The 281,523-nt window shown below is 54.6% G+C and overlaps 6 protein-coding genes and 1 long non-coding RNA gene across 33 annotated transcripts; 3 read left to right on the plus strand and 4 right to left on the minus strand.

The window, feature by feature from the left end:
- Positions 1-4,815: 4,815 nt before the first annotated feature.
- Positions 4,816-59,378, minus strand: WDR27 (WD repeat domain 27). Of its 7 annotated transcripts, none has more exons than XM_060205183.1 (24): positions 59,231-59,359; positions 54,142-54,337; positions 46,442-46,583; positions 44,315-44,439; positions 42,735-42,848; positions 42,508-42,559; positions 40,753-40,823; positions 40,105-40,222; positions 38,306-38,402; positions 37,867-37,961; positions 37,489-37,550; positions 36,760-36,881; positions 35,929-36,011; positions 35,164-35,242; positions 34,315-34,392; positions 33,021-33,118; positions 32,015-32,104; positions 30,540-30,661; positions 29,643-29,776; positions 28,896-28,993; positions 26,664-26,785; positions 25,380-25,477; positions 23,268-23,370; positions 21,745-22,697 (listed from the first exon to the last, which is right to left on the minus strand). In XM_060205183.1, the coding sequence occupies exons 2-24, from the start codon at positions 54,328-54,330 to the stop codon at positions 22,389-22,391; spliced, it is 2,601 nt and encodes an 866-aa protein (XP_060061166.1). In that variant the 5' UTR covers positions 54,331-54,337; positions 59,231-59,359; the 3' UTR covers positions 21,745-22,388. The 7 variants fall into 7 exon arrangements, with proteins under 7 accessions (XP_060061167.1, XP_060061168.1, XP_060061166.1 ...); XM_060205182.1 differs by having other exon boundaries at positions 44,306-44,439; XM_060205184.1 differs by lacking the exon at positions 40,105-40,222 and adding an exon at positions 4,816-5,056 and having other exon boundaries at positions 22,599-22,697; positions 42,508-42,848; positions 44,306-44,439.
- A 1,782-nt stretch (positions 59,379-61,160) lies between these two features.
- C13H6orf120 (chromosome 13 C6orf120 homolog) lies at positions 61,161-63,848 on the plus strand. The gene has a single exon (XM_060205189.1). It carries the CDS (start codon positions 61,200-61,202, stop codon positions 61,740-61,742), a length of 543 nt encoding a protein of 180 aa, XP_060061172.1. The 5' UTR covers positions 61,161-61,199; the 3' UTR covers positions 61,743-63,848.
- Positions 62,246-85,555, minus strand: PHF10 (PHD finger protein 10). Of its 3 annotated transcripts, XM_060205186.1 has the most exons (13): positions 85,454-85,555; positions 85,013-85,408; positions 83,203-83,309; positions 79,825-79,955; positions 79,190-79,273; positions 77,659-77,792; positions 77,412-77,561; positions 75,423-75,532; positions 73,972-74,125; positions 69,276-69,431; positions 64,536-64,644; positions 64,089-64,277; positions 62,246-62,437 (listed from the first exon to the last, which is right to left on the minus strand). In XM_060205186.1, the coding sequence occupies exons 2-13, from the start codon at positions 85,313-85,315 to the stop codon at positions 62,352-62,354; spliced, it is 1,713 nt and encodes a 570-aa protein (XP_060061169.1). In that variant the 5' UTR covers positions 85,316-85,408; positions 85,454-85,555; the 3' UTR covers positions 62,246-62,351. The 3 variants fall into 3 exon arrangements, with proteins under 3 accessions (XP_060061169.1, XP_060061170.1, XP_060061171.1); XM_060205187.1 differs by having other exon boundaries at positions 79,190-79,267; positions 85,013-85,555; XM_060205188.1 differs by lacking the exon at positions 69,276-69,431 and having other exon boundaries at positions 85,013-85,555.
- Positions 85,556-90,159: 4,604 nt separating this feature from the next.
- Positions 90,160-110,084, minus strand: DYNLT2 (dynein light chain Tctex-type 2). Of its 2 annotated transcripts, XM_060205218.1 has the most exons (4): positions 109,953-110,084; positions 100,233-100,439; positions 95,253-95,411; positions 90,160-90,571 (listed from the first exon to the last, which is right to left on the minus strand). In XM_060205218.1, the coding sequence occupies exons 1-4, from the start codon at positions 110,076-110,078 to the stop codon at positions 90,461-90,463; spliced, it is 603 nt and encodes a 200-aa protein (XP_060061201.1). In that variant the 5' UTR covers positions 110,079-110,084; the 3' UTR covers positions 90,160-90,460. The 2 variants fall into 2 exon arrangements, with proteins under 2 accessions (XP_060061201.1, XP_060061202.1); XM_060205219.1 differs by lacking the exon at positions 95,253-95,411.
- A 48-nt stretch (positions 110,085-110,132) lies between these two features.
- On the plus strand, positions 110,133-140,630 carry ERMARD (ER membrane associated RNA degradation). 18 transcript variants are annotated; one of them, XM_060205201.1, is made up of 18 exons: positions 110,328-110,347; positions 112,447-112,615; positions 114,540-114,679; positions 116,565-116,666; positions 117,393-117,482; positions 118,013-118,110; positions 118,823-118,959; positions 119,958-120,072; positions 124,358-124,460; positions 127,072-127,101; positions 130,324-130,419; positions 131,782-131,955; positions 134,223-134,306; positions 137,311-137,387; positions 137,880-137,984; positions 138,316-138,534; positions 139,415-139,528; positions 139,769-140,088. In XM_060205201.1, exons 1-18 carry the CDS (start codon positions 110,342-110,344, stop codon positions 139,950-139,952), a joined length of 2,043 nt encoding a protein of 680 aa, XP_060061184.1. In that variant the 5' UTR covers positions 110,328-110,341; the 3' UTR covers positions 139,953-140,088. The 18 variants fall into 18 exon arrangements, with proteins under 18 accessions (XP_060061200.1, XP_060061198.1, XP_060061197.1 ...); XM_060205204.1 differs by having other exon boundaries at positions 130,324-130,392; XM_060205212.1 differs by lacking the exon at positions 127,072-127,101 and having other exon boundaries at positions 130,324-130,392.
- Positions 140,631-172,958: 32,328 nt separating this feature from the next.
- Positions 172,959-175,428, plus strand: LOC132542466 (uncharacterized). The gene is made up of 3 exons (XR_009553476.1): positions 172,959-173,055; positions 174,054-174,179; positions 174,657-175,428. It is a non-coding gene; the product is annotated as an uncharacterized LOC132542466 (long non-coding RNA).
- A 94,465-nt stretch (positions 175,429-269,893) lies between these two features.
- DLL1 (delta like canonical Notch ligand 1) lies at positions 269,894-278,340 on the minus strand. The gene is made up of 11 exons (XM_016187495.2): positions 277,874-278,340; positions 277,177-277,470; positions 276,045-276,105; positions 275,708-275,965; positions 274,048-274,108; positions 273,555-273,685; positions 273,286-273,455; positions 272,949-273,165; positions 271,254-272,013; positions 270,714-270,831; positions 269,894-270,586 (listed from the first exon to the last, which is right to left on the minus strand). Exons 1-11 carry the CDS (start codon positions 277,925-277,927, stop codon positions 270,581-270,583), a joined length of 2,130 nt encoding a protein of 709 aa, XP_016042981.1. The 5' UTR covers positions 277,928-278,340; the 3' UTR covers positions 269,894-270,580.
- Between the last annotated feature and the right edge of the window lie 3,183 nt (positions 278,341-281,523).

The raw sequence follows: 281,523 nt of genomic DNA on the forward strand, positions 1-281,523 counted from the left end.
GGAGCCAAATGGGCAGGAGGGACAGTACTACTGGGGGGGGGCGCACCGGGAGGGGAGCATCGTAGCTCCAGGTGACTCCCTTCTGGGAGGACCAGCTTCCTTCAGGGGTTGCCCTGGGGCTGGGGCAGCAGAGGTCCCTGCCCCCTCCTTTGGGGCCGGGAGTCATTTCTGCTGATGTTTCAAGAGGTGGCCCAGAACTGTCACCTGGAGTCAGCTCCAGATGTTGCCACTGAGGCAAGCAAGAGTTAACTTCTAAACAGAAAATCAAGGGCGGCCCCCTTCCCCTCCTCCCAGCACACATGGGGCTTCCTCCTGCTGTCACCCAGGGGCCTTGGTCAGTGGCCTGAGAATCTGCCCCTTCTACCCAGGAGTCTGATGACCACCCAGACAAGGTGTCCTCTCTGCACACACAGAAGAGACTGTCCCCTGTGCAGCTAGCGGCGGTGAGTGACTATGGGAAGGTGGCCATTGTATAAAGGGCAGCGCCATGGCGTCCGGGGCCCCATCTCCTGCCAGGGGCCAGCCCTGGCAGGTCTCAGAGGTCCCTGAAAGAGGAGAGGTGTTGGCACTGAATGAGGAAGAATGAGATGAGTGAGTTGATGCTGAATCAAGCTCAAGCAGACATCTCTGTCACACGCAAGCAGAAATTTATTTTTATAGTCTCATAAGGCTTAGATCATTGAAACAAAAATCACCAAGGCTTTGGTCACTAATACATAAATCACTGAGGCTTTGATCATTCAAACAAAAATCACCAAGTAAAAACAGCACAGGTAGGGACACCTCCTGCTTTGTGGAACATTCACATTCCAGGGGCACTTTTCTCCCTAGAGATGACATCTGTGTCTTTTGTTATTCCCGTACCTGTGTGCTAGGCAGATGTCCTGTTGATTCAGATGAATATTCTGTGTGTTTATGCCACCCTCCTGTCCCTGTGCATCAGAAGCCGTAGTTCATAGAAAGGTCAAGCAAACTGAACAGCCCATTTTTCATAAAATCTGTTCCATTGTTTGATGAAGGAGTTTGTTTTGTTTCTGAGAAGGCACCAAGGTGGTGCTGACCTGGTCAGCCTCTCCATGAAGTTCAGCTCTCTAGCTGGAATCCATCTTCTGTGTGTGCTCACTGTGTGACCTAGGCTCTCGTGTACTCTTCCTGCATGAGGAAGTGGGAGCATAGTGGTGGGCGGTAGATTAAAGGCCCATTGTATCTAGGCGGGTACCATAACTTTCCATGTATTAATTATGCCATGTAAGGTGGCCCCTCCACTGTGGGAAGCCCCAATCTTTCTCTATATTTTAGGGGGAACACTAAAGGAAGTGGTGTAGATAAAGGGGGAAACGATTCTTCCTCTAGGAGCCTCCTGAAAAATTCTGCATTGCTGACATTGCTTGCTCCATTATGATCAGTCTTACAGAGGGCAGTGCAGGTTTTGTCCTTACTTTTGTGATTAGTCAGGCTCCGAGCCTGGCCACAGGTAAAGAGTATTAAGACCACTAAGCGCTTAATCCCAAGTCCTACACATGGCAAAAGACGAGATGGTTTCAGTTTGGCCTGGAGAGTCCAGCCGTGCTGAATTTCCTGCGAAGCAGATCGCATGGCGGTGCCTGCGCCAATCACCTGGGTCTGCCAGCAAAATAGACACGGCTTCCTGCATCAGAGCCTTGGGGAGGGGTCCCATCTCTCTGTCTTGAACCCCATAACACCATGAGAAAGGTTCAGCTGGGTGGCATGTTGTTGTATGTACCTGCATGTCAAAGAATGTGTCGAACTCTGGTGGTTATTTTTGGGTGAGTGAGGACACAGAGCTCTGGTGGTGGGTACAATGTGGAACTGGACCCTGTAATGGATCTTGTAAACTGCTATACATCATAAATATATCAAATTTTAAAGAAGAAAAAGAAATTGCCAGAGAGAAAAATGGATACAACTTTTTATTTTTTGCCAAAACCCTGCTCAGCTCTGGCTGATAGTGATGCAGGGGATTGAACCTGGGACTTCAGAGCCTCAGGCAGGTGGAGTCTGTTTGCATAACCACTATGCTATCTTCCCCCAGCCTGCGTGTTGAATGTTGTCAAATGCTTATTCTGCATCTGCTGGAATGACCATGTGCTTTGAAACTTCCTTTTGTCCGTGAGGCGCACCGCACAAGCTGCCTTGCCTCTGGGAAGCCATCCTTGCACGCCTGGAGAAACCCCACGGGCCTGCTGTCCAAGGCTCTTCGCCCACGGTTGCGTTCAGTCTATGAGGTGGCACTAAGGATTCCGCATGTGCTCGTCAGAGATCTACAGCTCTCTATCTGTGGTCTTCTTTGCGTAAAGTTCTTGTCTGATTTTGAAATCAGAGGAATGTCGGCCTCATGAAATACATTTGTATGCAGTCCGTTCTCTTCAAATTTTTGGCAAGAGTTTGGGAAGGGGAAAGTCTTAGGTCTTCTTTGAATGATGAACAGAATTCCCTAATGACACCATCAGGTTGGGACTTTTGTGGGAGGGAGGAGGCATTTTTCATTATTGTTTCAGTGTCCTTGCTCATGATTAATCAGAGTTTTATTTCTTCTTAATTCCATCTTAGAAGGTGATATGATTCTAAAGAATTTAACTAGTTCTTCAGGATTGTCGAATTCTTTGGAATCCAATGTTGACCACAGTTGTCTCTGTGTTCCTGTGGTATGTCTTGTAACTGTACCTCACCTCCAGTTTTATTCACTGGGGTGTTCTCGCTTTATTCTTATGGATCTGGCTGAAGACTTCGTTTATCTTTACAAAGAAAAGTCTTTTCACCTCATTGATCTTTTGTATTGATCTGTTTATCCCATTCATTCATTCTCTTCTGGTTCACTGATTTCCACAGCTTTTTCTTCTTCTTTTTTTAAATCATTTCCTTACTTCTGCTGACTTTTTTGATCTTTCTCTAAGGAGTTGTTTTACATGTGTGATTTAATTGCTTGGGATTGTTCTTACTTCTCACAGACATTTATTGCCTTGTCTCCATTTCTCTGGCTCCACACCACAGACCTGGTAGCTGGTGGCCTTAGTTTCATTTTCCACAGGTGACCTTTATTTCTCCTTCGGTTTCCTCACTGACTCAGCAGGGAGATGTTTAGTCTTTACATAGCTGAGGTTTCTCCAGCTTTGTGGTTGAGCACCAACTTCATAGCTCTGTGATCAGGAAAGAGGTTTGATACGATTTCAATTCATAAATTCCCCAAGACACATTTTGCATCCTAACATATGGTCTGCCCTTGAAGACACTCCACGTGAGTGGAAGAAATGTGTGTTCTTTGGGAATTTCTGTATAGGATCTATTAAATCCATCTGCTCGAATGCGTCATTCAAGGCCACCATTTCCTTATTGGCTTTCAGTCTGGAAGAGCCTCTCACCAGTGAGTAAGGTGGCAGAGTCCTCCTGAGGTTGGTTGCTTTCAGTACCTCACCTGGGTCTCTGCATGTCTACTCTTGGTCTTGGCGGCCCTACATGGGTGCATGTGTGCTGGTGCACGTGGGCCTTCTTGCTGACTGAGTCTCTCGACTGTCACCTTCTCTTTGCTGAATGCATCTTATCTGTTGTCAGCCTGGCTGCCCTGACATACCAAATTCCACTTTCCTACAGTATTGTTTCCAGGCCTTTACTCTGAAGCAGTTTTTTTAATTGGAATTTTAGTGTTGGTTTGTTTTATTTTGGATAGAGATAAAGAGAAATTGACAGGGAAGGAGAGACAGAGGAGAGAGAAAGAGAGAGAGAGAGAGAGAGAGAGATGTAGGCAGCAATGATCCATGGCTCATAAAGGTACAAGTAGGGACCAGGGACTTGAACCTGGGTCCTTGTGCCTGGTGCACCAGTGCCCAACCACTGCCCCTCCAATATGGTCTTGAACCTGGGAACACAGACACTGCTGCACCACACCAGAACACATGTTCCCCAGGCACACGTTTCCCATGCTATTGGGGAAGAAAGTAAATGCTGCACAGGAAATGGGAGTGGTGACAGGTGTGGGTGTAGCTTAGAAAGGAAGTCCCCCCAGTATACCCCCTCACCTCCCCTCAGCCCCCCTGAGTGGAGTAGCTCCCGCTCCACCCGTCACCACCACCACCAGCCCTGGAGTTGGGTGATGCTGGGTACTCAGCACCAGGGAATGTCAGCGAGGCCCAGACTGCGCTTCTCAGACATCCTGTGGGAAGGATGTGCATTTGTTTCTGAACCTCGGGGAGCAGGAAACCCACTGGGCCAGTGCTGTTTGGGGGGCACGAGGCGGAAGGCACCCATGACTCTGAAGATTCCTGCACCTCAGCAGGCCACGCTGGTCCTCCAGCCCCCCAGGCTGGCAACTGCTGGTCATCTGGAATCATCTAGAAGCATCCAGACTCCTCGGGGCGGGGGAGACTGGAAAGGTTCAGTTCTGGGTCTGGATCTTAGGTTCCAGATCTCTGCTCTGGAAGCAGACTCATCAGCGTGCTGTCACCAAGCTCCCAGCTCCGGGATCCAGGCCCAGGGCTGCAGAGCCTAGCTAGCCCAATGGTGGGTCCCACACACACACCAGCCCGTCTACCTCTGTCTCCCTCCCTCACTTTCCTTCTCTCTTCATCTTTTGTTCACTCCTTGTCTTCACTCATTATCTCTGTTGTTTCTCCCTCCCATCTCTGTCTCTCTCTGTTGTCCTTACCCACAGCCATGACTCCACACCAGTTGACTTTATTGAACACTGTGCCATCTCTGTCTCTGTTGCCCTCACCCACAGCCATGACTCCACACCAGTTGACTTTATTGAACACTGTGCCATCTCTGTCTCTCTCTGTTGCCCTCACCCACAGCCATGACTCCACACCAGTTGACTTTATTGAACACTATGTTTTCACTTCACTGAACCCTTTGTGGAAGAGCTGGAGTCACATGCAGGCTCCTGGGGACAGTGGCTGTGGGCCACTGCGGGAGGGGACTCAGGAGCCTGCTGGGGGTCTCCACACTGCGTCGTGGGCTGTGTCCAGCCTGGGCCAGCTCCCCACAGTGGTCACTCGGCGACAAACAGCTGGAGGTTTCCATCCAAGGTGGCCGTGACGAGCTGTGAGGGGACAGGGGAGCATGTGTCACCACCTTCATCACAGGACAAGGACCCCGGTGTCCTCGAGCTGAGTGTCTCCACCACAGAAAGGGCAGAGAGGTGCCAGCACGTGGGCAGCACCCAGAGTCCCAAGAGAGCCCAGGACACAGCCCCGGGCAGGGGGCCAGTGGGTGGGGGGTGGAGAGGGGGATGGACTCCGGGCTTGGACAGAGGGACAAAGCCCAGGCCCAGACAGAGGGACAAAGCCCAGGCCCAGACAGAGGGATAGACAGACCCCAGGCCAAGACAGAGGGATGGACAGACCCCAGCCCGGGCAGACGGAGGGACAGATCTCTGGCCCTAGACTGCAAAAATGTGGAGAGATTTGCCTGTCCCCTTCCCCTCCGCCTCGTTCCCCCGCTGGTTTGTGGGTTCAGGAGAAGCAAGGTAGCCAGAATCCGCACCCCATCCTGGGCCCCATGGGGTGTTCTCTCCACAGACTAGTGGGGGTTCTCACGGCTTGTTTCTCACCACCAGGGGACAAGGTCTGGGATGGGGGGGCAGCAAGGGATTTCTTAGGACACACATGGCCTTCCCTCCTCAGACCAAGCAGAGACCTTCCACCCCTGCTGAACCCCCATCAGTGAAGACCTCTCTCTCACGCCCTCCTCTTTCCTCCATCTTATCTCCTCTCTCTCTTCCTCCTGTCTCTCCTCCCCCTCCTGTCTCTCCCTCCCTCCTGTCTCTCCTTCTCGCCTCTCTCCTCTTTCCCCTCTCTCCCAATCTCTTCCCCTCCTCTCTCTCCCTCCCTCCTGTCTCTCCTCTCTTTCCCCTCTCTCCCCGTCTCTTCCCCTCCTCTCTCTCCCTCCCTGTCTCTCCTTCTCGCCTCTCTCCTCTTTCCCCTCTCTCCCAGTCTCTTCCCCTCCCTCTCTCCCTCCCTCCCACATGGAGGTGGGGCTCAGGGGAGCATGGCAGAGGGGCAGCCTGGAGAGTCCAGCTCAAGTTGTCCCTCAGGCAGCCAGGGCCCAGGGCTCAGTCACGCCGACTCCCCTGCTGAGGGGCAGTGTTGTCCCCAGGCCATGAGATGGGAGGTCCTGTGCTGACCTCTCCTCCAGGGCACACACAATAAGGTCCCCCCCATCTCTGGCTGCGCCGCACCCCTCTTCATCTCCCCACATCTGCAGGACCACCCCCAGGTTCCCCCCAGCTCCTGTGCCTGATGGTGTAGGGGGCACTCACTCACTAGCCACTCACTGACCCATCAGCATGATGGGGCCCGCGGGCTTTCTCCTGGCCAGTGTGATTGATACTGACACAGTGCTGAGCGCACAGTGACAGGGCCGACAGGGGACTGAGTAGGTGCTGAACAGTACTGGTGGGGTACTGACACAGTACTGACAGCATACCAGGATGGTACTGACAGAGTACTGACAAATACTGGCAGCATACTGTAGTACTGACAGGGTGCTGACACAGTACTGGCAGGGTACTGATGGGGTACTAACAAGTACCCCAGTACAGTACAGACAGCATATTGGGAGGGCAATGACAGTTGGGTATTGGCATGGTACTGACAGGTTAGTGACACAGTACTGGTAGGGTACTGACAAGGTATTGACACAGTACTGACAGGACACTGACAGGTTAGTGACACAGTACTGGTGGGGTACTGACAAGGTACTGACACAGTACTGACAGGACACTGACAGGTTAGTGATACAGTATTGGTAGGGTACTGACACAGTACTGATAGGACACTGACAGGTTAGTGACACAGTACTGGTGGGGTACTGACACAGTACTGACAGAATTTCCCACAGGACAGGAGAGGCAGAGCCCTCAAAGGCAGCTCTGGGAGGCATCTGGGACACGGTACTGACATAGTACTGTTACTCGGTTGAGCACTCAGTATCTCACAGGGCTCCAGTGGGGTCACCGGGAACACAGGCCCCAGGTCAGCCTCGGCCCCACCAGGTGGCTGCTGTGTCACCCCGGGCAGGCGCCGCTGTCCTCCTTACAGGGACGGCAAGGATTTGGGGCCAGGTGGGCAGTGTCACCTCTCCAGGAACTGGAAGGGTGGAGTCGCCTGTGCAGGGAGTTAAGGGTGGAGTGTCACCTGTCCCGCTGAAGTGTCACCTGTTGGGACCTTCAAGCCTGGATCAGTTTGTCTGTTGAGCGCCCAGCCTAGAGCCTGGCTCCCTGGAAGCTCTCCAGAATCTATCACCCGTGGCAGCTGGTGACAGGGACAAGGCCGTATGGTTTTGACCCCTGGCTGGATGGCACCCGCTGGGGAACAGGTGAGCTCTGGAGGGAACTGGGGTCCTCACACAGAGGGGCTGGCGGCGCAGTCTGGCTTCATGCTGGAGCTGAGCCACTTCCCACAAGCCCCACAGGCATGTCTCTCTCTCTCTCTCACACACACACACACACACACACACACTCACACACACACACGAGAACAAGTGTCTGCCCTGGAGGTGACAGAAGTGACAAGAACAGAGAACACACGCATTAGATGTGGCACTGCCTTGCTGCCAGCCTCCCAAGGTCATCACGGAGCCCCGGTGACAGACACCGTCTCAAACTCCACACATGAAATGATTCTCAGATGACGGGCACTGCGCCCAGGCCCAAACTCCAGTCGTGACAAAAAAGGACGGTGGCAGTCCCGGGCGTGTCTGCCGTGGCGCACGCCAAGCGGTGTGTCTGAAGGGGGTTGAGGCTACTTGACTCAGTTCTAGGGGGACGGGGGTCCTGGGCTCTGCACCGCAGGTGGCTTTGGCAGAGTGGAAAGAGGGCCAGCAGGAAGGCTGTGGGAGTTGGCACCCACCGGGAGCTCGTTCAAGGCCTGGGGATATGAGCTGGGCCCCCAGACAGTGACAAAGTGTGGCCTCAGGGGGCAGCGGGGACTCTCCCGGTTCCTCCTAGAAGGAGTGAGAGAGGAAGCGTGAGGAAGTAGTGCCTTCTCTTGGGCTGTGGGTGGCCGGCACCCAGGCCACGTGACCAGAGGGGACAGACAGGGGCCAGGCACCAGCATCGGTTCGACGTCTCCTGTGACTGCTCTGTTGTGTTTTCCTGACTCTTTGGTCTCTGTGGAGACCATGTGTTTCTGATTCTCTTGTCCACATGCCAGAGCAAGTCACAAACAGCAGCAAATCCCCCGGCGCGTGAGCTCCAGGCTCCGGCGGGACATGGCCTTGGCTCGTGGAGGCCCAAGAACGAGGGAGGGGTCAGGCTGGGGGGCACCTGGGGCTGGAGGTCCCCAAGGGAGCCGAGGGAGGGCACCCCCCGCCAGTAAGTGAGGGGCCCGCCAGCCCACAGGGGTTCGCCTGAGGCTGTATAGACAGGACTGGACGCTGCGGTGCAGGTGGAGCCGGTTGGGTTGGGGAGCAGCTGGCAGTGGGGTGGTGTGTCCTTGAGTTCCCAGAGTCTGGACACTGCGCTGGCTTCCATTACAGAGAGAGACGGCGTGGGCGGGGACAGGGATGGGGTACAGGACAGAGGCAGCAGAGAGAGAGGCGGCTCCCCCCACACACACACACACACACACCCAAGAGTGTTTTCTGGAAGAGGCCGAGCAAACTCACTGCCTCTGACCGGTAGCCACCGTCCACACTGCTGGAGACCCAGCACGGGGTGACATTTAGCTGTGGCTTTGATTCTGGAGGATCCACGAGCCTGGGGGCAGCGGGCGGCGGAGGAACAGGCTCTGTCCCCAGCCCTGTCCCCTCGTCCTGGCCACAAAGACGCAGCTGTGAAGGTTTCCTGCCCAGAGACACCTCTGCTGGTGGCAAGTCTCTTTCTGGGACAGAGGCGTGACTGCCTGGGCTCACTGGGGTCTGAGGAGGGCTGTGTCTATCCCCACCTCCCCCCAGGGTTGGGGGGGACAGCCTCTTGCAGGCCCCACTGACCAGCCTCAGACCCTGTGGCCCAGGCCAGGCTCCCCGTCACCACCTTCACACGGCCGGGGCTGCTCCAGCCCACGCGTGGAGGCATTTTGCCGGCTTCCCCTGGCGTCCTGCTGATGCTGCGTCTGTGCTGGGCACAGTGCTAGGTGTGAGGCCTCAGTGCTGGGTGCTGTCCTGAGGGTAGACTGGGTGTGAAGGCCAGGTGTGAGAGCTGAGTGCTGGGTGCTTGGTGCTAGGTACAGAGTTGAGCACAGGGCTGGATGTGAGGGCTGAGTGCTGGGTGCTGGGTGCTGTCCAGGGTGTGATGCCTGATTGCCGGGTGCTGTCCGGAGTCCCCAAGTGAGGCAACAGAGCAGGTCCACAGTGAACCTGTGAGGTGGCGATACGTGTGGCCCGCTCTGGGCGCTTTCCAGGCAGTTATGAGCAGCTCTGTGTCTTCCTCGGAGCAGGGGGGCAGAGCTCTGGTGACTGTGACACTTTGCACCGTGTCACCGCTTTGATGACACTGAGTGTTGGTGGGACTCACATCACTGGCTGCTACTGAACCGGCCGGGACTCCCGGAGGAAAGCTCCCTGTGCTGAGGGCACTTCGAGGACAGCAGTGTCCCAGCAGGCCTTGGAGCTGTCACAGGACGGAGAGGAGCGTGCCCGCCACACGCAGGGGTCATTCCCTGCGGCCTGTCCCAGGTCCAAGCGCAAAGGCGAGCGGCACCCCTGCTTCCACGCCGAGTTGTGAGACACCCAGTCTGTGTCGCAATAAACTGCAGTGAGGTTAGCAGAGTGGCCCGTCGGCGTGGTGACAGTGGCCACATGGAGACCAGCCTTCGCTCGGCCTGCCCACGGCCCCTCCCTGGGGAAGCCAAATACCAAACATGGAGTTTTTTTTAGTCTTCAGCAGCTCACAGCCCGTTTTCATCTGTGGCCGAGAATAAAACGAAACAAGCAAACAGAACACTTTCTCCACAGGCAGATCACATGCAGGACCCCTGACGCTCGCAGAAGCACAGAGGGCTCTCTGAGGCCACGGCTCCGAGCTCCGCCTCAGCCGCTAACGGTGTGGACTCCAACGTGGGAAACCCTGACTGCTCTCACCCCCCTCAGCACTTGGTGGTCTAGACGGCATGGGCGTGGGGTTTGCCTGTCTTTGTTTTTAAGGAGGATAGGTTTGCTGAACCCTCACGGGCTACCTTTTCAGAAGCAAATTTAGACTTTCTTTAAGTTGCCACTAGGATTAGTGCTGGGGCTAAGTGCCAGCGCTACAAATCCACTGCTCACAGTGGCCATTTTTGCCTGTTTTTTTTTTTTTCTTTCTTTCTAACTATTTTATTAGAAAGGACAGAAAGAAATTGAGGGGAGGTGGTCTGGGAGGTGGCTCAGGGGATAAGGCATTGAACTCTCAAGCATGAAGTCCCAAGTTCAACCTCCAGCAGCACATGTACCAGAGTGATGTCTGGCTCTTTTTCACTCCTCCTAGCTTTCTCATTAGTAAATTAAACCTTTAAAAAGAAAGAAAGAAACTGAGGGAGGAAGAGATAGACAGTCACCTACAAACCTGCTCTGCCACTCATGAAGCTTCCTTCCCTGCAGGTGGGGAGCAGGGGCTCGAACTCAGATCCCTGCACTCGGTAATATGTGAGCTTAACTGGGTGCGCTACCACCTGCCCCTCCCCCATTTTACTGCCACCAGGATTATTGCTAGGGTCTGGTGCCAGCACTACAAATCCATTGCTCCTGGCAGCCATTTTTTTTCCCTTTCTATTTTATTTGACAGAGAAATTGAGAGGATAGGGGAAAATAGAAATGGAGGGAGGGGGAGAGATGCAGACCTGGTTCACCACTTGTGACGCTTCTCCCCTGCAAGTGGGGTGCAGTGACTTGAATCTGGGTCCTCATGCATGGTGATGGGTGTGCTTAACCAGGTGAGCCGCTGCCCTGCCCGCCCCCTCAAAACGGGTTTCATTCCTATTTTCAATGTGATGAGTCTACAGAATAGAGTTTCCAATGGAGGGAATGGGGACACAGAACTCTGGTGGGGAGAACAGTGTGGAATTATACCCCTGTTATCTCATAATTTTGTAAATCAATATTAAATCACTAATAAAATAAAAAGAAATAAAGAAAAAGAAAGAAGTCTGTATTCTGAGAAAGAAATCATAATGGTTTGACATTTTTAATATTCTTGCCTACCACAAAGGAAAACAAAGACATGCATTTATGCTGAGAGCTACAGAGACAACACGTGTTAGAATTCACCATCTTTCCTTAGCAGAGAAATAGAACGTCACTTCTCTGACAAAAAGCAACTTTGACAAGACTTGATGATCTGAAAACCTACAGCAAGCTCAAGTGCAGTGGTGACATGGAAAACTCGAGGCGTCACCTCGATGGCCATGAGTGTCACCCCAGAGCGTTCAGGCTGGGTGGGGGGAAAGTCTAAAGAAAGATTTTGTTAAAGAAGAAATAAAGGGAGTCGGGCAGTAGCGCAGCGGGTTAAGTTCACGTGGCGCAAAGCGCAAGGACAGGCGTAAGGATCCCGGTTTGAGCCCCCGACTCCCCACCTGCAGGGGAGTCGCTTCACAGGTGGTGAAGCAGGTCTGCAGGTGTCTTTCTCTCTCCCCCTCTCTGTCTTCCCCTCCTCCCTCCATTTCTCTCTGTCCTACCCAACAACGACGACGACATCAAGAACAACAATAATAACTACAATAAAACAAGGGCAACAAAAGGAAAAATAAATATTAAAAAAAACTTTTAAAAGAAGAAATAAAACTGTCAACACTCACAGATTCAGTGTGAGAAGAAAGGAAAGTCTTTTTTGTCAACAGATTATGTGAGTACGTAGACTAGAGTCACTAATTTATTTTAGAATAGAGAGTTTAGCAGGATGGCTGAAGAGGAGGTGAACACAGAGAAAGCGTGTGTGCTTGTACATACGGACAAAAATGCACGTCGTAAACTTGTAAGAAGCCCCATTTTCAACAGCATCTGAAATACCAGGAATCTACAAGAAAGGTAAGCCAAGGGTTGTGAGTCATTCCATGTGAAAACTGCATACGTCACTGAGAGGCGACCCGAGCACACAGAGCAGAGTGTGAGTGGCACAGATGAGACCCCTGCTGCCACGGGGCCTTCGAGAGTGATCTGTGGGTTCAAGGCAGTGCCAGCCAGGTCCCTGCAGGTGCAGCCTGTGGGTTCAGCGGAGAAACTCGCCATGAATGGGAGCGTTTGCCAAGATAGCCGGGAGAGCAAGGCAAGAGGCGAGCGTGCAGAATCACTCGAGGGGAGGGGGAAGGAGAGACAGAGACAGCGGACAAAACGCACAGAGAAGCAGAGACAGAGAGGCAGGCGGGAGACTGAAGCCTCTGCTCCCAGCAACAGACGGAGGAGGCCATTGTCTCAGCAAATGCTTGAGAACAAGTTACCCCAAACAAAATCCTACTTTCATTCCCTCCTGGCAAAATGACCTGCGAGCGGACTGGCAGAACAGTCACAGCCCCCGCCCCAGCACGGCTGGCAGAGACACACAAGCAGCAAGTGCCGACAACACACGTCGCTTATGCAGGTTAAAGTCTCCTGACAAAGGGATGTGAACCTGGAAAGCACCAGAGGAAGTCAGGCGCTGTTTCCCTTAGCAAAGAGAAGAGGAAAGAAAGGAGAGACATTCGAAAGTTGTAATTGGCGCAGGGGTGACTTAGAAAGGGAGCAAAGTGTGGTGGGAGGTGTGTATGACACAGCAAATCCTAACAAAGGGATTTTTCAAAGTGAACCCAATTGCCAAATAATGTAATTATAGCAATAACTATCTATTGTCTTCTTAACCCCTAAGACAGCGGGCACCTCCTGCTTCCACTATAGAGCCTGTATTTCCCCCAGTCCTGGAACCTCTGGGGTGGGGTTCACTTTCCTGCATGCTTCTCTCAATTCATACCAAATGATATTGCATCCGTGGATCCCAACCTAATCAACGCAACGAGTGCCAGCTCAGCATGCTTCACTTCAGACGTCAGGCATGAAATATCAACCCTTCACTCTCATTACTCGGGTGAGACCTTTCCTTTCATAGGATTCTCTAATTCCATTCCAGGAGGCTCACTTCCTAACAAAGTCCCAAAACCTAGATATAGACCAGGTCCGGCAAGATAGAGCATATGTTCACATGTATCCATAAATTAGGGCAAAATATATACCTGAAAGCAAAAGTACACAATAGTCTGTAGTGAGTCAGTATCAAGTTCCTAATGAAATAGTGTCTACTTAGACTTAGAGACCCTCCTCACCGACTTCCTATTACAGTTCTCTCACTCACTCCAAAGCTAACCTCATCAAAGCAAGGACTGCAAAAGCTGAATAAGGGTAAGAGACTGGCAGACTTTAACGATGACTCTTTAGTCACTATCAAGCCATTCCACCAGCTGGGGCCCTAATCTGGGAGTCCTGAGATTCCCAAACAGACTTGATGGGTCGAGAACTCGAATAAATCCCTCTCTCCATTGTTACTGGTCATTTCTATCAGGAACAACACAATAGACCCCTTTGTGGCCCCCCCATAGGACCTGGCCCTCAATTTGGATCAACAACAGTAGAGAATGTTCCATCCTCTGAAGGGAGGCTGGACAACATACTCTATGCTACACCTGAGGAAGATGGGTCCTGATATTGGGGCAGCTTGGAATGTTCTTACTCATGACCACAGAATGTGAGCTCAGATCTACAGGGATGCAGAGGTCACATAGGCTCCTAAGCTGAATATGGGCCCCAGATCAGATCACATCAATGAGGTTTACAGTCAACAATATTTATACCCCTTTCCCATATTAGGGAGCTACTCTCTTCCCTGATCCAGCTTTCTGGTCCTTTTCCAGCCATGACATCATCTCCCCAGACAATAACTTGGATCCACTTGCATATCAGATTTCAGGCTCAGGGGAAAAAAGAAAAGGGGGGGAAAAAAACCTAGTATAGCCACAGGCCCTTTGGAATATAACTAAAATATAAACTAGCTATTTACAAAATGGAGGACCCCCAACACTTCATCTGCACTTTTCCAGCCTTTAGGTCCATGATTGTTCAACAATTTGTTTGGCTTTGTATGTTAACTCTTTCAGCCATCAGGTTCCAAATGCCAGCAGGATGCAACCAGACTTTCCTGGACAGGCAACCCCACCAGTGTGTCCTGGAGCTCCGCTTCCCCAGAGCCCTTCCCCACTATGGAAAGAGAGAGGCAGGCTGGGAGTATGGATCCACCTGTCAACACCCATGTTCAGCGGGGAAGCAATGACAGAAGGCAGACCTTCCACCTATTGGGGGAGGGGATGGAATAGAGCTCTGGGGGTGGGAATTGTGTGGAGTTGTACCCCTCTTATCCTATGGTTTAGTCAGTGTTTCCTTCTTATAAATAAAAACTTTAAAAACAGAAGAAGAAAGGGAATAAAGGCAGGAATGTAGAAAAAATGGGCAAAAAAAAAAAAAAAGGATGAAGAAGGGATGATCTCACTCACAGGCAGAAGTTGAAAAAGAGGACCAGAAGAGAAAACACACAGCAGAACTGGGACTGGAGCTGGTGCACTACACCAAAGTCAAAGACTCCGGGGTCGGGGGAGGGTTCAGGTCCCGGAACAGGATGGTAGAGGAGGACCTAGTGGGGGCTGAATTGTTTTGTGGGAAACTGGAAAATGTCGTGCATGTACAAGCTACTGTGTTTTACTGTCAACTATAAACCATTAATCTCCTAATAAATAAATTCAGATATAAAGTCAACCCATATCTGTGACCTTGGGAGAACCACTTTCCAGTGGTTCTCCAGTGGTTTCCAGTGGAGGGAACGGGGACACAGAACTCTGGTGGTGGGAACGGTGTGGAGTTATACCTATCATCACGTGCAAGGATCCAGGTTCAAGCCCTCACTCCCCAACTGCACCCCAATAGGTGATGAAGCAGGGCTACAGGTGTCTCTCAAGAGTCTCTCTTCCTCTCTATCCCCTACTTCCCTCTCAATTTCTATCTGTCCTATCAAATAAAAATAGAAATTAAAAGGAAAAAATGGCCATGGATTTTCAGTGCTGGCGTTAAGTCCCAGTGCTAACTCTGATGGCAATATAATTAATCTCGTATAATACAACACAGCATAATTAGCACGTAATAGGTAATTTCCCCAGAAGAGCTATGTGATGTCTCCAGGAGACGTGGGTTGGGTCGGATCGGATCTAGAGGCCCCAGAGCAAAGCTCATGGTGGGCCTGAGTCGTCTGTCCCATCCGGGCATCTTCAATCCTTAGGACTCACAGCGAAAAGGAAGAAGCAGGGAGACTGGTGTCAGTGAGGACGGTTCCTCGATCTCTTCACAGAGCTCCCGGGTAGAGAGGAGACATCTTAGCAGAACCACAGCCCTGTCTCCCTCCGGCCCCCGCAGGTGCCCTGGGGTAGGTGCCTGTGACCAAGTGCTCTCCACAGAGCTGGGACGTGTCAGCCACAAGCAGCCCCAGCAGCGAGGCCGTGTCAGAGCAGTTCTGTGACAGAGCCGGGCAAACCTCCTCTGCCCCCGGGTCTTGTTTCCCCACATGTGAGCGCCTACAGTGGTGTGTCCGTCCGACACCACTCACCTGGGCGGTGGGGGGACAGTGGGAGACCGGGGACAGCGGAGGCGTTCCCTTCTCCTTTCATTTGCACTGCGGTCTTCTTTCTTGCAACGTGGCCTGCCTTCCCGAACAGCGTGCCGTTTCTGTAAAGGGCAGGAAGCCCTTCATCGAAGGCGGCACCTCTGAAGTGAGAAGGCGGCTCCTGGCAGGCAGCCTCTGCATCTCTGCTTTCCCCTGAGGTGACAGGTTCTCCTCCAAATCCACCAGGACTGGAAGCAGGCTCCTTGATGTGGCCAAACCAAACTCCCTGAGGCAAAGCTGCCAGGGCACTTCCTGGCCCCCCCCCCTCCTCCTCCTCGTCCCTCAGTAAGCAAACAGGAGAGGGCCTCAGGGAAAGCTCGCTAGGCAGACCTGCCACACAGAATCCCTGCTGGACCCCTGCAGGCCCCACTCGGCCAGGTCCCCGGGGCTACTGTGAGAAAGGTGTGACCACAGCTCTCTGCGCCCAGCCAGCTGCCCTCTTCAGCAGTGCTCAGCCTGAGTGAAAACGCAATGGTGAGGGGGCTAGAAGTGGACCTGCCCTGTGACCCTGCAGTTCCTCTCCTGGGGACAGATCCTAAGGAACCCAACACACCCATCCAGAAAGATCTGTGTGCACCTGTGTTCACAGCAGCACAATCTGTAATAGTCAAAACCTGGAAGCAACCCAGGTGTCCAACCACAGATGAGTGGCTGAGCAAGTTGTGGTCTATACACACAATGGAATACTACTCAGCTGTGAAGAATGATGAAGTCACCTTCTTCACCTCGTCTTGGATGGAGCTGGAAAGAATCCTGTGAAGTGAGATCAGCCAGCAAGAGAAGGATGAAGAGGGGATGATCTCACTCGTGCACAGAAGTAGAGACATCAGAACAGAAGGGGAAACACAGAGCAGAGTGTGGGCTGGGTTTGGTGTCTTGCCCCAAAGTAAAGGACTCTGGGAGATGAAGGGGCTTTCAGGTCCTGGCGCTAATGGTGGAGGAGGCCCTTGGTGGGGGGACAGTGTTTTGCAGAAAACTGAGAAACGTGACACATGAACCAGCAACTGTAGTTACTGTAAGCCACTGACCCCACGGCACATTATTCACCATAAAAGCAGTGGCGGTGACGCAGGTGGCCACCTTCTCGGCCCTCGGGCTTCGGCAGTGCCCCGCGGTCACTAGGGCCGGACGCGTGGGGGCTCGGGCCCCGGTGTGGCGTGTCAGCAGCGGCTGCAGCCTCTCTGGAGAGAAGCTTGCCAGCCGGGCTCACAAATCACTGACAGAGACGCCAGCCGGGCCCACAGCCGCATTCCTGCCTCCTGAGCACACGGCCGGCCTCAAGCCAGGCCTCTGCGCCAGACAAACATCCCCGCCGCCCTGGGCCGCAGGCAGCTGCGCAGCCTAATGGGAACCATCCCCGCGGCCACACGCCGCCTGCAGTTGCTGGGAAGGGGCCTCCTGCCAGCTCGCTGGGCCCAGTCCGAGGGCTCCTGTTCCCTTCTAGAGGCCTGGGGGACCTCGGGGGACCAGGCGGCGGCCTGGCAGAAGTGTCACCTTTCCACCACCTCCCGGGGCGCCCCAGTTACCCCCAGACACGATGGCAGCCCTACCGAGCCCTGGTCAGCCAGGTGTGCTCAGGGCACGTGGCCTGGCTCTTGGGGTTCGAGGTGGAGGGGGTCCTGCCAAACTGGCTCAGGGCTTCCATTGTCCTGCTGTGTGTACTGCTGTCCCCAGGAGGCCAGGGTCAACGGCCACGGTTCCTCCCTCTCTGTCCCCGAGTAGGCAGACTGGGCTGTGAAGCCGCCCTGAGCCCCAGGCCCACCATCTGGGCCAGATATGCTCTGTAAGAGCTGCAGGCCTGACTAACGTAACGCGCACGCACACGCTTTCTGGAATCAGGACTCGCTGTGCTCTAAAGGCCCAGTGTGGGTTTCAACTCTTTTTTAAATTTTTTTTTCATTTTATTGGGGGGATTAACGGTTTACAATAAAGACAGCTGTTGATCCATGTGTAAAATTCCTTTTTTACAAAAAAGTTTTCTGCAAAACACCCTCTGCCCCAGGCTAGGTCCTCCTCCACCCTCCTGACCTGAAGACACACACCCCCGCACCCAGTCCTTTACTCTTTGCAGTACATTAAACCCAGTCCAGTCCTGCTCTGTGTTTCCCCTTCTGTTCTGATGTCTCCACTTCTGTCCATGAGTGAGACTATCCCATCTCCATCCTTCCCTTTCTGGATTCTCTCACTTCACAGGATGCCTGCAAGCTGTTCAACAGCCGTTTGGTTTGGCTTCTCCTCTTGGCTGTAGATCTGCCACGACTTTGTTCTTGAGTCTGTTTCAGTCCCTTGTGCCTCCGGTTCACCTGAGAATCCTGACATCCTGCCCCTGAACACTCACCGGCCACTGGGCCAGGTTAGCCGGACGGATGACGTGTGTCTGCTCCCCTCTCGCAGTGGGCTCTCCCTCCCTCTTCACGGCCCTGCCCTGAGAATCCCGTGTGCCCCGACAGCTGGGCGCCCTCATTTTCACTAGGCTGTGCGTAAGGGTGCTTAAACTCTCCGCTCAGCTCACCCGGCGTGAAGCATATCCGTGGGAATCTTTCTAGTCTTCTGTGAACTAGCTAAACTGTAATTTTGCGAGATGCCTTATCTAGGACATAAAACAGCCGACCATTCACAAGTGACATGCTGCGTTCCCTTGAGGGCTTCTCCGCCACAAGCTGGTGCTGCCTCACAGGACAGTGAGCAAAGGAAGCTACAGCTCCACCACCCAGGATGGCGGCTCCAGACTGACACCCAGATCCGCACTTAACGTCAGAGCTGAGCCAACGCTTCCTGCCAGAATATAAGAGCAGCAGCCAGTCAAGCCCTGCTCAGAACGAGAGCAAGCAGCCTCTCGCCCTCTCTCTTTCTCTCTCTCTCGCCCTCTCTCTCTCTCTCACCCTCTCTCTCTCGCCCTTCTCTCTCTCACCCTCTCTCTCCCTCTCTCTCTCGCCCTTCTCTCTCTCACCCTCTCTCTCCCTCTCTCTCTCGCCCTCTCTCTCTCTCGCCCACTCTCACCCTCTCTCTCTCTTGCCCTCTCTCGCCCTCTCTCTCTCTCGCCCTTCTCTCTCTCACCCTCTCTGGCCCTCTCTCTCTCGCCCTCTCTCACTCTCACTCTCTCTCACACTCTCTCTCTCTCCCTCTCTCTTGCCCTCTCTCTCTCGCCCTCTCTCTCTCTCACCCTTCTCTCTCACCCTCTCTCTCTCATCCTCCCTCTCTCTCGCCCTTCTCTCTCACCCTTTCTCTCTAGCCCTCTCTCACCCTCTCTCTCTAGCCCTCTCTCTCTCGCCCTCTCTCTCTCACCCAGCCTGCAGAGCCTCAGGAACCTGAGTGCCCGGCCCATAGCTGCTCTGGAAACTCACGATTTTTCACCGCTCTTTCTCGGGGCCGCCAGTGAAAAGGTCTGAGAAGCATGCTGGACGCCATCTCTCAAGTTCTCAAAACAGCACAGGGGAAAAAACAGCCTCGTCTAACAGAAATGGTTTTTCTTTCTTTTACAGTCGGGCATCAATCACAGAAAGCGAGGGTTTCCAGTAGTCTGCCCTGTCCTGGGGAGGAGACTGGGGAGCCGCTAGCTTTCATCACCTGAGCCAGGCTTTCAGAGGAGCCCTGACTCCACAAGCCACAGGGAGCGTGTCCCTCCCCCAGCATACAGCTGGGGGCTGGGGGTTGGGGGCTGCTCCGGGAGGGGAAGGCAGGCCCAGCCCACCCACTGGCACTCCCCGGGGTAGGCAGACCTCCATTCTGTGCAGACCTGCTAACCCGTGGAAGGAGGATGAGGTATCACTCACAGAGGGTCTCTGCAACCTCACGACCAAAAGTCCCCAAACATCCACACAGAACAATCCCTGAGGATAGCAGGGGCCCACTAGGACACACAGTCTCTGGGCAGACAGCACCTCAAGAAATGGAGCAACTGCCCCGTCCCCCCCCCCCCAAGATAGCCACCGAGACCAGCCCTGAGGCCCCCCACTGCCCAGACTGCCTTCAGAGAATCCAGCAACTCCGTGGACCAGAGGGGGTACACTGACCAGTCCTGTGGCCATCCTCACAGGTGCAGGTAAGCATGCCCACTGGAATGTGGTATGGGAGTGGGGGGACAGCAAGGTCCAAATGCCCAGAACAGCCTTGCCTGGCCCAGCAAGACCACCCACCTCAGCCCTGTGTCCACAGCTGCATTGTTCACAACAGTCAAAGAGTGGAAGCAGCCTAGATGCCCATCCACAGAGGACTGGCTAAAGAAGTGATGGGGTATATACTCCATGGAATACTACTCTGCAGTCAAAAAGATGATGTTGTGTCCTTTGGGATAAAACGGATGGAACTGGAGAGGATTGTGCTTATTGAAATAAGACATGAAAGACGACTACCAGATGGTTTCACTCATCTGTGGAATCTAGAGAACTGAGACACATGAACTTACCCAAAAAAAAAAAAAAACAGAAGCAAGAAAACTGTCTCTAAGGCTTGTGAGAACTCTGGTCGCTATCTTTGGAGGGTGGGACACAGAACTTTGGTGATGGGTGTGGTGTGGAGCTACACACTGAAGGGGAAGTGTAGCCCACTCCCGAGCGCCCCCACACACACACGGATGGAGCCAGAGCAGAGAGCACAGAGCTCACCGTGGCTTCACAGCCAGGAAAGCAATGTGTTTCTGCATTACCGTTCCTTGGCAGAGCTACGCCACGACTCTCGGAGGGATGAGGCCTCCTTGCGAGCCTCATACGCTGTCGCGAATGATTCCTCAGGTTTCCTGAAATGGCCTGAGGAGTAATGCAGACTGACATGTTCTCTGGAGGCAGCATGATCACATTTCCATTGCTCTTTGTACAGTGAACCGACGGGCTAAGATCCTAAGTCAGGGTTTTGATAACTGAAGCGAATGCACTGCCCAGCACCGAGCTCTGCTCACTCAAACACCCCACCAGCGACCTCACAGCAGGAAAGCAAGTTCTCCCCACTACCTCCCAGCCCTGGCCCACCTGAACTGCCTACTCCCAATGTCTAGCCACTGTCAAGGGACAAAACATTCAAGAGAACCAGACTCAGAAATGACCCACAGGCAGGCCCCATCAGGCAAGGAAGTTCAGACTTAGGACAACATGCCAACAGCTCGACTGACAATTCGTCAGAGAGAAATGAAGGATGAGGTGTTTCGGATCCACGCGTGGTTAGGAGAGGCCAACGCTGTATGACTGAGAGAGAGGACAACAGAGCAAGGCACCAAAGCCGATTCTATGGAAACAGACATAAAAATGCAAAAAAAAAAAAAAAAAAGCCTCAGTGTCCCTCTGGGTCAGGAAGGGCTTTTACATGAATGCTCTGATTCCACTCAACATCACTGCCCAGGGAGAGCCGGGACTGACAGACACAGAGACAGAGGATGAACGTGGCTGCGTGGCGTGCACGCGTGGCCTTTGGCCATAGGAGCAGCAGACGCTCCGCTCGTGAACCTGGCAGATCTTGTCTTCACTGGAACAGCGTCCTCCATGGCAAACCCAGTCTGCACGTTTCCCCTGAACTCGAGTGAGCAGTTCCTGGCCCACACATCCACTCCCAGGCTCCACGGACCCACCTTCCACGTGGGCATCTCTCTGGCTGGAAGCACCCACCCACCTGGCTGTGCTGCCTGCAAGAAAGCTCAGGCTCAGAGTGGCGTGAGTCTGCGCTCCCACCCTGGAGGGGCCAAGTGTCCAAAAGTGGCCTCTGGTGTCCAGCAGGCCCGAGAAGACAGAGCAGCCCACTTGGGGTGCAGCTGCCCTTCCCACAGGACATGTGGCAGCACTGGCCATCCCCACCCAGGCCCATCTGTGCTGCAGGGCTCCCCGTGAGCAGCTAGGACTCCTTGCTTCCAGAGCCTTCTCTCAGTGGTACACACTGCTCGGGTGACCTCATCAGGACAAGTGGCATCTTTCTGCAGAAGACAGACGGTCCTGTTTTGACAACTGAGCAAAAACAGTGATCAAAACGCTGCTTTTTGACCGCGTTTAGCAACTTTTTCCAGGATACTCCAGGCCTCAGTTCCTCTCAGTGAGACCCATCAGATGCCGTGTTAGGCTGCGTGGGTCAGAACTACACAGGGCCACACGTATGTCCCCTCTGCTGTGGATGGGGCAGCACACGCTCACTGTCCACCTGTCAGGACACATAGCCCAGGAGAGACCAAAGCAGGGAGACAAGGGGTGGCACCAGGTCTCGGGAAATGTACACAGAAGCCAGCACCTCACAGTCTAGCTCACCTGCAGGGCTGTGACTGAGCTTCGATGCCTGAGTCAGCAGGACCAGTGTGCTGCAGAAAGCCACGATGAAGCAAAACACAGTCACAAAAACAACACGAGATGACCCTGGCTCAGGAGAATCAGTCTCAATGCAGCACTGAGTCCCAACTCAGCATAGAGTACTACGACTCATCACAGAGTCCTGACTTAGCGTAGGGAACCCCAACTTAGCACAGGGAACCCTAAATCAGTGTAGGGAGTCCTGAGTCAGCACAGCGAGCCCCGACTCAGCCAGGGAAACCCTGTCTCAGCGCCAGGAGCCCAAGAATGGGAGATCAAACACAACTCAGCAGAGAAACCATCACACAGGCCAGGAAGTGGCCTGAAGGGCAGCACTGCGCTCCCAGTGCAATCCGGGGCCCGACCATAAGGGCCGCAAATCTGTCTGGAGGGCTATGTCCCCAGTCCTTCCTGTGACCACCACCCAGCACCTCCCCCGCCGAGGCGCCTGCCCACCGAGTAGGGGGAGGCAGCTCCATGGCCCAGCACCTCAGAGCACGGCACCCCTCCCCACCCAGGAAACTCAGCCACTCTCAAGGGGGCACCCCTGCACCCTGGCCTGCTGCGGTCCTCTCTGAGCACACCCCTGCACCCTGGCCCCTGCTCAGCCACCCACGGGGACAGCCCTGTCCCCTCCTTGTCATCCAGCCAGGCCCCGCCCTCCCCGCTGGCCAGTCACCCCGGACACTGTCCCGTCCCACCAGATGACGCCGTGGGCACAGAGGCAAGACTTGAGTCACTACCTGGGGGGCGCTCGGGCGGAAGGCTACGGCGCTGACTGTGTCCGTGTGTCCTGCCAGTCTATGGGAGAAGGTGCCAGAGGCCACGTCGTACACATACGCCTGCAAGACAGAGTCGGGGGCCGGGGCTGGCCATGTCTGGGCCCAACCCTCCCGAGAGCATCAGTGCAACCAAGGACCCCTCCTGCCCCAGACGGGGTGGTGTGCCTGGGAGCTGAGTCCCTGAGAGCCTTGTCGGAGCAGGGCCATGGCAGAGGACAGGGGCCAGGCTCAAAGTCAAGGCAGGGCAGGATGAGGGCAGCTCACCTGGGCGGTGCGCTTGCTTGGCCACGCCCGCCTCCAGTGCACTGGGGGAAGCCTCAGACCTGGGGTCTCTCTCCCTCTGTCTCCCCCACCCCCACCCCCACCAGAACAGAGCGGCTCAGAGTGCTGAATCCCTGGCAGCCACAGCAAACAGGAAGAATGAAAGGAAAGGAAAGGCTGCCTTTGGTGAAGCCAGCCCCGGGCAGTGACCTCTGATGAACTAGTGGACACGGGGGCCCCCAACGTCAAAGGTCACCACCAGGCCACGTCACTGCGTAGGGCCTCACGCCCTGTGCTGGGGCTGGTCTGACTGACCCCTGACTGACTCGTGACAGCCATGGGCGCTCGAGACCCCAGGGTGGCACCTACGTGTCTGTCCTCAGAACCGCAGGCCACATAGCGGCCACAGGGACTGAAGGCCAGGCCGCAGGGGATGGAGCGGGCCTGGTGGCCTTCGAAGCGGCGCTCACACCTGCAGGGAAAAGGGGGGGAGAGTGAGAGGGAGGGGATGAGGAGGGGGGAGAGAGAGAGAGAGAGAGACAGGAGAGCAAACATGAGATCCCCTGTCTAGACAGGTCCAGGGAACCAGACGGTTGGGCTTGAGCACACTGACCAGTTAGCATCTACGCCCGGGCAGCCTGTCAAGCTCTGGGCACCAGCACGCCACCACCCCCGCCCGCCAGCGGTGCCTCCACAGACAGCCGGCCGGAGTCCCGAGACATGAGCTTCTAGCCTCCGGGGGTGTGTGGCAGCCCCGGACATCCACCCGCCCCACACCACGAGGTGCTGCCCCATGCCCCTGACTGGCGCAGCAGGCCCTCAGCGAGACAGCCCTAGTGAACAGTCCAGAAGGCAGCTGTGATGGGGCAGGGGGCACTGAGCTCGAGAGTTGGGGGAGGCTCTCAAGGTGTTAGGGGTTCTCAGGCAGAGAGCCAAGTCACCCGAAGCTTGAATGCAGGAAGCCGCATCTGTGCTGCCAGCAAACCCAGCCGGACCCGTGTCCACAGGAGCCGGGGCCCCGGGCGCCATGGCGCTGCCCTTATACAGTGGCCACCTTCCCACGGTCACTGCGGCCGCCAGCTGCACAGGGGACTGTCTCTTCTGTGTGTGCAGAGAGGACACCTTGTCGGGGTGGTCAGCAGATTCTCAGGACACCGACCCAGGCCCCAGGGTGACAGCAGAGGAAGCCCTGATTTTCTTTCATTCAGATGTGAACCCTGCTTGTCTTTAGAAGTGAGGCCTTGTGTGCCTCAAAGGAGACATATCTGTCCTCCCTCGAGGCGGCAAGCTCCAGCACCCATCCATCTCCCTCAGGTGCACACGGCAGCCCTTCACAGACACACAGGGCGAGGATTCACGGGACACGAGTGGGGGGAGGGGCTGCTGCAGAGATGCCCCCCAGCTGGGGTGTGGAGGTGGCCCTGGCATGCCTCCCTCTCTCCGTCTCTGTCTCTTAGACAGGCACAGATACCTCAGTCAGGATGGGGCACTGAGACAGACTTGGAACCAGTCTGCCAGTTCCTCTCTCCCCCCCCCTCCCCCCCTCTCTCCTGGCAAAGTGGTTTGCAGCCAATTAGTCAAGCATCCAGATCTGCTCATGACAGTTTACAGTGAGCCTTCCAGACATGAACGTTTTTACAGGTGAGGGTCAGTAAACAGGGAATTTGGGAATCCTTCAATAGAAAAAGTCAGAACCTAGAGAAAGACCCAGAACCAAGTGGTGTTTTCGAACTGAGTGACCGTGAGTGAGAAACATGCTGAAGCCCTTAAGATAGAAATGTGGGGGTTGGGGGGATGGGTGGCAGTGCAGCAGGTTAAGCACACGTGGCACAAAGCGCAGGGACCGGCATAAATATCCCAGTTCGAGCCCCCCGGCTCCCCACCTGCAGGGGGGTCGCTTCATAGATGGTGAAGCAGGTCTACAGGTGTCTGTCTTTCTCTCCCCCTCTCTGTCTTCCCCTCCTCCTTTCATTTCTCTCTGTCCTATCCAACAACGACGACATCAGTAACAACAATAACTACAACAACAATAAAAAACAAGGGCAACAAAAAGGGAAAAATAAATATAAAAAAATAGAAACGTAGACCATTTCTCAGCCCAGTGATCTAACCAAAGGGGCCTTTTAAAGGACCGAGTTTCTGGGGTGACATTTAGATGATTCGAGGAGAGTGTTCCATGTGACCCTCACACTCCATGCACAGTGAGACCACCTCGAACTCCGCTTACTGCTCTCTGGTCCCTAGTCATTGCCCGGTCCCTGGCCTTTGTCCCTGGCCATTGTTCAGTCCCTGGTTCATGGTTCCTGGCCCCAAGTCCTGGTCTCTGCTCACTGCTTAGCCCCTGGGCCCTGGCCAGCACCTTCACTTCACGTGTAAGATGGGGTGAGCTCGACATCCCATGGTGAAAGCAGGGTGACCCCACGCTCAGTGTGCGGAGCACAGCTAGGACTCGGGGTCCTCCCCAGCTCTCAGCCTGCCTACCTCAGAGTCCTCAGGTCCCACAGTCGGACCCCGTCGCCGAGGGCGGCTGTAGCAAACAGATTGTAGCTGTGGGGCGTCTGGCTGGTGAAGGCGGACCCCTGCAGGATGGGGGAGGGTTGTGTTTGTAGGGGGCTGACTGGTCATGGCCGGACCCCTGCAGGGTGGGGGAGGGTTGTGGTTGTAGGGGGCTGACTGGTCATGGCCAGACCCCTGCAGGGTGGGGGATGGGAGGGAGGCCGAGGCCTGGGGACCATGACTCCAGTGTCAGGTGGCAATGCCACCCACGGGAGAAAACAGCACGGCCCTGCTCCATCAGAACAGGGGACACCCAGGATGACCTCTCACATCTGGGGACAGGGGACACCCAGGATGGCCCCTCACATCTGGGGACAGGGGACACCCAGGATGACCTCTCACATCTGGGGACAGGGGACACCTAGGATGACCTCTCACATCTGGGGACAGGGGACACCCAGGATGGCCCCTCACATCTGGGGACAGGGGACACCCAAGATGACCTCTCACATCTGGGGACAGGGGACACCCAGGATGACCTCTCACATCTGGGGACAGGGGACACCCAGGATGGCCCCTTACATCTGGGGACACCCAGGATGGCCTCTCACATCTGGGGACACCCAGGATGACCTCTCACATCTGGGGACAGGGGACACCCAGGATGGCCCCTCACATCTGGGGACACCCAGGATGGCCTCTCACATCTGAGGCAGAGGACACCCAGGACAACCTCTCACGTCTGGGGACAGGGACACCCAGGATGACCTCTCACAGCTGGGGACAGAGACCACCCAGGACCCAAGTGTCAGCAAGGCCAGCTGGTGGGGCAGGGAGCAGGACAAGACCACCAGGAGGTCAGCTGCCTGGACCGCACACGTATCTCTGAGCATGGGTGACTCAGTCACCTCAGTCCTCGGGGCTGTGAGGAAGCTGGCCGGCCGGCTGGCTGGACACAGCGCTGGGGCCTCAGGCCCATGTGATGCCATCCACCCTCCACCCACTTTTTTTCTTTTTACTTCAGAGAAAAAGAACGGAGGGGCCAGGCGGTGGCACACCTGGCTGAGTGCGCGCGTTCAGTGAGCAAGGACCTGAGTTCCAGCCCCTGGTCCCCAGCTGCGTGGGGAAGCCAGGTGGCAGGTGTCTGTCTCTTGGCCTATCTCCCCTCCCCCTCTCAATTTCTCTGTCTCAAATAAATAAAAGATCTAAGAAAAAAAATACGTATTTACAAAAGGAAATGGAAAGAGGATGTGAAAAGGCTGCCCTCACCGTGTTCTGGCTGATGTGGTGCACAGGCCGGGAGTGGGCCTCGGCGACCAGAGCTGTGCTGTGGCCAGTGCTGAGGTCAAACACCTCAAGTGCCCGGTTCCGGCCGGCCGTGAGCAGGACGTCTGGTCACCAGGTCAGGAGAATAGCCTTCACCGCGCAGCCCCGTGAAGATTTCGAGATTCTTTTGTTTTGCTTTGCTTCTTTTTTCAAATATTTTTTATTTGTTGTATTTTATTTATGTATTTGAGAGAGAGATGCAGATAGACACAGAGAGAAACACCAGAGCACTGCTCAGCTCTGGTTTATGGTGGTGCAGGGGATTGAACCTGGGACTTTGGAGCCTCAAGCATAGAAATCTGTTTGCATAACCATTATGTTATCTCCCCCCAACACCTGTTTTTTTTTAATGTTTATTTATTCCCTTTTGTTGCCCTTATTGTTGTTTTTATCGTTGTGGTTATTATTGTTGTTGATGTCGTTATTGTTGGATAGGACAGAGAGAAATGAAGAGAGGAGGGAAGACAGAGAGGAGGAAAGAGAGACACCTGCAGACCTGCTTTACCGCCTGTGAAGCGACTCCCCTGCAGGTGGGGAGCCGGGGGCTCGAACTGGGATCCTTATGCCGGTCCCTGCGCTTTGCGCCACATGCGCTTAACCTGCTGCGCTACCGCCCGACTCCCCACCTGTTTCTTTTTAAAATATATTTTAATTTCTTTATTATTGGATAGGGACAGAAATAAACTGAGAGTGGAGGAGGAGATAGAGAGGAAGAAAGGGGCCAGGTGGTGGCAGTGCACCTGGTTGAGCGCACATTACAATGTGTAAGGACCCAGGTTCAAGCCCACATTCCCCACGTGCAGGGGGCAAGCTTCATAAGTGGTGAAGCAGTGCTGCAGGGGTCTCTCTGTCTCTTTCCCTCTCTATATATCCCCCTTGCTCTCAATTTCTGACTGTCTCTATCAAATAAAAAATATAATAAAAAAATTTTAAAGAGAGGAAGAGAGACACACCTGCAGCCCTGCTTCATCACTCACAAAACTATCCCCCTGCAGGTGGGGACCGGGGACTTGACCCCAGGTGCTTGTGCGCCGTGACGTGAGCACTTAACCAGGTGCGCCGCTGCCTGGCCCTTTGTCCCCTTATTGATGTCTGCACTATGAATCTGCTGCTCTCGGTAGTTATTTTTCCCCTTTTTTTGGGGGGGAGGGGTGGTAGGAGAGAAAAAAATTAAGAAGGGAGGGAAGACTGAGGAGAGAGGGAGGGAGACACCTGCAGCCCTGCTTCACCGTTCCTGAAGCTTTCCCCCTGCAGGTGGGGAGCAGGGGATTGAACCCAGATCCCTGAGCATGGTATCAGGTGCCCTTAACACGGTGCGCCGCCCGCCCCCATCCTAATGGAGATTCTCAGTTTGGCGCAGGCGGCTACCCTTCCGGGCCAGCAAAGCCCAGGCAGGTGTCTGCCCGCAGAGGGCTTGCCCTTGCCTTAGCGGACGGTGCCGGCACACAACGGACGCATTTGCTAGTGGTCTCCCTTCTGCGTCTCAGGGAGAGGCCTGACCCTGGCATGTGTGGTGCCAAGGACTGAACCCAGGGCCTGCCACCTGCCAGGCCCATGCTTTACCACTAAGCCGCCTCCAGAGGCTGAAAGCATTCTAACTAGGAGACGCCAGAGCTTCCTAGCAACAGACTCCAGATCTTCTGAGATCTCAGTAGTGGAAACCTTCAAAAGATTCGACAGATCTCTGAATGATTTGAGATTTCACAGACTAATTTCTGCAGGTCAGCAGCTGTGCTTTCAAAGAAAGAAAGGTGAAACACAAGGGTTAAAGTGCTGGCCTCAACTCCGCCATCCCCCCAGGCTCAGAGTGCCGAGAAATGGGGCTCACTCAGCCTCCTGACGGGTCCGCACAGCTGAGCCTGACAGGAAGCCACCTGACAGCTCTGGGGACACAGGGGACGGGGACGATCAGGACCACCTGTGCGGCCCCTTACCGCTCTGGGGACCTGGGATGGGACAGTCAGGCCTGCCTCTGAGGTCCCTTCACTGCCTTTGGGACACTGGGGACAGCTGGGCCCACCCTGTGAGGGCCCTTCCCTGCACTGGCACTGTCTCTGACCACAACTGCTCCCAGGGTACAGCCTCCTCCTTCCCAACGGCCCCGCCCTGGCCTGGGCCAGAGGGGACAGTGTCCCCCCCACCCCCAGCAGGCCAGCGTGGGCACAGGAAGGATACGCGAGTAGAAGTCATTCACAGCTGAGAGGCTGGTGACCTCAGCTCCTCCCGTCAGAGCCAGCCTGAGGACCGGCCTGCCCCAGCTCCTCCGCTTGTACCTGGGGGGACAGGGGCCTGTCATGACCTGGAGCACCGTGTCATACCAGCCGTGCTCCATGACCTGGGGCCAGGTGGGCAAGGCTCGGAAACTCAGGAGACAGGCCAGCACAGCCGCTGTCCGGGGGAGCACCTGGATACCTGGGACTCCCGACTGGGGGAGGGGTGATGGCCAGGACAGCCTTTCACGTCTGGGGGCAGGGGACACCCAGGACGACCTCTCACACCTAAGGACAGGGGACACTTAGAATGGCCTCTCACGTCTGGGGATAGGGGACACCACCCAGGATGACCTCTCACGTCTGGGGATGGGGACACCACCCAGGATGACCTCTCACATCTGAGGCAGAGGATATCCAGGACGACCTCTCACAGCTGGGGACAGAGACCACCCAGGACCCAAGTGTCAGCAAGGCCAGCTGGTGGGGCAGGGAGCAGGCTGGTGGCTTGGTGACCCAGAGCAACGGCTGGGTCACGTGCTGGACTGGCCATTGGGCTCAGGCGGCAGAGAGGACATGGGTGCTGGGGACAGCCTAGGACTCGAGGCGCTGCTGGGCTTGGCTTCAGGACTCTGCAGCATCAGCACTCTACCGCATGACTCGGTGCTCGGACTCAGTCCCTCCCCCGCACACGCGGCCCAGGCAGCTGTACCGGCGAATCTCATCCTTGCTGGTGTCCAGGTGGAAGCTGAGCAGCTGCACCTCGGGGCCGGCCGCCAGCAGGATGAAGGCATCCATGTAGTAGAACTGGGCGGCCGGGACAGGCCCAGAGATGAGGCCAGCACCCTGTGACAGAGGGACCAGGGGGCAGAGCCCTGTGACACCGGGGGACAGAAGGCAGCACCTGCCGCACCCACCAGCAGCCCAGGTGACAGAAGCTCCCCTCAGAGCACCAGTGTTGTGTAGATAACACCCCAACATGAGGCGCTCTGTGCTCAGCATGGAGGCACAGGACACAGCCGTGCTGGCCAGCCCTGGCTCCCCCACCCCACCCCCACACCCCCCGCCCACCCCCAAGAGTGTGTATGTCACTCTGTAGCTGCAATGTGCATTTGAATCCTGACAGCTAAAACATTAAAGCAGGGAGTCGGGCGGTAGCGCAGCAGGTTAAGCACTTAACCTACTGCACGTAGCACGAAGCGCAAGGGCCAGCGTCAGGATGCCGGTTCGAGCCCCCAGCTCCCCACCTGCAGGGGAGTCGCTTCACAGGCGGTGAAGCAGGTCTGCAGGTGTCTGTCTTTCTCTCCCCCTCTCTGTCTTCCCCTCCTCTCTCCATTTCTCTCTGTCCTATCTAACGACATCAGTAACAACAACAATAATAACTACCAACAACAATAAAAAACAACAAGGGCAACAAAAGGGAAAATAAATAAATAAATATAAAATTAAAAAAAAAAAAGTTAAAGCAGGACCAGAGAGACTGTTCTCTGGGGAGGGCACCTGCCTTTTCTGTGTGAGGCCAGGCTCCAGCTGGGACTCCGCAGGGCAGGGCAGGCCAGGGCAGGGGGGGGGGGGGCTGGGCGGGACGGACGTCCTGGGGCCACCTTACCAGAGTCAAGGCCAGCTCCGCCCTGCGGGCCACCCACAGCTTCAGCGTGCTGTCCTGAGCAGCGGTCAGCAGCCACCGGCCATTGTGGCTCCAGCTCACAGCACTCACAGCCCCGCCGTGGCCTGGGGACACAGGGAGAGCCACCGGGTTCTCAGGCCACGGCACACGGCTGAACGCAGCTAGTGACGGGGACAGAGAGACGGGGTGGGGGCGAGGGACCCTTGCACCACCCACCATGGTGACAAGCCCTGCCATGCTCAGAGGACTTCACAGCCTGATAAGAGGCCGCAGCAGTCCACGGCCACACCGGGCAGGAACGCACCGGACGCAGCAGGAAGCATGGGGGAGGGACACAGCATGAGTGTGGGTGCTGGCCAGGGGCCAGGGACCAGGATAAGGACCAGGACTGGGGCAAGCAGTGACCAGAGACCAGGACTAGGAGCCAGGCACTGAACAATGACCAGGGCCCAGGACCAGAAACTGGGCAGTGACTAGGGACCGAGAACCAGGGACCAGAGAGCAGTAAACAGGGACCAGACAAGGACCAAGGACCAGCGACTAAGCACCCGGAGCAGGGACCAGGACCAAGGGCCAGAGACCAGGAAGCAAGGGCCAGGCCAGAGTGGAGGACGAGCAGAAGGCCTCTGCTGCCCCCTGCAGGCAGCTTCAGGTAGTGGGCCAGGACCCCCAACTGCTCACCTGAGTCCTTCAGCCTACCCGTCCCCTGCCACACACACACACACACACACACACACACTCACACTCACACACACACACTCACACACACACACATTCACACACACAAACACTTACACACACTCACACAAATTCACAGTCACTCACACAAAAACTCAGACACACATTCACACACACACTCACACACTCTCACACACACACACAGACACTCACACACACACACACTCACACACACTCACACTCACTCACACACACACTCACACACACACACTCACACACACTCACACAAACACACACACACACACTCGACCCGCAGCCCACCCCGACCTCCAGCCCACCCCGACCCCCAGCCCACCCCGACCCGCAGCCCACCCCGACCTCCAGTTCACCCCCTCCCCCAAGCCCATCCCCTTGTGTCCCCACCCTGCCCCCCTCTGCCCTTCAGTCCCCCGGATGGAATCCTCAATGGGTGCCGCCTCCCCCAGGCCCAGGCCCTTTTGGAGGAGAGAGACACAGTTCTGAAGGTCAACAGCCAGGACTTCCTGGCCACCAGGAAGTGGTGATATGGTATGACTGATATGAAGACACAGTCACCACAGCCAGGCTGTGGGACACCCAGTTGAGGACACATGTTACAGTGCACAAGGGCCCAGGTTCAAGCCCCCAGCCTCCACAGCCAGGAGAAAAGCTTTGTGAGCGGTGAACGGGCCTGCAGGCGTCTCTCCCCCCATCCCTGTCAGTGTCTGTCTCTGTCCAACAAGCAATCAGACAAGCATCACCTGAGAGAACAGCAGGTGTCCCAGTGAGCTCAGCATCCAGGACCAGGGACAGGTGGTCCGAGAGGCCACAGGCCAGGCGCCGTCCATCGCCTGTGGGGAGCAGACACCAGCAGGTGGGGAGGTGGGGAGGTGGGGAGAGGACCCGGAGCCTGATTCCCAGGGCCAGTGCCCGTGGTCCCCAAGCCCTGGGACGTCCTGGCTGTGAGCACAGCTTCTAAGAGGCAGGTGGGCTCAGGGGCTGGGCTGTGGCACACCCAGTAGGACGCACATCTTTCCACACACAGGGCCCTGGTTCAAGCCCCCAGTTCCCACCTGCAGTCAGGAAACTTCGTGGGCAGTGAAGCAGGGCTGCAAGTGTCTCTCTCTCCTTCTCTATCTCCCCTTCTCTCTCAATCTCTCTCTCTGAATTGCCAATAAAGTAAATAGTTTTAAAAGAATGTGAATTGAATCCACCCCTCAGAGGTGTTTGTTCTGCTCTCCCCACTGCACGTGGAGCTGACTAGAGCCCCAGAGGCCCAGAGGTCTCTTCAGGGCTGCAGACAGCAGCCACACGGTCCCAAGGGAGACAGGGGACCCCTGTAGCTGCCGGACACCCTTGGAGGGCAGTGGACGGGGCAGTGGGCAGGGTCCCGGGACAGAGCCCAGAAGGCACGTTCTGGGGGAGATGGCCTCCCACCTTCCAGCTGTTCCCCAACGTCCCTGGGAAAATGCATGTCCCACAGGGTCTGGGGGGCACCTAGAAGCTGGGACATGGGGTTTGGGGGGGGATCATGCCAAGAGAGCCTCACAGCCCTACACACCCTGCCCCCACCACCGCCCCCAAGCCCACCTCTGTCCTGGGTGCTGTTCTCCGGGACAGAGGACACACCCAGAGAGCTGGATACCAGGCCAGGGTCCCAGCTCCCCCCCACACACCGGGAGCTCTGAGTTCAGAGCCAGGTGGTGCCACAGACGCCAGAGGCCTTGGGGTCAAAGACAGCCAGGAAGTGGCCCCTCCCAGGCCCACCTGAGAACTGGACGCAATTCACGGCAGTGCGGCCCAGCGTGGAGGACCGCCATTTCCAAAGCGAGGTGGGCAGAGGCCTCTCCCATGGGTCCCGGTCACTGCAGGCCACAGAGCCCCAGTCAGCAAGGTAGTCAGAGCCACTCAGGGTGACTGTTCAGCATGGTCACCATCCTCACAGGGTCCCCTTCCTCACAGGGTCCCCTTCCTCACAGGGTCCCCTTCCTCACAGGGTCCTCATCCTCACAGGGTCCTCATCCTCACAGGGTCCCCTTCCTCACAGGGTCCTCATCCTCACAGGGTCCTCATCCTCACAGGGTCCCCTTCCTCACAGGGTCCTCATCCTCACAGGGTCCCCTTTCTCACAGGGTCCTCATCCTCACAGGGTCCTCATCCTCACAGGGTCCCCTTTCTCACAGGGTCCTCATCCTCACAGGGTCCTCATCCTCACAGGGTCCCCTTCCTCACAGGGTCCTCATCCTCACAGGGTTCTCATCCTCACAGGGTCCCCCTCCTCACAGGGTCCCTTGCCTCACAGGGTCCTTGTCCTCACAGATTCCCCTTCCTCACAGGGTCCTCGTCCTCACAGGGTCCCCTTTCCTCACAGGGTCCTTCATCCTCACAGGGTCCTTGTCCTCTCAGGGTCCCCTTCCTCACAGGGTCCCCTTCCTCACAGGGTCCCCTTCCTCACAGGGTCCTCATCCTCACAGGGTCCTTCATCCTCACAGGGTCCCCTTCCTCACAGGGTCCTCATCCTCACAGGGTCCTCATCCTCACAGGGTCCCCTTCCTCACAGGGTCCTCATCCTCACAGGGTTCTCATCCTCACAGGGTCCCCTTCCTCACAGGGTCCCTTTCCTCACAGGGTCCTCGTCCTCACAGGGTCCCCTTTCCTCACAGGGTCCTTCATCCTCACAGGGTCCTTGTCCTCACAGGGTCCCCTTCCTCACAGGGACCCCTTCCTCACAGGGTCCTCATCCTCACAGGGTTCCCTTTCCTCACAGGGTCCTTCATCCTCACAGGGTCCTTGTCCTCACAGGGTCGCCTTCCTCACAGGGTCCCCTTCCTCACAGGGTCCTCGTCCTCACAGGGTTGCCTTCCTCATAGGGTCCTCATCCTCACAGGGTCCTTGTCCTCACAGAGTCGCCTTCCTCACAGGGTCCTCATCCTCAGAGTCCCCTTCCTCACAGGGTCCCTGTCCTCAATGAGTTCCCATCCAGCAGGGTCTCTGTCCTCACTGAGTCCCCATCCAGTAGGGTCCCCATCATCTCAGGATCCCCGGACACAGACCCACACACCAGCGGCGGCTGTTCTTGACCCTGGAAGGTCGCTTTCCTGCATCCTTGACGTTGGTTTTTGGTGAAAACATAGTCGCACTGCGGAGATAGTTCTCACAGGTGACGTGTCACAAGCAGCCCTGACACCCCCGCACCACGGCATGACGTCCTGGGCCCTGGCCCCCACCCCCAGCTCCAGGCTGCTGTCTCAGCTCTGCCGGGGGCTTCAGCTGAGGGACAGGCTTCAGCTGAGGGACAGAGGGACAGAGCAGGGCTTAAGAGGTCAAACCTCTTAAGAGGTCAAACCTGTGCAGCCAGGCCATAAGAGGTCAAACCCCACCACGGCCAGGAAGTGAGCTGGAAAAGTTTGCTGGGGTTTTTTTTTTAAGTAAATTAATTTTCCTTTTCTTCATAGTTTTTTTAATCAGTAATCCACATATTCTGCCAGAGACCTTAGGAACTGAAAGATAACGGAGGCCGTAGGATGTAACATCTGTGAGGCAGGCCAGGTGGTGGCGCACCTGGCTAAGCACGCACAGTACAGGCACAAGGGCCCGGGTTCAAGCCCCTGGTCCCCACCTGCCAAGGGGAAGCTTCACAAGTGGTGACGCAGAGCTGCAGGTGTCTCTCTGTCTCTCTCCATCTCTCTCTCCTTCTCCCCTCTCAATTTCTGTCTCTATCCAGTAATAACTAAATAAACGTATTTTTGAAATAAAGGCTGGCTTTGTCCATTCCTCACAATGAGACTAAAGAAAGGGAGGAAAGGGATGGAAAGGAAGGGGTCAGTGCTGTCACAGCCACGGCCAGTGCCCACCCAGGACAGGACATCCGCTGCCCAACTAGCTGCCCGGCCTCCCTGCCCACACTCACCGCGGTGCCTCGGCATAGCCAGAGGATCGAACCTGGTGGTGGAAGACGAGGGGCTGGTCCTTCACGGCACCACGCAGACCTGCGGGGAGGCCAGCGGCGGGGACGGGCGATCAGCGTGGTCTCCCACCCAGGGACTGACTCGACTGCTCTGTCGGCAGCAGCAGCCGGCAGTGGGCTCCCCTGGCGGCGTGTCCTTGGCGCTGTGGGCCCACTGTGCTCAAGGGCATCAGCCACCACAGCTCTTGAAGGGGAGACCCTGGTGCCCAGGACTCAGAGGTGACGGTGGAGCTCTGAGGAGGTGGCCCCAGGGAGGACGAGGGAGTGAGAGGGAACACCCCAACACCTTGCCCAGCCCAGCTCTGTCTTCTGTCACTAACCGGGATCTGGGAGTGAATGGGCTCCCCAAGTTCCAAGCTGCTCTAGAGGGCGCCTGGGGCAACCCGAGCCCCCATCCCATGGCCAGCACCAGGAGAACTGGCCGTACCACCATGTCCAGAGGGACACAGAGCCCCTGACCTGTGGTCAGCGTCAGGAATACAGGACAGGTCACCCCATCGGGGTCCCATGTGCATGGCTCTCAGAAGCACAGCACACCCCCTGGGCAGATGACGGGCAGGGAGGCTGAGCCCTGCCCTAAGGCATCTGACAGCTTGTGTGGATGAGGAGTGGACGCCCGGCCCTGCTGGTCAGTGTGGGAGATCCCACCCTCAGCCGTGACACGGGGACAGGGCATGATCTCGCCTCCCCTCAGGACCCTGCACTCACTGGGTAGCTTGGGAGTGTCCGGCTCAGCCTCTCTCTTCCCAGCGGCCCCCAGATACAGCAGGGAGGTCGGGGGGACACAGGAGCTGGGGAGACATGGCAGAGTGGTGTGAGGGCCCTGGACAAAGGCCTGAGGACACTCACAGGACGGCCACAACTGACAGGGCAGCTGCCCACAGGAGTCCCAGTCTCAGGGAGGCTGTTGGCCTGAATGGCGGGGTACTGACTGGAAAGTGGCCCGCCTGCCCACTCAGCCCAAGCGACACACCCCTCCACTTTGGTTCCGACAAATGTGTTTATCTAGAGAGGTGCGCGGGGGGGGGGGGGGGGGGGGGGCATGGTCACTCCGGGGCTCAAGCCCACTGTGCCTCCAGGCAGCACGGTGTCTCAGAGCCCACGTTGGTCCTGGAATAGAACTGTTTCTTGGGAGTCGGGCAGTAGCACAGCGGGTTAAGCGCAGTGGCTCAAAGCGCAAGGACCCAGTTTGAGCTCCCGGCTCCCCACCTGCAGGGGAGTCGCTTCACATATGGTGAAGCAGGTCTGCAAGTGTCTGTCTTTCTCCCCCCCCCCCCCGTCTTCCCTCCTCTCTCCATTTCTCTCTGTCCTATCCAACAACGACAACAATAACAACTACAACTACAATGAAAAACAAGGGCAACAAAAGGGAAAAGGAATATATATATATATATGACTGTTTCTTGTTCACAGAAACCTGGTACTCTTCCACTCACTAGAGATGATGCAACTACATCTCGATGGGCTGTAACAGTGTGAAGACACTGGGCCATCTGGAAAGCCTCAAAGCCTCACGGACACCCCACTGTAGGGACCCACCTGGCCAGCACCGAGAGCCCCCGGCCTAGGCCGGGGCTGGGTTGCACCCTCAGCAGGGCATCCACGAAGACCTCCAGCAGCACGATCTGGCCTCCAAACAGAGAGGAGAGCAGGCAGAAGGTCTGAGGACGGGGAAAGGTAAAGGGACAGGGGACACCATCAGGGGATAGGCAGAAGGCCTGGGGACTGGGACATGGGACACTGGGAATAAGGACACAGGGGACACTGCCAAAGGATAGACAGAAGGCCTGGGGACACAGTCAGGGGACAGGCAGAAGGCCTGGGCATGGGGGAAATCGACACAGTCAGAGGACAGGCAGAAGGTTGCGGATGGGGTCACAGGCAGACATCCCAAGGGACAGGGGACACTGTCAGGAGCAGACATTCCTGAGGATGGGAGACACAGTCGGTCAGGGGACATGCAGATGTCTCTGAGGATACAGGACACAGGGGACAGGCAGAAGGCCTGGGGACAGGAGGGCACAGGGGACGAGTAGATGTCTCTTATGCCAGGGGAACACAGAGGATAGAAAGACCTTCCTGGGGCCGAGGACACAGTCACAAGACAAAGGCCTTCCCTGTGCAAGGTATGCAGAAGATGGAGGACAGAGGTGCGTCTCCCTGCTGTGGTGGCAGCTGTCCTGAGGGACTGCAGGGCTCAAGACAGAGACCCCAGCTCACTGAGAAGGTTGGGGACAGACTGGGTACGAGGCGGGGTGCAGGGCTCACCTGGCAGCCCCCACTGCTCAGGGCACAGGAGCCGGCCACCTGGACACTGAGATTCTGGAAGTCTTGGTTGTCAGAGAGCCATGTGAGGGGGTGTGAAGCCAGGCCCCCCTCCACTGCCCAGCACCTGGGACGGGGTCCCCGTACGGAAGGACAGGCTTGAGGCCGACCAGCCCCCACAGATGGGGGTCCTGGGTGCTGGCGGGGGGCTGGAGCAGGGCAGGTAGAGGTCAGCTGGAGAGCGGCAGTGGGCGTGAGGTCCCTGAGTTAGCCCTGGAGTCCCGCAGACTGGAGAGGCATGGAAAGGGACTGGAAGGACCGGGCAGGGGAGGGGTGTAGCTCGGGACTGGGCACTGGGGTGTGGCCAGTGACAGGACTCACCCTGGAAAAGCAGGATGGCCTCCAGCTCGCAGCTGGCTGGGAGAAGCAGCAGCAGCCCCTCAGAGCTGCCCACCCACACGGCACCCGCGGTCAGGCTGCTTGGGGGAGGGGGCGCTGAGCTGACCTGTTGGAGAGCCCTGGGCCCTTGGGGCATCTCCCTCCCCGGGGCCTGAGCTGGGCCTGTGCTGTCTCCTGGGCACCAGGTCCACCCCCCAGGGAGGCCATGCCATGCACGGGGCCACCTGACCCCCCCCCCACCTGGCTGGGTGTCCCTGGAAGCTGGCAGTCCCCGCAGAGGGAACAGCTCAGGGGTCAGACTGCAGAACTGGATCAGTGGGGGGGGGGGGGGGGGGCAGAGCGAGAGGAGATGCACCAAGCGCACCCACTCAGGGTCCACCCCACCCTCCTCGGACCCAAGGCCATCAGCCACAGTACTCACGGCGCGCACGCCGGCCCCAGGACGCCTGAGAGGTCGCAGGGCGCCAGGCTCAGCACAGGGACCGCTGTGTCCACCTTGCCATCTCCGTACGGGCCCTCTGCGGGAACAGACGTGGGCAGTGGGGGACCCAGAGCTGGGGGACCCCAAGCCCTGAGTCAGGAAAGGCCCTCAGAGCTGAAAGCCTCATGCCCAGGACACAGGGCTCTGGGTTCAATGCTGGTACCACCCCATGCTGGAGCTGAGCCGTGCTCTGATCCCTCTGGTGGCAGTAAGATTTCGGTCATGGGCAGAAGTGGAGCAACCAGAACAGGAGGGGAAACGCAGTGCAGAACTTGGACTGGGTTTGGTGTCTTGCACCAAGGTAAAGTACTAGGCGGGCGGGTGTCTCGGGTCAGAATGGTGGAGGAGGAACTACGCTGAGGGGGGGGGAGTATTTTGCAGAAAACTGAGAAATGTTACACATATACCAACAACTAGATTTACTGTAAACCATTAATCCCCCCAATTAAAAAAAATATTTTAAGTGGGAAAAGAAATACATCATTTCAATAGATAAGATTTACATATTTAACGACTGGTGAGGCAGGGAGATGACTCAGTCTGTCATAGCACCAGCCTGCATGGCTGAGGCCCCAGAGGTCACAGGTTCGGTCCTTGGCACCACCTGATGACCAGGGCTCTGCTCTCTCTCTCTGATGGGAAAAAAGATGTTTTGTGTTTTGTTCCCAGGATTATCACTAGGGCTTGGTGCCAGCATGAATCCACAGCTCCTGGAGGCCTTTTATTTTTTCCCCCTTTGTTTAATAGGACAAAGAAATTCAGAGGGGCAGGGGAAATAGAGAGGGAGGGAGGCAGACACCTGCAGCCCTGCTTCACCACTCATGAAGCTTCCTTCCTGCAGGTGGGGAGCAGGACTTGAACCTCAGTCCTAGTGCACAACAATATGTGCAATGTGTGTGTGCTTACCCAGTGCACCACCACCACGCCCCTCAGTGTTTGTTTGTTTTTTACTTCTTCATAGATTTTATTTAAAAGAAGACCAATATTTCTTTTTTTTTTCCAGGCTAAAGAAGCAGTGACAGAAGCTGAAAAGAGTTACCCTGAAAATATTTTCATTCAGTTCTATGTATTCAAGATGCCATTTTAGAGAATCTGACAAAGGTATAAATGTTATTTATGAGTTTATACTCGACTGTTAAGCTAAATAATAAATAATCCATTTTGATCATAATACGAATAGCTTATCCCACATATGTTCAGATCCCGCTGACTCAATAGACAGTCCTTGTTCTTTTTTTTTTTTTTTTTTTTTTTTGCCTCCAGGGTTATCACTGGAGTTCGGTGCCTGTACTTCGAATCCACTGCTCCTGGAGGCCATTTTTTTTTCCCATTTTGTTGCCCTTGTTGTTGTCACTATGGTTGCCACTGATCTCGTTGTTGCTGGATAGGAATCAAGAGAGGAGGGGGAGATAGAGAGGGAGAGAAAGATAGACACCTGCAGACTTGCTCCAGCTGGGATCCTTATGCTGGTCCTTGCGCTTTGCGCCATGTGTGCTTAACCCGCTGTGCTGCCACCTGCCCCCCCCCCACTTCTTTTTGAAGAGAGAGAAAGGTGGGGAGGAGAGGGATGACCCAGGTGGAGGTGAGCAGCCCCTCAGACCCCTTCTCGGCCTAAGCTTGCCCATCCCCTGCCTTCCCCACCCCCCCCCATCAGACCCCAAGTTCTATACTGAGGCTGGCTTTAGTGTGCAGGGGCTCTGGGGTCCCCAGCTGGCCCTGCGGGATGTCCCTGCATCTACCTGGTGGGCTTAGCAGGGCCAGGCCCCGCCGCAGGCAGAAACGTGCTCTCTCCGTGCGCAGGTCAGCACGCGCCAGGCAGCGGAAGCCATGTCCTTCCCGCAGGCTGAAGACCCAGAGCTGGGGGGCAGGAGGGGGCAGGAACGGGGGGCAGGAGGGGGCAGAAAGGGGGTACAGGAGGAGGCAGAAAGGGGGTGCAGGAGTGGGCAGAAAGGGGGTGCAGGAGGGGGCAGAAAGGGGGGCAGGAGGGAGCAGAAAGGGGGTGCAGGCTGAAGACCCAGAGCTGGGGGGCAGGTGGGTACTGGGCACTGAGGGAGCACCCCACCAGCTGGACAAAGATGCCCCAGCAGAGACGCCCTGTGGGCCATCTCCCCACCCGTTTCATCCCAGCCTGCATCTCCTGCCCCAGCAGTCTCTGAGGCAGACAGCAAGGCTGGAGCACACGCGCGCGCGCGCGCGCGCGCACACACACACACACACACACACACACACACACACACACGTGTCCACGGGTGGGGGAAGCTCTGCGTAGACCCTGGCTTGAGGGACAGGGGTCAGTGGCTGGAGGTGTGGCTCCAGGCAGCATGGGGCACCCTCACCCCCCAGTCCCCAGGGCCTGACCGGGTGAGTCAGAGCGGCAGGGGGCTCACCTGGCCATCGGCGTCCCCCGTGACCACCTGCCTGTGCTCCGCGTCCACCAGCAGACTCAGCAGCGGGTAGGCTGCGGGCACATACGTGGGGGCTCAGCCACACGGGCCCGCTGGCCTCACCCCTGCGTTTCCCTCACTGCCCCGCCAGCAGAAGCCGCGGGCGGGCAGATGTGAACTCGGGAGCCGCCCCGGCAGGAGGGGGGTGGACGCCTGGGGTCCTCGGGCTGATGGGCTGGGCACCTCGGGCTCGACCACGGCTCCAGCTGCGGCTGGCAGACGAGGGCCTGCGGACCGCCCGCCAGCTGTGGCCCCGGCCGCCCCACGCACCGGGCACTGCCTGAGAAGGCCTGCCTGGCACCGGGGACGCTAAGCCCCATGGATGGCGGAGCTGTGCTGTGTCTCTCCCCGTCTCTCTCCCTCTTTCTCTACCTGAAAAGGAGAGTGAGGGTGCCGGGAGTTGGGGGATCACACAGGCACGAAACCTCGATACCAGACTGCTACCGAAGCGGCCCGAGGACCCGGCGATGAAGCAGCGGGTGAGCCGCCGCCTCCCGGCAGCCTGACACAGGCAGCTCCCTGCACCGTGAGCCCTGGCGAGGGGCCGTGCTGACCCTGTGTCCCGCCCGCTTCGCAGCCCGGGACGTGACGGCACCCACACCCACGCTGCGTCTACACTGTCCAGAATTCAGAAGGGAAGTGTCGATAAGTGCACAGTCGAAAACTGTTTGTTGGGGGCTGGGAGACAGCTTGCCCCAGAGAGCGCACAGGTTACCATGCACAAGGATCTGGGTTCAAGCCCCCAGTCCTCACACGGGCGCACCTGCAGGGAGGGAAACTTCACGAGCCGTGGAGTAGTACTGCGGCGTGTCTCTCTCCCTCTCCCTCTCCCTCTCTCTCCCTCTTTCTGAAAATGTCAACTGAGAGGTGTGGAAACAGAGATGTCAAGTCCCAGCTAAGAACCCTGTCAGCAAAATAAACTACAATAAATAAAATTATCTTTGCCCCAAATAAACATAAGTGACTTTATTTTATTTTTTTAATATTTTATTTATTTATTAATGAGAAGGATAGGAGGAGACAGAAAAAACCTGACATCACTCTGGTACATGTGCTGCCGGGGATTGAACTGAGGCCCTCATGCTTGAGAGTCCAACACTTCATCCATTGCACCACCTCCCGCACCACAACATAAATGACTTTAAAGATCAAGTTTTTGATCTTAGTTTTTTCCTTTCTATTATAGTTGACAGGACAGAGAGAGAAACCGAGAGAGGGGAGGGGAGACAGAGAGGGAAGGACACACCTGAAGACCTGCCTCACCGCTCATGAAGCCAGGTGGAAAGTGGAGGCTCAAACCTGGGTCTCTCTGCATGGCAGTGTGTGTGCTTAACCTGGTGCGCCACTGCCGGCCCTGTGATCGTCTTCGTGAACATCAGTAACTACGCAGATGAATGTCAGGAAGGCAGTTCCAGGGCAAGTCTGAGAGCAGGCCTGGCCCTGAGCTTCACGCTGGGAAAGGCATGTCCCAGGCCCAGGCATGGGCCCCAGGGCCACAAGCCGTCTGCAGACAGGCAGGGGGGGAGCCCCGTGTCCTCCTGAAATGACTCGGGGGCCACCCACCCAGCCTTCTGCTCTCTCCTCTCCCCAACCCATCCAGAGCCACCCAGAGGTGCAGGGCTCTGCGTGCCCTCCCTCCCGCCCGCATAGATCCCACGGCCACCACGGACAGCCCCTTCCTCACAGCCCGCCAGTTACCTGACAGCACGGGGGAACAGTGCAGCAAGGAGCCCGCATGGCTGTCCCAGACCTGTGACAGACACGTTCCCCTTAGCACGCACACGGCATCGCCACGGCTGTGGCTCAGGCCACGCACGCCACCTGCTGACAGGCAGCTGCGGGCAAGAGCTGAGGAGCTGGGAGGGTGAGGGTGGCCCCGAGACAGCGAGGGCCTGGCTCCCATGCTGGTGCACGCAGCTCCCCACCTTGAAACTCCTGTCCTCAGATACCGAGATGACCGTGTCTGCTTGCCAAGGACAGAACTCGGCGGCCGTCACGCTGCCCCGGTGTCCTTGCAGTTGAGCCAGCAAGCCCCGGCCCTGCGGGGGGACCACAAGGAGACGGACAGTCAGGACGTCGCTGACACAGACGACACTGTGAGTTGGAGACCCCTTGATTTCCTGACAGGCCCCTCAGATACAGCGGCTGTTACTTCTCTGCTGATCGGTTTTCTCGGTTACCACAACTGTGTATCGGAACCAGGCTTGTCGGAAGCTCTTTGCTGTCTCTGGGGCCCTGAGCCTCCAGGGACGTTTGGCTAATATCAAGGTAAACACAGTTAGGCCAGTCAAAAGATCCTTCAGGCTCAATGAGGCTTTGACCGATACCCCTGAACTCTGCCTCCACCCTTGGGGTAAGGGCAGCAACTACAGAGTAAACACAGAAGCTGGCAGAATCACTAGAATTGAAGTCTACAGACTAGGAGAGAGACTGTCCAGTTATGCAAGCCCTCAAGACGTTTATATGAACCTTGAACAAGTTTGTGTATACTTAAGATTCTTCCTTTTTTGCCTCCTGGGTTAACGCTGGGGCTGGAGTCAGCACTAGAGTCCACTGCCCCTGGCAGCCATCTTTTTTTGTTGTTTTTGTTCCATTTTATGGGATAGGACAGAGAGAAACTGAGAGACGAGGGGAGACAGAGAGGAGGAGGGAGAGAGACACCTGCAGCCCTGCTTCACCGCTTGTGGAGCATCCCCCCCGTAGGTGGGGAACCGGAGGCTCAAACCCGGATCCTCGTGCTTCATACTAGGTGCACTTAACTGGGTGCATCACTGCCCGCCCCCCCACCCTTAAGATTCTTTTTTTTTTAAGTGCTTTATTTATTTATGAGAAAGACAGGAGGAGAGAGAAAGAACCAGACATCACTCTGGCACATGAGCTGCCGGGGTCGAACTCAGGACCTCATGCTTGAGAGTCCAAAGCTTTACCACTGCGCCACCTCCCGGACCACACACCTAAGATTCTTATACTTGGCACAGCTGGCTGTACACAAAGCCAATAAGCAGAGGGACAGAGAGGCCCGCATGGGACACTCGGCAGAATGTCACTGTGAGACGAGTGTCGTGTGTCTGAGTCTCCACGTCCCCTCTTCTCTCGTGACTAACGGTGTAACACAGTCCATCTCCCGGCCCTGGGGCAGGAACAAAACTCTGGCCCCTGCATCCGGAGAACCCCAGCAGGGTTTCTCTATACCTGGGACAGAAGCCCCATTTTCCAAGGCCCTGAGGTCCACCTCTACACCCACCGCTAGGCAGCCCCGCGGTCAGCCCGGCGACCGTTGGGGGCAGATCACAAACAAGAAGCCACAGGCCCCACAGCCATGGAGCTGGCCGCGCCCCGTCTGCCTCCTGGCACCAGACTCCGCAGTACCCCGGGGCCCGCACACCACCCACTAACCCCCCTCCCCGCAGTCCTGCCCCCAAGGCTGTCGCTCAGATGCACAGGGTGAGTTCAGCTGCCACTGCATCGCTGCCAGAGCGAGAACTCCCCTCCGCACCTCACTCACCGCCACGTCCAGCAGGAGCACTCTGCTCCCAGCGCACACGGCCACCATGCGGTCGTCAGGGCTGAACCGCAGGCTCTGCACCTTCCCCGGACGGGTGCCCATTTCCGTCCCACGAGGAGTCAGTCCTGGGGGGGCGGGGGGCAGGCCGTCAGTGCCACCCTCGCCCGCTGTCTCTACCCCTACTGCAGGTGACAGTCACGTCAGGACCTGGAGGTGGTGTGGGCTCTCAGTCTGTCACGCGGCTGCACGCGGGGAGCAGGGGGCCGAGAGTGGCTCCCTGCCACTCTAAGAGAGGGGCCTCTGGGGGACTGTGCTCACGGGGGGCTGTGCTCCTGCAGACCCGTGACACAACAGCCCGTTCTTCCAGCTGCCGCCAGCTCTGGGTTCGGCCACCCGGCCCCTCGGACCCATCAGGCTGGATGGCAGCAGGGTGGGGCTGGCAGCTCCCACCCAGGGTGCTCTCTGGTAATAATCCTGTCACTCTGTGAGGATCCAGCAATGGCAACTTATCTATGTATTTGCACCCAGTTAGGCGCACACAGGGCATGATCCCAGCCACCAGGCTTATCGCTGGGGCTCGGTGCCTACACTACAAAGCCACCACTCTCAACAGCTATTCTTCCTTCCTTATTTTTTAATTATTATTTTTTTAATTTTTTAAAAAATATATTTATTGTGGTCCAGGAGGTGGCACAGTGGATAAGGCATTGAACTCTCAAGCATGCGGTCCCGAGTTCAATCCCTGGCAGCACATGTACCAGAGTGATGTCTGGTTCTCTCTCTCTCCTCCTATCTTTCTCATTAAGAAATAAATAAAATCTTAAAAAAATTATTTATTCACTTTTGTTGCCCTTGTTGTTTTATTGTTACAGTTATTATTGTTGTTGTTATTGATGTTGTTGCTGTTGGATAGGACAGAGAGAAATGGAGAGAGGAGGGGAAGACAGAGAGGGGGAGAGAAAGACAGACACCTGCAGACCTGCTTCACTGCCTGTGAAGCGACTCCCCTGCAGGTGGGGAGCCGGGGGCTCCAACTGGGATCCTTACACCAGTCTTTGAGCTTTGTGCCACCACCCAACTCCCCCTAGCCCTATTTTTAACTGTTGAGTTGCCAGAAAAATCAGGACGCATTTTTGACTGGAAAAACACTAAGAACCCAACACTTAAGTTTCAACATGTTGCTCTTTTGTGGTGACCATCTAGCATCATAAAACACAAAGGCGCAGCTGGAAAGAGCTCACCGGACAGCTCGGCTGCGCACAGCCCAGTCTCCAGCCCAGCCCGGCCCACACCACACTGCAGGAAGCCTCAGTGCCATGCTGTCTCTCTGCCTCTCCCTATCTGAAGAGTCCTGGAGAGGTGACGCTCTGATGACCACAGAAAGAGAGGGTGAAGGGGGGAGCATGGACACGCTGCATAACTGCAAAAAAGATAGATTTCTTTCCTTATCCAATGTTTACATTTTCCTTACGTTTCCGCTGAAACTAAGACGTGCGCAGGCACGCATCAGCCGCTCCCTTCACAGGGTCTGTCGCTGTCAGCAGAGGCCTGCAGCAAGGACCCTGACAGAGCTCACTCTGGAGGCCAGGGACTCTCCTCCGGCCTCCAGGGTGCTGGAGCAGGAGCCATGATATGTGCTGTCACCCACCACCCACATTTCAGTTCTTCGTTTTAATACCCCTGTGCATTCTGACACAGCACAGGACCCAGCTCTGCTGTGCCCCCACTGCTCTGTAAGGAACGAGAACTCGGGGCCAGGCGGCAAGCACCTGGTGGAGCACGTCTCACGGCACCAAGCAGTTTAAAGATGCACTATTCCCTCTGCGCAGTTTACTTACTTCCTTATTCAATCATTCATTCATTCATTCATTCACTCATTGGACAGAGACAGAGAAATTAAGATAGAAAGGAGAGAGAGAGAGAGAGAGAGAGAGAGAGAGGATGAGAAAGAGAGACAGCTGCAACCCTGCTTCACTACTCGCGAAGCTTCCCCTTTGCAGGCAGGAACCAGGGGCTTGAACACAGGTCCTTGTGTGCAGTAACTCACGTGCTCAACCAAGTTTGCCACCACCCAGCCCCCTGGACAGTTGTTTTGTTTTGTTCTTAATACTGTAAATTTCTATTTACCTTGGGCTACTTTCTCTCTGCAGTCATCCAAGTTCCACAGTATAACATAGTCCTGGGAGGCAGAACAGACCAGAAGAGGAACCTCTGTGTTCCCAAAGGCCACGGCAGTAATGGACTGATGGTGTCCTCTTAGCATCAGCAGCTTCAAGATTAACAGACAAGACCAGAGTTATCTGCTGGTTACAGAGCAAAAGTACATGATAACGCAACTTCAAACTATAAAATGAAATGGAGTGAAATTTTCACAGTTATTTCAGAATTCACTTGTTTTATAGTTTATTGAAAAATTGAATACAAAAAAACAAACACATGTCCGGATACCATAACCACGTTTACTACAGAACAGCAGAAACAATGGTTGCCTACTTAAATATTAGCGGGGGGGGGGGGGGGGAGAAAGAGAGAGAGAGAGAGCACATCACTCTGGCACAGGCGATGCCAAGGACTGAACCTGGGGCCCCAGGCTTGGGACTCCACATCTCGTGCACCCCCATCCCCTCTGAGGCCACAATCACCGCCTCCTCAGTGTTTGGGTTTTGCCTGTCTGGTTCTGCTAACATAGCTGCTTTGTCAAAAGATGGCAATGACTACTTAACATGGTTCAATTTTTAAATTTTTATTTACTATTGGATAGAGACAGAGAGAAATTGAGACGGGAGGGGAGAGAGAAAGAGACCTGCAGCCCTGCTTCACCACTTGTGAAGCTTTCCCCCTGCAGGTGGGGACCAGGGTCTTGAACCTGGGTCCCTGCACACTGTAGTGTGTGCGCTTAACCAGGTGCGCCACTGTCTGGCCCTGTTTTTTTTTTATTTACAAAACTTCTTCATTTTTGTCACAACAATATACTTCACAGAGATCCGGAAAAACCTGCAGGGGGCCAAGTGGTAGCACAGAGCGTTAAGCGCAAGGAGCCCTATAAAGATGCTGGTTTGAGCCCCCGGCTCCCCGCCTGCAGGGGGGTCACTTCACAAGCAGTGAAGCAGGTCTGCAGGTTTCTGTCTTTCTCTCCCCCTCTGTCTTCCACTCCTCTCTCCATTTCTTTCTGTCTCTATCCAATAATAATTTTTAAAATTTTAAAAACTGAACCATGTTAAGTAGCCATTGCCATCTTCTGACAAAGTAAGAGCTACGTTAGCAGAGCCAGACGGGCAAAACCCGGACACTGAGGACGCCGTATCCAACAACAGCAATGACAACAACAAAGGCAAGAAAATGGGGGAAAAATGGCCTCCAGGAGCAGTGGATTCGTAGTGCAGGCACCGAGCCCCAGCAATAACCCTGGAGGCAAAAAAAAAAAAAAAAACACCTGCCTGAGTCTGGAGTCCTGAACAGATGATTTCTACCTTTTTTTTTTTTTTTTTTTTTTGCCCCCACAGAGCCAGGGCCTCGTGCATGACTCCATTTCTTGCTGGCACACTTTACTTCTTCATTCCTTTTCTTTCAGATAGGAGGGAGAAACACTCACTCCATCATGGCTCCAGCATGCAGGGCTCCCACAGGAACTGGGTCTCAGAGCTGGAGCAGGAGCCAGGTCTCCGCCCTTGTCACTCATTTCTGACTCACTTTTTAGATCCGTGTTTATGTGCTACTACGAAAGGGGGCGGGCAATGGCACAGCCAGCATGAGCGGACATTACCATGCGCAAGGACCGGGTTCGAATCCCCCACTCCTCACCTGCAGGGGGCAGCTTCACAAGCCGTGAAGCAGGTCTGTAGGCGTCTATCTTTCTGTCTCCCTCTTTAACTCCCCATCCTCTCTCAATTTCTGTCATATCAAATAAAAGTAGGAAAAGAGAGCAAGAGAAAGAAAAGGAAAAAATGGCCACAGGGAGCTGTGCATTTGCAGTGCTGGCGCTGAGTCCCAGCTACAACCCTGGTGGCAATAAAAATGAAATGGAATAACAGGTCCTCAAGTGTGGGCCGGGAGGTGGCGCAGTGATAAAGCTCGGGACTCTCAAGCATGAGGTCCTGAGTTCGATCCCCGGCAGCACATGTGCCAGAGTGCCGTCTGCTTCTTTGTCTCTCCTCATTAGTAAATAAATAAAGAAATAAAATCTCTAAAAGAAAGTAAACGAGAGACCCTCAAGTAAGGGTCACATGTAGCAGCCACTGGTCAAGCGGCACCGGTAACTTCCTCGCCCGTGTCCGTGGTGGAAGCAACCACACTCGCCCCGCCACGCGCAGGAGAGTGGCAGCGGCCCTGGTGGGGCACAAGGACAGTCAGCGGGGCGGCCAGAGGAGGAAGCCGGCAGGCAAGGAGGCTGAGGAGCTGCTGCTACTACACGCAGCCGGGCAGAAACCCTCGTTCGGAAGCCAGCTTGGGGCGTGGGGCATGGGGCATGGGCACCTCACTGGCACCTGCAGGCCCCTGCTGCCTGGGCCCTGTCCTGCGCCTGCTCGGCACATGGACTGTACGGAGCTGAGCTGTGTGCGGTCACTCTCTTCCTTTACTGCGGCACCTGTCTGTCCCTGTTATCCGTGTGTGGTCACTCTCTTCCTTTACTGCGGCACCTGTCTGTCCCTGTTATCCGTGTGTGGTCACTCTCTTCCTTTACTGCGGCACCTGTCTGTCCCTGTTATCCGTGTGTGGTCACTCTCTTCCTTTACTGCGGCACCTGTCTGTCCCTGTTATCCGTGTGTGGTCACTCTCTTCCTTTACTGCGGCACCTGTCTGTCCCTGTTATCCGTGTGTGGTCACTCTCTTCCTTTACTGCGGCACCTGTCTGTCCCTGTTATCCGTGTGTGCGGTCACTCTCTTCCTTTACTGCGGCACCTGTCTGTCCGTTATTCGTGTGTGTGGTCACTCTCTTCCTTTACTGCGGCACCTGTCTGTCCGTTATTCGTGTGTGTGGTCACTCTCTTCCTTTACTGCGGCACCTGTCTGTCCCTGTTATCCGTGTGTGGTCACTCTCTTCCTTTACTGCGGCACCTGTCTGTCCCTGTTATCCGTGTGTGCGGTCACTCTCTTCCTTTACTGCGGCACCCGTCTGTCCCTGTTATTCGTGTGTGTGGTCACTCTCTTCCTTTACTGCGGCACCTGTCTGTCCCTGTTATTCGTGTGTGCGGTCACTCTCTTCCTTTACTGTGACACCTGTCTGTCCCTGTTATCCGTGTGTGTGGTCACTCTCTTCCTTTACTGCGGCACCTGTCTGTCCCTGTTATCCGTGTGTGGTCACTCTCTTCCTTTACTGCGGCACCTGTCTGTCCCTGTTATCCGTGTGTGGTCACTCTCTTCCTTTACTGCGGCACCTGTCTGTCCCTGTTATCCGTGTGTGCGGTCACTCTCTTCCTTTACTGCGGCACCCGTCTGTCCCTGTTATTCGTATGTGTGGTCACTCTCTTCCTTTACTGCGGCACCTGTCTGTCCCTGTTATTCGTGTGTGCGGTCACTCTCTTCCTTTACTGTGACACCTGTCTGTCCCTGTTATCCGTGTGTGTGGTCACTCTCTTCCTTTACTGCGGCACCTGTCTGTCCCTGTTATTCGTGTGTGTGGTCACTCTCTTCCTTTACTGCGACACCTGTCTGTCACTGTTATTCGTGTGTGCGGTCACTCTCTTCCTTTACTGCGGCACCTGTCTGTCCTTTTACCCGTGTGTGGTCACTCTCTTCCTTTACTGTGACACCTGTCTGTCCCTGTTATCCGTGTGTGGTCACTCTCTTCCTTTACTGCGGCACCTGTCTGTCCCTGTTATCCGTGTGTGTGGTCACTCTCTTCCTTTACTGCGACACCTGTCTGTCCCTTTTATTTGAAGAAGTTCTTGACACATCTTGAGATGAGCTTGTAGTGTCAGAGAGACAGCACAGCAGCAGTGCGCCGGATCTGAACATCCAGAGGCCACCTGTTCAACTCCTGGCCCTGCCTGCACCGAGCTGAGCAGTGCTCTGGTCTTCCTACCAGGAAAATGCATAACTAAAGTCTTTTAAAAATAATATTTATTAAAATATTTATTTAAAAATATTTATTAATAATATTTATTAAAGATAAGCTGTTGTTAAAATTCGTAGGCTCTAGCTGGGCGGGTTGGCTTCATGGTGGGTAACAGAGACGCGGAGACAACGGCTGGGCAGGGAAGCTGTATTTCTTTATTCAGGAACAACGATTCATAAACTAAGACAAACTAATCATCAAACAGAACTCTGCTGTCTCTTTGCGGTGGCACAAGCACTCTCCCTTACTCTGGAACTCAGGAACCCTCCAACTCTGGCACTCTGGAACTCTGGCGGGTTTCCTAGGGGCGGGGCCAAGCGGGCCCCCGAAAACTAACTGGACTGATCTAATTCTCTTGGTGGGGGAGGGCTAGAACAAACCAATGTAAAGCATACGACAATTCCCCCTTTTCTTTTTAACTAAATGACTATAGTATCAAGGGTGTGGGGTGAACAGAAACATATATCATACAGGCATTTTTATAAAAAGAAACTGGCACAAACATGGAGAAACATGCAAGCAAATAACAAGAACCAGTGTACTGCTAAGGGAAGGCCTGAGGGGGCCATATCTGCCTCTGTGGGCTAAACTTTATCAGCTTAAAAAAAACATTTCTTGCCTCTGGGGGGCGTACTTTCTTCGACGGGCATTTGCATGGGGGTGGGGAACGGCCTAGAGTCCCACAGGCAGCTGGCTGCAATTTACTTACTATGAAACAAAACTTGTTATTAGCATATCTACTGCACGATCCAACGTTTTTAATAGAGAAGGAATTTGAGACTTTTACATATCAACAACGTCTTTTAACCTTTTGTTACACCCATTCAAGATGGAGACACACCCTAGGTGTGGGCCGGAGAGGAAACCTCAGGCATGAGAATAATTAGCATAGCCATTGTGCGATCTACCATTTCTAATAGAGAAGGTAATGGAGTTTTACATATCAACAAGTCTATTTAGCCTTTTGTTTAGCCTAACTTAGTTAAAATATATTGATTGTTAACTAATTTTTACCTCAGACTTTAAATGTAAGTTAATTTTATCTTTATGAGAATTACGTTGAAAACCTTTTTCATTTAACTTTGACTAGTAAGAATTTAGCCTTAAAGCTACTGTTTACCAAACTTTAAACATACACATAAACATGGTCATTAATACACAAGGAGAGAAACCTTTGTTACGAAGACATGTCATTTTAAACACGAATTTAAATCTGTACTGTCTTAGTTGTTGGGGGGCGGGGTTCACCATCCGGAGGTGGCTTCTCGCGCAACTTTACTTCTAGGAATTGCAGGTTGCGATCTCTGCACAAATCTCTGGGTACTCCAGCTTGTCTGCCTTCAGACCGGACCGGCAGCTGGAGATCTCGTGTGCCCAGTTTCGGCAGGGAGCCCGGGGGTCCGGGAGGCCCGGGATCGTTCCAGAATTCATAGCAAAAGGGCAGGCAGGCCAGTTTTGTAGAAGGCGTGGGCCTAGGTGCCCAGGGGTGGTGGCCATGATAGGCCGCCGCGGCCCTGCCCCATGGCCCTGCCATGTCTGCTGCCCTGCTCGCAGTGGCCGAGCAGCGTGGAGGGATCACGCGTCCGGTGCCCTGCGCCACGCGGTGGAGAGCCGGCTCCTGTGGGCTGGCCTGCGTGCTGGCATCGGGCTCTTGCGTGGTGGAATCGGGCTCCAGCGTGTTGGCATCGGGCTTCCGAATGTTGGCATTGGGCTCCTGGGGCTCTTGTGTGCTGGCGTAGGCCTCCTGCGGGGCTGCGGGGCTGCGGGGCTGCGGGCGCGGTGCGCGGGTTTGTCTGGGCGCAGCCGGCTGGCTGGCTGTTTAACCAGGTGGAAACGGCAGCTCCGTGCCTCACCTCCCGCCCGCTGGCTAATGGCTGTTCTGAGTTCGCCCAAGCGAGTGGAAACCACAGAGTGGTCCAGAGATAAATGTTCCAGAAACAGCAAAACAGTCTCGTGAAGAAAGAGCAGAGGCCTTTGGAGATCTCTTCACAAGCAGAAGAGAAGGCCATAGTACATAGGTAGCCAAATTGTCTTTACTTATCTGAGAGATGCGCAGGTCAGGTCCACGTGGGCGCCATTTGTTGTTAAAATTCGTAGGCTCTAGCTGGGCAGGTTGGCTTCATGGTGGGTAACAGAGACGCGGAGACAACGGCTGGGCAGGGAAGCTGTATTTCTTTATTCAGGAACAACGATTCATAAACTAAGACAAACTAATCACCAAACAGAACTCTGCTGTCTCTTTGCGGCGGCACAAGCACTCTCCCTTACTCTGGAACTCAGGAACCCTCCAACTCTGGCACTCTGGAACTCTGGCGGGTTTCCTAGGGGCGGGGCCAAGCGGGCCCCCGAAAACTAACTGGACTGATCTAATTCTCTTGGTGGGGGAGGGCTAGAACAAACCAATGTAAAGCATACGACAATAAGCTTTTCAATTAGCTGTTTTCTTTGAATTGAATCTGACATTCTTTTCATTTAAAAATATGTATTTACTATTAGATGAAGACATAGAGAAACTGAGAGTGGTAGGAGAGATAAAGAGGGGGAGAGACAGACCTGCAGCACTGCTTCACCACTCATGAAACTTTCCCCCTACAGGTGGGGACCAGGAGTTGAACCTGGGTCCTTGCACACTGTAATGTGTGCACTTAGGTGTGCCACTGCCTGGCCCCTACATCATTCTTTCCTCTTTTCCCTGACTTCTTAGATTCAAAAAAGTTTTTTACACTAATCTATACTGTTATCCTTCTGTCCATGAGTGAGATCATCCCATAGTCATCCTCTTTCTGGCTGATCTCACGTCATAGGATTCCTTCAAGCTCCATCCAAGATGAGGTGAAGAAGGTGACTTCATTATTCTTAACAGCAGAGTAGTATATACAGATTGTGTATATACAGATGTGTATATACAGATGACAATTTTTCTCAGCCACTCGTCTGTTGTTGGACACCTGGGTTGCTTCCAGGTTTTGGCTGTTACATGTTGTACTGCTATGAACACAGGTGCACACAGATCTTTTTGGATGGGTGTGTTGGGTTCCTTAGGATCTATCCCCAGGAGAGGAACTGCAGGGTCACAGGTAGGGTACACTTCCAGCCTTCTGAGAGTCTCCAAACTGCTCTCCACAGGGGCTGGACCCACTGACATTCCCACCAGCAGTGCAGGAGGCTCCTTTGTCCCCACAGCCTCTCCAGCATGTGTTGTCACTGTCCTTCCTGATGCCTGACCTTCTCACAGGAGTGGAATGGTATCTCATTGTTGTTTTAATTTGCATTTCTCTGAGGGTTTATGAGTGGTTTTCGGTTCATAGCACAAGTGAGGACAGAGATTTCTCACCTGCGTCCACCAGGTGGCGCACTTGCCACCACTGAAACTCCAGTCCCCCAGGGCCAAGGCCAGGGCTGCGCCGGGTCACTCCTGGTGCTGTGCTCTGGGCTCCCACTGAAGTGTCGCACAGACTGTTTGCAGTGCTCTGCACAGTCATCCCTCCTTCCCCCAAAACCCCGGTGCTCGCTCGTCTCCCGCACCCCACGGCTGGCCTCTCCCAGAACCAGCAGCCCAGCTCGTCACTTCCCGGCCCCGGCTCCTCTCTGCTGGCCGTGACTCACTCCGGCCCAGGCCCACCCTGGTGCCTCCAGGTTCTGACGGGTAGCAGAAGCCAAGTGTTTCTTTGTGCCCCCCCCCCCCAGGCAGAGCGGGCAGCTGAGCCCACAGAGGGCGGCACTGCCCAGGCAGCACCCAAGGAAGGACGACACAACACAGGGACTGAGATACCTGCTCAGAAGGGTCCCTGGTGCTCCAGACACAGAGTCTGCTGCCATCCAGCGGGAAGGCGCAGTGCCTCGGGCTGCAGGCGAGCTGGACGTGGGCGGCGGGCGAGCTGGACAGGGCCCGGTGCTTCTCCAGGACGATGGTGGGGCCGGGGCCCTCGCCGGTGGGGGAGGCCTCCCATGCTTCTTCCATCCTCGATCTGAAGACACAGAGCGTGTGTACACCTCGGAGCCCAGAGCCTGCTTGTGTTCACGACACACACACACACACACACACACACACACACACGGCAGGCCCACTCGTGCACCTCCCTGCACACCCCCAGGAGAAAGGGAAGAGAAGCCGCTAGGAGTCTGCAGCCCCAATAAGGACCTAGGCTCCAGTCCCCTCCAGTGGCACGCCACCCACCTCCCCAGCCCTCATAGAAGCCAGCCCACCTGTGCGGGGCAGGGCAAGCGCAATGGAGACCCCTCCCCGCTCCCTGTGCCTGGCCCAAGCCCGTTCCTGAGGTCAACTGCTGTCACCAGTGACTAAGGCACAAAGCTATTTTCTTTCTCTCTTTGTTTTGCTTCAGGGGTTATCGCTGGGGCTCAGTGCCCGCACTATGAACCCATTGCTTCTGGTGGCCATTTATTTATTTTATTTTTGATCAAATAGGACAGAGAAAAATTGAGAGAGGAGGGAGAGAAAGAGAGAGGTGCACCTGCAGACCTACTTCGCTGATTATGAAGCCTCCCCATCCCTGCAGGTGGGGAGAGGGGACTTGAACCTGAGTCCTTACACACTGCAGTGTGTGCTCAATCTGGGGCGCCACCACAAGCCCCTCCAAATTACTTTCCTTTTATTTTTATTAATGAACTTTGACTTCCTAGTGTTACGAATTTTTTGTGTGCTGTGAATTTTTAACTCACTATTGGGAAATGCTGATTTACAGGACAGCTATTGCCCAATGTGTGCAGCTGTTGTTTACTTGTTTGTTTATTGCCACCAGGGTTATCACTGGTGCTCGGTGCCGGCACTACAAATCCCCTGCTCCAGACAACCACTTTTTCCTTCTATTTTTTTTAATTGGATAGGACAGAAATTGAGAGTAGGTAGAAACAGGGAGGGACGGAGACGGAAGGACGGACACCTGTAGCACTGCTTCACCACTTATGAAGCTTCCTCCTTGCAGGTGGGGTCCAGAGGCTTGAACCTGGGTCCCTGGGCATAGTAATGTGTACTTAACCAGATGCACCACCTCCTGCCCCCGCCCCCAAACTGACCAGATGGGCTGGCATTGAACTACAGGGTTCACTGCTGCAGACTCTGCCCCTGGGGGTGGTCAAACTACCCTCCAGCTGCTGTGACAGGTAAGAGTATCCCTGACAGCGCGCACATTACAGGAGCAAGAAAACCTGAGTTGGAGCGGCTCCCCCCCCCACTCCCCACCTGCAGGGGCGTCGCTTCACGAGTGGTGAAGCAGGTCTGCAGGTGTCTCCGCTCTCCCTCCCTCCCTGTCCCCTCTCTCCTATCAAATTTAAAAAAAAGAGAAAGAGTTAGGAGGAAGCAAATGCGGCCATCAGAAGCACTGGATTTGTCGTGCAGGCACCAAGCCCCAGAGATAACCCTGGAGGCAAAAAAAAAAAAAAAAAATACAAGTAAAAACAAAATAGTGTCTCCCAGGGCCAGTGAGGGAACCTGAGGGGTGCTGGTGCTCCAGGCCTCTGGGCCACCACCCCCGCCCCCGAAGACACCCCCAGAGGCTGCTGCTCTTGCCCCCCTGGGCCTGGCCCTGCTTCCGGCTCCTTCAGCTGGCAAGGTGACGAGGCTAGGCCCGGCCACCCGCCACCCAGGCTCGCCGAGAGGATCCCAACAGTCCCGCCGGGGCCCCGCGCGGAGGGAGACAGAGACCCCGGCAGACGCAAAGCCGCAGACGCCTTCCCTGCTCCCCGCACAACCGGTGAGGGAGGACAGGACGCAGCCTCCCTGTGGGGGACCCCGCTGTCCTCGCTGCTGAGAGAAGGCAGGGCGGGCGTCTGACTAGGGTGGGCTCCCCGCGAGGTCCTGGCTGGTCCTGGCAGGCAAACAGGGAGGGAGGGGCAGGCACCCACCGGTGTCCAGGCAGTGGAGCCGGCCGGGGACGGAGGCCGGGGTGGCCCGGGAGGGGGGGGAGGTGCACCGGCACAGCTGAGCCTGGGGAGCCAGCAAAGACTGGAGGGCCGGCAGGGGGAGGAGGGCGCCAGGTTCTGGAGGGCTGGGGCGGCGATCACAGCTCCTCCCTGCCACCCCCGCCCCAGGGGTCCCCAGGGCACCAGTCACAGGCGGCAGTCACTCGGACCTGGGACGCCCCTCTCTGCACACAGCCCACCCCGGCCAGCTCTGAATGGCAGGCAGTCCGCAGGGCGAGGGGCCCCGAGCGCCCGGCCCAATCACCCCTGTGGCCGGACGGGCGGTGGGTGGCAGAGTCCGGTCTGGGGGCACGGCCGGCGTGGCTGTCTGTGGGACTCCAGCCGTCCCCTCCCCTCGGCTGGGACCCTTGGACCAGACGGGACAGCAAATCGCTCCCTCGGCCCTCGGCCGGGACGCTGCCCGGCCACGGGTGCAAACCAGGCTGGAGGCTGCCCCCACCGCACTGAAGGAAGCGCTGGTGTCGTGCTTTCAATCCCAATCCCTCTCTCTCTCCTTCTCTTACTCCTCTGTCTCTCTGAAGAGACTGGAGTCCCGGAGCCGAGGAAGACGTGAAGGCCGAGTGCGGCGGCGGCGGCGAGCTGTGGGGAGCGGGGAACAAAGCAGGGGGGACACGGCCCGGCCCGGCGGCCCCCTGCCCTCCCCGCACCGAGCGCTCCGCGTTCCGCTCCCCGGTCCGGGGCCGGGAGCCCGCAGCTCTGCAGGCTGGCGCGTCCGTTGGGGCTGGCTGGGCTGCAGAGGCCTGGCCCAGGCGTGCAGGCGAGGCGGCCGCCATGCAGCGCACCCCCCCCCGCACACACACCCCCCCGCACCTCCCCCCGCATACACCCCCCGCACACACACCCCCGCACACCCCCCGCACACCCCCCCGCACACCCCCCCGCACACACCCCCCGCACACACCCCCGCACACCCCCCCGCACACCCCCCGCACACACAACCCGCACACACACCCCGCACACCCCCCCGCACACCCCCCCGCACACCCCCCCGCACACACCCCCGCACACACCCCCGCACACACACCCCGCACACACACCCCGCACACCACCCCGCACACACCCCCGCACACAACCCCCGCACACAACCCCCGCACACACACCCGCACACACACCCCGCACACCCCCCCGCACACACCCCCGCACACCCCCCCGCACACCCCCCGCACACCCCCCCGCACACCCCCCCGCACACACACCCGCACACACCCCGCACACCCCCCCCCCGCACACACACCCCACACCCCCCCCCCGCACACCCCCCCAGCACACCCCCCCGCACACACACCCCGCACACACCCCTCCGCACACACACCCCGCACACCCCCCCGCACACACCCCCCGCACACACACCCCGCACACACCCCCCGCACACCCCCCCCGCACAACCCCCGCACACCACCCCGCACACACCCCCGCACACACCCCCGCACACACCCCGCACACACCCCGCACACACCCCCGCACACACCCCCGCACCCCCCCCGCACCCCCCCCCGCACACCCCCCCGCACACACCCCCCGCACACCCCCCCGCACAACCCCCGCACACCACCCCGCACACACCCCCGCACACACCCCCGCACACACCCCCGCACACCCCCCGCACACACCCCCGCACACACCCCCGCACACCCCTCCGCACACCCCCCCGCACACACCCCCGCACACCCCCCGCACACCCCCCGCACACACACCCCGCACACACCCCCCGCACACCCCCCCGCACACACACCCCGCACACCCCCCCGCACACACAACCCGCACACCCCCCCGCACACACCCCCGCACACCCCCCCCGCACACACCCCCGCACACACACCCCGCACACACCCCCCGCACACCCCCCCGCACACACACCCCGCACACACCCCCGCACACACCCCCGCACAACCCCCCGCACACCACCCCGCACACCCCCCCGCACACACACCCCGCACACCCCCGCACACACCCCCGCACACCCCCCGCACACCCCCCCGCACACACCCCCGCACACCCCCCCCCCGCACACCCCCCGCACACCCCCCCGCACACCCCCCGCACACACCCCCGCACACCACCCCGCACACACCCCCGCACACCCCCCGCACACCCCTCCGCACACCCCCCCGCACACACCCCCCGCACACCCCCCCGCACACCCCCCCGCACACCCCCCGCACACCCCTCCGCACACCCCCCCGCACACACCCCCCGCACACCCCCCCGCACACCCCCCCGCACACACACCCCGCACACCCCCCCCGCACACACCCCCGCACACCCCCCCGCACCCCCCCGCACCCCCCCGCACACACCCCCGCACACCCCCCGCACACACCCCCGCACACACCCCCGCACACCCCCCGCACACACACCCGCACACACACCCGCACACCCCCCCGCACACCCCCCGCACACACCCCCGCACACCCCCCGCACACACCCCCGCACACACACCCCGCACACCCCCCCCGCACACACCCCCGCACCCCCCCGCACCCCCCCCCGCACACACCCCCCGCACACACCCCCGCACACACCCCCGCACCCCCCCCCGCACACACACCCCGCACACACACCCCCCCCCCGCACACCCCGGAAATCACCCACAGCCTCCAAGAGGCCCGTCCAGTGAGCCTGAGGAAGCTCTGGCCGCATCTGCGGTGGGTGACAGGGACCCGTGGCCGGGGTTCTGAAGAGTGACGCCCAGCTCACTCAAAACGGACGCCCCTCCTCCTGCCCGGGTCTTCGCGCCGCTACTGGCTTTTTACTTTTTTGGGGGGGTGTCCTGCACCCTAGGACTGGGGTGCTCCCGTCTCAGGCCCCTGGGCCGCAAGGGGGCGCTCGGGTCTCCCCCGGGGGCGCTCGGGTGTCACCCGGGGGCGCTCGGGTGTCCCCTGGGGGCGCTCGGGTCTCCCCCGGGGGCGCTCGGGTCTCACCTGGGGGAGCTCGGGTCTCACCTGGGGGCGCTCGGGTCTCCCCCGGGGGCGCTCGGGTCTCAGCTGCGGGCACCTGGGTCTCCCCTGGGAGCGGCCAGTGCGGCGAACCAGCAGACACCGCGGCTAGACCCGCCTCTTCCTGGTCGCCATGGTGACCAAGCCGCCGCCGGGTAGCATTAAAACCCCACGTGTTTCTAGTACTCTCGCGAGAGCCTGGGCGCCTCAAAACCGGAAATACGCGCTCTGGGCGCCGCCTTACTTCCGGTGTCCGCCTCCCTTCCGGCCTGCAGGAGGCCCGGGTCCCGGATTCCAGCGCGGCGCAGGCTCTGCGGTGAGTCGGGGCGGGGCGCTGCCGGGTCCCCAGTGGTCCTCTCCGGCCGGGTGGGCGGAGCCCGGGTCCGAGGCTGTATCGGGGCGGCGGGGCCCAGGCGGCCTGTCCCGGGTCCGACCTCTTGTCCCCGAGTCTGATCCCCTGTCCTGGGTCCGACCTCCTGACCCCGGGTCTGATCCCCTGTCCCGGTCCGACCTCCTGTCCCGGGTCCCACCTCCTGTCCCGGGTCCCACCTCCTGTCCCGGGTCCGACCTCCTGTCCCGGGTCCGACCTCCTGTCCCGGGTCCCACCTCCTGTCCCGGGTCTGATCCCCTGTCCCGGGTCCCACCTCCTGACCCCGAGTCTGATCCCCTGTCCCGGCTCCGACCTCCTGTCCCGGGTCCGACCTCCTGTCCCCGGGTCTGATCCCCTGTCCCGGTCCGACCTCCTGTCCCGGGTCCCACCTCCTGTCCCGGGTCCCACCTCCTGTCCCGGGTCCCACCTCCTGTCCCGGGTCTGATCCCCTGTCCCGGGTCCCACCTCCTGACCCCGAGTCTGATCCCCTGTCCCGGCTCCGACCTCCTGTCCCGGGTCCGACCTCCTGTCCCCGGGTCTGATCCCCTGTCCCGGTCCGACCTCCTGTCCCGGGTCCGACCTCCTGTCCCGGGTCCCACCTCCTGTCCCGGGTCCCACCTCCTGTCCCGGGTCCGACCTCCTGTCCCGGGTCCCACCTCCTGTCCCGGGTCCCACCTCCTGACCCCGAGTCTGATCCCCTGTCCCGGCTCCGACCTCCTGTCCCGGGTCCGACCTCCTGTCCCCGAGTCTGATCCCCTGTCCCGGCTCCGACCTCCTGTCCCGGGTCCGACCTCCTGTCCCCGAGTCTGATCCCCTGTCCCGGCTCCGACCTCCTGTCCCGGGTCCGACCTCCTGTCCCCGGGTCTGATCCCCTGTCCCGGCTCCGACCTCCTGTCCCCGGGTCTGATCCCCTGTCCCGGGTCCCACCTCCTGTCCCGGGTCCCACCTCCTGTCCCGGGTCCCACCTCCTGTCCCGGGTCCGACCTCCTGTCCCGGGTCCGACCTCCTGTCCCGGGTCCCACCTCCTGACCCCGAGTCTGATCCCCTGTCCCGGCTCCGACCTCCTGTCCCGGGTCCGACCTCCTGTCCCCGAGTCTGATCCCCTGTCCCGGGTCCGACCTCCTGTCCCCGGGTCTGATCCCCTGTCCCGGCTCCGACCTCCTGTCCCGGGTCCGACCTCCTGTCCCCGGGTCTGATCCCCTGTCCCGGCTCCGACCTCCTGTCCCCGGGTCTGATCCCCTGTCCCGGCTCCGACCTCCTGTCCCCGGGTCTGATCCCGTCCCGGCTCCGACCTCCTGTCCCCGGGTCTGATCCCCTGTCCCGGCTCCGACCTCCTGTCCCCGGGTCTGATCCCCTGTCCCGGCTCCGACCTCCTGTCCCCGAGTCTGATCCCCTGTCCCGGCTCCGACCTCCTGTCCCCGGGTCTGATCCCCTGTCCCGGCTCCGACCTCCTGTCCCCGGGTCTGATCCCCTGTCCCGGCTCCGACCTCCTGTCCCCGGGTCTGATCCCCTGTCCCGGCTCCGCTCCGACCTCCTGTCCCGGGTCTGAGCCGCCGCCGCCCGCCCGCAGCCCGTGTCCCGGCCATGCTGCCCCAGTCGCCCCCGCTGCTGCTGGCCCTGATGGCCCTGCTGGCCCCGGGCCCCGCGCGCTCCGACGACGCCGACGACGTGCCGGTCACCTGGGTGCTGCTGCACGTGGTGCAGGGCCAGGTGGGCGCAGGCAACTACTCGTACCTGCGCCTGAGCCACGAGGGCCGCATCGTGCTCCGCATGCGCAGCCTGCGCGGCGACGCCGACCTGTATGTGTCGGACCGCACCCCGCACCCCAGCTTCGACGACTACGAGCTGCAGGCCGCCACCTGCGGCCAGGACCAGGTCTTCGTGCCCGGCCACTTCCGCCGGCCCGTGGGCATCGGCGTGTACGGGCACCCGTCCCACCGCGAGAGCGAGTTCGAGATGCGCGTCTACTACGACGGGGCGGCGCAGCCCACCTTCGGGGAAGCCGCCTACCCCGACGGCTCGGACCCTGGACCACCGCCGGCCCCCGAGGACGCGCCCGAGGAGGACTCGCTGCTCTGGACCCTGCTCATCAGCCTGTTGAAGCTGGTGCTGGAGATCCTCTTCTGACGGGGCGGCCCGGGCGGGAATAAGCCATAAGCCCTTACCTCAGCTCCGGCCCTGCTTCCTGGGGGCCCGGGGCTCCCTGAACCTCCTGCTGCCGCAGGAAGCCCCCTGGCTGGAGATCGAGCTGCCAGTGTCTTGCGGGGGGCAGGCCCTCCTCCTCCAGGGAGGACTTCCACAGGCCGCCCCCAGTCTTACCGGGTCATTTGTGACTATCACTTTGGGCTACCTGCTGCTTAAAATCCTTTCGGTAAGGAATAACTCACACCATCCATGGTAGGCCCCAGAGCACAGAGATGAGGAAATGTCATGAAAGTGACTTGCAGACTAACAGAGGAAACAGCTACTTCAAATTAGTTTCCAAAACTTGTTTCCACTGAATCTCTGGAGAGTCAGAGTATGAGAAGCGAAGGCCTGCTGGCGGATGAAGCATTTTTCTGCCTGGCACAGGTATCAAGGGTAAGTGTAGCTCAGGACTGGAATGAGTCAACTTGCAGGTTTTAAGCACATAATTTCCAAAAATTTTATTGACGTAAAAATGAGAATGTTGTAAAGAAATTGGCACCAAATATTTCCCTTAAAGGCATATTACAATACTGAGATCCGAGCACTATTTTATCCCTCTTTGCTGTTTTTGCCCCTTCTGCCCACTTTCCTGGGTGTTGGGGGCGCTCGCTGACAACAGTCACAAATCCAGCGACCTAGGAGAAAAATCGTTAGTTAATATACAACAGAATTTTTTCCAGGAAATTTAAACCCATTTATGCTCTCCTTCCTTGGCTGTCACAACACTCCTCTATGGGACTGTGGTGGGTTCCTGAGTTTTAGGGAGAAAGTTTCCCTTACGAATCATCATTGTAATTGATGACCTGTGAGATGCGATGCATGGGTGGGGAGGGAACAAGTGAACAGCACTATGAATCTTAGAAAGGGGAAAGAAAGAAAGAAAAAAAAAAAAGACATAGTTCACTTGGCGAGTGCTGCCTTTGTGCTGTGCAGGAACTAGGCAGCTCGCTCGAGGCCCAGCCCCCACCACATTGAATAAAGCTTCAGTGCCCTGGTCTCTTTACTTTCTCACACTCTGCCTCTCTTTAATCAGCAAGTAGGGCCCAGGAGACAGGGTAATGATTCTGCAAAAGACTTTCATGCCCAAGGCTCAGAGGTCCCAGGTTCAATCTCCAGCTCTACCATAAGCCAGAGCTGAGCAGGGCTCTGGTCTCAGTCTCTCATTAAAAATAAAGCCAAACGGGGTTGCTACACAAGGAGTGAAGCAGGTCTGCATATGTCTGACTATCGCCCCCTCTCTCAATTTCTCTCCATCCTATCCAATAAAATGGGAAAAATAGCCTCCAGGAACATTGATTTGTAGTGCAGGCACTGAGTGGCAGTAATAACCCTAGAGGCAAAAAGTAAAATAATAAGCAGTCCTGGATAAGCAGCACAGTGGATAAAGCATTGGACCCTCAAGCATGAGGTCCCAAGTAACAATGCATTAGTTACTGTTAGCCTTCTAAAACGTTACATCATTCCACTGAGCAAGTCCAAAAGGAATTTCAAAAAGAATTTTCTTGGGATGATTAAAATAAGTAAGTTACATAATCCTTTCGGAAATTCAGACACTCATGCTGTCTAAAGATCCTAATGTGAGGCCTGTTCCCAAGTGGGACCGTTTCCTGCCCTTTCCTCTGCTGCCCGCTCGCTGGCAGCTGTGCGGTGCTGGCATCCTCCAGTCTACCATGCTGGCACGGCACAGTGCTTTAAAGCTGCCTGTGTGTTTGGCAGCACAAGTGAACTACTAGATACTTGACCTGCATCACCACAGGATTTTGAATACTCATTGAAGTTGCTTCTAATAATTCCCAGGAAACCTAGTTCTAGGTATATATTTATAGTATATATCATGGGGTTGTAACTATGCAAATAAGTTCTAAAAATTACATAACTAATATTTTAGTTCAATTATGGCTTATTCTTCAGTTATATATTTAAAGTTATCTGGAACTGTCATAATACCTAGATTTGCAGATACCTTGTTTAATATATGTAAAGGGATAGCAGTCATTTTGTTAAGTTTCTAAATAGATGATATATAAAAATAAAGCTTTGAAACAAGTTGTTGATGTGGCTTTAGCTATCTGGGCAGAAAAACATGAGCTCAGACTCCGCACTCAACATCTCATCTGTCCTTTGGTTGTATTGTCAAGGCAGCCATGATCTGTGTCATCAGCTTAGGCCATTTTATATGGACAGGAGGAGCACTGGTGTTTCTGCAGCCTTAAAAAAAAAAAAAAAAAAAAAAAAAAAAGTCCTGGTACAGTCCCATCACTCAAAGATAGATTTTTCAATCTTTACCTGATGGAATAGCACCAAGGCCCACACAAAAAGTATGATAACCTCTGTCACACACATCACAGAACATCATTTCTTCTTCATGGTGGGGTTGTCCACATATAATGCAAGTCTTACATTCCATACATTGCCATGGGTAAGTCTTAATCATAGAAACAAGCTCCATGCTCATATCCAGACATGAAGGATGGCCTAAATCAAAAGCAGCATTAGTAGGACTTCACACTCGATTTCTTAATGTACTATGACATAACAAACACAGTTTGCTTAGGGTTTCTTGAGAATGGCTACAAAGCCTAACCACAGAAAAATGGAAATACATGGGACTTTCTCTAGGCCTTACAACTTAGCCTACACATCTGATGGTTCTTTGGTTCAAGTCTAGTTGACAAAAGTCCTACTTTTTGAAGCAACAAATAGGGTGGTCAGAATAGGTGTTTGAATACTTACCGCTGTTGTCACATTGGGAGCAGTGTATAAGTGGCTCAGCCTTTCCTTTCTTGTTGGACTCCTTACCCTTCAGACAAATTCCACATATAGCATTTGGAATGGCCTTTGGCTGGAAGGGTAGAAGAGGGCTATAAAATCATGCCAAAAGAACTTACTATGGGTTCAAAAGGAATTTGGTTATTGTATTTCCTTATCCTTATTTTTGGTAGCTAATGAGAAACTTGCAAAGGTAAAACTTGACAAAAGTACTTTTCAACAAACACCAGCCTACTGATTAAAGAAGTCTTAGATGTAATATTAGACTTTTGTCAATGGCATGATCTCATAGTAGGATTGATGTAATGTTCTACACTCCTTATATGCACAGTTAATTCTTTATAATGAACAGGAAATGAATACTAAATACACTGCCCAAATGGCATTAATTGGAAAAGAATATCCAATTTAAGGGAGCCAGGTGGTGGCACACCAGGTTGAGTGCTCAGATAATAATGCACAAGGATCCTGGTTCAAGCCCCCAGTCCCAACCTGCAGGGGGATGCTTCACGAGTGGTGAAGCAGTGCTGCAGGTGTTTCTCTTTCTTCCCCCTTCCCTCTCAATAACTCTGCCTTATCAAAGAAGAAAAGGGTGGGGGAATGATGCCAGGAGCAGTGGATTGGTCACCGAACGAGCCTTAGTGATAACCCTGGTAGTGATAAAGTAAATCCAAATGAAAAAATGGCCAGATGACATGTATAAAAAGACTCGATTTTAAGTAGCTTTTATTCTGACATTGTTTAAAACTTATTTTCCAACATTGTAAAACTAGGTCGACTGATAGAAAACCTAAGTTAAGAAAGTCAACGTTTTGGCGTCTTTTAATTGAAAGATACCTCATGCAGAACTGGCATGTGCTTAGTGTCTCTAGAAAACCGACTTGTGTGAGCACTGCCTTTGCATACCTGATAAGCTCATACAAGCGCCTATACTTAAAGGAAAAAACACTCACTGTGACATGTAGACATTTCAGTAAAGCCAAAAAAAAGAAAAAAAAAAAAAAAAAAGGTCATTTAAAGAGACCTTGTATTTCAGACACTGCTCATTTTTTTTTTTTTTTCAGATTTAAAAGCATATAACCCATACAAAGTATTTGGACTTTATAAAGCATATTTAGCACATGGAAAAAGGCTTACTGCCAGCAATTGGGAAGATATTTGAATAGCACAGCCTTGATCTGAATAGAATGTCGTTCATTCATTCTTTACTGAACACATGAGTACACAGGTGGAAAAAGACCGACCAAACACAGGCCAAGGAGGAAATGAGGGCGCCTACCATTTAACTATACACACACACAGATACATCATTTTAAACAGAAACTGTTAGAGTTCTATTTTATTCCCAGCCATCTAGAAGCATCTATTGTCGCCTGCCTACGGTCATGAACAGAGAGGAGCCTGTGCAAAATTTGTTATATTCTAGCTTTGAAATGTCTCACTGCCACCTTCATGACCTGTGAAGTCCTCACCAATTTGTTCCTAAATTATGTTTTTGTTTTTCAGATGTATCTTTCTTTGCAAAAGATGACAGAGGCATTCAAAAATAATTTTTGGCTTATTTATTTAAAAAAGTCAACCTTATACATAAATATAAAACAACTCTAAACAATCACAAATGTCTCTACAAAATAATAAATATCATGGAAGTTAAAACATACATATTAAATGTCGCCATTAACTATTCTCTATCTCCTATGTTTGCATCTTAATACCCTGCTCCCCCCAACAAAGGATAGTGTCACAGGCTCAAACCTTTTAAGTCTTGCAGTGTGGTTACCCTCTGTTGCTGTTGTTATAGTCTGAGTATAAGGTTTGCATTGTATTTCCCTTTACCTAAATAAAAAAATAGCTAGGAAGTGCACTTCTATGAGCCATATTCTGGTTCAACTATGATCTAACCTGTCATTGCCATAATATACAGCAGGAAGCTACCTCTCAATTCAACAAAATAATTATCTTTTGGTTATGGTACCTGTACTAAATGTAAAAGATACACTTATTTAATACTTGTAGTTCAAGTTAGACACCGACATACTAAGCTCTCTAATATCTTACACTCTTATACTATAGTCAAGGAAGTAACCACACCATTAAATTCTTTAAAAAAAAAAAAAGCACTCCCTACAGGAGAACCTTTTACAAAAGTCAAAAGAAATAAAGCCTAAGTCTGTTCATTCACATTCCAGAGCAATTCAAGTTCTACAGTCATTAAGGTACACATTAAATACCTATGATAAAAGAAGATTCTAGGTTTTACATCTAAGCTTAAAATCATAATGCTTTGTTAAACCACTTAAAATTTTTCTTACCCAAATCGTCTTCATCTTGATGAAAAGGAAGGGACAGTGAGAAGATGGAGAAAAAGAAAGAGCTCTGTAATACTGTCTATGCTGCCACAGCTCAATACAAAAAGAACACTGCTCGATCAAGCACTCTAAACTCTCTTAAGCTCCACTGTTTACATCCAGGACTTTACACATCCAAGCTAGCCTCTCAGCGTCTCATAACGAGGAGGAGGAAGGGACAACTGCACAACTCCCATGAAGGCTGATGGAACAGAGAGCCCTAGGTGTGTCTGACTGAGAAATACATATAGTCAGTTCTCAAACCGCAGCAACATTAAGGTTTCACCATGGACAAGAAAATGAAAACACACATTCTAACAGTACTAAGATTCTCCAATAAAAGTCTCACATACTAATTTTCCTGCTTGAAAAAATAACCAAAGATTAGTGAGACTCTGAGAGTGATACTAATCTAGTATAGATTTTTATTATATACTTGTAACATTTCCTCTTTAATTTCAGGTTAATGTAACCTAAACGACACTGTCCTACAAATTAAGGGCAAGTACTAGTGAATCTTACTAATCAAGACATCACATACATTATCTTTAACTCCCATATTTTTAAAGGTATATATATATGACCTTCAGCTTGAAGTACCCCAATATTTAGGCACATCTTGGCTTATTAATACTTTTTCATAAAGAGGTTAGCTTTTAATAAACATGTTCAATAATTTTTTAATTATAGATACTGGTTCTAAATTTTGAAATAACCTGAAACATTTTTAGGCACTAAAAATGTTCACAGATTATTTTTTTAATGTATTCTGCATATTAGACTCTTTTTGAGTAGTATCAATTTAGATTAACCTATGATTTAGTCTATATTAAGTCAATAATAGTACTGAATAGTTCTTGCTGTCCAGCCTCTATTTTGGGCTGGGTAGTGGCGCACCTGTTTTCCGACACTTTCCTTTGTTAATCCATGATTAACCCACCCTTAACCGTCTACTAGGTCGTCTAAACACTGAAGAGTTAACAGAACAATGTACCTGAGTTGTTACTCCACTTGAAGCTCTTACAAGCCAGTAGCAAACACCAGGCTACTTTCAAAAATGTAATCTTTGGAGTTCATTTCCTTTCAGTTCTTAGGCATGAATTTCAATCTTTAAAATTAGGGGTGTGTGTGTGTGTGTGTGTGTGTGTGTGTGTATGTGTGTAAAAACAAGTCTTAACAGCACATATGTGTAGTCTACTAAAGCCCTTCTGGGACCCACGCTTGGCTGAGGAAGACTTTTCACAATAGACCGCAAAAACATGCATTTCCAAGTTGATTATGTCAAAGTTTCTCTTAAGTAAGTAGATATGCTAGTTAAGTGTAGAATATGCTAATTTGTATGTTACATCGAATTTGACTTTGGAAAAGGGAAGGAAAGCAAGCTGTTGGAAGGGTTCTACTTCGGTCGAAGGATGTGGGCTGTATGGTGAATGCGACCCCAATGTGGACGCTCAGGGTGTGCGATTAATTCCACTCAGTAAGACCTTTTGACTACCTTACTCAAATACTCAGTAACACCTTCCTAACCACAATAAAAAGCAGGTTCTATTCTGGACCAAAAGAACTATGTGTTTTCCGGCTGCCATCCAGAACATGAAACTATACAGTAACTGTGCTCCTATGGTATTCCCAAATTCCCAGATGTGAAGAAAGCAGTCCGCCTCTCCCCTAACCCGCCGAAAAGGGGGGACAGACAGAAACAGTAAGAGTGACACTGCTAACAGCATGCAACCCCACTCTGAGAATAACCAGATCAAAAAGCTAGCAATTATGTCTATCTGAATGATCTCAATAATCTGTATCACAGCCTATTTGCCAAGATTGGGCAAAACATCACCACAGTGGAAATAACAGTTTTTATGGTTTTCTAGCCCAGAGTTGGTGGAATTTAGTAGCTAGAACAAATAATCCTTAAACCCAGATCCCCCTTAATGAAAGGCACTACAAAAATGCAATATGCTCTAACAATAGATCCAACCATACTTTATACTACATACTAGAATATTTAAAACACCAAGTAATTATATCCTTACTCTGAGGAAACAAAGTATAAAGTTCTGTCTCTGAAACAATTGTTCAAACCCCATACTTGCCTGGTTATTACTTTTAAAAAGTTATCTTAAAAGTGTACATAAACAGAAAATAGCAGCTAAACCATAGCCAAAAGTGACAGAAAAGCCACCAAGAAAACAAAGCAAAAAAAAAAAAGGAAGCTGACAGAAGGCACACACCACAGAAGAACAGCTAGTGAAGTGTAGCAAGCAGGAGCTCCACAACTTTGAGATTCAAAGTGAAAATATTTCAGGGAGAGAGGCTGGTCAGTAAAGAAGCTGAGTCAGGGGCTTTTTTCTTCTACCTTGTACCCAGGAACTGATTTGGACAGTACAGAACGTTTGGAAGCATCTTTGCGTGGAGTAGCAGTTCTGTCCTTGGATCTCTGTCTTCCCTGGAAAGACTCCTCCTGGCTGTCGGGAAGGCCTTCCCCATCAGACACATTGCCAGAGGAGCTGTCCTGGAGTTCAAAGGCACAAAGAAAGAGTCCTTGGAATTCAGACAGATTTGAGTGGGAATTTTGAAAAATACTGAAAAGGACTTTAAACTTTAATCAGTTTAAAAATACAAGCTAGTTTTAAATATTAAAATTTTTCCACTGGAGACTAAAATAAGTCCCATTAAAGTGTATCCTTATGAGAGCACGGTAGCATTAAGTCCATGTCTGTCAGCGGTACCTTACTGAACAGGAACAGAATTATCTGTTTCAGTTAATATTATACCACAGAGCTTAAACATTATTTAAATTTTGTCACAACAGAGCACTTGTTTCATACACAAATACTGTTTAGAGAAAGCTTTCAGGCTATACAGACAGCTCAGCTGACTAAGGCACCAAGTTGCTTGTCTGAGGCCCCAAAGTCTGCAGATTCAATATCTGCACTACCTTATGCCAGAGCCCAGAAGTGCTCTGGTTTTAATAATAAGTAAGTAGACCTTAGGAAAAACTTACATAAGTCTATTTCCATTGAAGAATAGTGATGATTAAATCACTTCAAGCAAACACGTGCTTTTATTTATAACCTGACGCATTTTCACATGCTCAAGATTTAGGAGTGCAGGACCTTATTGCCAGTTCTTAATTTTTTTATGATTTATTTATGTTTCCACCGGAGTTATGGCTGGGGCTCTATGCCTACATGACAAATCCATGACTTTTTTCTTTTTTCTCTTTCAATTTTATTGGATAGGACAGAAAGAAATTGAAAGGGAAGGGGGAGATAGAGAGGGAGAAAAAGAGACACCTGCAGACCTGCTTCACAGTTCCATGAAGTCCCCTCCCCCACAGGTGGGGACTGGGGGCTCAAACCTAGGTCCTTGCACATGGAAATGCATGCACTCAGCTGGATGCACCACCACCTAAGTCCCAGTTCTTCATTTTTAACTTTTTTTTTCTAATCAGATTTTAAAAAGCATCTTCATATGGAGTACGAAAATTATAAACAAAAAAATTCGGTTAACAAAAATATATGTTACCCATAGTCACCCTGATAAGCGCTCTGATACAACTAGAGAGATCACTGTTTCCTTTCCCTATTTTCCTAGAATATATGTCTGCACACATCCAGCTACCCAGACACATCATAAAACCAGGGCCAAATTATCCAAAGGACACTCAAGCACTAATTCAAAGGGACATACGCACCCATGTTCAGAGCTGCATTATTCACAGTGGCCAAAGAGTGGAAGCAGCCTAAATGTCCATCGGCAGATGACTATGAAGCTATGGGATATATATTCCATGAATACTACTCTGCGATGAAAAAAGATGACAGTGTGTCTTTTGGGACAAAATGGAAAGAACAGGAACTGATGATGCTTAGCAAAATAAGCAAAGAGATGAAAGTCACCTGCTAGATGGTTTTACATGTGTGGAATCTAGAGAACTGAAAGAGGAACTTGCAAACACACACATACAAGCAAACTCTTTCTAGGTCCTGTGAGAACTCTGGTGGTTATCTCTGGGAGGAGAGAGGGTGGGGACACAGAACTTTAGTGGTGGGTGTGGTGTGGACTATACACTATAATCTCAAATTATTATAACCCATTTTTTTAATATTTATTTATTCCCTTTTGTTGTCCTTGTTTTATTATTGTTATAGTTATTGTTGTTGTTGTTGTTGTTGATGATGTCGTCGTTGGATAGGACAGAGAGAAATGGAGAGAGGAGGGGAAGAAAGGGGGGAGAGAAAGACAGACACCTGCAGACCTGCTTCACCGCCTGGGGATCAAACTCAGGACCTCATGATTGAGTCCAATGCTTTATCCACTGTGTGTCTGTCCATCTGTCTGTCTCTTTCTTATCTCTATCTCTCTCTCCCCCTCACCTCTCTCTACCCATTTCTCTAGCTAAAAATCAGCCTTGGTGCAATGAAATCATGCATAAAAGAACACAAAACTGGAATACACAGTGTGTTTGATTATGTTAGAAGCATCACTCATGACATCATGAGCGCTTCTGAACTGCATTTCTAGTACATAAATGTAATACATCACCCACTGTGGACATTAGATTTATTTCTAATTTCCACTAGACAGTGTGCTGTTAACAGTCCAGTGGGAGTTTTTTTCTATTTTGTCAGTGTCTGATTAGGTTTCCTGAAGAAATTCTATTACTGTATTTGCTAAGTCAAGACTTCTGGACATGTGGTCCAGGAGGTGGTGCAGTAGATAAAGTGTTAGACTCTCAAGCATGAGGTCCCAAGTTCAATCCCTGGCAATACATGTACCAGAGTAATGTCTATTTTTTTTTTCTCTCCCCCCTTACCTTTCTCATGAATAAATAAATAAAACCTTAAAAAAATAAAAATAAAAAATAAAGGGTTTTGGGTATTAAAAAGTCCTGCTTCGGGGAGTCAGGCGGTAGTGCAGTGGGTTAAGCGCACATGGCATGAAGCGCAGGGACCGGCGTAAGGATCCCGGTTTGAGTCCCCGGCTCCCCACCTGCAGGGGAGTCACTTCACAGGCAGTGAAGCAGGTCTGCAGGTGTCTGTCTTTCTCTCCCCCTCTCTGTCTTGCCCTCCTCTCTCCATTTCTCTCTGTCCTATCTAACGACATCAGTAACAACAACAATAATAACTACCAACAACAATAAAAAACAACAAGGGCAACAAAAGGGAATACATAATTTTTTTTAAAAAAAGTCCTGCTACATACAGTGAAAATACTTTCCCAAAATACAACTCACACTTCTTGCAGTATAGGAAAAAAGTACTTTTTAAAAATATTTATGTATTCCCTTTTGTTGCCCTTGTTGTTTTATTGTTGTAGTTATTATTGTTGTCATCGTTATTGGATAGGACAGAGAGAAATGGAGAGAGGAGGAGGAAGACAGAGAGGGGGAGAGAAAGATAGACACCTGCAGACCTGTTTCACCGTTTGTGAAGCGACTCCCCCGTAGGTGGGAAGCCAGGGCTCGAACCGGGATCCTTACATCGGTCCCTGCGCTTTGCGCCACCTGCGCTTAACCCACTGCGCTATAGCCCGAAAAAAGTATTTTATCACATGCTCACCATAGCAAGCCCCTCTTTTACGAGTATGACAGGAGAAAGTAGTGTCACCACCTTAATACTGAACAGCATCCCAACACTCACTGAGTCTATTCACAGAAGTGTACAGCCCACTGATGGCAGGCAGCGCATTCTCAGTGCCGGGACGGCTGCAGTGAAGTCTCAAAGGCCGGCTGCTTAACATGCCGAGCTAAATCAGACCAAGACCCTGCGCCATCATGCTTTTCCTTCAGCTGCACAGAACATGCCTTCATTTTTTTTCTTCATTTCCACCAACGTGCCCACCACTGGTCTGGTTTGGTTTTACGAGAGCACTGCTCAACTCTGGCTTGAACTCGGGGCCTCTGGTGTCTCAGGCATGAAAGTCTTTTGCAGAAGCATTATGCTATCTCCCCTACCCCACCACCACCACCACTGGTTATAACTGTCTTACAACAGTGTCATGGAAAAAATAGTCACACAGGAAAACCTAGTAGCAACACATATCAGTAATCTCCACATCTTCCTAAGAAGTCGAAAGCTGTTTGTTAAACAAGAGCATAAGGAAAATGTGCTCCCCAAATCAACAGTCTTGAATACTGCCCACAGAAATGGCTCAACTGGTACTGCCTCCAACTGGCATGCCTATCTGATCCCCAGCACCACTCATACCAACCGTACAGTGCTCTGGCTTCTCAATCTCACACGCTCTATCTCCTTCCTTTGCCTCATGTGAAACTTTCATATATGTAATAAAAAATAAATCTTAAAAAATGAATAATATAAGGACCTCATATATAAGATCATAATATAAGATAATATATAATATAATAAGGACCTCATATATAAGATCATAATATAAGGTGATATATAATATAATAAGATCGTAAAACTAATTGCTGCCCTTGCCTCACTACAAAGGGGTAACTTTAAATATAAAACTTACTAAAAGTCATATACACCTTTTTTATAGAAATTCACAAAAGCAACTTTTCTTGATAAAAACTTGTATCTATCGTTCTTCAAAAAAGAGTGGTAATGAACCAGGCGGTAGAGCACCCAGAGCTCCCAGATCATGAAGCAGGAAGACCCAAGCTCAAGCTCTGTCTTCACCTGGAGGGGAGGCTTCAGAAGCAGTGGACCAGTAGTGTCTCTCTCTTTCCTCTCTGCCTCTTTCAATAAAAATGAGTTCCCACCAGAAGCACTAGAGCCGTCGTGCAGGCACTGAACCCCAGTAATATCCCTAGTGGCAGGGAGGGGTAGTGAGCAGCCCAGGAGGTGGTGAAGTAAATGAAGCGCTGGACTCTCAAGTATGAGGTCCCGAGTTTGACCCTCTACACTGCACGTGTCAGAATGTGAAGCTCTAGTTCTCTCTCTTACTAAAAAATGAACAGGTCTTTCTTAAAGGAGGTGGGGTGGGGGTGCAAACAAGTTCAAGTTAACATTCTAGTAAAGCAATGAGCAACAAACCCAAGGGAAAGGAGAAACTTCCTACTGAGAGAACATTCCTACCGAAGTGCCTTTACTTTTCCGCTTCTCATCCCCTCGACCATCTTCAGCATCGTCTGAATCCCCATCACTGTCTAGAGCAGGGAGCTCAGGGTCCAACGGGGGCTCATAGAGCGCTGTATTCAGCGGCAAATACCGCAGTTCATCAGGGGAATATCTAAAGTCCAGAGAGATGGTTTTTAGTTTTCCTTATGAAAATGATTAGAGGTAAAATGTCCATTGTGGTGGTCAAGTAAAAACAAAAGTCTACCATATTTCACCATGTAAAATACACAACGGTCTACATCCCCTCAACTCAAGAAAGAAGACATGTCAGTAGACAAAGACATAGCTGACAACATGTCACCATGCATTACTCCACGCTGCCTGGCCACCCCAAGTCCACTGTTTTCCCGAGTGCTCACTACCTGTGTGCTCTCTTCCTTAGTGTATAATATGGTTGTGACAGGAAGAGTATCCACCTCAGTGAGCTGAGCTGAGAATTAAATTGATTCACGTGTGTAAATCACAGCAGTGCAGCAGTGTATGGCACAAGATGTATTTTCAGTAGCAAGTTATTTTAAACTAATTTGTGAAATGTATATTCCAACAGATCAATCATCCATTTTATCTGAAATAAGACACTGATAAGCAGACTGCCCAGCAGGCGGTATTTCTGCTATTCTCACTCTCAGGAGAGCCCTCAATTTCACACCCAGCCATGACTACATAACCTTCGTTGAGGAGCAGACAATGGATTAGCATCTCCTCAACTAAGACATCAGTCACATCAAAAAGCAGAGGGACTAACTGATGCATGATGTTTAATCACTTGCTGAATCAAAAGTTTAAGAAACAAATATTGGCTGACCCACAATTTTGACTTGATTTTAAAATAGTTTGCTCCATAGTCTATTTTAAATATTAGGCTCTACTGAATACTTTCTATCCTAAAGAATTCTGAATACAGTTGAAAGAAGCAGCAAAAGCTGACATTCTGCAACAAGATATCCTTACTAGCCCTACTTTCAGTTAGGCCCAGGTTGGGAAGAGATAAGAAGCATTCTCACTATATGTAGTGGCAGCAGCCGCCAGGCTAGGACAGCTCTGTGGGCGGAGCAACCAAGTGGTCACACCTCCTTCCCCTCCCTTCATATCCCCTGCAGGCAGTGCCATATCTTTTCAAACTTTCCACTGAATATGAAAATGCAGACTCAAAGTTAGGTCTGGGTTTATACCTGAGACTCTACCTCCCCAATAAGCTTCAAGATGACACCCAAATAAGTGATCAAAGAGAAGCACAATACTGTATAGGCTTCACAGATGTCCCAATTCTGGCTGAAAGATGTTCTTGACCAATGAACAAACAAAACTATACAACACCTCAGCTGATCTTTATAGAGCTAAAAACATTTAGGAGGGGCTGAAGACTCTCATCAACAGTCAAAATTAGTGATAATAAAACCACTAAATACCTTTTGTAATATTCCTGGAACTGTCCGGGGATGAGTGCCACTGGGTAAGAACTGACCTTGGTTCGCTCTGTCGGTAACACTCTGTACTTGCCTTGAGGTACCTGGATAACCTGGGACAGCATGAAATCAAAAATTGATCTCAGGGTAGGAAGTTAGGCTTTTCAAAAATAGTCCCCTCTACACTCCCCTTCAAAAAAAAAAAAAGTCAAAAATTGTAAGAATCATTAGAAGCTATAACTTGAGGGCATAATTGACATTGCTAGTTCTACAGGTGAATTTTTATCTGTGTGTGTGTGTGTGTGTGTGTGTGTGTGTGTGTACTGCCATCATAATTTCTAAGGAAAGGCAACACTATCTCTACTCACACTACATAACAATACGACCCAGGCAATTTATGAGACTTCTGGAGCTCAGAAACGAGCCCACACATATACCACCACCTAATATATGACAAAGGGGCCCAAACCATTCACTAGGGTAATGAAGGTCTCTTTAATAGGTGGTGCTGGGAAAACTGGAGCAACACATGCAGAAAAGTGACACTATACACTAAGGTCGATCAGAATGATTACAGGTCTAGATATTAAACCAGGTTCAGTCCACAGCACCATATAAGCCAGAACTGAGCACAGCTCTGTTCTGTGTGTCAGTCTGTCTCATTAAAATATTTTTTTGTGGGGGCCAGGCGGTGGTGCACCTGGCTAAACACACACACTATAGTGCACCAGGACTTGGGTTCAAGCCCCTGGTCCCTGCCTGAGGGGAAAAGCTTCACAAGTGGTGAAGCAGGACTCTAGGTGTCTATCTCCCTCACCCCTCTCAATTTCTGTCTCTACTATATATATATGTATATGTATATGTATATGTATATGTATATGTATATGTATATGTATATGTATATGTATATGTATATGTATATGTAGGGGGACGAGCAGTAGTGCAGCTGGTTAAGCACACACAATACAATGTGCCAAGACCCAGGTTCAAGCCCCTGGTCCCCAACTACAGGGCAAAAGCATCACAAATGGTGAAGCAGGTCTATAAGTGTCTGTCTTTCTCTCTTCATCTCTGTCACCACCTCCCCTCTCTATTTCTCTGTCATATCCAATTAAAAATAAGAGTAAAAAGTAAATAAAAAAAGAAAACTGGCAGTAGTAGATTCAAGAAGCAGTAGATTCATAGTGCATGCACCAAGCCCCAGGAATAACCCTGATGGCATATATATATATATATATATATATATATATATATATATATATATATATATTTCTTTTCATTTGATAGGACAGAAAGAAATTGAGGAGGGACAGACAGAGACACCTGCAACACTGCTTTACCACTCATGAAGATTTCTCTCCCCTCCCACCCCGGCAGGTGGAGATGGGGGTTGAACCCAGGCCCTTGCCACATGGTAATGTGTGAACTCAACAGGTACACCTCTGGCTGGCACATAAGTCAATATTTCTAATATTGTTTTACATTTAGAAAGAAAATTTCTTGAAGGGAGTCAGGCGGTAGCGGAGCAGGTTAAGCGCACGTGGCGCAAAGCACAAGGACCGGCATAAGGATCCCGGTTCAAGCCCCCGGCTCCCCACCTGCAGGGGAGTCGCTTCACAGGCGGTGAAGCAGGTCTGCAGGTGTCTGTCTTTCTCTCCCCCTCTCTGTCTTCCCCTCCTCTCTCCATTTCTCTCTGTCCCATCTAACGACGACAACATCAGTTAACAATAATAACTACTACAACAAGGTCAACAAAACGGAAAATAAATAAAATAAAAAATAAAAAAATCTCTTGACAACAACATATCAACCACAATTTAAAACATCTCACAGACATACAGTGAAGTGAGTATTACTGCTCATGATTCAAAATGGAAGCTTAAGTTTTTAGGGAAGGACAGAATACATTGCATGCACAAGACAATAATAAAGGTGGCCCTGAGCCCTCTGAATAACAGGCAGGCAGTCAGGTCTAGGGACGGGCAACCATACATGTGTCTGTAAGTCGAAATAAGCTCTTCTTTCCTCCATTCGTTCCCGATTTAAATTGCTGTTAAATTCAGCTGCTTTCTTGGCAGCTTTCTTGATGTACTCAGGCACTTTGCTGGCTTCAACTTTCTGAGTATTCTGCTGTTGCATTTGCTGAAATGGAAACATTACAGTTAGAAGTCAAACGTAAGTTCATAAAATAGCATTCCCTAAAGCCAAGGAACAGGTCTTAGTCATCCTGATGACTTACCGAATACTCTTTGTAATGATCTGTAATTCGTTGGCGTTCTTTTTCTTGCAGAATAACAGAATACTCAGCATGTTTGGCTGGATATTCTTTTATCATTAAGTCAATTACTTCATCACTGCGCAATGCTGTTAACCCTATTTGAGACCCAAAAAAAGTAAAGGTCTTAAGGTTATTTGAACAAAATTCACTTTATCTTTCTCCCCCTCTCTACATTACCAGTAAACTCACAAAATTCACTCTCTTTACACATAAAAGATTTCCTCATACATAAAAATTATATTTAAAAATCACAAAATATATTCACACACACTGCCAAAGTTGCAAAGAAATCAACTGTCACCCAAATGTTTTTATAGAATAAGTGCTATACAAACACAACTACTTATTAGAAACTGGTCAATAATGAACACCAATTTCTAATATTTAATATATTAAATGAAAAATAGATTTAAAACTTTTAATATATTGTATTTCTTAGTATTCAAATTATGTGTTAGAAATATCTTCAATGACTTTTTAGAGATTTACATATTTAGTTACTTAAGGTGGGAGGAGGATCAAGAGAGCATCACTCTGGTAGTGACTCAACTTGGGCCTCATACTTGAATCTTAATGTTTTACCTACTGTGATACCTCTCAAACCATGAAGTTTTTATATATTTTGTTCTTTTTACCATGAAGTTGTTTTCTTTTCTTTTTCTTTTCTTTTTTTTTTTAACCTGTTTTTTATTCCTTAGTAGGAAAAAGGAGAGACAACTAGAGCATCACACTGGCACACATGATGCCAAGGATCAAACTTGGACCTCATGCTGTTAAGTACAAGGCTCTAGTCACTGTGCCACATTCCATGCAGCAGACTAGAAATATTATAGTCAATTCAAATGTTACCAAAGCATCAGTGCAGACACAAGTCATATCCATAATTTTCAAAACTCAACAGTATTAGATTATATCAAATGCTAAGCTGAACTCCCATTATTTTGTATTTTAAAGTATAGTCATGTATGCAGAACTAAAATTTGGGTAAAATTTGTCTTATACTAAGAACCAACACTTTCAGAAAGCACTATGCAAATCTTGCACAGAAAACACACACTGACACGTCTGTTGATAATTACTAGAAAAATATAGTTATGCAATATCATTTTCCTTTATATTTTAACAATAATCAAAAATGAAGCAATTCAGCATTTAAATAACATATATATATATATATATATATATATATATATATACATATTTTTTTTTTTTGGTTGTCTCTAGAATTTCACCACTCTGGGCTGGCTTTTCAGATAGAAGAGACACCGAAGAAGGAAAAGAAACCACAGCACCAAAGCTTCCTTCAGCATGGCTGAGGCAGGTACTAAGTTAAGTCATGCACATGGCAAAGCAGCACATTACCCAAGTGAGCTTTTTTCTGGTCCTGTTTATTAATTTTATAAAATGTTTCAGGAATAGGAAAAAAAAAACTCATCCAGTATCACTTCATAAATATTCAGCCTGCCAAACCAACAGTGAGGGCTTTCATTACCTAGCGTGCATTGAGTTTCAGTAATGACATTTAGTTCTCGCAGGTACAGTTTTTCCTTATGAGACAAATCTCGTCGCTCTAAATCTCCAAAAAAAAAAGAAGAAGAAGAAGAACAAGAGACTTTTAGAAACAGTAAAATGCTAAGCATTTGTAAAGTTTAGAAAAACTTAAACTTTTTAAATTTTTTTAAAAGATTTAAATTGTCATGGAATTTAATAGAATCTTCATGTTAAGCATTTCAAATTTTCTTAGAGATAAAAAAATTGATTTCAAATAATAGAATAAAATAGAAAACAGAATAGTCCAGAACAATGCAACAAAGCTCTATTAAAGTAGCTCTTTTTAACTCAGACAGAATTTATGCAGCTACTACCTCCATGCCAAGGAGCAAGTGTAAAGAATCAAACTCTTGGTTAAGATTAAATTTGTCCCAAGAAATCCATGTTCCACATTTTGCTTTCAAGTCAGCTTACTGACAAAACAAATTGATGATAGCAGGAAATGAAAATTATCCAGAATATAAATTATAAAGATTTCATACTCAAGTAGTTGGAAATTAACAACCCATAAAAAATTAGTGCTACTGAATAGTTAAAAGCCACATTTCCTTTGTCATATAAACTAAGACTTAATACCTGGATATTTCCGTTTAAAGGAAGTCACACCCAAATATTCACTGACTTGTTCTTGAAGCATATAGTATTCTCCTGTTTCATCAGGTGGCCACTTGTATTCTATCAAATTTTCTGCTGGATAGTAGCTAAAGCTAAGCACAGAAACACATATTATGTATGCCTTACGTGTGGCTTTTATTAAATTTCAACCATTTGTATTTTAAGGATATTTATTGTTAAGAATTTACATTTGATATTTTTTAAAAATTAAAATAAGTATTTAAATTTAAATTCAGTCTGACTTCTACAACTTTTCAGTACAGTTAGTTCCCATGATTTTAAGTGTACTAAAGAAAATTACTGGGCTGGGGAAGATAGTAATAATGGTTATATAAAGGACTCATGCCTAGAGAGCCAAGATCCCTGGTTCATTCCCCCAGCACCACCATAACTCAGAATTGAGTAGTGCTCTGGAGTGAAAACTAAAATAAAATAAAAAACAAGTACAGGGAAAAGAAAAATATATATCTATAATATGACCCCCCAAAAAATGGAGTTAATATTTTCTATATGCCACAAGAACCATGATGCATAACAGGATGGTGAGGGGCCAGATGGTGGCACAACTGGTTGAGTGCACACAGTATAGTGCACAAGGATCCAGGTTCAAGCCCCCAGTTCCCACCTGCATGGGGAAAGCTTCACAAGTGGTGAAACAGTGCTGCAGGGACCTCTCTCTCTCCTCTTCACTCCATTTCCCTCTTCCCTCTAGATTTCTCTCTGTCTCTTTGCAATAAATAAATAAATAAATTTTTACATTTTTTAAATTTCTTTATTGGGGAATTAATGTTTTACATTCAACAGTAAATACAATAGCGTGTACATGCATAACATTTCTCCGTTTTCCATATAATAATACAACCCCCACTAGGTCCTCTGTCATCCTTTTTGGACCTGTATTCTCCCCCGCAAAAAAATATTTTTTTAAATCCTAACAGGATAATGACAGCTGAATACTTTCCTTTGTTCTTAACACTTATAACTATTGCATTATCCACTCAAGGTATAATCAACTTGTTTCCCATATGGTGTTCAGTGATTTATAAAGAATAGAGAAAACAGAACTCTAAAAACTAGTTTCCCCATGGTGAAAATAATAAGCCAAAATTATTCTCAGACTCCATTAAGTCAGGAACATAGAGCCAAGAAGATAGCTCAGTTTGTTAGAATGTGAGAGAACTGGGTAGTTGGGCAGTAGTGCAGCGGGTTAAGCGCAGGTGGCGCAAAGCGCAAGGACCAGCATAAGGATCCCGGTTCGAGCCCCCGGCTCCCCACCTGCAGGGAAGTCGCTTCACAGGCGGTAAAGCAGGTCTGCAAGTGTCTATCTTTCTTTCCCCCTCTCTGTCTTCCCCTCCTCTCTCCATTTCTCTCTGTCCTATCTGGCAGCGACGACATCAGTAACAATAACAATAATAACTACAACAATAAAACAAGGGCAACAAAAGGGAGTAAATATTAAAAAAAAAAATTTTTTTTTAAAGAATGTGAGAGAACTAACATAAATGACTAAAACCTCAGAAGCTACAAATTCTATCCCCAGTATACCTCATACCAGAGCTGAACAGTACTCTGGCCCTCTCTTCCCTTCTCTCATAAAAAGTTAAAAATATATATCTTGAGCAAAAAAGGAAAAAGAATTAATCTGTGCCAGTGTGCTATAGTCCAATCCTAATCCTGAATAGCAAAAACTATAGATTTCTGGGCTAATTCAACCTTTAAATTTTATCAATGAAAATGACCCGACTTTATGATTCATCCAATTAATAGTAAAGAACAAGTAGCCTAGCAGTGGTGCAATTGATAGTGCTGGATGCTCAAGCATGAGGTCTTGAGTTCCATCCCTAGCCAAAAGGCAGAAACAAGAATCCAACACAAATGAGCACACAAAACCTGGTGTGTAGACAGAATGGAACATACTCCAGCCTTAGAGAAAGGAAACTTTGACACATGCTACAACATGGACAAAGCTTCAAAACATTATACAATGCTACTAAATCAAGCACAAAAAGGTCAATATTCTAAGATGCTATTTGAGGTGTGGTCATGGAAGCTGTGTCATGAATAAAGCCTTGGACTCACAAACATGAGATCTCAAGTTCAATTCTTACCATCACAAAAACCACAGTGATGCTCTGGTTTTTGCTTTCATATATATATTTTTTAAATCTTTTATTCCCAAGATTTTGGAGTGGGGGTAGCATTACACAAAAGGACTTTCGTGCCTAAGGGTGCAAACATCCCAGGTTCAGTCCCCCAACACCACCAATACCAGTTCTCTGGCGGGAAAAAACAAAGCCATTTGCAGTAATTAGAACACGCAAATTCATGTAAGAAAGCAGAATGATAATAGCAGAGAATTGGGGCAAGGGGGAATTTTTATTTCTTAGTGGGTATGAAGCTTTTGTATGAAATTGTGAGAAAGTTTTAGAAATGACTTTTTCTAAATGCCACTTTAGACTTTTTTTTTAATTAATTTATTTTTTTAAGTATTTATTTATTCCATTTTGTTGCCCTTGTTGTTTTATTATTGTAGTTATTATTGATGTTATTGTTGTATAGGACAGAAATGGAGAGAGGAGGGGAAGACAGAGAGAGGGAGAGAAAGATAGACACCTGCAGACCTGCTTCACAGCCTGTGAAGCGACTCCCCTGCAGGTGGGGAGCCAGGGGCTTGAACAAGGATCTGGTTCTTGTGCTTTGCGCCACCTGCGCTTAACCCTCTGTGCTACCGCCCGACTCCCCACTTTAGACTTTTAAAACTGGGAATGGGGGACTGGGCAGTAGTGCAGCAGATTAAGCACACATGGGCAAAGCACAAGGACCGGCTCCCCACCTGCAAGGGGGGTCACTTCACAAGCGGTGAAGCAGGTCTGTGGGTGTCTGTCTTTCTCTCGCCCTCTCTGTCTTCCCCTCCTCTCTCCATTTCTCTCTGTCCTGTCTAATAACAACAGCTATAACAACAATAACAATAGAAACTACAACAAGGGCAACAAAAATGAGGGAAAATAGCTTCCGGGAGCTGTGGTTCCTAGTGTAGGCACTGAGCCCCAGCAATAACTCTGGAGGCAAAAAAAAAAAAAGTGGGAATGAATCACAGTATTAATGCAGCTGAATCATACACTTGAAAAGATTTTTAAATAGTGAATTCTATGTGTACTTGTCCCATTAAAAAAAAGTTTTAGTTACACTCAGTAGCAATTTTTAAAAAAAGGCAATTATCACAATGTAAACACAAAATCATTCTGCAGTTTTCAGTAACTGCCACTATTAAAAGTTGGTGAGATGGGGCAAAGGAAAGAAGAGAGAAACAAATAGTATTAAGCTGTAAAATGACAATACCCAAGATCTTGACTTGAAGTTTCACAACTTCTAGAACTATCTCCTGAGCCCATCCGTCTCCTTTTCGATGGTTGGGTCCCATCATTTGAATTATCTTCATTATCATCCTATACAGTCAAAAAATTCAAACAATCATAAAGAAGACAAAAAAAGTGACTGTGTACCTTTTTAGATTTGTCAAATGACTCACCTAGTTTAAGGCTTTCTGAGAAACAATTAAAAGAGGCCAAGCTTTTATGTGGGCAAGGTCCGGGAAGGATAAGAACACTTTCTCTGCAGCAGAACCAAAACAAGCAGGGCTACTGCATTTCACCTCTGCATCTTAGCCTGTGGAGCCACATCTACCTTCACCTGCTCACCAGCCCTGTTTAAGCAAACTGAAGTTTAAGCAAACTCCGGCGGGAAACCTCTGCAAGTTTAACCAAGCCACAGCCACAGCCACAGCCACAGCGGGCAGCCGGCACGGGGAGAGCCATTCCGACTAGACGCTTGGCCAGACCCTGACCTGACCCGCCAGCGGCTGGCCGCTGTCCCCTCTGTGGCACCGGCGCAGACTATAATGGGCCTTCTGAGGGCCAGGCGGTGGCCACCGCTCCTAAGACTCAACTGGCTGCAGCCCTGCAGAGAAGGGCGAGTGGCTCCCTGCCCAGGTGGCTGGGAAGCTGGGGAGGGAGTGCCGGCCTCCCCTCACGGTGACTGTGGACCGTCCATCCGCAATAGAGAAGGAAAGAGAATGGCCCGGCGGGCCCATGTCGGCGGCGGTTCCCACCCTCCATCTCCTCAGGAGATAGTGTGTCACTCTCCACAAGGGTCCTGAACGCAGCCCGGAACCTCAACTCTGCAGCTTCCAGGTGTGGAGACAGAGCCCCAGGGCTGTGGGCACTGCACTCAGTCTTCGCTTCAGGAGAGCTCACACTGGCCCCAGCCCTGTGGTCAGAGCTCCAGCTGCTCTGTCACCGGCCTCTGGTACCCTCAACCCAGGGGTCTGTCTTGATGCTCAGGGAATCCAGGGGGTCCCTCACTCTCCTCAGCTGCCACGGGGTCCCTCACTCTCCTCAGCTGCCAGGGGGTCCCTCACTCTCCTCAGCTGCCACGGGGTCCCTCACTCTCCTCAGCTGCCAGGGGGTCCCTCACTCTCCTCAGCTGCCACGGGGTCCCTCACTCTCCTCAGCTGCCAGGGGGTCCCCTCACTCTCCTCAGCTGCCAGGGGGTCCCCTCACTCTCCTCAGCTGCCAGGGGGTCCCCTCACTCTCCTCAGCTGCCAGGGGGTCCCTCACTCTCCTCAGCTCCCAGGGGGTCCCTCACTCTCCTCAGCTGCCAGGGGGTCCCTCACTCTCCTCAGCTCCCAGGGGGTCCCTCACTCTCCTCAGCTCCCAGGGCGTCCCTCACTCTCCTCAGCGTCCAGGGAGGTCCCCTCAGTCCCCTGGGGAAGGGGTTCCCTTCACTCCTCAGCGTCCAGGGGGGGTCCCCTCAGTTCCCTGGGGAAGAGGTTCCCCTCAGTCTCTTCCGGGCAGGAGCCGCCTCAGTCTGGAGGTGAAGATCTCCCCTCAATCAGTCTTCTCTCGGCCTCTCCTGGGGGCCTAGTTTCTTGGGGGCTTCCCCTCAGTCCTCACATCCCGAAGGGCGCCCCACAACCTGCCCAGTCCGCGGTTCTCCTCAGTCTCTGGAGTCCCCCCGGCGCCCGGCCCCCTTGGTCTCGGGGTCCCCCTCAGTCTCTTCAGACTCGGAGTGTCCCGGGCCCCAGGCCTCTCGCTCCCGGGGTCCCCTCAGCCGGAGCCGCCGCCGCGCCCTCTCGCCGTTGGTCGCTCACCTTGGGGGACGGCGCTCCTCCAGGGGTGGCCGGGTCGCTGTCACACGGCCGCGGGGACAGCGCCGCCCCGGGCCCGGCTGCCGCCATCAGCCCGAGCGCCCCGCGTCGCCGTCGTCGCCGCCGCCGTCGCCTCGGCCCCGCCGCCGCCGCCCCCCCGGGGCCCGCGCGCCCCGCCGCCCCCGCCCGCCGCCCCGGCCCCGCCCCCTCCGCCCGCCCGCCGCCCGGGGGCCGCCCCCGCGCGCCCCGGACCCCGCGCCCCGCCGCCAGCGCCCCCGCGCCAGCCGCCGCGCCCGCCACTGCCATGGCCGCCAGCACGCCCAAGGCTCGGCCCTCAGCCGCTCGGCTCCGGCTCCCTCAGCTCCCGGCCCCCTTACGGCTCGGCCCGTTCAGCCCCGGCTCCGGCTCCCTCAACCCCGGCCTCCGAGCCCCCTCAGCCCCGACCTCCGGCTCCCTCAGCCCCGGCCTCCGGCTCCCTCAGCCCCGGCCTCCGAGCCCCCACAGCCCCGGCCTCCGGCTCCCTCAGCCCCGGCCTCCGAGCCCCCACAGCCCCGGCCTCCGGCTCCCTCAGCCCCGGCCTCCGGCTCCCTCAGCCCCGGCCTCCGAGCCCCCACAGCCCCGGCCTCCGAGCCCCCTCAGCCCCGGCCTCCGAGCCCCCTCAGCCCCGGCCTCCGGCTCCCTCAGCCCCGGCCTCCGAGCCCCCTCAGCCCCGGCCTCCGGCTCCCTCAGCCCCGGCCTCCGGCTCCCTCAGCCCCGGCCTCCGGCCTCCTCAGCCCCGGCTCCTCACACGCCGCCCTCCTCCCCGCGGCCCCGCTCCCTTCCCGCCCGCAGCCCCGCGCCCCTCCGCGGCGTCCGCACCGCCGCTCACGGCCCCACCTCCCGCCGCGCCCCCGGCCCCGCCCCGCGCCCCCTCCTCACGCGGCGCCCGGGGTCCGCGCCTCCCTCAGCCCGGGACCCCCGCCACCGGGCCCTCCCCACCCCGGGATCCTCCCCCCGGTGCCGGGAGCCCCAGCCCGGCGACCGTCCCCCGCGCCCCCTCAGCCCCAGGGCCCGTCCCGGGGTCTCCGCCCCAGCGGCTGCGCCCAGGCCCCGGGCTCTCCTTTGTGCGGCCGGTGACAGCGTGGCGCCGAGCAGGGACCGACAGACCGACGGACGGCCGCCGTGTGTGTGTGTCTGTGTGTCTGTCTGGCGGACAGAGCCCCGCCGGCCGACGGACCCGCACCCGCGGAGGCCTCCGAGGGACGCGGGCGGGGGCCAGAGCGGTAGCTCTCCGAGCCCCTCAGCGGAGCAACGACGCCGGGCGGCGGCGCCCAGGCCCTGGGGCGGAGGCCGAGCGAGCGCCGCCGGCAGACGGACACCGGCCCCCGGGGATCAGGCGCGCGCGGCGCGGCGCAGGGACCGGCGTGAGGATCCGGGTTCGAGCCCCCGGCTCCCCACCTGCAGGGGAGTCGCTTCCCAGGCGGTGAAGCAGGTCTGCAGGTGTCTGTCTGTCTCTCCCCCTCGCTGTGTTTCTCGCTGTTCTATCCTACACGACGACATCGATAACAACAAAACAAGGGCAACAAAAGGGGAAATAAATAGGAAAAGCATCGACCCCCAATAAAGGAACCACAATCACAAAGATGGCTTCGCGGGGCACACGCCCACTGCCTGAGAGAGAAGCCAGCGGAGCGCGGACTCCGGCGCCAAGCCCGAGCGCACGCCGGCCGGCAGAGGGCCCCACAGCCCGGCCGCTCTCGCGGGGCGCCCGCCCACTCCGACTGCACTTCCGGCGACTCCGGTCGCTTTTCTGACGTCAGAAGCGGAGCTAGGGCGGCCCCGCCCTCTGGACCCCGCCCCCTGGTCTCGCCCGCTAGGCCCCGCCCATGGGCCCGCCCGCTAGGCCCCACGCCCTGGTCTCGTCCGCTAGGCCCCGCCTCTGGACCCCGCCCCCTGGACTCGCCCGCTAGGCCACGCCCTCTGAACCCCGCCCCCTGGTCTCGTCCGCTAGGCCCCGCCTCTGAACCCCGCCCCCTGGACTCGCCCGCTAGGCCACGCCCTCTGAACCCCGCCCCCTGGACTCGCCCGCTAGGCCACGCCCTCTGAACCCCGCCCCCTGGACTCGCCCGCTAGGCCACGCCCTCTGAACCCCGCCCCCTGGACTCGCCCGCTAGGCCCCGCCTTTGGACCCCGCCCCCTGGACTCGCCCGCTAGGCCCCGCCTCTGGACCCCGCCCCCTGGTCTCGCCCGCTAGGCCACGCCCTCTGAACCCCGCCCCCTGGACTCGCCCGCTAGGCCACGCCCTCTGAACCCCGCCCCCTGGACTCGCCCGCTAGGCCCCGCCTCTGGACCCCGCCCCCTGGTCTCGCCCGCTAGGCCCCGCCCATGGGCCCGCCCGCTAGGCCCCACGCCCTGGTCTCGTCCGCTAGGCCCCGCCTCTGGACCCCGCCCCCTGGTCTCGTCCGCTAGGCCACGCCCTCTGAACCCCGCCCCCTGGTCTCGTCCGCTAGGCCCCGCCTCTGGACCCCGCCCCCTGGTCTCGTCCGCTAGGCCCCGCCTCTGAACCCCGCCCCCTGGACTCGCCCGCTAGGCCACGCCCTCTGAACCCCGCCCCCTGGTCTCGTCCGCTAGGCCCCGCCTCTGGACCCCGCCCCCTGGTCTCGTCCGCTAGGCCCCACCCTCTGAACCCCGTCCCCTGGTCTCCTCCGCTAGGCCCCGCCCTCTGGACCCCGCCCCTGGTCTCCTCCGCTAGGCCCCGCCCTCTGGGCCCCGCCCCTGGGCCCGCCCGGTAGGCCCCGCCCCCTGGGCCCAGTCCCCTGGTCTCGTCCGCTAGGCCCCGCCTCTGGACCCCGCCCCCTGGACTCGCCCGCTAGGCCCCGCCTCTGGACCCCGCCCCCTGGACTCGCCCGCTAGGCCCCACCCTCTGAACCCCGTCCCCTGGTCTCCTCCGCTAGGCCCCGCCCTCTGGGCCCCGCTCCTGGGCCCGCCCGGTAGGCCCCGCCCCCTGGGCCCAGTCCCCTGGTCTCGTCCGCTAGGCCCCGCCCCTGGGCCCGCCCGCTAGGCCCGGAGGTGCCGCCCCGCCGCGCTCACGCCAGGGAGGGTGTGGCATGGGGAGGGAGCCGCACTTCCCAGAATTCCCGGCACCAAGCCGCGCAGAAGGGCCGGTGCGCAGGCGCTGGAGTCCCAGCTGGAGCCCCGCGGCGGCGGCCTGAATCCCGGCGGTTCGGGTGGGACCGGCAGCGTGGGGCTGAGCTGGGCCATGGAGAGAAGCGGAGACCAGAGCTGAGGGTGGGGAAGCAGTTGTTGTTAATACAGATATGTATTGTTTATTTTAGATTTTTTTATATTTCTTTCTTTTTGTTGCCCTTGTTTTATTGTTGTAGTCATTGTTGTTGTTATTATTGTTGTCATCGTTGTTGGATAGGACGGAGAGAAATGGAGAGAGGAGAGAAAGACAGACACCTGCAGACCTGCTTCACCGCCTGTGAAGTGACTCCCCTGCAGGTGGGGAGCCGGGGGCTCGAACCGGGATCCTCATGCTGGTCCCTGCGCTTTGCGCCACCTGCGCTTAACCCTCTGCGCCACCGCCCGACCCCCTGTTTGTTCCACTTTTTTTCCCCACACAGGTCCCACCCCCAGATCTCCGTATCCCCTCCCCTCCCCTGACAGCTTCCTAGTCTCTGTCCCTCTGGGAGCATGGAGCCAGGGTCACTGGATGCAGAAGGCGGGGCGTCTGGCCTCTAGTCCTTCCCCGCTGAACATGGGCGCTGGCAGGTGGACCCACACCCCCAGCCTGCCTCTCTCTGGCCCTCGTGGGGAAGCTTGACGGGTGCTGTGGTGTCTCTCGTCTATCTCTGTCTCTCAGCCTCTATACAGAAAAGAAAAAAGAAATCATCAGAGCAGAGGAATTTTGAAGGCATGAAACCCCAACAAGGCCAGGCATATACAAACAAACACAACGGTCAAAGAATAAGACACACACAAAAAACCTTAGACCCCCTTCCCTGTAAATTTTTATCCTGGTTGTTAAATTCCGCTGAAGATAATTCAAAACTGTACCGCCCCTTTGGAACTCCTTCAAGCTTTCAGAACTCAGTGTGGGGCCCGGGCAGTAGCGCCGCGGGTTAAGCGCGCAGGGACCGGCGTGAGGGTCCCGGTTCAGCCGGCTCCCCACCTGCAGCGGGGTCGCTTCACAGGCGGTGAAGCAGGTCGGCAGGTGCTTTCTCTCTCCCTCTTTCTTCCTCTCCTCTCTTGATTTCTGTCTTATCCAACAGCAATGACAGTAACAATAAATACAACAAGGGCAACAAAAATAAAAAATAAAAAAATGCCCTCCAGAGGCAGTGGATTCGAAGTGCAGGTATTATTGAGTCCCAAAACAACCCTAGTGGCAAAAAAAAAAAAAAAAAATTTAGTGTGTGCACTCCAAAAAAATTGCTTTAGGAATTTACATACAATGAAAGTATAAATACATTATATTGCTATCTTTCATTCAAATTTGGCAACTCCTTTCAAACAAAAACATACAAAATTTTTTTGATATTATTTTCCCTTTTGTGGCCCTTGTTTTTTTATTGTTGTTGTAGTTGTTATTGATGTCGTTGTTGTTGGATAGGACAGAGAGAAATGAAGAGAGGAGAGGAGGGGAAGACAGGGGGAGAGAAAGACAGACACCTACAAACCTGCTTCACCACCTGTGAAGTGACTCCCCTGCAGGTGGGGAGCTGGGGGCTCGAACCGGGATCCTTCAGCTGGTCCTTGTGCTTGCACCACATGCACTTAACCTGCTGCGCTACCTCCTGACTCCCCAAAATATTTTTTTAATATTTATTTTCCCTTTTTGTTGCCCTTGTTATTCATTGTTGTTGTAGTTATTATTGTTGTTGATGTCATCGTTGTTGGATAGGACAGAGAGCATTGGAGAGAGGAGGAGAGAAAGACAGACACCTGCAGACCTGCTTCACCGCCTGTGAAGCGACTCCCCTGCAGATGGGGAGCCGGGGGCTCCAACCGGCATCTTTACACCGGTCCTTGCGCTTTGCGCCACCTGCGCTTAACCCACTGCACTACCGCCCGACTCCCCACAAAATATATTTTTTAAATCATCAAAATTAAATCTGGCTTTGTGAGTTTTTCCAAACATTTACTTGACACCTTGCAAGACTCCATCATAACTTCTTGTGGCACATTTTAATTGTCTAAAATCTAACAATAGAGATAAATAACTTAACATTCTATAATCTGCTATAAGCAATCACGCACTTTGGGGGAGTAGAATCTTAACAAATATAACAACTAGTAAGTACAAACATAAAAGCAGTTGTTGCCCGTTGTTAAAATAACACAAATAAGAGCTTTCACTGGGAGAGAATAAATATAGCTAATCAACACTACTGTGAGGTTCACAAATCTCTAACTTCCAGGCATCTTGGAAAAGTGGAGACTCCAACTCTCTTTTGTATATGGAAGGAGTTATTCGCAATAAAGAGCAAACACCAAGGCCAACGCCACGTAACTTTCCGTTTCATGTTTAGCTGCAACCCAGCTGTCCCACGCAACATCCCAGATCCATCTGCTGGCAATCTAGGGGAGAGATTTTTTAAAAGACTGACTTTAGATTGAACATATTAAGTAGTAGTTTTTAAATCTATACAAGCCTGTTTTTTAAAAAGTTACAGGAGTCAGGCGGTAGCGCAGCAGGTTAAGTGCAGGTGGCACAAAGTGCAAGGACCAGTATAAGGATCCTGTTTCAAGCCCCTGACTCCCCACCTACAGGGGAGTCGCTTCACAAGCGGTGAAACAGGTCTGCAGGTGTCTGTCTTTCTCTCCCCCTCTGTCTTCCCTCCTCTCCATTTTGCTCTGTTCTATCCAACAACGATGACATCAGTAACAACAATAACTACAACAATAAAAAAAACAAGGGCAACAAAAGGGAAAATATTTAAAAGAAAATAAAAATTAAAAAAAGTTGCATGGGTGTCTTAGAAAGCTATCTTTGGGGGGCTAGGGGGTGGTACACCTGGTGAAGTGCATATGTTAGCAAGGACCCAAGGACCCCTCTGCCTCACTTATACAGTGACCTGATTACATGATCTGATTTCAGTCAACTTTTTCTGGATCTAAAATGTATAAGGATTCTTTAGAGGGGACCAGGTGGTGACATGCCTGTTTGGGTGCCCATGTCACAATGTGCAAGGTTCCAGGTTCAAGCCCCGGGTCCCCACCTGCAGAGGAGCAGCCTTATAAATGGTGAAGCCGTGCTGCTGGTGTCTCTCTTTCTTCCTATCTCTCCCTTCCATCTCAGTTTCTCTCTGTTTCTATCCAATAAATCAATACATTAATTTTTTTAAGTTAAAAATTCTAGGGGGCCGAGCAGTGGCACGCCAGGTTAAGTACACATATCACCATGTGGAGGTTCCCGGGTCTGAGCCCCCACTCCCCACCTGCTGGAGGTCTTCCATGAGCAGTGAAGCAGATCTGTAGGTGTCTGTCTTTCTTTTTCCCTCTCTATTCCCCAGCCCCTCTCAATTTTTCTTTTTGTCCTGTCAAATAAAAAAGAGGAAAAAATGGCCATCAGGAGCAGTGGGTTCATAATGCTAGCACAGAGCCCCAGTCATAACCCTGGTGGCAAAAAAAAAGTTACAAAATCTTGAGAGACTTCTCCCATCAAAAGGTTGAGTCAAAAAAATTAGATATGGGGCCAGGTGGTGGCGCACCTGGTTGAGCACACACATTACAGGGCACAAGGATTCGGGTTCAAACCCCTGGTCCCCACCTGCAGGGGGAAAGCTTTGCAAGTGGTGAAGCAGGACTGTAGGTCTCTAGGTCTCTCTCTCCTCCCCTCCCAATTTTTCTGTCTCTATCCAGTAATAAATAAATACATGTTTTAAATTCTTATATAGTTGGGTTAAGTTTTTTAAATTAGGACAGAAAGAAATTGAGAGGAGGTGGAGATAGGGAGAGAGAGAGAGGCCTGCAGGTAGGGAGTAGGGGCTTGAACCCAGGTCCTTGCAATTGGTACTATGTGCGCTTAACCACGTGTGCCACTACCAGACCCACTTAAGTTTGTTTTTCTACCCTACCTATGAGTCAGCCTTGGACTGCTTTGAGCACTGGGATGTGGTTTGCAGCTTGGCTCGTGTGCAGAACCAGATGCCCTGAAGACAGTCAGCAGCCACAATTCAGCGTGAGCATACGCAGGCTCGGACCCCCAGGCACACCAGTGAGTACACAGGAACGCCGAGAGGTGGATCCAGGCAGGGGGCCCCAGTAGAGTAGCCAGCACCGGCTGCTGAAAGCTCCAACACGCTGCGCAGGCAGACTGCCCGAAACCAGTGCTCCTCTCTGACCAAATGCCGCAGCCCTGCCTCGGGCCTTTGAGCTCGCGCTCTCCTTTGGAACTGCCTTCACAACTGGTTCTTTCTTGAAGCAGACATCAAAGGACCTTCTTTGCCTCCAAACAGTCCCAGTAGCTGTTTCGTCACTGGGCCATCACCTTTAGAATTGCTGTGGTCTGTGGACGTTCTCTGTTGCCTAAGTCTGCAGGTCGTGGTGGCAGGTCTCTCCTCTCTGGGAGACGGAGAAGACCCTCGGTCTTACTGTGTGCTGCCTGTCTTGTTAGGGACAGTTCTGAGAGACAGGCGGCCCAGGTAGCCTGGACACAGCCACTTTGTTGTGCGTCACCACTTTTTCCCATCCCGGTGGGGAAGAACTTAAAGGCAGCGCTGCGCAAGTAGTGGGATGGATATTCCCAATGTGCAAAGGAAGCACCTTTAATCGCACTTGGGAAATAGTAACCCCAGAGGAAAGACAGGTGGTCTCAGAGGACCCATGGGAAGTTGGCCTCAAATTTGAGAGATTGAAGGGATTTGAGAGGAGGGACGCATGCATAGGCCGGTCTCTTCATGACCCTCCTAGATTCTACCCAAGAACTTTTTTTGCACCTTAATGTTGTTTCTGCACAAGTTCTACTCTCACATCTTTGTAATAAAAAAAAGTTTCTGTTTTGTTTTTGTTTTAATCACAGCATCACTTGGAATTCTTTCCAAGACCTTGCCCGTGACCAGACTCTCCCAGGAGTCACCTGGCAGTCCTGGGACTTTCCACGGACCAACTGTTTTCCCCACAGCACCCCTATAGTCCTCTTCCTGTCTTTGCCCCACCCAGCCTTCCACATGTGGCTCCCTCCTCCACGAAGTCTCGTGGGGGTTGACTGCAGCCAGCTCCCAGGGACTCTCACAGCCCAGCAGTCTCTTACGTTCAGCAGCCTTTCTGTTTGGGGTAACCCCCGGCCGGCCGTTTGGTCATACTGTGTGCTACCTCTTCTTTCTCTTTTTTATTATTGGCGAATTCATGTTTTACATTCAACAGTAAGTACAATAGTCTGTACATGCATAACATTCCCCAGTTTCCCATATAACAATACAACCGCCACTAGGTCCTCTGAATCCTTCTTGGACCTGTATTCTCCCCACCCACCCACACCAGAGTCTTTTACTTTGGTGCGATATGCCAATTCCAGTTCAGGTTCTACTTGTGTTTTCTTTTCTGATCTTGTTTTTCAACTTCGGCCTCAGAGTGAGATCATCCCATATTCATCCTTCTGTTTCTGACTTATTTCACTTAACACGAATTTTTCAAGGTCCATCCAAGATCGGCTGAAAACGGTGAAGTCACCATTTTTTACAGCTGAGTAGTATTCCACTGTGTATATATACCACAACTTGCTCAGCCACTCATCTGTTGTTGGACACCTAGGTTGCTTCCAGGTTTTGGCTATTACAAATTGTGCTGCCAAGAACATATGTGCACACAGATCTTTTTGGATGGATGTGTTGGGTTCCTTAGGATATATCCCCAGGAGGGGAATTGCAGGGTCATAGGGTAGGTCCATTTCTAGCCTTCTGAGAGTTCTCTAGACTGTTCTCCACAGAGGTTGGACCCATTGACATTCCCACCAGCAGTGCAGGAGGGTTCCTTTGACCCCACACCCTCTCCAGCATTTGCTGCTGTTACCTTTTCTGATGTATGACATTCTCACAGGAGTGAAGTGATATCTCATTGTTGTCTTGATTTGCATTTCTCTGACAATCAGAGACTTGGAGCATTTTTTCATGTGTTTCTCGGCCTTCTGGTTCTCTTCTGTGGTGAATATTCTGTCCAAGTCCTCCCCCCATTTTTGGATGGGGTTATTTGTTGTCTTGTTGTTGAGTTCTCTTTCTCTTTTCTTTCATTCTCTCTTTCTTTGATAGCCCTAGGCGGCACGCGACGGCAGGCACGCTACCCAGGTGAGCTCCTCCACCTGCCGGCTACCTTTCGTTTTCCTCAGCTCCCAGCTGTGTGTGGCCCGCTTGCTTGCTCCACAAGAGTGCAACCTCCCTGAGAATCATGAGCCGCGCGTCGTAGCTCTTCACGTTTTCCTAGGGCCCCAAACCCATCAGGACTGAAACAGAGCGGCCAAGTACTTTACCAAATAGCATTAAATTATCAAAATTGGCAGAATCAAGGAACAGGATGGCTACACACTTTAATAAATTATTCATGGAATATCGCATTTCACGGGCCGGGTGGTGACACACCTGGTTGAGTGCATATGTTATAATGCGCAAGAACTTAGGTTCGAGCCCCCCGGTCCCCACCTGCAGGGGGAAAGCTTTGCAAGTGGTGAAGCAGGGCTGCAGGTGTCTCTCTGTCTCTCTCCCTCTCTACCACCCCCTTCCCTCTTCATTTCTGGAGGTCTCTATCCAATAAAGATTTAAAAAAAAAATTTTAACTTTAAAAAAAGAAAGTTGCATTTCTAGGTCAGTTTTTTTTTAAGATATTTATTTATTTATTCCCTTTTGTTGCCCTTGTTTTATTGTTGTAGTTATTATTGTTGTTGTTACTGATGTCGTTGTTGTTGCATAGGACAGAGAAAAATGGTGAGAAGAGGGGAAGACAGAGAGGGGGAGAGAAAGACAGACACCTGCAGACCTGCTTCACTGCCTGTGAAGCGACTCTCCTGCAGGTGGGGAGCCGGGGGCTCGAACCGGGATCCTTACACCAGTCTTTGTGCTTTTAACCCGCTGCGCTACTGCCCGACTCCCTCTAGGTCAGTACTTTGAAAATAATTCACAATGAAAAAATACATTTAACAAAGTCACCCTCATCCAAGATCCCTCAGAACCTCACGGTGCCCTGAAAACATCATAATGAACGTCATGTTAGGGATGAGAGAATTTATGTTTCTGATTGCTAGATGCTGGATGGATCGGTGAATACTTACATTTATTGCTTGACCAGTCTTTTGAATAAATAATACTTTTATAATGAACTTATAACGGTGGTACCCAAATTCTTTGACAGCTGACAATATACGGTCTGCTAATTCAAGTGACAAGTAGGAGAAGATTCTATCATCATATTTGACATCTTTAAGACTTTGCTTTAAAAAAATCAAGAAAAAACATTTTAATTTTCAAACCAAGTATTTTCTAAATAAAAATTAAACAAAAAACATGTGTCTAATACACATAACTTTTGGGGGGGAAATGCACATATCCTTAACCAAACAGTATTAAGTAAATAATTTAAGTACAGTTAAATACAAGTTGTTGTATTTTAGTGCAATTCACACAATTTATTTCAATAACAATTTTGAAGAAAATTTGGGATTTGTCTTTATGTTCAATTATTCTTCCTTATCCCCTCAAACAGTAAAATTTTATCCTTTTTTGCCTCCAGGGTTATAGCTGGGGGTTGGTGCCTGCACTATGAATCAACTGCTCCAGGCGACCATCTTTCCCATTTTGTTGCCATTATTATTGTTGTCACTGCTGCTGTTGTTGGACAGGACAGAGAGAAGTCAAGAGAGGAAGGGAGATGGGGAGAGAAAGACACCTGCAGACCTCTTTCACTGCCTCGAAGCGACCCCCTGCAGGTGGGGAGCCAGGGGTTCCAACCAGGATCCTTACACTGGTCTTTGCGCTTCACGCCATGTGTGCTTAACCCATTACACTACCACCTGGGCCCAGGAAATATGTTTTTAAATGTTTTTTTATTTACTATTGGATACAGACAGAAAAATTGAGAGGGGAGGGGAAGATAGGAAGAGAGAGACACCTGCAGCTCTACGTCACCACTTGTGAAGCTTTCCTGCTGCAAGTGGAGACCAGGGGCTTGAACCCAGGTTCTTGTGCACTGTAATGTATGTGCTTAACCAGGGGTGCCACCGCCTGGCCCCAGGAAATACTTTTTATTTTTTGTATTTATTTATTCCCTTTTGTTGACCTTATTGTTTTATTGTTGTAATTATTACTGATGTTGTTGTTGGATAAGACAGAGAGAAATGGAGAGGGGAGGGGAAGACAGAGAGGGGGAGAGAGAAAGACAGACATATGTGATCCAGGAGGTGGTGCAATGATAAAGCTTTGGACTCTCAGGCATAAGGTACCGAGTTCGATCCCTGGCAGCACATGTGCCAGAGTGATGTCTGGTTCTTTCTCTCTCCTTCTATCTTTCTCATAAATAAAATCTTTTTTAAAAAAAAAGAAGAAGAAAGAAAGAAAGAAAGACACCTGCAGACCTGCTTCACTGCTTGTGAAGCAACTTCCCTGCAGGTGGGGAGCCAAGGGCTCAAAGCGGGATTCCTTAATGCCAGTCGTTACGCTTTGCACCACATGTGCTTAACCCACTGCGCTACCGCCCAACTCCCCAGGAAATACTTTTAATATTTATTTATTCACTTTTGTTGCCCTTGTTTTCTTGTTGTCATTATTGATGTCATCGTTGTTGGACAGGACAGAGAGATATGGAGAGAGGAGGGGAAGAGAAAGATACCTGCGGACCTGCTTCTCCACCTGTGAAGCAACTCCCCTGCAGGTGGGGAGCCCGGGGCTCGAACCGGGATCCTTCCGCCGGTCCTTGCGCTTTGTGCCACATGCGCTTAACCTGCTGTGCGACCACCCGGCTCCCTGGAAATACTTTTTAATGTATATGTTCACTACATTTCTGATTTGGGTTCCTGAAGCAAGTGTCATTTGAACCCAGGGTTTGAGCTTTGTTATTTATGCCTTCCTCAGTCTTCTGGAATGAAGTCCACCTCTCTCTAACCTCCCCAGGGTCTTCCTGCTGTGTTCTGCAGCCTCCGGGGCAATGCCAGGAAGTCCAAGGCTCTCCTCCTTTTGCTGATGGAGGAATGGCTGGCTGTGCTTGGGTGCTGGGGGTCATGTCAGCGCCACACTGTCCTACCAACACCAGAACCAGACTGGCATTTTCACAAGGGCAGATAGCACAGGACGTTGACAAACTGCCTTGACCCAGTGATAAATTAGCTCTGGAGTCTAGGGATGGAGAATGAACTTCTACCAGCTGTGGGTGGATCTTAGTAGAACTTGGCAGTCCTGGAGAGCTCAGAGTCAGCCAAGACAGAGCAGTTGGACCGTGAAGAGGCCCTGCCGACTGCCCAAAGTCCCCGTGGTGCCGTCCCCACCAAAGTCTACACAACAAAGAAACGTCTGACCAGGCCCACTGTCCACAGAGACATCCTACAGCACCTGGTCCCTGGGGACTGGGAGGCGGCACACCTGGTTGAGCTCACAGGTCACCAAGTTTATGGATCTGAGTTCAAGCCCGGGTCCCCCACCTGCAAGGGGAAGCTTCAGGAACGGTGCAGCAGTGCTGCAGACCTCTACTGGGCTGCATCTGACCAGAGAATGGCTCCCTGAGCACATACAGTGCACCCACCTCAGCTCCACGTAGCCTGTCAGACGGCAGAGAGACATGGTGCTGCTCAGAACACAGGAGTGGTTACAGGTGCGGCTGGGCAAGGTGGAGCCGGGGCCTGGGTTTTAAAAGCTAGAGTGTGTGTGTGCTCTCCCTGCCCAGGGATCATCATGTCAGCATTCACTCGGCTCTTTTTCTTTACTCTTTCTCTCTCTGTCTCTCTCTCATGCCCTAACACATGAATGTCCTCAGCGTTCCCGAATAAGAGTTTAAGGCGCCTGAATGATCATGCCCAAGTCGTTGAGATAATGCGGGACGCCCCCCCAAACAAGATGAGCAGTTTTTGAATAATGATTGTGCTCTCTCTAGGGCATGCGATGGGCTTTTTGCAATGAAAACTGTTGGTCTGCTTCTAAATTCTGCTTATAAGACCTTCTGCTTTAATCATCACATTAGGTTCGCTTGTATTACTTACGATGTGGTCTATTTACATCATCACTGTTTTACCTGGGTCCCGCCCTGCCTGCAGGGTACTGGTTTCATCCCCACTGGGTAGATGGAAGCTTTCTACGTTCTGCTCCCGCTCTTTTTTTGCTCCGCCCCCTCTCCTAGTCATTTCCTTTCCCCTTGCCACTTCCGGTGAAGAGATGCATGAAAAACGATGTCTCGGATTAATAAACGAGATGCCGCTTCCCAGCTCAGCCATGAGTCCCTGGTCGTCTCTCTCCCCCCGTGAAGCTAGTCCGGCCCGGCAGAAACCCACCTGGGGAAGGCACAGAGCTGACCCCTTTGCAGCGCAACAGGACTAGTTCTTGCTTCTAAGGCTGTGCAAATAAATCCCCTGTTCAGCGTCTTTCATCACAGTCCACATGGCTGAACATGTGGACTCTGCAAAGGAAAGACCTGGGGCTGGCTGGTAGCGGAGCGGGTTAATGCAGGTGGCGCGAAGGGCAAGGACTGGAGTAAGGATCCCGGTTCGAGCCCCCGGCTCGCCACCTGCAGGGGAGTCGCTTCACAGGCAGTGAAGCAGGTCTGCAGGTGTCTATCTTCCTCTCCCCCTCTGTTTTCCCCTCCTCTCTCGATTTCTCTCTGTCCTATCCAACAATAACAACAACAACATCAATAATAACTATAACAAGGGCAACAAACGGGGAAAAAAAAAGAACGAGGCTCCAGGAGCAGTGGATTCGTAGTGCAGGCACCGAGCCCCAGTGATAACCCTGGAGGCAAAACAAAGGGAAGGTCTGGCCTTCAGTCTGGATTGTGGTTTTCTTCCAGAATATGTCTGGTTTCTGGATCTAAGCTGGGTCTAGACGTGCGCCTTGATCTTTGTGGTCCTGCAACACTCCTTCATTCTTCTGACTGCCTCTTCTGAACAGACCCAGGCTTTATCTACCTGAGAGCTCTTTTTAAATACGTGAAGAGGCAACCTGAGGTGGCTCAGAGGGTGGACTGCATTCCTTGGAACCTCAGGGATAAATACTTATCGCATAATTAAGAGTTGAATGAAATAACAGGATCTTTAAGTCTTGGTATCAGTGTGAAGATTATTGGCTATGACTACAAATCATCTTGTTCAGAGATAAATGCTACAGAAACCAACCATAGTCACTATATTACCACATATCTGAAGATAGTTTAGCCACTGTTCATAGTTAAGATATAGTTATCAGGAGTCGGGAGGTAGCGCAGTGGGTTAAGCGCAAGTGGCGCAAAGTGCAAGGACCTGCGTAAGGATCCCGGTTCAAGCCCCCAGCTCCCCACCTACAGGGGAGTCGCTTCACAGGTGGTGAAGCAGGTCTGCAGGTGTCTTTCTCTCCCCCTGTCTTCCCCCCCCTCCATTTCTCTCTGTCCTATCCAGCAACGCTGACAACAATAATAACTACAATAATAAAACAACTAGGGCAACAAAAGGGAATAAATAAATATTTTTTAAAAAGATATAGTTATCAGGAGTTGGGCGACAGCGCAGCAGGTTAAGCGCAAGGACCGGCCCAAGGATCCCAGTTCAAAGCACCCCCCCCCCCCCGGCTCCACACCTGCAAGAAGCAGATCTGGTGAAGCAGATCTGCAGGTGTCTGTCTTTCTCTCCCCCTCTCTGTCTTCCCCTCCTCTCTCCATTTCTCTTTGTCCTATCCAACAACATCAATAATAACAACAATAGCTACAACAATAAAACAACAAGGGAATAAATTTAAAAGGGAATAAATTTAAAAAAAGATATAGTTATCACAGATCCTTTTTTTTTTTTTTTGCTCCCAGTGTTATGACTGGGGCACTATGAATCCACTGCTCGCAGCCACTTTTTTTCCATTTTTATTAGACAGGACAGAGAAATTGAGAGAGGAAGGGAGATAGAGGGAGAGAGACAGAGAGACACCAGCAGCCCTGCTTTACCACTTATGAAGTGACACCCTGCAGGTGGGAAGCCGGGGGCTCGAACCTGGATCCCTGTGCAGGTCCTTGCGCTCTGTACTATGTGTACTTAACCCGGTGTGCTACCACCTCCCCATCACACAGCTTTATCGTCTGCCCAACATACCGTTAAAATCTGCTGGACTTTCGTTTCTACTGGATGCGCTTGGAATTTCTTCATTGGCTCCATCCTATATGAATTGGCAAACTTCAGTTTGGCCAGGGCACTCTTCCACTCTTTACCGATATCTGCGATCGAGTCATCAAAGGGAGGCTCTACATACTGGACATCATGGATTGATTCTCTCAGTCTCTCTCTTAAAATCTGTGCATACTGCGAGCAAAACAGAGGGCAGGTCATTGTAGGCATTGTAAAGTGAGATTTCAGGTTTCAGAATCTCATGGCAGGGCTGACATACTTGGAAATTCACTACAGAATCGACTTCCACGGTGGTCACTAGATCTTAGAATCATTCCTGGCCATCAGTTTGGTAAAAATAAGAGACTGACTTCTCCATCTGTACAAATCCATATGCACAGGGGAGGGAAAGTCACGGGGGTTCTCCAGTTCTTTGTGCCCACAGACTCTTAGTGCTCTGACAAACATCTGTCACCAAGTGGCCTGCATTTCTCTGAAAGATGCCTACAAAGTGGTTGCACTTATATGTGCAACACAAAGAATTGAAACAATGAACTCGTGGAAAAAATAGTGAGACTGTCTACATAAGACAGTGAAAACCATCGTGGTCATGGTCTGTGATAAGGGGGTGGGTGGCATAGGACTATGTCCCTATAATATTATTATACTATAAACCACTATTAATTACTAACAGAAACAGATCTAAAAACCCAAAGACACACGCATATGTATCTTATTATACTATAAACCACTATTAATTACTCAGGTCTCTGAAAACCACTATTAATTACTAATAGAAATAAATCTAAAAACCCAAAGACATACGCATATGTATCTTATTATACTATAAACCACTATTAATTACTAATAGAAACAAATCTAAAAACCCAAAGACACACGCATATGTATCTTATTATACTATAAACCACTATTAATTACTAATAGAAACAAATCTAAAAACCCAAAGACATACGCATATGTATCTTATTATACTATAAACCACTATTAATTACTAATAGAAACAAATCTAAAAACCCAAAGACACACGCATATGTATCTTATTATACTATAAACCACTATTAATTACTAATAGAAATAAATCTAAAAACCCAAAGACATACGCATATGTATCTTATTATACTATAAACCACTATTAATTACTAATAGAAACAAATCTAAAAACCCAAAGACACACGCACATGTATCTTCAGAATATTCCTGAAAGCTGAGAAAAACAGAAACAGAGGGCAACTGGGTAGCTGGAGACACACATGTAACAGAAACACTTCAAATTCCTGACTCTGTGTGGATGAAAATATCCTTCACGCACCGGGCATTAGCACACCTAGTTGAGCGCACATGTTACAATGTGCAAGGACCCAGGTTCAAGTCCCTGGTCACCATCTACAGGGGGAAAGCTTCTCGAGTGGTGAAGCAGGGCTGCAGGTGTCTATCTCTCTCCTTCTCTAGCTCCCCCTTCCTCTCAATTCCTGGTTGTCTCTACACAATACATAAATAATAAAGAAAATATTTACTGTCTTTTTACAGCTTTTATTACTTTACTATATATTTATATGTTTTTTATGAAACAGATAGAAGGAGAGGGAGAAAGAACCAGACATCACTCTGGTACATGTGCTGCCAGGGATTGAACTTGGGACCTCACGCTTGAGAGTCCAGTGCTTTATCCACTGTGCCACCTCCCGGGCCACCTCTATGTTTATATTTGAATGAACAATGAAATTATTCTTTAATATTCTTAATAAAATTTTATGGGGGGGTATGAGCCACTCTAGCACATGCAATGCTGGGGATCAAATATGGGACCTCATACTTGAGAATCCCAAGCTTTATCCACTGTACCAACTCTTGGGCCACTTTTCTTTCTAATTATTCGAGAGAAAGAGAATGAATAAGAACCAGAGCATCACTCTATCATAGGTGATGCTGGGAATTGAACTCAGGACCTCATGCTTGCAGGCTCAACACTTGACAACTGGGCTACCACGATGCAATTATTTCAGCAATAAATTCCTTGAGACAGCAAACTTGTTCTGACTTGGTATATATCCTTCGATATTCACTTGGCTCCATTCAGCCTTCTACAAGGGAATATTTAGTTCATGCCTACTGTGATCCAGAGATGTGTTCTGGACTGTTACAGTAGTGGGATGCATTCTTCTAGCCAGAGCTTTACTGTTCACAGCCACACTTCCCCATATAAGGAGCTATCACTGGAGTAGGGAGGAAGTCTGGTAGACAGTAAAAATCACATTGGTAGGGGCTGGGAGGTGGCCCACCTGGTTGAGTGCACACATTGCAATGTCTAAGGACCCAGGTTTAAGCTCCCACTCCCTACTTGCAGGGGGAAAGCTTCACAAGCAATGCTGCAGCTCACTCTCGCACTCTCGCTCGCTCGCTCCCTCTCTCCCTCCCTATCTTCTCCTTCCTTCTCAATTTCTCTGTAAATAAAATATTTTTTTTTTTAAAGAAATCACATAGGTAAACTGATAAGAAGTAAAACTTTTAATCCCCTGAACTTTCCAGAAATACATTGTGAGGGATGCAGATTAAATCATCAAGAAAGGTCCGTCTGAAATAAGGTTCGCAGGGACCTGTGAAAAGAAAGGAGGCCAGGGGGAGGAAAAATCTCAGAGCAAGAGCAAGTGCTCAGCCCATCTGAAGCGCTCTGAGGCAGTTGTAAGGGGATGGTGTTAGGAAGGCCGTCAGGACAGGACTGACTGTGAGACTGAGTAGAATACGGCAGATTAGATCTTGTCCTCAGAGCAGTGGGAATGGATTGCAGAGATTTAAAGGGGGGACAGGTAGTGGCACACGCGGTTGATGGCACAAGTCAACGTGAGCAAGGACCCAGGTTCCAGCTCCCGGTGCCACCTGCAGGAGGGCAGCTTCACAAGCAGTGAAGCAGGGCTGCAGGGGTCTCTCTGTCTTGTATGTCCCTTCCCTCTGAAATAGTTTCCATCCAACAAATGAATAAAGCAAATATAAGCTATATTAAGATTTAAAGGGGAGTGAGGGCTGGGAGACAGCATGATGGTTATGCAGAAGTCTCTCACACACGAGGCCGAGGCCCCCAAACCCCAGGTTCAATCTCCAGACCGCCAGAAACCAAAGCTGAGCAGTGCTCTGGAAAAAAATTAAGAAAACAGCCCAGCCAGTCAAATCAGGAGTTAGTGAAACATTTAACTGAGACAATTAGGATATTCTACTCATTTCCTGACCAATTCCAACAGCCCAGTGGCATTCATCCAAAATTAATTCCGCAACTTTAGAAGTCATGTTTGTATCCTCCAACCCTTTTTCCATTCCCACTTGCTTCTCACTTATGTCGCGGCCTTCTTTTTAGTGACTTGTACTGATACAATCTGAAAAGCTCCCCCAGAGCAGATGTGATACATTAAACCTCAGGATTCAGAGGTTAAATCCTGTGCGGTAACTGCCATTTTGTTGCCTGAACTGAAGTTGTTTTTTTTTTTTTTTTTTTTGCCGCCAGGGTTATCACTGAGGCTTGGTGTCTGCAGCACAAACCCAAGGCCATTTTTTCCATTTTGTTGCTCGTTGCTGTTGCGATTGTCATTGTTGCTGTTGCTGTTGTTGTTGCAAAGGACAGAGAGAAATCACATCCAGCCCTCTGAATTGAAGTTTTTGTTGTTGTTACTTCTCTTATTGCGCGTGAGGTCATACAGCATCGCCTTTCTCCCGTATGTCGCCACTAAGACAGGCCTCGATGACGATGCTCTGCTGTGTCTGTCTGTCCGCATCCCATCTATTAATTCATCCATGACGGGCACGTAGAATTATGTCTGTTGCTTGGTTACCGTGAACAGCGCCGCATGAAGAGAAGTGCACTTACCTCTTTGAATGAGTTTTCGTCTTTCTTTTGGCCTCCAGGGTTATGGCTGGGGGTCGGTGCCTGCACTACGAATCCACTGCTCCTGGAGGCCATTTTTCCCTTTTCTTGCCCTTGTTGTCTATCAGTGTTGTTGTTACTATTATTGTTGTCGTTGGATAGGACAGAAATGGAGAGAGGAGGGGAAGACAAGAAAGGGGGAAAGATAGACACCTGCAGACCTGCTTCACCGCCTGTGAAGCGACTCCCCTGCAGGTGGGGAGCTGAGGCCTCGAACTGGGATCCTGACTCCGGTCCTTGCGCTTTGCGTCACTTGCACTTAATCTGCTGCGCTACTGCTAGGCCCCTGAGTTTTCTTCCTTTTTAAAAAATTTTAAAATTATCTTTATTTATTTATTGGATAAAGATAGCCAGAAATTGAGAGGGAAGGGGGAGACAGAGAGGGCGACAGACAAGAGAGACGTCTGCAACACTGCTTCACCACTTGCAAAGATTTCCCCCTACAGGTGGGGACCGGGGCTCAAACCTGGGTCTTTGTCATTGTAACATGTGCGCTCAACTATGTACCACCACCTGGCCTGAATAAATCTTCATGTTCATGTTTTCATAAGATGTGGAACTGAAATGAGTAAATTTGTCAACTGTTACTTCTTCTAACACACACACACACACACACACACACACACACCCCACCCCGTATTTTGTCTTCTCCATGCTTTGGGACTCCAACTGCAATAAGGTTTTGTCTGAAGTGATTTTTCTCTTCCCTCACTGTCTAGGGATGCCTTTTCCAGATAAGAGAGAGAGACAGAGAGAGAGAAGCCACAGCGAGAGCAGCTTCCTCCAACACGACACGGCGGGGCTCCAACGCGAGAGGGCTGTGTACGAGGCCACGGTGCACACCACCAGGTGAGCTGGCTTGTCGCTGCCCCCACGCACTCACAACTAATGTTTTTGCTACTGTCTCTCAATCTGTTCTCTCCTGCAGCGTGGACTCTGCTGTGGATTCTATACTCACTGCATGTTACATTTCAGCACTGTATTCTCAACTGGTGAATTTGAAAGAATATCCCACCTTTTCTTGATATGCTTGAAGATCGCAGAATGTAGTAATTATGATCTTAAGAACACTCATCTGCCTTGAGAATTACTGTAATGACTTAATACTTTAATGTCCTTTTTTACAGCGTTGCATCATTTGTCATTTTTATTTTTTTACTAGAGCAGTGCTTAGCTCTGGCTGATGGTGGTGTGGGGGGGTTTGAAACTGAGGCCTTGGAACCTCAGGTTTGAGTCTCTTTACATCACTATCATGGTTTTTTTTAAAAAAATTTAAATTTATTTATTGGATAGAGATAGCCAGAAATCAAGAGGAAGTGGGGGTGATAGAGAGGGAGAGAGACAGACACCTGCAGCCCTGCTTCACTACTCGTAAAGCTTTCCCCCTGCAAGTGGGGACCTGGGTCCCTGCACATTGTGACATGTGCACTCAGCCAGGTGTGCCCCCACCCGGCCCCACTATTATGCTATCTACCCCCACTCACTATTATTTTCTAACTGCTACCAGGGTAATTGTTTGAGCTCGGCCTGTACAAGAAGTCCACCATGCCAAGACTATTTCCTCTTTTGCTGACAGAGACTTCGGAGGGGAGATGGACAGGGAGAGACACACATGCGGCACTGCTTTGCGGCTGTGAGTTGCCCCCTGCAGGTGGTGATCGGGAGCTCGAACCCACATCTCTGCATCTGCTGACACGCAGGCTTTACCGGCAGGTCCCAATCTTTGCATGTTTCTGGACCTTTTTCTTACTTCCTGCTTCTTGACAAATCTGGTAAAATGTTGGATTGGAAACAAAACACTGTGAAGTTAACTTTTGCTAATGCTCATGTTTTTATTAATGTTTTACAATACGGTTACTGGTCCGTGTGTAAAATGTCTCCTGCCGAACACTCTCCCAGTCTAAGTCCCCCTCCGCCATCCTGCACCAGGGACCGAACGGCTCCTGCACCCCACCCCCACCCCCATCTTTGACTTCGGTGCGACTAGCACGTTCCTATTTTAAGTATTTTTTCCTTTTGACCAGAGCAGTGCCCACCTCTGGCTTATGGTGGTGCCAGGGTCCTCCAAGCCTCAGGCCTGAGTCTGCCCTGCAGACCACTGAGCCATTTTCTTAGTTGTGAGAGATCACATGGGCAGGTATGTTCACGGCTAGAGTACCACCCAGGTAGTGCCAGAGTCAGCGTGAGACCACCTCCCCCGTTGTACGATGTTTTATATCCTGTGTGCTTTTCTATTCCTATTAAGCATTTTAGTGCTTTCTTCTGGGATGAAGTAAATTTAAATTTCACAAAGCTGCATGTTTGCTTTGACAGGCCAGAGGCAAAGAGCAGGCCTAGTCACTCGCTGCCGAGACATCGCACTTCTTAGCCCAACTGACATAGCTTTCTCTCTTCCTGATGGGAATGGAAACTTCTGCGTGAGCCCAAGTATTTCCCCCTGCTCCTCACAGGAGTTGTCAGCAGGTGCACTAAGCTGGAGCTGCCGCTCTCTGGCTCCACACAGCTCTCTCTAAGACCACACTCAACTCCACACAATCCCAAGTGCTCTCCGGCACGGGAAACCTCTCCAGCTGTGGCCTGGGGCGTCCCAGGCAGTGAGAGGGAACTCCAGCACGCTCCTTTGTGTCTCCTTTCCTCAGGCAGCACAGTCTTCTCGCCAGGCATCCGGCTAGCGGGGGAAGGATTACTTCAAATGTTATATATATTATTTTCAAGTCTCCGGTAGGATCGACTCCATGTTGGCTGCTTGCAGAAGTCTCTCATCTGCTATTCTGATCATCTGTCAGCCTAGTTTACAATCTTTTCAATATGTATTTTTAAATATTTCATTTATTCACGAGAAATGATAGGAAAGAACCAGCCATCACTCTGGTACGTGCTGCCAGGGATTGAACTCAGGACCTCATTCATGCTTCAGAATCCAGTGCCTTATCCACTGCGCCGCCTCCGGGACCACCCGAGTTTACATTTTCACCGGGCAAGGAGGAGCAGGACTAGGTCCCTCCACCTCACACATTTTTGTCTATCAGACGTGCGAGTCTACAGTAACCGCTGCGCCCTCCCCACACAGGACACAGGCACATGCATGGAGGCTTCACCTACAGGGGTTCTCTTAGGGGGCGGGGCCTGCACGGTCGTGGAAAATCCTGAAATCCTGAGATTCTGGGGGTCGGGTGGTGGCTCATCTGGTAGGAAGCACAGGTTACCAGCACAGGGACCAGGGTTCAGGTCCCCGTCCCCACTTGAGGGGGTGGGGAGGTGGGGGAGCTTCATTAGCCATGAGGCAGGGCTGCAGGTCTCTCCTGCTCCCTGTCACCCCTTCTGGAGAATAAGACAGCCCGAAACGGTGGGGACACAGCCCTGGTGATAACCTTGGTGGCAAAAAATGAAGTCTAGCCTACTACTCGTTCTCACTAGGTCTTCCTTACATCCCACCTCTCTGAAAAGAGAGAGGGAGGGAGGGAGGGAGGAGAGAGAGACCCTGCACAGGAGCTTTCTTCAGTGTGCTGAAGGCCAGGCCCCAAGCTGGGTCATGCACAGGGCAGAGCAGTGAAGCAGCCCGGGGTGATCTCCCTGCAGCCCCGGAGCGATCTCACTGCAGCCCCGGAGGGGTCTCCCTGCAGCCCCGGAGCGGTCTCCCTGCAGCCCCGGAGGGGTCTCCCTGCAGCCCCGGAGGGGTCTCCCTGCAGCCCCGGAGGGGTCTCCCTGCAGCCCCGGAGGGGTCTCCCTGCAGCCCCGGAGGGATCTCCCTGCAGCCCCGGAGGGAGCTCCCTGCAGCCCCGGAGGGGTCTCCCTGCAGCCCCGGAGGGGTCTCCCTGCAGCCCCGGAGGGAGCTCCCTGCAGCCCCGGAGGGGTCTCCCTGCAGCCCCGGAGGGAGCTCCCTGCAGCCCTGCCTTTACCGTGGGAGACTCTAGACCCACTTCTGAAAATGAGGAGGATTTAAGTAGCACCGACTCACCCACCAAAGGGAAAGCCAGGGGCGCAGGTGGTGCAGCTGGCTACTGCAAGGGCCCGGGTTCCAGCCTCTGGCCTCCGCCCGCACAGAGGGAAGCTTCACAAGCAGCAAAGCAGGGCTGCAGGGGTCTCTCTCTCGATTTCTCTCTTGGAGGGCAGCTCAGGGAGAGCAGCACCCTCCCCTGCTCCCTGCCCCCCTCCCCTCCCCCTGCAGCAGCCAGGTCAGGCCCAGGTCAGGCCCAGAAGCCCAGTGTGTCTGCACGTCCTGCCCCGGCTCCCTCCCTCCCTGACTGCAAAGGCCACAACCTGCAGATGGAGGCAGAGGGGACCCTGGAGACAGAGGCTGAAGCTCATCCCTGAGGGTCCTGCCTTCCCCAGAAGGGACCAGAGAGCTGGGGACCAGGGGCTGGGGTCTCTCTCTCTCCATCTCCTGAGGGTCCTGCCTCCCCAGAAGGGACCAGAGAGCTGGGGACCAGGGGCTGGGGTCTCTCTCTCCATCCCCTGAGGGTCCTGCCTCCCCAGAAGGGACCAGAGAGCTGGGGACCAGGGGCTGGGGTCTCTCTCTCTCTCTCCATCCCCTGAGGGTCCTGCCTCCCCTGAAGGGACCAGAGAGCTGGGGGACCAGGGGCTGGGGTCTCTCTCTCTCTCTCTCTCCATCCCCTGAGGGTCCTGCCTTCCCCAGAAGGGACCAGAGAGCTGGGAGACCAGGGGCTGGGATCTCTCTCTCTCTGTCTCCATCCCCTGAGGGTCCTGCCTCCCCTGAAGGGACCAGAGAGCTGGGGGACCAGGGGCTGGGGTGTCTCTCTCTCTCTCTCCCTCCCTCCCTCCCAGGATCCTGCCTTCCCCAGAAGGGACCAGAGAGCTGGGGGACCAGGGGCTGGGGTCTCTCTCTCTCCATCTCCTGAGGGTCCTGCCTTCCCTGAAGGGACCAGAGAGCTGAGGGACCAGGGGCTGGGGTCTCTCTCTCTCTCCATCCCCTGAGGGTCCTGCCTCCCCAGAAGGGACCAGAGAGCTGGGGACCAGGGGCTGGGGTCTCTCTCTCTCCATCTCCTGAGGGTCCTGCCTTCCCTGAAGGGACCAGAGAGCTGAGAGACCAGGGGCTGGGGTCTCTCTCTCTCTCCATCCCCTGAGGGTCCTGCCTTCCCTGAAGGGACCAGAGAGCTGGGGGACCAGGGGCTGGGGTCTCTCTCTCTCTCTCTCTCTCCATCCCAAGGGCCCTTCCTTCCCTAGGCGGAGGAGTAGACAGCATCATGGTTATGCAAACAGACTGTCATGCCTGAGGCTCCCAAGCCCCAGGTTCAATCCCCCCGCACCCCCGTAAGCCAGAGCTGAGCTGAGCGGGGTCTGGTAAACAAAACAAGTAAACAAACAACCAGGAAGGCCTAGAAGCAAGTTGGGAGACCAGGGGCTGGGGTCTCTCCCTCTCTCTGTCCGAGGGTCCCGCCTTCCCCAGAGAGGACCAGAGGGCTGGAGACCCGGGCTGGGGCCTCTCTCTCCCTCTCCCGGCTCGCATTTCTTCTCCGCCCTTCCTCCCGGCGGCGGGGGGCGGCGGGGGCGGCGGCGGGACCCGCGTCTGCGCCGCACGGACCCGGACGAGCACAGTCCCGCTGCCGAGGCCCCACGGGGGCTCCGGGGCCGAGTTCTCGCGAGAAGCGCGGCGGGGGACCCCGCGGACGCCGCCGGACAGCGCCCCCCGTCTCCGGGCCGCATCCCCGTCCGGGGACGAGCTCCGAGGGCGGGCGCAGCGCAGGGCAGCGGGCGGGCCCGGGTTCGAGTCCCGCCGCCCGCTGCGGACCCCGGGACTCTGGGCCGCCCGCACTCACGGACTCCTTCTCGAACATGCTGGGCCTGCGCTCCCGCTTGGGCGTGCCGGGCGGCTGGCTACCGCCCCCACCGCCCCCGCCGCCGGTACCGGGGGCACCGCCCCCTCCGCGGCCGCGCCTCTCCATCGCACCGCCCACTGACCCGCCCCGACGTCGGCCACGGATCGACCAGGTCTCGCGAGAGGACGCCCCGCGCCTGCGCTGTCGCACGCCGGAAGTGCTGAGGGCGCGCTCCGAAGGGGCGGGGCTACTGCGTCATCTGGCGTGGACGGGCTGCCGCCGGAAGTCTTTCGGCCTGGACGGAGGAGGGCGTGTAAACAAAGCGTAAGTCGGAGAGGCCGGGCGGAAGTCGGGGAAGGGGCGGAAGTGACGGAGGCCGGGCGGGAGTCATGGAGGTAGCGCGCGCTGAGCTCTAGTGGCGGCCGATCGCTCTCCCCCCGGGAGGGCGCGGCCCCGCCACTGGGCACGGACGGGCCTGAACTCGGGGCTCGGACCCGGTCCTCTCCGGCGGGAGCCTCTCGGGTGGGACGCGGCCACGCCGTTTCCTCGCGGAGGTTCGGGTTCGAGGTCCCGCGCCGCCAGGACAGCAGCGTGGCCGACGGGCCCGTGGGTTCCCGCCCGAGGGAGGCCGCAGAGACCGCGCCGCCGGGTGGGGGGCCCCGGGGACGGGCAGGAGGGAGAGATGGAGACGGCGGGCAGGAGGGAGAGACGGAGACGGGCAGGAGGGAGAGATGGATGGAGACGGCGGGCAGGAGGGAGAGATGGAGACGGGCAGGAGGGAGAGGAAGGGCTGCCATGGGCCAGCGGCAGCAGAGACAGGCAGGGAGGAGGACAAGCACAGGCCACCAGGCTCAAGGTCCCGGCCCCTGCAGGGGCATCTCCAGTGGTGAAGCGGTGCTGAAGCTCCCCTGTGCCCTCGCTCTCAACTTCTCTCATACAAAGTAAAAAAAAAGAAAAAAGTGACCACCACGGGCAATGGATGTGTCATCCAGGCTCTGAGCCCCAGCAGTAAGCCGCCTGGCAACACCACACACACACTAAACAGACAGAAAAGGATGATCAGTGAGCATGAGAGAACGTGGGAAAGGTGACAGACGAGAGAGGAAGGAAGAAGAGATGAAGGGTGGACCTCCCCCGTGTGTCCTGGAGCCTCCCCTCCCCAGAGCCCTGCCCCACCAGGGACAGACAGACACAGGCTAGGGGTGTGGGTCCACCTGCCAACACCCATGTCCAGCGGAGAAGCAGTGACAGAAGCCAGAGCTCCCACCTTCTGCTCCCCATAGAGAATCTGGGTCCCTGCTCTCAGAGGGGGAGAAATGTCAGGGGAAGATGCCCAGAGGGCCTTGAACCCCAATTCCACCAGTATTCAGAACGTTTGTCACCAGGAATCTTTGTTTTTATACTGTCACTGCAAAGGAAGAGTAGGCAGGAGGCAGAGGGGGGCCCAGTACAAAGGCCCACCCAGCCGCAGGACCTGGAACCTTTGTCACTGTCCTACAGTGTCCCCTGAGGCCCTGGCCAAGTAGGACACGCGCCACCATCTTGACTGCTGGGCCTTGAAGGAAGGTTGACAACCAGGACGGAGCAGCCTCTGGAAGAGCAGGCAGGGCGACAGGGACAGTGGGGAGGAGCTTCAAGTGGGTTCCCAGCATAGTGGGGGGAGTCCCGCCAGCCTGTGTGAGGTCTGAAGTCGTCTCAGGGCCTAGGAAACCTACAGACAGCAGCCCGGGGAGCCTGCCGTGGCTTTTGCTTCCGTGTCACTTCACTTGATTTTCTGCTGCCCCACTCCCTGTGAAAACAAAACAAAACAAAATTGCCCCTCCTTAACTGCTAGAAAAGGAATTCAGTCGATGTTCTGAGCTGCTGTCATTCTTGTTTATTTATTTTAATCTATCAGCAGATACAGAGGGGAAGAACAGAGCACTTACTCAGCTCTGGCTGATGGTGCTGGGATTGAACCTGGGACTTCAGAGCCCCTTCACAGGCAGGAGAGTCTTTGCAGAACCGCTGTGCTGTCTCCCCAGCCCCCAGTTCTCTCTCCTCACACAGCTCTTGATTTCCAGAAAGTGCGTGAGCAGCGGCGAACACCTGAGTATATTCTGTGCTGATGGTAGAATTTGTTGTGACTTGGGCATGTGCTTAGTAGCTCTCTACTAAGTCACGGTCACCTCCTCTTACACACACATATATATTTTTCCCCATCAGGGCTGTCCCTGGGGCTCGGTGCCTGTGTTACGAATCCACTAACCCCGGTGGCCATCCTCCCTGCCTCCCCCCACGCCTTTCTATATACTTGATAGGACAGAGACAAACTGAGAGGGAGAGGGAGCGAGAAATGTAGTCACCTGTAGCCCCGCTTCTCTGCTTATGAAGCAGTCTTGCAGGTGGGGGACCTGGGGGCTTGAACCCGGGTCCCTGTGCATGGTACCGTGCACTTAACTGGGTGTGCCACCACCTGGCCTCCTACACCACACTATATTGTGTTTGTGTTTAGCTGTCAGTAGAGGATCCCATCACCACATGCCTCTCTCCGCCCGTGTATGAAATGGTCTGTAAACTCGGGTTCGAGGTCAGAGAAGACCTTGATGTCAGCAGCGTGGTCAGCGAGAGTGGCGAGGTGCGTTGGAAAGCCATCACGGACCGCGTGGTTTACGGCGAACCGGGTGTGTACTCTCTCGGCCTCTCAGACAGTCGGCAGTGCTGCTGCTCTCAAAATGCCTTACAGACTTGGAGCCATATCAACTTTAGACAAAGAAATTAAGTAAATAGCAATGCGTTTTGGCTGCTAGGGATTCATTGCTCCAGACCAATTTTTTTCCCCTGCAGGGTTATCGCTGGGGCTCGGTGCCTGCACTAGGAATCCACTGCTCCTGGAGGCCATTTTCCCCCTTTTGTTGCCCTTGTTTATCATCATTATTGTTGTTATTGCTGTCCTTGTCGGATAGGACAGAGAGAAATGGAGAGAGGAGGGGAAGACGAGGAGAGAAAGACAGACACCTGCAGATCTGCTTCACTGATTGTGAAGGTGGAAGGCAGGAGGGGAGCCGGGGGTTCGAACTGGGATCCTTACGCAGATCCTTGCACTTTGTACTACCTGCGCTTAACCTGCTGTGCTACTGCCCGGTCCCACAGTTTTTCTTTTTTAAGATAGAACAAGACGGAGACGGAGGGAGGGGAAGACACTGCTGCATCCAAGCTTCTTCCCGTCTAGTAGACGTCAGGCTTGAGCTGGCGGGGGCGGGGGTGGGAGTGGGGGGAGAGAAGCAGTCTCGCTACCCAGGTGAGCTGTTCTGCTGCCATGAATGAGATTTAATAAAATTTATATTTTTAAAAAATATATTTACTTTTACTTAAAAACTTTAATTTTATGTGGCAGGACAGAGAGAAGGGGTGGTAGAGCAGCAAAGAATGAGAGACACCAGGAGCCCTGCTTCACCGCTCAGGCGGGAACCAGGGCCTTGAACCCGGGTCCTTGAGGACGGTAGCATGTGTGCTCTCTTGGGCGCACCACTGGCTGGCACCTTTCATTTTGATGAGGGAGCGAGCCACACACACAGAGAGAGGGGCGGGGACACTGACACTGACACTGAGACCAGAACAGTGCTCAGCTCTGGCAGTGAAGGTTCTGGGGACTGAACCTGGCGCCTCAGAGCCTCAGGCATGAAAGTCTTGGTCTTTTGTTTTTTTTTTTTTGCCTCCAGGGTTATCGCTGGGTCTCGGTCCCTGCACTGCAAACCCACTGCTCCTGGAGGCTATTTTTCCCCTTTTGTTGCCCTTGTTGTTTATCATTGTTGTTATTGCTGTCGTTATTGTTGGATAGGACAGAGAAATCAAGAGAAGAGGGGAAGACAGGGGGAGAGAAAGACAGACACCTGCAGACCTGCTTCACCACCTATGAAGTGACTCCCCTGCAGGTGGGGAGCCGGGGGCTTGAACCGAGATCCTTACGCCGGTCCTTCTGCGCTTTGCGCCACCTGCGCTTAACCCACTGCGCTACCGCCCTACTCCCCTCTTTTATAGTCTTGTTCGAACCTTTTCATGGTTTCCAAAGTCTACTGGTAGTACATTTTCATTTTGTTATCAGGTAAGAACCATGTAAATGATCTCTAATGACATGAGCGTGTTTATCCCAAGTTCACCTGTAAGGTGGTTGTTGATTCCATAGGATTTTTTTTGCCTCCAGGGTTATCGCTGAGGCTTGGTGTCTGCACCACGAATCCACTGCTCCTGGAGGCTATTTTTTCCCTTTTGTTGCCCTTGTTTATCGTTGTTGTTATTGCTATTGCTATTGTTGGATAGGACAGAGAGAAATGGAGAGAGGAGGGCAAGACAGAGAGGGGGAGAGAAAGACAGACACCTGCAGACCTGCTTCACCGCCTGTGAAGCGATTCCCCTGCAGGTGGGGAGCCGGGGGCTTGAACCAGGATACCTATGCCAGCCCTCGTGCTTCTCGCCATGTGCACCATCGCCCGGCCCCCAATTCTGTGGAATTTTTCCACTCCAAGCACTTTTTATTCGGTGATGCAGACATGTTAAATCACGTGAAAGGGAGCTGTGATACTGATGCTCACTTCCTTCTCCTTTAAGACCAGGGTCTGGATTACTGGGCGAGCGTGAGGCTCCTGGGCCCTGTGTGCGAGGCTGCCAACTTACACCTGTCGGCTCTGACCAAGGAGCAGTTTGAAACCAGATTCGCACCGTGGTTCCAGTGGACAGGCTTTCCAGAGGTTTGGCTTTTGAACAACCTTAAGAAATCAAGACTTTACAGGTTCCCCCTTAGAGACCTTTATTCTTGCTAGTCTTTAGAAAGACTTAGGAGAACGAGAGAGGGAGAGGGTGAGGGAGAGCACTAGAGCAGTAAGCAGCCCCGGTGTCAGGTGGTGCCAAGGGTGGGACCTGCAGACTGGGGCCTCGCGGGCTGAGCCCTCTCTCCACGCCTTACTCGCTGACCTTTTTACTTAAATCTGTTAATTGATGACAGAGGAGAGAGAACGAAGCAGAGCATTGCTATGGCACTTAGGACGCTCAGGATTCAGTCTGGACCTCGTGATTATACATCCAGCACGTGAGCCACTGTATCCCTCCTGGGTCCCTCACTTGCTGATCTTAAAGGGGTCCCCTCCATTCCCTAGGACTTCCAGTAGTGAAGAAGGTGTGTGGGCTGCAAGGACCTCCCGGAACTCTTAGGCAGCATCTCCAAGTAGGAGCCAGGTAGCGTACTCGCTGAATAGGGCAAATTTCATTTTTAAATTAAAAGTATATTTATTTATTCATTGCTGAGGAAGGGGTGGGGGGAACCAGAGCATCACTCTGGGACCTGCAGTGCTGAAGACCCAGCTCAGCACCTCATGCTGTGAGCCCTGTGCTGCGGCCCTCCCCTGTGCCTCCTGCCCACCAGAGGAAGTTCTAGCTCTTGTCTGGGTGGATCAGTCCAGCCGTCCCCTGGGCACCTATAGATCGCAGCAGCCCAGTGCTGTGGAGAGTTTGGCTCTAAAAGGCTTTGAACTTCCTGAGTCAGCGAAGCACCGTCCTCCCTGCGTAATGACTGCTTTCACTGTCACTGTCTGTGTGTGTGTGTCTGTGTGTTTATTTAGTTTTGCCTCCAGGCTTATTGCTGGGGCTCAGTGCCCGCACTATGAATCCACTGCTCCTGGCCACCCCTTGTATTTATTTTTAAGAACTGAGTTTAAGGTGAGTCAAAATAGAAAATAAGATTTGGGGAAAAATTTGGACTTTTCAGCTTATAGCTATGTCAGATTTATTAGTTTCAATAAAAAAATACCTTTTGGTGGTGCGGGAGGTGGTGCAGTGGATAAAGCATTGGACTTTCAAGCATGAGGTCCTGAGTTCAATGCCCGGCAGCACATGTACCAGAGTTATGTCTGGTTCTCTCTCCCTCTCTCTCTCTCTCTCTCTCCTCCTATATTTCTCACTAGTAAATAATAATAAAAAAAACTTTTGAAGAATTTCTTAGCTATTAAATATTTTCCTTGATTCTCTAGATATTGTTGTATTTATGTAGAAAGTGTTTAGCTTGGCGCAAAGTGCAAAGACGGGCATAAGGATCCTGGTTCAAGCCCCAGCTCCCCACCTGCAGGGGGTCACTTCCCAAGTGGTGAAGCAGGTTTGCAGGTGTCTCTCTTTCTCTCCTCTCTGTCTTCCCCTCCTCTCTCCATTTCTCTCTGTCCTATCCAACAACGACAACAGCTATGACAACAATAACAACTACAACAAGGGCAACAGCAAGGGCAACAAAATGGGAAAAATGGCCTCCAGGAGCAGTGGATTCGTGGTGCAGGCACCGAGCCCCAGTGATAACCCTGGAGGCAAAAAAAAAAAAAACCAGAAGAAAGTGTCTAGCTGTGCTAAAGAAGCCAGTCAGATATGCCTACAGGATGATTGGATTTCACTAGAAGCATTGCTATTCTGAGAGATAGTTATTTACTTATTTGTTTGTTGGGCCAGAACCCTGCTCAGCTGTGGCTTATGCTGGTGCTGGGGACTCTACCTAGGACCTCACGCACGGGGGTCCTCTACATAAACATCATGCTGACTCCCCAGCCTGAGAAATATTCACTGAGTATGAATCCAAATGCATCTTATTCAAAACAGCTGTTTCCCGAAATTTTTGATGCCCTGAGAAGCCTCCAGCCGCCTGCTGCCTCCCTCAGCCTGATGAAGCTGACGTCACAGCTGGAGCGCGCGCTGGGCGATGTAAGTGGAGAATCTTTTGGTGCTGCCCTTGAACTGTCTGAATGGAAAGTAAGTGCAAAGCTGCTTGAGAGCACACTCACGGTTTTTGGGTTTTAATCTTTCTACTGTGAAGCTTAATATTTGGAGGGCCCGCCCGGTGGCGGCACACCTTGCTGAGCATACACGTTACAGAGTTTGAACCGGGTTCAAGTCCCTGCTCCCCCCCTGAAGGGATGGAAGCTTCACAAGAGTTGAAGCGGGGCTGCAGGCTGCTCCCCGTCTCTCTGCCTGCTGTCCTAGGAAATAAAGAACACAAAATTAAATTAGCCGGGGGGGGGGGGGGGTAGCATAATGATTATGCAAAGAGACCCTCATGCCTGAGGCTCCAAAGTCCCAGGTTCAATCCTCTACACCACCATAAGCCAGAGCTGAGCAGTGCTCTGGTTAAAAATAAAAAATAAAAAATAATTGAATTTAAAAAAAATAAGGAAAAAATGATTGCCAGGAGCTTTGGATTCACGGTGCAGGCAGGTATAGCGCCGGTAGTAAAATAAATAAATAAATAAATAAATAAATAAATAAATAGAGCTGGCACAGATCTTTCCTGGTTTTTGATGCTTATGGAATCTTATTGCCGGTGTCTCCAGTGACTGTCTTCCCTCAGTTGAGGAGCCAGTTATTTGATGATGTTTTTTTTTTTTTTTTCTCTCAACGGTAATTGACTTGCAAGTTTTGTTTTGATTTTAGGTATTTTTACTGATTGGAAAGGAGTGCCCCTTTCTTTTAAGAGATCTGCTTGCATCTGAGGAGCTAGCCCGAGTCTTTGGGATGTCTGTGGTGAGCTTACTGTTCTCATGAGTAGTTGGGACACAAAACAGTATTGGTGGTCCTTTTGTCCGTCCGAAGGAGCCGCTGCCTTAGGGAAACTCTTCTCTGTGCTTTAGACACACTCTTTTTTCCCACGCCCTCCACCGCCCACCTGCTCCCAGCCGAGTGCCAGTGCGGCTCAGTCACCCGCACCACCGTGGGGCGTCGCCCTCTGCGGAGGGCTCGGCCTGGCCTCTGCTGAGGCGACTCGATACAGGGTGTAATGGCCTCCTGAGTCAGGGCAGTTAATGGAGGCTCAAGGTCCCTGGCAGACTACGTGTGCATGGCTAAAATCACTGCTGGAAAGCGAGCCCTGGAAAGTCATCACAACTCCTCAATAGTATATTGCACTTTCACTCTAAGGTGAAAATAGTTCTGTTTTCACGAAGGTGAGAGAGAAGTGGGGGGTGGGGGTGGATACTTGAGCACAGCTCAACTCTGGCATAGGGTGGTGCGGGGATCGAGTCTGCTGACTCCACCCTCTGCTCTCGCTGGCTCAGATGGGCGTGCTCAGAGTGTTTGCTGGCTCTCCACGTGGGCTCAACCTGCGGAACATCCTGTGGCATGGGTTCGCGGCCCCTCGAGAGATCCCCACCAAGTAAGTGACCTTCCCGCCCTGCCCTCTTCCTTCCCCTTCCCTTCCCTTTTTTTCCCTTCCCTTCCCTTTTTTTCCCTTCCCTTCCCTTTTTTTCCCTTCCCTTCCCTTCCCTTCCCTTCCCTTCCCTTCTTTCTATCTATCTCTCTCTGCTCAGCTCTGACTTTTGTGTGTGGTGAAATATAGTGGTTCAGTTTCGTTTTTCTGTATATTTAAACCCATTTTTTCCAACACCATTTGTTGAAGACTCCCTTTTCCCCATTTAATAGCCATGAGTAGTCTGGTGTTCCCTCTCTCTCTCTCTCTCTCTCTCTCTCTCACACACACACACACACACACACACACATACATGAAGGGCAAAGTGGTCCATAGAGAGAAAGGAGCACAAGGCCAGAGTGCCACTTGCTCCGGCATCCGTGGAGCCGGGGAGGCACCTGGCGCCGTGCACACCAAACTCATGCTCTGCTGCTGAGCCAGCCCCCCAATCTTCCTTTTAGTGGAAGCTCTTCTTTTTTTGGTAAATATTGTTGGTTCTTTTTAAATTCCATTCAGTTTTTCTCAGTGATTACTAGTGATGTGCAGTTGGTAAGGTGCCGGGCTCTACCTCCATCAGCACCATTCTGCGGAGCACTCCCTCCCTCTCTGCCAGCGGCAGCTGAGGCTTGTGGTGTGTGCTCTGAGCCCTCTTTTCTGACAGGCAGGTGTTGTCCACTAGGTACTGCTCCATGATGGTGCTGCTGACCGCAGGGCTAGGCCAGCTGCTTCGGACCTACCTTCAGGAGACCCAGTCAGCTCTGACGCACCGGCCTGCCCTCACCCTTCCACACTTGGAGGACTTGGGCGTCTTTCCCGGCAAGTACTGCTTCCCCTGAGAGTGCTGACAAGGACATTCACGGCATCATAAAGTAGCGTTGCCCTCTTGTGGCAAGATGCCTGCTCTGAGCCCCCTGCCCCCACTAATGCCCTGGTGGCTGAGAAGCCCCTGAGGGTCAGGCCTCATGACTCAGTCATGTGATGGGTCCGTTTCTCCTTCAGACATGCTAGCATGCAGAGCCACCCAGGACCGCCCTACAGTTGCGTCTTCCTGGATGGACTTTTTGTTTTAATTTATATATGTATTTAAAATATTTATTCCCTTTTGTTGCCCTTGCTTTATTGTAGTAGTTATTATCGATGTCGTTGTTGGATAGGACAGAGAGAAATGGAGAGAATGGAAGACGGATGGGGGGGAGAGAAAGACAGACACCTGCAGACCTGCTTCACTGCTTGTGAAGCGACTCCCCTGCAGATGGGAAGCCGGGACCTCGAACTGGGATCTTTACACCGGTCCTTGCGCTTTGTACCACGTGCACTTAACCCGCTGCGATACCCGGCTCCCGAATGGACTCTTTTTAATGATTTAAAAACTGGGGCTAGGAGACAGCATCATGGTTCTGCCAAAGTCTTTGAGGCTTTGAGGTCCCAGGTTCAATCCCCAGCACTGTTATGCACCCCCCCAGCTGTGGCTTTATAATGGCACTGAGAGGAGGCACGGAGGCCTCCCACTGCGCGCTGCCCCACTGTCAGCAGCCACACACAGCGAGTCCACAGTTCAACTCGGTCCCTCTCGCCTCTTGCATCTTCTGTGCTCAGCTGGTCGTCCCCACGCCGCTCTGCATCCCTGAGGAGCCGTCCTTATCTGCAGCGCCCCGCCGTCACCCATCACCCGTCACCCGTGACTAGGGCTACGACCTGTGCACTCCCGGGGTCTTGACTCACTTGCCTGAAAGGCTCAGCTCAGTGGCCTCAGTCCCTGACAGTGTGGTTCCCAGCGGCGGAGCCCCTGTGCTCACGCGTTTGCTCTGTTGCAGATGTTACTGACGAGTTGTTGTCGGTCCTGGCGGAGGCGAAGGAAAGGTCCGCTTTCATCGTGAGGACCATGCTGCCGTACTGGGACACCGTGCTGACCGCCTTCAGGGCACAGAGGTAACAGGATGGCTCTGCCCGGTGGGCACGTGGCCGCCAGTGTCAGCAGGGGCTGGGCGTGAGGGCAGTTGCTGTGCTCAGTGCCAAGCTGCCCTGGGGCGTGTCTCAGACACTCACCACCCCTTTAGTACCATCTGAACTTACTTTTTAGAAGTCTTTTCATTTTGTTCTCTCCTTCTCTTTCCCCATATATTATGTCCTGCTTATAAGTGAAATCGTTCGCTGTTTGTCCTTGTCCTTGTGGCTCACTTCACGTGATATCTTCAAGCCCCGTCCAGGATAAGAGAACGTGAGGGTCCTGGTGCCTAAAGGAACTGTACCCAGGTGTCAGTGGATACACCGTAAATCACTAACCCCGCAATAAAAAAGAACTCTATAGGCCAAAAATGAATAAATAAAACAGAAGAAAGGGGCTGGGTGGTGATGCACCTATTTGAGCGCACATGTTACAGTGCATAAGGACCCAGGTTCAAGCCCCCAGTCCCCACCTGCAGGGAGAAGCTTCACAAGTGGTGAGTCTGAGCACAGGTATCTCTGTCTCTCTCCCTATCGCCCCCTTTCTCTCAACTTCTGGCTGTCTCTATCCAATAAATAAAGATAATAAAAAACATTTTAAAAAAACAGAAAAAAGAATTTTTCCATAGTATAATAGTTGAATTTATTTTTTATTATTACTGATCTAAAATTGATCCACAAAGTTATGGTTTCAGGAGTGTGTGTGTGTGTGTGTGTGTGTGTGTGTGTGTGTGTGTGAATGTGACTGTGTGAGAGAGTGTATAAGTGTGTGTACACCTCACTACACCACCACCAAAGTTCCTGTGTCCTCCTACCTCTTCCCTTTGATAACCTCCATAGTTTTCACAAAGTCTGAGAGTCAAGCTCCTTTTTTTTTTTTTGCAATTTCATTTGTATTGGTGAATTACAGTCCTCACGGAGTGAGACCGTCAGGCTGCTGTCCAGCGCGCTGCTTCGCTCACTCAGCATGGCCACCTCCAGACACTGCAATGTGCGCTCTCTTTTTTGGTTGCAGAATAGTATTCCACCGAGAACTTGTCCCATGACTTCTTTACGCAGTCAGTCACCTGTCAAGACACATTTCAGTTGCTTCCCTTCTGGGCCACTGTGAACAGTGTGCTGTGGACACGGGCGCAGAGACACTTCTGAGTTAGTGTTTTCATGACCTTTGGGTCGATGCCTAAGAATGCTGTCTCGGGGCCCGGGCGGTAGTGCAGTGGGTTAAGTGCATGTGGCACGAAGCGCAAGGATCCCGGTTTGAGCCCCCGGCTCTCCACCTGCAGGAATGTCGCTTCACAAGTGGTAAAGCAGGTCTGCAGGTATCTGTCTTTCCCTCTTCTCTTGATTTCTCTCTATCTTATTCAAGAGCAATAACAGAGATAATAACAATAATAACAATAACAAAAAAGTGATAAACAGCAAGGGCAACAAAAGGGAAAAAATAGGCTGCGAGCAGTGGATTCGTAGTGCAGGCACCGAGCCCCAGCAGTAACCCTGCAGGCAAAAAAGAAAAAAAAGAAAAGAATGCTGTTGTTGAATCATAATGTATTTCCACCTGTATTTGTTGTTATTTATTTATCTATTTATTTATTGCTTCAAGGGTTATCGCTGGGGCTCGGTGCCAGCACTATGAATCTACTGCTCCTGGTGCTCTCGCCACCCCCAATTTTATTGACTAGGACAGAGAGAAATGGAGAGAGGAGGGGAAGACAGAGAGGGAGAGAGAAAGACAGACACCTGCAGACCTGCTTCACCGCTTGTGAAGTGACCCCCTGCAGGTGGGGAGCCGGGGACTCGAACCGGGATCCTTGCGCCGGTCCTTGCGCTTTGCTGCTACTTGCGCTTAACCCGCTGCCCCACGTCCAACCCCCAACTTGTATTTTTTAAGGAACCTGCAGACTTTCCATAAGTGCTGCACCAGTTTGCACTCCCACAACAGTGTATCAGCCCCCTGCCCCCAGCCCAGCAGTCCATTCCTGGCCTGTGGACGTGGGCCATTCACACAGGGTGAGGTGAGGTGGGGTGGGGTGGGGTGGGGTGGGGTGGGGTGGGGTGGGGTGGGGTGAGGTGAGCTGAGGTGGAGTCTCGCCGCGCTTTCAATCTTCACTTCTCTGATGATGAGTGGAGCATTTTTACGTATGTCTGTGGCCCATCTCTGTGCCTTTTTTGGAGAACTGTCTATTCAGAGGCCCACTTTTTATTCGATTGCTTTTATTTTAAATCAACTCCTTAACAGTTTTTTGGTTTTTGCTGTGAAGACAAAGTCTGCCTTTGTGTTATCGGAGGGTGTGTCAGTGTGGTGTTTGTCAGAGGAAATGGGAGGGGAGTTGGGGCTAGGTGGAGGGGTCTCTGGTGTGCAGCATGGGCCTCTGGAGGTGTAAAACTACACCTTAAAACTCTCTAGTATTTGGGAGTCGGTGGTAGGGCAGCAGGTTAAATGCAGGTGGCGCAAAGCGCAAGGACCTTCGTAATGATCCTGGTTCGAGCCCCCAGCTCCCCATCTGCAGGAGTGTCACTTCACAGGCGGTGAAGCAGGTCTGCAGGTGTCTGTCTTTCTCTCCCCCTCTCTGTCTTCCCCTCCTCTCTCCATTTCTCTGTCCTATCCAACAACAACGACACCAATAATAACTATAATAATAAAAAAACAAGGATAACAAAAGGGAAAATAAATATTAGGAAAAAAAAACTCTCCAGTATTCTAAGCCAATGTTAAATGGGTGGGGGAGACAGCATGATGGTTCTGCAAAAGACTCTCATGCCTGAGGCTCTAAAGTCCCAGGTTCAGTCCCCAGAACCACCACAGCCAGTGTTTTGTGTCTTTCTCTCTGTTTCTTCTTTCCTTCCTTTTATTTTGAAATTTTTTCCTTTATTAGGGGATTAATGTTTTACATTCGACAGCAAATACAATAGTTTGTACATGCACAACATTTGTCAGTTCCTTTCTTTTTAGTTATCTTTATTGGGTAGAAACATCCAGAAATCAAGAGGGTAAGGGGAGATAGAGAGGGTGAGAGTCAGAGAGACACTTGTAGTCCTGCTTTATTGTGTGAAAAGCTTCCCCCTGTAGGTGGGGGCCAGAGGCTTGAACCGGGGTCCTTGCACACTGTAACATGTGCTCAACCAGGTGTGCCACCACCTGGCCCCTGTCTTTCTGTCTGTATTGCTCATTAAAATAAAAATTATGTAAAAATTTTCAAAAGCCAGTGTTAAGTCAGTTGAATCGAAAAACCACCAGGAGGCCCATACATTTGGTTCTGAATTCACTTTGAGTCACATTATCCAGATTCACTCACTTTTTACCTTGCGAATACACTGACATCCGGGTGGACGAGTACTTTTTAGAAGTTATTTGACAAAGTGAATCAGGCACATCCCTGAGGACATTTCGCTGCTGCTTCTTCTTCTTTTTAAAAAATATTTACTTATTCCTTTTTTGTTGCCCTTGTTGTTTTTATTGTTGTAGTTGCTGTTGTCATTGTTGGATAGGACAGAGAGAAATGGAGAGAGGAGGGGAAGACAGAGAGGGGGAGAGAAAGACAGATACCTGCAAACCTGCTTCACCGCCTGCGAAGCGACTGCCCTGCAGGTGGGGATCTGGGGTCTCGAACTGGGATCTTTATGCGGGTCCTTGTGCTTTGTGCCACGTGCGTTTAACCCGCTGCGCCACCACCCGGCTCCCAGGACATTTCACTGCAGGGGTTTTGTTAGTAGGGGCTCATCAGTCCTGAAACCATGAGAGGATGGTGGGCCGGTGAAACAGCTCGTCTGGGTGGCGCCTGTCTGCCGGGTGTCTGATGAGGTTTGAGCTCAGCTCCACCCTAGTGAAGGAGGAGTCAGCGCTATGCTCTCTTCTACTCTCTCTGGGCAGCTCTGATTTGTCTGAAAATCACAACAACAGGAAGACTGGCAGTGGTGCACCTGCCTGTGGCTGAGTGCACATGGTATAATATGCAGGGACCCAGGCTCAAACCCCGGCCCCATCTGCGGGGGGGGGGGGGAGTTTCACGAGCAGTGAAGTAGTAGTGCGGGCCTCTCTCTGTTTCTGTCTCTGTCCCCCCCTATTTCTCCCTTTCCTCTCAGCTTCTCTGTCCAACAAGTTAAATTATAAAAATAAAAACAGTGAGAACAGATCCACTAGGGAACAGTGTGAAAACCACTAACTAGTCTGAGACTCTGGTTCTGTTTCTGTCCTTCACCAGGCGTAGGCGGTGGCAGCTGTGTGGTGTCACCTTTGCAGGATGACGCTGTGCTGACCCGCCTTCGTTCGCAGGTTTGCCGACTGCACCGCACTGCTGCTGGCACAGCTGGAGGCTGGACTTAGGAAGGTGTTTGCCGCTGTTAACAAGTGTCCGAAGAGGCTGCTGACTGCGGAGGTAAGGTGCTTCCGCCATGGCCGTGGGGGTGTGGCTGCTGTCCTGTGAGTTTCTGGCTCTCCAGGCGCCATCCATGTGGCCGCACTTCCTGCTGCCGCCCCCCTCTGGCCCTGCGGTGGGTCTGCACTTGGCTGCTGTGAGCTCTTGTGCCAGCCGGCTCTTCTGCTTCTCTCCTCCAGTCCGTCTAGGGCTGCCGCTTAGTTTCTCGACTCAGACACTTGCGTGTTTCAGAGGCCTTCCCCAGGGCTGCCGCACAGGGTGCCTGGTTTGCAGGTGTCTGAGTTCGGTGCTTCCCATCCAGCTGCTTGGAAATAGTTGAGGCTCCTCCCTCCCCGGTCTTGGCCGGGCCTGTCTCTGCTCTGCCCACTCACGGCTTGGCCCTGTTTGGCTCTTCTTAGCTGTGACTCGGTTCATCTCGGCCTCAGCTGTACTTTTGCAGAGGCCTCTGGGGAAAGCTCTTGGAGAGTGGGTGGCCACGTTTGCGGCCCTGGCACCCAAGTGCTGCTGTCGACGTGGCTTTGCTGAATCTGTGCTGTGGATGCAGTTGGCTTCCAGAAGAAAGAGCTAGAACCCAGCCGGCGCAGCTCACACCCAAGGGCACTTGGGCTTCACTTCCTGTGGCACCATCATAGCTGTGTGGTGTGAGTAGTTTGGCTTCCCAATGGTCAGTTGACTACACAAATAATGTAGCTGTCTTTTTTTTTTGCCTCCATGGTTATTGCTGGGCTTGGTGACTGCACTATGAATCCATAGCTCCTGGAGGCAATTTTTTCCCATTTTGTTGCCTTTGTTGTTATTATTGTTGTTGTTGTTATTATTGTTGTTGTTGTTATTATTGTTGTCATTGCTGTTGTTGGACAGGACAGAGAGAAATTGAGAGAGGAGGGGAGGCAGAGGGGGGAAAGAAAGACACCTGCAGACCTGCTTCACCACCTGTGAAGCAGCCCCCCTGCAGGTGGGGAGCTGGGGGCTCAAACCGAGATCCCTACGCTGGTCCTGTATGCTTAACCCGCTGTGCTACTGCCCGATCCCCATTGCAGCTGTTTTGACAGAGGATGTGAAGGATATGTTGGCTTTCAGCACAGGCTGTCGTCGGGAGTGACAGCCTCAGTTTCCTCACGCAACAACGCATGCTGACACTACACAGCGCTGTACACATGCTGCTGTCACCACGTGGCTGAGGGTCTCCTCAAGACCCACACAGATAATAAGCGGATCTGACTCTGACATTTGCACCCAGTCCATCAAACAAGGGAGAAGGTAGCGCATGGAGTTTGTGGGGCTAAGTGAAAGCTCGGCTTTCTTGGGGGAAGGAAGCCGTGGGGACATTCAGCAGCCTGGACATTGAGCAGAGCCGGGGAGTCCCCAGGCCTGGCACTGCAGCTCCAGGTGCCGACACCCCAGCTGGAGCCTCGTGAAGAGTAGTCAGTAGTGAAGGACGCCTGGTAACACGACGTCAGAAGTGCTCCAGAAGCACATGTGAGCCAGACACATTGCTTGAGAGCTGGTTCCCACAAAACTGACTTCGCCAGGCTTGTGCAAACCTTGCTGGACTCCCCCGGGGCCTCCCGAGGCGGCCCTTACCCTCGTCCCTGTGACCGCGCCGTGGCTGGAGACGGTCAGTCAGCTGCCTGGGGCTGCTTGTCTGGGAAGCTTGATGTCGGCTTACGAGCGGAGCGCAGGGCTGTCTGTGACCTCTGGACAGGGAGCAGAGAAGACTTGATCGGGGCCATTAGTGTGCAAATTCCAGCCCTCGGTAGAAATGCCCCTTTGCAGCGTTTTGTCTTGTGGAGTGATGTGTTCATAAGTGTTAGGAGTTTGGCAGCTCTCGTGTGCTTCTCAGGGCAGCGCCTGGCACGGCCAGGCTCGCTGAAGGCTCACCTGTTTGCCTTGTCAACGACTTTCTTCCTCAGCGTAGAGCTTGTTTTTGTTTCTTTTTTGCCTCCAGGGTTATCACTGGGGCTTGGTGCCAGCACTGGGAATCCACTGCTGCTAAAGGCCATTGTTCCCACTTTGTTGCCCTTGTTGTCACTCTTATTGTGGTTGTTATTGTTGTTATAGCCGTTGATGCTGTTGGATAGGACAGAGAAATGGAGACAGGAGAGGAAGGCAGTGGGGGAGAGAAAGACAGACACCTGAAGTGACCCCTTGCTGGTGGGGACCTGGGTGCTTGAACCGCGATCCTTAACGCCGGTCCTTGCACTTTGCGCCACATGTGCTCAACCTGCTGCACTGCTGCCCAGCCCCTGGTAAAGAGTATTTTCTTTTCTTTTCTTTTTCTTTTTATTGGTTTATTGGATAGAGACAGCCAGAAATCAAGAGGGAAGGGGGCGATAGAGAAGGCGAGAGACAGAGAGACACCTGCAGCCCTGCTTCATCACTCGCAAAGCTTTCCCCCTGCAGGTGGGGGCTGGGGGGTTGAACTCGGGTCCTTGTGAGTTGCCACATGTGTGATCAACCAGGTGCACCACCGCCTGGCCTCGGTAAAGAGTATTTTGAAGAGACGCTTTTAGATTGGTGACCGTGTCCTAAATTTTGTTTCTACAATTTGTTTCTACAAATGTTACTTGTATTTTGCTTTAATTATTTCTTTTCTGTTTCTTTTCTGAAGTCAACAGCCCTTTATACCACCTTTGATGAGGTAAGTGTCTTGAAACAAGAAAACCTTTGTGTTCATTTTTCTTTTTCTGTCCTCCTCCTTCTCCTTTCTTGTCCGCGGTAACTTCCCCCTCCCAGCAGCTCTTCCTTTCCTTCCTTGCCCTTTCCTTCGCCTTCCCTCCCTGCCACCCTTCCTCTTACCAGAGCAGTGCTCAGCTCTGCCATATGGTGGTGCAGGGGGATTGAACCTGGGACTTCGGGGCCTTAGTGTGAGAGTCTGATTGCATAACCACTATGCTGTCTACCTCCACTGAGCTTTTTCTTCTTGCTTTTCTTTTATTTGCTGGGACAGGGAGAAACCCACAGGGGCGGGGCAGAGGGAGAGGGGCAGAGAAACAGCTGCAACCCTACTTCACTGCCCGCGGGTGGAGGCCAGGGGCTTGAACCCAAGTCCTCGCGCATGGCAGTGTACGCCGTCTGTCAGGCGTGTTCCCACCCAGCTCCAATTTTGTGTCGTTCAAAATACAAACTAAAATAAAAAGTTAAAGAAGAGTCGTGTGTCTGAGGCTAGCAGGGAAGTGTTGGCAGACGTACCAGCCAGGAATCTCATTAGAGAGAGTATTTAGGCTAATTTTGAGGTCTGGCACCAGTAACCTAGTTTCTGCAGTCAGTTGGAATGCCAAGAGGTGCCAGCACTATGTGCTAGATTATTTCGAGGCATACAGTCAGATCAGTATATTCTTTTTTTATTTCTTTATTTATAAAATGGAAACACTGACCATAGGATAAGAAGGGTACACTTCCGCACATTGCCCACCCCAGAGCTCCATGTCCAATCCCCTCCCTTGATGGCTTCCCAGGTCAGTGTATTCTTAAGGTCATTGTGCTGCCGGTTAAGAAAGTTTCTGTGAACATGTCTCTACTAGGTTTTAAGACAGTTCTCACTTCCCTCCATCTGTTCGGCACTCCGGGTCACGCTCACGCAGCACTGTTCATGCACAGTAGATCCTTGGAGACACAGCTTACATGACAGACGTGTAACCAGAACAGTCCCACTACAGGACCATCGACATGAGCAGGCATTAAGTCCTGGCCACAGACGCATTACCAAGCTTCTCTTCAGTCATTCGTTCACTTATTTCTCAGTGTTTCATTTTATCCTAATGAGAAAGGCACAGAGAAAGATAATAAAGAGAGCAGACCATACTCAGCTCTGGCTGGTGGTGGTGCTGGGGATTGAACCTGGGACGTCTAAGCCTCAGGCAGGGAAGTCTTGCAGAACCACTGTGCTGTCTCCCCAGCTTCATCACCAGACTTCTAAATAAACATCCCAACACCTTTGTGACACTCAGCAGTCTTTTGTCTGTATTCATTCATTCACCCGTTCATTCATTCCTAACCCACTGATTCCAGGTCAGGGTTGCAGGTGACTGGATTCTCTCCCTGCAGCCGGGGGTTAAGGAGACACCCTCCAGTCCTCTAGTCCCAGACATGACACACACACACAACACACACACACCCTCCAGTCCTCTAGTCCCAGACATGACACACACATACATACACCCCAATCCTCTAATCACGGACATGACACACACACATACACACCCTCCAGTCCTCTAGTCACAGACATGGCACACACACACACACACACCCTCCAGTCCTCTAGTCACAGATATCACACACACACACAAACACACCTTCCAGTCCTCTAGTCACGGACATGATACACACACACCCTCCAGACCTCTTTTCATGGACATCACTCACAGACACAGACACAGACACACACACACAAACACACACACTCTCCAGTCCTCTAGTCACAGACATCACACACACACACACACACACACACACACACACACACACACACACACACAACATCCAGTCCTCTAGTCACAGACTGTTGTTAAAATTTCGGAAGGCTCCAGCTGGCCAGGCTAGCTTCACGGGCAGGTAACAGAGACGACCAGAGACATACGGCTGGGCAGGGAAGCTGTATTTCTTTATTCAGGAACAACGATTCATAAACTAAACCAAACTAATCACCAAACAGAACTCTGCTGTCTCTTTGCGGCTGCGCAAGCACTCTCTCTTACTCTGTACTCAGGAACCCTCTCCAACTCTCGAACCCTGGAACTCTGGCTTATTTCTTATTTAGGAACAACGATTCATAAACTAAGACAAACTAATCACCAAACAAAACTCTGCTGTCTCTTTGCAGCGGCACAAGCACTCTCTCTTACTCTGGAGCTCTTCAACTCGAACTCTGACACTCTCCCACTTTGGAACCCTCTCTCGGGGTTCCTAGGGGCGGGGCCAAGAGGGCCCGCGAAAACTAACGACTGATCCAATTCTCTTGGCGGGGGAGAACTAGAACCCAATGTAAAGCATACAACAACAGACATCAAACACACACACACCCTCCAGTCCTCTAGTCACGGACATCACACACACACACACACCCTCCAGTCCTCTAGTCACAGACATCATACACACACACATACACACACCCCCTCCAATCCTCTAGTCACAGACATCACACACACACACACACACCCTCCAGTCCTCTAGTCACAGACATCACACACACACACCCCCTCCAGTCCTCTAGTCACAGACATCACACACACACACACATACACACACACCCTCCAGTCCTCTAGTCACAGACATCACACACACACACATACACACATACCCTCCAGTCCTCTAGTCACAGACATCACACACACACACATACACACACACCCTCCAGTCCTCTAGTCACAGACATCACACACACACACCCTCCAGTCCTCTAGTCACAGGCATCACACACACACACACACTCACACACACACACCCCCTCCAGTCCTCTAGTCACGGACATTACACACACACACACACCCTCCAGTCCTCTAGTCACAGACATCACACACACACCCTCCAGTCCTCTAGTCACAGACCCACACACACACACACACACCCTCCAGTCCTCTAGTCACAGACATCACACACACACACACACATGCCATTTTGACATCAGGCCAGAAATGCCCCTGATCATCTCTGGGTATTGAGGACATGTGAACAAACCATTGATCTTGGGGAGAAAACGCAGATGTAGGGAGAGGGTCCCCACCCCTCAGATGGGGGCCCTAGCAGGAATCAAGTGTTTTTCCTCATCAACATTATAATGAAGCATCGTTGAAGGAAATGCTATTCGAGAACCTGATGTGTAAGTTTGTGTGCCGACTAACCAGCCTTACTTCTGGTGTTTTAGATCTTGGCCAAACACTTGAATGATGGGGAAACCAACCAGCTCCCTCCCTTCCTGGGGACACCTGCCATGGTAACGTTCCGTGTCCCTCGAGTCTGTGTGGGGGCCGTCTCTCTAGCAGGAGCTCATGGGAGCACTGCATAGGGAGGCTTCACCAAGGGCCGGTGGTGCTGATGTAGCTCTCCTCGCCGGCTCTCACAGCAGAGAAGGCTTCCGGGAGAGGTGGGACCGTGCAGGCTCGGAGCCCCAGCAGCAACCCTGGCAGCAAGGAAAAAAGAAAAGATTCAGTATGGATGACGCAAACATCTCATTCATTCATTCTTTTTTTTAAAAAAATTTATTTATTTATTTATTCCCTTTTGTTGCCCTTGTTGTTTTATTGTTGTAGTTATTATTGTTGTTGTTGTTGGATAGGACAGAGAGAAATGGAGAGAGAAGGGGAAGACAGAGAGGAGGAGAGAAAGACAGACACCTGCAGACCTGTTTCACCACCTGTGAAGCGACTCCCCTGCAGGTGGGGAGCTGGGAGCTCGAACCGGGGTCCTAACGTGGGTCCTTGGCGCTTTGTGCCACCTGCGCTTATCCTGCTGCGCTACTGCCCGACTCCCTCATTTGTTCATTCTTTCCTTATTTTACTTATTCCCCTTTTTATTGCTACCAGTGTTGTTGCTGGAACTCAGTGTCTGCAAGATGAAGCTACCACTCCCAACAGCTGTATTTTCCTTTTTTTTTTTTTTTTTTTTTCTATTTTACTCTTTTATTTTATTTTTGATAGAACAGAGAGAAATTGAGAGAAGAGGGGGCCTAGAGAGGGAGAGAGCATAGACACCTGCAGACTCGCTTCACTGCTCATGAAGATACTCTGCTACAGGTGGGAGCAGGGTCTTGAATCTGATCCCAGTGCACGGTAACACGTGCGCTCTACCAGGTGCGCCACCCCTGGCCCCCAGTTTCTCAGTCTTGTCCCCGTGCCCTTGGGAGCGTGTGTGAGCTGAGAGGCAGCTGCGTCCTGGCTGAGGAGGGCCATGCTGCGTGCTCGAGGAGACAGCAGTGGTCTGTCAGCCCGACGCTCCACCGTGGACAGCGTGGGTGTCTGGGGCTGGCAGGATAGCTCATCTGGGAGGCTGCCTGCATCACCATGTTTGAACTGTTTGAGTCCATTCCCCAGCACCCTGAGGAGAGCTTGAGTGTTGTCATGTGGGTGCAGGCAGGGACATGGCTCCTGAGATTCCTTGAGTGTGGGCGTGGTTAGAGACAGGGCTCCCGAGACCCCCCGAGTAAGGGTGCTCCAGGGACAGGGCTCCTGGGTGCTCCCCAGCTGGCTTCCTCGGCCTGACAGCTGGAGGCTCCTGCTCCTGTGTGACGACGAGGACATTCTCCCTCCTGTGGCACGTGTGACTGGCGCTTCCCTCGCCTGTGCTGAGAATACTAACAGGTTTTTTTCTCTGCTACTTTTGAAAGGAATTTCTGTGGGATTTCCTGAGCCATCAGGAGGGACCCCGGATCCGAGATCACTTAAGTCATGGGGAAATCGCCTGGCACACGGTCCCAAAGGACGCTGCCAACCAGCTGCTAGCATTCTCCATCGTGCTTGTGCTGAGATTCCTTGACGCAGGCCTGTTGGCGGCGCTCAGGGTACGCGCAGCAAAGGAAATGGCTGGCCAGCCTCACTGTCACTCCACTGGGCGTGAGCAGAGCTCGTGTAAAACACGATCGGCTCGCAGCCTTGCTGCAGCTGGTCTAGGTTGCAGCAGCCGTACTAGAAATGACCCGCCTGGATTCTGTACTGGTCACTACTCCGTGTAATCTGTAACAAGCTATTCTCCTTACCAAAGGAAACAGTTTTTTTCTAGATAAAAACGCCCTTTAAACACAGGGCCACCATGGGTTACATGTTTACAGAGGAATTATGACACAGGGGTTCTTAAACCATGAGGGAACAAAGAAAGGAGGTTGAGAGAGACACATGAGGGAGGCGCCTGCACCGAGGAGGTTTGAAATAAATGCCCGGCCCCCATGACGCCCACTCCAGTAGGCACAGTCCTCAAGCAGAGACCCCCAGATGTGCCGCTACAGACAGAGACCCCCTCAGGCAACAGAGACCCCAGATATACACAGTCATAGACACAGAGACCCTCAGATATACGCAGTCGTGGACACAGACCCCTGTAGATATGCACAGAGACACAGAGACCCCATACATGCACAGTCCAACTCGGAAGGCATGTGACAGGGACATCACTGACCCATGTGCGGTGTGACAGTGCCACAGCCTGCTTCTTATCTAGCTTTTAAGGGCAGGCTGAACACAAGATGGAAAGTGGTATCCAGACCTCCAGGAAACTTGGAGATGTCTGTGAATATGGCAGGGTGGACAATGGTTTCTCTATATAGACTGTGTATTTTAGAATGACAATTAAGGCCTGGTCATCTTGTATGTCAATAACTTCTTGAAGGTCATGCATGTAATACTCATCACAGTGCTTATTTGATGGTCCAAAGGAGATCAGGTAGCGTGGAAGGAGGAGGGAGTGGTAGCTACTTGTTTGCTGGCGCTGGGTTCTGCACGGGGCTGAGCAGTTCTCCAGGGCTCACGTGGAGACACATTCTGCCTGCCTCTGCTACTCATTTTCTTTCTTTTTTTAAAGCTCTGTAATTTTTCAATTTCTAAAATTATCTTTATTTATTTAATGGATAGATACAGCCAGCAATCAAGAGGAAGGGGAAAAGACAGGGAGGGAGAGAGAGAGAGAGACCTCCAGCACTGCTTCACCACTTGCAAAGCTCTCCCCCTACAGGTGGCCTTGTGCACTGACCAGGTGCACCACCACCTAGCCCCCTCTTTTTTCTTTAGATGTGCATTTTGGGGGGGACCTTCCCCCCCTCGCCCCGCTTTCAGCTGTGAGATTCTGTTTTTGTCAGAATATTGTTTCTAAGCTTCCCTTCACTGATGTGTGAATTCTGACTTTTTCTGTCATGGAAGATCCCAGTTACCATGTTGACGTGAGCTCTACTTACTTGTGTTACTCGCTCCTCCCTTGTGGGCGTTGGGGTCTGTTTTTCTCTTGTGCGTTGCCTGCCTTTTGTTCTGTCTCTTTCTGCCTTGTTTTTCTCCTACTGACTTTTGTCGTTTTCGGTCTGCGTGGTGCTTAGACTTTGATGCGTTTGCAGATGCATTTGGGGGCCATTCTTAAGCAACCCCACTTCCCCAGCTTAGGGATATGTCCACATGTTCTCTGTGTCACTGGAGAGACTCCCACCCACCCCACTATGTGTTTTATTTCAGCTGCGATTCATTTCCACCAAGAGTGGGTTAGATGACTTACTTTAGCATTTTCTTTCTTTAAAAAAATGTTTTTTTTATCGAGGGGATTAATGGTTTAGTCAGCAGTGAAATAACAGTAGTTGGTACATTTTAAAAAAAATCCTTATTGTTTGTGTTCCCCAGACGGCCTCAGAGCGTGCTGAGGACTGTGTAATTTTATGCTGTTACGTGCACGCGTTTAGAAGGTTTTTTTTGGCTGAGACTGACTGCTGTGGCGGATTGAGCTATTTTAATGAAGAGTTTTGCTTGGTTCTAGCTGAAAAGACTCTTATAAAGGAGGGTAGTGAGAAATTGGGTTCTTCTTTGACTTAAAATGTAGCAGAAAAGGGACTGGCACCTGGCTGAGCGCACACGTTCCAGCACACAAGGACCTGGGTTCAAGCCCTTGGTCCCCGCCTGCAGGGGGGAAGCTTTGCAAGTGATGAAGCAGGGCTGTAGGTGTCTGTCTTTCTCCCCTCCCCTCCAGTTTCTCTGTCTCTACCCAATAAATACATTAAATATTGTTAAAAATTCAGAAGACAAAACTAGAGACTGTCTGGCACGTTGTCGTCGCGACCATCTGTTTTGTCTGAACTAGGAGAGACCAGAAGTCAAACAGCTGATGGACCTTGCAGAAGGCTACAGGACTCGCTGCCACCCTCTGTCCCGGCTCAGGAAGCAGGTAGGCTGGCACAGACCACGGAGAGGGATGTGTGCCGGGGTCCTGGGCAGAGCTGCAGGTGGGGAGGCAGTGCCGGCTGCAGGAACGTGTCTGGCCCCGGCGTCCCGAGCCTCGAGTCCCGTGACCTGCACTCGGCGGGGCAGCAGTGTGTGCTTCGCTGAGTGTGCTCCTGCTTCGAGGGTGACTTGGGAGGTGTCTGGCTCGCCCAGGCTGGGTGTTTCTTTCCCCGACTCAACCCGGGGCCACTGGGGCTCTGCTTATGTGAGGTGAGAGCAGTTTTCCGCTTTCCTTTGACTGCAGGGGGTGCTAGAACAGACATACCCTTTGCAAAGTTGATGAACACTTGTTCATTTACTTTGTTGCCGCACCTGGACCTAATGCAGGTACGATTTCATCACTCAAGTGTTTTCATTCAGAGGAAAGGGACACACAGAGAGAGGGAGAAACAATAGCTCCACTGGCCGGGTGATGCCGCACCTGGCTGAGCACACACATTACAGTGCACAAGGACCCAGGTTCAATCCCCTGGCCCCCGCCTGCAGGGGGAAGCTTCACAAGCGGTGAAGCGGGCTACTTCCTCTCTCTCTCTCTCTCTCTCTCGTCTTCCTCAGTTTCTCTCTGTTCTGTCAAAAGAATAAAGCAGTGACTCCCAGGGGCCGGGTGGTGGTGCGTCGGGTTAAGCGCACATAGTGAGGACTGCCCCGGGGATCTGGCTTTGAGCCTCCAGCTCCCCACGTGCAGGAGGGACACTTCACAAGCTGCGAAGCAGGTCTGCAGGGTTGTCTTTCTCTCTCCATTTTTTTAAAAATATTTATTTATTCCCTTTTGTTGCCCTTGTTTTATTGTTGTAGTTATGATTAATGTCATTGTTGTTGGGTAGGACAGAGGGAAATGGAGAGAGGAGGGGAAGACAGAGAGGGGGAGAGAAAGACGGACACCTGCAGACCTGCTTCACCGCCTGGGAAGCGACTCCCCTGCAGGTGGGGAGCCCGGGGCTCGAACCGGGATTCTTACACCGGTCCCTGCGCTTTGTGCCACCTGTGCTTAACCCGCTGCGCTACCGCCTGGCTCCCTCTCTCTCCGTTTCTTTCTCCTCCTCCTCTCGCAGTTTCTCTTTGTTCTGTCCAACAAAATGGAAAAAATGGCCTCCAGGAGCAGTGGATTCATAGGGTGGGCACTGAACCATGTAACCATGGAGGCAAAAAAAAGACTGAGGTGCAGCTACCAAGCCCCTAGGATAACCCTGGTAGCAGTTTAAAGCGCGCGCACACACCCCCAACATGTATGTATGTATGTATGTATGTACATATGTATGTACGTACGTTCTGGAGTGTTGCCCGGTGCTGTGTCACTTCCATGTGGTGTTGGGACTCAAACCCGTGTCCTGCACATGGCCTGGCACCTGCCCTTCCTGGCTGTCCAGACCAGGACCTGCTTTGTGTTGTCTTACTGAAGTCTGCTAGCTCACGAGTTCAAGTCAGCACACAGCCGGCGTGGGACCATCTCCGGCGGATGCCCGTGTGGGGACGAGCCCAGCTGCCCTGTCCTGCAGAGAGGAGCGTGTGCAGGTCGGACAAGGGCACCGTGGGATGGTCACCATCAATCTGATACTCAGGACAGATGCACACATGGAAACTCCTGTGTGCTGGGCTGGGAGACAGCTCGGCCTGTCAGAGCACCAGCTTCATGCCTGAGACCCCAGAGGCCCCAGGTTCAATCCCCAGCACCACCTTATCCCAGAGCTGAGCAGGGCTCTGGTCTCTCATATTCTCTTCTCCCTCTTATCCTCTTTGAGTAAACGAACACATAAACAGATGTTAAGAAGTGAATTCGCACTTACAGCTGCCTGCAGGAAGCTGCCAGCCCTCGTGTGGTGGGGGCGACCGGTGAGGCAGCTGGCAGCCGCTGGCGTGAGAGGACCGGGGCTCTGGCCTTGAGCGAAACGGTGCCGTGAAGGGGCTGCAGCAGAAGTGCAGACAGACTCCTGTGCCCTTGCTCCCTGGGGCGGCGTTGGGTGTCTGGGACCTGCTCGCTGCTCACGTGGCCTCTGTCTGCCGTGCCACCTGAGCTCTCCGAGAATGGGGGTCATCCGAGGAGGAGGGGCAGAGTTGACCAGCAGCGAGGGAGGGGGCAGCTTCGGGAGGCAGCTCTTCCCTTGCACCCCGGCTCCGCGGCTCCACGGCCTTGGCCCAGCCTCCCGCCCTTCCTGCCCCGCCGCGGAGGTGCTAGGCTGCACTCTTCTGTAGCTGCCTCCTCTTGTTGCCAGGCGTTTGTCTATCTTTTGTGGACAGCCTGGCGTCAGCTGTTTCCATGGCCTTTGTTCTGCTTGTCATGCCAGGGTTACAGTCACCTGAGTTCAGGGATGGCAGCCAGCTCCCTCCAATTTGCTGGCACTTCAGTGGGTCAGAAACTGTGGGGCTCTGTCAGGCCGGTGACCCACCTGGAGGCAGGAGGTCAGTGACGGGCATTTGGTCATGGCTGTGGCTTCACCCAGGATGTGCGGCCTCAGGGTCTGTGACTGTCGTGGCCCCGCCTGGGGTGTGTGGCTGTTCTGATCTCAGTAGGGCACATGGCTGCCTTGGCACAATCCAGAGTGCGCCACCGCTGTGCTGTGCTCCCACACGGGCTCTGTGGCTGCCAGGGCGCCTCGCTGGCAGGAAGAGGGTGAGGCGGTGGAGCTTTGAGCCTGGCTCCAGAGGCCGGTCACTCACCTATCCTCTGCACTCGTGGTAACTGGTCACTTCGCAAAGCCTGCTCCCTGGCCCAGTACTCATGGGAGGGTCACGGGGGTCCTGTGGGTGGACTCAGTAGACCTGACTGTAGTGGGTACATGCCCACCACCTTTGTTCTGCTTGTCATGCCAGGGTTACAGTCACCTGAGTCCAGGGATGGCAGCCAGCTCCCTCTAATTTGCTGGCACTTCTGTGGGTCAGAAACTGTGGGGCCCTGTCAGGCCGCAGGGCCCCACGGCCTGTGATAACTCCAGTAATGGAATCTCTTCCAGGTGCTGGGCTGTGAGGACAGTCTCAGGGCTTGGCCTCTGCTGCCTCTGCCTGCCTCTGCCGAGACGGAACTCAGCGGGTGAGTGAGTGGTCCTGGGGCTGAGCCTCCTGGGAGGCGGAGGTGGAGGGCGGCCTGCAGATGCAGGGCGTGGCCCGTCAGGGTGGGGAGGTGGTGGGCCTGGCCCGCAGGGTTCGGCCCTAGGGTGGAGCACTGGGTGGCCTTAGAGTTACAAACGAGGCTAAAAACTGGGCTGTTTGAGAGACTGAGCAGCATGAGCCGGGCATTGCTTACATGTGTGTGGAGCAGAGTCCAGTGGACGTTCTTAGTGGGCAGTGAGGACACTGAGTGTGCAACTCAGGTGAGATAGGGTGTGGGTGTGGGAGTGTGCGCCTGGACCCCAGGACACAGCAGGCCTCTCCCAGAGGACCTCTTGTCGGTAACTCTGCCGTTTATCTGTGGGGACACTGGCAGGAGCTTTGCTCAGGAAGTCCTTGCTGTAAGCACTGTTCGCCACAGACACTCACTGGCTGTGTAATTATTGCCCTGTGTCTGCACGTTTTCGTTTTTCAGACTGAAGTGGCATTCGGAGACAAGGGACTGCAGCTCTTTAATCGGTGACATCGTGGATGAGCTGTGTCAGGGAGTGTCTCACAGCTGGGACCCCCTGACTGAGAGGTCAGTGCTCTGAGGGTGGGCATAGCTGTCACGTATACATACCTCCCAGCACGCGCCCGTGAGCGCAGGGCACAGTGCTCATGGTGGAGCCCCTGCCGTGTGTCCAGTGTGTGGTTCTGGTGGAATTCTAGCTGTCCTCTTGACCTTGATGTGTGTCGTGTGCAGGATGAAAGGGCGATGTCCCGAGTGTTCTTAGGACAGCAGCCACGTGACCCATGTGTGCGCTCTTTGCTAGCTGCAAGCCCCTACCCCAGCCCCGGACCCTGGGTCTGACAGGTGGGAACTCAGGTTGGGCAGGGGGGCAGGAGCGTGTCACCTGTTTCCTCCACAGGTGGACGCAGGCGATCGGGGAGCTGTGTGGCGTGGATGTGCCCACCCTCTTCTGCCCCAGAGCTGTGGTGGAGCTGCTGGTCCTGCTGCGGAACGTCACCACCCACTGCAGCCGCCTGTCGGCCCAGGTGGCGGCCTCCCTGGGACTGCGGCACAGGCAGTGGGAGCAGAGGACGCTGCGCTCCCGGCAGAGGCAGACCTGCCTGCGAATGTGGAGGAGGTGTGTGTGCGTGATCTGTGTGTGTGACATGCATGAGCTGTGTGTGACATATATGAGCTGTGTGACATACATGAGTTGTGTGTGATCTTTGTGTGACATATATGAGCTGTGTGTGACATACATGAGGTGTGATCTCTGTGTGACATATGAGCTGTGTGTGACATGCATGAGATGTGTGCGTGTGGTCTCTGTGTGACATATATGGGCTGTGTGTGACATGCATGAAGTGTGTACATGTGGTCTCCGTGTGACATATATGAGCTGTGTGACATGCATGAGGTGTGTGCGTGTGATCGGTGTGGTGATCTCTGTGACATACATGAGGTTGTGTGGTGATCTATGTGTGTGATATACGAGGTTTGTGTGTGATCTGTGTGTGACATACATGAGATGTGCATGGTGATCTCTGTGTGACATGCATGAGGTGTATGTGTGTGACATATATGAGCTGTGTGTGACATGATGAGCTGTGTGCGTGTGATCGGTGTGTGACATGCATGAGATGTGCATGGTGATCTCTGTGTGTGACATACATGAGGTGTGTGTGATTTCTGGGTGTGACACATGAGGTGTGTGTGGGGGTCTGCACATGTGGTGTAAGAGTGTGGGTGGGTTGCGTGATGTGTGTGGTGTGTGCATTGTGTGTGGTGTGTATGTGTGTGGTGTATATGGCTCGTTGGATGTTTGTGATGTGTGTGTGGCGTGGTGTGTGTATGGTTCAGCCTGTGGTGTATGTCGCCTTGTGTATGCTATGACGTGTGTGGTGTATGTGTGTACCTGTTGTGTGTGTACTGAGCTAAACCCCTGGGGAGTCGCGTGCTTCCTCCACACCCAGGGAGGACTCGGGGGTCGAGGTCGGTCCTTTCTCTCCCGTCTTCAGTGTCCGTCTGCTGGCCCCCACACTTCACCTGGTTTTGCTGCTGATCGCTCTGGAGACGGCGCACGTCCACGAGGTCTGTGTGAAGGCCGCAGAGGAGCGGCGGCAGTACCTGAGGTGAGTGTCCTGCGTGGGGCTGGTGCTGGCCTGCTCCCTGAAGACGGCACGCTGGTTCCTGAGGGAGCTCCCACTGGGCACCCAGCTCTCTACTGGCCTCTGCTGCTCATACCCCAGCCCACGTGGGGGCAGGAGCACACAGTGGGAGACACTTCCCAGATGGAGCCGGGCCCGTGTGGCGAGGACAGGACTGGGACCCTGGCTGGCACGGGGCACCAGGAGGCTGCCCCTTTCCTGCAGGTTCTGGAAGAGCATCCTGCAGTTCGTGGAGAACCTGGTGGTTCACACCAGCCCCGACAGGAACCGGTGGGACGAGGCCGCCAGCCTCACACAGGCAGCTCTGTGGAGAATCAGGACTTTCAGCCAGAAGAGGCAGATGCTGGTGCACCTGGCTGGGAGGCCCAGGCCACAGGTCACCTGCTGAGAGCCTGGTGGCGGCTCCCAGCCGTGACTCTCAGGCTGCGGTTTGGGCATCAGCTCCCTGTGCAGTGTCAGCAGTGGAGCCCCAGGGACTTCCTAGAAGGCCCAGCCAGAGAGCCCAGGGGCTGGGGACGCGGCTGCCGCACAGCTTGGCCTCAGGGTGCTGGGCCCCCACCCTGCCACCACTCCTAGGAGGTGATCTGGCAGCATGAGCCTGCGGCCCCCAACCGGCCCCACATCTAAAGGAGGGGGTGATGCCCCAAGGAGCCAGGCTTGCCCTCAGGCCTCTGCCTCTGGCCCTCTGCTGCGAGGGGGGGGGGGCTCATCCCAGCACCTTCCTCTGTCTCTGGGCCAGCGCAGCGCCTGTCCCCACCCACTCCCAGACTGCTGGGGACAGGCCACGCTTATGGCTGTTCAAGCCAGAGATCGGAGACGGGGCCTGTGGGCATATTAGCAGCTGACCTGGTAGCATAAGACTGAGAGGAGAAGGCTGTGACAGCGCAGGTCAGGAAGTCACCCAGGCGGCTGCGGTGGCGGAGGAGAGGAGGCAGAGCCTTCTTGGAGTCGAGCTCCTGGGAGCTGCTTTCCCTTGGAAGGTGTGTGCGTGCGGGATGCCGACTGCTGGAGACGGCTGCCAGGGGCTGACTGGTGCCATCTGCCACCAACAGGCCTTTTCCTCCTCCGCCTTGTCTCTGTATGATGTTTTATTTATTGGCCTTAAGGTCTGAATGTCAAGCTTCCACCAAGGCTCCCAGGAAGCCGGTAGGTCCACCGTTTTTTACCACATCCAAACCGCGGCAGGTCTCACAGCAGGCTGCCAGGCTGTGACTGCTGCCACCTGTCTGGTGCAGGGCCACCGGCCCGTGATGGGAGCCCCGCTCCATCCTTGACGTCTGGGTCCGTCCTCAAGCCAGTTCGTGGGCGCCACGCCACACCACGTAACGGGAAGAGATTTGCTGGAGATTTGTCAGTAGGTTTCCACATTCTCACAAGGGCGATAGCCACAGCACCTCCCTGGGCTTCCATGAGCCGGGCCGCACCTCTCCCTGGGCTTCCATGAGCCGGGCTGCACCTCTCCCTGGGGGCTGTGTCTGGGCTGTGTCCTCAGGGCTGCGTGTGCCCGCTGGCCAGCCTGCTTCCCGTGGACGTGGCCTTTGCCTGTCGGCTCGGCCCCCCGCCACACCGAGACACAGCTCGGGCACGGGGGCCATGTCTCTCGCCTGGCCCAGCCTGACTCTACTCCGCTTCAGGGTACGTGTCCCAGAGATCTGGGCCCGGGACCGGTCACAGCAGTCACCTCACCAGTAGGTGCCACCACTGTCACTGTGACGGAGGAGCGCAGAGCACAAGCTAGGACACAAAAGGACAGGGTCCAGGCGGCTGGGTGTGCCGGAAAGTCCTGGGCAGGCAGGCCAGAGCATCACCTGGGCCAAGGCCCGGCCTGTCTCACCCCTGTGAGCTGTGTGCACCGCCACGTAGCCTAAGAATATTTATTAAATAGTCAGAAGTTGAGAGGGACGAGGAGACAAGGAGACGGAGAGACACCTGCAGCCCGCTTCACCACTCATGAGCTTCCCCCATGCAGGTGGGGAGCGGGGACTTGAACCTGGGTCCTCGTGCACTGTATTGTGTGCACTTAGCCAGGTGCGCCACCACCTGGCCCCCTGCTTTTGACTTCTTGAGCTACTAGCTCCAACTGCTTATAAAAACCCCGGAGGGGGGGTCGGGCGGTAACATGTGGCACAAAGCTCAAGGACCTGCTAGGATCCCGGTTCCAGCCCCCGGCTCCCCACCTGCAGGGGAATCGCTTCACAGGCGGTGAAGCAGGTCTGCAGGTGTCTGTCTTTCTCTCCCCCTCTGTCTTCCCCTCCTCTCTCCATTTCTCTCTGTCCTATCCAACAACAACAGCAATAACTACAAAAAAAAAAAAAAGGGCAATAAAAGGGAAAATAAATAAAATTTAAAAACCAGAGAAAGGCGCTTGGGGTTCAGGCGAGAGCCACCTGGGCCCACCGGCGTGAGTCAAGTTCTCCTCTCATCCCCGGACCTTGCCTGTGAGTGACTCCCAGCCGTGACACTTGCTGTAACAGCAGACCAGCTCACCCTATGTGGTCACAGTGGCTGACGGCTCCCCGATGGCAGGACTGCCTCGGTTTCCCCTGCCTGCTTTCTGCTGGCTGGCCACCTGCATGCTGGAGGGTTAGAGCTGCCTCGTGTAGAGCAAAGGCGGGTGACTCTGCGAATATGCGCCCCCCACCCACCCCCAGAGGCCGCCTGTGTGTAGGGCAGCCTGGGGCCCAGCCGTGGATAGTCCTCTTCTGCTTTGGGCGAGCAGATTCTCTGCTTCTGGGACAGACACCACAGCACCCGAGCTTCTCCCAGTGCTGAAGCCCCCACGGTGGGTGCCAGGGCTCCCACCCGGGCTGCATATGTGGAGGCAAGTGCTCTGGCCAGTGAGCTATCTCAAGCCTTCTCTTGCTTTTGTGTTTTTTTTTTTTAAGATTTTGTTTATTCACTAATGAGAAAGTTAGGAGGAGAGAGAGAAAGAACCAGACATCACTCTGGTACACATGCTGCTGGGGATTGAACTCAGGACCTCATGCTTGAGAGTCAAATGTTTTATCCATTGTGCCACCTTCCAAACCACACGGGTGGTTTTTTCACAAGGCTAGACCCTTTTTTCACAAGGCGGGGAGAGGTGGGCACGGGTGCTGGGAGTGAAGCGGAAGGGAGAGGGACCCTGCCCCACGGGTGTGTGTCCCCGGGTCCCCAGGTTGCTGTCTATTCTTCCAGACCAGGCCCCGCTCAGAGACTGGGCTGCCCAAGGCCGCAGGCTCGCAGATACCAGACCCAGGAGCCACGGTGGCCGCAGGCTCGGGGATACCAGACCCAGGAGCCACGGTGGCCGCAGGCTCGGGGATACCAGATCCAGGAGCCATGGTGGCCGCAGGCTCGGGAATACCAGACCCAGGAGCTACAGTGGCCACAGGCTCGCGGATATCAGACCCAGGAGGCACGGTGGCCGCAGGCTCGCAGATACCAGACCCAGGAGCCACGGTGGCCGCAGGCTCGCGGATACCAGACCCAGGAGCCACGGTGGCCGCAGGCTCGCGGATACCAGACCCAGGAGCCATGGTGGCCTCAGGCTCGGGGATACCAGATCCAGGAGCCATGGTGGCCGCAGGCTCGGGAATACCAGACCCAGGAGCTACAGTGGCCGCAGGCTCGCGGATATCAGACCCAGGAGGCACGGTGGCCGCAGGCTCGGGGTCACTGGTCTCAGGGATGGAGCTGTCGTTTGGCTTGTTAGGACCGGGCTACACCCTGACTCAAAGCTCGTCCCCATTATGGTGCCCAAGTTGTGAGCTTTGGCTCAAAGCCCGTGCTGGGCAGACGGCACCTGGTGTGTTGCACCTGCCGTAAATGGCCTTATGACGCACCTGATGTGCCGGCTGACTGACGGATGCAGTGCCGCAGTCACACCTGACTGCGTCAGCCGGCGGTGTAAAGGCTGTTTGGAGGAGACGGGCAAGGTCCGGGCGGCCTGGGCTCGGCAGCCTCCTCTCTCCCTCCCTCGGCAACACAGACGATGAAGGGAACCAGCAAACGGGGACGAGGGAGTCTCACTTTGGGGCCCTCTCAGGAGTGAGCGTGGACATGGCCCCTGGGGGTGTCCCGTAGGCCTTTGCTGGGCCCACGCTTCCTTCAGGGGCTACACGGGTGCTCTCACCAGAGACACCCCATCCAGTCCCCGCGCTTCTGTGGAAGAGCTAAGTGGGGACCCCTGTGCAGGGCGTCCTGCTCACCCTGGCCTGCCTGGGCGGCCGCGGAGAAGCTCCGGATGCCCCGGCTGTGGGAATAGTCTCAGGACAGGCTTCCCGGCTCTCCCGCCAGTGTCACTCAGCCCTGCAGCCCCTATGGCTGCACAAAGCAGGGGCCCCTGCTATTAACCTTTCCTGGTCCTCGGGCCCCTTGTCCCATCTCCTGGTCCCCTGCCCCTGGTCCTCTGAGCCCCTTCCCCTTGTCCTCTCATCTTAGGCTTTGAAGGTGGCTGCGGCGTAGGTGTGGCGTAGGCAGAGGAGCTAGGTGTGTGGGGTCCCGGGCCCCAGGGTGAGGAGCCTGTCCCTGGAGCTTGGCGGCTCCTGGGTGCAGTTGGGAGGAGGTGGCTTCTGAGGACAAGCACGTGATGGCCGGCCGACACTAGGGTGAGGTGAGGAGGAGCACTCCCTCGGGGAGCATCTGTCTCCCGTCTGTCTCAGACTCGCACACCGTGCCCCAAACGTGTGGTGTGGACTCCTTGCCACGCCTGGCGTTTCCCTTGGAGATCTCGCCTGCACTGGGCAGAAGGAGCTGGGGCTCCGGGAGGGGGTGACAGGCCCTGCTGGCCATCAGGGCAAGTGGGAAGGTGTGAGCCCAGCGGGGACAAAGGGTGAGCTGTGGCTGTGCCCAGATGGCCAGGTGTCCGGCTCCGGGGAGGTGAGATGGCCCGGCACAGCCCCTTTCCCTGCCCCAGCTCTCAGGAGGACGCGACAGATGCTGTTGTGTTTAAACAGCCCCCACCAGCAGGGACATTTTCTCCTCTAGATATAGCCGGGGTCCCTTCTTCTTCTAGTGTTTGCCCTTCTTCCGTAGCCAGTCGACAGTGTCAGGTTGAGCCTGATGTCAAGTTTCGAGACCTCCTTTGAATCTGGAGAGGTGGCAGTCGTTGACTATGTGGGTCATCGTCTGTCTGGAGCCGCAGGGGCAGTTCGGGTCGTCTCTGGCTCCCCAGCCGGGGTCCCTGGTGTCACCATGCTCCTTTCCCACACAGCAGGGAGCCCGGGGTCTGGAGGAGAGCCTGGGATTTGCAGGGGTGGGGCTGGGGTCTGCGGTGGAGGGGTGCACCTGGAGTCTGCAAGAGGGGGCACGGGTCTACAGGGGGTGGGAACCTGGGGCCTGTGGGGGAAGCGTGAGGCCTGCAAGGGGGAGCTTGGGGTCTTCAGGTGGGGGACTGGAGTCTGCAGGAGAGCCTGGGGCCCACAGGTGGACCCCTCCTGCTCAGCCCACCCCTCAGCTTCCCCCTGGAGGCACATTACCTTGCTGTGCTGGGGCGGTGTGTCATGAGAAGAGACCTCGCCCATCCTCGTCGCCTCTGCCCATCTGCTGGCAGTCGGCTCCCTGCCCTCGCGAGGACCCAGAACACAGAGATCCGAGAAATGTGCGCCCGGCTGCCAGCGCAGCTGCTCAGACTGACTGGTGAGACAAAGCAGGGAGAACGGGCAGCCTGCACTGCCCAGTCCTGTGCACACGGCCCACGGGCACACGGAGACGTGCTCCTCCTCACTCATCATTAGGGAAACACAGGCTAAAACCCCTCTGAGATTCCATCTCACACCTGAGAGAACGGCTTCCATCAACACACCAGGAATGACAGGTGTTGGCGAGGTTGTGGAGAAAAGGGAACTCTGCTCACTGCTGGTGGGAGTGCAGACCGGGCAGCCCCTGTGGAAGGGTGGGTGGGGTCCTTAAATAAAAACGGAATCACCTCATGACCCAGCAAGACCACTCTTGGGCATTTGTCCAGTGGACACTCAGCACGAATTAGAAGGGACACAGGCAGCCCTGTGCTCACAGCTGCACTGTTCACAGCATCAGATGACTGGCTAAAGAAGTCACAGGACGGGAGGCGGGCGGCAGCGCAGCCGGCTAAGCGCACGTGGCACAAAGCACAAAGACCTGTGTGACGATCCAGGTTCGAGCCCCCGGCTCCCCACCTGCAGGGGAGTCGCTTCACAGGCGGTGAAGCAGGTCTGCAGGTATCTGTCTCTCCCCCTGTCTTCCCCATCTCTCTCCATTTCTCTCTGTCCTATCCAACAACAACGACATCAATAACAGCAATAACTACAGCAACAATAAACAAGGGCAACAAAAGGGAAAATAAATACATATAAAATTTTTTTTAAAAAAAGCTCCAGGATATACACTCCATGCAACACTACTCTGCAATCAAAGATGATACTGTGTCCTTTGGAACAAAATGGAACTGGAGGGGATGATGCTTAGATAAGTCAAAGGCGAAACAACTACCAGGTGGTTTCACTTGTGGAATCTAGAGATCGGATACACATGAACCTGGGGGAAAAAGGAAAATAGAAGCCTGCGAACTAAGTCTTGTGAGACCTCCGATGGTTCTCCTGGGGAGGTGGGAGGGAGGGGACACAGGGCTCTGGCGGTGGGTGTGTTGTGGAGCCAGATCCTGTCATCTCAGTCTTGTAAACTACCATGAATCACAAAAAGATACTACAAGTGAATTAAGGACGAACGCCCTGGGGTCAGGCGGTGGTGCACCTGGTTCAGCATTCACATTACAGTGCCCAAGGACCTGGGGGTTCAAGCCCCGGGTCCCCACTTGCAGGGGGAAACCTCAAAAGGGGTGAAGCAGCACTGCAGGTGTCTCTGCCTCCCTCTCCCCTCTCCCTCTCTCTCTCTGCCTCTCTCCCTCTCCCCTCTCTCTCCCTCTCTCTCTGCCTCTCTCCCTCTCCCCTCTCCCTCCCTCTCTCTGCCTCTCTCCCTCTCTTTGTCTCTCTCCCTCTCCCCCTTTCTCTGCCTCTCTCCCTCTCCCCTTTCTCTCCCCCCCTCTCTCTGCCTCTCTCCCTCTCCCCCCTTTCTCTGCCTCTCTCCCTTTCCCCTCTCTCTCCCTCTCTCTCTCCTCTCTCCCTCTCCCCTCTCAACTTCTGTCTGTATCCAAAAATAAATAAAATATTGTTTAAAAATACCCAAACCCCACTCCATCATAAACCGTTGTGACTCTTAAATATCCTAGACAGTTGTCCTTTCCATCCCACCTGGCAGTGCGGGTGATCTCACCCACTCTTCTGAAGCTCTTGGTGTACAGTAATCTAGATTTTCGATTTTCTCATGCTTAGTATTTTTCACTTTATGTTGACTTTGGGACTGAGATGAGTCTGCCATGTCAAAAAAGTATTTTTTATCTTTTATTTTTCAATTCCAACTAGAGTTATTGCTGGATTTTGGTGCCTGCATGATGAACCCACCACTCCTGAAGCCATCTTTTCCCTTTCCCCTCTTTCCTTTATTTGATAGGACAGAGAGAAATAAAGAGGGGAAGAAAGGGGAGGGAAGATAGGGAGAGAGAGAGAGGGAGCGCACTACTTGCTTCTCTGCTCATGAAGCTTCCTCCCCGCAGTGGGGAGCAGGGGCTGGAACCTGAGTTCACGTGCATGGTGACGTGTGTGTAACCAGGTGTGCTACCACCTAGCCCTCAGTAAAATAGTTTTGGGCCAAGTGGTGACACACCTGGTTGAGCACACGTGTTACAACGCTCAAGGACCCAGGCTCGAGCCCCCAGTCCCCACCTGCGGGAGGAAAGCTTTGCGAGTGGTGAAGCAGGACTACAGGTGTCTCTCTGTCTCTCTATCACCCCGTTCCCTCTTAATTCCTGACTGTCTCTATCCAATAAATACAGATAATAAAAAAGTTTTTTTTTGGGGGGGCTGGGTGGTGGCACAGGAGGTTAAGCGCACATAGTACTAAACACAAGGACTATGTGGGAGCCACTTTGCAAGTGGTGAAACAGGTCTGTAAGTATCTCTCCCTATGTCCCCCTCCTCTCTGTACTGTCTAATAAAATGGGGGGAAAAGGCCTCCAGGAACAGTGGAGGATCAGCAGTGCTAGCGCTGAGCCCCAGCGATGACCCTGAAGGCAAAAAACGTTTTCTAATTCTATTTAATTAGTCTGGTTGATGTATCTAATCCTACTGATATTTATTTAGTGGTGGGTTTGTTCATTTCTGTCTTCAGTGAAGATGATCTTACTTTCTCATGCCTTGGGTCTGTTGTAAGATGAGTCCGCTTCCCCGTCGTCCACGTGGACGGCTCTCTGGTCCAGTTCGACCCAGCTGGGCGACTTCCCCGGCACGCACCAGCCACGCCTGACCTTGCAGAAGACACGTGGCTTCGTCCTGTGTGAGTGTTTGCTGCTCAGAGGTGCCCTGACTTCACTGAGCAAAATACCACTGCACAGCACCAGCACTCACAGGTACCACATACCAAGCGGCCCACAGCTTCTTTCTGCTAGGAGAGATGACCCTCTTGTCAGCCAAGGGGAGCAGACAGTCACTGCTACTCGACCGCCCGAGCCCCCAGAACTCCAGGCTCATCCCCCTGGAGCACTGCAGACCAGAGCTGAGCGGTGCCCTGAGTGCATTCTCCGTCTCTCCCTTGTGAAAACAGATATTCAATCTATAGATTGAATTTATTTCTTTTTTTGGATAGAGACAAGGGAAACAGAGGGAAGGGGGCGATAGGGCAGGGGTGAGAGACAGACACCTACAGCCCTTCTTCATCATTTGTGAAGCTTCCCCCCTGCATGTGGGAGCGGGGGCTTGAACCCGGATCCTTGAGCATAGTGACATGTGCCTGACTAGGTGCACCACCCCCCCAGCCTCCAATTTATTTTCAAAAGTGTATGTGGGGGGGGGGGCAGCTGGAATTGGCTGGAGCAGTCTGGGTGCTGTGACCTGGGCTGCAGTGGTGTGGGGAGTCGGGCTGGTTTGTGGGAGAGGGGCCGCGAGGCCTCCCCGCGGTGGCACGCCTGGTGGCACGCCTGGTTCCTCTCACTGGGCAGCGTCCAGGGCTTCCCGCCCAGCAGGCACCCGTGGGCCCAAACACCCACCTCGCCCACGAGAGCCCGCTGCTCCTTCACCTGTCGTCTCGGGTGCTGCTTCAGTCACCCACACACACCCGAGGGCCCCTGCTTGTTCCGTCCTGTGGCCACGTGGGAGCCTCCTAGGCTGGGAAGCGGGTGAGCAACAGCACCCGGGGCCCCGAGGATGGTGGGGTGTACTCTGACCCGAACCCTCAAGGTGTGAGGTGCTGTGCCCTGTAACCCTTCACAGCGTGGGGGTGCTGTGCCCTGACCCCGGCACAGTGTGAGGGCTCCCGGGCAGGGAGGGGCAGGCCATCCCTGGTGCTCAGGAGTCCCCTCTATCAGGGGCTAATCTTGGGTCCAGAGCTGAGAGGCAGATTCAAAGGGGCCCCCTCACCCCCAGGACAAAGCGGGGATTAGCTCCCAGCTGTCCGCCATAGCTTCACCTGTGGAGCCTGGGCTCTGCCTTGGGGGTGGGACGCACTCCTCAGTTTCCTGTCCCCTCTCAAAAGGGGTTGAGCTGCGTCACCTTAAAGTGGCCTTAAGGGAGTGGGGTGTAGCACAGCGGGTTAAGCGCATGTGGCGTGAAGCACAAGGACCGGCATAAGGATCCCGGTTCGAGCCCCTGGCTCCCCACCTGCAGGCGAGTTGCTACACAGGCGGTGAAGCAGGTCTGCAGGTGTCTGTCTTTCTCTCCCCCTCTCTGTCTTCCCCTCCTGTCTCCATTTCTCTCTGTCTTATCCGACAATGATGACATCAGTAACAAAAACAATAAAAATAACTACAGCAATAAAAAAACAAGGGCAACAAAAGGGACAAAAAAAGTGGCCTCAAAGGGCGAGAGACTAGGCCTGAATTAGCACCTTAACCTGACAGTGGTGGCTGTGCAGCGGGACAGGACCCAGGCATTGTCCTCACCCTGGGCAGCTCGGGGCAGAGCCTGCGCCTGGGGTCCCTGTCAGGACATTGTCACAGGCCTGACCGCTGGGCAGTGGTGTCTGTCAAGGGTCACTTAGGTGACTTTGTGAACTCCGGGGCTTCTGGGGATGGGGGGTATACAGAGCCTGAGGGCTGGAGGCAGGTCTGGGTTTGTCCCTGCCCAGTGCTCAGGCCTGTCCCCACCTGACACTCGGTTCTAACCCTGCCCAGTGCTCCAGAGCTGAGTGTCACAGGCTGAGCACTGGACAGGAGACAGAGCAAGCAGCGCAGAGCGCCTGGCAGTCTCTGTGCCACCTGTGTCCCAGGACACAAGTCCCATTCCTATGGATTAGCGTGGAGCCAGGGGAGGAGAAAACCAGAGAGACTGAGAGCATAGTGCTTAGGTCACAGCACTGCAAAGTCACAGCACTGCAGGGGAGGTCACAGCACTGCAAAGTCACAGCTCTGCGGGGGGGTCACAGCACTGCAGGGGAGTCAATACTGCAGGGGAGGTCACAGCACTGCAAAGTCAGCTCTGCAGGGGGGTCACAGCACTGCAGGGGACTCACAATACTGCAGGGGAGGTCACAGCACTGCAAAGTCACAGCTCTGCCGGGGGGTCACAGCACTGCAGGGGAGTCAATACTGCAGGGGAGGTCACAGCTCTGCAGGGGGGGTCACAGCACTGCAGGGGAGTCAATACTGCAGGGGAGGTCACAACTCTGCAGGGGGGGTCACAGCACTACAAGGGAGCCACAATACTGCAGGGGAGGTCACAGCACTGCAAGGTCACAGCTTTGCAGGGGGGTTCACAGCACTGCAAAGTCACAACTCTGCAGGGGGAGGTCACAACACTGCAGGGGAGTCACAATACTGCAGGGGAGGTCACAGCACTGCAAAGTCACAGCTTTGCAGGGGGGGTCACAGCACTGCAGGGGAGTCAATACTGCAGGGGAGGTCACATCTCTGCAGGGGGGTCACAGCACTGCAGGGGAGTCAATACTGCAGGGGAGATCACAACTCTGCAGGGGGGGGTCACAGCACTGCAGGGGAGTCACAATACTGCAGGGGAGGTCACAGCACTGCAAAGTCACAGCTTTGCAGGGGGGGTCACATCACTGCAGGGGAGTCAATACTGTAGGGGAGGTCACAGCTCTGCAGGGGAGTCACAATACTGCAAGAGAGGTCATAGCACTGCAGGGGAGGTCACAGCAACGCAAGGGAGGTCACAGCACCGCAGGGGAGGTCACAGCACCGCAGGGGAGGTCACAGCACCGCAGGGGAGGTCACAGCACCGCAGGGGAGGTCACAGCACTGCAGGGGAGTCAATACTGCAGGGGAGGTCACAGCACCGCAGGGGAGGTCACAGCACCACAGGGGAGGTCACAGCACTGCAGGGGAGGTCACAGCTCTGCAGGGGGGGTCACAGCACTGCAGGGGAGTCACAATACTGCAAGGGAGGTCATAGCATTGCAGGGGAGGTCACAGCAATGCAAGGGAGGTCACAGCACCGCAGGGGAGGTCACAGCACCGCAGGGGAGGTCACAGCACTGCAGGGGGTCACAACACCACAGGGGAGGTCACAGCACTGCAGGGGAGGTCACAGCACTTCAGGGGAGGTCACAGCACTGCAGGGGAGGTCACAGCACTGCAGGGGAAGTCACAACACCGCAAGGGAGGTTACAGCACCGCAGGGGAGGTCACAGCACTGCAGGGGAGGTCACAGCACCACAGGGGAGGTCACAGCACCGCAGGGGAAGTCACAGCACTGCAGGAGAAGTCACAGCACCGCAGGGGAGGTCACAGCACTGCAGGGGAGGTCACAGCACTGCAGGGGAAGTCACAGCACTGCAGGGGAGGTCACAGCACTGCAGGGGAAGTCACAGCACTGCAGGGGAGGTCACAGCACTGCAGGAGAAGTCACAGCACCGCAGGGGAGGTCACAGCACTGCAGGGGAGGTCACAGCACTGCAGGGGAAGTCACAGCACTGCAGGGGAGGTCACAGCACTGCAGGGGAAGTCACAGCACTGCAGGGGAGGTCACAGCACTGCAGGGGAAGTCACAGCACTGCAGGGGAGGTCACAGCACTGCAGGATAAGTCACAGCACTGCAGGGGAGGTCACAGCACTGCAGGGGAGGTCACAGAACTGCAGGGGAGGTGTCACTTCTTCTTCTAGCGTTTGCCCTTCTTCCATAGCCAGTCAACAGCGTCAGGTTGAGCCTGATGTAAAGTTTCGAGGCCTCCTTTGAATCTGGAGAGGTGGCAGTCACATATACCAAAAAGTGTACTTACAGTAAATCATTAACCTCCCCCATAAAAAGTTCATTAAAAGTATCAAGACCAAAAAGTGCTTGATAGCCCTCTGTGATTAGACTTACCTGGAATACTAGTAGAAGGGTCCAAAGAAGGTGTCAGACATTCTCTAACTGATCAGACTGAGGCCTAGTGAACGTGGCAACCTAGTAAGAAGGCCCGAAGAAGGCAGACCCCGTTAACCTGATACTGGCTTGCTGTGACACACGACATTCAGTGCTTTAACTGTGGGGAGAAAGTCCAAGCTCAGCTAGAGAAGAACTACGAATCCGGGCTCTAGTCAGGGGGCTCTGGGGTTCCCACAAGGATATGGCGGGCCTAGACCTCTAACAGACCCCTCTCTGCACCATCGCCGGTCATCTCCCTCAGGAACGTCATCACCAGCCCTCCTGCGGCCTCTCCAGGACCTGCCCTCACTGTAGAGCAGCAATGGCGGGGACTCCCCCACTCCCTGAAGGGAGGCCGGTCAGCCTACTCTGCCGCTCAAGGAAGACAGGTCCTGAAATGAGTGCAGCCTAGAATGTTCCCAGCTGTGACCGTGGGCTGCGAGCTCAGACTGACAGGGACTCAGAGGTCACACAGGCTCCTGTGCTGAATAGGAATAGACATAGGTCCTGGGTCAGAGTGATGTGGTAAGCAGGTAACTGTATTTACATATTTTCTTTAAGTTTGGGAGCTACTCTCGGCTCTAATCCAGGTCTCTAGTCCTATACTCATCTCTGTTGTCTTCCCAGACACTGTTTTTAGTCCACTGCCATGTCAGCTGTCAGGTTCAGGTCCCTAGGAACCTACCTAAAAATAGACTTCTTAGATTTTTTCCACACCAAGATCCCTGTTCTCATCTGCTCTATTCCTACTTTTGGATTCCTATTTATTAAGTATTTTGTCCAGCCTTATATCTTGCCATCTTTCAGCCACCAAGTTGCAGACACTACTGTGATTCCATCCTGACTTCCCTGAGCAGATGACCTCACCAATGTGTCCTGGAACCTCACTTCTCTAAGAGTCTGACCCCACTAGGGAAAGGTAGAAATAGGCTGGGGGTACGGACCCACCTGCCAACACTCATGCTCAGCAGAGAAGCAGTTATAAAAGGCATACCTTCCACTTTCTGCACCTCAAAAAGAACCTTGGTCCATTTTCCCAGAGGGGGGGAAATGTTAGGGGAAGGTGACTGGAGGGCTCTGAGCTCCAACTCCATGAGGACAGAGAGAGAAAAAAGGGAAAAAGGAAAGACACTCAGAAGTAGAAATAGGTGGTGCGGCCTATAAAGGCAGAGAAGGCAGGATCATAGAGACATGAGCAAATATATAGAAATAGAGTTGGAGAAGTGGTAGTCAACCCGCATCTGTGAGCTTGGGAGCACCACTGCAGTTCCCAGGGGAGGGCACGAGGACACAACTCTGGTGGTGGGAACGGGGTGAATTAGACCCAGTTATCTCATAATTTTGTAAGTCAGTATTAAGTCACTAATAAATTTTAAAAGATGAAGATCAGCAAGAACTGGGAAGACATACTGTCGGAGGCAGCAGGTCCTTGAAAGGCAAGGCCCCTGGGCCTGTGAGCAGAAGGCTGGCAAAGCAGGCCTTCTGTGGGCCCCTGACCTTTCTCTTAGGATGACTGGAGAAAGCTGAGAAAATGATAAAGACTTTGCAGACTCTCTGGGAAAATGATCATGGTCTACATGAACTTTTGCCTCAGCTGTATTTTGCTCATGTTTTGGGAAACTGTACTTTGCTTATGCACCTGGATTATGTTTTGAGAAACCTTATGCAGAGCCCGCCTAATGAAACTTCTTGCTGTGTGTTATAAAAGGACTGTGAGAACATTAATCTGGGCGCGCAGTCATTGGGCCGGGGCCCTCCCGATCCCACTGCACTGTCTTCTTTCTTTCCTCAATCCTAATGCTCCGACCAGAACATACAGGGTCACCACGACATGGGTTCAAGCCCAATACCCACTGCTTTGGGGGAGGCTTCAGTGCTATGGTGTCTTTCCCTCTCTCCTGCTTTCCCTCCGTCTCTCTGTGTCTATATCTCTATCTGAAAAAGTCAGCCTTGGGCAGTGAAACTCTGGTGAACTCTCTCTCTCTCTCTCTCTCTCTCTCTCTCTCTCTCTCAAGGCTAACTTCACAAATTAAGCAATAAAGGACCCGGATGAAGATGATATGAAGCACATGGAGTTCTGAGGACACGTCTGAGTCAGCAGCTGAAACACCAGTCCTACCAACAGGAAACAGCTTTATCCATTTGCCAGCTGAGCGAAACTGAGGTTTGGCTTGTTAGGTTTGTTAGGAGACTGTTTATATTAATTCTTAAAACCTTCCAACAAACACAGCGACTCTCCAACATTCCTTTCCTTGGGACAGATCGACTCTCTCATCTGATTTTTTCCCTATTATCTGTTTCACATTAAGAACTTTTTTCCCCCTCCCCAAATAAAAATCTGTCCTACGTCCTTATCCTTTCTCTTACTGCGTATTCATCAAACCCCCCCCCCATAAACAGTTGTTCCCCTCATGTCCACGAGCTTTAATGTCTCATACAGTCAGAACTCTTAATCCCTGAAGCTTTGGTTCCTAAACAAAACCCTTAAGCAATTGGGAGCTGATGTTGCACCACTGTGTAGTAGTTCAGAACATTTTTTTTTTTTTCCCTCCAGGGTTATTGCTGGGCTCGGTGCCTGCGCCATGAATCCACCGCTCCTGGAGCCATTTCCCCCCCTTTTGTTGCCCTTGTTGTTGTAGCCTTGTTGTGATTATTATTATTGCCATCGTTGGCGTTGTTCGTTGTTGGATAGGACAGAGAGAAATGGAGAGAGGAGGGGAAGACAGAGAGGGGCAGAGAAAGACAGACACCTGCAGACCTGCTTCACCGCCTGGGAAGCGACTCCCCTGCAGGGGGGGAGCCGGGGGCTCGAACTGGGATCCTTACGCCGGTCCTTGAGCTTTGGGCCACGTGCGCTTAACCCACTGTACCACCGCCTGACCCCCAGTTCAGAACATTTTTATGGTTTTAGACACGATGCCTTCTCATTAGTATAAGTCACACCGACACAGTCTTGGTGCCTTTGTAGAGGAACCAGAAGCAAGCCTAAGCTTGGCATTTAAAGTTTTAAATTAATTGTCATAATTATTTCCTCTTAAAAATCTGTGTTATCTCCCTGGCCTCCAAAAATCTTTAAGCAAATATCATATTATTTTACACATCATTGAAGTGTTTTTAAATTTTTGATTTAGCATGGCTTGTGAGATGATACGATTACAGGGGGTAGAATTCCACACTGTGCCCACCACCAAAGATAACCGCCGCAGCTCTCAAAGAGTCTTAGAGACAGTTCTATTGTGTTTGCAAGCTCATGTGTTTCAGTTCTCTCTGCTCCACGTATGAGCCGACTCATCCAGCAATTGTCTTTCACCTCCTTGCTTACTTCACTAGACACAGACATTAGACACTGAGCTGACGTGAACGTACATTACACTTGACTTTACATATTATTTGTTGTTATTCTTTTCTTTTTTGCCTCCAGGGTTATCTCTGGGGCTTTGTGTCTACGCTACCAATTCACTGCTCCTGGTGGCTGTTTTTTTCCATTTTATTGGAGAGGACAAAGAGAAATTGAGAGAGGAGGAGAGATAGAGAAGAAGAGAGAAATAAAGAGACACCCACAGACCTGCTTCACTGCTTCTGAAGTGTCCCTCCTGCACGTGGGGAGTGGGGCCTTGAACCTAGATCCTTGCGCAGGTCCTTGTGCTTAGTACTCTGTGCACTTAGCCAGGTTTGCCACTTCTTGGCCTCCTCCTCCTCTGTTATCTCTAACTTACATATTCTAGTTATGCTTCCTTATGATCTATATACAATGACTAACATGTCCTTTTTAACAACCATATACCCTTTTCTGAAACTATTCTTTTAAAAATGTTCTACTATCTTTATTTATTGGGTAGAGACAGTCAGGGGAGAGAGGCAGAGAGATACCTGCAGAACTGCTTTACCACTCACAAACTTTCCTCCTGCAGGTGGGGACCAGGGGTTTGAACCCAGGTCCTTGCACACTATAATGTGTGCTTAATCAGCTGCACCACCTCCTGGCCCCTGCAACTATTCTCTAGCTGACTTCAGTACCAACTTCTTTCAGTTTGTCCTGTGCTGTCTTGACTTTCCCTTCTTTTTATTTATTTATTTACTTATTTCCCCTTTTGTTGCCCTTGTTGTTTTTCATTGTTGTTGTAGTTATTATTATTGTTGTTGTTATTGATGTCGTCGTAGTTAGATAGACAGAAAGAAATGGAGAGAGGAGGGGAAGACAGGGAGCAGGCAAGACAGACACCTGCAGACCTGCTTCACTGCCCTTGAAGCGATGCCTCTGCAGGTGGGGAGCCAGGAGCTTGAACCAGGATCCTTGCACCAGTCCTTGCGCTTTGCGCCATGTGCGCTTAACTCACTGCGCTACTGCCCGGCTCCCTGACTTTCACTCCTGTTCTCCCTTAGCCTCTATCTGCATTTTTCTTACCTACTCCACACCATGTCTCATAACTCTGAGTTCTATTCTTCTTTATCAGAAACGGTGTGACTTTCTGTATGTATAAACCATCACTTGAGCAGAAACACCAAGGGTGTGTATAAGCCAAGAAAATACAACTGCTCTTAAGAAATCTCAAACACAGGGGTTGGGCGGTGGCGCAGCGGGTTAAGCGCACGTGGTGCAAAGTGCAAGGACCGGCGTAAGGGTCCCGGTTCGAGCCCCTGGTTCCCCACCTGCAGGGGGGTCAGTTTACAATTGGTGAAGCAGGTCTGCAGGTGTCTGTCTTTCTCTCCCCCCTCTGTCTTCCCCTCCTCTCTCGATTTCTCTCTGTCTTCTCCAGTAATGACAACAATAATAATAACGGTAACAACAAGGGCAATAAAATGGGGAAAATGGCCTCCAGGAGCAGTGGATTCATAGTGTGGGCACCGAGCCCCAGCAATAACCCTGGAGACAAAAAAGAAAAAAAGAAAGAAATCTCAAACACAGCTATAGCCGAAAAGTTTGACTGAAAACTCCAGGTTTGCCATGGGCGTGTGGCTTCACTGGCTAAGTTTCACAACAGTGAGGACAGACATGTCCAGGTGGACAGACACCTCTGGGAGGAGGCTGTGTGTCCTCCCAGCAGCTCCGGCCTCAGCTCCTACCAACCCCCACTCTAGCCTCTGTCCTCCTCAGTGATTTCCTGGGGCCACAGTGACTCAAATAAGAGATTATTTTTTAGAGGGATTAATGGTTTATAATAAATATGGTTGTTGGTCCATGTGTAACATTTCTCAGTTTTCTGCCAAACACTTTCCCCCAGCCCAGGTCCCCCTCCACCATCAGTCAGCACCAGGACCTGAGAGTAGCCACCTCCGACCCCCAGAGTCCTTCCCTTTGGTGCCATACTCTAAACCCAGTCCAAGTTCGGCTTCGTGCTTTCTCTCCTGCCCCCATCCTCCCCAGCCATGCTCAGTTCTGGCTTATGGTGGTTTGGGGGATTGAACCTGGGACCTCAGAACCTCAGGCATCAAAGTCTGTTTGCATGACTATTATGCTATCTTCCCCACCCTCCCTTTTCTGTTAGTTATTATTAGATGCAAATACAGAGAGAAATTGAGAGAGGCGGGAGAAACAGAGAGGGAGACAGAAAGACACCTGCAGCCCTGCTTCACCACTCGTCAAGCTTCCCCCCTGCAGGTGGGGACCAGGGGATTGAACATAGGTCCTGTGCACTCTAATGAGTGTGCTTAACCAGGTGTGCCACCACCTGCCTTCCCCTTTCTGTCCTCTTCTCAGTGTCTGTCCATGAGTAAGGCCGTCCCATATTCGTCCTGAAGTGACGGCTTTTTAATAGAAAGGCAAAAGTTCTAGGATAGTCTAGTGCCTCCTTCGTCTCTTGTGTTTTACCATGTCAATGGTGAGCTCTCTGGAGGAAACTGCTGCCTTGCACAGACACAGACACAGGGACAGAGGGGCAGGGGCAGAGGGACAGGGACAGAGGGATAGGGGAAGGGACAGAGGGACAGGGACAGAGGGATAGGGGAAGGGACAGAGGGACAGGGACAGAGGGATAGGGGAAGGGACAGAGGGACAGGGACAGAGGGATAGGGGAAGGGACAGAGGGACAGGGACAGAGGGATAGGGGAAGGGACAGAGGGACAGGGACAGAGGGATAGGGGAAGGGACAGAGGGACAGGGACAGAGGGACAGGGACAGAGGGGCAGGGACAGAGGGACAGGGTCAGAGGGACAGGGACAGAGGGACAGAGACAGAGGGGCAGGGACAGAGGGATGGGCAGAGGGGCAGGCAGAGGGGCAGGGACAGAGGGGCAGGGTCAGAGGGACAGGGACAGAGGGACAGGGACAGAGGGACAGGGACAGAGGGACAGGGACAGAGGGGTAGGGTCAGAGGGACAGGGACAGAGGGACAGGGACAGCGGGGCAGGGACAGAGGGACAGAGGGGCAGGGACAGAGGGACAGGGACAGAGGGACAGGGACAGAGGGGCAGGGATAGAGGGACAGAGGGGCAGCGGGTCAGGGACAGAGGGACATGGACAGAGGGACAGGGACAGAGGGACAGGGACAGAGGGGCAGGGACAGAGGGCCAGGGATAGAGGGGCAGGGACAGAGGGACAGAGGGGCAGCGGGTCAGGGACAGAGGGGCAGGGACAGAAGGACAGGGGCAGAGGGGCAGGGGCAGAGGGACAGGGACAGAGGGACAGGGACAGAGGGACAGGGACAGAGGGACAGAGGGGCAGCGGGTCAGGGACAGAGGGACATGGACAGAGGGGCAGGGATAGAGGGGCAGGGATAGAGGGGCAGGGACAGAGGGACAGAGGGGCAGCGGGTCAGGGACAGAGGGACATGGACAGAGGGGCAGGGATAGAGGGGCAGGGATAAAGGGGCAGGGACAGAGGGACAGAGGGGCAGCGGGTCAGGGACAGAGGGGCAGGGACAGAGGGGCAGGGATGGAGGGAAGAACACTCAGCTCACACTCAAGTTTCTACTTGAGTCTGTCTGCCCAGTTCTGCAACTTCTCCATCGACAGACACCCAAGTGTTCCCCCAGGCCCCCCCCTTTCAGTCAGCTGAGCCCACCTGGCGGAGTCTGCAGAAGAGGGCGCCAACTCTAGTCAACAAGTGTGGTGGACCCCTGGGGCCTGAGCCCTGCAGTGGGTGCTCCTGGCTCAGCCCTGTGGCCTTACACCAGGGGCCCGGCTGTCCTCCGATGTCCCACCAGGGGGCGGCATGGAGAAGGCAGCCCACCCCTCTCAGGTGAGCCGGAGGCTAGGCTGTACAGCACCCTCAGACCGGCGGGGGTCACCATCCAGACCCCTGAGGGAGAGGCAGAACCCCTGGCAAAGCCCCAACAGGCAGGTCCGTCCTGGGGACACACTGATGTCACATGTGGAGGACAAAAGCTGGGTGTGGGGAGCCCAGACTGGGGGTGCTGCCCGGGGCTGGATGAGGTGTCTCTAGCCTCTGAGCGGCTGTGAGGCGGGGGGGTGCGCAGCACGGGGCAGGGGGCTCTCACACGCTTGCTGGGGGGCATTTTCTTTTGTGCCGAGCCTCCCGGGGCAGCTGTCCATGGGAGAGGGGGTGTCCTGGCTCCAGGAGAGGGCTGACCCCCTCCCCAACCCCTGGCTGCTGGTTCTGTGTGTCAGGGTCCCGGTCCGCCACAGGCTGGCAAGGTTGGTGGCCCTGGGGAGACTCATCCCCGTGTCCCTCGATGTTCACCCCGCGCCATGTCCAGGGGGCCCAGGAGGCTACAGGCCGGGGCTCTCACTGGCTCCCTTCTGTCCCCTCAGTTGTCCCTGCTTGGTCCTGCTTTGCCTGCCACCTGCCACTGGCTCTGGGTGAGAACTGTCCTGCCTACCAGGAGGACAGAGGACTGAGGACCAGACACCAAAGAGAAGCTTGGGGCTGGGCACAGCATGTGTGGCTGGGTGGGGGCAACCCGCTGAGGGGCTCTGGGAGCAGGAGAGCTTGATCCTAGTTATGGGCACAGTGGGGGAGGTGAGTGTCCTTTTCTGTGCTGTTATGGGATTCCCAGGCAGAGTGATGGGCTCCCCGAGGCTGGGGTGCAGGAAGCCGTGTCTGTGCTGCCAGCAGACCCAGCAGGACCCGTGTCCACAGGAGCCGGGGGCCCCGGACGCCATGGCGCTGCCCTTATACAGTGGCCACCTTCCCACGGTCACTGCGGCCGCCAGCTGCACAGGGGACTGTCTCTTCTGTGTGTGCAGAGAGGACACCTTGTCGGGGTGGTCAGCAGACTCCTGGGCAGAAGGGCAGAGTCTCAGGCCACCGGCCAGGCCACCTGGGTGACAGCAGGAGGAAGCCCCGTGTGTGCTGGGAGGAGGGGAAGGTGGCCACCAGCCACGTTTTTCTTTAATTCAGACGTGAACCTCTGCTTCTCTCTTTAGAAGGGAAGCCTTGCATGCCTTAGTAGCACTGGGGCTACGCACAGACAATCCTGTCACCACAGGTCAACCTTTCCGAACACACGGAGACAGAGGGAACTACAACATCCGGGCCTTCCCCAGGTGCTGTAGGTGCCTCCCATGTGGTGCCTGGGGCCCACTCCTGGGTTGAGCCCGTGACAAGGCACCCCCCGACCTGATGAACCCTCTCATTAGCCAGAACCCTGCTCAGCTCTGGTCACTGCGGGCATCTGGGGCTGGACCCAGGACCCCATGTAGGTAGGGTCTGTCCATCTGTGGCCTCACGACTCCCTGACCCGCAGCATCTTTTTATTATTATTATTATCTTTACTTATTGGCTAGAGACAGCCAGCAATCAAGAGGGAAGGGGGTGATAGAGAGGGAGAGAGACAGATACCTGCAGCCCTGCTTCACCACTCGTAAAGCTTTCCCCCTGCACGTGGGGACCAGGGGCTTGAACCCGGGTCCTTGTGCCCTGTAATACAAGCGCTTAACCAGGTGCGCCACCGTCCAGCGCCCCCCCACCCCAGCATCTTTGGGAGCCAATGAACTTGGACTCAGGAAACAGAAGCAGCCCAGCCAGGGAGGTGTGCAGTGGGTAGAGCACAGGACTTGCACATGTGCGGTCCTGTGTTTGATCACTGGTGCTGTGTATGCTGGAGTGGTAGTCTTGTCTTGCTCTCTCTCTCTCTCTCTCTCTCTATCTATCTATCTATCTATAATATATATATATTTTCCCTTTTGTTGCCCTTGTTGCTTTTTTTTTATTGTTGTTGTAGTTATTATTGTTGTTGTTGTCATTGTTGGACAGGACAGAGAGAAATGGAGAGAGGAGGGGAAGACAGAGAGGGGGAGAGAAAGACAGACACCTGCAGACCTGCTTCACCGCCTGTGAAGTGACTCCCCTGCAGGTGGGGAGCCGGGGGCTCGAACCGGGATCCTTACTCCGGTCCTTGCACTTTGCGCCACGTGCACTTAACCTGCTGCGCTACTGCCTGACTCCCTTGATGATTTGTTTTATGAGATATGAGGAGACAGACAGACAGATAGACAGACAGAAGCCAGAGCATCTCTCTGGTACATGCAGTGCTGGGGATAGAACTGGGAACCTCAGGCATGCGACACCTGTGCTCCAATGGTTGAGCTTTCTCTCTCTCTCCCTCTCTCCCTCTCCCTCTCCCTCTGCCTCTCCCTCTCCCTCTCTCCCTCTCCCTCTCCCTCTCCCTCTCCCTCTCCCTCTCCCCCTCTCCCTCTCTCCCTCTCCCTCTGCTCTCCCTCTCCCTCTGCTCTCCCTCTCTCTCTCCCTCTGCCTCTCCCTCTCCCTCTCCCTCTCCCTCTCCCTCTCCCTCTCCCTCTCCCTCTCCCTCTCCCTCTCCCTCTCCCTCTCCCTCTGCCTCTCCCTCTCCCTCTCCCTCTCCCTCTCCCTTTTCCTCTCCCTCTCCCTCTCCCTCTGCCTCTGCCTCTGCCTCTCTCTCTCTCTCTCTCTCTCTCCCTGTCCTCCCTCTCTCTCTCTCTCTCCCTCTCTCTCTCTCTCCCTCTCTCCCTCTCTCCCTCTCCCTCTCTCTCTTCAACAGATAAACACATTTTGGGTCAGCAGGTAGCTCACCAGGTGCTTGCACATGCTGCATCATGGGTGAAGACGTGGGTTCAACCCTGATATCACAGGGGGCACCACAGAACCAGAGGAAGCTCCTTTGTGAATGGTGGGCCAGCTCTATGTCCTCCTCTTTCCTCCTCCTCCTCCTCCACTACTACTTCTCCTTCTCCTCCTTCTCCTCCTTTTCCTTCTCTTTCTTCATTATAGTTATCAGGGCTTCTCCACTCTGGGATGACTTTTCCAGAAATAGATAGATAGAGAGAGAGAGATATGGAGAAAGCTTGGCCCCAAACTTTCTCCCCCAGTGCTGGATTTGAACCTGGTTGTGTGCATGAGGAAGCAAGTGCCTTCCAGCTGAGCTATCTTGCTAGGCCTCCCTTCCTTTCTCTTCTGCATGTCTCTCTCTGTGTCTCCTGAGATGAGGAGAAAGGACTGTCTGAACATGGTGTGATCTATCACGCACTAGGCCCCTGCACTGTGAGAGGCTCGTGTCTGAATTAAACCTACGCGGACACTCAGTCCTCGAGGCAGGAGCTTCTGGGCAGCTGGTGCCAGCTCCCATCAGGCATGGTCTCTTAGCCATTGAGTGTGCCAGTGGCCTCAGTGTCTGGGGCTCCGGCCAGTCCCCGGTCAGCACCTGAGGGACTTCTGGCAGGCCACACTTGGGGACGCTCCAGGGGTCAGTGCCCAGGGGACACTCGCCCGTAGCACTTCCCCAGGGCACATCAAGGCGTGGGGTCCTGTGCGCAGGTGGACACTGGTTGCTGGCCGGGAGGGGAGGGGCATCTTTGAATCAGGGTCAGGGGAACCAGAAGCAGGCTCTGAGGGGAATGTCTGTTCAGCATGGCCTTGCTGGGCACAGGTGGCTTTTCTGCTTGTTTTAAAACAGTCTCTTAGAAAGGGATTTACTGGGAAGTTGGACGGTAGCACAGTGGGTTAAGTGCAGGTGGTTCAAAGCACAAGGACTGGAGTAAGGACCTTGGTTCAAGCCCCCGCTCCCTACCTGCAGGGAGTTGCTTCACAGGTGGTGAAGCAGGTCTGCAGGTGTCTGTCTTTCTCTCCCCCTCTCTGTCTTCCCTTTCTCTCTGTCCTATCCGACATTGGTGACATCAATAACAACAACAATAACTACAATAAAACAACAAGGGCAACAAAAGGGAATAAATATTTATAAAAAGAGTTTCTCAGTCAACAAGACAACAGTACAGACAAGGCCATAGTCAACTCCACAGTCAGCACATGGACAACACCACAATCGACATCCCAGACTATCTCCATACTCAATCTACAATCAACACCACATGAAACACCACAGACAAGTCCTCAGTCATTACTACAGACAGCACAACAAGACAACACCACAGACAAATCCATAGTGAGCACCACAGGCAACACTACAATGAACACTACAGTCAACACCAAAGCAACTCCATAGTCAAACATGTCAACACCTCAGACGCCTCTTCATTCACAACTCCAGAAATCAGATAACACTGCAGGAAGTACCTCACCTTAGACAACAGGAAGTATCTCACTTTAGACACCTCAGCTCACAGCTCCACACCACAACACGGTCACCCCACAGAAGCACACCACACCTCACAGCCCAGCCTCACCCGACCGCCTGAGTTCTGACAGAGGGGCCACCTGGGGGGACGACTGGACCCCTGGGCCCCTAAGAGTGACAGTGTTTGTTTGGACAATTCTCAATCCGTTCCTTCCGACCGGGATGAGGGGCTCCGCGGAATGTACACAGAACAACCCCAGGATATTTACATGGTGCACAAACAGCCGGCCGCGCTAGCCACACACCGGCTTCATAAACACGGCCATTAGTGCGTTGTCGGGTGTGGACAGTGGGTGATGGATGGCTGCTGGCTCAAGCTGAGCCTTAGCCAGCCCCGAGTTTGCTGACACGGTGTCCGCAGTTATGGGGGTCTGACCAGGAGGGGAGCTCCAGAGCCACTGAGGCCCAGATGCCGGGCCCAGGCCTCCCTGCTCCATCCCGTCACTCCAGAGCTAGTCTGTCGTCCCCTGTTGCTGGGACTGTGGGATCTGCCCCAGGCCTTGCCACACCCACTCTGCCCCTCCGTCCCTGCCCCTCTGCCCTTATCCCTCTGTCCCTGTGGCCCTTCCCTGTCCCTATTCCTCTATCCATGTCTGTCTGTTCCTGTCCCCTTGTTCCTTCCCCCCAGTCCCTCTCCCTCTTTTCCTGCCTCTCCATCTCTCTGCTCCACTGTCTCTCTGTCTCTCTGTCCCTACCCCACTGTCCCTGCTCCATCCCTCTATCTATGCCCTCTGTCTATGCCCTCTGTCTGTGACCTCTGTCCCTGTCCCGCTGCCCCACTGTCCCAGTCTCTCCCTTGGCCATGCTGAGCTGCTGTCTTGGGGGGCTGCATCCTCACCTCCTGGGGATGGTGGGTCTTGTCCTCCCCAGGACACACCCATGCAGGGGTGGGGCCCGTGCGGAGCCACACTTCTGACCACCTGACCCTGAGGATGCTGGGAAGGGGGAGCCTCAGCCCCTGACTGGGCGGCCCAGCAGTCTGAACGCCAGCCCCACCTGTCTCGTCGTGCAGCGTCCTGCCACACCCACTCTGGGGGCCGATGGTGGCGTGAGCTGTGCTCCTGGACTGACCAGCGTGGCTGGGCCCGGGAGCTGTCCTGTGCGTGCTGTGGGTCTCTGAACAGAGCAGTCCTGCAGCTTAGTGCTCCCAGCCTGCTCTGGGGGCTAGTGGGGATGTTCCTCACCGTGATTCTGTCCCCAGGCTTGGGGACCGCTCAGCAGGTGGGGCACATGCTAGGTTGGTGCCCAGACACCACACGGGAGGTGCCGTGGCACCAGGAGAAACTCCAGCCTGTGGTCCTTCCCTGTATTTGAAGGAACAGCTGCCCTGGGGCTGACACTGCTTAAGCAGGAGGCCTCAGTTCCACACAGATGACGAACAAACACACATACAACGAAAGGATGGAAGGGACTCCTTCCTAGAGGCTCGGTCATTTCAAGATGTCCTTGTACCATGGGAGTGACCAGGGTGACAGGGGCTGCTGCCTGAGGTCCAGGCCGCCACGCTCTGACAGGGAACAGATGTGGCTGGGCTGCAGGGCACTGCTTCTCCCAGCAGATCACAGCGCCTGCTAGGAGCCACAGCTGTGCCTGTCACTCAGGACCAGGGGTTGGAGGCCTGGAACGGGGGGTATTTCACTGCGGGCTCCACAGTGCCCTGGGCCCCTGCTGGTGGTCCTGTGTGCCCCTCAAGGTGACTCCGCTGTGTCTCTGCTGATAGCTCTCTGTGTTTTTGTTGGTGGCCTTCTGTGTCCTTGCTAGTGGTCCTCTGTATTCCTCCTGGTGGCCTGTGTCCCTGCGGGTGGCTCTGTATCTCTCTTGGTGGCCCACTGTGTCCTGTGATCATTTCCCCACAGGCTCCACTCTGAGAGGGTCATATTAACAAAGGCATGGGGTCCTGAGGATAGGAGGGGACAGCCTGCCTGCCAGGATGCCACTGCAGAGAGAGGACAGGCCGTCTCTTGGGGGCAGAGCTTGTTTTCCTTGACCATGGGGGGTGCCCCCACCCCAGTCGGTGCTTTCAGGACACCCTCATGAGTCTCCTTTCCTAGATGGGCTGGGAGACGGGTGCTGAGAGGCCCAGGGTCCGGGTCTTGTAGTGACCACCTGCGTGTGGCACAGGAACACATTCCTGCGAGCAGCTGGCTGGCAGGGCTGGGAGACGGTGCACCCAGTCGGGCTCACACCTTGTCACGTGTGCAGGCTGGGTTCCAGCCCCTGAACCCCGTGGGAGTCCCATAGCACCAGGGAAAGCTCCAGTGCTGTGGTGTCTCTGCCTTTCTCCCCCCCCCATCAAAAACAAAAAGGAACAATGAAAACACTGGCCTAGGAGCCATGGAATTGCACGAGCAGGACGCTGCACGAGACAGGTGGGGCTGGCGTTCAGACTGCTGGGCCACCCAGTCAGGGGCTGAGGCTCCCCCTTCCCAGCATCCTCAGGGTCAGGTGGTCAGAAGTGTGGCTCCGCACGGGCCCCACCCCTGCATGGGTGTGTCCTGGGGGAGGACAAGACCCACCATCCCCAGGAGGTGAGGATGCAGCCCCCCAGGCAAGGATGTGTCTCCCCAGGAGGTGAGGGTGCATTTCCCACAAGTGAGGACACAGCTCTCACCCCAAGGAGGTGAGGGTGCAGCCCCCCAGGTGAGGGTGTGTACCCCCAGAAGGCAAGGGTGAATCTCCCACAGGTAAGGAGGTGAAGATATCTCTCCCCCAGGTGAGGAAGAGGCTTCTCACCCTCAGGAGGTGAGAACAGGCCCCTAAGGCCCCCCAGAGGAGGATGTACCACTGCGGACCCCCAGGAGGTGAGGAAAAAGCCGCTCCCCGGGAGGTGAGAATGCAGCCCCCAGGTGCGGACAAGGCCCACCATCCCCAGGAGGACAAGACCCTTACCCCTAGGTGGTGAGAACATAGCCCCCCCCCCCCCAGTGTGTTAGGGGACAGCTGCACTGTCACACGGAACAAGGAGCTGGTGAGACTTGTCAGGAAGATAGATGGGTGCCCTTTCTAGAGTGACGTGTGTGGCAGGCCTGGGGGACAGGAATGGGGGGGCTGGGGCTGGGGGGCAGCACCCTGACCCCAGCTCTGGACTGGTGGGTTCACAGGGACTGGTCATATCCGGGCCTTTGTTCTGCCCAGAGAGTTTGGGGATTCCAGGGACTTCCCGGCAGGCTCAGCGAGGTGGGTGCAGGCCCTAAACTGCGGCAGCCTGTGCATTTTGTCTTCAGAGGGAGGCAGTGGGGGGCTGCGGGGGCAGAGTCTGGGCCCCCAGAGCCTGCTGCCTGCAGGCCATGGCTCCTTGAGCCAGCCTGCCTGCCCTGGGCAGGCGTCTGGGCCCCCCCTGCAGACCTGCCTGCTGGGGGCGCTATGTGCGGACAGCTGTCCACATAGGCTGCCCCTGGGTTTTCCAGGGACTTCTCAGACTGACTTCCCACAGGATTCCAAATAGAGGAAAGCCCCGGAGAAGCCAGGCGCCCCCAGGGCACGGGCACGGGGTGACCGCCAAGGCGGCTGGGCTGGGCTGGGCTGAGTGAGTTCTGCGTGCTGTGCTCACATGGTCTCAGGATTCCCGCATGGCCTTTGAGGCCAGACAGACAGGTGTCATCACGGCCACTGAGAGCTGGGCCACCAAGGGGGGCAGGGAGCATGCTGAGTCACAACAGGGTGTCCCTGGGCCCTGAACCTGGGCCATAGCAGACAAAGCTCCTGGGCTGGGGCGATCTGGCTCTTTCCCGGGACATTAGGACACGTGCAACACCAGGAACAGCCGCTCTCCATGTAGACCCACCAAGCTAGTGTACGGGAACCCTGAGACTTGGCAGAGCTGCGACTTTGGGCCTTGCGTCTCTCCTGGGACGACTCCCACAGCCCCCTTTTCATTCATTGTCCTGTCACCACAGGAGCATGGAGGGGAGCGGCTCCTGTGTCAGGGGTCCCTCAGTCCTGCAGTTCATCTGCCGCTGCCAGAACTTTCCATCCACACCTTGCTGTCCCGATTGAACCACTGCTCCCGACGTTGTCTGGGGTCCTGGAAAGGCCCTGGGGCCTTAGTCCCAGAGACGTTGTTTGAGGCTGGGGGTACACTGTCGGTGGTTTGGCCCCAGCAAGGGGCCAAGGAGTGTGCTGGTGCTGGTGTGCACTGTGTACAGGATGGGAATGATAGTGGTGGTGATGGTGTGGTGCTAGTGATGGTGTGGTGCTAGTGATGGTGGTGGTGCTAGTGATGGTGGTAGTCATAGTGATGGTGGTGGTCATAGTGATGGTGTGGTGCTAGTGATGGTGGTGGTGCTAGTGATGGTGGTGGTGCTAGTGATGGTGGTGGTGCTAGTGATGGTGGTGGTGCTAGTGATGGTGTGGTGCTAGTGATGGTGGTGGTCATAGTGATGGTGGTGGTGCTAGTGATGGTGGTGGTGCTAGTGATGGTGGTGGTGCTAGTGATGGTGTGGTGCTAGTGATAGTGGTGGTCATAGTGATGGTGGTGGTGCTAGTGACGGTGGTGGTCATAGTGATGGTGGTGGTCATAGTGATGGTGGTGGTGCTAGTGATGGTGGTGGTGCTAGTGATGGTGTGGTGCTAGTGACGGTGGTGGTGCTAGTGACGGTGGTGGTCATAGTGATGGTGGTGGTCATAGTGATGGTGGTGGTGCTAGTGATGGTGGTGGTGCTAGTGATGGTGGTGGTGCTAGTGATGGTGGTAGTGCTAGTGATGGTGGTGCTAGTGATGGTGGTGCTAGTGATGGTGGTGGTGCTAGTGATGGTGGTGGTCATAGTGATGGTGGTGGTCATAATGTTGATGTTGGTGGTACTAGTGATGGTGGTGTTGCCAGTGGTGCTAGTGGTGCTAGTGATGGTGGTGGTGCTAGTGATGGTGGTGGTGCTAGTGATGGTGGTAGTGCTAGTGATGGTGGTAATGATGGTGATGGAGGAGATGGTCATGATGGTGGTGGTGACAATGACAGTGGTAGTGGTGATAGTAGCAGTGTTGATGATGGTGTTGTTGATGGTGGTGCTGGTGGTGATTTCAATCATTACAAAGGTTGTGATGACAGGGATGGTAGTGGTGATGGTGATGGTGGAGGTGACAATAATGGTGGTGATGATGATAATGGTGGTGGTGGTGATGGTGATGGACGTGATGATGGTGGCGATGGTGGTGTTGGTGATAGTGGTAGTGTGATGGTGGTGATGTTGGTGATATTAATTATTACGAAGGTTGTGATGACAGGGATGATAGTGATGATGGTGGTGATGGTGATGGTCATGATGATGACAATGGTGGTGATGGTGGTAATGGCGGTGATGATGGTGATGGAGGTGGTGGTGATGGTCATGATGATGACAATGGTGGTGGTGGTGGTAATGGCAGTGATGATGATGGTGAAGGTGATGGAGGTGGTGGTGATGTTGGTAGTAGTACTGGAGCTGATAGTGATGGTGCTTGCAGTGGTGATGATGGTGATGAAGATAGTGGTGACAATGGTGATGGTAACCTTGATCTCTAATCTAGACTTTACAAGTTTCATCTTGCTGGGACTTGGGAATCATGTTCTAGAATGTTCCTGGGGAGCCTGATGTGAGGGTGCATGTGGAGGAGTCAGATGGACCCTGAGTACATGCAATGGTCGGGTATCCTCTGGGATGTATTCCCACTGGTTCCTTAGAAGAGGGACCCTTTCAGAGCAGGTCTTCTCAGCTGGGATCTGAGAGGTGCTGGAAAGGCATGCATGCTGTCATGATGGACAAGTGGCAGGGACTGTGGTATCTAGAAGGGGGAGCAGTTCTTCAGCTCTGAGGACTCTGCCAAGTAGGACAGCGGCCTGGGGGCTCAAGCCCCCCGTGAGTGTGTGTGTGCCTATGCTTCTGTGCACCTGGTGAACTGTGCGCTTTGGGGTTTTTATACCTGGTGTCCCGTGTCCTGGTGTCTGGTGTCCTGGTATCCTGTGTCCTGGTGTCCCATGTGCCTGGTGTCCCATATGCCTGGTGTCCTGTGTCCAGGTGTCCTGTGTCCTGGTGTTTCATGTGCCTGGTGTCCCATGTGTCTGGTGTCCCATATACCTGGTATCCTGTGTCCTGGTACCCCATGTACCTGGTGTCCTGTGTCCTGGTGTCCAGTGTCCTGGTGTCCAGTGTCATGGTGTCCTGTGTCCAGGTATCCCATGTGCCTGGTGTCCCATGTGTCTGGTGTCCCATATACCTGGTGTCCTGGTGTCCAGTGTCATGGTGTCCTGTGTCCAGGTGTCCCATGTGCCTGGTGTCCCATATACCTGGTGTCCTGTGTCCTGGTGTCCTGTGTCCTATGTCCTGGTGTCCTGTGTCCTGGTACCACATGTGCCTGGTGTCCTGTGTCCTGGTATCCTGTGTCCTGGTGTCCAGTGTCATGGTGTCCTGTGTCCAGGTGTCCCATGTGCCTGGTGTCCCATGTGTCTGTTGTCCCATATGCCTGGTGTCCTGTGTCCTGGTACCCCATGTGCCTGGTGTCCTGTGTCCTGGTGTCCTGTGTCCTGGTGTCCAGTGTCATGGTGTCCTGTCTCCAGGTGTCCCATGTGCCTGGTGTCCTGTGTCCAGGTGTTTTGTGTCCTAGTGTCCCATGTGCCTGGTGTCCCATGTGCCTGGTGTCCTGTGTTCCTGATGTCCTGTGTCCTGGTGTCCCGTGTGCCTGGTGTCCTGTGTCCCAGGTGCCTGGCATCCTTGTCCCTGTGCTGTTCTGGAAAGTGAGCACACCCTGCACAGACCCCCAGCTGAAGACACAAGGTCTGCATGTCTACATTTTCTTGATCTGGTGAGCTTGGCTAGTTTGCTGTCTGCTGTCAGGTAGGACAGGCGGACAGGATGTCTGTCCTCTCTCGGCACCTGCCCCTCAGGGACACAGTCCTGCACACACAGGGCTCCGTCACGTCCGGCTACAAGCTGTGGCTCCTTTTTCCATCAGCAGTTTGCTAGCTGAGGGCAGGAAGGGAGGTGAGCTCACAGCTGCCCCCTCAGCAGAATGGCCCGTGTGCGGCCAGGGGCAGCCAGAGCCAGGCCAGGTCTATCTTGGCTTCCGCCCCAGCAGGCTTCGCGCCAAGATAAATGTGCTGTAACCGAGGGTGACTCAGCCTCTGCAGGGTGACTCCTGAGCACCAGAGAGAGGCCTGGACCCGGCACCATAGAAAGGACGGCTGTGACTGAGGGAGCCCAGCTGTTCCAGGTAGCCTGGAACTTAGGGAAGTCCACAAGTGGACAAGCCCAGATCAGTCCACGAGCGGACAAGCACGTGGCCACAGCTCTGCCTCGTGTGGGAGGGGCCTGACGTGGCTCTGACGCTTGTCCCTAGGCGTCCTGATGGTCACCTCAAGTGTCTCAGCTCGGAGCCTTCCCAGCAGCACATGGGCCTGACTCCCGGGACGCAGGTGGGCCTCCTCTCTGTCCAGGGATTTCCCTGGGGTGCTCTTGCGGGACCACAGAGGAGACTGTTTCCACCACACTGACGGTCGAACCCACGCACCAGAGCTCACCAGGTCCCTGCTGAGGGGCGAGGTGTGGCCTGGTGTAGAGGCTTTTGGGGAGTGAAGTTCAGGGGAAGGGGCCTCACAGAGGCCTCAGAGCATGTGTGTGCCACCACGGCCAGCACAGGCTTGGCGTGACACAGGCCGAGGGCCACCGCGGCCAGCTGTGGGGACACGCTGCCTTCCCCTGAGGAGTCTCGGTTGAGCTCAGGCCACGTGCACAGAGTAGACAGCACGCACCACTGTGCCACATACCTGTTGTATACACACACACACACACACGCGCGCGTGTCACCCTCATGTACACGTGTCAGAGCACAAGCAAACACCACACCAGAAACATGCACACACAACACACACACATTTACACAGCACATGCATGCACTCCACACAACGACATGTGCATGGGCTCACACAGCATACCCGCATGCACTCTACGTGCTACACACATGTGTGCGCACAAGCACTCACACAGCATGATGCAGGTACTTCCCACAGTGCACACAGGTGCCTCAGCCGGCTGGGCTTGAACAGGTGGGCAGTCGCAGCCTGGCTGAGCGCAGGCCGTGGACTCTCCCTCCTGAGCCGCACTTCCCCGCCGGGGCCGGCCCAGAGGGCATCACGCCCACTCTGATCCTCCCCTCCTGAGCCCAGGGCCAGCCTGCTCACACTCATGCACAGAAGTGAGCAGGCCAGCTGTACCAGGCCTTATTATTATTATTTTTTTAAAGACTTTTATTTATTTGTTAATGAGAAAGGAGGAGAGAGAGAGAACCAGACATCACTCTGGCACATGTGCTGCCGGGGATCGAACTCAAGACCTCATGCTTGAATCCAAGGCTTTATCACTGCGCCACCTCCCGGACCACTGCTAGGCCTTCTTTACATCAACTACCATCACTCTGTTGTTCTGAAGCTGGGGTATTACATGACTTCACTACTTCACACTTTTTTTTTTTTTTTTTACAAAGAGAGAGTGGCCCCAGAGTTTCTCTCAGTACCAGGGCACATCTTCTGTGGTGGTGGGCTCAGGGTGGGCTGTGCACACAGCCAGACAGGCATCCCACCCGGGGAGTGTTCCCCAGCCCTGTTGCGGGGTCTGTATTGGGTCTTCCTGGGAGCAGAAGGTACAGTGCTCATAGGCTGTTTTCTGTGAGTTTCACTGACTTTCAGGATCAAAAACCCTCTGCTCACTTCACAGACCAGCGGCTCTTCAGTCAGGCTTCCAAGCCCGCGTGTCCTGTCCCCTCTGCTCACGTCGCCCTGTACATGGCACAGGGTGGGCTCCCGTGGGCTCTCTGGCCCTGCTTCCTGGAGGAGCCTGGTGGGCACACTGTAAGTGCTGGCAGTCCCCAGGTTAGGAAGGGAGCAGGCCCCAGTGTACACCCTCGTTGGCTCGGCTGCTCTGAGCCCTCCTGAGTGAGCATGTGTTTGCTCTCTGCTCAATGAAGCTGGGTCTGCCCACTGGGGCTGGCTCAGGCTGGGGTGGATGGCGGACGACAAGGCCTCGCTTGGGCCTGGACTGGATGGGAAGTAGCTCCTCCGGCCAGCAGAGCCCCTTCTTTCTGGCCTGAGCTCTGCTGGCCGGAGTCAGACGCTGCTAACTGGTGCCCGGCGTCCGTCCCCACAGGCCAGGGCTGGGAATGCGCAGGTTGGGCAGGCAGCCAGCTGGGAGGGGCAGCCCCCAGGCCCACTTTGGCTCCGATCCACATGCCTCCCCCCTGCTGTGGGCACTGTAGGGAGGTCAGGGGGGGGGGCAGGGTCAGCCACAGCAGGAGGGAGGCCATGGTTAGCCTGTGAGCAAGAGATAAGGCCACCCTCCAGCTCTCGGCAGATAAGTGCATCTGCAGATAACTGCTCCCTGGCCCGGCAGCCTCAGTCTCAGCTGCTGGCCTGGCCTGTGTCCAGGGTGTGTCAAAGGATTGGCCAGGGAGTGTCTGTCCAGGGAGCCCAGGCTGCAGGCCCAGCCCACAGCTTGGCCACCGGCCACCCCAGGGCAGATGAGCCAGCAAGCTGTGCTCACTGGGCAGTTCATCTCTGCCACCACCACCTGGGGAGCAGGGTCTCCACACCTGCTTGCCGGGCACACAGGGGGCACCCACCTGGCCAAGGAACAAGCCCCCCAGCCCAGCAGGTCAGGCCATTTCCCTCCGGGGCCAGCAGGGAGGGCTGTGGCCGGGCCAGGGTGCTGCTCGAGGTGGCCAACACGCAGTGAGCAGGAGCAGTGATGGCTTGACAGGAGGCTGAGAGAAGCTGTGTGTGTGTGTGTGTGTGTGTGTATGTGTGTGTGTATGATGAGCAGATGCACTTTCTGTGGCTCCTGTAACTGACACGGAATCTGCACTGCTGAGGTCCCGGATTCCAGCACGGTCCCGAGAATGAGCTGGGTTCCCCTAGGCCCTCTTGCATGAGCACTTCTCTCTGCCTGCCTGTCTCCCCCTCTGTCTTCTCTCTCTGCTTCCATCTTCCCCTCTCTCCTGCCTACTGTCTGTCCCTCTCTGTCTATCTCTCTCTCTCTCTCTCCCTCTTTCTCCCTGTCTGCCTGACACTCCCTTCCTGTCTCTCATTGTCTTTCTACCTTTCTGTCTGTCTCTTCCTCCCTCTCTGCCTTTTCCTCCCTTTGTTTCTTTCCCTCCCTGTTTTTCTTCCTTATACTTTCTCTCCATCCCTTTGTCTCTGTCTCCACCCTCTCTGTCTCTCCCTCCCTCTCTGTCTCTTCCAGCCTGTGTCTGTCACTCTAACAGTGGAAGTGAGGCTCAGTTGGTAGCTTGGGGAGAATGCTCGTGTGGAGAGCCTGAGTTTGTGCTCCCTCCTTCAGGAAGCAGAGCCCCCTTCTTCAGCCTCTGAGTGTGCACGCACACACATGCTCACACACACATGCACGCACACACACATTCATGTCCCTGCACATGTGGCTGGGTAGACAGGCGTTCCTACTTCATTGTGACTGTCCCCAGTAGGCCAGAGTGGGGTGGGGGAGTCTGAGAGGGCTCTCATTCCCTGAAGCCCTGTAAGGGGGCTCACCACAGAGCAAGGGGAGGCCCTCAGGTGAGCACTTCTAGTTCCATGGGTCACTGGGGACCAGCTCGGACCCCTGGCAGAGGGCTCTGCCTGGAACTGTCCCTCTGGCAGGATGAAGCAGCGACACCAGCCCAAGCCTGGAGACACCTGAAGCATGGGGGTGCCATCAGCCATGTACTCATGGCTCCCTGGGTCGACCTCCCTTCCCGCTGGAGACCTGCCGCCTTCAGCACCTAGGTGAGCAACCTTGGCAGTGGGGAAACAGTTGGTATGGCCCCCTCGTGGCCTCCTGGTAGCTGTGTGGCTTGGAGGTCAGGGCTCAGAGGATGGAATAGTGGACTTGCCTGGGTGCTGGACTCATGGTGGGCTTGGGCCTCAGGTGACCTGGCTCTGGGTCCCAGTGGCTCTGTGACGCCCCCCCCTCCAAACACTGCCCTGGAGCCAACACTACTGTGAGCTGGCCAAGAGCCTCCCAGGTCACCTAGCAGTTTCAGATGGGGAAACTGAGACTCAGAGCTGGACCCCTGAAGAGAAGGCATCAGTCCCTGGGACTTCTTTGCGGGGATAGTTGTTGGCAGGATTGACCTTGGATGGGGCTTGGAGGCCACAGGGTGGATGCCCAGCCAGGGGTGGTTTGCTCCGCGGCTGACTTTACGTGTGTGTTGGTCTGTTACTGAGAGTCTGTGGTCACTGCCCTTCCCTGTCTGTTCCCAGGATGCATGGCCACCCGGTGGAGGAGGAAGGCCCTGAGCAGACGAAGTGAGAAGGGCTGAACGTGGCCACACGAGCGCCACAGCCGCCTGGGCTGCAGGGGACATGCAAGGCAGAGGCACCAGCCAGGGGTCGTGGCCACGGGCAGCACAGGCCCCAGAGAAGAAGGGCCCCCAGAGATGAATGGACCCCAGAGAGACAACAGGCCCCAGAGAGATAAAGGGCCCCAGAGAGACAAAGGGCCCCAGAGAGACAAAAGGTCCCCAGAGATACTGCAGGCTCCCAGAGAGATATAGGCTCCTAGAGAGACCACAGGGCCCCTGAGATAGATACCACATGATCCCCAAAGAGACCCTGAGACCCTCAGAAATGTCCCAGGGCCTCCTGGGGAGACCAGAGGGTCCCCAGAGAGGGCCGGCGGGTGCTGAGGCAGCCTCTCTGTTTGGCAGTTAATCCAGGGGAGGAAGTCATTTATCCAGTTTGATTAGGGAGACAGGGAGGGACTGCTGGCCGTACTACTAGCTGGAAATGACAGTCCAGGCTTTAAGGAAATGTGCTCACTCGCATTTGAGCGGTGTTTACATTTCTCTGGAAACACAGACAAGTCCTCTCCAGTCTTGGGGGGCTAGCACTTCCTGGACTCTCACTGGAGGTCTTACAGCCCCTGCACTCACCACTGGGCAGCCTGGCTGGGCTGCCTGCCATCAGGGACATCACTCCAACCACTCAGAGAGGGGCCCTGGTTCCTCAGAGCTTAAAAATGAAAGGTAATTCCGTTTTTATTTGCTTTGTTTCTATTTTTAAAATTTTTATACCTGTAGACCATGCACCGACAACCAACACGCACACGTGCACACACGTGCACACACGTGCACACAAGTGCATCAATGCACTCACAACACACCCTCCCACAAGCAGTCTCACTCACATATGCACACACATGTTCTCATGCACTTGTCCGTGCTCAGACTCCTTCACACACTCCTGCACCTGAATGTCACGCCCAGCTTCCAGAGCTGAGAGGGCGTCCACCCAGGCCCACTCGGGGGCCACTTCTGAGCTGGATTCTGGCTTCGCTCCCACACTGGCCTTTGGACGTGAGAGCCCATGGGGGTGTGGGAGAGGGTATGGGTGAGTGCCCTTCATGCCATGGTCTCCTTCCTGGGAACACACATTTGGGGACATCTGGGTTCTCTTTCTCAGAAGGCCACCTCCCTGGGCTCTGTCCAGTCCCTGCTGGCCGGCCTGGTGACCATTGTAAGAGGAGGAGGGAGGCTAAGTTCCCTTCCCATGGGTCTGACGCAAAATTCTCATAAAAAAAAGTCACTAGGAAACTTGCGTGATGGGTATGCGGTTTCCCAGTCTTCCTTTATTAAGTTCTGAGGTTGGATGCATGCAGAAGTGAAATTGAAAGAGGAAGCTCGGGCCAGGCACCCGAGGGCCCTGGAGAAGTTCCCAGAAGCCCCTCCGTGTGGGAACCCTCTCCTCTTAAACCTGATACGGTTGACGAACCCCTGGGCCAGTCTCCTGTGGATCCTCTGGGAGAGCCAGGTGTGGCCCTCACCCAGACTCCTCCCGCAGCGGGCTCCCTCTGTGCTCCAGTTCCCACTTCTCATGGGCTCCTGTGACATCCTTGTGCCCCCATGCCACGTCCCCTGTGTGCAGACGCGGTGCAGCAAAGTGTCAGAGCCCCCAGAGTGTCACTGTCCCCGACAGCCACTGCAGAGGAGTCATGGGAGTTTGGTATGGGGTGGACACTGACTGGGCCTTTACACTCAGGAGTCCCCAGCTGCAAACACTGTCCAGCCTCTATTTGTGTTGGCCAGTGTTCCAGCTCTGGTGACTCAGGCGTGGCCTCCTGCTCTCAGGTCTGCTCCCGTGCGCCAAGGGAAGCCGCACTTCCTCGCAGAGGGGAGATCTGCCATGCACCCCATGACTTAGCTGTGGCCTTTGCAAACATCCCCACAACTTCCATGGACACTGTTGCTGATGTTGTGGACAGGACAGGGCAGGGACGGGGGGTCTGGTGCTTTGAGCAGCACAGACAGGAAGCACCATGCACATTCTGAAGGGTTTGGGGAGGTAGCTGCACTTGGCGGGGGGCTGTGGGGATACAGGTGACTTCAGAGAGTCAGTGAGAAGCAGCTCTGGGGACAGGGCAGGAGTGAGGAGAAGATAGACATGTGGGCAGGGGGACTGCTTGTCCTTCCTCCCCTCCTTCCCTTCTTCCTTCCTCTTTTTTCTTTTCTTTTTTTTTTTTTCAATTCTATGCTGAATAGTAAAGGTGATAGTGGCCAATCATGTCTTGTACCTGACTGAAATGAGAAACTTTTAACTCAGCTATTAAAAATGGTGAATTCACCTTCTTCACCCATCTTTCCTTTTCCTATTCTCTCTCTCTCTCTCTCTCTCTCTCTCTCTCCCTTTCTTTCTTTCTTCCTTTCTTTCCCCTCATCTTTAAGAAAATATATGTTTTTAAATTTTATTTATTTAATAGGAGAGATATTGAGAGAGGAGAGGGAGATGGAGAGGAAGAGAGAGACACCTGTAGATCTGCTTCAGCGTGCATGAAACTCCCCCCTACAGGTGGGGATGGGAGGCCTGAACCCAGGACCTTGAACATTGTAATGTGTTCTCTTAACTGGCTGTGCCATCCACTGAAATAATTGATGAATTCATTAATTTTACTTATTTTATTTTTTAGAGTTTGCATGGAGAAATTTGCTAATCTTACAGGTTTTCCTCTGTATGCAACTCCGTTTTTCTCTTCAGCCTTCAGAATCCTTTATTTATACTTACTCCTTTCCATTTTAACTATGCTGGTGTATGGAGGTCTGGATCGTTTGTGTCTACAGCTCTCTGGGCTTCTTGAATCTTTATGTCCTTGTGTTAGAGTGGGGAACTTTTCTTCTATTATCTGTAGTATGCTCTCTCTCCCCCCTCCTCTCTTTCTTCCTCTGGCAAGTGAGTAATGTGGATATCACTTCTTTTGAGGTCATCCCATATGTCTCTGTTGTTATTTTAAGTATTTCTTTTCTCCTTTTTTTTTTTTTTTTTTTTAGTTCTTTTACTTCTTTCATAGTTTTCTCTAATTCATCCTCTGTTTTGGTAATTCTATTTTCTGCTTCAGTTATTCTGCTCTCACTTTTGTCAGCTGTCTTCCTTAGTTCAATTCTGCTGTTAGTGTGCTCAGTTACTGTGTTAGCTTGTTCAGCTAGTTGGGCTCTTAGCTCAACTATTTCAGCTTTCAGCTCTCTAATTACCTCAGGATAGTTCATGTTTTCTTTCAGAGTCTCATTTGCTGTTTCTCTTCTTTTATTTTCTTTTTTCTTTTTCTTTTTTTATTTATTCCCTTTTGTTGCCCTTGTTGTTTTATTGTTGTAGTTATTATTAATGTCGTTGTTGTTGGATAGGACAGAGAGAAATGGAGAGAGGAGGGGAAGACAGAGAGGGGGAGAGAAAGACAGACACCTGCAGACCTGCTTCACCGCCTGTGAAGCGACTCCCCTGCAGGTGGGGAGCCAGGGGCTCGAACCGGGATCCTGACGCCGGTCCTTGAGCTTAGCGCCACCTGCACTTAACCCGCTGTGCTACAGTCCGACTCCCTGCTTTTTTCTTTTTTGCCTCCAGGGTTATTGCTGGGGCTCGGTGCCTGCACTACAAATCCACTGCTCCTGGAGGCCATTTCCCACCCCCCATTTTGTTGTGCTTGTTGTTGTCATTATTGTTATTGTTGCGATTGGTGTTGTTGTTGTTGCATAGGACAGAGAGAAATTGAGAGAGGAGGGGAAGATAAAGAGGGGGAGAGAAAGAAAGACACCAACAGACCTGCTTCACTGCTTGTGAAGTGACCTCCCTGCAGGTAGAGAGCCAAGGGCTTGAGCCTGGCTCCTTATGCCGGTCCTTGTGCTTTGTGCCATGTGTGCTTAACCCGCTGTGCTACCTAATGCCTGACCTCCTTATTTAATTTATTTTTATTTTTTTATATTTATTTATTCCCTTTTGTTGTCCTTGTATTATTGTTGTTGTTACTGATGTCGTCATTGTTGGGTAGAACAGAGAGAAATGGAGAGAGGAGGGGAAGACAGAGAGGAGGAGAGAAAGATAGATACCTTCAGATAGATAGACCTGCTTCAGCACCTGTGAAGCGACTCCCCTGCAGGTGGGGAGCCGGGGGCTCGAACCGGGATCTTTATGCTGGTCCTTGCGCTTTGTGCCACCTGCGCTTAACCTGCTGCACTACCACCCGACTCCCCCCTCTATTTTATTTTTTAATGAGAGAGAAATACAGAGAGAGATATACAGAAAGAGACGCCAGAGCCCTGCTCAGCTCTGGCTGCTGGTGGTGCTGGGGATTCAATGTGGGACCCTGGCTGGTCTCCTCAGAAACAGTGCCGCCTGTCAGGAGCCTGGGTGAATCGGTGGTGCAGTCCTGTTGCATGAGCTGCACTGGCCTTCAGACAGCAGCCATGCCAGCCAGAGCCAGTGTTTGGAGCGCAGGGCATGCAGTGGTGCATGGGCTGTGTCCCAGGCCCTGGGGGTGAGGGTAACTGGCACCTGAGCACGTGCCTCACCTGTATACTTGGAGGGGCTGGGCACAGTGGTGTCCTTGGTGATGGCAGACGGTGGCCAGTGGCTGCCCAGACCAATTTCTTTTGCTAGCTGGGTGTGGCGCTGATGGAATGTGAGCCCACTTGGGGGGCTAAGTAGGGGAGGGGGCAGCACCCCAGCACCAAGACAGGTGGGGACCTTGGGCACCTCCAGCCTGCCTGTCTGTGGAGCAGAGCTTTGCTGAGTGATAGAGCAGAGACGTCCCTTGTTCCCACACCATCGCTGTCCCTTGTTCCCACACCATCGCTGTCCCCTGCCCCAGTCCCAACACCCTTCCTGTCCCCTGTCCCATGTCCCCACATGTCTCTGTCCCCTGTTTCTGTGCCTCCTCTCCACACTCTCCCTGTCCCTGGCTAGAACCTTGTCCCCACACCATCCCTTTCTGAATGTCCTGGTCCCAGACAGCCTGCATGCCTGGCCAGGGGCAAGGTGAGGAGAGGACACGCCTCTTGGCGGTGTGCCCCTGTGTGGGGTGGCATCAGGAGAGCCCCACCCTCCGTCAGAGGCCAGGCACCCCGTGGGCAGCTGAGGGCGGCTCGAGCTCCTCAGCACTGCCCATGAGGCCTTCCTGCTGACACGAAGGTCTGCCTCCCCACCGCCGGGCTTGCTGCCCACTCCCGCACCCCACCCGTCCATTGTTCTGGAAACTTCCCTGTCAGCAGGCAGTGCTTCCTCTTTCCACCAGGGCCTGTGCTCCGGAACCTGGGCCTTTCAAGGAGGCCTGCCCGCTCCACCTGGGGCCCGTGGGGTCTTGCGGGACTCCTCTGGGAGTCACCCACACTGGCCCCTCAGCTGCAGCCCGGCTTGCTGGAGGGGGAGGGGCAGTAGATAGCTGGGCTCCTGGGACCCAGGGTGCTGGGCCACTTATGCTGGGGAAGGAAAGCAGCCCTCAGACCCTGGGCCAAACTCTGAAGGACCTGTCCTGGGATGGACTTGTGGCCAGGCCCAGGCATGCAGCTGTCTGTCTATCTGCTTACCATCTATTATCTGTCTGTTTATCTAGATCTATCTCCATCTACCTCTATCTATCTATCATCTTCTAACGATATAGCTTTTTTTAAATTTATTTTCCCTTTTGTTGACCTTGTTGTTTAACATTGTTGTGGTTATTGATGTCGTTGTTGCTGGATAAGGCAGAGAGAAATGGAAGAAGCAGAGAAAGACAGGGGGAGAGAAAGACACCTGCAGATCTGCTTCACTGCTTGTGAAGCGACTCCCCTGCAGGTGGGGAGCCAGGGGCTCGAACCGGGATCTTTATGCCGGTCCTTGTGCTTTGCGCCACATGTGCTTAACCCGCTGTGCCACTGCTCGACTCCCCTAACTGTATATCTTATATCAATCAATCAATCAATCAATCAATCTCTCTATATCTGTATCACCTATCCTCTAGATGACATCTTTATATAATCTATATTAACTTTGTGTCACCTTTTATCTATCATCGACCTACCGATCTATTATCTGTATTGATTATCTACTGTCTGTCATGTATCTTATCTGTCTGACATCTACTGTATCTATAGCATCTCTCTATATGTATGTGTCTTCTATCTTCTATCGAGCTATATCTGTCTGTCTGTCTGTCTGTCTGTCTGTCTGTCTGTCTATCTATCTATCTATCTATCTATCTATATATCTATCTTTGCCTCCAGGGTTATCACTGGGGCTCAGTGCCAGCTCTTGGATCCACTGCTCCTGGCGGCCATTTTTTCTATTTTGTTAGATCGGACAGAGAGAAATTGAGAGGGGAGGGGGTGAGGAAGATAGACATCTGCAGACCTGCTTCGCTGATTAGGAAGCAGACCCCCTGCAGGTAGAGAGTGGGGATTTGAACCCAGATCCTTGCCCTGTCCTTGCACTTAGTACTATGTGAGCTTAATGGGGTGCAACACTGCCTGGCCCCTCTATATTTCTTTTTTTTCTAAGGATCTGGGTTCGAGCCCCTGGCTCCCCACCTGCAGGGGAGTCGCTTCACAGGCGGTGAAGCAGGTCTGCAGGTGTCTGTCTTTCTCTCCCCCTCTGTCTTCCCCTCCTCTCTCCATTTCTCTCTGTCCTACCCAACAACAACGACATCAGTAATAACAATAATAATAACTACAACAATAAAAAGCAAGGGCAAGAAAAAAGGGGAATAATACCTAAATAAATAAAATCAGACTGGGAGCAATGAAAACACATGTCGTCAAGGACTGACCTGCAAACTAATAACATAAATAAAAGGTGAGTGGATTTTGTGCTGAAGTGAGAGGGGCCCTCCTGGGCGCTGTCCTGGGGCTGTGATCCCAGGGAAGACGTGGAGCTCAGTCAGGGATGCTGCACTAGGAGGAAATGCTGTCCCCTGTTAAAGGGACAGAGCAGGTGAGGGACGAGGCCACAGTGGACGCGGGGCTGGCTGCGGTCACCCTGCATACTGAGGAGTGAATGCTGGTCTGGCTGCGGTCACCCTCACACCGAGCAGTTGACCCCAGCTGGCTGTGGTCACCACTGATCTCTGAGTAGTGGACCTTGGCTGTGCTAACCTTTCACCCCCACCCCCAAGGAGAGGACATTGAGCACACTGACCAGAGGGGTCCACGCCTGTCCTGAGTCCACCCACTGCCCCTGTATTCACTGGGGGGAGGGCGGCTCAGGTCGTGTGGGCTGAGGGGGACCCGGCCACAGGCGCCTTGGGGAGGGCCGGGCAGCCGCCAGCCTAAGATGCCTTTTCCAGACGTCCACCTGCTTTGTTTTCCAAGGGAAAAGTGTGGAAACGGGGGCGGGACCCCGAGGAAACAGGAAAAGGGTGAGGCCGGGGCGTCCCCCCCAGCTGCCACAGCGGAGAAGAAAGCATCGAGGCCACACATCACAGCTGCTGACGGGGCTGTGGGGGCTGTGTGTGATTTACAGGCAGACGCCAGGCCAGGGGGCACCTGGGGGTCACAGTGAGGGCACCTCAAGGGCAGGTGTGAGAGTGTGCAGCCCTAGGGGACGCCTGGCGGGCGGGGACACCTTGGGGACACCAGGGCCCCTTATGGGTAGGGCCGTGTCCTCAATGCTCTTGATGTCCTTGGACCCAGGCAGCATAGACTCCACTGGTGCCAGCTCTGCAGAGTTGATGCTAGGCTGCCCACGGTCACCCCCAGACCTGGCCATGCTCATCGGCCCTGCGTGTCAGGGGCAGGAGGGTGACATCTCGAGCGTCCTGGCCTTAGGTGACTCTGCAGGAGTCAGGGGCTGAGATTGCGCTCAGCCTGGGGTGCCCAGCCCAGCTCTGGGTTCAAGGGGTCCCCCATCTTCATCTGACAGGACACCCCAGGCAACTGAATCAAGCACTAATCAAGTGTTAGTGTCCTAACACTCACCTCAGGCATACCTCAGTTCCCGCCACCAGAGCTCCCTGTCCCAGCCCCTCCATCGGAAGCTTCCCTGTTCTTTATCCCTCTGGGAGTCTGGACCAGAATTCTCTATGGGGAGCAGAAGGTGGGAGTTGTGGCTTCTGTAATCGCTTCCCCGCTGGACATGGGTGTTGGCAGGTGGATCCACAGCCCCAGCCTGTGTCTGTCTGTCCCTAGTGGGGCAGGGGTCTGGGGAGGGGAGGCTCCGGGACACACGGGTGAGGCCGTCTGCTCAGGGAGGTCAGGGTGGCGCCATGGCAGCACCTGCAGCTTGGCGGTGTTCAGTTCTCCTTTGCCCTTTTGCCAATTCATAGATGAGTTGTAATTTCCCATTGTGGTTCCTCTCTGTCCCCTCCTCTGTAGGTTCACTCCTACTGGCCTTGAAATCCCGCTTCACTTAGAATGGCAGGATTTGAAGTGACTTTGAGGAGAGTCAGCCTGGGTGTTGTCTTCATGTTGCCATCTTGACTCAGTTCCCTTATTTATTTATTTTTAAGAGTAGGGAGAGAGAGAGAGAGAGAGAGAGAGAGAGAGAGAGAGAGAGACCACAACACTGCTCAGCTCTGGTTTATGCTGGTGGTCCTAAGAGTTTGTTTTAATCACTACTTACATTGTCGCCCATGAAGACCACCTCTGTATACTGTTCCTAACCTACAAAACTGTTAATATTATCTTAAGGTGAAATGGTTATGACATCAATATTTAAGTAACAAACTTACCTGTACTTCAAAAAAAAAAAGTCACCCAAGCTGATTCTGGTGGCCAGGAGGGCAGCGGGGGAGGGGGGGGGAGGAGAAGCCAGTCAGGGCCCACACGCCCTGCTGCTAACTCCCACCTTCTGCTCCCCATAAAGAATTTTGGTCCATACTTCCAGAGGGATAGAGAATAGGGAAACTTCTACTAGGGGGAGGAGATATGGCATTCTGGTGGTAGAGATTGAATTGTGTAGAATTGCACCCCTTTTTAAAAATATTTATTTATCCCCCTTTGTTGCCCTTGTTGTTTTATTGTTGTAGTTATTGTTGTTGTTGAGGTCGTTGTTATTGGATAGGACAGAGAGAATGGAGAGAGGAGGGGAAGACAGAGGGGGAGAGAAAGACAGACACCTGCAGACCTGCTTCACCGCCTGTGAAGCGACTCCCCTGCAGGTGGGGAGCTGGGGGCTCGAACCGGGATCCTCATGCTGGTCCTTGTAATTTACGCCACGTGTGCTTAACCCGCTGCACCATTGCCTGACTCCCAGCTGTACCCCTTTTATCTCACAATCTTTTCAATCATTATTAAATCACTAATGAAAAATGAAATAAAAATAATCCAGGCCCCACACCTATGGACATCTAATCTTTGACAAAGGGGCCCAGACTATTACATGGGGAAAGCAGAGTCTCTTCAACAAATGGTGCTGGAAACAATGGGTTGAAACATGCAGAAGAATGAATCTGAATCACTGTATTTCACCAAATACAAAAGTAAATTCCAAGTGGATCAAGGACTTGGATGTTAGACCACAAACTATCAAATACTTAGAGGAAAATATTGGCAGAACTTTTTTCCGCATAAATTTTAAAGACATTTTCAATGAAACGAATCCAATTACAAGGAAGACTAAGGCAAGTATAAACTTATGGGGCTACATAAAATCAAAAATCTTCTTCACAGCAAAAGAAACCACTACCCAAACCAAGAGACCCCTCACAGAATGGGAGAAGATCTTTACATGCCATACATCAGATAAGAGTTTAATAACCAACATATATAAAGAGCTTGCCAGACTCAACAACAAGACAACAAATAACCCCATCCAAAAATGGGGGGAGGACTTGGACAGAATATTCACCACAGAAGAGATCCAAAAGGCCGAGAAACACATGAAAAAATGCTCCAAGTCTCTGATTGTCAGAGAAATGCAAATCAAGACAACAATGAGATATCACTTCACTCCTGTGAGAATGTCATAAATCAGAAAAGGTAACAGCAGCAAATGCTGGAGAGGGTGTGGGGTCAAAGGAACCCTCCTGCACTGCTGGTGGGAATGTCAATGGGTCCAACCTCTGTGGAGAATAGTCTGGAGAACTCTCAGAAGGCTAGAAATGGACCTACCCTATGACCCTGCAATTCCCCTCCTGGGGATATATCCTAAGGAACCCAACACACCCATCCAAAAAGATCTGTGTACACATATGTTCTTGGCAGCACCATTTGTAATAGCCACAACCTGGAAGCAACCCAGGTGTCCAACAAGAGATGAGTGGCTGAGCAAGTTGTGGTCTAGATACACAATGGAATACTACTCAGCTGTAAAAAATGGTGACTTCACCGTTTTCAGCCGATCTTGGATGGACCTTGAAAAAATCATGTTGAGTGAAATAAGTCAGAAACAGAAGGATGAATATGGGATGATCTCACTCTCAGGCCGAAGTTGAAAAACAAGATTAGAAAAGAAAACACAAGTCGAACCTGAACTGGAATTGGCGTATTGCACCAAAGTAAAAGACTCTGGGGTGGGTGGGTGGGTGGGGAGAATACAGGTCCATGAAGGATGATGAATGACATAGTGGGGGTTGTATTGTTAAATGGGAATCTGGGGAATGTTATGCATGTACAAATTATTGTATTTACTGTTGAATGTAAAACATTAGTTCCCCAATAAAGAAATAAATTATTAAAAAAAATAAAAATAATCCTGGAACTCCCCTGTCTTAGAGCTGCCACGAGACCCCTGTTCTTCTAGCACGTATCCATGTGTCCCCTGGTCTGTGCTTATCTCCACGGCTAACTCACGTGGACTCTGTGGATGGAGACTGGCACATGGGACACAGGGGGCCCTGTGATTGGAGCACGGAGGGACCTTGTAGGTGGGGGCCTGGCATGCTTGCTTCTCCTATGAGGTCACAGTCCAGGCCCTGTCTGCGGCCTTTGCTGCGCACCTGCAAACACCTTTCTCAGAACAGGGTCTCAGCAACCTCTGCTGTCAGTGGCCTCTGTGCAGGTGACTGTCCCCACAGACAGCTGTGTCCGCTGGAGGGTGGCTGTGCAGAAGGACCCGCCCCACACTGTCCTTCATTGGTCCCCCCACTCCGCCTCTCTGCGCTCCTCTCTGAAGCCATTGTCTCCCTAGAGATACAATTGGAGAGAAGCTGTTGGCAAAATTCAACAAAGGAACAGCTGGAGAGGCTCCTCATCTGGAGACAATGACTGAGGACATCTGCTACCACCTCCCCAACCCCCACCTCCCCCACAGTCCCCAGGATCAGCAGAGAGGCCCCTGCACTGTCCCTAAAAGTGAACGCGGCAGGCTTAGAGACCTGGGGGGCAAGTGTGTGACCCAGGACCCAGTAAGGGCAGATTCTGTGACCGAGAAGGCAGCGCTGAGCTCTCCTGGGCTGCAGGGGCCAGGTCAGAGACACCAGGTCAGGAGACCAGGTCGGGGACAAGGATGGGGACCAGGACAGGGACCAGGATGGAGACCAGGATGGGGGCCAGGACAGGGGCCAGGACAGGAACCAAGATAGGGACCAGAATAGGGACACTGGTCCCTGACCTGGTCCCCATCCTGGTCTCTGTCCTGGCCCCCCATCCTGGTCCCTGTCTTGGCCCTTGACCTGGTCCACATCCTGGTTCCTGAGCTGGTACCTGACCTGATCCCTGTCCTGGCCCCTGACTTGGTCACTGTCCTGGCCCCTGACCTGGTCCCTGTCTTTGTCCCTATCTTGATCCCTGTCCTGACCCCCGTCTCCTCCCTCTCCCCTCCTCCTCCTCCTCCTTTTCCAAAGCCCTGCTCAGTTCTGGCTAATGGTGGTGCTGGGGATTGAACCTGGGGCCTCTGAACGTCAGGCAGGAGAGTCTTTTGCAGAACCCTGATGCTGTGTCCCCAGCCATGTCTGAGAGTTTAGTATGGGGCATGGATAGTCTGGGAGCAGCCATGGGGGGAGCCCCTCTGGGGTTGCTAACTTGTCACACGCCCCACGAACTGTTTGTGTCCAGGTGTCTGTCCTCCCAAGTATCTGTCATTCAGGTATCTGTCCAACAGGTGTCTGTCCTTCTAGGTATCTGTCATCCAGGAGTCTGTCTCCCCTGTGTCTGTCCCTAGATGTCTGTCCCTCAAGTGTCTGTCCCTAGATGTCTGTCCCTTCAGATGTCTGTCCTCTCAGGTGTATGTCCTCCCAGATATCTGTCCTCCATCTGTTTCCCTGGGAGTCTGTCCCCCAAACACCTCACCACCCGGGTGTTCAGCCCTGGGTGGCAGGGCCTCCCCCACTCACCTGCCTGCCTGTAAAACCTTTCTTCTGGCTGCCACCACAGCCCATCCTTGTCCTGTCCCATCCCTTCAAGCAGAGGGTGTCCTCACACACCCATGCTGGTTGCGGGCACCCAGCCAGAGTCCTGTCCCTGTGGTGAGGACATGGGGCCCTTGGGCATGACTCAAGTCTTGTCCCCTGGGCCACATGGGCAATTTGACGTCCCCAGTTTGTTCCTTGCAGACTCTTTGCAGTCGAGAGGAGGGACAGAGTCTGGGGCAGGGACTACCTGCTACCAGCTGAGCCCTAGGATGCCTGTCCCCAGAGGGGATGACTGTCACAGCAAAGGATGCCTTAAGTGAAGCCTCTCGGTGTCCTTTTCCTCCCGGGCAGAAGTTGTTTTCAATTATGAGACACTGAGAGAACCCACTGAGAAGTAGCACACACAGTGTGGCCAGGAGGGGACCAGGGCTGAGAGTCAGTGAGCCTTGCACATGGCTTCGTGGGGTCTGCTCACGGCCAGGGGCCTCCCTGCATGGGAGCAGCACTGGGCTCGGCTGGTCAGGTGTGTGGAGGCTCAGGAGATGCCCCCATGGGGGCTGCACACAAACTTGGGTGAGCCTGAGAGGGCAGCAGATGAGGCATTGCCCCCAAGTCTGAGGTCCCAGGTCATAGGTATCTTGCTCTTTCCCCGACAAGCCTGATGAGGACAGGCCCACCTCTGTGCCTGGTTGTCACAGAGCCGATGCCACCCTGCTCATGGCTCCCATCACAGTAGCACACTGAGAACCAGGGCCACCCTCTCCTCATGTTAGCACACCCCATGGACTCCTGCTTCCACACACTTGCAGCGCAGAGCCATGTGGGCTCAGTGCCATGGGGGGGGTCACTGTCACCATGGGGGGTCACTGTCACCATGGGGGGGGTCACTGTCACATAGTCACATGGGGTCAGTGCTTTGCAGGGTTAGTGTCACTTGGTTAGAACCTGTCAGTCAGTATCACTCAGAGTCACTGTCACTGTGACTGGTAGCATGATATGTGACCACTGTCTCTGGTCATTGTGCCATGTCGTCACTCTCTCTGGTTGTTGGGACATACCTGGTTGCTGTGACATCCTTTCACTCTGCCCACCCCTCTCCACATGGCCTCTTGGCTCCTCCCTCTCCCCTTGGCCATGCTTTGTGGGTCCACGTGACATGGGGTAGGAGCTCACCCTGGCTATGGGGACTTAGATCCTGATACGCGCACCTCAGGAGTGAATGCTTAACGCCAGGACCTGTCTCCTCTCTTGTATTATTGAAAATATTCATATATTCATTTATTTACTTACTTTAAGGAGATAGACAGACAGACAGACAGATAGATAAATGGATAGATCCCAGAGGCTGGCTCAGCTCTGACTGATGATGGTGCTGGGGATTGAACTTCAGCCCTCAGAGGCTCCGGCTGGAGAGTATTTTGCAGAACTACTGTGCTGTCTCCCCTGGCCCCTGAGGCGCCCACCCTCTTTCTGTTCCTCTGTTCTGTGCTGCTCCCACCCCATGAGCAACCTGGGGGTTTCAGAGCTCCCAGCCGCTGCTCCTGGAGACACTGCTGCTGGCAGCAAGCCACGGAACACCCTGGGAGCAGCCCACGTCCCAGGAGGGTGTCCCTTGCTGGGTGGCTCTTGCATGTGCTGACATCTTTGGGATTCCCTGGTATCCCTGGAACCAAGGACTCTTGAGGCAGCTGGCTTGGGAGGGAGGAGGGACGGGTGCAGGGCCTTGGGGGTGCAGATGTGGGAAGAAGCCTCATGGGAGCCGAGGAGCAGTAATAGGAGGTGTGGGGTGGGGCCCAGCCTCCGCACCCAGCCTGCGTGCGCACCAAGGTGCTCACTGGACACAGCAGCCCTCCAGGGACAGTCCCCCACTGAACACCACGGTCTCACTGAGAAGGCTAGTGCCCCACCAACACTATCCAGGTGTACCCACGAGTATGGGGTTCCTTGTGCCTGTAAATGGGATCCCTCTGGCTGTGAGTGGAGCTCTCTGTGGTTGTGAGTGGGGCTCTCCATGGCTGTGAGTGGGGCTCTCCGTGGCTGTGAGTGGGGCTCTCCGTGGCTGTGAGTGGGGCTCTCTGTGTCTGTGAGTGGGGTTCTCTGTGTCTGTGAGTGGGGTTCTCTGTGGTTGTGAGGGTCCAGTATGCCCTGAGTTTGGTGCCGTGATGGCAGCAATGAACAAGCACCCCACATCCAGCAGGACCCTTGGTTAGGGCCCTTGATGGGGGTCCTTTCTGTGTCTGGAGCTTGTATGAACAGACACACGTTTCCATTTCCAGATATATCAGGGGCACTGGCTGTGGTCAGTCCCTGAACTGTGGCCACCGCAGGCTCCCCTGCAGGCAAGGGTCACCCCAGTTGCTTTGCACGGTGAATAGCGCCTGGCCCCTGGGCCTTTCCTGGCCGGCCCTAGGGCGGGTAGGGGTGGGTAGGGGGAGCTGGCGTGTGCCGGGAGCAGCCGCCCCGTGGCAGCTGGGCGGTGTGTCACACCATTGGCATTTCCTGCCCTCACAAGGGCTCCACGGAGTGGGGTGATGGGCGGGTTCCTGTCACTCACAGCAGCCCCTCCAGATGTGCTCCAGTAGAGCTCAGGGCTCTGCTGAGCCCCAGGGGTGGAAGCAAGGAGCCCAGCCATTCACAGTTCCCAACAGGTGAGACTCTGGGTCCCAGGAGGCCCCCTTGACCCTAGGCCCCGAGCATTGCCGGGCACAGGGGCTGAGGGCTGGCACACACCAGAAGCTCAGTTCCCTCCTCAAGTGACAGTACCCAGAGTGCCCTCCAAGGCTAGGCTGGCGTTCACACTGTGGCCAGACCATTGGTGACACTTCCTCTTCCTCCTTCTCTGCCTCCCCCTCCTCCTCCTCTTCCCTCTTCCTTTTCTTCCTCCTGCTCCTCTTCCTTTTATAAAAATTTTTATTTATTTATTTATTTATTGCTCCTCCAGGGTTATTGCTGGACTCGGTGCCTGCACCATGAATCCACTGCTCCTGGAGGCCATTTTTTCCCCCTTTTCATTGCCCTTGTTGTAGCCTCGTTGTCAAGGCTATTATTATTATTACCATTGTTAATGTTGTTTGTTGTTGGATAGGACAGAGAGACATGGAGAGAGGCGGGGAAGACAGAGAGGAGGAGAGAAAAATAGACACCTACAGACCTGCTTCACCGCCTGTGAAGCGACTCCCCTGCAGGTGGGGAGCCGGGGGCTGGAACCGGGATCCTAGCAGGTCCTTGCGCTTCGTGCCACTTGCGCTTAACCCGCTGCGCCACCGCCCGACCCCCCTCTTCCTTCTTTAATTGCCATCAGGGTTATCTCTGGGGCTTGGTGCCAGCACCATGCAGCACTGGGACTATAGCATAGCACCTGGTGGCCATTTTTCCTTCCTTCCTTCCTTCCTTCCTTCCTTCCTTCCTTCCTTCCTTCCTTCCTTCCCTCCTCCCTTCCTCTCTCTCTCTCTATTTTATCTGATAGGGCAAAGGGAAATTGAGTAAGGAGGGGACACAGAGAGAGGAAGCGACAGAGAGACCCCCGCAGCCCTGCCTAACTGCTCTAGGAACCTCCTCTGCTTGAACCCAGGGCCATGTACATAGTAACACGTGCACTCAACCAGGTGGGCCACCACTCACCCCTGCTTTTAAATAATTAAAAAAATTGTGTTTATTTATTTAGGGTAGAGACAGGTAAATCTACGGAGAGAGAGAAACAGAGAGAGAGAGAGAGACCTGCAGTACTTGCTTCACCACTCATGAAGTTTCTCTCCTCTCCAGTGGGGACCGGGGCCTCGAACCAGGTCCTTGCCTACGATAATGTGTATGCTCAACCAGACGCACCAGCACCCAGCCCCTGGGACACCCTCTCCAACCTGTCAGAGGAACGGTGAGGCTGCAGGCGTGTCAGGGAATTCTGTAGGCAGTGTCCCCCCATGTCCCCCAGGGGCAGCTGCCCTCGGCTTCTCCCGCATGGACCGGGCACCCGGGTCCTCCTTCCCAAGACAGAGGGGACATCGTGTCCCTCCTGCCTCCCCCGGTGAACAGCAGAGTCAGGACCTGTGCCAGCAACTGCTACTTGCCACGGCTCTAAGATGACCAGGGCACCGTCAGGGGCATGGCCAGGAGGCTCCGGGCGGCTGGTGTGAGGCGCTGACATGCCAGGGCCTCCTGGTCCCTGTGCTTCACACCAGGCCCCAGCAGGGCTTCACAGCAGCGCAGGGACAGGGCTGTGGCCACGGCTGACACCGTGAGGTCTACAGGTGGCCACTGGTGGCGACGCAGGTGGTGTGGTTGCTGTGGAGTGAGGAGGGGCTGGGCCCCCACCTTTCTCTGTGGTCTTGGTAGGGCTGGAACTCCGCTGACCGTGCCGGTCCCTGCCCACCCCCACCCCCAGCAGACAGAGGAGGGCAGTGAGTGCTCTGTCACTGGGGGAGGGCAGGGAGGTCGGGGACACTGCCAGGCTGGCCTGAGGGTGACGGCCTGGCCGGGGATAGGTCCTGCAAGGGGAAGCCTGCAAGGTGGGGACATCTGGACTGTGGGAAGGGACAGGGGCTCCCGGCCGGGAAGCCGGCACCACTTCCTGTTACCCTGCCAGCATGTCCCAGCCACATGCCCTGCCCTGAGCTGCATAGGGGAGTGGGTGGGTGTGTCCCGAGGGGGAGCCAGAGGCTACAAGGCCTCCCTGGACCCCACACTGGGCCCTGCCACTCCCCCGTCTCTGGCCATCCACACTGGCCTTGGCCGCTGACCGTGTGGGTGGGGCTGGGGGACAGCTGGGGAGCCCGGCCTTCTCTGGGGCTTGACCAAGGGCCCAGCCACCCTGGAGCCTGTCGTGTCCCCTCTGGAGCCCAGAGTATCACCCCTGGGGTCTCATGTGTCCTCTCTGGGCCCTGGCATGACCTCTCTGGAGCCCAGCGTGTCTCCCCTGGGTCAGGCTTGTTCCCTCTGGGGCCTGGTGTGTCACCCCTGGGACTGGCAGGCTCCCTGGAGGGCAGATGTGCTGTGTCCCCCTCTCCGTGCTCCCAGGCCCGAGGGAGCCCATGTGTGGTCGTCACTCAAAGGCCAGGCGCCCGAGGGAGGGGAGGGGACACAGCGGCTGGCCAGAACATGACACCCAGAGGCTGCACAAGTGGTGCCGGTCAGGAATCAGATCAAAGACTGCAGCTGTGAGGGGGCAGGGTCCATGGGGGAGGGGACATCAGATACAGGGAGGGACAGGGAGGAACAGAGAGGGAAAGGGCAGGACAGGGGACAGGGCAGAGAACTGGGGTCTCTAGGCCTCAGCTGTGTCCCCCAAACTCTACCTGATCCTTTGGGATCTGCCCTTGGACTTTGGGTTGTCAGACCTCTTATCACTGAAGGCAGAGACACGTGCCCCAGAGCCACCCAGAGTGACAGGACACTCACTGAGGGCCGCCACGTACTCTGGTCAGAGAAGGTGGCTGGGCACAGTGTGGACAGCGAGGGATGTGTATTGTGTGTGTGGACGTGCGACACATGTGAGGCAGGTGTGAGTGTGCGGCCCGTGTGACAGTGAGGCATGGGTGTAAGTGAGCATGAGGTGTGTGTGAGTGTATGTGAGGCAAGTCTGTGTGTGAGGTGATTGTGAGGCCCGCATGAGAGAGAAGCCTATGTGAGTGTGAGCCATGTTTGAATGAGAGTCAGGCGTGACTGAGAGACATGGGCCTGAGGTGTTTGTGACTGAAAAGCAAGTGTGTGTGCGTGTGCGTGTGCGTGTGTGGCACTTGTGACTGAGAGGCTTGTGTGAACGTGAGGCTTCTGTGAGTATGAAGCACATGTGAGGGGCATGTATAACTGAGAGACTTGTGTGAGTGTGAGGCCTGATTGAGTGTGAGCCATGCTAGAGTGGGAGGTGTGTGTAAGTGGGAGGTGTTTGTTACTGACAGATGTGTGAGTGTGAGGCCCATGTGAGTGTGAGGCATTGTAAACTGAGAGACTTGTGTGAGTGTGAGACATTTGTCACTGAAAGATGTGTGTGAGTGCAAGGCCTGCATGGGTGTGAGACGTGTTGGAGTGTGAGGCGTTGAGACTGAGGGTGTGAACGAGGCATGTGAGGGTCCCATGGAAAGTGCATGTGGGTGTGTCTGTCTGCCAGGCCTCTTGGTGTAGTCCCATTGCCAGCCCCCTCCCACAGGCTGTACCCACTGGCCGTGGGGCCCTCTGTGGAAGCAGTATTTTCTGTGGAGAGCAGGTCTCCTGGGGGGCTATGGGGGTCAGAAGCCCAGGGAGCTTGCTCAAGAGCCCGTGTGGAAGGGACAGAGAGGGAGACGCACGTAGAATGAAGCATGTGACCACCATGGCCCCCCAGCCTGGGAGTCTGAGGAGCCTGTTCCCCATCAGAATCAGACCTGGGAAGCCCATGTGCACAACACGCAAACTCCCACATGTACACTGCATGTGTGTGCTCATATGTGTTTACATGAACACATGTGTTCTCTCAAGCATGTACATGTGCCCACATGCATGGGCTCACACTGGCATGCACACATTCACTCCCATGTCCACACAGGTGCAGAGTCCCTTTGCACATGCCCTCACAGTGGCGCACACACACACACACACACACACACACACACACACACGTGACCATCCTGAGCTGCTGCTGGGCGTGACCAGAACAGAGGGGACCCTGGGGTCTCTTCTTCCCAGGGGTGTGGCTCTGCCCTCTGGAGCCCCCCCGGGGTAGAGTCTCTTTGCTGGTAACCAGGCAGTAGGGGTTTGTGCTCAAAACAGAATGGCTGTCTGCACCACTCCGCCCAGTTCCCCAGGGAATCTCTCCAAGGACTCCCTCTGGGAGACGCTCAGCCCCTCCATCACCGGCCAGGGGCTCTTGGAGGCACAAGGGGCTCAGGTCCTGTCTGCCTGATGCCCACAGAGCCCAGGAGCCAGGCCTGTCCCACATCCTTCTCACCTTCTACTGTGTGGGCTGCACAGTTCACAATCCACACTACCTGGCCACCGCCCACAGAAGCACAGGCTTGTGGATGGGGACAACTTGGGGACACAGCGAGGGTGAGGGGGACCCAGGAGCAGAATGCAGCACCCACTCCCCAGGACTGGACTCAGCTCAGGGCACCTCACCAGGGCTCTCAAGGACATTTCTGAGATGAAGATTATCGCAAAAAATAAATTTTCTGTGGGCTTTTGTTCGGGATTTATAACAACGGCAGGTTGTTTTTGTTTTGTTTTGGTACATAAAAACCGTGATGGGAAGATCGAAGGAAAGGGTCAGCTAGACACATGGCAAAAGTTGAAAATCCCTACACTCAGTTCCCTGGGGGAATGGCCTCCCGTGGGTCAGGGAAGACCAGGTGGGAACAGCAACAGTTGAAGAAGGCGCAGGAAAGAGAACAAACTTCTGCCACTGGCTTGGTGAAGTGATCTCTCCTACCCACAATCCCTTGTGAGTTTACTTGCTTCATTCTACGTCGTGATGTCAGCCGTATGCTAACTACATACATACCCATAGTTCCTTCTGCTAGTGGTCCATGTCTTCCCAATAGGAGGTGTGAGGGCCCCCTTGCCCTTGGTCTGTGGGTCTGCAGGGTTGTGCTGTTCTGGGTGTGAGGCAAGGGGGCTTCCAAGCAGGAGGCCACTCCCTGGGATGCTGGTCTCTGTGCACCCCCCCCCCCCAAGGCTGGCCTGGCTGGACAGAGGCAGCTTCAGGCAGTGTCCCTGGACAGAGCCGAATGTCCTGCCCATAGATGTCACTTGCAGAGGATGTGCCTTCCACGCTGCATGTCCAGGGCTGCCTAGCCATGCCAGCGGCACTCGAGAGAGATCTGTCCCAGCTGGGGCACAGTAGGAAGTGGGTCCTTGAGTTCAGGCCACTTGGAGCTCCATGTCCCCATCCTGGAGCCGGCGGGGGGGGGGGGGGGTTAGGCCTGGGCAGAGCAGTGAGTCTTGCGTCTGCTGAGTTCCCAGGGAAGCAGGCAGACTCCCAGCATCCCGGGAGTCAGGGTAGGCCTTGGAGACCACGTCCCCACCCCACCCCCCAGGGGCACCTCCTCCACTTTCTCTGCCTCTGGGCTGCTCTGCGCGGCTTTCCCAGGCTTTACTTTTTAGCTGAGTGCAAGAGTCAGAAACTTGGTTTCTGAGACCAGTTCCGTGTTGGGGGATTGAGTTCAGACCATGGGAAGTATCACAGGACTGTCCCTGTCCAGAGTAGCCCACTTACTTGAAGGGTTTCAAAGAGAGAGAAAGAGAGAGAGAGAGAGAGAGAGAGAGAGAGAGAGAGAGACCACAATATGGCTCCACCTTTCACAGAGCTTCCCCTCGGCTGTCCATGATGCTCCCGTGTGGTGCTGGGGCATGAGCCTGGGCCCACACACATGACAGAATGTGCACGCAGCTGGGTGAGCTGTGAGCACTGTTAAAAGTGGGGTTGACGGGCTACCTCCTTTTAGGGGAAAATACAGCGATGTGGGGGACTTCTGAGGCAACGTGTCAAAGAATGGGTGTGGGTTTCATGGGGGGTCCAGGGTTCTGGGGTGTCTCAGCAGTCACCAGGGAACAGGACCATTTAGGTATCAAGCCCACATTCTCCCCGTGGGCCTGCGTCTGTGTCCAGGGCCTGGCTGGGCACGGACTCACTCAGAAAGGACGTTGTTAGGGCACGGGGTCCAGTGTCGTTCTGCTCAGATATCCAACAGGCTCAGTGAGTGAGTCTTTGCACCTCCATGCTCCTGCACACACAACACACATGACACGCAGCAAATGCCACACACAACACACGTGATACATGCGACACACACACGACATACGACTTCACACACAAATGTAGCATGTTCTGTCCATGCTGCATCTGCACGCACAAGCCTGCACACGTGATGCACAATGACACACATGCTACGTACAAAGTCACCTCTGTCTTTTTTACCAGGAAGATTAGTGGTTAATGATAATAGAGTTGTTGATCCATGTGTAACATTTCTCACTTTTCTGCAAAACACTCTCCTCCTGCAGCCCAGGTCCTCCCCCCATCAAGCACCAGGGCCTGAAAGCCCCCCCACCCCTCCCCAGAGTCCTTTGCTTTGGTGCACTACACGAAGTCCGGTCCGAGTTCTGCTTTGCATTTTCCCTTCTGTTCTTATTTCTCAACTTCTGTCCAGTGAGTGAGATCATCCCCTCTTCCATCCTCTTTCTGACTGATCTCACTTAACATGATTACTCCAAGCTCCATCCAAGATGAGGTAAAGAAGGTGAAGTCACCATTTTTAATAGCTGAGGAGTTTCCACTGTGTATATAGACCACAACTTTCTCAGCTACTCATCTCATCTTTGACACCTGGGTTGTTTCCAGATTTGGGGTTTTACACATTGTGCTGCTATGGACATAAGTACACACAGATCTATTCGGATGGGTATGTTTGGTTCCTTAGGATCTATCCCCAGGAGAGGAATTGCAGGGTCATAGGGTAAGTCCACTTCTAGCCTTCTGAAAGTTCTCCAGACCTCTTCACAGGGGTTGTACACACTGACATTCCCACCAGTATTGTAAGACTACATCAAATTGAAAAGTTTCTGCACAGTAAAAGAAACCATCACCCAAACAAAGAGATTCCTTACAGAGCAGGAGATCTTTTTTTAAATTTCTTTATTGGGGAAATTAATGTTTTATATTCGACAGTAAATACAATAGTTTGTAGATGCATAACATTTCCCATTTTCCATATAATAATACTACCCCCACTATGTCCTCTGTCATCCTTTTTGGACCTGTATTCTCCCCTTCACCTACCCCAGAGTCTTTTACTTTGGTGCAATACACCAATTCCAAGAACAGGAGATCTTTACATGCCATACATCAGACAAAAGGCTAATCACCAAAATATATAAAGAGCTTACCAAACTCACTAACAAAAAAAATGACCCCATCCATCCAAAAGTGGGGGAGGATATAAACAGAGTTCACCAAAGAGATCCAGAAGGCCAACAGACATATGAAAATAATGTTCCAAGTCACTGAGACTCAGAGAAATGAAAATATAGACAACAGTGAGATCCCACTTCACCCCATATGAGAATGTCATATGAGAATGTCATATGTCAGAAAGGACAGTGACAATAAATGCTGGAGAGGCTGTGGGCATGCCTGGTCTTGAAGCCCAGCTAACACAGCGGCCACTGCGTGTCTCTGACTCACCCGCAACTCAGCACCTGCTTCACTGGGACACTCGGGGGGCTGAGGGCTGAGCCCCAGTGGGGAGAGAAGGGCCACAGCTCTGCCTGCTGGAGGAGCAGGTGAGCCACCAGCCCTGTGGCCAGTTATCCATCACAGAGGGTCACTGAGCAGAGGGGACCCAGGGCTCAGAGGGGGGCACACACAGAGACCTGCAGGCGGCTTCCCCAAGGGTCACACCTGCCCCAGGCTCCTGGCTTGTATGGGGCAGCATGTCTGCAGGACCCCGAGCTGGGTCATCAGGGGTCCAGCCTGCCCATTGCTGTCCCTGAGGCTTCAGGCCAGTGAGAGGTGACATCTGAGGGTGGAGGCCCCAGAGGCCCAGGCCGGAGCTCCCCACTCCTGCAACCCCTTCCTCACGCTCCTGACCACACACTGGGTCTGCCAGGTAGGGGAGAGAGGTTGGCCCACAGAAGGAGGGGGCACAGCTCGCACTGACCTGGCTCTGCGGCTGGAACAGAAGGACAGAGCTGTGTCAGTGGTGCCTGTGAGTGAGGGTGTGGTCCCAGGATCCCCAGAGCCATCAGTCACTCTCTTCCTGTGACATGGGGCCGGGAGCACATCCGATGGCCCTCCCAGGACACGGGGACACATCCAGGGCATGACCCCCTGCTCACAATGGCCCTGACGCCCGCAGTCTGACAGCAGGAGCACGCCACAAGGCAGGAAGTGGGAGTCCTGCTCCAGGACCTCGAGGAAAGCCCCATCCTCTTCTCAGGGTCTGAACAGAAAGTGAGAGTGAGAGACAGAGATGGAGAGACAGAAGGAGAGAGAGAGGACAGGGCCAAGTCCCTGGCTCCAAATGCCAGGCTCTCTCCAGCTCTCATTCCTGTTTCTTTACTTTCGTCTAGTTTATTTGTTTATTTATTTATATATTTTCCTTTTTGTTGCCCTTGTTGTTTCTTCTTATTGTTGTAGTTGTTATTGTTATTGATGTCGTTTTTAGATAGGACAGAGAGAAATGGAGAGAGGAGGGGAAGACGGAGACGGGAGAGAAAGACAGACACCTGCAGACCTGCTTCACCGCCTGTGAAGCGACTCCCCTGCAGGTGGGGAGCCGGGGGCTCAAACTGGGATCCTTATGCCGGTCCTTATGCTTTGCGCCAAGTGCACGTAACCCGCTGTGCTACTGCTCGACTCCTTCTAGTTCACTTTTTAAGGTTTATTTACTCAGAACACTGAAAAAAAAAACTCATCTGGGAGTCACCTGCCTCGCCATGTCTGCAGTGGTCCAGGCTCTGCTTACCACCCCCACCACACGGCCCACGGGTGTGGACATGTCCCCAGGCTGGGGCCAGCAGTGTGGACGTGTCCCCAGGCTGGGACCCACCAGTGTGAGGCCCTCAGGAGCTCGGAGTCCCCAGACTCAGCACCAGCCTCTCCAGCTGTGTGGGGCACTTGGGGGAGAAATCTCAGAACTGGGGGAGGTAGGTAGAGTAAGGGCTCTGAACCTCCACTGTAGCTCAAAGGTCCCAGAGGTCAAAAGGTCAAAGGTCATGCCCTGCGTGCTCAGATGCTCCCAACTAGGAGACATGCATGGGGACACTGGGCTGGGCCTTGGGGACAGCAGGCTGCCCTTTGGGGATGGCTAGGTGTCCAGTGAGTCGCAAAGGCCCCAGCAGGCCTGCAGAGCTCTTTTGTGACACCTACTTGTGAGGTGGGTACTGTGGAGTGGCAGAGATGTCACCCACTCACAGACCTGGAGGAGCACACAGCTGCCCACAAGAGTTTTCAGGGAGCCCTGGGCGCTACGCAATGCAGGCCTCCCATCTGTCTGTGTGTCCACTGGCTCAGCTGAACGAAATCTGTTCCTCCCTTCCTCCCTCCCTCCCTCCCTCCCTTCCTTCCTTCCTTCCTTCCTTCCTTCCTTCCTTCCTTCCTTCCTTCCAGACATCCATCCAAATGTCCTGTCTACCCAACTATGCATCTACCTACCCAACCATCCAAATATATATCTACTTACCCACACATTTGTCTGATTATACATCTGTAATCCATCCATCCGTCCTTTGATCCATCCATCTCCCATCCATCTCCCATCCAGCCACTTCCATTTGCCCCGTCTTCCCTCCCCAATGCATCCATACACCCACCTACCTATCATCCATCCATCCATCCATCCATCCATCCATCCATCCATCCATTCATTCTTCATGCATCCTCTGTTCACCCGTTCATTCATTCCCCATCCAGCCACCAGCCACCCCCAGTCACTCATCTATTCATCCATCCAACTCATCTGCTGCCTCCATCCCTTGTGCCTCTATCCCTGACATCTACCCATCCATCCATCCACCATCCATCTGTCCATCCACCATTCACTCATCCATCTCCCATTCACCCACCCATCATTCACCCACCCCATTCATCTCTCATTCACACCATCCATTTCCTTCTCATTCATTCATCCATGTACTCACCCTCTATCCATCCACTCTTTATCCACTCATCCACCATCCATCTATCCATTCCCCCTCCCCATCCATCTCCCAAGCCATCCCCCACCCCCATTCATCCATCCACGCCCTCCCCCTCCCTCTCCCTCCCTCCTCTGATGCACGTCTTGGAGCACCACCCACCCTGAGAGCGACACTGTTGAGGACACACTGGCTATCACCTCCACCCCGGCCCTGACACCCAGTGGGCAGGCTGTATGCTGCGAAGGGGGCACAGCTACTACAGAGACCAGAGGAGAGGACAGAGAGAGCTTGCGGTGCAGACAGCAGCTCAGTGTGGCCCGAGGACAGTCAGGAAGGGACAGTCCCCGGGCCTCTGACAGCTTGGAAGCAAGAGGTGGCCCAGCTGTTCCGGTGCCCCTCTGCCCGACCACCTTCTCAAAGCCTCTGTCCTCAGCTGTGGTGCCAGGAGGAGGGACTGGGCCTGGGGAGCAGGGTGCTAGCAGTTCCTCGCCCTGCCCGTCCACACCGGGCTCAGATGTCTGGGGTGTGAACCCTCTTGCCTGGCGCCCAGGTCCATGAGACTCTGAGCACAGTTGATGGCTCCACCGTGTGGTGCAGACCAGGGTGATGGCTGGCCTGTGTGGTGCTCAGGGGCTCAGGTGTCTGGGGGGTGGTTCTGCCAGGGTTTGGCAGGAAAGCTGATGGATGGCCCAGGAAAGTAGCAGGACCTCCAAAGGCCCCTGGGGCACTCTGACTCAGGACAGAATGCCAGCTCTGTCTCCAAACCCTGCCTGCACAGATCAAAGCGCTCTGGTGAAGCAATTACAGAAGCAGGAACTCCCATCTTCTGCACCCCTTGAGGAATTTGGTGCACACTCCCAGAGGGGGAGAAATGTTAGGGGAAGGTGACCAGAGGGCGCTGACTCCAAATTTCAGCAGGACTCAGAAAGAGAAGAAGAAAAAAAGGAAGGACATTCTGAAGTAGTAAGTAGTAGGTGTAGGGGTGACTTAGAAAGGAAGAAAAAAAAAAGAAAAGAAAGGGAAAAAAAGGTAGGACCATAGAAAATGGGAATATATATATATATGGTTATAGAAATAATAGCCCAGGGAGTCGGGCGGTAGCACAGCGGGTTAAGTGCAGGTGGCGCTAAGCACAAGGACCAGTGTGAGGATCCCGGATCCCGGTTCATGCCCCTGGCTCCCCACCTGCAGGGGAATCGTTTCACAAGCGGCGAAGCAGGTCTGCAGGTGTCTATCTTTCTCTCCCCTTCTTTGTCTTCCCCTCCTCTCTCCATTTCTCTCTGTCTTATCCAACAACAACGAGATCAACAACAACAACAACAGTAAAACAACAAGGGCAACAAAAGGGAATAAATAAAAAAAAAAAGAAAGAAATAATAGCCCATCTCTGTGACCTTGGGAGAACCACTGCAGTTTCCAGTGGAGGGAATGGGGACACCGAACCTTGGGGGTGGGGATGGGGTGGCATTGTACCCCTTATCTCATAATTTTGTAACCAACATTAAGTCACTATTTTAATAAAACCCACAAAACCAAAGCTTAATGAAAAGAAAGCACCCCAGTGCCAGGGCTCAGGGTGGTTCACCTTGTTTCCCCTAAATAAGAAGTCACTGGCATTTGAAGGATATTTTAGGGGACACACATTCATTTCTGAGATACCAGCCTTGTGTGAGTGAGTCCTGACTTGGCCCAGAGCCAACAGGCTGCACGTGGCCAAGTGGACGGAGCTCTCTGCCTCTCCCCTGGGCTCCCCACCTGGGCACCTTCCTAGAGGTGGAGCCAGAGTCCTGCGCTGGGCACCCAGGCCCAGGTTCCAAGGCCAGCTTGGCCAGGTGGGGGCTCTAAGGGAGCTGGAGTCAGCTTTGACTACCAGAAGCAGACCTGCCGATCCCCCACGCGGCCCAGGCCCAGGCCCCCCTGAAGGTGACTCTGCCCCAGCTGCATCTGCTTCCTCTTGCATCCAGCCGCTGGCTCTCCTGGGGTGCGGGTGGGTCTCCTTCCCCGGCCAGCCCCCTGCAGGCCAGCCTGCTCTGTAGGCTGGAACATGGCACCCTGTGCACCCCTGCCCCCAAACTCTCCCTCCTCTGCCAGCAGCAGCAGGGCCAGGAGATCCCCATGCCCTAGGGCAAGCTCTGACACCTGGGGTGCACATTCCACGGCGAGTCTGTTCTTGCACACGTAAACACGTATACACACCCAGAGGCCTGTGCCCTGCCCTCCCACTTGGCCACCCCACCTGTCTGTAGAGGGACCAGCCCAGGGTCTTCAGGACAAGCGTGAGGGGTCCCCAGACACAGGCCACTCTCTCTAGGGCATGATAGATGGACACTTAGTCTTCTGTGGGCTTACACCCTGAGGAGGTGGCCCGGGGGACAGGAGGATGCCTGGCTGGATCTTGGGGGTGGCCTCGGGGGACAGGAGGAGGCCTGGGGATCTTGGGGATGTCCCTTTCTGCTTATGTTGAGGACAGCCAGGTGGAAGCACTTGGGTCCCCTGTCCAGAGTCCCTTGTTGAGAAGCTTCTAGAAGCTGGAGGGAGTGTCCTCCAGTGGAAGTTTGCAGATGATGGGCCCTCCAGCGACCAGTTCAGCCCTGCCCTCCAGGCCTGCCATGCCAAGTAGCTCACACCCCGTGTCTGCACCTGCCTGTGCAGGTGAGCCTGTCCAGGTGTGCCAGCGGGCAGGGGTGCAGTGGGGTGGGGTGGAGCTCAGCTGGAAGCCTCCCCCCTCACTGCTGAAAGCTGAGCCAATTCTGGTCCAGGGACAGCCCCCAGGCGGAGAAAACCGCTTATATAGGCGTCGGAGGCGGGGCCAGGGTGCTGCATGCAAATAAGCTTCCAGTGGGGGTGTTCTGATTGGTCATCAGTGCTGGCCAACCCTGGGAGGTCTGGGTCTGTGGGCATGGCATCACCTGGGCAGAGGCCAGCCTGGACTCCTGGACACCTGTCTGCTCTGGGAGCGTCACAGAGCCCCAGGCTGGCTCTTCTCTCTGTACCCAGCACAGGGATGGGGACAGGTCCGTGACACCCAGCTCTGTAGGGCAGCACATGTCCCCACTCCAGCCCCTCAGTCTGTGATGTCCTCTTATAAGCCCACCTGTAGCCATTCTGGCCTGTCATCTTCAGACTCCCGGGAGAGGGACTAGTGTCACACACGCCATCATGCCAGGGCTGTCCCCTCGGCCCAGGTGACCTTGCAGTGTCAGAACTCCAGGGGACACATTATTGTCCCCAGATGCCCTCGTGGTGGCTGTGCCTTCACCTCCTGCTGGAGGGCTTCAGGGCAACAGAGAGCTCTGCTGTGTGGACCTTACAGCCATCCCTGGGCCACTGCTGCCCCACAGCCCTCTGCTTCAGAGGGGTGTCACCAAGCAGCTTCCAGGAGCTCATGTTCCAGGATCCCATGTTCCAGGATCCATTGTTCCAGGATCCCATGTTCCAGGATCCCATGTTCCAGGATCCCATGTTCCAGGATCCCATGTTCCAGGATCCCTTGTTCCAGGATCCCATGTTCCAGGATCTCATGTTCCAGGATCCCTTGTTTCAGGATCCCATGTTCCAGGATCTCATGTTCCAGGATCCATTGCTCCAGGATCTCTTGTTCCAGGATCACTTGTTCCAGGATCTCATGTTACAGGATCCCATGTTCCAGGATCCCTTGTTCCAGGATCTCATGTTACAGGATCCCATGTTCTAGGATCCCTTGTTCCAGGATCCCTTGTTCCAGGACCCCATGTTCCAAGATCTCTTGTTCCAGGATCCTTTGTTCCAGGGGATCATGTTCCAGAAGTCATTGTTCCTGGAGACCATGTTCCAGGATCTCATATCCCAGCGATCAGTGATCCAGGATCCCAGGATCTACATCATGTTCCAGGATGCCATGATCCAGGATCTCACATTCCAGGAACCAGGGTTCCAGGAACCCACCTTCTAGGGGCCAGTGTTATTGGAGACCATGTTCAGGATCCTGTGTTTGGAGAGTTCACATTTCAGGGAACCCACATTTTGGAGAGTTTGTTCTGGAAGTTGAAACTGTAGCTGGGACACTGGCCCCCAGTTTCTTGCTGTCGGGGAACTTCAGAGGGACTGGAGGTACATGCGTCCTGGGAGCTGGAGAAAGGACTCTGGAAGGAGGGTGCTGGCAGGAGAGGGTGGGTGGGGAAGGGGGCCCTCTCCTCCCCACCAGCCACCAGACGGGCTCCTGGGGGGCCCGGGGAAAGTGTGATGTGCCGACAGTTTAGTGAGGAGTGAGGCTGGGTTCCAACCAGCATCAGAAGCAGGAGTGGGGAGGCCTCCCTGACCCAGGAAACACTGCCATTGCAATGGTGACACCTGCACATGGTGATGCTTCAGAGGGAAGGAGCAATGTGCACTGGCTAAGAGGGGTGCCGCCACTCTCTGGGCTCATGCAGGCCCCACATTTGGTCAGGACGCAGCATGGCTGTCTCCACACCCTCCTGATCTCTGGGCTGGGGTGTGGGTGGGTCCCCTCTGTGGGGAACTCCCCTCTTCTGGGTTCTATCAAGTATAGGAAGGACATTACCTGCCGTGCTTCCTGCCTGGACCCACATCTTGGCTCATGACCCAGAGCAGTACTGCAAATACAGAGTCACGGCCCCTAGCAGCTGGGACCCCGGCCCTCCTGCAGGGGGTAGGTGGTGCCAAGTGCTCCTGCCATCACTAGGTGATGGGGAAACAGCTCAGAGTTAGGAGTGCATGTAGCGCAAGTTCCCATGCGTCACACGCTCACATTAGGAGGTCACATGTGTGCGAGTCATGTCTGGAGAGACTACGCAGAGGGCAGATAATAGAGACACATGGATGGATGGATGGATGGATGGATGGATGGATGGATGGATGGATGGACGGATGGGTGAGTGGGTAGGTGGGTGGATGGGTGGGTGTGGATGGATGAGTGGATAGGTGGGTGGATGGGTGGATGGGTGGATGGGTGGATGGATGGATGGATGGATGGGTGGATGTGTGGGTGGGTGGATGGATGGGTGGGTGGATGGATGGATGGATGGATGGGTGGATGGATGGATGGATGGATGGATAGACGGATGGGTGGCTGGATGGGTGGATGGATGGATGGATGGATGGATGGATGGATAGATGGGTGGCTGGATGGGTGGATGGATGGATGGATGAATGGATGGATGGATGGATGGATGGATGGATGGATGGGTGGATGGATAGATGGGTGGATGGATGGATGGATGGGTGGGTGGATGGGTGGATGAATGGATGGATGGATGGGTGGGTGGATGGATGGATGGATGGATAGATGGATGGGTGGATGGATGGATGGATGGATGGATAGATGGATGGGTGGATGGATGGGTAGCTGGCTGGATGGGTGAATGGATGGATGGATGGGTGGGTGGATGGATGGATGGGTGGATGGATGGACACATAGAGAGAGATGATGAGTAGATGATAATTAGAGAAAGACAGAGATAGATGAGGGACAGATGGACAGACGGATGATACATAGAGATAGATAGATGGCACATGATAGATAGTGGCAGATGGAAGGCCGATAGGTAGGTAGGCAGATGATAGATAAGTGATAGGTGTAGGTAGGTGAGAGATAGATACAGATAGGTCGATAGATGATGGATAATAGAGAGGTAGACAGGATAGACAGATGACAGAGAGGTAGGTGGTAGATAGATGACAGATAGATAGCAGACAGATTGAGAGATAGATAAATGATAACTAGGGGATAGGTGATCCCTGATAACTGTATGGGAAATGCCGAGAGAGGAGTTCCCACAGTCCTCTGGGTGGGGAGGCAATTGAGTGTCTCCACCTGTCACTGACCTGTCTGCAGAGGACACATGTTGGCAGTGAGTGAGGAGTCAGTCCACTGGCAGTTCCCCACAGGAGGGGGCGCTTCCTTCATCTGCCGTGTGGGGACTGAGCAGCAGCACTCAAGGGAGAACAGGCTGTCACACGGCTCCGCGGGCGGGCCCCACCTAGGGGTGCCTCTCGGCTTCTGGGGAAGCTTGGCGGGGTCACAGGGGACGTTCGGTCAGGAACAGGACCAAAAGGCATTCCGGCTCCTTTGTCTTCCACCAGATTAGAAAGCTGAAAGCACTGACTTGGAAATCAGTCAGCAGAATAATTGCTCCCAGACTTTCTGCTTCAAGGACTTGAAATAAAAGCGGCTGTTTGTCTTCTTGTTCCGTGTGTCTCTCCTCTCTCTCTTGCTCCTGCTCCAAGCGGCACACCATTCAAGAGCCCCCTCCCGCTTGTCTCCCTGTCTCTGTCTCTCTGTGACCTCTTTCTCTTTGCTGTGTCTGTTTGTCTCTCTGTCTCACAAACTTCCCTGTCTCTCCACCCCCCCCCCCACCTGCTTCTCTCCTCTTCCCCTCTCCCTCTCTGCTTGCTGCTCCCTCATCTTTGGGGCGTTTCTAGGCCTGCTGCCCTGGAAGCCTCTCTGCTCACCCTCCTTGATGGTGGGTGCTGGGGACTCAGCGTCCTGCATCTTGGAGAATAGGCTCTTGTGGGGCCTGTCTCTGGTCATTGGGGCAGACTGAGTGTGGTGGCATGTTCTTCACTATTCAGGGTCCCTCTCCGGCACCTGGCCTGGGCTTTTTGTGGGGTCCCCACTCGGAATAGGCCTGACGGGCTAGTTTCCTCATCCAGGTGTAAGAGGAGGAGGGAGCAGCTCATGGGCCGCTCCCCTTCTAGGGGCTCCAGACTGACTCCTCCATGGAGGAGTCACAGAGAGAGACAATCATGTTTCAGGGAGAAGATGAGCACTGACTGGGAGAAAGGGAGGACAGAAAAGGAGAAATGATAACCCATGTAGGCATGTAGACCAGGAAGAGAGAGAGAGAAAGAGAGAGAGAGAGAGAGAGAGAGATACCCCAGCCCTCTGGTCTCCTAGCTTTCTGGTCCCTTCTGGGGAAGGCAGGACCCTCAGGGGATGGAGAGAGAGAGAGAAAGAGAGAGAGATACCCCAGCCCCTGGTCCCCCAGCTCTCTGGTCCCTTCTGGGGAAGGCAGGACCCTCAGGGGATGGAGAGAGAGAGAGAGACCCCAGCCCCTGGTCTCCCAGCTCTCTGGTCCCTTCAGGGAAGGCAGGGCCCTCAGGGATGAGCTTCAGCCTCTGTCTCCAGGGTCCCCTCTGCCTCCATCTGCAGGTTGTGGCCTTTGCAGTCAGGGAGGGAGGGAGCCGGGGCAGGACGTGCAGACACACTGGGCTTCTGGGCCTGACCTGGGCCTGCTCCTGGCTGCTGCAGGGGGAGGGGGTGCAGGGTGCAGGGGAGGGTGCTGCTCTCCCTGAGCTGCCCTCAGACACAGGTGTGGGGGCCCATCCAAATGCCAGGACAAGAAAAGCTCGCCTGCAGACATGCCATGTCCATGTCTGTCCCCTTCTGAGTGACACAGCAAAACCTACACAACTCCTGAGCAGTGCTGACCACAGAAGCTGAGTCCCACAGAAGGGGGGACACGTGGGAGACCCAGGTGGGGCAGCTGCCTGCACGGGGACACCTCTGTCACTGGGTATTGAGGATGGAGCAGGGTGCCACCACATGGGAAGGGCCTCTGTGAGGGAGGGACAGGCAGCCCCATGTCACCTGTGTGTCCCCCTACTTCTCCTTTTTATTAGTGACTTCATATTGATTTACAGAACTGTAGGATGACAGGGGCATAATTCCACACAGTTCCTGCCACTAGAGCTCTGTGTCCCCACCCCCTCCACTGGAAACTGCAGTGGTTCTCCCAGGTCATTGATCTGGGATGACTCTATAACTATCTGTCTTTATATATGTGTGTATGTATATATATTCCCCATTTTTTTAAACGGTCCTGCCTTTGCTTCCTTTCTTTTTTAAAAAAAAATTTATTTATTTATTTATTTTTGTTGCCCTTGTTGTTTTATTGTTGTAGTTATTATTGTTGTTGTTATTGATGTCATCATTGTTGGATAGGACAGAGAGAAAGGGAGAGAGGAGGGGAAGACAGAGAGGGAGAGAGAAAGACAGACACCTGCAGACCTGCTTCACTGCTTGTGAAGCGACTCCCCTGCAGGTGGGGAGCCAGGGGCTAGAACTGGGATCCTTACGCCGGTCCTTGCGCTTTGTGCCACCTGCACCTGACCCACTGCGCTACCGCCCGACTCCCCTTCACTTCCTTTCTAGGTCACTCCTACACCTACTACTGCTTCCAGGTGTCCTTCCTTTGTTCCTCTTCTCCCTCAGGTAAGGGAAACAGTGCCCGGCTTCCTCTGTGGTTTCCAGACTTGCTTCCCTTTCAGTGATGGGATAAGAACAGGATATCTGGTGATAGAGGCTTCGGGTCCCGGTGAGACTGGAGTTCAGAACACTCTGGACCACTGCCCCTGTCCTTTATCCCTCTGGGAGCAGGGACCAAAGTTCTTTCTGGGGAGCAGAAGGTGGGAGTTCTGGCTTCTGTCATTGCTTCTCCACTGGACATGGGTGTTGGCAGGTGGACCCACACCCTCAGCCTGTGTCTGTCTGTCCCTAGTGGGGCAGGGCTCTTGGGAGGGGAGGCTCCAGGACACATGGGTGAGGGCGTCTGCCTAGGGAAGTCAGGATGGCGTCATGGTGGCATCTGCAAGTTGGTGTCTGAAAGGTGGTAAGATATAAAGCAGGACAAAATCTTTAATAAACAGGAACCAGAAAGTAGGAACAGAGCAGATGAGAGTAAGGTCTGTCCAATTTTCCCACAGGCTGGGACCTCCTCGACCCCCCGGCCCCCCAACACACACTGGGGGGTTTGAGCACACCCTTCATACACTGACCTTCCTGCCAGCCTGGCTGGAATAAGCCCTCCCCCGCCCCACCCAAGCCCTGTGGTGAGGAGTGTCCTTCTCCAACCATGTCGTCAGACTGACGGCTTCTCTACCTGCTGCAGCCCAGCCTAGGGGTCCTGGGACTGACTGTCACATTAGCTGGACCCTAGAACCTTCTCTGACATGGCTGGGGGAGGTGACCATGGGGAAGACAGCCCTTGGGCACCTGTGATGGCGCATGTACGGTGGTTCCAGGGACACAGGCAGGGTGGCCCCCTCCTGAGCTGTGTCCCAGCATGGGTGTACTGCACCCCCCTCGTGAAGGACCCCAGGATGGGAGGCCCCAGCTTTTCAGAATGTCCACTTGGTCATGGCTCATAGGAGTGTGGGGCACACACTGCAGAGATGCTCCACCGGGCCCAGAAGACATGTCCTCGTACCTCTCCCCAGGACACTGGCCGGGGGGCAGCATGAGGCCTGTAGCGCTGGCCCGGACAATGCACAGCACCACTCTCCGTACTCTGCTCACAGCGGCTCTGTTGTGCATCCCAGGCCCCAGGGGCCACGGCCACCGTCATAAATAACCGGGCTGATGACAGGCACCCTCTGGCTGACTGAGGGATAGACCAGGGCCTCTTCCTCCCCTGTGACCTCTGGCATCCCGGGCAGCACTGAGCACCAGCACTCCCAAAGGCTGGAGGGGAGGGGCTGGTGCTGATGTTTTATTGTCTGTTCCTGCCCTCAGGTGACCCAGGGGTGTCTCCCCAGCTAACAGCCTTAGCAGCTGAGCAAACACGGGATAATGGCTCAGCACCCAGCACACTCCAACCCAGTGACTCAAGACCTGGTACTGAGCTCACCTCACACCAGGGACCCAGGGTCCAGCACCCAGCTCATCCCGCTCCAAGGACCCAACGCCCAGCACTAGGCACATACAGAGCAGGGAAGGAGCCCAAGGGTGTAAGGTGCAGGCCTCCTCCTGACAGCCCACCCAGCCCCATCCTGCCCTCAACCTTGGGACCCTGCAATGGCCTCATGGTGATTCAAAGACCCAAAAAGTGGTCGCACAAGGAAGCCCCCCCAGGCTGCATGGGGGCTCTTGGTGGGGCAGGGTGACTTGAGGGGCTCACAAAACTGCCTCCCAGACTGTCCTAGAAAATTTGTATTATCTTTATTTATTGGATAGAGACAGCTAGAAATAGAGAGGCTAGAGGGAGATAGATAGATAGATAGATAGATAGATAGATAGATGGTTGTGATAGATAAGATAGATAGATGTGATAGGTAGATAGATAGATACTGGAAGCCCTGCTTCATCATTCGCAAAGATTTTCCCCTGCAGGTGGGGACCAGGGGCTTGAACCCAGGTCCTTGAGCACTGTAATGTGAGCTCAACTAGGTGCACCACCACCTAGCCCCAAGATTTAGTTTTTTAATTTTTTAAAATATTTATTCATTCATTTATTTATTTTCCCTTTTGTTGCCCTTGTTGTTTTATTGTTGTAGTTATTACTGTTGTTCTTATTGATGTCATCGTTGGATAGGACAGAGAGAAATGGAGAGAGGAGGGGAAGACAGAGAGGGGGAAGAGAAAGACAGACACCTGCAGACCTGCTTCACCACATGTGAAGCGACTCCCCTGCAGGTGGGGAGCCGGAGGCTCGAACCGGGATCCTTATGCCGGTCCCTGTGCTTTGTGCCACGTGCGCTTGACCCACTGCGCTACCGCCCGACCCCCCAAGATTTTGTTTTTATAGCTAGAGATTCTAGAGTTGTTTGCTTCCACAGCTTCTCACCAGACTCTGCCTAGTCAGGCATGTTCCCAGGAGTCTGGTTTTCCCTTTTCCTCCACATTTGGATGCCCTTCATTTGTTTCCCTGCCGCCTGGCATATGCACAGTGGCCAATGCCAGCTGAGTAGGGGACAAGCAGATGCTCCTTCCTGCTGGGCTCAGAGGGGACACCTCCGCTCACCTGATGCCCCCTGTCCTTGATCAGAGATACCCAATGTCAGTTTGCTGACATTTCCCTCAGAGCTGATGTGTCTTGTGCGCGAGTTCTCACCACCCTGAGGTGCTGCTTCATTCCAACGGAGAGCTGGAGGGAGAGAGCCGCAGAGCAAGGGGAGACTTGCAGCGTCGGCCTGCTGTCTGGGCACCTCCTTAGCACCCTGCCCAGTGTGAGTACGTGTGAGTTGTCTCCACGTTTAGGTTATTACAGACAAAGGACCCCTTGCCAAAAGTGGGAAAAGAATCTTCACCAAAGAGGAGATCCAAAGAGCCAACAGACATGAAAAAAGAAAAATGTTCCCAGTCACTGATCCTCAGAAAAAAGTGCAAGTCAAGACAACAGTTAGATTCCGCTTCATCCCTGTGCGAATGCCACACATCAGAAAGGACAGTGACAACAAATGCTGGAGAGGTTGTGGGGACAAAGGAACACTCCTGCACTGCTGGTGGGAATGTCAGTGGGTCCAACCCCTGTGGAAAGAAGTCTGGAGAACTCTCAGGAGGCTTAAAATGGACTTTATAACCCAGCGTAACTCCTGTCCTGGGATTTACACAAGGGAAACAAACACGCCCACGCAGGAATACTTTTTAATCAATCAGTTATCCTGCATGGGTGAGGTCACAGTGTGGCTTCCTTGCTGTTAGTGCGCTGAGCTATTGGATGAACTCTAGTTAAACCAGCCTTGCCTTCCTGAGCTGAGCAGCTATTTCTGTCTTGCTGACAGTGAGTAGTCAGCAGGCCTGTGTCAGGCTGTGCATGCATGTTGATGAAGGCTTGTTGCATGGGCTCCTGTCACCCTTCTCTGCTGTGGGAGGAGCCTGGCACCAGGTCCATTGGTGGGAGCCAGGCAGGCCCAGCCCCAACCACTGCTGGGGCCTCTGCGGCCACACCTGCCTCAGCACAGAGGCTCCTGAGTCATTGTTTGCTGAGGCTCTTGGTGACTGAAAGCACATTTCTGAGACTCAGCCACCATGCCATAGATGTGTATCTTTTTCAGAGGAAAACATTAGTAAATATGTTTCTTATAAGCCAGCAGCTCTGAGCAAATCATCACAGGCGCTGAGAGCTTGTGTGTCCCTTTGGGAGTTCAGGGGCTCAGAGCTCAGGGATCAGGAGCTCAGGGTTCAGGGGCTCAGGGTTCAGGGACTCAGGGCCCAGGGTTCAGGGGCTCAGGGCTCAGGGGCTCAGGGCTCAGGATCTCAGGGCTCAGGAGCTCAGGACTCTGGGCTCAGGGCTCAGGGCTTAGGGGCTCTGGGCTCAGGATCTCAGGGCTCAGGACTCAGGGGCTCTGGGCTCAGGGCTCAGGGACTCAGGGGCTCAGGGCTCAGGAGCTCAGGACTCTGGGCTCAGGGCTTAGGGGCTCTGGGCTCAGCAACTCAGGGCTCAGGGCCTCAGGATTCTGGTCTTAGGACTCTGGGCTCAGGGATCAGGGTTTAGAGGCTCAGGGTTAAGTGGTTTAGGGCTCGGGAACTCAGGGTTCAGGACTTAGGGGCTCAGAGCTTAGGACTCAGGACTCAGGAGCTCAAGGCTCAGGGGCTCAGGGCTCAGGAGCTCAGTGCTCAGGATCTCAGGGCTCAGGAGCTCAGGACTATGGGCTCAGGGCTCAGGGCTTAGGGGCTCTGGGCTCAGGATCTCAGAGCTCAGGACTCAGGGGCTCTGGGCTCAGGGCTCAGGGCTCAGGGACTCAGGGGCTCAGGGCTCAGGAGCTCAGGACTCTGGGCTCAGGGCTTAGGGGCACTGGGCTCAGCAACTCAGGGCTCAGGGCCTCAGGATTCTGGTCTTAGGACTCTGGGCTCAGGGATCAGGGTTTAGAGGCTCAGGGTTAAGTGGTTTAGGGCTCGGGAACTCAGGGTTCAGGACTTAGGGGCTCAGAGCTTAGGACTCAGGACTCAGGAGCTCAAGGCTCAGGGGCTCAGGGCTCAGGAGCTCAGGGCTCAGGGCTCAGGGCCTCAAGATTCTGGGCTTAGGACTCTGGGCTCAGGGATCAGGGTTTAGAGGCTCAGGGTTAAGTGGTTTAGGGCTTAGGGCTCGGGAACTCAGGGTTCAGGACTTAGGGGCTCTGAGCTCAGGGGCTCAAAGGCCAGGAGTTCAGGGCTCAGAACTCAGGGCTTGGGGCTCCACACTCAGGCTTTCAGTGGCTAAGGTTCAGGGTTGAGGGTGTAGGGTGCAGAGTGCAGGGGTTTAAGGATTCAGGCCCTTGCCTCAGGGCTCAGGAGCTCAGGGCTCAGGGGTTGAGAGGCTCTGGACTCAAGGCTCTGGTCCTGGGTTCTGGGTCTCAGGTTCTGGCTTCTGGTCTGCAGGCTCCTTTTCATGCTCTCTTCTTCCGTGGTTTCTCTGGTAACCTCCATGGTAACCACTCAGGACTTGACAAAATGCTCCTGGCATTCCTTTCCTCACCAGTCGGGACTATTCTATCTGGTTTATTGCAGTAAAACCCGATTTCCTGTTTGGAAGTAGTTGCTTCATCAGCCTCTGTGAGGAAATAGTCCTTGGTCACTGAGGGCATTTGTCTCTGGGGGGACAGGGGAGCCACGGAGCCCTCGTGTCTCTGGGGGCCATGAAGAAGGCTGAGCCTTGGACCCCCAACTCGAATGGGCTAGAGACTCAGCTCTATCTCAGGGACCTCAGCTCCCCATGTCTACTCCTGCCGTGGGGGTAGCAGCAGCACACTGAGCCCGGGAAGTCCTCCAGGAGAAGATGCCCCAGTGGCCACAGCCCTGCCCCACGGCACAGTCAGAAGGCCGCTCCTCCCAGGGGGCCCAGACAGGGCCCAGGCCCACCCTCGGGGCTGCCTATCTGTGGACACCCACCTGCCTGCGCTGCTGCCCTCTGCTGAGGTCGGTCCCCCCAATACAGGGACTGAACAGAAACCAGGGGGCCAGGGTGCAAGGGGGAGCAAGACAAGGAGAAAAGGGAGAGAAAGGGGTGGGGGGAGGAAAGAAGGAAGGAGGAGGCAGGGAAGGAGGAAGGGGAAGAGGGATGTAGGAGGCTGGGGAGGAGGGAAGAGAAGAAAGGAAGGAGGGAAGGAAGGAAGGAAGGAAGGAAGGAAGGAAGGAAGGAAGGAAGGAGAGGGAGCAGGAGAAGGGAAAGAGGGCTGGAGGAGATTGGGGAGGAGAAAGGAGGAAGAGGGGGAGGAAAGGAAGAAAGAAGGAGAGGAGGAAGAGGGAGGGAGGGGAGAAAGGCAGAAAAGGGGAACAGAGGCAGAGGGAGGGAGAGGTTGGGGAGGGAGAGAGGAGGCTGGGGGTTAGGAAGAAGAGGGGCAGGGAGAATGCAGATGGGGAGGGAGGAGGAGGGGAAGGAAGAAGGTAAGGAGAGGAGATGGAATCCTGATGCTCTGGGACAGGGGTGTTTTGCAGCGGCCTCGAGGCCCTAGGGGACGGGGGTGCCCTGCGGTGGCTGCCAGGGCCAGGGGGATGGGGGTGCCCTGTGGTGGCTGTCAGGGCCAGGGGATGGGGGTGCCCTGTGGTGGCTGCCAGGCCCTGGGGGACAGGGGTGCCCTGTGGTGGCTGCCAGGCCCTGGGGGATGGGGGTGCCCTGTGGTGGCTGCCAGGGCCTAGGGGACAGGGGTGCCCTGTGGTGGCTGCCAGGGCCAGGGGGACGGGGGTGCCCTGTGGTGGCTGCCAGGGCCTAGGGGACGGGGGTTCCCTGTGGTGGCTGCCAGGGCCAGGGGGATGGGGGTGCCCTGTGGTGGCTTCCAGGGCCTGGGGGACGGGGGTGCCCTGTGGTGGCTGCCAGGGCCAGGGGGACGGTTGTGCCCTGTGGTGGCTTCCAGGGCCTAGGGGACGGGGGTTCCCTGTGGTGGCTGCCAGGCCCTGGGGGACGGGGGTGCCCTTCGGTGGCTGCCAGGGCCAGGGGGACGGGGGTGCCCTGTGGTGGCTGCCAGGGCCAGGGGGATGGGGGTGCCCTGTGGTGGCTGCCAGGCCCTGGGGGATGGGGGTGCCCTGTGGTGGCGTGGGGCGGCAGGGCCAGGCCCCCTCCCGAGTGCTGTGGTGGGAGGGCCTGCGGCTGGTGGAGGAAGGGTTGCACAGATGGCTCTTTGTGTGTGACACCTGCCATCTGCTTGTTTGTCTAAACGGGGCTGGGGGCAGGGGGCCCGCCTCCCGCAGAGACCTCCTGACCTCTGGGCCAGACAGGTTGGCGGAGTCTGTCCTTCCAGCCCTGGACCGGCCCACCGGGCTTGGGAGTGCGGGGATGGGGTTGGGGGCTGCTGGGGGAGGGGAGGGCTGGATGGGGGTGGTCTGGGGGTGCTGCAGGGAGAACTGGGTAGCAGGTGGGTCCTGACCAGAGCAGGCTGTCCAGGGGTGGCACACCTGTTTGGTTTCAGGCATCAGGAGTTTTGTAGGGTGCTCTGGGTTTGTGGGGGTGCTGTGGTCTGTGGGTCTTATGGGGGGTCCTCTGGGGTTATGGGGGTGCTCTGGGGTCAGCAGGGTTCTCTGGGGTTTGTGGGAGGATGTTCCAGGGCTGATCGGCCAGCCGCAGGATGGTTCAGAGATGATTCCAGAGGCAGAACGCTGGCCTTAGCTCTGGGGGTCTGTGGGACCTCCCAGTGACTCTGGGAACCCAGTCAGAGGCCAGACAGGGTCCACCTCTCCAGGATCCTGATGCTCCCAGCCCTCCTTTGGCCCCCACCCCCACATACGCATTTTTTTGGGACTCCGACCCTCTTCCTATGGACCCCGTGTTCCCCAGCAGGAAGGGGCCCATCTCACCTGGAAAGAGCCCTTATCTCACTTGAAGGAGCCCCCAGGTTAACATCCAGGCTTTGAACCAAATCCAGTGGCCTAGCCCTCCCCTCATCCCTCCCTCCCCTCTCAAGTTCACTCTGCCCTATCAAATCCAATTATATATATGGGGGGAAAATGGCCATCAGGAGTGGTGGATTCGAATGTAGGCACCAAGCCCCAGTGATCACCCTGGTGGCAAAAGGAGGAGGAGGAGGAGAGGAGGGAAGAAAAGAAAGTCAATAGAGAAGACTCCTTCTTTCTTTAAGATTTTTAAATATTTATTTTCCGTTTTGTTGCCCCTGTTTTTTATTGTTATAGTAGTTATTATTGTTGTTATTAATGTTGTTGTTGGATAGGACAGAGAGAAATGGAGAGAGGAGGGGAAAACAGAGAGGAGGAGAGAAAGACAGACACCTGCAGACCTGCTTCACCACCTGTGAAGCGATTCCCCTGCAGCTGGGGAGCCTGGGGCTCGAACCGGGATCCTTATGCCCGTCCCTGCGCTTCACGCGCTTAACCCGCTGTGCTACCGCCTGACTCCCAGGACTCCTTATTCTACCCAAAGTAGAAAACAAACAAAATCGAAGCCAGTGTGTCACCACCTGCCCCTCTATTGATGGTTCGTCCTCTAAGGACACCTGGGAGGAGACCCTCATCACCTGAAAGGAAGCTACATCTCATGGAAAGAGCACCCGCCTCACCTGGAAAGAAACACACACACACACACACACACACACAAATACACACACACTCTCTCACACACTCTCTCTCACACACACTCACACACAAATACACACACACACTCTCTCACACACACACTCACACACAAATACACACACACACTCACACACACACAAATACACACACACTCTCTCTCACACACACACACACACACTCACACACACACACAAATACACACACACTCTCTCACACACACACTCACACAAACTCACATACACTCACACACACACTCACACTAACACCCACCCCCACACTCACACACATACACTCACACACCCCACATACTCACACACACACACTCACACTCACCAACACCCCCACACCCCCACACTCATACACACTCTCACATACACACACCCCACCCTGGATGGAGGCAGTCATGAGCTGGAGGAAGTTTCCACCTACCTGGAGAGACCCTCATCTTACCTGGACAGAGACAGTTATCACCTGGAAGCCACCTCATCTCACTTGGAAGGGGTCCCATCCACTTGGGGGTAGTTCCATCTCACCTGGAAGAAGTCACCCACACCAGGAAGGAAGCCACCCCCAAAACATCTCCTGAAAGAAACTCATCTCTCCTGAAGGGACCCCATCTCTCTTGAAGGGAACCCATCTCACCTGAAGCAACCCCCTCTCACTTGATGGGACCCCCTCTCAACTGAAGCGACCCACTCTCACCTGATGGGACCTCCTCTCACCTGATGGGACCCCATCTCACCTAAAGGGACCCCATCTCACCTGAAGGGACCCCATCTTACCTGAAGGGAGCCCATCTCTCACCTGAAGGAGCCCCTCTCTTACCTGAAGGGACCCCCTCTCACCTGAAGGAGCCCCCTCTCACCTGAAAGGACCCTCTTACCTGAAGGGACCCCCTCTCACCTGAAGGGACCCTCTCTCACCTGCAGGAGTCCCCCTCTCACCTGAAGGGACCCCATCTCACCTGCAGGAGCCTCCCTCTTACCTGAAGGGACCCCACCTCACCTAAAGGGACCCCCTCTCTCCTGAAGAGATCCTCTCTCACCTGAAGGAGCCCCCCTCTTACCTGAAGGGACCACTCTCTCACCTGAATGAGGACCCCTCACCTGAAGAGACTCCCTCTTACCTGAAGGGACCCCCTCTCACCTAAAGGAGTCCCCCTCTCACCTGAAGGAACCCCCCTCTCACCTGAAGGGACCCCCTCTCACCTGAAGGGACCCCATCTCACCTGAAGGAGCCCCCCTCTTACCTTAAGGAGCCCCCATCTTACCTGAAGGGACCCCTTCTCACATGAAGGGACCCCCTCTCACCTGAAGGAGCCCCCTTCTTACCTGAAGGAACCCCCATTTCACCTGAAGGGCCCCTCTCACCTGAAGGGACCCCCCTCACCTGAAGGGACCCCCTCTCACCTGAAGGAACCCCCCTCTTACCTGAAGGGACCTCCATCTCACCTGAAGGGCCCCCCTCTCGCCCAAAGCTGCATGCTTTACATGTGGCACCTTTTGCGCCTGGCACCCATGAGGTGCTTCTGACCCAGAACACCTGGGTAACCTGATGTACGTCGTATGAAGCACATGCTGGAGTGACCCGGCACACTCGGTGTAACAATGACTGCACGTGTCTAAGCTGACTGTATCAGCTGACAGCATAAAGGTGCAGTTGAGAAGAACAAAAGAGTTCAGAGACCCCATCCAAAAATGGGGAGAGGACATGAACAGAATGTTCATCATCAAAGCGATCCAAAGGGCCAACAGACACATGAAACAACGCTCCAAGTCACCGGCTGTCAGAGAAAGGCAAATAAAGACAACAGTGAGACCCCACGTCACCCCTGTGAGACTGTTGCACATCAGAAAAGGCAGCAGCAGCAAGTGCTGGAGAGATTGTGGGGACAAAGGAGCCTCCTGCACTGCTGGTGGGAATGTCAATGGTCCAGCCCCTGTGGAGAGCAGTCTGGAGACTCTCAGAAGGCTAGAAATGGACCTGCCCTGTGACCCTGCAATTCCTCTCCTGGGGACAGATCCTAAGGACCAAACACACCCATCCAGAAAGATCTGTGTACACATATGTTCATAGTAGCACAATGTGTAATAGCCACAACCTGAAGCAACCCAGGTGTCCAACAGCAAATGAGTGGCTGAGACAGCTTCTTCTTCTTCTAGCGTTTGCCCTTCTTCCGTAGCCAGTCAATAGCGTCAGCTTGAAAGCTGTCAGGAGCTGCTTGTTGCTGGCTTTGAAAGTGACTGGGATCCATGTGGATTCAGTCAGCTAGGAAGGATCATCAGTTTCCCCAATGAATGGGGACTCACGGGATGCACCATGAGAAGGTCGATCCAATGCACCCCTGAGACAGCTGTGGTCTGTACACACAATGGAATACTACACAGCTATTAAAAATGATAAATTCAGGGGCCAGGTGGTAGTGCAGCAGGTTAAGCACACATGGTGTGAAGTGCAAGGACCAGCATGAGGATCCCGGTTCGAGCCCCTGGCTCCCCACCTGCAGGAGGGTTGCTTCACAAGCAGTGAAGCAAGTATACAGACATCTGTCTTTCTCTCCCCCTTTCTGTCTTCCCCTCCTCTCTCAATTTCTGTCTGTCCTATCCAGCAATAACAAGGGCAACAAAAAAAAGGCCTTCAGGAGCAGTAGATTTGTAGTGCAGGCACTGAGCCTCAGCGATAACCCTGGAGGCAAAAAAAAAAAAAAAAAGTAAATTAATTCTTTTCACCTCCTCTTGGATGGAGCTGAAGGAATCCTGAGAAGTGAGATCAGCCAGAAAGAGAAGGATGAAGATGAGATGGTCTCACTCATGGACAGAAGTGGAGACATCAGAACAGAAGGGGAGACACAGAGCAGGACTTGGACTGGAGTTGCTGTATGGCAGGAGGGTGAGCGTTCAGGTCCTGGAACATGATGGCAGAGGAGGACCTGAGTGGGGGGGTTAGGTTTTTATGTGTGAAAATCGAGAATTGCTACACATGCACCAACTACTGTATTTTACTGTCATCTGTAAACGATTAATCCCCCAATAAAGAATATATATATTCTTGGGATGAGGGACACAGGAAACTTCCAGCCATAGGCTGCTTGCTGACCCAGCAAGCATCCACAGGGCACTCTGAGGACACATGTCTGCTCAGCCACCCAGGCTGACAGGAGCCTCCGGAACCTGAGCCTTGGCCGGGCTGCTGCTAATTCGAGGGCTCCAGGACGTGCCTTCCACCCCCAGAAATGGGTGGCTGAGCTGACAGTTCTGTCTCATCACCCGGGGCAGGAATTCCCAGCCGGCCTTCAAAGGAGGCCAGCTCCCAGGGCGCACGGAGAAAGGGGCCTCTGTGCCCTCCTGCGAGGTCTGCCCTGTTTACAATCGGCCGTTTAAGAGTCTGCGGGCAAATCGGGAGGACAGCTGGCTCTGGCACGTGAATTAGCACGTGTGGTCGAGGGCTCTGCAGATGGGAGCCCAGCAGGTCTGCCGTGGGCAGTGTGAGAGGCCATAGGTGAGGCCACCTGCAAAGACAGCTCTCCCGCGATGTGGGACCCCAGCCTCACAGTGTGTGGGTCCAGAGCCCTGCCCCCAGCCTGGAGGGCTCCTGACTCTGGGATCCTGGTCCTCAGCAATGGAATTGGCCACAATGGAGATCACCCGTGAGCCCCTCTGTCCTGGTGTGGGGGGTTGAACCTGGGGCCTCGGAACCTCAGACATGAAAGTCTCGTTGCAGAATCATAGTGCTCTCTTTCCCTGCCTGCGCTGAGGTTTCTCAGGGCAGGTTTATTAGAGGCAGAGCAGTCCTCTCAGAGGGAAGGGCAGGAGGGAAGCAAAAGAGAGAGGCTTTCACGGAGAGACAGGAGGGAGGCCTTGAGTGTGGTGTCCTCACTGGGCAAACACTGGGGTTCCTCTTGAAGGTCTCTGCCATTTCTTTGGTCTTGGTGAAGGCTTCCCAGGCTGCACCTGGCCTCACCTCGTCAGCTCCGGATATGGTGCCTGTAATGGCTGTGCGGGGATCTTGTCCTCGGAGCCGCTGGTCCTCTGTGTGACTCGTGGAGACCTCTCAAGCACAAGGTCTCTGATGAACATGGGCACCACAGAGTTCTTGGTCTTCTCTCTGGGGCCCCTCTCCCTGCCTGCTGTCACTGTCTCTCTTTCAGCCCCTCTAGCCCTCACCCACCTCTCTGCACAGTCCTTGCTTCTCACTTGCTGAGCACAGTGGTGCTCTTGGAACCATTCCTATATGAAATTGCAAGGCTGCCCCCGGGGTCTTTGTCAAGACTTTCTAGAGACACGGCCTGGCCTGGTAACTGGCCCGAAAGACAGAAGGTGTACACTCAGGATATGGACGGCTGCTGCTCAGCCCGGGGCACCTGCAAACCCTCTTCCATATCAAAGGTGAAGACATTCAATGTCCCGGAGCTCTGGCTGCCCTCAGGCTGTGGCCTGTCAGCCCAGCTAAGTCTGAGACGTATCCAGATGGCTGACTGGTAAGTCTTCCAGGCACTGGCTCAGACACATCCAATAGGAATCTTCCCCCACAGCTGTGGGGTGAGCTGAGAGTACCCATACTGAGCACGCAGGAAGAGGCACCCTCACCCACCAGAGCCCACCGCCAGCCACAGGACAGGGCATTCCTGGGCCTGGGGCAGGTGGGTAGGTGCCAGGCCCTGTGTTCCGTCCACAAGGGCAAGTCAGGGCCTAGCCGGGCGCAGGGTCACATCGGCCGCACTGGCCCAGCCCCTGGGACCCCTGGGGCATGTCCTTTCTGACTGGACTCAGGCATAGCTGAGAGGTCAGGACCTACACAGAGGCCCCAGAGCCCAGTAGAGTCCCTGGAACCACCTTATGGCACAGCTGAGTTCTGGTCTCATAAAAATAAAGAAGCTCCACTCCCAGATCTCAGATTGTATTACAGGGCCGCTGTCATCAAAACTGCTTGGTACTAGAACAGGAATAGACACACTGACCAGTGGAATAGAATTGAGAGCCCAGAAGTGAGTCCCCACACCTATGGACATCTAATCTTTGACAAAGGGGCCCAGATTATTAAATGGGGAAAGCAGAGTCTCTTCAACAAATGGTGTTGGAAACAATGGGTTGAAACATGCAGAAGAATGAAACTGAACCACTGTATTTCACCAAATACAAAAGTAAATTCCAAGTGGATCAAGGACTTGAATGTTAGACCAGAAGCTATCAGATACTTAGAGGAAAATATTGGCAGAACTCTTTTCCGCATAAATTTTAATGACATCTTCAATGAAACAAATCCAATTACAAAGAAGACTAAGGCAAGCATAAACCTACGGGACTACATCAAATTAAAAAGCTTTTGCACAGCAAAAGAAACCACTTCCCAAACCAAGAGACCCCTCACAGAATGGGAGAAGATCTTTACATGCCATACATCAGACAAGAGTTTAATAACCAACATATATAAAGAGCTTCCCAAACTCAACAACAAGACAACAAATAACCCCATTCAAAAATGGGGGGGGAGACATGGATAGAATATTCACCACAGAAAAGATCTAAAAGGCTGAGAAACACATGAAACAATGCTCCAAGTCTTTGATTGTCAGAGAAATGCAAATAAAGACAACACTGAGATACCACTTCACTCCTATGAAAATGTTACACATAAGAAAAGGTAACAGCAGCAAATGCTGGAGAGGTTGTGGGGTCAAAGGAACCCTTCTGCACTGCTGGTGGGAAAGTAAATTGTTCCAACCTCTGTGGAGAACAGTCTGCAGAACTCTCAGAAGGCCAGAAATGGACCTACCCTATGACCTTGCAATTCCTCTCCTGGGGATAGATCCTGAGGAACCCAACACACCCATCCAAAAAGATCTGTGTACACATATGTTCTTAGCAGCACAATTTGTAACAGCCAAAACCTGGAAGCAACCCAGGTGTCCAACAACAGATGAGTGGCTGAGCAAGTTGTGGTCTATATACACAATGGAATACTGCTCAGCTATAAAAAATTGTGACTTCACCGTTTTCAGCCGATCTTGGATGGACCTTGAAAAATTCATGTTAAGTGAAATAAGTCAGAAACAGAAGGAGGAATATGGGATGATCTCGCTCTCAGGCAGAAGTTGAAAAACAAGATCAGAAGAGCAAACACAAGTAGAACCTGAACTGGAATTGGCGTATTGCACCAAAGTCAAAGACTCTGGGATGGGTGGGGGGTGGGGGGATACAGGTCTAAGAAGGATGACAGAGGACCTAGTGGGGGATGTACTGTTATATGGGAAACTGGGAAATGTTTTGCATGTACAAACTATTGTATTTACTGTTGACTGTAAAACATTAATTCCCCAACAAAGAAATTAAACAACAACAACAAAAATGAAGCTTGAGGGCTGAGTGGTGGTTTACCCAGTTAAGCCCACACACAGGTCACTATAGACAAGGACTCCAATCCGCACCTGCAGGGGGGACGCTTCACAAATGGCGAAGCAGGTCTCTAGGTCTCTCTCTCTCTCCCCCTTTTCTGTCTCCTCTCCTCTCTCAATTTCTCTCTGTCCTGTCAAATAAAATAGAAATAAAGAAAAAAAAGGGGGTGAGGACAGGAATGGCTGCTGGGAGCAGTGGGTTCATAGTTCAGGCACTGAGCCCCAGCAATAACCCTGATAGGAAGAAAGAAAAAAAGAGTGAATGAAAGGAAGGAAGGAAGGAAGGAAAAAAGAAAGAAAGAAAGAGAGAAAGAAAGAAAGAAAGAAAGAAAGAAAGAAAGAAAGGGAAACAGAGGAGGAAAGAAAGTCCTAGCAAAGATTTTTCTTTTCTCCACTGAATTGTCTTTGAAGCTCTGTCCAAACCCATTGGGCCTTCTTCTGGGATGTCAACTCAGTCACGTCGAGCTCTGTGTCCACCTTCAGCAATGCCGGGCTGTCTTACTTGTATTGGCTTTTGAAGCTAGAAAGCATGTGACCCTCCAACTTGTCAAAATTGTTTTTGGCTCTTCTAAACGTGGCTTTCCAAGTAAATTTTAAAATTGGTTTCTGTCTTATCTACAAACCGTGGTTTTACTGGGATTTGCTTGGATGTGGTTCATCTGGGAGCAGTCAGGGGGATGTTTCCCAGTGACTGTGGGTCACAGCTCTCCCGTCCTTTGGCTCGTGAGTTCCGGCTCACTCCCAAGCCCGTGGGAGTCTTTGGCGTGCAGACGAGAGCCAGACTTTGGTGCTGTCAGTGCGTGGTGGAGTCTGGTGTGTGGGACTCTCATTACTCTGGTGCCCACTGATGAAACTGTTGAATGGGATTACTGGCTGGGGTGGCGGTAGATCACATAATGGTGACACAAAGAGACTGATGCCTGAGGCGCCAAATCCCAGGTTCAACCCCTCACACTTCCATAAACCAGAGCTGAGCTGTGCTCTGGGGAAAAACAAAAAGAAAAACAAAAAAAAACACCCTGATTGGAATTACTGGCCTCTGCTGAACTCAGCATGAATTCTGGGACGTGGCACTTGTGTGAGCTCACACCAGCTCCCCACAGCCCTCTCACCAGATGCCGGGCAGCTGTTTCAAGTCCCTTGTACAGCAGGCAGCAAGTAATATGCTTGATCTCTGGTTGAGCAGAGCGCCTGTGTGAGCTCAGAGAGAGCGGTGTGCGTGGCTTCTCTGTTGCACAGGGCACTGTGCACGCGCAGGCAGCTAGGAGCAGCCTTTGGCGGAGCAGGGATCCTTAAGCAAGTCCCTGCACTTCACGCCACGTGCGCTTAACCCGCTGCACTACCGCCTGACTCCCTTTCTCTCTCTCACCCTGTGCACTCAGACAGCTGGGGCTGTGCAGAGAGCCATGCAGACTCGGGACGTGTTGGGTGTGCAGGGCCTCTTGTTTAAAAGCACTGTGCACACTCACACTAAGAGGCTAGTCTGTGCACCCTGGCTATGTAGATCCCTCTCACACTCAGACCGTGTTGAGTGTGCGTGGCCTCTCTGTCTGTGCAGGGTCCCGTGCACTTAAAGAGAGGGAGTGTGCGCGGGTCTCTGCTTGTGGACACTCAGTGAGGACTGAGCATGGTCTCTGCTGTGCACAGCACTGCACACACTCAAGCAGTGGGCGTGTAAGTGCTCTTCACTGGGTAGAGTCTTTTCACACTCAGATCCCTGGGCCAGCTCCTCGGTTCCTGCGGGAGCCGTGGTCAGGTCACAGGGCCTCTCACACAGCCCTGGGGTCTCTCTCTGCGGGACACAGCTGGGAGATGGTCACAGGCAGGGAGGGACAGTGCCAGCCCCCATCCACCCGGGAACCACAGCTGTGTGGTCTGCACACTGTCACGGAGACAGCGGCTGACTCTGAGCCAGGCTGCTGCCGGGAGGGTGGGGTGGGAACAACACTGTGGGTGCTCCCTCTTCATCCTGTGACCCATCTCCATCCTGCCAGAAGTCTGGTCCACGGCCGCTGTCTCCCACATCCACCCTCCAGCCTACATCCTGCTGCGCATTGACCTCTCTGGGGGAGACAAGACCTTTTCTGGGAGGGCTGTGGCCTCTCTGGGGAGACAAGACCTTTTCTGGGGGTGCTGTGGCCTCTCTGGGGAGACAACACCTTTTCTGGGGGTGCTGTGGCCTCTCTGGGGAGACAACACCTTTTCTGGGGGTGCTGTGGCCTCTCTGGGGAGACAACACCTTTTCTGGGAGGATTGTGGCCTCTCTGGGGAGACAACACCTTTTCTGGGGGTGCTGTGGCCTCTCTGGGGAGACAACACCTTTTCTGGGAGGGCTGTGGCCTCTCTGGGGAGACAACACCTTTTCTGGGAGGACTGTGGCCTCTCTGGAGAGACAACACCTTTTCTGGGGGTGCTGTGGCCTCTCTGGGGAGACAATACCTTTTCTGGGGGTGCTGTGGCCTCTCTGGGGAGACAACACCTTTTCTGGGGGTGCTGTGGCCTCTCTGGGGAGACAACACCTTTTCTGGGAGGGCTGTGGCCTCTCTGGGGGAGACAATACCTTTTCTGGGGGTGCTGTGGCCTCTCTGGGGAGACAACACCTTTTCTGGGGGTGCTGTGGCCTCTCTGGGGAGACAACACCTTTTCTGGGGGTGCTGTGGCCTCTCTGGGGAGACAACACCTTTTCTGGGAGGACTGTGGCCTCTCTGGGGAGACAACACCTTTTCTGGGGGTGCTGTGGCCTCTCTGGGGAGACAACACCTTTTCTGGGAGGGCTGTGGCCTCTCTGGGGAGACAACACCTTTTCTGGGGGTGCTGTGGCCTCTCTGGGGAGACAACACCTTTTCTGGGAGGACTGTGGCCTCTCTGGGGAGACAACACCTTTTCTGGGAGGGCTGTGGCCTCTCCTAGGGGAACAGTGTCCCTTTGCTTCATCTGTGCTCCCCAGCTCCCCACAGCTCCCTGCTTCCCTGCACCTCACTGCTCCCCACTGCACCCCTGCCCCCCTCCTCCTCTGCACAGCTGCCTCACCCTCTTGCCTGCCTGAGTGGGCGCTGCAGCAGATCCCCCCAGGGGAGGAGCAGACCGGCTTGGGGACAGAGGAGCCTGGAGTCCTGTCAGTGATTCAGGTCACCAGAGCACCCCACCCTCCTGGATTTATCAAACTAGGAGTCAGGGCCCCCGGTCTGTGGAACCAGGTCAGTGGGGGTCACACAGCCACCAGTCACACTCTACATGCCCACCAGGGCTTCAGACAAAGCAGGGATGGGGAATACAGACACACTCTGCTCTGGAAGGTGGACAAATGTCATGTCCTGCTGTGGAGGGGGGACCCTGGCCGTGCCCTGCTCTGGAGGGGGGACCCTGGCCGTGCCCTGCTCTGGAGGGGGGACCCTGGCCGTGCCCTGCTCTGGAGGGGGGACCCTGGCCATGCCCTGCTCTGGAAGGGGGACCCTGGCCGTGCCCTGATGTGGAGGGGGTTCCCTGGCCGTGCCCTGCTGTGGAGGGGGGACCCTGGCCGTGCCCTGCTGTGGAGGGGGGACCCTGGCCGTGCCCTGCTGTGGAGGGGGGACCCTGGCCGTGCCCTGCTGTGGAGGGGGGACCCTGGCCGTGCCCTGCTCTGGAGGGGGGACCCTGGCCGTGCCCTGCTCTGGAGGGGGGACCCTGGCCGTGCCCTGCTCTGGAGGGGGGACCCTGGTCGTGCCCTGCTCTGGAGGGGGGACCCTGGCCGTGCCCTGCTCTGGAGGGGAGACCCTGGCCGTGCCCTGCTCTGGAGGGCAGCTATGCTGGAATTACAGACTCTTACAGCTGTCCCAGGAGGTGCAGCCCAACATTCCCCATGTCATCCAGGACCCCCAAAAGTGAGGGCAAAAACCATCCCTAGGGGCCTATGAGAAGACCCAGCCCAGGAGCCCCAGCTCTGAGGAGAGAGGATGAGGAGAGAGGAAGGGGCTGTGGGCCCAGAGTCAGCCCCATGAGTCTGACGACCAGGAGCATGGGTACTCCCAGGGATGCCGTGCTCACATGTCCTGTGCATGGGTGTGAAGTGTGTGCATGGGTTTCTTGCACATGTGTATGTATGGTGTGCGGCTGTGTGCGTGTGCCACGTGCCCCCTCGCAAGGCACATTGTGTGCAGTGTGAATTTGTGTGCGGTGTGCATGCATGTGCCGTGTTCAGTGTGTGCGCGTGACACACACGCCTGTGTGTGTGCGATGCCGCAGGGTTGCCGTGTGCCCGTAACAGCGTGTGCTGTTATGTGTGCACTGTGCGTTGTGACATGTGCAGTGCCTGTGTGCTGTGTACAGTGAGCCTGTGTGCTGCCTTGCCTGTGGCCTTCTGTGCACATGTGCCCAGGAATGACGCCCCCACCCCCACCCCGGGGCCCGAGAGTGTGGTCTCCCTCAAAACGATGACTTGTGACGACTTGTGAACAAGCTTTGCCAGTGGGTGCCGGGATCCCCTCGGCCCGCCTCCCCTCAGTGTGTGGTTTGGGGACTTCTGCTGTCCAAGCATCACACCGGGTTCAGAGGGAGCCAGCCCCCAGCAGCAAGTGGGGTGAGGGTGGGGGCTCTGCCCCGCCCTGTGAGCCCCCCGGGACCACGCACGGATATGCACTCCGAGAGGACAGATGCACACCGCCAAGCACACCACACTGACACGCGGCCCCATCCCTGCCCCACCCCGGGCTCTGGAGCATGTGCTGGGGAAAGCCTGGAGGCGGGTGCCGGGAACCGCCACATCCTGTTTATACCCACTAATCCCTTCGCTTAAACTCGGCTGTCCCCGCTGTGTCAGCTGCCCAGACACACTGCTTCTGGAGGCAGGGACTGGGAGGTCAGGGGTCACGTGGGTAGGCAGCGTGCGGGCTCTCATGTCCCCCCGGGCACTCCCTGTGGCCCGGCCCATGTGTGCTCCTTGGGCCACAAGGCAGGGGCCGTGAGAGTCACAGGCAGAGTCTCAGCCTGGCAGTGCCTTGGTACCCTCCCCACCTCTGTGGGTGGCCCCATGGGCGTCTCTGCAGGAACCCTGTCCCCGTTTGAGCAAGGCAGGGTACCCCCTTGGCCTGGTGCTCCCTGGAGTGGAAAGTGGCTTCTCTCCCCGCTCTTCGGCCCAGCCCTCAGGGTAAGGGCCCCTCAAGGAGTGAGCACACCCAAATGAGATTCCCCACAGCACTCCACACCCCAGCTGAGTCCGTCCACCCCACATCAGTGTCCACCCTACACCCCAGCTCAGACTGCCCCCAGAGCAGTGCCCACACTCCACAGCCCAGCTCAGATTGCCTCCTCAGCAGTGCCTGCTGTCCCCCTCAGAGGCTGTCCCCTCAGCAATGCCCACTGCTCCCCTCAGAGACTGTGCCCTCAGCAATGCCCCCACTGTCCCCCTCAGAGATTGTCCCCTCAGCAGTGCCCACTGCCCCCTCAGAGATTGTCCCCTCAGCAGTGCCCACTACCCCCTCAGAGACTGTCCCCTCAGCAGTGCCCGCTGTTCCCCTCAGAGACTGTCCCCTCAGCAGTGCCCACTGCCCCTCAGAGACTGTCCCCTCAGCAGTGCCCGCTGTTCTCCTCAGAGACTGTCCCCTCAGCAGTGCCCGCTGTTCCCCTCAGAGACTGTCCCCTCAGCAGTGCCCGCTGTTCCCCTCAGAGACTGTCCCCTCAGCAGTGCCCACTGCCCCTCAGAGACTGTCCCCTCAGCAGTGCCTGCTGTTCTCCTCAGAGACTGTCCCCTCAGCAGTGCCCGCTGCCCCCTCAGAGACTGTCCCCTCAGCAGTGCCCGCTGTCCCCCCTCACAGACTGTTAACTCAGCAGTGCCCACTGCCCCCCTCACAGATTGTTCCCTCAGCAATGCCCGCTGTCCCCCTCAGATACTGTCCCTTCAGTAGTGCCCACTGTCCCCTTCTGAGAGACTGCCCCCCTCAGCACCACCATCTTGGAGGCTGTCCTGCTCTGGCCTAGGGGCTCTGTGGGGAGAGGTTGAGCCCCATCTTCCTGGTTCCTGCTGAGCGGACGGGGGTCACCTGAGTGTGGACGGCTTGAGGGGGACCCAGGTGGAGAGCACAAGGAGGACTGGGGGACAGCCAGGCAGTGCGGGATCGTCTGGTCACTGCGGGCAGTGCTCCTGTAGCCTGCTGTCCTCACTCCTCTCCCAGCTTGGGGAAGCCAGGCTGAGGGCAGTCAAGGGCCTCGGGGCCAGTGGCAAGAGAAGAGAGCCCAGAAGGATCTGCGCTGTGGTGCTGCCTCCAGGGCTGAGGAGCGTCTCTCTGAACCCTCAGACTCATTCCTGGTCGTTTGTCCACCAGGAAGGCGCTGAGAGGGGAGCTGCCTGTGTCCCGGCATGCTGCTCTCAGGTGCCAGGGGCCACGTGCGTCTCCCCAGGGTGCAGTCTCACCTCCCCGCAGGCCGCCTGGCTCTCTGGGCCATGCCCCGACCATGGCCGATCCTGACAGGGCGGGTGGAGACGTGTGTCTCCTGTCCTCAAGGGGCAGGCAGAGGTGTCTGGGGACCAAGTGTCCCTCCCTTCTTGTTAACTTTATTTTTTATTAGTGATAGAATATTGATTTACAAGATTTTAAGATACCAGGGGTATAATTCCATACGATTCCCACTACTGAAGGGACAGTATCTGAGGGGGACAGCGGGCATTGCTGAGGGAACAATCTGCGAGGGGGGCAGTGGGCACTGCTGAGGCAACAGTCTGTGAGGGGGGACAGCGGGCACTGCTGAGGGGACAGTCTCTGAGGGGGCAGCGGGCACTGCTGAGGGGACAGTCTCTGAGAACAGCGGGCACTGCTGAGGGGACAGTCTCTGAGGGGCAGTGGGCACTGCTGAGGGGACAGTCTCTGAGGGGAACAGCGGGCACTGCTGAGGGGACAGTCTCTAAGGGGGACAGTAGCTCTGTGTCCCCATTCCCTCCACTGGAAACTGCAGTGGTTCTTCCAAGGTCACAGATAGGGGCTGACTTTATAACTCTCTCTCTCTCCCTCTCTCTCTCTCTCTCTCTCCCTCTCCCTCTCTCTGTGTGTGTGTGTGTATTTTCCTCATTTTTCCAAGGGCCCTGCTTTCACTTTCTTTCTAAGTCACCCCACACCTATTACTACTTTCTTTCTCTTCTTTCTCACATAAAAGAAACCATGTCTGATTTCTTCTGGTGTTTTCTAGTTTGGCTTCCCTTTCAGTGGTGGTATAAAAACAAGTACTACAGTCATGGGCACCTTGGAACATATCTAGAATAGGCTTCCTAGCTTCTTCCCACTTGAAGACCCCTAATTTCATCTGTACTATTCCTGCCTTTGGGTTTCTGCCTATTAAACGTTTTTTCTGATATATATATATATATATATATATATATATATATATATATATATATATATAATCTCCAGGGTTATCTCTGAGGCTTGGTGCCTGCACCAGGAATTTACTGCTCCTGGAGGCCGTTTTTCCCCATTGTTGTTATTCATGCTTTATATCTTACTGCCTTCCAGTCACCAAGTTGCAGATGCTATCATGACACCAACCTGACTTCCCTGGGCAGACGACCTCACCGTGTGTCCTGGAGCCTCCCCTCCCCAGAGCCCTGCCCCACTAGGGACAGACAGACACAGGCTGGGGTTGTGGATCCACCTGCCAACACCCATGCCCCGCGAGAAGCTATTACAGAAGCCAGAACTCCCACCTTCTGCTCCCCAGAAAGAATTTGGGTCCCTGCTCCTAGTGGAGCCTTTTCTAGCATGCTGCTACTTATACCTGCAATAATGGGGGTGGGGGGTCCTGCTGGTTGCCAAGGGGTGTGAGCATGTTTGCTGTGGTAGGGAGGAGGCTTGGCTTGTGAAGCAGCCCTGAGAGCCACCCCTAGTCTGCTGGGGGAAGGACAGAGACTCCTGTCTGCTGCTGGGGGTGGTGGTAAGACACCTAGTCTACTGCTCTGGGTGGAGGGGCTATTTCTGGGGGAGGGGGCTGAGACCCTTCAGTTTACTAGCCTGAGGGGGGCTTCTTTGGGAGTAGCCTGAGACCCACCAGTCTGCTAACCTGGGGTGGGGGGAGGCTGTTTTGGGGGACTGAGACCCACCAGTCTGCTAACCTGGTGTGTGTGTGGAGAATAAACAGTTGGGGCTGGAGCAGCCCTTGTAGGAAGGTTGTGGGGGCCTTTCAGAAGGTCTGGACGCCCCAGCTCACCCTGCACCTCCAGGCTGCCCAGAGGTACTCATGTGTGGACCTCCCTGGCCTGCCTATCCACTTTGGGGAGGCCCCAGTCAACACCCAGGGAGATCATGCCTCTACCCACTGTGGATGTCGTCCCTCAGCCCCACCCTGAGGGCCAGGACCATGAACTGCCCACTCTGGGCCCTAGATGAGAGGGGTGCTGGCACCCTGAGGCAGAACCCTGCCTAGCACCCTGGGAACCCCAGTTCTGGGGTTGGCGCTGTGAGGTGGAGCACAGCTGTGGCCTGTAGCCACCTAGGAGCCCTTCCTGGAAGCCAGGCCTGGCAGGTGTGTGTGTGTGTGTGTGTGTGTGTGTGTGTGTGTGTGTGTGCGCGCGCGCGCGCTGCGCGCGCATGCGCGCAGGCCCAGCCCAGAGGCCTGGAGATGGCCCAGGAGATGAGTGTCTCTGCCTCACTCTGCTGGGAAGGCAGCTTGTCACGCGCCAGGCTCACGCCCAGGGCAAGGGTGGCTTCTCCCGCTGGGCATGGCTGAGTCTTGCCACGCGCCTGGCCCAGGTTCAAACTCCATGCCAGGAGAGGTGATGGGCCCCGGGAGGGGGGCACTCCAGTCCTATGGTCTCTCTCTCTGTCTCTCTCCCCCCCCCCAAGTGAAAAAGCATCCCGAGAGTAGTTACACCTGAGTGAGGTCCTGGCTGAATGAATGAATGAATGAAAAGAAATAAGGCAAAGAGCTGAACACACGGTTTTCTAAAGAAGAGATACACATGGCCCATAAACACATGAAGAAATGCTCCAATTCACTTTTAACCAGAGAAATGTTAGACTAAAACAACACTGAGATACCATCTCACGCCTGAGAGAAGGGCTTCCATCGGCAAACCAGCTTGTGGAGAAGAGGGGACTCTGCTCACTGCTGGTGGGAGTGCAGACTGGGCAGCCCCTTCGTAGGACTGTATGGACAGTCCATAAACAAATAAAAATAGAATTTTCTTACGACCCAGCAACATCACTCTTGGGCGTTTATCCAGTGGACACTCAGCACTAATTAGAAGGGACACAGGCAGCCCTGTGCTCACAGTTGCACTGTTCACAGCAGCCAGAGTGGAAGCAGCCTAGATGCCCGTCAGCTGGTAACTGACTAGAGAAGTTATGGATTATATACTTCATGGAATACCACTCTGCAATTTAAAAAAGTGCTATTCTGTCTTTGGGGGCAAAATGGATGGAACTGGAAGTGATTATACTTAGTGAAATAAGTGAAGAGATAAAAGGCAACTACTGAATAGTTTCATTCAGATGAAGAAGCTAGAGAACTGGCACACAGGAACTTGCGAGCAAACAAACCACAGAAGCAAGCCTGTTTATAAGATTTGTGAGGACGCTGATGGTTCTCTCGGAGAGGTGGGAGCAAGGGCTGTTGGTATCGAGGGGAAGCTCACCTGGAAAATCATTTACCTTTTGGTGCGTGAAGACCTGAGTTTGAGCACAGCACCGCATGGGAGCGCCAGTACTCAGGGAGAAGCCCCGCGGAGAGCAGTACTGGTCTCTCTCCTGGAAATGAAAAGACTAAAAAAGTTGGCCAGTACAGTGGAATCTCAAGTGTACAAGGCCCCTGAAAAAACATGGAGCTGGGCGGTAGCGCATCTGGTTAAGTGCACACAGTACTAGGCACAAGGACTCACGCAAAGATCTGGGTTTAAGCCCCTGGCTCCCAGCCTGCATGGATGCTTCACAAGCAGCGAGGCAGGTCTGCAAGTCTCCGTCTTTCTCTTTCCCTCTCTATCCCCTCTCCCCTCTCAATTTCTCTTTGTCCTATCCAATACAATGAAAAGTTAAAAAAATATTAATAAAAGGAAACATGGCCGCCAGGAGCCGTGGATTCATAGTGCTGGCTGGCACCAAGCCCCAATGACTGATGCAAACACAAGAAAGAAAGAAAGGAAGAAAGAAAGAGAGGGTGGGAGAGAGGGAAGGAAGGAAGGAAGGAAGAAAGGAAGGAAGAAAGGAAGGAAGGAAGGAAGGAAGGAAGGAAGGAAGGAAGGAAGGAAAGAGAGGGAATCGGGTGGTAGTGCAGTGGGTTAAGCGCTTATCGTGCAAAGCGCAAGAACCAGAGTAAGGATCCCGGTTCGAGCCCCCCGGCTCCCCACCTGCAGGGGAGTCGCTTCACAGGCGGTGAAGCAGGTCTGCAGGTGTCTGTCTTTCTCTCCCCCTCTCTGTCTTCCCCTCCTCTCTCCATTTCTCTCTGTCCTATCCAACAACGACGACATCAATAACAACAATAATAACTATAACAATAAGGAAAACAAGGGCAACAAAAGGGAAAATAAATAAATATAAAAAAATTTTAAAAGGAGAAGAAGGAAAGAGGAAAGGAAGGAAAAACAAACTAATCTTTAAACTCAGCTGTTACCTCCCCATGTGGATGCCAGTGTCACCTCTCTGTATAAACACCACCGTCAGCTCCTGGGTGGGCACCGCACCCACAGCACTGTGGGCACCCCAGGGAGACTATCAGAGCCGGTGTCCCCAGGTGCCTGTCCTTGTGCTCTGGGATGGGGAGGGGCCTAGATGGCTGTGGTGGCTCAGCAGGGCCAGCTGTGGGCAGACACGCCAGGTGGCAGGACTCTTGCCAGGGCCAGAGCTCAGCTGTTTCTGAACTGGACAGCTGGGGGACACTGGACGCGGGCAGGGAGCTGAGTCGGCCTGGCCACCACAGCTGGTGGCTGGGGGAGCCATGTGCCCCGAGCTCTGGGAGTGCCTGACCACCAGGGTAGCCTCTCCTTAGAGGGACAGGACAGTCAATAGCCCTGCACCCAGTCATCACCCAAGCCCGCATCCAGCCACACACACCAACCCTCACCAACCACACACACCACATCCCGAGACTCATGTGTGGCTGGGGGCTGGGACTTGGGGGCTGGAAGCATGGTCCCAGGGACAGGGGTGGTGTGGGGACCCCAAGGACAGAGGAGTTTCAGTGATGAAGGTCAGAGAGGGGGAGCATATCTGCACACTCCGCACTTCCTTTCTCCCTCATTCATTGCTGCCAAGCTGGAGAGAGGCCCATGGGCACTGGCCTCCACTTGAGCTTTCAAGGTCAGGCCCCCAAAGGGGTGGACAAAACAAATGGAGACATCAGCCTGAGGCCGCACAAGGGACTTGCTTAAAGAAGCCTCGAGGATGGGCAATGCACAAGCCGGTGTGCTCTGGGCAGCCAGGCCAAGCCAGGCCAGGCGGGGACCCAAGGGCCAGGCCCACTCCCCTGAGCAGGTCTGCGTGGAAAATGCCATCACAGCCCCAGCACCCCTCACTCTGGTGCAAACACTCCTCCGGGGAGCAGCAGAGCAGGAGGCTTCTCACCTCATTTGCCAGATACTTGCTCCTGGCTCAGTGGGCACTGGCTACATGGCCTCTTGGGAAACAGAACAGTCAGGGGATGTTCAGGGGTTCACGCCCCCGGTGTGTGAGCTCGCACATGTGTGTGTCTGCATTGTATTTATAAATGTGTGTGACAACATGAGCAAATATGCCTGGCCACGTGTGGTAGCATGTGTGGACATGGGTGTGTAAGCATATATGTCATGTATGAGCACATGTGCATGTCTGTGACTGTGTGTGAGCACATGTGTACTGTGTGGGTGTATGTGAGCATGCATGTAAATGACATGTGGGGTGGGTGTGGGTGTGGGTGCATGCATGTGTGGGGTCATGCGAGATGAGTGAGTGACCATGGGTGTGACTGGGATCACGGCTGAGTGTGAGAATATGTGACATGTGTGACTATGTGCAATGTGTGTGTTTGAGTGTGAACATGTGTGAGTGTGTGTGTTCCAAGTGTGGCCACGTGTGTGGATGTGAGGAGGGACTACATGTGACTCGGGATGCTCTCCGTCCCCTTCCCCAGTGGGCTGAACACCAGGACTCTCACGTTCAAGGTGCAGAGGCTGGGCAGTGTGACGGATCCCAGACCCCTCAGTGGACACCATGGGGGTCTCCCAGGCCTCTCAGTGGACAGTGTGGGGATCCCCCAGCTCCCTCAGTGGACAGTGTGAGGGTCTCCCAGTTCCCTCAGTGGACAGTGTGAGGGGTCCCCCAGTCCCCTCAGTAGACAGTGTGAGGGGTCCCCCAGTCCCCTCAGTAGACAGTGTGAGGGATCCCCCAGTTCCCTCAGTGGACTCTGTGGGGTCCCCCAGTTGCCTCAGTGGACACTGTGGGGTCTCCCAGGCTCCTCTGTGGACAGTGTGAGGGTCCCCCAGTTCCCTTCCTGTTACACAGGAGGCTTCTCTGCAGTTGGGGCTGGAATCCACCTCGGTTTCCAGCAAATTCCACCCCTTTACACTTGGTCCTACGGCAGATCCACTGTCCTCTGAGCAGAAGCTGGATAGCTGAAGTCCTGGAATCAAGCGGATGATTTTTCCAGAAGAGTCCAGGGCCCCTCACAATCTGTAAAACACACCTGCCTCCCAGGACCCCCGCTCCTTCCCACAACCGCTTGGCCCCCAGTGCGTCTCCTTGGTGTTTGCGGGAGACGCAGCCTCTCCCTGCGGACGGCACCTGACCAGGCCAGGCGCCTACCATCTCTTGGCACCCAGCTCCACAGTCCCGGACACAGCAGACCCTCCAACTGGTGACACAGACCCATGTCTTCTTTATGTCACCACGGAGTGTCACCCTGGAGTGTCCCTGTGACCTGAGGGCGTGCCAGATCCCTGAGGGCTCAGGTGAAGAAAGGCTCTGACTCAGGGTGTCCCCACTATGGGGTGAGGCCCCTGGAGTCCAGGTCCTGGCAGAGCCATTGGTCAGTGCAGGGAACTCTGGGTCTTGGCTACTAGGTGATGCAGGGCTGGTTGTTAATCAAAGACCCCTCCAAACACCAAGACAGGCCCAGTTCCCACCCGACCGCCACACAGTACCAGGTGGGCTCCCCCCATGTCCCCACAGCACCCGGCATTGAGTGACAGTGTGGAACCCAGCGCCACGGGGCCACAGGCTGCTAGCGCACGTGGACTGGGGCCTGTGCCCGTCCTGCCCTGCCTGCTCCTGCCCGCCCTGCCCCGGGCGGCACGTCCCTGCCCGCAGCCCCCTCCCCCTGCATTCCTGCATGGTAGACAGCGGGTCCCCGTGCAGGGACATGGCTCAGGAATGTGCCCTCACCTCCCTCACCTGCCACGGCACCGCCCACGGCAAGTCCCAGCTGCTCCCAGGCTCCTGCCACGGAGGGAGGCCCAGCAGGCCACCCCAAGGCCCCGCCCAGAGGCTCCAGGGGAGCTCCTAGGGTCCCGCTCCGAGGATGCAGCGGAGCCCACCAGACAACGCCAAGTTCCTGCTCAGAGGACACAGGGGACCCCCTGCAGGTGCTGCCCAGAGGTTACAGGGGAGCCCACTCCCCAGGCCCTTCTCAAAGGGTGCAGGGGAGGCCCCCCAGTCCCATTCATCAGTGGGGGAGGAATGGCTGTGAAGGGTGGGTCCCAGGTCCCAGGCAGCCCCGTGAGCCCAGTTGTCCTCAGGTGTCCAGTGCTGCAGGGGCTGGGCCAGGACACATGGCAGCTGGGCCAGCTCCTTTGTCATGGACACAGGCAAAGCCAAGAGCTGCCTGGTACCACTACCCATCTGGCCAGCACAGTGCTACCTTGGACTCACGGTGGCCATGAACGCAGGTGACAGTGGGCATGGGCTAAGTGTGAGCACAGGGTGACCACATAGTGACAGTGGACACAGGGTGACCACAGCCATAGGGAGACCGTGGTGCAGGATAATGGTGGACATGGGGTGAAGTGGACTCAGGGTAAGTGACTGTGGGTGCAGATGACAGTATCAGCAAATGGCTGTGGTTACAGATGGCCGTGGCTCTAGTCTGTGACACTCAGCTCTGGGCAGGGTTCCGCTGTGTTCAGGGTACTCCTGTGGACAGCCTGGCACCAGAGAAGGTGCCACCCTCCCCCTACCCCGTGGCTCAGAGCCTCCACTTGCATCCTTCCCTCCAGACAGGCCAGGCTCCTGAGGAAGGGAGTCCTGGACGGAGCCCAGCGTGCTGACCCCAGGCCCGGAAGCCCCCAGAGCCAGCTGGTGGCTGAGTCACAGCCGGGAAGTCAGAGCCAACGGGTTCCTGGGCCACGCTCTGAGCCGGGCGCGCTCACACTTGCCAGAGAAACCTCCTGCCTGCCCAACAGCTGCACGCAGGGGTGTGGCCAACCTAACCAGGCATCCTGACTGCAGGGGGGCACTGCATCCCGCAAACCGCAGTGCACAGACCACATCGAGGGCTTTGCAGGAGCAGTCCCTCGCCACTCTGGTCAGGTGTCAGTCAACAGAACACAGGCAGGTGTGAAGCAGCTGGTTCACACCTGAATGTGGACTCATGGGTCCAATAGCTGGGGACTGGGGTCACTGAGGATTGAGGACACTGGAACTAGTGTCACCTGGGGCTGGGGTCACCTGGGACTAGGATCACCTGGGTCTCAGGTCACCTGGGGCTGTGGACATCTGAGGCTGAGGTATCCTAGGGCTGGGGTCACCTGGGACTAGGGTCACCTGGGTCTCAGGTCACCTGGGGCTGTGGACATCTGAGGCTGAGGTATCCTAGGGCTGGGGTCACCTGGGGCTAGGGTTACTTGGGGTTGGGGTCACCTGGGAGTAGGATCACCTGGGACTGGGGTCACTTGGAACTGGGGTCATCTGGGACTAGGGTCACTAGGGTCATCTGGGACTAGGGTCACCTGGGACTAGGGTCACCTGGGGCTAGGATTAGCTTAGAGTTGGATCACCTGGGCCTGAGGCCACCAGGTGTTGGGGTAATCTGGGACTGGGATCATCTGGTTGGGCGGAGAGAAACAGCAATGGGTGTGGGGTGGGGTTGGGCAGTAGCGCAGCGGGTTAAGTGCACATGGCATGAAGCACCAGGACCGGCATAAGGATCCTGGTTTTAGCCCCCTGTTCCCCACCAAGGGCGATCACTTTACAAGCGGTGAAGCAGGTCTGCAGGTGTCTTTCTCTCCTCCTCTCTGTCTTCCCCTCGTCTCTCAATTTCTCTCTGCCCTATCCAACAACAATGACAGCAATAACAACAACAATAATAGCAACAACAACAATAAACAACAAGGGCAACAAAAGGGAATAAAAGACCTCCTGGAGCTGTGGGTTTGTAGTGCCAGCACTGAGCCCCAGTGATAACCCTGGAGGTGGAATGAAGGAAGGAAGGAAGGAAGGAAGGAAGGAAGGAAGGAAGGAAGGAAGGAAGGGAGGAAGGGAGGAAGGGAGGAAGGGAGGAAGGGCGGGCACACCATGGTGTCTGGGAGTGTGAGCCCTGTGCCCCCTCACCCTGCTCTGCCCCTGAGACATCCAGAGCTTCCTGCTTGAGTCTTCTGCCAAAGCCCCCCAGCAACCCCCTTGTGCTGGCATCATCCCAGGGTCACAGGGACAGTGGGCGGGGGGAGCGCCCTGGGTGGCTGCCCTAGGGCTCAGGGTGGCCACACAGACTCATCACAGCACTCAGGGGAGAACAGCAAGGAAACCGTTTTCTCCGCATCAAGGAAGGAGAGCAGACACCCCCAGTGCCCACGGGGCCTCATGGGTACCCTGCTCAGAGAGACAGGCTGCGGGTCCCTGGTCAGAGTCCCCCAGGACCGGAACTGCAGACTGTGGGGTGGAGTGGGGGGGGTTCTCAAGTCCCTACTTCTGCAGGGGCCAGTGAATGCCTACAAAGGGGCTGCCACCTCCACCAATTTTCAACGCTCCGGTACAGGGGATGGGATTGGGAGAGGGGCAGGGACAGGCTATGACAGGGGCTGGGACAGGGCTGGGACAGGAGCTAGGACAAGAATGGGACAAGAGCTAGAAGAGGGGCACTGGAATAGGGGAATTGGAACAGGGGTAGGGCAGGGGCTGGGACTGGGCACTGGGACAGGGGAACTGGGGCGGGCTGGAACAGGAATGGGACAGGCACTAGGATAGGGATGGGACAGGGGCTGGGGACAGGGGCTGGAACAGGGGCTGGGGACAAGGGTTGGGGACAGGTTGGGGACAGGGGCTGGGACAGGGGCTGGGGACAAGGGTTGGGGACAGGTTGGGGACAGGGGCTGGGACTGGGCACTGGGACGGGGGACTGGGGCGGGCTGGAACAGGAATGGGACAGGCACTAGGATAGGGATGGGACAGGGGCTGGGGACAAGGGTTGGGGACAGGTTGGGGACAGGGGCTGGGACAAAGGCTGGGACAGGGGCTGGGGACAAGGGTTGGGGACGGGTTGGGGACAGGGGCTGGGACTGGGCACTGGGACAGGGGAACTGGGGCGGGCTGGAACAGGAATGGGACAGGCACTAGGATAGGGATGGGACAGGAGCTGGGGACAGGGGCTGGGACAGGGAGGCTGGGATGGGGGACTGGGACAAGGGGGCTGGGACAGGGGGTTACCACCAATGTCCAAGGTTCAATCCCTGTACCGTCAGCTGGTGTTAAGCAGGCTCTGGTTTTCTCTATATATCTCTCATTTAAGCAAATAGTTTTTTAAAAATTTTCTTTATTGGGGAATTAATGTTTTACATTCGGCAGTAAATACAATAGTTTGTACATGCAAAACGTTTCCCAGTTATCCATATAACAGTACATCCCTCACTAGGTCCTCTGTCATCCTTTTTGGACCTGTATTATTCTTCCCCCGCCCATCCCAGAGTCTTTGACTTTGGTGCAATACGCCAATTTCAGTTCAGGTTCTACTTGTGTTTGCTCTTCTTATCTTGTTTTTCAACTTCTGCCTGAGACTGAGATCATCCCATACTCATCCTTCTGTTTATCACTTATTTCACTTAACATGAATTTTTCAAGGTCCATCCAAGATCGGCTGAAAACGGTGAAGTCACCATTTTTTACAGCTGAGTAGTATTCCATTGTGTATATAGACCACAACTTGCTCAGCCACTCATCTGTTGTTGGACACCTGGGTTGCTTCCAGGTTTTGACTACCACAAATTGTGCTGCTAAGAACATATGTGTACACAGATCGTTTTGGATGGGTGCGTTGGGTTCCTTAGGATCTATCCCCAGGAGAGGAATTGCAGGGTCATAGGGTAGGTCCATTTCTAGCCTTCTGAGAGTTCTGCAGACTGTTCTCCACAGGGGTTGGACCAATGTACATTCCCCCCAACAGTGCAGGAGGGTTTCTTTGACCCCACACCCTCTCCAGCATCTGCGGCTGTTACCTTTTCTGATGTCTGACATTCTCACAGGAGTATCTCATTGTTGTCTTTATTTGCATTTCTCTGACAATCAGAGACTTGGAGCATTTCTTCATGTTTCTCAGTTTTGTCTTTTTTTTTTTTTTCCCAAAAAGTTACATACCCATCCAAAGATTCTGACACTGGGCAAAAAAGTCCCCAGAACAGATTAACTAACTTCTTGGCAAAACCGGCTGAATTCCCAGTAAAGCTCATGGGGCCAGTCTAACATCTGTCATTTAGGACTCGGGTGGCGACATAATCATTAGAAAGCACATGTTCCCATGCACGAGGACCTGGGTTCAAGCTCCTGGTCCCCACCTGCAGCAGAAGCTTATGAGAGATGAAGTAGGGCTACGGGTTTCTCTCTTCCTCTCTCCTCATCCTCCCCTTCCATCTCAATGCCTCCAAAATAAATAAATATAAAACATATAGAAACTGTCATTAAATATCCGCCTCCCTTTTGAAACCAGTAGAAAGTATAACAGCACCGACAACGCCGTTAAAACCAACAACAGAGAAAAAAAACTCCGGCAGTGGCCGGCGAGCCAGTTTCATGAATCTCAAACTGGGAGAAAACATCGGGGCGGCCGCCCACTTTGTCCTCTCCACTCCGTCTGTTCTCCCCTCTCCTCTTCACACCGCCAATTAGATGGATTTAAAATTCAACCGAGGCATTTTTTCATTCAAAAGGGACCATTTTCTGTGGAGAGGAGAGGATTTAAGGCAGAAACTGTCCCCCGCTGTGCTCTGATTGGCTATTGATCCGGGAGGGGGGCAGCCCCTCATCAATGTGGATAATAGAGACCCAGCTTGAGGGCCTGACCACTGGCTCCAGGAAAAGCCAGGCTGACCTTTGTGGCTTCTCCTGGAGAAGAAACGTTAATTGAAAAATTCCTCAAATAGGTGAAGGCTCTGTCTGCTTCACATAAAAGATGTGAAGCTGCTCAAGGCCAGGGAGAAAGGACCCTGGCGTTTAAGTGGGAGTTCTCTCCCTAATGGTGTGATTAATTCCCATTCACAGAGGGGCTGAGGGACCTGGGTAGCTGGCCTGAGCGGCAGTCAGAGCTAATTGGCTCCTTGACAGGGAAAATTAAAACAAAGAGACTTCCTCCAGGAAGACAGAGAAGAAACCTGAGATTCACAAGGCCTAGCATCCAGCGTTTGCCTTGTGAACTGGGGCCCAGGGAAGGGTGCTCCCTGCCTGGTCTGGTCTGGCCACACTTGGGACGGACACCTGGTGTCTGACAGAGACCCCGCTCCAGGTAAGAGGCGGAGTGGCAGTCACAGAGCACCCAGGGTACTCAGGACCCCAGCCTCGTGCAGGGCCTGAGGGGACAGGGGAGGAGAGCTTTCTCCGTGTCAGCTCATCACCTCAGGGAGACAGCTTGCCACCTCTTCAGAAACAAACAGGCAGATGGGCTCAGCACTGTGGACACACAGAGAGAGTGTGGGCAGAGAGAGAATGTGGACACAGAGCGAGTGTGGACACACAAAGTGTGGGCAGAGAGAGAGTGTGGACACAAAGTGCGTCTGGACACATAGTGAGTGTGGACACAGAGACAGTGTGGACACAGAGAGAGTGTGGACACACAGAGAGTGTAGACAGAGAGAGTGTGGACACACAGAAAGAGTGTGGACAGAGGGAGAGTGTGGACATATAGAGAGTGTGGACACACAGTGTGGACAGAGAGAGAGTGTGGACACACAGTGTGGACAGAGAGAGAGTGTGGACAGAGAGAGAGTGTGGACACACAGAGAGTGTGGACACACAGAGAGAGTGAGGACACACAGAGTGTGGAAAGAGAGAGTGTGGACAGAGGGAGTGTGGACACACAGAGAGTGTGGACAGAGGGAGAGTGTGGACACACAGAGAGTGTGGACAGAGAGAGAGTGTGGACATACAGAGAATGTGGACACACAGAGAGAGTGTGGACACACAGAGAGAGTGTGGACAGAAAGTGTGGACAGAGGAAGACTGTGGACAGAGAGAGTGTGGACACACAGAGAGAGTGTGGACAGAGAGAGAGTGTGGACATACAGAGAATGTAGACACACAGAGAGAGTGTGGACACACAGAAAGAGTGTGGACAGAGAGAGAGTGTGGACAGAGCGAGAATGTGGACATACAGAGAATGTGGACAGAGGGAGAATGTGGACATACAGAGAATGTGGACACACAGAGAGTGTGGACAGAGGGAGAGTGTGGACACACAGAGAGAGTGTGGACACACAGAGAGTGTGGACAGAGAGTGTGGACACACAGAGAGAGTGTGGACACACAGAGAGTGTGGACACACAGAGAGAGTGTGGACACACAGAGAGTGTGGACAGAGAGTGTGGACACACAGAGAGTGTGGACAGAGAGTGTGGACACACAGAGAGAGTGTGGACAGAGGGAGAGTGTGGACACAGAGAGAGTGTGGACACACAGAGAGTGTGGACAGAGAGTGTGGACACACAGAGAGAGTGTGGACACACAGAGAGTGTGGACAGAGAGTGTGGACACACAGAGAGAGTGTGGACAGAGGGAGAGTGTGGACACAGAGAGAGTGTGGACACACAGAGAGTGTGGACAGAGAGAGTGTGGACACACAGAGAGAGTGGGGACAGAGAGAGTGTGGACAGAGGGAGAGTGTGGACACAGAGAGAGTGTGGACACACAGAGAGTGTGGACAGAGAGTGTGGACACACAGAGAGAGTGTGGACAGAGGGAGAGTGTGGACACACAGAGAGAGTGTGGACACACAGAGAGTGTGGACAGAGAGTGTGGACACACAGAGAGAGTGTGGACACACAGAGAGAGTGTGGACAGAGGGAGAGTGAGGACACACAGAGAGAGTGTGGACAGAGGGAGAGTGTGGACACACAGAGAGTGTGGACAGAGAGTGTGGACACACAGAGAGAGTGTGGACACACAGAGAGAGTGTGGACAGAGGGAGAGTGAGGACACACAGAGAGAGTGTGGACAGAGGGAGAGTGTGGACACACAGAGAGAGTGTGGACAGAGGGAGAGTGTGGACACAGAGAGAGTGTGGACACACAGAGAGAGTGCGGACAGAGGGAGAGTGTGGACACACAGAGAGAGTGTGGACAGAGGGAGAGTGTGGACAGAGGGAGAGTGTGGACACAGAGAGAGTGTGGACACAGAGAGAGTGTGGACACACAGAGAGAGTGTGGACACACAGAGAGAGTGTAGACAGAGGGAGAGTGTGGACACACAGAGAGAGTGTGGACAGAGAGAGTGTGGACACAGAGAGAGAGTGGACAGAGGGAGAGTGTGGACACACAGAGAGTGTGGACAGAGAGAGTGTGGACAGAGGGAGAGTGAGGACACACAGAGAGTGTGGACAGAGAGAGTGTGGACACAGAGAGAGTGTGGACAGAGGGAGAGTGTGGACACACAGAGAGAGTGTGGACAGAGGGAGAGTGAGGACACACAGAGAGAGTGTGGACACAGAGAGAGTGTGGACACACAGAGAGAGTGCGGACAGAGGGAGAGTGTGGACACACAGAGAGAGTGTGGACAGAGGGAGAGTGTGAGTGTGGAGTCAGCGCCTGGCCCATGCTGCAGCCCCACCCCGGGAGTGTGGAGTCAGTTCTTCACAGCAGTGGCTTCTGAGTGTGGGGCCAGCTCAGCAAGCAGAGTCCATGCCATGCCCGGCGTGCAGCTCCGGCTCAGACCCTGCTCCGAGAGAATGACTACTATTAAAGACGGAGTCCCCACCCGCCCGCCCCTCCTGCAGGCCCCACGCGAGTTTGCTGAGAGGACATGCTGACCTCGCCGGTCAGTCCTGGTTCTTGAGTGGATGGGTGAGTGTGTCCCCAGCATAGCACACGCGTGTGAGTCTGTCCTCCGGGCCGCCGTGCCAGTGGGAGCTCTGCAAGGCCCCAGGTCCCCGCAGAGGGTGGGTGAGCGCGAGGTGGGGTGTGAGGGACCAGGCCCCAGTGCTGGGCCCTCCTTGGCTCTGAGGATGGCTGGCCACCGTGGGCTCCTCCAGCCTGCATGGGAGCCTCCTGCCTGACTGTGAGCCCCTAGCTGTGGCCCCATGGCACAGACGCATGGCTCCATGGGTGCGACTGCCCAGGTATAAGCCCGCCCTGTTGGTGTGACCCCTGAAGTGTGACCCCAGTGTGTGACCTCTATGAATGTGACCTCATGATTGTGACCCCTGGCTATGTGACCTTGAGTGTGACCCTGAGTGTGTGATCCTGTGAGTGTGACTGTGTGTTACCTTGTAAATGTGGCCCTGTGTGTGTGTGACCCTGCACGTGTGACCTTGAGTGTGTGACCTTGAAGTGTCTTGTCAGTTGGCGCCCACCAAGGCCTGGACAGGAAGTTGGGGGCAGAGCAGGGACAGCGGCTCAGCGCGGCTCTCACTCTGGCCCTTCCGTCTGCCGCCACGCACGCCCATGCTTTGTGACAATAAGGGTAGTGTCCTTCTGCTCTGAGTCACACCCAACTTCTCCTGGAAAACTTGCCTGAAGAGGAGCACGAGGTCAGGCTGGGGAGACAACAAGGTGGTTCTGCAAAAAAGTCTCCTGCCTAAGGCTCTTGAGGCCCCAGGTTCAATCCCCAGCACCGGCAGTCAGAACTGAGCAGGGTTCTGGGTGACAGTGATAGTAATATTAGTAAGAATAATGGGGCTGGGGAGATATCATAATGGTCCTGCAAAGGACTTTCCTGCCTGAGGCTCTGAGGTCCCAGGTTTAATCTCCAGAACCACCATCAGCCAGAGCTGAGCAGGGCTCTGGAGAAATAATAATAACAGCAACAACAACAATAATAGGGCAGGGGAGACAGCACAGCGGTTCTGCAAAGGACTTTCCTGCCTGAGGCTCTGAGGTCCCAGGTTCAACCCCCAGCACCACTACTGGCTAGAGCTGAGCAGGGCTCTGGTGTCTCCATCTCTCTCTCTCTTCTCGCTAAATCTTCTTTTCAATTAATTAATTTGTTATTGGATAGAACCGGAGAGAAATTGAAAGGGGAGGGGGCGGTAGAGAGGGAAAGAGACAGAGAGATACCTGCCTGCAGCCCAGCTTCATCACTCGTGAAGCTTTTCCCCCTACAGGTGGGGACCAGGGGCTTGAACCCAGGTCCTTGTGCCCTGTGATGTGTGCGCTTAACCAGGTGGCGCCACCACCTGCCCCCTCTCTCAAAATATATTTTATTTATTTATTCACTTATTGGACTGAGACAGAGAGAAAGAGTGAGATGGAATGGGGAGAGAGAGGGAGAGAGAGAGAAAGAGAGACACCTGCAGCTCTGCTTCACCACTCATGAAACTTGCTTGAGGGGGTGGGGGTGGGGGGCTTGAACTTGGACCCTTGCATATGGTAACGTGTGTTCCAGCCAGTGAGCCACCACCCAGCCCCTCCCATACGGCATTCTCTTCCTAAAGGAGCATGTGGCCACACAGGCACACACGTGTGTTCACATACACACACGGGGGGAGACTCCGTACTCACACCTTCCAAGACAGTCACCCCAGAACAGGAGGTTCCAGCCACCCCCACCCTAGGCCAGCGGGAAGGAGGCCTGGCACTTGGCACTTGGCGGAGTCTCCTGGCACGCAGGCCAGGTGACCCGGGGGCTGCCTGCACACCCCTCCCCGCCCCCAGTGTCCTGTCCGGGCAGGCCCCCGCCCCACCCCCACGCTCGGGCCTCACACAATAGGACGGTAATGAATCCAAGCAAACAGACGCGGCTTTTAAAAATCTCACACTTGGAATTGGCCGACATCAATTATTTAAACAAAAATTGAATTAACAAAATATTCCGGCATCTGTTCTCCTCAAGTCCTGGGAGTCTGGAAAGGCGGAAGGCCGGTTCCCTGGCGGGCCTAAACTCTCCTTCGCTGGGGGGTGGCAGGGAGGGCAGGGACCCCCACCACCAAAGCCCTCGCCCGACCCCGCTGTCTGTCGCCATCTGCTGCGATTCATTCCTCCGCAATATCTGTGTTCCCCGGCCCACAAAGGCGGGGCTCCGGCCTGCAGGCTGGTGTGGGCGGGCGGGCGGCTTGGCTGAACCCGGGCCAGAAGGCATCTGTTGCCCGAGGCCCCAGCATCTGCCGCGCTTTCTGGCTGGCCGTGGGGATACGGTTTCTCCGGAGCTGGCCCCCGCACGCTCCCCGCCAGTCCGCATTGTCCCCGGCCTGTTCCCACGCTGCTGTGCAGCCATTAGCGCCCGGACACCCAGTTAGGCCCCAGCAGGCTGGGGGGGAAGCCAGGGCGTCGGCGGGGACCCCAGCCCCTACCACTGGTTCTCCCCGAACTGAGGAGACCCCGGGCGCTCACGGGGAAGGGGGGCCATGGTGTGGCTGGGGGGGGGGGCCCAGCGGCAAAGGGCTGGGGCCCTGTATGTGTCTCGTCCCCGGCATGGGCGCTGGCGGTGATGGCTGCGCACAGCGGCCCAAGCTGTCGAGCTTCCTGTCCTTCTGTCACACATCCGAGCTTCTGCTGGGAACTTTCAGGGGCTGCGTCTCCACACACAACCCTTCCCACCCCGTGTCCCACCGCCTCTCCCTCCAGCAGGTCCCTACCCCCTGCACAGGACCCAGGAGCCGCCGGCAGCACACGGGGGGCCTCGGGAATCCCTCCTGCTGTGGGGGCCACTGGGGGCTCACTGGGGGCTCAGGGGGGCTGGGGGGCTCACTGGGGGCTCAGGGGGGCTGGGGGGGCTCACTGGGGGCTCAGGGGGGCTGGGGGACTCACTGGGGCTCACTGGGCTGGGGGGCTCACTGGGGTTCACTGGGGGCTCAGGGGGGCTGGGGGGCTCACTGGGGCTCACTGGGGGCTCAGGGGGGCTGGGGGGCTCACTGGGGGCTCAGGGGGGCTGGGGGGGCTCACTGGGGGTTCACTGAGGGCTCACTGGGGTTCACAGATTGCTCACTGATTGCTCACTGAGGGCTCACTGGGGTTCACTGATTGCTCACTGATTGCTCACTGAGGGCTCACTGAGGGCTCACTGAGAGCTCACTGGGGTTCACTGAGGATTCACTGAGGGCTCACTGGGTGCTCACTGAGGGCTCACTGGGTGCTCACTGAGGGCTCACTGAGGGCTCACTGGGGTTCACTGGGGATTCACTGAGGGCTCACTGAGGGCTCACTGGGGGCTCACTGGGGGCTCACTGGAAAGTAATGGGGGTGCTGTGGGGTCACTATGGATTCTCTAGGTCCTCACTGGAGAGCTCAGTGAGATGTAATGAAAGTTCTAGGTGGCTCACTGGGGTCTCACTGGTTGTTCAATCGGGTTCAGTAGGGCTTCACTAGGATTCACTGGGGGCCCACTGGAAACTTATGGCGGTTCACTGGGGTCTCACTGGTGACTCAGGTGGGTTCACTGGGGGATTTCACTATACGTACTCACTGGAGACAGCTGGTAATAAAGAGCAACAGGGATGTGAGGGTCTTCCCACCTCCTACCTGAAGACTGAGGTCCCCAGCCCCTTGTGGCAGCTGATGGCACCCCACCCGGCCCTGGACCCAGCAGGCGTGCAGGAAGGTGTTTGTGGGTGGGTGTGAGAAGCCAAGGTTTACAAGTGGGGCTCTTTGCTCATATGGGGTAATTAATTACAGCATGTCCCCCATTACACCTCACAGCACATAAAACAGCCCAGTGCCTGCCGCCTAGACGCCTCGATCCCTGGGAAGGCTGCTCTCAGCACCCACAGGCACAGATCTGCCCTCAGTGAAACCAGCCAGAGAGGCAGCAGAGGCTCGGCCAGCCCCCGAGGAAGCTGGCTGGCCATGTGTCACTGGGAATACAGGCTGCTCAGTGATACAGGCTGCTTCCCTGCCCGCAGAGCCAGCGAGCTGTGACACCCCAGCCCTGCTCCTTGGTCCCTGCATGAGACTGTGGGTCCCCTTAACCTGTGCTTACTGCCCAGTGAACAGCAGACACAGCAGAGACCAGAAGGGGGGACATGTATTCCCTCACCCACCGCGGAGCTGGGGGAGGTGGGGCTTTCAGGTAGAAAAATGTCCCCAGGTCCCCAGCCCCAGGCCATGTTCACATCAGGGCCACTGCAAGCTGGCATGCCATTCCCAAGGTGACTTGTGGACAGGGCTCACTGGCCACAGCGTGACACCAGCCCCCAGAGGGCCTTGTGTGACATGACACCCCCTCACACTCCCACTGGCCATGCTCATGAAAGCCCCAGGAGCAGAAACTCTGCTGTCTTCTCACACCCAGAGTCCTGCATGGGAACCAGCAATTAGCTCCTGGAGTTGGTTGGGCGTCCACGCTCATGAACACGGGGATGGCCGCTGGGGGTGGGAGGGGCAGTCTGGGGGGAGTCTCCCAGGGCTGTGGGTGCAGGGGGAGGTCTCCCCAGGGCTGTGGGTGCAGGGAGAGGTCTCCCCAGGACTGTGGGTGCCAGGAGAGGTCTCCCCAGGGTTGTAGGTGCAGGGAGAGGTCTTCCCAGGGCTGTGGGTGCAGGGAAAGGTCTCCCCAGGGCTGTGGGTGCAGGGAGAGGTCTTCCCAGGGCTGTGGGTGCAGGGGGAGGTCTCCCCTGGCCTGTGGGTGCCAGGAGAGGTCTCCCCAGGCCTGTGGATGCAGGGGGAGGTCTCCCCAGGGCTGTGGGTGCAGGGGAGGTCTTCCCAGGCCTGTGGGTGCAGGGGGAGGTCTCCCCAGGGTTGTGGGTGCAGGGGGAGGTCTCCCCAGGGCTGTGGGTGCAGGGGGAGGTTTCCCCAGGGCTGTGGGTGCAGGGGGAGGTCTCCCCAGGGCTCTGGGTGCAGGGAACGGTCTCCCCAGGGTTGTGGGTGCAGGGAGAGGTCTCCCCTGGCCTGTGGGTGCTGGGAGAGGTCTCCCCGGGGCTGTGGGTGCAGGGGTAGGTCTCCCCAGGGTTGTGGGTGCTGAGAGAGGTCTCCCCAGGGCTGTGGGTGCAGGGGTAGGTCTCCCCAGGGCTGTAGGTTCAGGGAGAGGTCTCCCCAGGGCTGTGGGTGCAGGGAGAGGTCTCCCCAGGGCTGTGGGTGCCGGGAGAGGTCGCCCCATGGCCACAGGGGCGGAAGTGCTCATGAATTATGCTGCCTTAGTATGCGCTGGCTCTGAGGAGCCCACCGCCTCAGAGGTGGGGATTGCTGTAACTGCCGACGGCCTGTAATTTTGCACTGCGGACCCTGAGCCCAGTGGATAGAGCTGGATCACTGCCCTGAGAAGCAGACGCTGACCCCCACCCCAGGGCACAGAGCAGGGGAGCAGCAGGGAGTGTGCACAGTGAGGGCCCCGGGCCTTCTCCCTCTGACACTCTGCCCAGGAAGCAGCAGGAAAGTTCTGGCTTCCATCCACCTCCCCGCCTTCTGGGATCAGAGTGCACCTGCCTGGAGACCCCGCTAGAGGAGGCAGATCTCACCTGGACCAGGCGTCTTGCCTGAAACCTGAGCTCTCACCAGGAATCAAAATCTCACCTGGGGTCCTGGGTCTCACCTGGGGTCCTGGGTCTCACCTGAGGTCCTGGGTCTCACCTGGGGTCCTGGGCCACACCTGGGGTCCTGGGTCTTACCTGCGGTCCTGGGCCACACCTGGAGTCTGGGTCTCACCTGAGGTCCCGACTTTCACCTGGGTCCTATCTCTTTCCTGGTGTCCAAGATCTCACCTGGAACCCTGGGTCTCACTGGGGTCCTGGCTTTCACCTGGAGTCCTGGGGTCTCACTCAGGTCTGGAGTCTCACCTAGGGTCCTGGATCTCACTTGGAGACGTGGGTCTCACCTGGGGTCCTGGGTCTCACCTGGAACCACAGTTTCACTTGCATCTCTTGGTCTCACCTGGAACCTGAGGTCTCACTGGAACAGCAACAATCATTACTCTCAGAAGGATAACACCGTGTGGGGAAATTGTCAGTCCAAATGCTCAGAGTCCCTGAAGATGTGAGGACCCAAGCCCAAGAAGAAAGTAGGGGAATCTAGACCCATGGGGTGAGGACCAGGGAACCCAGGCCCAGGGGGATAGGTGGGGGATGGGGAGAGACCCAGGCCATGGGGAGAAGGTGTGGACCCAGGTCCATGGGCTGCGGCTGGGCTGAGAGTAGGGGCACCGGTATGGATCAAGTCCAATCCTGGCTGGAATGACTCTCTGCATGGAAAGCCCCAAATTCATCCAGCCCCTTCAACAGGAGAGAAAAGTCACTTAAAAAACCCACAGTGGGGGCCGGGCGGTAGCGCAATGGATTAAGTGCACGTGGTGCAAAGTGCAAGTACCAGCATAAGGATCCTAGTCCGAGCCCCTGGCTCTCCACCTGCGGGGGGGGGGGGGGAGGGGGTCCGCTTCACAGGCAATGAAGCAGGTTTGCATGTGTCGGTCTTTCTCTCCCCCACCCAGTCTTCCCCTCCTCTCTCCATTTCTCTCTGTCCTATCCAACAACAACAACAACTATGACAATTACAACCACAACAAGGGCTGCACACTGCCTGGCACAGGAAGAAGAGGGCAAACAGAAAGAAGCCTGAGGCACCTGCATCCCTTAGAGGCTGAGATGACCACGGAAACGAGAAAAGAGAGCTGGGCCCAGCCCCCAAGCTTCCATGGCTCCAGCAACATTCTCCCGAAGCATCCTCCCACAAGATCCCACCAAAGGATCCTCCCCCCAGATCCCCCACAGGATCCTATCCCAAGACCCTCCCACAGGATTCTCACCTAGGAACCTCCACAAGATCCTCTCACAGGACTCTCAGGTAGGACCCTCCCACATGATTCTCCTGATAGGATCTCCTCACATAGGATCTACCCACAAGATTCTCCCATAGGTTCCTCCCACAGGATTCTCAAGGATCCACAAGATCTTCCCATACAGGATCCTTTCTCAAGACACTTCCATAGGACCTTCCCACAAGATCCTCCTATAGGATCCTCCCACAGGATGTACACATAGGATTTTCCCACAGAAGCTGACACAGGATTCTCTGCACAAGATCCTCCCATAAACCTCCCACAGGATCCAACCCCCCAGGGTCCTCACAGGATTCACCCACAGAATGAGCGTCAAGCGAGGAGAGGGCAGTGAGGGCAGGAAGCCGGCAGGAGGACAGCCCGCCAAGACCAGGGGCCCCTGCCCCCACCGCACTCAATTAGCCGGGGGCCCAATCAGATCAATGAGGGCACAGGGGCCTCTTCCTCCCTACAGTCCCAGACTCTGCAGTCAGGACCTAGCCAACACACAGACTGCCCCTCTCAAAACTCTGAGACCCCACATAGGTGCCTGGGTCCTGGATCAGCCCTGAGACCCCACACAGGGTGCTTATGGACACCCTGAACCCTGCCTTTGGTGGGCTGGACACTGGCCAGGCCTCTAGGCTCACTACATGCTGAACCTCAGTATGAGTCCCGGCTCCCCCACACACACACACACACTGGGCCAGGACCCCCAGAATCCCCTGTGGTACTCCCCACGGGCACAGCACCATGGGCTGTGGGTGATCATTGAAGCCCAGGCCTGCCAGGCAGTTGAGACCAAGCCCGGAGGGGAGCTCAGGGGTATCCCACAGGTTCACAGATCCGCCAGGGCAGGGCGACACCTCCAGGAGAATCAGTGTGCCCCTCCATACCCCCCACCATACCCCCCTTGGAAGCCTGCTTTGTGGCGGCCGTGTGGCCCCAGCACAGGTCAGCTCCAGCACCAAAAGCCGTTAGGGTGTGGTGTGCCCCACCTCCAGGGAGTGCAGGTGCTCTGGGGACCGCAGGAACCAACCAGCCGCACGTTTGGTTCCTGAGGTGGGAAACTGCATTGACCTGAGAAGATTCCGTCAGCTTTGGAGCTCATGTGTCATGACTTTCCATCATCTGAGGAGAGAGCCTGAGGGTTGGCCACCCCCCTCCGCCCCCTAGTACGTGCCTGTGGGGCTGAACAGACATGGCTTGTGGGTCCACAGCAGCGCCCCAGCATCCTGTGCCACCCGGGGCCTGGGCCCCAAGCCCCGACACCTCCCTCCTGGGTCACCAGGACCTCACTATTCGCAGTGTCCCAGCCCCACCCGCCCAGGGGGAGCCCAGAGGCCAGGCCCCAAGGGCCCAACAGCAGAGCCTAATCCTATGGGGAGACAGCTGGCTCCACGGGCTGAGCTCTGGGTTCTTCTCATCTGTCAGTGCTTTCCTGCATGCTCTATCTCTGTCTCTTCCTCCATCTCCCCATTGTCTCCTCTGTTTCTGTCTCCCTGTCTCTCATCCGCACATTCTAGTCCAGGTCAGGTCTCCTAGATATCCTAGAGTGCTCTCTTCATTGTCCTCAGCCTGGAGGGCAGCTTTTTCAGCTTCATGTCTCCCCCTCTCCTCTCCAGTGGCTGGTGGGAGGGCTGATGGCACTGACATTCAAAGTGCCTTCTGAGTAAGCAGGACCCTCTGGAAAATGGTTTCTGTCAAGCACTGCTTGGTAGGGAGAGAGGGAGAGAGAGAGAATCAGGTCAGAGGTGGCACATCCCACAGCTCCAGGAGCACCTCTTTCTGTATGTCTGTCCCCTGAAGTCGGAGCAGCCCTGGATTCTGTGAGGTGACAGGAAGCCACTCCCAAGATCCCAGCCTCCACCACCTCCTGCTGTGGCCTGGACAGGCGTCCCTAACCATCCAGCCTCTCTCCCAACCCTTTCAAGCATTTGCCAGAAAAGAGTTCTGACCCCAGCTCAGCTTCCAGTCTGCAAACTGTGCCTTAAAAGCAAGAGAGGGGCTTGTGGGAAGGCAAAGTCACACCCTGGAAACAGACCAGCTGTTTTCAGAGAGAAGAAACTTCTAAAGCTGCGAGTTAAGCTGGGTCAGTGGCAGACGCTGAAAATATCTCACCTTGTGTCGCTATAAATCAGGCCGGCCACAGGCTCCCAGCCCAGCGCCCGCCCCACCGAGCCACTCTGCCCTGCCTGGGGCTCCCTGGAGCCTCTGCATTCTGGGCTCTTCATGAAGCGCAGCCTCCCCAGGGCCCTGGAGACCAGTCAAACCTGGCAAATAAATGAGCAGGTCAGCCATGGGCCGAGTTCTCTGTAGACATGGAGTTCAGAGCGCTTGCTGACACCCAAAAAGCGCTTGGGGCTTATCAGGAAGTGGGGTGCCATGGGGGCTGTTTATGTCCCCTGAGCAGGAGGCTGCTATGAACCATACTCCTTAGAGTCATAGGGCTCCGCCCAAGTCAGGGTTCATGGTCCCATATCTCCGAGACTTGCTGCTGTCACCATGGAGACCTCTGCTCAAGGCTATGGGAGACCCTCTGTGTGGCCCAGCTCCCGACTGACCACAGGTCTCACGTGTCCACCCTCTCAGTGACAGGCCGAGCCCCAGGCCACAAAGCAGGCAGCTTGTCCTGTGTCCCGGGAGAGAGCAGGCCTGCACAGACATGTAGTCACGGTGGCTAGAGGCTGCCCGCCACCTGACGGACATGGCTGATGAAGCCCCACTGGGGACAGTGTCACCCAGGACAGAGGAGCCAGAGTCCCGCCTATAGGTGACAGCAGATGCCCTCTCAGCACCCATGGGAGACAGTTCCCAGGTGTCTGGAGCCTGCAGCCCAGTGACCAGACATGGCTGCTGCTACCTCATCAGCTGGTGGGACCCAGCTAGTGTTCCTCCTGTCCTTTCCTTGTCACCGTCATAGGTCCTTGGTGGCCTGGAGTGGCTTTTCCAGAGCGACTGGAGGGAGACGCCACCTCAGCAGAGAAGGCTCTGGATTTCCTGCGTGGCACATCTGTCTCTGGGGCCCTCGCGGTCCCGGGTTCTGTCCACACCAGCAGCAGCTCTCCAGACTTCCGTCCAGGTCTGGGACCCTCCTTGCTTTTCTCCTGGGGCACTTTTGTCCACTCTGTATCGGCTGTCATGTTGGCGCAAGTGTGAAGTGGACGATGGGGAGCCAGACACCATGGGGAGCAGAGAGAAGAGGTCACGGCCACCCTCGGCAGCAGCAGGACTGTCCACTGGCCCATGGGCTGCAGTGACCCAGCCCACAGGAGAAGTCCCCTGTGTTTCTGAGCTGGGGCAGCCACAGCGGATATGTCAGCAGGCACCTTGGCCCCTTCAGCATGGTGAGAGGTGACGGCCCAGGAGCAGTGGTGTCCAGCAGGGTCCCAGCGGGGGGGCTGGGGGGGAGGTTCTGGGACCCTGAGCTGCACCATGGCCGGGAAGTGCAAGAAGCCACCAGAATGTGATGGAGATCGAAGTGACAGACACATCAGGAAAAGACAAGATGTGAACTGCAGGCGTCTAGAATTACTGCTACCTACAGAACTGGCTCCTGGCGGACACGCCCCGTGCCAGAGGCCCCGGGCTTCAAAAAGTAAGACCCGGAGCAGGTGCCGAGCCAGTGGGTGACTGCTCCCCTTACTTCTCTCCCTCTGGTTCTCTCCTTCTTACATCTCAGGGTGGAGGGGGTGTGTTTGCTCCCCTCCCCCCCCCCCCTTACTGCCACAAGTGTCTTTGGTTACCTTTAAATCCCAGATAATGTCAGCCACCGACCACAGACGGGCCGCCCCCACTGGGACAGCCCTGCCTGCTGTCAGCTGCTCCCGTTCGTCCGTCCATCCGTCTGTCCGGGGCACAGTTGGGCCTCATGTGCCCCCGGGGGAGGGGGGGTTTGCAGTGAATAGACCAGCAGGTCTGGTTCACCGCAACATGGTAAAAATAAAACCCCGTGCCCGTAAGGCAAGACATCAAAATAGAATGTCTTTTTTTGGATCTCTGAAGCCACACGCACAGACCCGGCTGAGCTCGGCTGAGCTGGTGCTGGGCCTGGACGTGCTGGGTGGCCCCGGATTCTCTCCCACCCCCACCCCCCAGACACCTGCTCAGGATGCCGGAACCCTGGCCGGCTGGGCGCTGAGTCCTCCGGAATACCCAGCACGCGGCTCTGTTGCTGGCCACCCGCTAGACACAGCCTGGCTATGACTCAGCCCCGGCAGCTGACCACGACCTGCCCTGCTGGACCGGCCAGCGCGGGGCATGGAGGGACATGGCATCCGGCTCCCCAGCCCTGCCGGACAGAGGCTCGGTCTGTGTGGAGGAAGGACATGTGAGGCTCAGGCCAACCAGGGAGCAGGCCAGCTCAGCTCTTGTGACCCTGGCGGCTTTGTCCCAGGGCAATGCCCCTCGCCAGAGTCTGGTGGCAGACTTATTCAGGGTTTAATTGTCACTGCTCAGTCATTCTGGGCAGGGTGGCATCCATTTTAGTCCAGCAATGTGAGAATGAATGCATGCATGCATGGATGAATGACATATGTGTGTACATGTGATGTCGCACATGTGTGTGTGTGCATGTGTGTGCGCGTGTGTGCGTGATGAGACTCTGTGCTGAGGTGCCATTCTAGGCGCGCTGTGCTCAGATCCTGGCACGTCAGAGGCTGTGGTCACCATGCAGGGCTCTCTCTCTAACACTCCCACCTCGTCCTCCACCATAATGGCCCCGCCTGTCACTCGTGAGCCTCCTCGGTGACACACCCAGCACTACAGCGTGGGATTCATGAGCCCAGGACCGCAGTGTTCTCAGGTTTGGTCTCTGATCACGTCGCCTGCCAAAGCTGAGCGGTGCTCTGGCCTTGCTCTCTTCCTCGGCCCCATCTCTCATAGAAATAAATTCATCCTTTCTACAGAAAATGAAGGGAGTTGGGGAGGGGTGCACTGGTTAAGTGCACGTAGTACAAAGCACAAGGACCCACACAAGGATCCCAGTTTGAACCCCCAGCTCCCCACCTGCAGGGAGGTCACTTCACAAGTGGTGAAGCAGGTCTGCGGGTGTCTATCTTTCTCTCTCTCTCTCTGTCTCCCCTTCCTCTTTCAATTTTTCTCTGTCATATCCAATAAAAAAAATGGAAAAATGGCCACCAGGAGCAGTGGATTCATAGTGCCAGCACCAAGCCCCAACGATAACCCTGGAGGCAGGAAAAAATGCAGCCAAGTGGCAATTGCTAAGTGCTTTGACAATCAGGGTACCTTCTGGGGGAGGGGGTGCTGGCAAAGGCTGGTAACTGCTCTCTGGGGCCCTGTTTAACTCCGTACCCAGGAAGATCGTGGGGCTGGGGGGTGGGGATGCCTCCAAGGCCATACCACTCAGGCTTGTGGACAGAACAGACAGATAAGTCTCACCAGAGGTCCTGGGAGAGCAGAAACTCCCCAGGGGTCTGGTGCTGGGCAGTGCCACTCATGACCCCCCAAGACCAGCGGCCCCTCTTAGATCACCTCCTCTGATCTTCTGAGAGCAGGTGTTATCAAGCCTGTGAGAACCATGGAGCAACAGCGCAAAGCACAGTGCGAGCCCACTGCTGAGTCTAGGCTGTTTGAGGCCCAGCAGCTTGCCGTCGGGAAATCTGGAATCGCCTGGCTGGGAGTTGGCCTCACTGCTCCGCCATGCTGAGAAACGCTGCTGTGTTGTTTAGAGCTGCATTTAGCCTCTTCAAGAGCTCTCTCTCTCTCTCTCTCTCTCTCAAATTTACACCAGTCCACCAATCAGCAAGGCTTTTCACAACAAGAGTTTCAAGCCATGATACACATAAACCTTGCTCTGTCTTCTTCCTCAGTTCACCAACCCCAGCCTAGCTGAAATTAGGTCCTTGGGGCTGGGTGGTACCTGCTTGAACTCACACATTATGCACAACAAGAACCTGGGTTCAAGCCACCAGTAGTGGCCCACCTGCAGGTGTCACGGGTAGTGAAGCAGGTCTGCAGGTGTCTCTCTTTCTCTCTCCCCCTCTGTCTTCCCTTCCCTTCTCAATTTCTCCCTGTCCTATTAAATAAAAGAAGAAAGGGGAGAAGAAAAAATGGCTACCCTGCATGAGACAGACACTCAGCATCCAGGCACCAAGCCCCACAATAAGCCTGCTAGCAATAAAAGTCAATATAATTTTTACAAATTTTTTAACTTTAGAGATAGAAATTGAGAGGGAAAGGGGATCAGAGGGAGAGTGATAGAGAGAAACGCCTGCAGCCCTACTTCACCAGTCGTGAAGCTTTCCCCGTGTAGGTGGGAGCCAAGGGCTTGAAAGCGGGTCTGTGCACATGGTAACATGTGCACTGTACTAGGTGCACCACCACCCAGCCACAAAAATCAGTTTAATTTTAAGAAGAAAGAAAGTAGACCATTGAAGGCTTTATTCTGTTTGCTTCTTCCACTGTCTCTCTCCACTGTGATTCTTTCTGAACTTGAAGTCACTGGGGTGTGTGTGTGTGTGTGTGTGAGAGAGAGAGAGAGAGAGAGACAGAGAGAGAGACAGAGAGAGAGAGAAGAGGGGGATTAATGAGACAAAATAAACATCAGTGAGGGCCTGGGGCCTGGGTGGTAGCACAGCATCAGAGCACTGGATTTGCATGGTTGAGACCTCAGAGGCCCCAGGTTCCAGCCTTAGCACCACATGTGCCAGAGCTGAGTGGTGCTCTTGTCTCAGAGATGCGTGTCCTTTTAGGACCAGCAAGTAGCTCGTCTGTTTACTGAGTTGCTTTGTCACGAACACAGCCTAGGCTTGAACCTGGCCCCCACCTCACTGAGGGACACTTTGGGGCTATGGTGTGTTTCTCTCTGTTGCCCCCTCTCTCTGTCTCTGCCTCTGTCTCTGTCTCTGTCTTTGTCTTTCTATCTGAAAAAATTCAGCCTAGAGTGGCGAAGCCCCAGTGATGACAACAACAAATGAAATCTCAAAAATGCACATGAGGATGAAGCAGGGGCTCAGAGCCAGCACTGTGAAGCTACTGCTCCCAGAGGCTCCCTTCCTTCCTCCCTTCCTTCCTTCCTTCCTTCCTTCCTTCCTTCCTTCCTTCCTTCCGTTCTTTCTTCCTTTCTCTCTTTCTTTCTTTCTTCCCCTTATTTTATTGGATAGGATAGACAAATTGAGAAGGGAAGATAGAAAGGGAAAGAGAGAGGGGCCGGACGGTGGCATACCGGGTTAAGAGCACACAATATGAAGCACAAGAACCTGCACAAGGATCCCAGTTCAAGCCCCTGGCTCCCCACCTGTGGGGTGAGGGGGTCACTTCGCAAGCGGTGAAGCAGGTCTGCAGGTGTCTATCTTTCTCTCTTACTCTCTAGCTCCCCTCCTATCTCAATTTTTCTTTGTCCTGTCCAATAAAGAAATAGAAAAAATGGCCACCAGGAGCAGTGGGTTCGTAGCGCTGCCTGTGCTCTGGTCCTCCTCGTGTGTGATGGACTCCTGCGTCCATGAGCCCATAAGCCATGGTGAGCAGAAACGATTTCCCAGCAGCCCCCTTGCTCCACAGCTCTGGTTGGCCTTACACACCCAGAGCAGTGTCCACCCAGAGCCGGACAGGTGGTGGACAGAGCAGCCTGGCCAGGCAGCTGGGCACAGCTCTGGGAGTGGACAGCAGGATGCCCCAACTCAGACACTGCTGTCCTCAGGAAGCCAGAGCAGAGCCAGTGGAGTACCGGACAGCTCCCCTGCACCCTGGGGTGGGGCCCGGAAGGCCAGAAGTAACCATTACTGGGGTAGGAAACTGCAGAAATATGACCACGGGGTGGGAGCAGTGAGTGGACAAACTGGACTAGGGGAACTATTCTGAGAGCAGAAGGGCAGTTACTAGAGAAAGAAAGTATTAGGGGGGCCAGGCGGTGGCACACCTTGCTAAGCGCACACACCACCGTGTGCAAGGACCCGGGTTCAAGCCCCTGGTCCCTACGTGTAGGGGAAAAGCTTCACTAGTAGTGAAGTAAAGCTGCAGGTGTCTCTATCTCCCCCTTCCCTCTCACTTTCTCTCTGTCTCTACCAATGATAAACTAATTAAAGTAAATTTGTAAAAAACTACTAATTTGTTAGTGGTCCGGGAGGTGGCACAGCGAATAAAGTGTTGGACTCTCAAGCATGAGGTCCTGAGTTTGGTCCCCGGCAGCACATGTGGCAGAGCGATGGCTGTTTTTTTCTCTCTCTCCTATTCCTTATTAATAAATAAAATAATAAAAAGAAAATATTGGGATATCAGAAAAAGCCATACCACATGTTTGCAGAGAAAAAGATAGAAAAATATGTCATGACTTCTCCGACACAGGACATTACTAGGGGGTGACAGGAAGTTACTGAAGGAGCTGTTACTAGAGTAACAGGAGGAGCTATAACCAGAGATGGAAGAACTGTTACTGGGAAAACCGTTACTATGGGGTGGGGTAACTGTTACTAGGGGTGGGGTAAACTAAGGATGTGAGTAACTGTTACTAGGGGTGGATATAACTGTTACTAGGGGCAGGAATAACTGTTACTAGGGTGGGGTAACTGTTACTAAGGATGGGAGTAACTGTTACTAGAGTGGGGGTAACTGTTACTAGGGTGGGGGTAACTGTTACTAGGGTGGGGGTAACTGTTACTAGGGTGGGGTAACTGTTACTAGGGTGGGGGTAACTGTTACTAGGGTGAGGGTAACTGTCACCGGAGGAGCTGTTACTAGGACAGGAGCGTGACTGTTACTAGGATGGGGTAACTGTTACTAGGGTGGGGTAACTGTTACTAGGATGGGGGTAACTGTTACTAGGGTGAGGGTAACTGTCACCGGAGGAGCTGTTACTAGGACAGGAGCGTGACTGTTACTAGGGGTGGAAAAACAGTTACTGGAGGGTGGGAGGAGCCATTACTAGGGGAGGGTGAGAGATGAGTAACTGTTACTGGAGACTGAGTGTGAGTAACTGTTACTCAGGATGGGAGCGAGCAGCCTTGCTTGTGAGGTGAAAGAGTAATTGTTACTAGGAGACACAACACGAGTAACTGTCACGCAAGGACAGGCTGTCACTCAGAGGGAGCAGTCATCACCTGCTGGAGGCCCAGTGGCTCCAGGGTCAGCCTGTCACCTGGCCTGGGTGCTCAGCCACTGAGGCTGCTGGAACCTTGGATGGGGTCCCTCGCATGTGTCTGATGCAGTGTCTTCTGAGCAAGGTGACAAGAAGGACCCAGCACACAGGAGGACACTGGGAGCCACGGGCAGAGCTGTCACGGGAACACACGTGGACCATCACGCGGTGCTCACAGCTATACACCTAGATACACGTGGATTCTCACCCAGGGACAGGGAACAGCCACCCCGTGTGGCCCAGGCCTGTGGCTAGAAGTCAGGGCAGCCGATGCCAAGGGAAGGCTTCCTCAGGAAGGAAGGGACGTTCTGTAACGAGGCCGACAGATCGGAGACCTCGGACGGTCTGTGTGCTTTCCTCCCATGGCCGAGACTCCCGCGAGGGCCATGCAGAGGCCTGCGTGTCAGGGCAGACTCACAGTGCTGCCCCTAGCCTGGCTACACAACCCGGGTCAGACCCAGGGTGCTAAGGGAGGGGGTGGCGAGGGTGGCCACACTGTGACCGCGGTGGGACCATCTCTGCCCCAGCAGCCGCCACGTGCCCCAGACGGGTGGGGGGAGGGGAGGCAGAGTTGGAAGCTGGCTCAAGGCGACTGCCCACCTGGCCTGACCTGAGAGGGAGTGTCCACGTCTGTCCCCAGAGCCACTTTTCCTTTTAGCTTCCCTTAGGTTAGAAGATGGGGATTCTGGGAGCGGTTTCCTGAAAACATCCTCGCCACCCCACCCCCGCCCCCAGGAAAACTGCTTCTGTCATGACATGTCAGTCTGGCCAGATGTCACCAGCTTTCTGTCCGCATGTGTCCACCAACAGCTGGCAGGGCTGTCAGACAAAGCCCTCCCCACAAGCAGTCACTCTCTGTTTGTCTCCAGATAAAAGGACTGAAACCCTGCTTGCAGTGAGGGGTGGGGATGGACTTTATTTTATTAGTGATTTAATACTGACTTACAAAATGATGAGATAACAGGTACAATCCCACCCTGTTCCCACCTCCAGAGCTCTGTGTCCCCATTCCTGCCGCTGAAAACTGCAGTGGTTCTCCCAAGGTCATAGATGTGGGTTGAGTATTATCTCTCTCTCTTTTTTTATTAGTACTCTTAACATTTATTTATTTTCCCTTTTGTTGCCCTTGTTGTTTTATTGTTATAGTTATTGTTGTTATTGATGTCATCGTCGTTAGGACAGAGAGAAATGGAGAGAGGAGGGGAAGACAGAGAGGGAGAGAGAAAGACAGACACCTGCAGACCTGCTTCAGCACCTGTGAAGCGACTCCCCTGCAGGTGGGGAGCCGGGGGCTCCAACCTGGATCCTTATGCCGGTCCTTGCGCTTTGCGCCACATGCGCTTAACCTGCTGTGCTACCGCCTGGCTCCCTAGTATTATTTCTGTGTCTACCTATATTTATATATATTTGCCCATATTCCTCTTCTTTCTACTTTTTATTAGATAGGATATAGAGAAATTGAGAGAGGACAGGTAGAAAGAAAGAAAGAGAGGTAGAAACCTTCAGACCTGCTTCACCTCTCGTGAAGCGTTCCCTCCGCAGGTGAGGAGTGCGGCTTGAACCCGTATCTTTGTGCTTGGTAATATGTGCACTTAACCGAGTGCACCGCTGCCCGACCCTTGCCCATTTTTCCTGTTTCTGCCTTCTCTTCCTTTCTAAGTCACACGTACAGCTGTCACTGCTCCTGAGTGTCCTCGCTTGTTTCCTGCTCTCTCTTAAGGGCCTGATGGAATTGGAGCCCAGAGGCCTCTGGTCATCTTCCCCTAACATTTCGCCCCCTCTGAGAGTGTGGACCAAAATTCTTTTTGTGGTGCAGAAGGTGAGTTCTGGTTTCAGAATACAAAATTCTTCATTCTCAAGGCTCCTGGCTTGTCAGTAGCTGTGCTTCACGCGCCAGAGCCCACCTTAGCCACTGAGGTGTTCCCGCGTCTCTGTCCTGTGATTAGCAGGTTGATGCAGATGGGGTGGGCTTTCTTAGACCCTAAGCACAGTGGCTTCCTTCATTCCACACCGAGAGAAAGTGCAGAGCCAGCCAGCCAGCCTGGAGGCTGCAGCTACGGCTCCCAAGGATGGGAAGGGAATTCTGGGCCAGTCAGCTGGTGCAGGGGCCCTGCAGGAGAGGGGTCTGTGCCCCTATATGCTTGGTCTCAGGGAGGGGGGTGTAAGGCCAGTCCCCAAACCCCCCAACAGGTTAGCACTGTTCGCAATCTTCCATTATAGAACATTCCATCATGTCACTCACACAGAAAGCATCTACCCAGCTATATCCTGTCTCAGGCTTTTTGCTCTCTCTGACAGTTTTTTGTTTGTTTGTTTTGCCACCAGTGTTATGGCTTGAACTCAGCACCAGCACTATAAACCCACTATGCCTGGGGGCCATTTTCCCCCTTGATTTTTATTAGAACAGAGAGAAATAGAGGATGGGGAGATAGGGAGAGAAACAGAGAGACATCTGCAGCCCTGCTTCACCACTCCTGAAGTGTCCCCCAGCAGGTGGGGAACGGAAGCCTGGTCATGGGTCCTTGCACATGGTAACATGAACACTTAACCCAGTGCACCACTGCCCAGGCCCTGAGGTGCGATCTCTCACTGCACAGGGCAGCTGTAACCTAGGGGTACACAGTCATGCAAGTGCAACCCTGTCCTGCCAGTCCCAGAGTCCTTGCGACTCTGGGTGACCTGGTGTCACCCATCTGTTATCAGGGGCATCGAGCCATATTTGACCCAGGACCAAACACAGCAGACAGCAGGGCACCACATGCTGCCCGTGGGTGAGGGAGCATCCCCCAAGAGACTCAGGATGCTCTCAGTCTTATCTCAGCCCCACACTGGGTCTGGGCATGCACAGGGCCCAAGCTCCTCTCTTCATCTCAGCACTACTTGGGCCCATGGCAGGGGCAGTGAGCTCAGAGACAAGATGGAGGGGGGGGCGCAGTGGCCACTGTGACGAGAAATCAGCTGCACAGTGTGGCTGAATGCAGACTGGTGAGCAGCCCGTCATCTCTGCAGCAGACAGGATTTGACAGAAACATCCACAGGCACTGCCAGTCTGGGACATGTGCAGCCGTAGCATACCAGCCTAGCACGCCCAAGGGCCTGGAGTTGCAGGATCCACCCCTGGTAGGTACCCACTTATGCCAGAGCTGGGAGGTGCCCATGAAGAACAAATAAACTGGGGACGGGTGGTGGCACACCTGGTTGACCGCAAGGGTCTGGGTTTGAGTCCAGGCTCCCTGCACCTGCAAGGGGGGAGCTTCACGAGTGGTGAAGCAGGTCTGCAGGTGTCTCTCTGTCTCTCTCCCTCTTTAACTTCCCCTCCCCTCTCAATTTCTCCCTGTCCTAACGTATAAAGAATAGAAAGAGAGAGAGAGAGAGAGAAAATTCAAAGGCTTCCTGGAGTGGTGGATTCACAGTGTTGGCACTGAGTCCTAGTGATGACCCTGAGAGAGAAAGAGAGAGAGAGATCCTTCTTTAAAGAAAGCAAAATGGGGGGTGTCTGTCTCTCTCCCTTTCTATCACCCCCTCCCTCTTGATTTCTGGCTGTCTCTATCCAATAAATAAAGATAATAATAAAAAAAAAGGAAGGAAGGAAGGAAGAGAAAATCAAATAAAATCCTTCTTTAAGGAAATCCAAACATGAGTCTCATGAGGGAAGACACACAACCACAAGAGAGAGGCTGGACAGACATTGGGGGCCTGGCTGGGGCACCGGGAGCAGGCCAGGGCCTGGGTCCCCGTGGCTTCTCCATGGGACACCGTGTCCTGATATCTGTGCTGAACTGTGGTGGAGCCCCCTAGGACCCCTGGGACCCCTGCCCCGCAGCCTGGGAGGAGCCACCATGGATTCTGCTGCGACCGACCTGCGACCTCTGGGAGGCCCCCCACACTGTCTCCACATCCGACGATTGTCGGTAATCAAGTTGTCACACAGATTTTTCAGTCGTAATGCGCGGTGTTGATGAGGGACAGGTGGCAGAATTCTGTCTAGTGGGGACACATTCTCTAGTGGGAATGTATAAATATATAATAAGTGTCTTGAAAATATTTATTCCCTTTGACAAAATCATTCCACTTATGGAAATTTATCTTAATGAAAAAATGGGGCGCAATCACAATGATTTATGTTCAAGGATGTTCAGTGAATTATTATTTAGAGTGCAAAACATGGAAGCCAGCCAAGAGCCTGCGCAGGGCGGGGTAGGGGGAGCAGCCCGGCTCAGCTGCAGCAGACTCAGCCCCTCCTGCCCCTCCCACACACCCGGCAGCTGCACCCCCAAAGCCCCACAGATCTGTTTGTCCGTCGTTTTGAATGTTGGATTTTTGAAGTCAAACTCTTTTTGCCAGGAGACCTGGCTCTGTCCTCCGAACAAAAGAGCGGTCCTTGGTGGCAGACACGAGCCTCCCACGTAGCTGCTCCCATGGGGGCTGCTGGGGTGGGGGGCAGACAGACCCTGGCCAGCATACCCCAGGCTCTGGGTGGCGGGTTAACCATGCCCTCCAGAAAGAGAGCAGGCTGCTGGGACCTCTGCAGTGCAGCCCAGACCAGGGCACCTCCACATGCCTCAGCGACCAGCCTAGCCTGACCCAATGACTTGCAGCCCCCAGGAGGGGAGGCCCAGCACAGAAGACACCCTCCCAGAGGTGATCTGCCTCTTGGCTGTGCCCATGGGAGAAGAGACAGCTCACCTACAGGTATAGTCCGACTACCAGAGCAGAGGAAGCTCCAGGACCTGACCCAAGAGCCCACACTGTGTCTGCAGAGACCAGGAGACTAGAGGCCAGGCCCCAGAGCACATTCCAGGCACAGAAGCCAGCAGCCTCCTTCCTGCATCCTCTGACATCCCCCCAAGCACGCAGCATCGTGGGCTCGCCTTCTTGTGCCCTTCCAAAGGAGAAAGGGAAGATGTTTGGGGAGAGGCGAATAAGACAGAACCCACCAACCCGCCCCCAAGCGTGTGACTGCACAAACACTCACATGCAGCAGGCACATGCAGTGACGTTTGCACACATGCAAACACCCTCTGGACACGAACACATGTCCAGGCATGCTGCTGTGCGCATACAAATGCTCGGATTCTCAGATGCAATCATGCACAGGCGGGTCCACACGCAAGCACATGTGAACACACACACTAACGCACACTCAGCCCACCCCAACACGTCTTATAAGCAGAGCTCTCAGCAGCTGAGAGACAGGAAACCACGCCAAAAACAACAGGGCATCTGCAGAGAAGACCTTGTCCTCAGTTACCAGCGCCTTCTGGAAGGGACAAGGCCCATGCATTCTCCCCTCCCCAATGCCCTGAGACTCCTGCCATATTGCCCTAACTGTAGGGGGAGTATGGAGCCCAGAGGCAGCTCCAGGCAGTCCATGAAATGTGAGGACCACCCCCCAGCCCGACCCCAAGGCTCGACCCCCCAGGAGAGGAGGGTCCAGCACAGAAGACCACCCCCTCTCTTTGGTGGTCTGCCTGCTGGCTGCACCCATGGGAGGGGAGCAGCTCACACAGAGGTGCCACCCGGCTGCTGAAGGCAGGCCCCGGACGGCCGCCGGAAATAGCAGATAAAGTCCTAAAAGCCCACTTGGTACTTGGACTGGACTGAGAGCCAGGAAGGGAGGATTGCAACACGCTGGCCTTTTAGTTCTGTTCCAGTCAGTTTGTCAAAACCCATTTGACCTCACTGGGGACAGGCAAATGCCTCTTCTCCGTGGCTCAGGTCCAGGAAGACCAATGCCCAATGCCCTTGTGGCCAGTGAAGAATGTCACCTCCTGTCCCCAGCCACTTGCAGAGCCCCCTTTCCTGCCAGCCCTCTGCAGCGTGTGGAAAGGCGTGCTGGGTGCCCTGGGGGGTGGGGTCAGACTCTGTGGGCAGCCTGGCACAAGCCCTCAGGGATCCCACCACAGAGGCTCTGAGGTGCCTGTACGGGGCAAGGTAACCATTCCTGCAAGGGGACCAGCCCTGCTCTGACACAGTGACCAGCTCTGCATAGTGCCCGCTCTGTGCTCTGGACATAGTCACCTCTCTGAACTAGGGGACCAGCCCTTGCCTGAGGCCCTGGGTTTGAGTCCCAGTGCCATAAGGAAACACTATGGCTGACTGACTGGAGGTGATCCACGGGGCGTGGGGTGCTGTGTGGTGTCCTCTGTCCCTCTGCTCTGCGCCTCTCCCTCTCTCAGAATGGGCCTGGAGCAGCTCAGCTGACATCACACCTCCTGCCCCAGGGCCACCACCACCCCCAGCCCTCCACCACAGTTAACTTGTCATTGAATCCAATGCCACTCCATCCTAACTTCTGCGAGGACCCACACTCCTTTGTGTCAAGGCCAAGATCTCCACAGTGAGGCCAGCACCTGTGAGATATAGGTGCTTGACTGCTTCCTTATGACACAAGAAAGAAAAAAAAAAAAAAAAAAAGACTGAGGTCCCGAGATAGAAATGTCTGTTTGAGCCCATGAACTTCTGAACTGCTCTGGGAGACATGCCAACGCCTTTTCAGAAGTCAGGGTGTTATTGTTTACTGGAAGACAGGCCGACAGGCCAGAGTGCCGCTCTAGGATGTGTGTAGTGCGGGGGATTGAACCCAGGGCCTCGGGCATGCAAATGTGACATGCTGCGCCCAGAGCTGTCTCCTCAGTCACTAGACATGCTTCCACTGAGCACGGACACCTGGAGAGATGGATCACCGCCACACAGCGAGGGCCTGAAGCAGCAGGTGAGTTGGCGTCTGTGTGAGGGTGAGGTCCAGGGAGACACGCTGGCTGCCTGGAGTGGGTCCTGGCCCTGGCTGTTTATCTGTCTGTAGCTGTCAGGGCTTTGCACCTGCATGGTTCCACTGCTCCCAGAGCACTCTCTCTTTTTATCCAGACAGAGAAGGAGAGACCACCGCACTGCTCCACTATCACACCCCCATGTCCTCTGTACTGTAGACGAAGTGCCATCCGTCCTCACATTTGGACCCTGACCGCCATCTGGAAAGCACAGGCATTCGACTGCTTGTGGGAAAGCCTGCCGCCTCCCGACACATCGCCCGCCAGGGCCCGGGAGTGAGCAGGGCCTTGCCACCGCCCTGCTGCTGCCACAGCACTGACACCCACTTCTCAGAGCAAGGCCAAGCAAGGCCTTCCGACAGAGCAGCTCCACCTGCTTCCCGGATGGCCAGTGGTGGGAAGTGCCCACCAGAAGCTCCATTCACACAGACCCCTGCCACAAAGGTGCTTCTCCCAACCACGGGGCAGAGTGTGGGGGTTCCCTCCACTCAGCTGACTTGAGAACCCCCCTGTCTCCAAGTTTCTACCACCATGACGGGCAGCCATGTCTGCACTGCTCTGCCAGCCCAGAAACTTTTAACCTTATTCAAGGCAAGTTTCCTGGTCAGGTGGTGGCACACCCAGTTGAGCGTACATATTACAGTGCATGAGGACCCGGGTTCAAGCCCCTGGTCCCCATTTGTAATGGGAGAAGCTTCAAGAGTGGTGAAATAGCTCTGCCCATGTCTCTCTCTCACTCCCTCTGTCTCTCCCTTCCCTCCATTTCTCTCCATCACCAGGCCAGGCCAGGACGGACAGTGCTGGCAGCCTCTCTGGAGACTGTGGTGCCCAGGGACTCAGAGACATCAACACCGAATCATCCCAAGGCAGACACTAGTCTGACATTTGGGGGAAGCTTCCAGAAACTTCCAGCTCTCCTGAAGAGGTGGTCAGATAATGGCGTTCATGGAGATGAGAGCTCAGGTGGAAAGAAGTCTCTGAACCTGGGCTGGCTGCCCACAGTGGGGAGGACAGTGTGAATGGAGAGGGGCCCGAGGCCAGGGTTCTGGCCTGAACAGAGGACAGAGGTGAGGACCTCACCAGCAGAGGTGAGGACCCCTCCAGGCTGGCCCAGGAAGCCCTTCCCCTCAGGGCCCTGCCGAGTGAGTGAATCACTCCAGGCTGGCACACAGAGCCTGGGTCTGAACCCAGCGCCAGCCTTCAGCACAGTGGCCCCTGCAACAGGCTGGGCAGCTTTGAGGCTCTTCCTCCAGCCAAGCACAGGCACGAGAGTCTGCTCCTCTGTAAGCCTGTGACCGTGGACAGTTCGCTCGTGGGAGCAGACTCGGAGCACGTGGTCAGGGGAGCATCAGGGCTGGGTGTGGACACTGTGGGCGGCTCTTCCCACTGGGCTGTTACAGGTCTTTGTGCAAAGCACTGCAGAATTCCTCTCTGGGACACATGCCCATGTCTGCATTGCCCTGCAGGATACAGCCCAGGAACCTTTATCTTCCTTTAAGCCAAGTCTCCTGGTCGGGTGGTGGCACACCGGGTTGAGTGCCCATGTTAGGATGCCTGAGGACCTGGGTTCAAGCCCCCAGTCCCCACCTGCAGGGGGGAAGAAGCTTCATGAGCAGTGGAGGTCTACAGGTGTCTCTCTTTCTTACTCCCTCTCTGTCTCTCCCTTCCCTCTCAATCTTTTTCTGTCTCCCTCCTAAATAAACAATATAAAGCCATGTCTCCTTCAGTTGCAGGACTCCATCTGTCCCCTTCCCTTCCCTTGTGGGACCTGCTGAGTCAGAAGGTGGGTGAGGCCCCGAGGCCTGCTGGTGGCCCCTGCTGCCTGGGTTCTGTTCCAGGGAAATGGAAGATCACCTTGGTTTCAGGCAGTTTTCTGTGTGAACCACTTCCTCTGTGATGGGCTTATAGGCCTGCTTGCTAGACATTTCCAGAGCCCCAGCACTACTTTCCGTCTGTCTAGGGGTCACATCTGTAGTCCATTCTGGTCTGTCCTGGGGCCTGAGTGAAACTGTCTTTCATGTCAGGACTTGGGTCCTTGCTGGGCTTCTAACACTCTCTCTCTCTCTCTCTCTCTCTCTCTCTCTAACACTGCAGCTGTCACCAGCCTTCAGGAGAAGCTGGCCACAGGCCCCCAGGTGCAGCCAGTGAGGGCGGGGCACCCTGGCACCAGCCAGCACCCCACGAGTGAGAGATGCAGCCACGGAACGAAAAGCAGCTTGAGCGTCCGCGTTCCTGAACACATCCACAAGCGCAGAAGGCGCTGGGGCCTCGTGGCCATTGTGGAAGTCCCAGATATGTGCCCTCAGCAAGTGAAAGGAACTGCCTGGCCAGGAAGCCCGTGCAGTGTCCATGCTGGGTCTCCTCAGGACCTGGCCCGAGACATGCAGCATGTCCTGCTGAGGGGCAGCCAGGCACGGTGTCCAGCGTGTGGCCGAGGGCGCCGTGCTGGTGTGGGTGGCTGAGCTCTCACGCGCTGTCTCTGACCAGAGCACCTGCATCCCCCAGCGAGACACAGCCCCCCCCCTACAGCTGAGCAGCGAGCACAGGGTGGTGGAGCACAGTCTCGGCGGGGAAGAGGGACAAAAGACTCACCAGCAGCCTGGGCTCCCGTCATAAAGGCCTCATGCAGGGCATTCTGGAAGCAGGCCGCTGGCTTCCCAAGGGAAAATGGGCCAGTTCCCTGACTTCACGGAAAAGAGATGGGTATCGGAGGAGCCGAGATGCTGGCATGCCACCTTCTCTGAAAGTGCCAGGGTGGCAGTCAGACTCACTGCAGCCAGCTAAGATGCTCACAGGGTTCTAGAATCAGAGTCAGCGGGAGGCGAGGGGACGAGGCCCACGGCCTGGAGCTCCAGGGCTCACACTCTCAGGTCCTGCCTGGACTTCCTTCCAGGGTGCGTCTGCTGCTCCGGGGTCCTTGCTGGTGAGTAGATGGTATTCCAGAAGCGCCTGGGTGCCAGTCAAGACAGGCGAGAAGCAGCCCCTGCCACCGGCTGCTGGTGACGGCACGTCAGTTTGCATGCAAGATGGGTGTGAGCGTGCACCCTGCCTTTCCTCTCCGGGAGATTCCAGAGTCTCTGCCAGTAGTTAAGGATGGGTGGGGTCAGTTCAGTTCATCTACTGGGAGAAGGACAAGGGTAGGTTCCCTCTGGTCACCTACTGGCTGGACAGTGTTGTCCCTCCCGCCCAGAGATGAACCACTTTTTTCCCAGCATGCACAGAGTCTCACTGCCAGGGACCCTGCTCTCCTTGAGCTTCTGACAAAATGTGATGAATGACAGAGCCAGGTCTGGAGCTGGACCAGGGAGCATTGTTCCACTGTCCCTTACACGCCCAGGAGGTGACCTTCCTCAAGCCTGAGGGTCCTCAGCTATGGCATGGGGTCAAAGAGACGCTTCTGGGAGCCCCGAGCAACCAGGGCAGAGCTTCCACCCTGCCCCTGGGCTCAGCACACACACACACACACACACACACACACACACACACACACACACACACAATGAGTGACCAGCCCACGCTGGACCAGAAGGCCTCGGCCACAGCAACACCAAAGGATGTTGTGGGTATTCGAGCCACCAAAATCTTTGTCCTGATCCTTAAAAACAGGACTCTGTAGAAAGCTGGTCTGCTCTGCAATGGCTCAGCTGTCATTCCAGCTGACAGTGGTTGCTAGGCATCCCAGAATTGTGGGCGTGAAGACCACCCCAGCCAGGCCTGCTCTTCTAGCTCAGCAGAATGGCCACAGGGCTCAGAGGGATACGCAGGAGCAAGGGAAGAGGCTTGCTGTCAATCCCATGAACCCAGGACAAGCTAAAGAGAAAACAAGGGCCATTCCTGCCCGCCAGCCATGGGAGGAGGGGAAGCATGAGGAGGAAAGACAATGCCGGCCGCCATTCATAATATTTATTCTGGAAAAATATTTTAAAAAGGAATTTCTTCATTAACAAAACAGTAAAAAAAATCAAATAACATTTGCACAATATTCCATAAATACATTTATATACAAAAAAATATAGTCACATCGACTCCTAAGTGCCTCTGTACATATTTACCCAAGATTTAAATTATAAAAAAATGAACATCACAAAATACTCAAGCTTTACAGATATCATGAAAAATACTTTTTACAAGTCCAAAAAAATAACACACATCTCTTTTTTTTTTCCCACCTAGAAAAAGACACGTTTTAGTATCAAAAAGGACGGTGAAGAAGGCAGTGTTTGTGATTCTAGATCAGGAAAGACTGGCTCATAAGAATCCGAGAGGCAGACTTGTGGTCACACGCCGTCTCTGTCCTGGCGACGTCTGTGTTAGCTCTCTCTCTCTCACTCTCTCTCTCTCTCACACACTCACTCTCCCTCTCTCTCTCTCTCTCTCTCTCTCCCGAGAGCTGTCCATAGTGCAATGAGGACTGAGGGGCGAGGCCTGGGCCGGCCGACTCCGAGAAGCCCGGCTGGACCTATTCTCAGCAGCTGTCCTGAAGGCTCCCTCCTGCAGCAGCAACCATGGGGTCAAAGATCCTTGGAATCTTCTTATTTTAAGAGAAACGCGGGGTTTTGCCATCTCACTTCCACTCTATACCTGGGGGGGTCCACAAGACAGAGGAGGCCCATCAAGCCAGGCCGTCAGGGCCCTCTGCCACTGCCCCCACGCCCCATGTCCCATTCCTCACCCCTCGCATCCCCCCACTTGCCTCTCATGCACTGACCTCAGTGGCAATGACACACTCGTCCTTCTCCTCTGAGATGACGAACACTGACTGGTATTTGGTGTCTTTCGACGTCGAGTGCACAGAATCTGGCCTCCTCCTCTCTGACACCTCTCCCCTGGGGGGGAAGAGAGCTGTGAACCCCATCTTGTCGACAGGAAAAAGGACCCGAGTCCCAAGATCTCCGCCCAGCCCTCCCCATGCCCAGTTGGGGGTCAGACACAAGCCCTGAAGGTCAGGGTGTTTGTCCTTGCCAGCCCCAAGTGTTGGGGTGCCCTTCCTAATATGCCCTGCAGCCCAATGAGGCCTGCAGCACCCCCAAATGTTGGGGTAACCCAGCAAGGGCTCTTATCTACAGTGGCCCACAGGACCCTGAAGTATTGAGGCTCAATCCCCAAAGTTGGAGTGGCCTTCCCAGGATGTCTGCCTGCCCAGCCTGGCCCACAGCACCCTCTGAATGTCAGGCCGTCCTTCCGAGTCCCCGGGCATTGGGGCGACCCTCCCAGCACCACCCCCACACCAGGCACCCACAGCACATACCCCCGCAGAGTGAGGGAGCCCTTGTCCTCCCTCGTGGAGCCCTGGACCTGGCCGAAGGGGTCGAGCTTGCCAGGGGGCTCCTTCAGGCCGGGCACCAGCTTGTACTCCATGGTGGGGTAATGGGCCTTGAATCCGGCCTTTTCGGGCGGCCCCAGCTCGCCGTGGTGCAGCTCGGCCTTCTTGTTGGTGTTCTTCACCTGCGGGCCACCCAGCACGCTCACCGCCACGTCCTTGTGGCGCTGGCAGCTGGTGAGGTTGTTCATGGTGCCTGAGTCGCCTGGGCCCAGCTCCGCAGGCAGCCGGCGCTTCTGCAGCTGCAGCCTCACACACACCACGCCCGCCGCACAGCCCAGAAGCAGCAGCAGCACCAGCACCACACCAGCGCCCACGGCCGCCCAGGGGAAGGGCCCTGCCTGGCCGTCCACCAGCAGCTGCCCGTGAGGCTCAGGCAGCAGGAACTGGCAGTTGGGGCCCCCGTAGCCGCGGGCACACTCGCACAGGTAGCGGCCGTCACGCTGGTGGCAGGTGGCACCGTTGTGGCAAGGTGCCAGTTCACAGCGGCTGACCGGGGCGCTGCAGTTGCGGCCGGTGTACCCCGGCGGGCAGGTGCAGGAGTAGCCGTCCACGCCATCCCGGCAGGTGCCCCCGTGGGCGCAGGGGGCCGAGGCACAGGCGTCCGTGCGGCTTCCGCACTGGCGCCCCGAGAAGCCGGGCCGGCAGTGGCATAGGTAGGCGTCACCCAGGCCCACGCACTGCCCACCTGGGGAGGGGAGGAGAGGGCGTCATGCCGGGTGGGAGGGCACCCGCGTGGCCCCTGACGCCCTGCACATCTGGCTGTGTACCGCACACCACCAAGACACCCTAAACCAGAACCCGCATCACAGACCAGGAGAACGAGGCACAGAGAAGACAGAGGCAGCCACAGAGTTAGTGAGATGACAGGGGTGAAAACAGGGAGGAGCAGGAGGAGGAGAAAAAGGAGCACAAAGGGGAGGAAAGGGGGGGAAGGGAAGGAAGAATGGAAGAGAAGGAGAAAAAGGAAGAGGAGGAAGAGAAGAAGGAGGAAGGGGAGGAAGAGAAGAAGGAGGAAGGGGAGGAAGAGAAGAAGGAGGAAGGGGAGGAAGAGAAGAAGAGAAAGAGGAAGTCAGGAAGGAGGAAGAAGAGAAGAATGAGGAGGAAGGCAGAAGGAGAAGGACGAGAGGGGACGAGAGAGGCCAAGCAGGGAAGGAGAGAGAGCAGAGAGGTGGACGGAGGTGGAGGTGTGGGCTCTTGGCCCTTCAAAGCAGGGCTGGGAAGCCCCACTTCTCTGCTTTCAAAGATGGGGCTCAGAGTGCCTCTGCTGGGCACGGGGTGGAGGCACAGCCAAGCAGGAGTGCTGAGCTCTGGAAGCTTCCATGAAGCCTGTCTGAGCTTATTATCCCATCCCATCCCAGAGCTTACTAGTCCCCAAACACTTGTGGCGGCCAGAAGCCCTCAAAGACAGACTTCAGTGGCTCCTAACCAGCGTGGTGGCATGCCACGAGCCACCTCTGGACTGCACAACCCGGAGCGGCCACTTCACCTCTGCCCTTCCCCCCAGAGCTCACGCCCAGGCCCGCCGACCACCTGCCCTGCCCCTGCGTGTCCCCACACCAGGTCAAACACCTGCCTCCTCAGCCCTCAAACGCACGGCCCCCCCGGGGGTCCCTGTCTCACCGTTGGCACAGGGTGCCGAGCCACAGACATCCATCTTCTTCTCGCAGTTGAAGCCAGAGAAGCCGGCAGGGCAGTGGCAGGTGTAGCCACCCTGGGGGTTGTCAGAGCAGCGACCCCCGTTGAAGCAGGGCCCGTCAGCACACGCCATGGCGCTCAGCTCACACACCTTGCCGTAGAAGCCGGGCGCGCAGCTGCAGGAGTAGCCGTTCTCTAGGTCCTGAGGAGAGGACACGGGGAACAGCGGGTGAGCTTGGGGCTGCTCCCGGGGGCCTGCGGGCACCTCCACCCACATGCCCCGGGCGCCTGTGTCCATCTGTCTGTCTGCCCGTCCGCTCACCGTGCAGCTGCCACCATTCCTGCAGGGGTTGGCCGCGCACTCGTCCACCTCCGTCTCGCAGGTGGCGCCCGTGAAGCCGGGGCGGCAGGAGCAGGTGTAGCTGCCCTGCCCGGTGTTGGTGCAGGTGGCCCCGTTCCTGCAGGGCTTGTGGTGTGTGCAGTAATTGAGGTCTGGGGGGACGGGCGGGGGGACGGGAGAACAGGGTCAGATGTCGCGGGGCCATGGGGGGAGGCCTTCCCGCAGGCGGGGTGGGGGGAACGGAGGCTCACCCTGGTTGCAGAAGAGGCCCCCCCAGCCCTCCTGACAGGTGCACTGCCAGGGCTGCTGGCAGGTGCCATGGAGACAGCCTGGGTAGCGGATACACTGGTCACAGTAGCGGCCCTGCCAGCCCACTCTGCACCTGGATGGAGCAGGGCAGAGTCAGTGGGGCCCGGACACTCCGAGACCCTTTCAAAAGCCCCGTGCCATGCTGTCAAACAACACGGATGGGAACGTCTGCATGCGGGGGGAGGGGCGTGCCATGGGGAGGGGAAGCCACCTGGGCAGCACCTTAGAGACCCCCAGAGGATTCTAGCTCATTGCCACGCGTGGGGGACCCTGCCGAACCCTGTACCTTTATCCAGCCCCTCCTAGCAACTTCCACAGCCCACATGGATCTGAACAGCAGAGCACCTACCCCCCTCCCTCTCTGGCCAGCAGAAACTGTGGGGTGGGCCCAGCACAAAGGGCGGGGGCCAAGCTCAGGCCATGGGGCCAACTTACTTGCATTCCCCTGGCTTGTCACAGAACCCATGGTGATCATCACAGCCAGGCAGACAGAGCGCTACAAACAGAGGGGAGGCACAGGGTCAAGCCCAGTGGGGGTGCACGATGGGGGGGGAGGGGAATTTGTGGTATCTGTCTCTGGGGTCCGTCCGTCTGGCAAGAGGTCCAGGGGATGGTAGATGGGGGGGGGGTGAGCGACCAGGGCCTTTACTCGGGCAGGACAAGCATTCCTCTTAACACAGTGGCTTCAGGACAAAGGGCAAGGAAGCCCCCCCCCCGCCCCCAACCCATCCCTTCTTCTTCTGCGAGGGTCAGAAGTCCTCCCCCCCTTCCCAATTCTATGCACACAGCTCCACCTCTTAATACCCAGAAAGTGAGTGTGTGTGTGTGTGTGTGTGTGTGTGTGGATAAGGGTGGACAGCTGGCACGCAGCGCACCAGGCGGACAGCTGCCCTATTGTCTGCGCGCTCCCAGCAGCTGCCCCAGCGCAACAATGCCGGCCTCCCCCTTGGCCGTGCCCCCACCCCCGCCCTCGCAGACACACGCACGCACGCGCACACACACGCACATGCACACGCGCGCGCGCACACACAAGCCCTTTCTGCCAATCGGATTGCACGTGTGTGGCTACCCTATCCTGGGAGAGATCTGATCTGCAGCACGCGTGAGCTGGGGGCAGGGAGAGGCTCCAGGGCTTGAATAAGAAGGAAAAAAGTTGAAGTGTATGGTTACCCCACAGTGAGGATGCCAGAGGCAGGGCGAGCAGCTCTGGGCGTCCTGCTGGGCAGGATGTACCCACAAGTGGCCCCAGGGCTGCCCCAGCTGCTGCCCAGCCCCCCTGCACTGTGGGAACTACATCCTCTCCCCACCATCCCCTCCCACACTCCAAATCAAGCTGAGACACTCCCGGGGCAAGAGGTTCAGGGTGACAGACAGAGCTTGGGCCTCACATGCCACAGGGCAGAAGGGACATGCAGTGGGGTTTGGTGGAGCTCTGGGGCCCACAACATCCTCCCAGCTGGGTAGGTCTGCAGAGAAAGCCCCCCCCCCCATCACCACCACTCCCCAGACCCTGCACTCTACCCTGCTTGGAGCAGGCAGGTCCGACACGCCCTCTGTGAAGGCATTTTTGTCCCAGCAAGGTGCTCTGTGGGCATCCAGAGAAGTGGGCGGGCAGGCGGGCACAGCGCCCAGGAGGCGGCAGGCCCAGGCAGCTTGGCCTGGGCTCACACCCCCTGCCAACCCGCCTGCCCGCCCGCCTGCCTGCCTGCTGTATCCTCAGACCTGGGGAGCACAGGCCATGCTGAGTGCTGACACACATGCAGGGGGTACCCGGCCATAGAGAACTCGGGTGGCGGACACTGTCCCTCTGTCCTCCCTTCCTTCCTGCCTTCCCTGCCACACACAGACACACACACACACACACACGCGCGCACACAGACACACACACACACACACACACAAGGCCTGGGCGGGTGGCCTCACTTCCTGACCCCTGGCCTTGTCGCCTGAACCCTCCACGATTAAGAAAGGCAGCTCAACATGGGCGGAACTTCCCATGTCTCTGCTGACCACAGGCTGGGGAGGGGGGTGGTAGGGGGCCTGCCTGCCAGGGCTGCACCCCAAGTGACCATGGAGAGGTGGGCAGAAGACTCACGTTCTGTGCAGTACTGGCCCTTCCAGCCGGGGTTGCAGACCTTCTCTCCCCGCTCCCCGCAAGTGAAATGGCCAAAGGCATCGTCCCGGGGCCGGCAGAAGACAGAGCAGCCCTCGCCGTAATAGTGTTCATCACACACAAAGCGGTACGAGTACTTGAGGTCCGTCCGGCCGCTGCTGTGCAGGTCCTGCGACCACTCCTCGCCTACCGTCAGGTGCCGCTGTGTGGTCAGGCGGCTGATGAGCCTGTCGGGGTTCTCTGTGGGCAGAGGAGGGGCATGGGTCCTGGTGCCTGCCTCCCCCAGGGCTATGGGGAGGACAGGCAGGCACCAGCTCACCTGTGGTGAGGTCTTCAGGAGAGTCTGTGTGCAAGGCCTCAATGATGAGTGAAAAGGTGCCCTGGGGAGAAGGTGTGGGTGAGGGCGTGCGCTTGGGCACTGCCCACCCCCCACACCCCATGGCAAGCCTGCAGCCTGCAGCCAGGCTTCTTTCGCTTCCCTTGAGGAAATGAAAGAGTGGTTTCCTGGTCTGTTTACACAGCCTGTAACAGCAGTTTCTTTTCTTTTCTTTCTTTCTTTTTTTTTTTTTTCTGATTTCATATTGCTTCACAAAATGGTAAGATAGCGAGTACAATTCCACAGCGTTCCCTTCCACCAGAGGTCTGTGTCTCTATTGCCTCTACTGGAAACTGCAGTAGTTCCCCCAAGGTCACAGATATTATTTCTATAACTATCTACACTTATACATATTTGCCCATTTTTTTCCCCTATGGTTTTGCTTTCTCTTCCTTTCTAAGTCACACCTACTACTTCTGGGTGTTCTCCCCCCCCCCAATCTCTTTCCAATTCCCAATGGAGTTGGGGTTCAGAGCCCTCTGGTCATCTTCCGCTGACATTTCTCCCCTTCCGGGAGTGTGGACCAAAATTCTTTATGGGGTGCAGAAGGTGGGAGTTCTGGCTTCTGTCATTGCTTCTCTGCTGGACATGAATGTTGACAGGTGGATCCAGACCCCCAGCCTGTCTCTGTCTTTCCCTAGTGCCATGACTGAAGTTTTTAAAAGCAGGCCACAGCGGGGGGAGGGGTGGGGGGGACTGTCACTGGCCTTCTGGGAGGCCTCGGGTCATCAGTCAGCACAGCTGGAGCCTGGGGCTGCCATCCAAGGGCCTGGGCCCTGTCCACACCAGTGCTGGAAGCCCAGGAGCCATGAAGGCCTGGCCACATTCCAGGCAGATACCTGGGGGCCCACAGGCCCCACCGGTGCACAGGAGCCAGGGACCGGGAGGACCCTGGTGTCTCCCCTCCAGAATCCAGTGGGATACCTGGGGCTGTGCCTTGTCCAGCCTTGGGTAGATACCCAAGGGCCTCAGGCGTCCCCCTTGTCCTCCCTCCAGGCTGTCACACACACCACACCACACCACACCCCCACCCCCACCCCTGCCTCGCCCCTCCCTTGCCAGGTGTGCTGCTCACCGGCCAGGTGAAGCCAAAGGGGAAGCGGATGGGGTTGCTGAAGGCGGGGTCGGCGCCCGCACCCTCAGGCAGGCTGAATGAGTCCACGCCCAGCACGGGGGTGACGGTGCTGCCGTAGGTGCAGGGCGGCTCGGGGGACACGCTGGCCTGGTAGTGCTTCAGACACACGCGGAAGAAGGTGCTGCAGGCGCAGGGCGGGCCCGCGCCCCCGCGGCAGCAGCTGCGGTTCCCCAGCAGCCCCTTCTTGTTGATGAACTCCTGCAGCTTCAGTTCGAACACCCCCGAGCTCCAGACCTGGGGAGGGGGCGGGGGTAGCCCTAGTGAGCCGCCTGGCAGAACCCGGGGACCCAGGTAGAGACCCTGGGTCCCAGCCAGAACCAGGGGACCCAGCCAGAACCCGAGGACCCAGGCAGAATCCGGGGACCCATGTAGAGACCCGGGTCCCAGCCAGAACCCGGGGACCCTGGCAGCACCCTGGGGGCCCACGCTAACTGAGCGCCGGGATGCGCATCCAGAGATCCCCTGCACACCTGGGACCCACAGCAGCACCCCGGGGTCCGCCAGCACGGCGCAGTGACCCAGGCCAGCGCCCGGGAGACCCAGGCCAGCGCCCCGGGGACTCACGCCAGCGCCCGGGAGACCCGGGCCAGTGCCCCGGAGACCCAGGCCAGCGCCCCCGTCACCCCTGCCCACCTACCTGGCACAGCAGCGCCGACACCAGGACGAGGGCCAGGGCGCAGCGACGCCCCATGGCGCGGCCGGCCTGCCCGGAGCCCCCTGCCGTCCTGTCCGCGGCGGGAGGGCGCCCCGGGCCGAGGCGGGTGGGGGTGCGCCGCGCCCCGACTTTCGCTTTCCGCGCCCCTCCCGCGGCTTCGGCTTCCTCTAGGCCGGCGGGGCCCCGGGGCGCGTCCCCGCGGGGGATCCGGGCTCGCGGCGGCGGGGGCGCGCGGGGTGTCAGCGCGCGGGGGTCCCCGGGGCGCCCCGGGGTGGCAGCCCCGCAGGCGGCGCCGAGTCGGGAGAGCTCCGGGGCTCCGCAGCCCGGGCCATGCAGCGCCCGGCGGGCGGGCGGCGGGTCCAGGGGTCCGGCGGGCGGCGGCAGCGGCGGCGGCGGCGGCTCCGGGTGGCTCCCGGTCCGAGCGGCGGCTCCGCGGGTGCGCGCCCAGGATGAGGCGCCCGGCGCCCCCGCCTTATATCCCGCCGGCCGGCCGCATGCCTAATGAGATGCAAATGCTCAGCCCCCAGTCTGGCGAGCGCTGCCACAAAGAAGCCACTTTTCCAAGCCCTCTTCTGAATGGCTGGCCAAATGGTCAGTGAGCTGTAAAATGTGCAACCTCCTCCCCGCGCCGCCCCGCCCCGCCCCGCGCTCATTTGCATTCCTGCGAACCCCGCCACCACCCCGCGCCCGCGGGGTCCCCCCGCCGGTCTCCCCGCCGATCTCCCGGCCGCACCCCTGCCACCCCCGGAGAGCCTGCCGGGAGCCCCCCGGAGGCCTCGGGGTGCGAGTGCGCACAAAGGCAGGAGCAGCGGGGACTGAGGGGAGGGGGGGGAGGCCGAGCCTGGGAAGGCCTGGTGCCCGGACCCCCACACCGCCCCGGGCTGTCACGGACGTGGGGTCCACTCGGCAGAGCCCGCGCTTCGGGGATCCCCGCGCCCCCGACCCCATGCTCCGGGTTCCCCGGGCCTTAAGGATCCCCTCGTCGCCCCAGGCCGTAGGGGGTCCCCTCGCTACTCCCCCTGCTTGGGGTCCCCAGACCTTGGGGGGGGGTGCTCGCGCCACGGGGGTCCCTATCGCCCGGGAGTCTCCGCGCCCCGGAATCCTGCACCCCCGAGTGTGTGTGTGACGGGGGAGAGGCCCCGCGCCCTCCATGGTCCGGGATCCCCAGGCCTTAAGGGTCCCCGCGTCCCATGCTCCGGGGTCCCCAAGGCCTTGGGGGTCCTGGTCCCGGAATCCCCGCGTCCCCCGAGTGTGTGTGTATATATATGAGAGACGGGGTTCGCGCCTTCCCCCAGCCCCGAGAGCCCCCCAACACACGCCCCTGCCCTGCGCGGCGCCCCACTCCGCCACCTCCGCGGGGTCCCCAGCCCCTCTCGAGCCCGGCATCCCCCCGCGGCCTCCCTCCGCCGGGCAGAAAGTGAGTTCGGTGTGTGTCGCTCGCGTGGCTGTCATTAGGGCCGCCTGTCATTGTGCGAAGCGAATCAGAGCCCCTTTGTGCGCTCAGCTGTATGGTAATGCGCGCCGCACCTGCTCTGCACAAAGCCGCCGCGCCGCCGCTCGCCTGGCGCATGCACGCCCCCCGCCCGCCAGCGGCCTCGCAACTTTGCTGCATTTCCTTTTTTTTTTTTTTTTTTTTAAGGAAATGAGTTTATTTGGAGGCCGAGGACACACGTAATGCACAATGAATTATCGAAATTGCTCGCATGCTTGAGGGCGACCAGCAGCGAGGTGGGCGGAGACCCCCACTAGCACCCCCTCTGCCCTTCTAACCCCAGCCCTAGACCTTCCCCGCCCCGCCCCCCCCACACCTCAGGCAGCTGGGGGGAGGGGTAGTGTGGGTGACCCCTCCTCAGGCAGGTTAGGGAGGGCAGTAAGGGTGACCCCATCTCAAGCAGGTTGGAGGGGACAGTGTGGTGACCCCACCTCAGGCAGCTTGGGGGAGCAGTGAGGATGACCCCCACCTCAGCCTGCTTGAAGGGGGGGGTCAATGTGATGACCTTATCCTGCCTGCAGCCTGGCCACACTGACCTCTGGCGGGTGGGAGCCTTCGAGCCCTAGTGAAATAGGACTTTCAAACAGATGTCAGGGTCACCACAGGCCGTGTGACATCCACAGAAAAGGAAGGCCCTTGGGGAGCCTCCCTGGCTGGTCTTCCTGCCAGTGGGCACCCTGGACACTGGGGTCTGAACACCTGAGAGGTTTGAGGGTCTGTGGGGGAACGTGTCCCCCCTGGGCATCCTGGGGGATCACAGAACCCCCAGAAAGTGAGGCGAGTCTTGGGGAGGCTGAGGTGAGAATGTCAGCTTGAACCCCACCACCCCCTGCTGTTTGGTTCAGAACAAACGGAAGGTTCAAACGCCCTGCCACCCTGAGGTGGCAGCTGAGGCTTCGAATCCTAATTTAATCTTGTCACCTAGTGTCCGCATGCTTTCTCCACGACATCCCCGCTTCCTCTAAAAGCTACTGTCTGAGAACTCACACACAAGCAGAGAGAGAGAGAGAGAGAGGAGAGAGAGAGAGAGAGAGAGACCCTGTGGGGTGGACATGGCAGAGGGCTCCAGGACTGGGGGGTGGAGGAGCAGGGTAAAGGAATGTGCTTTCTAAACCCTCTGTACCTTCCAGACTGAGCAAGAGAGGGAATATCAGGAAACTTTTAATTAGGAAGTGGGAAACAGGTTCCCCTGAATGCCTGTCTACTGGAAAGAAAAAAAAAAACTGGAAAGAAAAAAGTTCCACGCAAGAGGATTTCAACTTGTGGGGGGGGAGAGACTTGCCCCAAATCTTTTAACACCCCCCTCAGGATCAAGTATTTGTTAAATTGACACGGCACAGATTTCTCGATTACAGCGGCAAAGCGGAACTGAAAGCCGTCGTGAAATCCATCAGAATCCTGCCCTCAGAGGTTATTCTTCCCAACTTAATTTATGCCACGCGATTCTGTGTTGGGGAAACCATGCAGAAAGCCCTTTTCTTCTCCTTCCTCCTCCTCCTGTTCTTCGTTCTTTCTTCTTCTTTGCCGTCCTCCTCCTCTGCTCTCTCTCTCTCCCCTCCCTCGCTCTCCCTCGTTCTCTCTCTCTCTCTCCCCTCCTTTTCAAAGCAGAGCTAACGGGAGACTGTTTAACTTTGGCGTTTCTATAGGAGCCTGTTGTAGTTTAACTCCTGCACACCAGTAGCTGCTGTGAACAAAGGGGAGACTCGAGGTCCAACTATTCATCCATTCTTTGCACTTTAGTTTTCATTGATTGGGAAGACAAGGGGGCCCTCAGGGATTCGGGCTGAGGGGGCGACACGCCTTTAGACGCCGTCAGCCCCCTAGCCAGCCATCTGCTCCCAACCAAATGGCGTTTTTTCACTCTCTAACTGCATGTCTCTATACTCCCACAGCCGAGTGTGCTCGGCAGCCCCCAAAATGCAGGAGCTTAAACCGGAGGCAGTTAAATAGACCAGCTTCCAAGCCCTCCCCCCTCCCACCCCAGCCAGGTCCCCCTCCCTGTAGGCATAAATCCTCACCTCGCTCATCAGGAAAAGCAGGAAACTTTCTTTTAAAGACTTTTTGATGCCTCAGCAAATTTACTGTACAAAGTGGGGCTTGTCACAGCTTCCAAGGGCTCCCTGATCTGTCAGACACAGCG

Source organism: Erinaceus europaeus, chromosome 13 (assembly GCF_950295315.1).
Source record: "Erinaceus europaeus chromosome 13, mEriEur2.1, whole genome shotgun sequence".
Lineage (NCBI taxonomy): Eukaryota > Metazoa > Chordata > Mammalia > Eulipotyphla > Erinaceidae > Erinaceus > Erinaceus europaeus.

Excerpts from the sequence above, each read along its gene's own strand:
- DYNLT2 (XM_060205218.1), bottom strand. The coding sequence starts at position 110,078 with ATGGAGAGGCGCGGCCGCGGAGGGGGCGGTGCCCCCGGTACCGGCGGC. Across the intron at positions 95,412-100,232 it reads AAGTCCAGCAGATTTTAACG|CAAAGTCTTAAAGATGTCAA; the intron begins GTATGTTGGGCA and ends ATTTTTTTAAAG. Across the intron at positions 90,572-95,252 it reads AGACTGGTCAAGCAATAAAT|ATTGCCAGCAGATGGATCTG; the intron begins GTAAGTATTCAC and ends TCTCTCCCCTAG.
- ERMARD (XM_060205200.1), top strand. Across the intron at positions 127,102-130,323 it reads TTTATACCACCTTTGATGAG|ATCTTGGCCAAACACTTGAA; the intron begins GTAAGTGTCTTG and ends CTGGTGTTTTAG. Across the intron at positions 138,535-139,414 it reads TGCCTGCGAATGTGGAGGAG|TGTCCGTCTGCTGGCCCCCA; the intron begins GTGTGTGTGCGT and ends TCCCGTCTTCAG.
- C13H6orf120 (XM_060205189.1), top strand. The coding sequence starts at position 61,200 with ATGCTGCCCCAGTCGCCCCCGCTGCTGCTGGCCCTGATGGCCCTGCTG.
- WDR27 (XM_060205180.1), bottom strand. The coding sequence starts at position 54,330 with ATGGAAGAAGCATGGGAGGCCTCCCCCACCGGCGAGGGCCCCGGCCCC. Across the intron at positions 36,882-37,488 it reads TGAGCAGTGGGGGCTGCCAG|ACCTTCTGCCTGCTCTCCTC; the intron begins GTGAGCCCTGCA and ends CCCCGTCCTCAG. Across the intron at positions 32,105-33,020 it reads GAATTGCGTCCAGTTCTCAG|GCGATGGACGGCGCCTGGCC; the intron begins GTGGGCCTGGGA and ends TGCTCCCCACAG.
- DLL1 (XM_016187495.2), bottom strand. The coding sequence starts at position 277,927 with ATGGGGCGTCGCTGCGCCCTGGCCCTCGTCCTGGTGTCGGCGCTGCTG. Across the intron at positions 273,686-274,047 it reads GACAAGCCAGGGGAATGCAA|GTGCAGAGTGGGCTGGCAGG; the intron begins GTAAGTTGGCCC and ends TGCTCCATCCAG. Across the intron at positions 273,166-273,285 it reads GGAATGGTGGCAGCTGCACG|GACCTAGAGAACGGCTACTC; the intron begins GTGAGCGGACGG and ends TCCTCTCCTCAG.
- PHF10 (XM_060205186.1), bottom strand. The coding sequence starts at position 85,315 with ATGGCAGTGGCGGGCGCGGCGGCTGGCGCGGGGGCGCTGGCGGCGGGG. Across the intron at positions 79,956-83,202 it reads ACTTCAAGTCAAGATCTTGG|CTTTAGCTACTATCCAGCAG; the intron begins GTATTGTCATTT and ends TTCTGTGCTTAG. Across the intron at positions 69,432-73,971 it reads GGAAAAGTAAAGGCACTTCG|GACAGCTCCTCTGGCAATGT; the intron begins GTAGGAATGTTC and ends TTTGAACTCCAG.